Source organism: Vipera ursinii (genome assembly GCF_947247035.1).
Source record: "Vipera ursinii genome assembly, chromosome: 6".
Lineage (NCBI taxonomy): Eukaryota > Metazoa > Chordata > Lepidosauria > Squamata > Viperidae > Vipera > Vipera ursinii.
In genome coordinates, this window is record NC_139515.1 from 77,757,817 (window position 1) to 78,046,174 (window position 288,358).

At 41.6% G+C, this 288,358-nt stretch overlaps 3 protein-coding genes across 8 annotated transcripts; 2 read left to right on the forward strand and 1 right to left on the reverse strand.

Moving 5' to 3' along the window:
- Positions 1 to 24,744: 24,744 nt before the first annotated feature.
- On the forward strand, positions 24,745 to 64,223 carry PTPRO (protein tyrosine phosphatase receptor type O). Of its 2 annotated transcripts, XM_083365314.1 has the most exons (14): positions 24,745 to 24,988; positions 27,281 to 27,413; positions 28,471 to 28,591; positions 32,430 to 32,498; positions 41,249 to 41,284; positions 43,366 to 43,447; positions 46,111 to 46,201; positions 50,171 to 50,247; positions 51,900 to 52,034; positions 53,356 to 53,478; positions 54,570 to 54,724; positions 57,004 to 57,139; positions 60,907 to 61,027; positions 63,640 to 64,223. In XM_083365314.1, exons 2-13 carry the CDS (start codon positions 27,410 to 27,412, stop codon positions 61,009 to 61,011), a joined length of 1,134 nt encoding a protein of 377 aa, XP_083221440.1. In that variant the 5' UTR covers positions 24,745 to 24,988; positions 27,281 to 27,409; the 3' UTR covers positions 61,012 to 61,027; positions 63,640 to 64,223. The 2 variants fall into 2 exon arrangements, with proteins under 2 accessions (XP_083221440.1, XP_083221439.1); XM_083365313.1 differs by lacking the exons at positions 24,745 to 24,988; positions 32,430 to 32,498 and having other exon boundaries at positions 27,308 to 27,413.
- An 8,113-nt stretch (positions 64,224 to 72,336) lies between these two features.
- On the reverse strand, positions 72,337 to 238,735 carry EPS8 (EGFR pathway substrate 8, signaling adaptor). 4 transcript variants are annotated; one of them, XM_083365298.1, is made up of 21 exons: positions 238,528 to 238,735; positions 151,694 to 151,772; positions 146,781 to 146,854; positions 134,119 to 134,186; positions 133,750 to 133,911; positions 133,169 to 133,318; positions 129,541 to 129,623; positions 127,543 to 127,679; positions 125,900 to 125,973; positions 118,796 to 118,922; positions 117,062 to 117,150; positions 115,287 to 115,361; positions 114,003 to 114,151; positions 109,739 to 109,922; positions 105,390 to 105,523; positions 99,080 to 99,188; positions 97,778 to 97,915; positions 81,196 to 81,409; positions 78,756 to 78,936; positions 77,724 to 77,853; positions 72,337 to 75,797 (listed from the first exon to the last, which is right to left on the reverse strand). In XM_083365298.1, exons 2-21 carry the CDS (start codon positions 151,753 to 151,755, stop codon positions 75,684 to 75,686), a joined length of 2,454 nt encoding a protein of 817 aa, XP_083221424.1. In that variant the 5' UTR covers positions 151,756 to 151,772; positions 238,528 to 238,735; the 3' UTR covers positions 72,337 to 75,683. The 4 variants fall into 4 exon arrangements, 3 of the variants coding, with proteins under 3 accessions (XP_083221424.1, XP_083221425.1, XP_083221426.1); XM_083365299.1 differs by having other exon boundaries at positions 72,338 to 75,797; positions 105,489 to 105,523; XR_014492807.1 differs by lacking the exons at positions 72,337 to 75,797; positions 77,724 to 77,853; positions 78,756 to 78,936; ... (4 more) ...; positions 109,739 to 109,922; positions 117,062 to 117,150 and having other exon boundaries at positions 114,071 to 114,151.
- Positions 238,736 to 268,648: 29,913 nt separating this feature from the next.
- STRAP (serine/threonine kinase receptor associated protein) lies at positions 268,649 to 285,228 on the forward strand. 2 transcript variants are annotated; one of them, XM_083365316.1, is made up of 10 exons: positions 268,649 to 268,908; positions 271,776 to 271,911; positions 272,072 to 272,153; positions 272,343 to 272,415; positions 273,553 to 273,649; positions 277,231 to 277,368; positions 278,138 to 278,274; positions 282,112 to 282,261; positions 283,634 to 283,699; positions 284,287 to 285,228. In XM_083365316.1, exons 1-10 carry the CDS (start codon positions 268,797 to 268,799, stop codon positions 284,343 to 284,345), a joined length of 1,050 nt encoding a protein of 349 aa, XP_083221442.1. In that variant the 5' UTR covers positions 268,649 to 268,796; the 3' UTR covers positions 284,346 to 285,228. The 2 variants fall into 2 exon arrangements, with proteins under 2 accessions (XP_083221442.1, XP_083221441.1); XM_083365315.1 differs by having other exon boundaries at positions 268,651 to 268,908; positions 284,284 to 285,228.
- Positions 285,229 to 288,358: the final 3,130 nt, after the last annotated feature.

Genomic DNA, 288,358 nt, shown 5'->3' on the forward strand with positions numbered 1-288,358 from the left:
CCACAGTTTGTTATGATCCACACAATCAAAGGCTTTAGCATAGTCAATGAAGCAGAAGTAGATGTTTTTCTGGAACTCCCTAGCTTTCTCCATGATCCAGCGTATGTTGGCAATTTGATCTCTAGTTCCTCTGCCTCTTCGAAATCCTGCCTGTACTTCTGGTAGTTCTCGATCCACATACTGCTGAAGTCTAGCTTGTAGGATTTTAAGCATGACTTTACTAGCATGAGAAATGAGTGCAATGGTGCGATAGTTTGAACATTCTTTGGCACTGCCTTTCTTTGGAATTGGAATGTAAACTGATCTTTTCCAATCCTGTGGCCACTGTTGAGTTTTCCAAATTTGCTGGCAAATTGAGTGTAGCACTTTTACTGCACTGTCTTTTAAGATTTTGAATAGCTCAGCTGGAATACTGTCACCTCCACTAGCTTTGTTGTTGCTCAGCTTTTCTAAGGCCCACTTCACTTCACATTCTAGGATGTCTGGCTCGAGGTCAGTGACCAACTCATTGTGATTATCTGGGACATTAAGCTCATTCTTGTATAGTTCTTCTGTGTAATTTTGCCACCTCTTCTTAATCTCTTCTGCCTCTGTTAGGTCCCTGCCATTTTGGTCCTTTATCATGCCCATTTTTGCATTAAACGTTCCCTTCATCTCTCCAATTTTCTTGAAAAGATCTCTGGTCCTCCCTATTCTATTGTTTTCTTCTATTTCTTTGCACTGTTCATTTAAGAAGGCATTCTTATCTCTTCTAGCTATTCTCTGGAATTCTGCATTCAATTGGGCATATCTATGTTTTTCTCCCTTGCCTTTTGCTTCCCTCCTTTCCTCAGCTATTTGCAAAGCTTCCTCAGACAGCCATTTTGCTTTCTTGCATTTCTTTTTCTTTGGGATGGTTTTGGTTGCTACCTGTTGTACAATGTCGCGAACCTCTGTCCATAGTTCTTCAGGCACTCTGTCTATCAGATCTAATTCCTTAAATCTATTTGTCACCTCTACTGTATATTCAACAGGGATATGATTTAATTCATACCTGAGTGGCCTAGTGCTTTTCCCTACTTTCTTCAGTTTAAGCTTAAACTTTGCAAGGAGAAGCTCATGATCTGAGCCACAGTCAGCTCCTGGTCTTGTTTTTACTGACTGTATAGAGCTTCTCCATCTTTGGCTGCAGAGCATATAGTCAATCTGATTTCTGTGTTGACCGTCTGGTGATGTCCATGTGTAGAGCCGTCTCTTGGGTTGTTGGAAAAGAGTGTTTGCTATGACCATCGTATTCTCTTGACAAAATTCTATCAGCCTGTGCCCTGCTTCATTTTGTACTCCAAGGCCAAACTTGCCTGTTATTCCAGTTATCTTTTGGCTTCCTACTTTAGCATTCCAATCCCCCATGATGATAAGGACATCATTTTTTGGTGTTAGTTCTATAAGGTGCTGTAGGGCTTCATAGAACTGGTCAATTTCATCCTCTTCAGCACTGGTCGTTGGGGCATAGACTTGGACTACTGTGATATTGAATGGTTTGCCTTGGATTCGAACTGAGATCATTCTGTCATTTTGAGGATTGTATCCCAGTATTGCTTTTCCTACTCTTTTATTGACTATCAAGGCTACTCCATTTCTTCTGAGGGATTCTTGCCCGCAGTAGTATACCTGATGGTCATCTGAATTAAATTCACCCATTCCTGTCCATTTTAGTTCGCTGATACCTAAGATGTCGATGTTCAGTCTTGTCATCTCTTGTTTGACCACGTCCAGCTTTCCTTGATTCATGGATCTTACATTCCAGGTTCCTATGGAGAAAAAATCTTTACAGCATCGGACTTTCCTTTCACCACCAGACACATCCACAGCTGAGCGTCCTTTCGGCTTTGGCCCAGTCGCTTCATTCTTTCTGGCGCTACTAGTACTAGCCCTCTGCTCTTCCCCAGTAGCATATTGGACGCCTTCCGACCTGAGGGGCTCATCTTCCAGCGTCATATCGTTTTGCCTTTTGGTACTGTCCATAGGGTTTTCATGGCAAAGATACTGGAGTGGGTTGCCATTTCCTTCTCCAGTGGATCACGTTTTGTCAGAACTCTCGGCTATGACCTGTCCGTCTTGGGTGGCCCTGCACGGCATAGCTCATAGCTTCATTGAATTACGCAAGCCCCTTCGCCACGACAAGGCAGTAATCCATGAAGGGGCAACATTTCCTGCTTTTACCTTAATTTGCCCAATTCTCTGCTAGACACTGAACAAAGTCGCTGACTACTGTGCACAACTTTCTCTTGTTCTTGCCTAAATTATACAGTTATTTCCTGACTTATTTTCCCAAAGCAAGCTAGAAGTTGGGAAATGGAGAGGGAGTTTGAAGGGCTACAAAACTTGCTCAGCAAATGTAACCCATAGTGGGTGGTTCTACCATGGCTTACTCTTCCTGCTGCTCCCCATGCCCACCACAGCTGATTAGGGAAGGGGCTTTTCTATGTAGGTTGTTGTTAATTGTGAAGTCATGTCCGACCCATCACGACCCCATGGACAGCGTTCCTCCAGGCCTTCCTGTCCTCTACCATCTTCTGGAGTCCATTTAAGCTCATGCCTACTGCTTCTGAGGGATTCTTGCCCGCAGTAGTATACCTGATGGTCATCTGAATGAAATTCACCCATTCCTGTCCATTTTAGTTCGCTGATTCCTAAGATGTCGATGTTCAGTCTTGTCATCTCTTGTTTGACCACGTCCAGCTTGCCTTGATTCATGGATCTTACATTCCAGGTTCCTATGGAGAATAAATCGGACTTTCCTTCCACCACCAGATACATCCACAGCTGAGCGTCCTTTCAGCTTAGGCCCAGTCGCTTCATTCTTTCTGGCACTACTAGTACTAGCCCTCTGCTCTTCCCCAGTAGCATATTGGACGCCTTCCGACCTGAGGGGCTCATCTTCCAGTGTCATATCTTTTTGCCTTTTGGTACTGTCCATAGGGTTTTCATGGCAAAGATACTGGAGTGGGTTGCCATTTCCTTCTCCAGTGGATCACGTTTTGTCAGAACTCTCTGCTATGACCTGTCCATCTTGGGTGGCCCTGCATGGCATAGCTCATAGCTTCATTGAATTACGCAAGCTCCTTCGCCACAACAAGGCAGTAATCCATGAAGGGGTCGGTGTAGGTACCCAGAATTATTCAATACAACATTGTCAGTGGCTTTTATTTTGACAGATTTCATTCCTTCCTTCTTTGGAATCTGCAGCCACTTCCAATCTGCCAACATCTCTCCATAAACAGAATTGGGCTAGGTTTCAAGGACAGCATGCTATCTCGAGTCACAGTGGTCAAATGTAAAAAAGAGGCTAGTTTGTGTACTTAAAATAAGCATGTAAGTAATAGTGTTTTCACCAGGTGTTATTTGGCACAATTCCACATAGTAAATACACACAAAATCTGCGCAATGCGAAAGTCTTCACAATGGAATTGGGTAGGAGGAAGCAGTGTGTTTCTCTCATTTGCGCTCTGCCAGTTGGAGTATCTAAACAAGTCCAGATGGCCCTATCCATATTTTGTTTAGTTTTATATGTAAACAAGGAACTCTGGCTTATTTTTCTCCAAACAAGCTGGAATTAAGAGCCAGGAACAACCCGCAGTCTTCGATTATGTTTAATTATAAGAATAGCTATAAAGTCTTTGGTCCTGTGCCGATTCTATCCAGCTTTATTTAGCTGCCCCCACTGATAGGAAGACGAAGTGGGACCCATTGATCAATAGGTCCTTATACATCACTCATTTCTAGTTAACCCAGAGTTCTTTACAATTCTGGTTTAGCAGGGAATAGTCAGGTGGACAGTTCATTATAGGTAAAGGTAAAGGTTCCCCTGCACATGCGTGCTAGTCGTTTCCAACTCTAGGGGCCGGTGCTCATCTCCGTTTCAAAGCCGAAGAGCCAGCGCTTGTCCGAGGACGTCTCCGTGGTCATGTGGCCGGCATGACTAGACGCCAAAGGCGCACGAAATGCTGTTACCTTCCCACCGTAGTAGTCCCTATTTTTCTACTTGCATTTTTACATGCTTTCGAACTGCTAGGTTGGCAGAAAATTTTTTTAACCGAAAAATACATCTCCACCCTGTTCTTAATCTGATCACCCTTCTTCTGCTTAACTATTGTCCTAAATTTATTTTAATTATTTATTACCAGTGTTTATATCCTGCCTTAAGGTTGGAAGGGAGGGAGGGTGGAAGGGAGTAAAATATTTTTAACTTCTTTAGGGAAAAAAAATAAGCAGGAAGGGGGAGAGTCCCCATCAAGAATGCTGTCACCTCTTCCATGTTCTCACTAAGGAGAGATCTTCTAGAAGAAAACCAGGGTCTTTCCTTGCAAGCATTGCCTGATAAATGCCACTGTGCTATTGTTTCTAACTGAGCACTTCTAACCCTTGACTGTTCCTTTTAAATGGGTCCAGGAGAAAGTCCCTAACCACTGGTGTTATATAATGTTTATTATATAATTCCTCAGTTATACAGTAAGACAAACCTCAAAGAACTAAATATGCTTATAGTGGTACTTTATGGAAAAATGCAATTGCTGTTTTGCAAATAGGACTTCCATTGATTGGTTGGTTGATTCATTCATTCATTCATTCATTCATTCATTCATTCATTCATTCATACATTCATTCTCATGTTACTACACTTAGGGAGACCTACCAAAGCAAGAAGGCTATAAAAAATGATCACGGATACAGACTGTCCTGTGACAATTGCAGGTGAAGATTTGGATTAGCTCAAAATCACCATCTAGAAATTTGAAAGAATTTCTCAAGCATCCTGAGAATGAGATAAAATTGAAGCACCTTCTGCAGAGGATTTAGGAACTGTTGAGGTGGATCAAGCACAGTTTTTGTACTATATCAGTAACCTCCCTCTTACCACTCCAGCAACTTTTTTGCTCTTTCTCTTTGCTATCTTAAAGCAATACCAGCTTCTGTTCAACACATAGCGGTGGTTTTAATCTTGTCCTTATATCTACACTTTCTTATTTTTCTAGGTGAATACAAGCAGCAGTTTTATAGAAAACCTTGTTCCTGGGGCTCAGTACCAAGTTGTAATTTACTTACAGAAAGGACCGCTAGTTGGGCCTCCTTCTGATCCTGTTACATTTGCTATTGGTAATGTCTGTGTACACATGTTTATGTTGTTGTTTTTGCAATTTGGAAGCCACTTTTAATGTCTAGGAGCCATGTTATGGAAGGAATTCATTGACTTTGAAGGCACAACACAACCATGTTATTGTGTTAATTAGATATGTTGGTCAATACAAGGCAGTGAATTTTGAACTAAATAAATAGTCTAAGATTACAATGTGCTTAGCTGCAAAAAACCTAACCAAGGTTGTTAGTCTGTTAGGGGTAAGGAACCTTGGCTCTTTTATGACTTGTGGACTTCAATACCCAGAATTCCTGAACCAGCCATGCTGACTCAGGAATTCTGGGAGTTGAAGTCCAGAAGTTATAAAAGAGCCAAGGTTCCCTACCCCTGGTCTAAGTTAACAAAGCTAGCTAAGCATTGCATCTTATAAAACTGCAGCCGGTTGATTTTGGACTACTTCAGAATGTGGTGTAAACATAGCCATTGGTTTTCTTGATTGAATTTATTTCATACTGTTGAGAATTTACAACTATTGTTGTTGAAACTCTACAAAGTTACAATGGCACTGAAAAGAATAACAACCACCTTGCTTAGTAACAGAGATTATGGTGGCAATTGTGGTTGTAAGTCGAAGATGAAGGGAGACAGTCTCTCACATATATTATCATGTGTTCTTTTAGGAGAGATAAAATATAAATATAAGAAAATTAAAAGTAAGATAATTCTTCACAACTCAGTGCCTTCAAGAAACTCTGAATGATGGCTGAGCTGGATTGGTATGATGGAGAAAAAAAATTCAACTCATCAAGTTGGAAGTCTGGGACTTCCAGATCTTATTTGGAATATGTGACAATTTCTCTATGTACAACAGCTTTCCATTTCTGTTTTACAGTGCCAACTGGGATTAAAGATTTAACCCTTTATCCTTTGGGACCCACAGCTGTGGTCCTCAGCTGGAATAGACCTTACCTTGGTGTCTTTCGGAAATATATCGTAGAGATGTTTTATTTCAATCCATCAACAATGACTTCCGAGTGGACGACACACTATGAAATAGCAGCAACCGTCTCACTCACTTCTTCCGTGGTAAAGTGAATTCAGCCTACAATTCAAATACAGACCCCCTAATATGTTCTACTACATATAACAATGGGTAGATATAATCCAGTAAAATTCTTACTCATATAATTGCTGACAGAAAAAAACAATTTATAAGGGCTATCCAAAAGCAGTGATTAGCAATATATGAGTGTAAGACTAGGGCAGGGGTAGGCAACCTCGGCTCTTTTATGACCCATGGACTTCAACTCCCAGAATTTCTGAATCAGATATGCTGATTCAGGAATTCTGGGAGTTGAAGTCCATGAGTCATAAAAGAGCCGAGGTTGCCTACCCCTGGACTAGGGCATTCAAGATGGTGTTTAGTGACCATGCAAATTAAAGAGAAAAATATATGAACTGGCTGAAATCTTTCACAAATGCTTATATAGTCAAGAAAGTAAGAGCAGACATTCTCACATTAGATATTTCTTAATATCTCAGATGAGAATGAAATATCAAAGAGGCGAAGTCATCCAATCTCCTGATATTTGATGAGGTTTAAGTCGGACATTCTTTAATTTTATTGAGAGGATGGTGCTCCATACCATGTTATTCTATATGGGAAATTGCAGAAAATAATAACTTCTGCTGCTCCCATGAATTTGAGCTAGAATTATGGATTGCCTTTCCTAGCACATGTCTCCATGGATCGTGAGATCAGCCTCAGAGGCCTTTTCTGGGTAAGGTCCCAAGTGAAGCATGGATGATTTTTCCTCAAAGAGACTTGGCTGGTTCCTGCTTTGTGAAGTTTTCAGCACCATGTGAAAACCATGAGTTTTCTCAGCTAGCTTTCCATAATCTGGTGTCCTTCAGCTACATTGTACGTGCAGTTCCCAGAATTCTCTGCCAACACAGTCAGAACACATCAGGCCAGGCTTTCTAAATTGATGCATTGTATTTTAAGAAGCGTCTTAGTGTTAAAAAAAAATCTGTTACTTAGAAGGAAAGAGAAGAAATAATATCTAGAGGTAATACTGATCCAACTGTTATCACTTCTCTCCCTACATGCAGGGACTCTTACCATTTTTAGAACAGAACCTGGCAACCTATGGCCATTAAGATGATGACATCAGTTGCAGATCTCACTGATTCTGTCTCTTTGTCTCCTTTTTTTTAGAAAATAGACAACCTGCTGCCCGCCTGGTACTATAACTTCCGAGTTACCATGGTGACATGGGGAGAACCAGAGCTCAGCTGTTGTGATACTTCCACCATTGGTTTCATAACTGGTAAAGAAGAATCCTTGATAGACTTCTGTTTTTTTGATGTCCTCCTTCTAAATCTTCATGTCCATTGAAAGACCCAGGAGGGCTCTTATTAGTGCTTTGGATTTGAGAGAAACATGGTGGTTTGGAGAGTGCAGATATTGCTACAGCTCTTTAAATGAAATGAGCTTTTTTCACAGAATTGCAAGAAAGGGGTGGAAGGAAGCCTCATGATCCTTGGAAGAGATATAGCTGCTTTAAGAAGTTGCAAACAGCTACAAGGGGAGTGCCCCACATACTCCAGAGCAGGGGTCCTCAACCTTGGCAACTTTAAGACTTGTGGACTTCAACTCTGGCTGAGGAATTCTGGCAGTTGAAATCCACAAGTCTTAAAAGTTGCCAAGGTTGGAGAGCCTTACTCCAGAACACCTTTTCCTTTCCACAGTTGTAGTTCTTAGGCTACAGTCTTTTCTCTCCCTCCTTCTGAAGAGCTAACATACAGGTAGTCCTCGACTTACAATCATTCATTTACTGACCGTTCAAAGTTACAACGGCACTAAACAAGTGACTTATGACCATTTTTCATGCTTACGACTGTTGTAGCATCTCCATGGTCATGTAATCAAAGTTTGGATGCTTGGCAACTGGTTCATATTTATAACGGTTGCCGTGTCCTGGGGTCATGTGATCACGTTTTGCAATCTTCTGATAAGCAAAGTCAATGGGGAAGCCAGATTCACTTAGCAACCATGTTACCCTCTTAACAACTGCAGTGATTCACTTAACAACTGTGGCAAGATAGGTCATAAAATGGAGCAAAACTCACTTAACAACTGTCTCACTTAGCAACAGAAATTTTGGGATTGATTGTGGTTGTAGATCAAGGACTACCTACCTGTAATTGCACAGCTTACCCTAAATCCTAGATCACATGTTGCCATAGGCTAGGGGTAGGCAACCTCGGCTCTTTTATGACTCATGGACTTCAATTCCCAGAATTCCTGAGTCAGTTATGCTGACTCAGGAATTCTGGGAGTTAAAGTCCATGAGTCATAAAAGAGCCGAGGTTGCCTACCCCTGCCATAGGCCTCTGTGGGAGGGTAAGAGGAAACTGGTGACAACCCATGCATGATATTCGTGCAAATGCTTGCATCTTACATACCTGTCAGAAATGTGGAATGAAAGTATATTTACCCTCCTTGTGATTTGCTGTGGATGCCTGTACATGTGGCCAGTACATGTGGGATTCAGCCAGTTCGCACCACTTCGGCAGAACCGGTAGCTAATTTTTTGTTGCCCAGGCCCAGAAGGGGCATCCACACAGAGAACATATCTGAATCCCACCACTGCAAGTGACCCCTGAAAGCTTTCACACGGGGAGAAGGGGGCAAACTCTCCCATAAGCTGTTGCTAAAGTGTCACCCTGAATTCTGAGACTCTAGGCCTGGATTCTGAGACTCTAGGCCTGGCTTCCATGAAGGCTTCACACTGTGAAGATGGAGCAATTATGTGATTTATTTCACTGGGGTGCATTGCATCACTCCCCAACTGGGAGCACCAGATGAAGGCACTGGGACCTGGATGAAGGCAGCAATGCCTCAATGCATCACTCTTCAGATATCATTGTACTTTCTTCAAAGTGGCACTGAAATAAAGCTTCACTTTAACAGCTTTGCATTACATCGATGACTGGTGAATAACCCCATCAATTGCACTTAATCTAAACTACGTTTAAGGGTAAGAATGATATTTAACCGTTAAGTTTAAATGGAAAGGGAAGGAGATCAGATCTGGCACTGCTAGGATTAAAAGAATGGTCTCTGTTCCCCATCAGCAAATTTATCACTCAAAAGCCAGAAAAAGTGACTTGGGAGAAAGCACACAACAGCAAGCATTAGATTCAAGGATAATTGCTTAGAAAAAGCTCTGTACCAAAGTGAAGGAGGCATTTTAAACACAAAATGCAGGCATCAGGACAGAAATGATTATTTAAGTTTTCAAAGTGGGGAAAACAAGGATTTGAAACTGTTGTGAAACCAAATTGATAAATACAGGTACTCCTAGACCTAGGGTACGCAACCTTGGCTCTTTTATGACTCGTGGACTTCAACTTCCAGAATTCCTGAGCCAGCATGGCTGTCTCAGGAATTCTGGGAGTTGAAGTCCACGAGTCATAAAAGAGCCAAGGTTGCCTACTCCTGTCCTACAGTTACAACTACAGAGGTACCCAAAATTGCTTTTTGCTAAGCAAGACATTTCTTAAGTGAGTTTTGCTCCATTTTATGACCTTTCTTGCCATAGTTGTTAAGTGAATCACTGCAGTTAGTAACATGATTGTTAAGCTTCCCCATTGACTTTGCTTGAATTAGTCAAGAATTAGTTCTTCTGGTCATATTTCCTGTCTGCTTTGCCCTGCAAGGTCAACAGGTTACAATGGTAAATGAAATTGCCTTTGCTAAGTGATGTGGATAGATGACATTGTGGTTTATGACTACATTGGATAGCAATAGAAATTCCAGTCCTGATTGAAAGTTATAACCCCAGGAGTACCTGTAGTTAATTTGTCCCCTTGGATTTCCCCCACAGTGAAGAGCAATTAATATGTGTGTTCATGTTACAAACTTCCCTGCTGGTCATGCATGCACTTAAATGGTGGAACATACATCACAACAGCACAACATCCATTTGTCCTCCTGATGCCATCTTTGGATTCAATAAATGCCTCTGTTTGTTCCTGTCTCATACATTCATGGCATCAGTAAGGATTTTTCTGAAGAAGGCTTTGGACTGAGACAAATTAATTTTAGCATCATTTTCTAGAGGGGAAAAAGCTGAAGCTGCAGTGTTTGAATCTTAGCTTTCATCTTTGCTTCTTTGAAAGATTTAAATTGTATCTTTCGGATAAGCAGTTAAAGATGGAAAAGCAGTTGGTTTGATAGTTATGGTTTTGCGGGAAGACCAGCAAGAGCTCAGCCACAAAAATTCACAGAGCAATTTCTGTTTTTCAGCCTACTTCAAAGGGTTTTGGGGGGAGGGAAATATTGGATAACTTAGTCACCTGTTTATATTATACTAGAGGAGGAGAAGGATGCAGGCAGCGAACTCAGAGCTTGTTTGATCTTATTCTCATACTAAACCATACCCAGGTTCACTCAGTGTGACTGCCCCTAGATCTCTGGAAACAGCTACTGTGTGTCATCTTGATGTTAGAAGTTATGCTAGAGTCCTATTTTTGATTTTTTTTAAAAGCTGAATAGAACTCTTTCTTGGGCATTAATTTACACACTATTTTCATTGCATGTCATTGTCTGCAAGCAATATCTGTACACCTAAGTCAGGGGTAGGCAACCTTAGCTCTTCTATGACTCGTGGACTTCAACTCCCAGAATTCCTGAGCCACCAATTTTAGGATTGATTGTGGTTGTAGATCAAGGACTACCTACCTGTAATTGCAGATCTTACCCTAAATCCTAGATCACACGTTGCCATAGGCCAGGGGTAGGTAACCTCGGCTCTTTTATGACTCGTGGACTTCAATTCCCAGAATTCCTGAGTCATCTGACTCAGGAATTCTGGGAGTTGAAGTCCACGAGTCATAAAAGAGCCAAGGTTGTCTACCCCTGACCTAAGTACATGTGTATCTTCAAGAGGATAAAACAAACATATGGACTCCAAAAATCACAGTGTGTAACAGTATATTTTATAGGAGTAGAACAATTTATGATAACTTTTTCTGGTGAAGTTCTATCCATAATTTCCATGTTTATTGGAAGAAAGGTAAGGGATATGGGTATATTTTAATGGTGAAACACAAGATAAACCCCAGCATCAACAGAAAAAAGTGGCTATACAAAAACAAAAGAAAACTTACATATGTTACCAAGATTTAAATAAACTCTCATATAATAAATGTAGATGATATTAAAACAATTCAATCTTTATGTTTATCATTAAATCTAGACCATATAGCAACATATTGCTTCATCTTCTCATTTTTAGAACATAAAGACTATTCAATAGTAGACTCAAAGCCTCATAGAATCTATTCCTTAAAGTCAGGAGGGTGAGTTTCTCTCCAGTTATGTAAAATTATCCACTTTATCATGCCTCAATCTTGACAGAGAAAGGCTTTTTAATGAGGTGATGAATTCCATGCTTCAGGAGTATTATTCAACATCACATTAAGATCCCATCTGCAACATTTCTTCCCAAAGATTTATTGACATATGAAATAATTTGAAATGAAATAACTGTATCTGGACAAAACAGACCAAATCAGTTAAAGAACATTCAAATATTTTATGCCAACCCAAGATTTAGTTTGCTCAACGTAGTTCTGAATTCTTCAGATTCTACTGTTCATCCCAATATGTAATTACTTTTCTGACAGTGGAGTTGATGCACCTTGAGTTTGATAGGTGTGCTCAGAATTAATGAATCTGGAACGCTAGTATATTGCAATTTTTTCACTCCATTCATATTTCCAATCTAGGCAGTGAGTGTATGTGAGATACGTTTCTTCAAGTGTAAATATATCTAGTCTTTTGTTAGCATAAATATCCTATTAAACATAGCTTTGTTATTTTTTTTTAAAGAAAGCAATCTGACAAAGTTAAAAATATGTATAATAGGAAGCTATAGTTGCTATTCTTTAGCTGGTGCTCTTTCAAAAAACTATATACTAGACTGTTTCCATTTTTCTTGGCAGATTATTGAAATGTGTATGAACTGGTTTAAAAACAGAGGACTCTGCACTCTGATAAAATATACATAAGTGCTTCAGAAAATGTTGGACACAGTCATCTTTAGGACAGTGGATAACCAAAGATTTCTTCTATCAGTACGGGGTTGGATTAGATCAGGGATGTCTGGCAGGGGAATTGTGGGACTTGAAGTCCTCCAGTCTTTACGTTGTCCAGGTTGGATACTCCTGGATTAGATAAAGATGCCCAATCTGTGACCCCAAGATTGCATATATCATTCTTCAGTACTTTCAGACACTTGCCAAATATCCATGTGAAGAAGGAGAAGAGCATTAAGTATGTGAAGATACTTAAATTAAAATTAAATTCATTACCTTCAGTTAATTCAAATTTAATCAAATACAAGTGTGTATTATATTAAAACAAAATTTGGTTTAGGTACTGTCCCCACGTTATTTTTTGGCATGTTGCCCTCCAAGATGTCATTCAAGGGCAAAATGAAGTTCTTGGCCTAAAAAAAATCTTGTAACTATTACAACAGATAATCTTTGAGGTCCCTTTGGGGACTTGTTTGGCAGACTACTCTAAGTCTGATGTGTGAAGAAGGAAGGGGGAGTCCCTGCAGACTTTACTCTGCTAGTCGTTGCCGACTATAGGGGGGCAGTGCTCAGCTCCATTTCAAGGCCTTTGAGCCAGCGCTGTCCTAAGACATTTCCGTAGTCATGTGACCAGCATGACATCATGAATGAATGAATGAATGAACCTTTATTGTCAAAGTACAACCATGTATACATTGAGATTGGCTGAGCCTCCCTTCGTGCCCCCACCCCCAACTTACAGTGACACAAACCCTCCATCTTACTACACCATGTGAGCTAATTGCACAATGCACCGGCCTCGCAAGTCAATTATGCATAAAGTTTATAAAATTATTTCCCATTCAAAAGCCTAACAGCCCAAGGATAAAAGCTGTTCTTCAGCCTGTTGGTACGGCTGGCTATACTCCTGTATCTTCTACCCGATGGTAGGAGAGTAAAGAGATACCGTCCAGGGTGTGAGTCATCCCTGAGAGTTTTTCTTACTCTTCCAAGGCAGCGAGCCCTGGCGATGTCATCCAGTGGTGTCAGGGGACATCCCACAATGCCTTGTGCTGTGCTCACCACCCACTGTAATGCTTTCCTATCTGTGGCTGTCAGACCAGCATACCAAACCACAATACAGTATGAGAGGACTCTCTCTATGGTAAAAGAGGGTCATTAGCCATTGTTGTACCCTGTTCTTCTGCAAGACCCTGAGAAAGTGGAGTCTCTGTTGGGCCTTTCTGGCTACCTGGGTTGTATTAACTTTCCAGGTCAGATCTTCGCAGAGGTAGACTCCCAGAAATTTAAAGGAGGAAACACTCTCCACACAGTCCTCCCTGATGTAAAGTGGGGCAGGTTCCTCCTTTTTCCTCCAGAAGTCTAGCACCATCTCTTTCATCATGGGGTGCTGTTACCTTCCCACCAAAGTGGTAGTATTTATTTGCATTTGCGTGCTTTCGAACTGCTAGGTTGGCAGGAGCTGGTGTGAGAACGCGAGCTCACCCAATCGCGTGGTCCTTGGATCTTGAATCTGGGCTGCCAACTTTCCAGCTGACAAGCTCAGTGTCTTAACCCACTGAGACACTGACGCACCTGGTGAAGTGAAGTGAAGAAGAGGTCCTCAAAAAAAGAATGTGTTCCTAACGTAAATAATGTACATTTGGGGAGGAAGATGAATAAGATGATTATGTTGACAATGATGATAACTGTGGTGTGTATGTTTCTTTGTTTCCTGGTAGCTCCTGTGTCCCCTAAAATCACTTCAGTTGAATATTTCAACAGCCTTCTCTATGTCAGCTGGATCTACGGTGATGACAATACGGACCTTTCCCATTCTAGAATGTTGCACTGGATGGTTATTGCCGAAGGAAAGAGAAAGATAAAAAAGAGTGTAAGACATGTCCCTATTGGATATTGCTCCCAGACCAACAAGTGACAGGCCACAAGAAGTAAAACATTGACATGGGGAGTATTACAATTGACAAATAATTCCTTTTCAGTTTTTCCTCTGGAAATATTTTACAAGCATATATTCTAACTGCCCTTATTTCTTAGATAGGCCACCTTATAAAAACCGGGAGATATAGAAAAGAATAGACACAGATAGATGAGGTAAAGCAAGAATTGGCAAGTACAGTTTATAGAGCACATTTATTTTGTGTCAACTCTTGTTTTGTGTCTTTCTAACTCTAGTTGGCCGTTGTAGAAACAGAAATACAGGTAGTCCTCAACTTAACCACCATTCATTTAGTGATTGTTTGAAGTTACAACAGCACTGAAAAAAAGTGACTTATGACCATTTTTCACACTTACGGCTACTGCAGCATCCCCATGGACACAAATTCAGATGCTTGGCAACTGACTCATATTTGTGACGGTTCCAGTGTACCGGGGTCATGTGATCACCTTTTGTGACCTGACAAGCAAAGTCAATGGGGAAGTCAACAACCGTCTTACCAACTTAACAACTGCAGTGATTCACTTAGCAACTGTGGCAAGAAAGGTCGCAAAATGGGCATAATTCACTTAACAAAAGTCTCACTTCACAACAGAAATTTTGGGCTGAATTGTGGTCATAACTTGAGGACTACCTGTATGGAATACTTGGGTTTGACGTCTGATCAAGCATTGTTCAAGTTCACAGAGATGGACATGGTTTCCCATAGGTTTCTAGTCTAATCCTCTATTTCTGGATGCATTAGTTCCCCAATCCTGAGGGCTAGCTATGCCCCAAATGTTTGAGGAAGTCACGATAAATCTTAAAATGTATCTACTTCATCAATATTATTATTATTATTATTATTATTATTATTATTATTATTATTATTATTATTATTATTATTATTATTATTATTATTTCGGTTTATATACCGCCCTACTCCCGAAAGACTCAGGGCGGTTTACAAGGCAAAATTTAAAAACAATACAATATAAAATTATGTGGACGCTCCCTCGTTGTACGGCATTAATGATTAAGTACAATTAAAATAAGATTGAAATTAATGTGGCGCAATTAATACAATTACTCCCTAAGTATTTAACTATCTTCCTCTTCTGTCGCATTAAAAATTATAATTCAGTAGCAGCTTTGGATAGGATGGAGACGACGTCCAAAGCACTTTATGGTTGCATTTTATCCTGGAGACTCAGGGAAGATTTATCTCTGTCCTAAGCCATTCCCAGCTCATTTGGCTTGACTTGCCATATCAGCCTTCTTGAGAACTGGCAAGTTCTCCTCCTCTGAAGAGTGATTCCAGATCCTCTAAAGAGGCGGAAACAAAAGTCCAATTAGCCCACTAATCCCTAGTCATGGTTCAAAGCAGATCTTCCCTGCAAGGAGTGTTTAATTCTTTCTCTGTTTCAGGTGACCCGGAATGTTATGACTACAATGCTCAGCCTTCCTGCAGGAGACATCTATAACCTCTCCGTAACTGCTTGCACCGAGCGGGGCAGTAACAGATCCGCACTTCAGCTTGTGAAAGTTGGTAAGGCTTTAGCTGAGCCATCCTTCAGTCTGGGGCTACCTCTGTGGTTTTGTTCTGTTTTAAAGGCAAGGATGCTACAAAATGAAAATGGTTCTCTGAACTCAAGGGATGCCTTTTGGATAGAGGAATAACTGACCTTGGCTGATGAGATGATACAATTGAATGCCTAACAGACTGTGTGTTTCTCTTTAGCCATAGGTTTTAATGGGTATGTGCAAGGGAAGCGGTGGCTCAGTGGGTTAGGACGCTGTGCTTGTCGATCAGAAGGTCGGCAGTTTGGTAGGTCGAATCCCGAGTGCCATGTAACAGAGTGAGCGCCTGTTACTCGTCCCAGCTTCAGCCAACCTAGCAGTTCGAAAGCACGTAAAAATGCAAGTAGAAAAATAGGGACCACTACGGTGAAAAGGTAACAGCGTTCCGTGTGCCTTTGGCATCTAGTCATGCCGGCCACATGACCACGGAGACGTCCTCGGACAAGCGCTGGCTCTTCGGCTTTGAAACGGAGATGAGCACCGGCCCCTAGAGTCGGAAATGACTAGCACGCATGTGCAGGGGAACCTTTACCTTTACCTTAAATTCGAGTGTACACAAATTATTGAATTTGTTCTACACACTTTATAATAGCAATAGATGGAATAGGAATTTTCATTTGATAGTAAAATGGCCAGGGCAACACTGGATCGTATACCAGTTTATTGGCTTGCATTCTATGATACAGGTTGTCCTCAGTTTCCAACCGTTTCCTTAAAGATGGTTTGAATTAATGATTGCCTCGGAAAGAGTGTTTTATGCCTGGAAGCTGTCCCAGTCATTGCAAAACATTACACATGCATACACCCCCACTGGTTCACACTTGTGACCAGTTGTAATATTCTGTGGTCATGTGATCATGATTTGCGACTGTTTTGGGTCAGTTTGTGGCAAAAAAAACCCACCACCTTTGGAGAAAGTGGACTTACAACCATGGTGGCTCAACTTATGAATGTGGTAAAAGTGATTGTAAAATTGAGTCTGGCCACATGGTGACTCAACATATGACCTTGACATGACTAAAATTCTGGTCCAAATTGTGGTTGTAAATCGAGGACTACTGTAAATGGAGGGAAGAAAATTAGTGCAAGAAAAACATTTGCCCCACCACAGACAGGAATTGAATATTTCCAACCCATGCCTATCTAGTCTTATTTTGAACACAGTCAATAAAGGGGGTGACTATCTCCCTTGGTTATTTATTCCAACATCAAACTACACTCAGAAGTATTTTTTTTAAAAAAACATACACTTAGAATTTGTCTATGGGCAAATGAGTTTAAATGTATTTACTCCCTGGTAAACCTGTGTCGAATCGCACCTTAAAAGAAGGATGAGAAAAAAGAATATGAATAAACTAGTGAGAATCAATTTAGCTTTAGGCAACAGTGAAAAATAAGGAAGTCATCACTATGTTTTCTACGTTTAAAAAAGGAAAGATTTTTTTTTATGTGAATAGAAGAATGATGCATAATCAGTTAGGATTTGGGAAATTGTGGAGTGACTGAAATAAACAAAAGAGCCAGATTTGAAGGCAGAGTTTGTAAAAAATGGGTGATTATCCCTTGTAATATATATGAATTTTGTATTTTGCAGATTCATATACTTGTGAATAATAAATATGTACTTGAATTTAGATGTATCCATAGTCACCATCTTTGGTCAATTTTTTGCCATTTTGTAAAGGTAAATGTAAAGGTTCCCCTGCACATGTGTGCTAGTTGTTTCCAACTCATCTCCATTTCAAAGCCGAAGAGCCAGCACTTGTCCGAGGACGTCTCCGTGGTCATGTGGCCGGCATGACTAGACGCCAAAGGCGCACGGAACACTGTTACCTTCCCACCGTAGTGGTCCCTATTTTTCTACTTGCATTTTTACGTGCTTTCGAACTGCTAGGTTGGCAGAAGCTGGGACGAGTAACAGGCGGTCACTCTGTTATGCAGCACTCGGGATTCGACCCGCCAAACTGCCAACCTTCTGATCGACAAGCTCAGCGTCCTAACCCACTGAGCCACCGCAGCCATTTTGTACTAGCACAGAATTACGGAATACAGTTTGAATATGTATTAATTACTCTTTATTTGGAATAAAACACAGAGACAGAGCAGAAAGCTGGATGACTTTAAACCAGTAACTCTCTCTCAGCCCAACCCATTTCACTGGGTTGTTGTTGCAGGGAAAATAGGAGGAACAAGGAGGGACAGGACAGGACAGGACAGAACAGAATAACTGTGTTGGAAGGGACTGCTCAGGCAGGAAACCCTATACCATTTCAGACAAATGGTTGTCCAATCTCTTGTTAAAAACTTCCAGTATTGGAGCAGTAGATATATTTGCTGTCTTGAGTTGTTTATGAAAATAATAAAGATGAAACATAAATTAAATAAATTAGTAAATAAATAAATAATAAAGTACAAGGGCTGGCCAAGAAACAATATTCACCACTTTTGTTAGCTTTTTTAGTATACTTTTCATTATTTTTGGCTATTTTTCTGGTCATTTTTCAATGGCTGTAAATCCTAAACTTTCATTCCCACAAGCTCAGGATCTTGTTCTCTTAAGTTTCATTACTCATGGTTAAATAGGGAAACATAACTTCTGAAAATGATGAGATTTATCGGAATAATAATAATAATAATAATAATAATAATAATAATAATAATAATAATAATAAAGTTGGAAGGGACCGTGGAGGTCATCTAGTCCAACCCCCAGCGCAGGCAGGAAACCCTATACCATTTCAGGCAAATGGCTGTCCAGTCTCCTCTTAAAAACTTCCAGTGTTGGAGCATTCACCACCTCTGGAGGCAGGTTGTTCCACTGGTTAATTGTTCTAGTTCTTGGTTGCTTTTCTCCTTGATGAGTTTCCATCCATTGCTTCTTGTCCTTTCGGGCCCTTTGGAGAATAGCTTGACTCTTTCTTCTTTGTGGCAGCCCCAGAGATATTGGAACACAGCTATCATGTCCCCCCTCACCCTTCTCTTCATTAAACTAGACATACCCAATTCCAGCAACCATTCCCAATATGTTTTAGCCTCCAGTCCCCCAATCATCTTTGTTGCCCTTCTCTGTACCCTTTCTAGAGTCTCGACATCTTTTTTACATCGTGGTGACCAAAACTGGATGCAATTTTCCAGGTGTGGCCTTAGCGAGGCATTGTAAAGTGGTATTAGTACGTCACGTTATCTTGATTCTATCCCTCTGTTAATGCAGCCTAGCACTGTGTTGGCTTTTTTGGCAGCTGCAGCACACTGCTGGCTCATATTGAAGTGATTGTCTACTAGGATTCCGAGATCCCTCTCACAGTTACTACTATTGAGCAAGGTACCACTTATACTATACCTATGCATTTGATTTTTCCTGCCTAAGTGTAGAACCTTACTTTTTTCACCATTGAATTTCATTTTGTTAGATAGCGCCCAGTATTCGAGTCTGTCCAGATCCTCCTATATTTTAAGCCTATCTTCTGGAGTATTGGCTATTCCTGCCGGCTTGGTGTCGTCTACAAATTTGATGAGTCCCCCATCTATCCCCTCATCTAAATCGTTGACGAAGATGTTGAAGAGCACTGGGCCCAGAACAGAGCCCTGGGGCACCCCACTACACACTTCCTTCCATATAGATGCAGTTCCATTGAGGACCACACGCTGAGTGCGGCCTGTCAGCCTGCTACAAATCCATTTGGTGGTGATGCTAGCTAACCCACATTTTTCTATCTTATCAAGTAGTAGGTTGTGATCTACTTTATCAAATGCCTTACTGAAGTCCAAGTAAATTTATATCTACAGCATTCCTCTGGTCCACTAATTTTGTCACTTGGTCAAAGAATGCAATGAGATTTGTCTGGCATGGTCTGTTTTTGAGAAACCCATGTTGACTTTTAGTGATGACTTTGTTTGCATCAAGGTGTCCACTGATTTGTTCTTTGATTATCTTTTCCAGAATCTTCCCAGGTATTGAGGTCAGGCTGATAGGTCTGTAGTTTCCTGGATCTATTTTTTCCCTTTTTTGAAGATGGGAACTACATCAGCTCTCTTTCAGTCCTCTGGTAGTTCCCCAGTGCTCCAGGATCTTTGAAAAATATAGTTCAATGGTTCTGAGATCACGTCTGCCAATTCCTTGAGAACTTTGGGGTGTAATCCATCTGGTCCTGGTGATTTGAACTCGTGTAGGCTGGACAGGTGCTCACTTACCATTTTCTTGCCTATCTTAACTTGAGTTTCTATTCTGTTTTTTATGGCACTAGGTTTGGTAGGTTGGTCTATTTTTTCCCTTTGTGTAAAGACAGATGCAAAAAATGAGTTAAATAGTTCTGTTTTCTCCCTGTTGCTTATCACCTTCTTGCCACTTTCCCCCACTAATGGACCAATCATTTTCTTAACTTTTTTCTTGTTTTTTATATGTTGAAAGAAGCTTTTTTTGTTATTTTTGACTTTAGTCGCAAGTCTTAGTTCATTTTGAGCCTTAGCTTCCCTCACTTCATCTTTGCAGGCACAGGCTATTTGCTGATATTCTGCCTTAGTTATGTGCCCCTCTTTCCACTTCGTATACTTGTCCTTTTTATCTTTCAATTTATCAAAGAGTTCTTTATGCAGCCATGCTGGTTTCTTTTGAGAGCTGTCATTTTTCTTCTTTGTTGGTAATGTGCTAGACTGGGCCTTAATTATCTCACTTTTCAAAATTTCCCAAGCTTCTCGAGTTGTTTTCCCCTTGAGGATTCTCATCCATGGAATTCTTCCCAAGGTCTCTAAGTTTATTGAAATTAGCTCTTTTAAAGTCCAAGACTCTAGTTTGGCTGTGTTCTATTGCTTGTGCTTGCATAATGTTGAATTCCAATATTGCATGATCACTTCCCCCCAAGGTTCCTGTGGCTTCGACACTTTCTATCATTTCATCTCTGTTTGTGAGAATTAAATCCAATATGGGTAATCCCCTAGTTCCCTTCTCTACTTTTTGGGAGAGAAAGTTGTCTGCTAGGGTTGTCAGGAATCTGTTTGATCTTCCACTTGGTGCAGAATTAGTCTCCCAGTTGATATCAGGGTAATTAAAGTCCCCCATTACTATTGTGATGTGCTTCCTACATACCTTAGTTAGCTAACTAGCAAAAAGTTCATCTATTTCCTCTGCTTGGTTGGGCAGCCTATAGTATACACCTATGGCAATGTCATTTTTTTCACCTTTTATATTGACCCAAATGCATTCAAGTTTACAGTTTTCATCATTGTTGTGCTCTATTTCTGTGGAGATAAAGTTATTTCTTATATATAGAGCAACTCCACCTCTTCTTTTGTTTAGTCTGTTTCTTTTAAATAATTTAAATCCCTCTAGCTGTGTGTTCCATTTGTGGGTTTCGTCCCACCATGTTTCCGTAATGGCAACAATATCATATCCGCCCTCATTTACCTGAATTTCTAGTTCACCCTGCTTACTGTTCATACTCTGTGCATTGGTGTATAAACATTTGAGTCCTTTATGACTGACTCTGTGTTTACTTGCTACATAACCTGTGTGGTGCCTGACTTCCCCTATTTTCTTAGATTGCCGGGGACAGTGATGTTCTGTATCAATTAACTCACTGTCCCTGTTGTTTAGTTTAAATGTTCCTCCAGAAAAGCTGTGAATTTATTGCCAAGTAACTCAGTCCCTTTCTTGGATGGATGCAGACCATCTCTTTTGTACATTTTTTCATTGGACCAGCTACAGACATCGTGGCTAATATAATCAAAGCCTTCTCCTTTACACCACTCCTTTAGCCACATATTAAATTCTGCTATACGCTGGCCTTTTCCATTTTGCTCCTTATACATTGGTAAGACCTCTGAAAAAGTGAGCCTACAGCCTCTTCTGCTGAGTTCCTGCCCCAAGCAGGAATATAATTAATGACATGAACTAAGTAACAGAGACAGACATAATAAATGAGGAAACAGCTGTGTTTTGCTGATGTGGCACTAATGACAGAAATGGAAGGGGTTACAAGTCTGTTAAAAAATACAGCAAATTCACACAGTGTAGCTTTAATAGTACATGGGAATAAACATAACTCACAAGCAAGAATTCTTGTGTGATAAGGACAATGCTTGTGTAAATCAGAAATAGACAGGAAACATTTGAAAAATCAGAAGAACCAGATTAAAACCTCCAGAGCAGAAATTTCATTGCCAAAGAAAACAAGATATTTTTTTTAAGTGGTAAAATGAAACATCTGCTGACTAAAGACTCACCTTTGGAAAAGAAGCAAAAAGGAAAGAAACCCTACGTGTTTTTAAAAATTGTTCTGGATAAACTGAAGTAAAATGGAAATATATTTGCTAACATTAAATATGTCTTCATACGTTTTCTGTTTTTCCTGTCCTTCCAAAAGTTTTCAGGAAGAGAATTGCCTTTTGAAGGCAGGGATTACTTTTGGCTGGGACCATATTTTATTTGTATTCATTCATGTTGGCCAGAAGTCTTCGAACTTGGCGCTTTTATGACTTGTGGACTTCAACTCCCAGAATTCCTCACTGAGCAAAATAATCAAGCTGGCAGCAGAATTAAAATTCTTCTTCTCTCTCTGCATGTGTGCAATCAATATACAAACAGAACAAGGCTACTATCACTTTGCCATTATTAACATTTTGACTTTTTAAAACTCTTTAGAGAACTTGCTGTTTTGATGCTTAATTTATTTATTTTCTAAAAAAGCATACTCCAGCAACAATCAGCAGCAGTAAGATCTTGAGAAATACAGTTGTTTAAAAATATAGTAAGTAAATGTAGCACATAATAAATACATGAGTTTGCTGCATTATGAGATGTGGAGGTATTTTAAGGCCTCGACAAGATCTGTTCAACCCACATGTTGCCCGTTCCTGTATTAAAAAAATAAGATGAGGATTTTCTCAAGAGTTTTATATTATTACCTACCAAGATTTTTCTGTCTTCCATGCCTCTGAAATTTGGAATGGGGAGAGCCATTGTTTTTCTCCTTAAGAATGGCCTTGTAAACAATATTATGCACTAATGTTGCAAGATTTCCATGAAATATTTTCTCAGCAATCTTTTTTTTTAAAGGACAGTTATATCTCTGCCTGAAGTGAGAAGAAAACTCCTCTTAGGTCAGGGGTCTTCAAACTTGGCCCTTTTATGACTTGTGGACTTCAACTCCCAGAATTCCTCAGCCAGGCACACTGGCTCAGGAATTCTGGGAGTTGAAGTCCAGAAGTCATAAAACGGTCAAGTTTGAAGACCCCCTGCACTAGGTCAATCACTGCTTCATCATTCTTTTTCACTACTCTCTACAGCTGTTGTCAGCTGCTGATGGATAAGAATTAGAGTTGAGCTCTTTTGTAAAGACTCTCTTCCTGCTTCCTAAGGAGTGCAGGATCTCCCTTTTCTCTCCAGAATTAGTACTGGAAAACACAGTTCTCATGCAGCTGTTAATAGCTGGTTTCTACTGCTACTTTTTATTTGCTAAGAACCTGTCTTAACTACCTTTCAAACCAACTATTCTTGGGTCTCAGGTACAGGTTAGTTCTATCATGTGCACCTTAAGCTGTTAAATTAAATGAAATCTAGAATCTTCTGCAGCTGAACCCTATGTTTGTCCACATCAGGGGTCTTCAAACTTGGCCCTTTTATGACTTGTGGACTTCAACTCCCAGAATTCCTCAGACACTGGCTGAGGAATTCTGGGAGTTGAAGTCCACAAGTCATAAAAGGGCCAAGTTTGAAGACCCCTGTCTTAGGTTAAGAAATGGTTGGGAAGCCATCACTGACCTCCCCCCCCCAAAAAAAAAGCCTCATTCAGTCTTTGAGAGGGTATTTTGACTTCTGATGTAGTGACAAATGCTGAACTGATCATATGGATCCAACATTAACTGGAAACAGTAGAGAACTCATACTGTCATTGGTGACCGGGCACATACAGGCAGTCCTTGACTTAGGACAACAGTTGAGCCCAAAATTTCTGCTGCTAAGCAAGATAGTTGTTAAGTGAAATTTGCCCCCATTTTATAACCTTTCTTGCCACCATTGTTCATTAAATCATGACAGTTGCTAAGTTAGTAACATGGTTGGTAAGTCAAGCTGGCTTCCCCACTGACTTTGTTAGAAGGTCACATAAGGGGATCACATGAGCCAGGGACAATGCAACCATCATAAATATGAGTCAGTTGCCAAGTGTCTGAATGTTGACCACACGTGACCATGGGGATGCTGCAACAGTCATAAATGTGAAAAACAGTTGTAAGTCACTTTTGCCAGTGCCCTTGTAACTTCAAACAGCCGCTAAATGAACTGTTGTAAGTCAAGGACTACTTGTACAAAGACTTGACTGAGCAACCTACTACTTACAAGTCTGCATGTAATTCTCAGAACCCCAGGAGTTTGCCATCAAATTTTAGTTTCAATCATATAGTTGCAGATGTTTTCTACTTTTTTATATACCCTCCCTGCCCCCCCATGGATGACCCTGTTCAGGGCTGATTGCCTACCTTGTTAAAAGATAAATTAGTTACAAGTGATTGGCACATCATGCTTTCTCTTTGATGAATTGTCAGAATTCTTGTACAAATGCAAAGATAGATCAAAGATGAGAAAACAAGTGATCTTCAGTTAGCAGGATAAAACCTAGAGGGAAGTGAGCTTTCATATTTGAATTTGCTTTGTTTTGACTTGAGTTGCTTTGTTTTGTTTTGTTTTGTTTTTAAATGAACTTTCTCAACTGTGATGTAGGTCAAAATGTTTAACAGCCAAGATTTGTAGTCATTTGAGAAGCAAACCGGAAGAGTCCTTAATGGTGAGATTATTCAGCACTCCAGGATTAATCGTTTGCTCTTTATGGGGCAAAAGCATTTTCAGCAAGAAAGTTTGTGCAAACACATACAACGTACTCATCCTACAGTTAAGAGTTCATTGAAAAAGGAAGTGAAGTATGTGTTGAAAAGAGAAGAAAAGAGAATGCTGCAACACACTGCCTTCCTGCTTTGTAGTTCCATTTTATTGCCAAGAAATTTAGGGAAGACCGAAAACCTATCCATAGGTCTGTAGAGGTCGGGATCTTGGCTCACCTGTGACCTTTCACTTCTTTGTGTTGGATCCCAATGACCTACAAGGCACAGTTAAAGCAACTCTTATCTCGTTCCTAGACCCAGCTCCTCCAAGATCACTCTTTGCGGTGAATAAAACTCAGACCTCTGTGACTCTCTTATGGGTAGAAGAAGGAGTAGCTGATTTCTTTGAGGTTTTTTGCCAGCAGATTGGCTCAGATCATGAGACAAAGATTCAGGTATGTGTTTTTAACCTTTATCAATTTTGGATCATTCCTGAGATATTTAACCTGCCTGGCTCCGATTTGAATTCTAGCCTCTTTTTGCAAGAATCGGTGCAAGATAAACTTTTAAGTGAAAAGACACAGCTTGAGCCTTGCTGATATACAGATTTAATTTAAAAGAAACGTGCTACTCCTGAGCCGTTTCTAGTTGTTACTCAGCATATATGGAGACAGCAGCTAACTCTAGGATAATGACACAAGCCCTATCCTTTCCTACATGGGTCTTGTTGCATGAATACTGTAAAGGCATGGAGCTTCTGCTGGATACCACCACATATAGGACAGAAATGGAGCTATACCAGCTAGCCACCATCCCAATCTTCAAAACATTGAGGCTTCCATTCAACCAAAAACTAGATAGTTAGATTCTAGTGGGCTCCTTTCCCACATTCAGTTGAATCCTGGAGAGCAATTGGCTGAGTGTCAGAACCTTAACAAGAGTCATGACTATTGAGTACAGCCTCTTTCTCTTCAGTATGTGAAAGAGCTTTCCTGAGATTAAATTATTCCGATATCTTCCCCATTGCAGTATACAAGACCATTGCAAATGTTGAATTTCAAGACTTCAGAAGGGTTAAAAGAACCCTATTTGAAGTTGTTGTCTTCCTTTAGCTGCTGTCTAAAATGCTTTAAGTTCCCAGTTCTATTTGTTATTTCATAATTGCCCTAGTTAGTACTTGTTTGGTTAACATTTTCACTATCTTAGTATTTCTTGCAAAATTCTTAACTTTCGAGTGTTCTGAGCACAACACTCTTTTGTTCTGAGTATAACAAACATTGCTTTTGTTCCTCTGAAGTTGTATTTGGGGTAGCTTTTTTAAAAAATTGACAACCCCCCCCCATTCTATTTCAGAGATTTTAATTAATGTCAAAGTAAATCTCCAGCTTGGAAATCTAAAAATATCTATGTTTGATTGGAATCAAAGTCCATGGATACCAATATCTTATTATCCACAGTGGATGGCCAGAATAAATTTATACCTAGGATAGAAGCCTTGAAATCAGAGGGCTTTCAAGTCTTCACTAACTCAAACAGTTTCCCCTAGATCAGTGGTCCCCAAGCTTTCCAACTTGGTGGGGGGGGAGAAGAGGGGATGGTTCTGTGCAAGTGGTAGGTGTGTGTGCGTGTTCAGTTCCATTTGTGCAAGCAGCAAACATACGTGCCCACCACTCGCACAAATGGAGCTTTGCATGTGAGTGTGAGTGCCCACCCCTCATGAAGCTGGTCATGGCCCGGGGGTTGGACACCCCTGCTCTAAATATTACGAACTCTGAGCCAATCCATTATTCCCATCAACTATCTTAGGTACTATGTAATGATGTCTGCGTCTGAAAATTAAGCTCACTCACCCAAGGGGGTGAATTGATCTAACTCACTTCAACTGAAAGCAATGGGTTGTCTTAAGAGAGAGAACATATCCACAAGTTTACTACCTTTCAGATAAGGTTGGGGTCTCTGGTTGAGCAACTGGAGAACTGTTGTCTGTTAGCCTACACAAATGAGCTAACAGATCTTTCTTTTTTGTACTATGTCACTCATCATTATCTGAAATCTTATATAGCAGGTTGGACTGCATCTTCGCTAATCCTGCACTGGTAGTACTTATAGGTATGGAAGACATATTGGGAAGAAGAGATTCCCCAAACAGGGATGCCAGAGATTTAAATAACCAACGGCTACCTTCAACTAAGGATAAAATATATGGCTATAATACTTTCTAGAACTTGCTTTTAAAAAGGAAGATATAATTATAGAAAAGGTGTTGTCTGAGTAAACAAAGCATGCTAAATGACACGAGGAAAAATAATGACAGTTCACTCCTTGGACTCATTATTGAACCACCTGAACTTTCATGTCTTTGACGCACATTGCATCCTGAAAGCCATGCGGACCAATACATGAGACTGTTGCATAAACCAGGATGTGGTTTATTGATGACACAGGCCACAATAGAAATACGGTGAAACTGCCCTTGAATTGCTTTATTGTGGACCTATGTAGCAGACAGTTTCATCCATACCTCTTGCAATATCCTCATATTTAGAAAATAAACAGTGGGCTGGGTGAGCACTCCATGATGTACCCACTTAACCTCTTAATTGTAGCAAAAAAATACAAGAATGAGCTCAAAACTCAGTTCATGCGCGAGGCTTAAATCCCCTCTGATTTCAAATCCGGCGTAAGATTAGAGGTAGGCAAAAACAGAATACTAACCATATACTTTTTTCCTTCCCAACATGAAACAGGAACCAGTTACTGTTTCTTCTCATGTCGTGACAGTCTTCAGCCTTCTGCCTGCCACTTCCTACAACTGCAGTGTTACAAGTTTCAGTCATAACAGCCCCAGTGTCCCCACCTTTATTTCAGTTTCCACTATGGGTGAGCCAAGTTCTTCAAATTCTCTAGTTAAGCATTTCTCCAAAGTCAGATTTAATGCTTTCCCTTCCCATTTCTAGTTTGAACGGAGTGGTTAGAGTGAATACCACTGATGTTATTTTACATATATCAAAAATGGGGATTATGTAACCGTCCTTTATTTACAGGCAATCCTCATTATCTGTCAGTTCTGTATTTGCAAATTTGCTCATTCATTAACATCTATTTGTCAGTCCAAAATCAATACTTGTGTTGCTGTCATGCTTACTGGTGGGTGTGTGGAACAGCAAAACACTGGGATTGCCCTATGGGCATGTCCCCAGCTGAGGTTTCAGCATTATTAATTCAGTATTCCTGGCCTTTTTATAGAACTACCAAAAACAATGAGAATTGCCTGTATCTTTTTACTCTGTGTTGGGGTTCATATATAATGTGGGTTGTTTGTCTTTGACTTGTGCAATGTCAGCTGTCGTAGTTTGCAAATCAGGGTTTAAGGCTGAGTGAAATGGATGAACTCTGCCAATATGCTACCATGTAGATGTTGTCCTTAGACTTTTAATCTCCTTGGAAAGCAGATCTGCCTCACCCTTTGATTTGTATGCAAAGACTTGTTTTCTGGCTGACATTGGCCATACCAGAATGTCAGTTTTAGGCTGCAATTTTATATCCACCTACCAGGGAAGGAAACCAAAGTAAGCATGTATGGGTTACTGCTTTAATTTCCATGATTTGTTCATTGAAGAAATCTAAAAAGTCAGAAAGATACTTTCTGAGAATATTAGAAAAAAAAATCCTCTAGAACAGGGGTGTCAAACTGTCGGCCCACGGGCCGGATGCGTCATCCCAAAACTGTGCCCACCCCATTGCCGGCAATGGAGAAAAAGCTTCGATACGTTGCGCGACATCACATGACGTCACGAGTTTTTTCATGTCTGCTCTAGAAATAAAAAGCCACTGTCAGAAGGCAATGCTTTACCTCTTTTTATTTTATCATGTCACTTTATGGGAATGCCAGTATCAATTGCTTTCATTAACCCGGATCCCGTGTTCCTATTTGCAGTTGTGGAGATGAACCCTAATGTGGTGGTGATTTCTATACTTGCCATTCTGAGCATTCTGCTGATAGGGCTCTTGCTTGTAACATTGGTGGTTCTTCGGAGAAAACATCTACAAATGGCCAGGTAGGACAACATACCTTCTAATACAGTAGCAAGGTCTTCTCAAAAGGTAACAGTTCGAATATATGCACTGTAAGAGGGGAGCAGTATGAATTGTTCCACATTTAGAATTCTTTATTAGAATTCTCTGTTGGCCAAGTGTGGTTGGGCACACAAGGAATTTGTCTTTGGTGCGTAGGCTCTCACTGTACATACAGGTAATAGTGATAATCATGATCATAAACCACATGAAAATATATTCATAATTTGTAAAATACAAGACTTCATCGTTAATCATAAAATGCAATGCCTAGTGATAGTCATAGCTAAGCAAACAACTTAAAACAATATAAATTGTAAGATACAAGCAACACAGTTATAGTCATAAGAAGGTAAGGATAGGTGATAGGAAAGATGAGAAGAAGAATCGTAATACAGTTTTACTAAGTAGTTGGACAGTGTGGTAGGAATTAGCTGTTAAAAAGAGTGATGGCATGGGGGGGGGAAATCCTGTCCTTGTGTGTCTAGTCATTCTGTTGTGCAATGCCCTATAGCATCATCTTGAGGGAAGAAGTTGAAACAGTTCATGTCCAGGATGTGAGGGTTTTATAGGGCATTGCACAACAGCCCTCCTTCTTGCTCGTGCAATGTACAGGTCCTGAAAGCTGGTAGCAATTGGTTTTTTTTGTTTGTTTTTTTGCAGTTCTAACTATTCGTTGAAGTCTGTGTCTGCCTTGTTTGGCTGCAGTTCCAAACCAGACAGTTATAGAGGTGCAAATGACAGACTCAATCATTCCTTTGTAGAACTGTATCCAGGATTTAACATAAAAGACATACCTGGATTTTTGATGGCTTTAACGTTTCCAGTAGATTCACCGCAGAAGTATGTGATGAAAATCAACTCATTTATATATAGAATATAGAATAACAGGGTTGACAGGGACCTTGGAAATCTTCTGGTAGTCCAATCCCCTGTTCAAGCAGGAGACCCTATACCAGGGGTAGGCAACTTCAGCTGACTCAGGAATTCTGGGAGTTGAAGTCCATGAGTCATAAAAGAGCCGAGGTTGCCTATCCCTGCCCTATACCATTCTGGACAAATCCAGTCCAGACTCTTCTTGAAAATCTTTAGTGATGAAACACCCACAACTTTCAAAGTCAAGCCGTTCCACTGATTAATTGTTCTCACTGTCAGGGAATTTCTCCTTAATTCTAGATTGCTTCTCTCTTTAACGATCTTCCATCTCAGACATGTCAAACACAAGGCCCGGGGGCCAGATCCGGCCCGCGAAGTGGTTTCATGTGGCCCACAAAGCCATCCTGGAAATAGTGAGGGAACGGTCCCTGCTGCCTTGGCCCTGGCCCAGGGACCCTCCTCCTGCCAGAGATCCTCAGATCTGTCCCACTCCTGCCCAGGCCCCCATAGGCACCCTTGATGCGAACGATGTAGAGCTGGCCACGCCCACCCAGTAGGCCATACGCACTTTAGCCACGCCCACCCAGTAGGCCACGCCCACCCTGGCCATACCCACCCGGCCCCCTGAGGGCAACCGCAATGCTGATGCGGCCCTCAGTGAAATTGAGTTTGACACCCCTGTTCCATCTGCTACTTCTTGTCCTGCCCTTAGGTGCTTTGGAGAATAGATTGACTCCCTCTTCTTCTCTGTGTGACAGCCCCTCACATTTTGGAAGACTGCTATCATGTTCCCCCTTAGTCTTTCTCTTCATTAGACAAACCTAGTTTCTTTTTTTTGACAAACCTAGTTTCTATAACCATTCATCATATAGTTTAGCCTCCAGACCCCTTATTATCATTATTATTATTATTATTATTATTATTATTATTATTATTATTATTATTATTATTATTATTATTATACTATACTCCTTATTGCTCTTGTCTGCACTCTTTTTACTGTATATGTGTAGATGAATTGCCCAAATAAGCAAGAGAGGACTTTAAATAGAAGCAGAATTGCTGTGCACCATTAGACTGCAGGCCTTGCATTAACACAAAAATTGGACTAGCCTTCTCCAGTTTGGTCTCCTTCAGACTTGGTACTTTAACTTTCAGAGTTCTCATTCAGCATTAATAAAAATGGCAGAAGTTGAAGTCCAACACATTTGGAGGACATCAGATTGAGGCAGATCTCCTCCAGCATGATGGTTCTCTTGTTGCCTCTCTAGCAGATCTTCTTGCTTTAAGGTCCTTACCCCTTCCATTCCCATTCTTTATCTGAAGATTAACACCACCCTCTCACCAATATAATTCAAAGCTCTCTGATTCCACAGACATCTAGCCACATCAGAAAGTAGTCTTTAAATTAATGGATTGTTGGATTAGTTCTGAGTGAAAATCTGTCTAGTTTGGTTCAAAGTCCAGCATTATGTTCAGTGGAGCTTACTTTTAGCAATCATATTTAACACTATAATTGTAAATGATTTGCATGTTGCTCCAATAAATTCCCAGGCTTCAACTGACCAGTAAATTCTTACAAAGAGCTATTCTCCAATCAGCCAGATACCATATTATATACACACAGATGCACTGTATATAGCAGGGATCCCCAACCCCTGCGCTGCAAATTGGTACTGGTTCATGGGCTGTTAGGAACCAGGGCATGCAAGTGAGCAAACCTTAATAATAATAATAATAATAATAATAATAATAATAATAATAATAATAATAATAATAATAATAATAATAATAATAATATAAAGTTGGAAGGGACCTTGGAGGTCATCGTCCAACCCCCTGCTCAGGCAGGAAACCCTATACCATTTCAGGCAAATGGCTGTCCAGTCTCTTCTTAAAAGCCTCCAGTGTTGGAGCATTCACCACCTCTGGAGGCAGGTTGTTCCACTGGTTAATTGTTCTAACTGTCAGGAAGTTTCTCCTTAGTTCTAGGTTGCTTCTCTCCTTGACTAGTTTCCATCCATTGCTTCTTGTCCTGCTTTCAGGTGCTTTGGAGAATAGCTTGACTCCCTCTTCTTTGTGGTAGCCCCAAAGATATTGGAAGACTGCTATCATGTCACCCCTCACCCTTCTCTTCATTAAACTACACATACCCAATTCCAGCAACCGTTCCCTATATGTTTTAGCCTCCAGCCCCCTAATCATCTTGGTTGCTCTTCTCTGTACCCTTTCTAGAGTCTCGACATCTTTTTTACATCGTGGTGACCAAAACTGGATGCAGTATTCCAGGTGTGGCCTTACCAAAGCATCTGTCTATGTGCAGGAGCTAGGCAGCGTGCGAAACCACATCCCCCATTGCCAGTCTGTGAAAAAATATATAGAAACTGTATCTCTCTTGCAGGCGGTACTGCAGCAAATTGGTTTTACACTTTGAGCTTGATGATTTTACAGTTCCCACCTAGCCCTTCCGTTACAACATCAAATTCAGCACTAGTTTCACATCTGTGCGTCTCTTTGGTTGCTAAGGTTCCTAAGCTCCATGCCAATCTTTTATCACTATCCTCACAGTTTTCAGTAAAACCCATTGAACAGCTCATTTGTACAATAGTGTTGCTTCTGGGAAACTTTCTGGCTTACAGCAAAACTGTTTTCTAAATCAAGGTGTTGATCATCAGCAGAGGCAAGGCAGCTGTCAGCTGTCATTTATTTCAAGACTCTAATCCCATGCTAATTTGCATTCCAAGTAATTTGCAACCATAACTGGTCTTGGAGACCAACAACATCTAAAGAACTGCAGGTTTAACCATCCTCAGTCTTCCCTTTGTAACAAATAGGAAAATTGTCTAGTATATCTTGTTTAAATTTAAATTGATAGACTCTTGCTGAGAATGTGATTTTTTTAAAAAAAAAAATCCATCAATAATAATTCTGAATCTTCCAAACTAGGGAGTGTGGAGCAGGAACATTTGTGAATTTTGCTTCCTTGGAAAGAGATGGGAAACTTCCGTACAACTGGTAGGTATATGTCACACGATTTACAATATAGTTTTTTTTTCTTGCAATGTATAATTGTTACATTGACTTCTTTAAGGTGGATATTAATATTGAAAGTCTAGCCATTCGATACCAGTGACTTTTTTTTTTAAAAAAAATTGCTTTTAACATAGTAGAGTATTATTTCTCCTGACATGATGAGGTAAGAACATTTCAAGTTACAGAATTAATCTTGACTTGAGAAACATTCTGTTCAACTCTAATTTCCCATAAAAGTTTTGGCAGTCCAACAGAACGCAGGGACCAGGTTATCTCAAATCATTATCATCTAATCCAAAATTGCTGTCAAAGGAGCAGCATGGTTTCCTAATTAAAATGGCATTGTGATGTTTTAAACAGTTAGGCTTTAAGAACTAAAGCATCAGACCTCAAAGAAGTGAGAATCTCTTTTATCTACGGGAGTATGTGTAAAACTAATCCCCTTATTTATGGGTGCTTCTAAAAATGGGTACCACGAAACTGAAAAATGGCTCTTAAGGGTCCAAAAAAGACTGCAGGAAGAGTGATAGAAAAATGCCTTTTCCTCGTCCTGGTGTTCCTAGTGCAATGAAAAAAGTAGAATATCAAAGTTGAGTATTGTAGTAATAGTACATTAAAATGTATCAGTAGGCTTTCATTTTTAATGTGTTTTCTTCGTGCACTTTTTTCTTTGTCTTTGTGTGGTTTTCATCCTTTTTCCCAGAAGGTGAAACAGAATATAGTGAACCCCCTTTATTTTCTCAGGGCCATGACACAGATTCTGGAGGGGGAGGGAGGGAGGGAGGGAGGGAGGGAGGGAGGGAGAGAGAGAGAGAGAGAGAGAGAGAGAGAGAGAGAGAGAGAGAGAGAGAGAGAGAGATCCCAAAGTGACAGAGCCCCTTATTTGACTCCTCCAATTAAATTATTTAATATCTTTTAGTTTCAATTAACAATGAGAAATTTCAAAGCCAGTATGATGACCCTCTGATTGTCATGACTTACAACCTTATTTTGCAGCATTCATTAAGTGAATGTGGCAGTTAAGGGCTCAATGCAATTCCTGAAAACCTTGGCTACAGCCCTTATAGCTCTTCCAGAAGTTGCATCCAATTACAATGATTAAGATGACAGAGGATATTTCTAAACACCTGGGAAGTTATGTTATCATATTTAACTGTAGTCTATTAAGTGAGTTTTAAATTAAATCAGCTTGGGGTTGGAAAAGATCTTGGAGGTCTTCTAGTCCAATTGTCCGATCATAATTCTGGGGTAGGGGAGAATGGCGGAAGTGCAGCTCCTGGCATGCTCTACAATGTTCCAAAAATGACATTTGGGGCAGACAGAATAACAGAGTTGGAAGGGACCTTGGAGGTCATCTCGTCCAACCCCCTGCTCAGGCAGGAAACCCTATACCATTTCAGGCAAATGGTTGACCAATCTTTTCTTAAAAACCTCCAGTGTTGGAGCACCTACAGCTTCTGGAGGCAAGCTGTTCCACTGGTTAATTGTTCTAACTGTCAGGAAGTTTCTCCTTAGTTCTACGTTGCTTCTCTCCTTGGTTCGTTTCCATCCGTTGCTTCTTGTCCTGCCTTCAGGTGCTTTGGAGAATAGGTTGACCCCAAAGCGCCTGAAGGCAGGACAGGAAGCAATGGATGGAAACTGATCAAGGAGAGAACCAAGCTAGAGCTGAGGAGAAATTTCCCTGTTTTCTTTTACAAGAGTACCAATTAGGAGAGGGAAGAGCCAGGTTCAAAACCGTCTTCAGCTATGGAAGCTCAGGGTCATTTTGGGCAAATCACTCTTTTTCAACCCAACTGAAACAGAGGTTTGTTGTTCTGGTGAAAAATTGGAGGAAGCAGTGGTGTGTTTCCTGGAGCTTAGATTCTCACAAAGCATAGCAAAGGCAGAGTTACCTTAACTAAGAAAAAAGGATATCAGTGACAATGTACAACAGATTTTATCTATCTTGCCTCTACTCGTGCCAGCACTTTTAATTTTTTATCAAGAAGAAAATCTGAGACGTGTTTTTCAGCCTCAAGAGGGCATCGTTGGTCTGTCAAACTTTCACGAAATTTTATTTTGCATCATTTTCTGGACAGGATCTTGACAAATACATATAAGTTGCTAATTAAATCCGAGGATTCTATCCTTCAAAGCACCCGGGTTTAAACAATTCTTTCATGCTTTCAGGACCAAGTTAGAGAAATGTATCTTTAATGGGCAGAAGGAATAACCTTGAGAACAGGAGGAAGAGATGCAACCAAGACAGTGATCAGATAAAAGATATCTGAGCCTGGGGCAGAAATGTAATTTAAGAAAGTATCTGAGACATGCCCTTCTCTAATTCTCTTGAAGAAAAGGGGAGGTGAGGGAGGCACATTCAGACTTATAAGAGTCTGTTACCTTATAATAAAAATAGTACTAGCTTGTTACTGGCAGAGGAGGCATGCTGCAGGCCCTATCAGCCAGGGTATTCTGGCTGACGAGGTCCAAGAGAAGGGCCTTTTCTGTCGTGGCACCTGCTTCTTCTGGACAATCTTGTCACCCAGAGTGAGGTCAAGCTCAACCCTCCTGACCTTCCACAAGAGCCTAAAGACCTGGCTCAGCCAGCTAGCTTGGGGCTACAGTAGGGTAGCACCACAGTTTTTTTTGGGGGGTAGGATGCCCATTTTAATGTAAATATATTCCTATTTCTGTTTATTAATTTAATCTTTATACAGCCTCCCTCTGGTATAGGGATATCAGCATCTCCATAGCAATCTTCAACTCTACATCAGGAAAAGCAATATAATGTGGGCTTCCTGCTTCTCTATTAGTTTTCAATCCTCAAAGCCGTCATAAAAAGAACAGTTTCAAAAGCCAAGGGAAAGGAAGCCAAATTTATCTTCAGAGCCAGCACCTTTCATAGATTTGGCCATAGTCAAGAAGGTGTGTATTGTGGCCCACACTGACTTTTTTAATGTGAGGCTTGCTGATCTAAGAGGATGGTCACACACATTTTAGAAAAGGGCGATGTTTCTCAACCTGGGATTACTTTAAGATGTGTGGATTTCAACTCCCAGGATCCCCCAGCAAGGAAATATTGCCTAAAACAGGGATGGACAACACTTTTTTTTGCAATATTCAAAGTGTCCTTCTAAAGAATCTTTTGATAAGATATTTGGGAAATAGCAACGGTTGCTGGAATTGGGTATGTCTAGCAGTGTTCCAATATCTCAGGGGCTGCCCCAAAGAAGAGGGAGTCAAGCTATTCTCCAAAGCACCTGAAGGCAGGACAAGAAGCAACAGATGGAAACTAACCAAGGAGAGAAGCAACGTAGAACTAAGGAGAAATTTCCTGACAGTTAGAACAATTAACCAGTGGAACAACCTGCCTCCAGAAGCGGTGAAGGCTCCAACACTGGAAGTTTTTAAGAAGAGACTGGACCACCATTTGCCTGAAATGGTATAGGGTTTCCTGCCTGAGCAGGAAACCAAGGTCCCTTCCAACTTCTTCTTCTTCTTCTTCTTCTTCTTCTTCTTCTTCTTCTTCTTCTTCTTCTTCTTCTTCTTCTTCTTCTTCTTCTTCTTCTTCTTCTTCTTCTTCTTCTTATTATTATTATTATTATTATTATTATTATTATTATTATTATTATTATTAATATTATTAATATTATTAATATTATTAATATTATTAATATTAATATTAATATACCAATAGATCTCATCATTTTCAGAAGTGAGATTAGTTCCCATCTTTCTGACTTTCTGCAAGAACCTTAAAGATCTGGCCCCCAGGAGGGGGGTATCACACTGGAGATGGTTAATTAATTAAGAATCCTACTTGCCCCCCACAGACACTCATCCGGCTCCCTCCTTCCCCATCTTGTAACTATTGTGTTAGGAATATTCATGTCTGATCATTTTAATGTTTTATGCTATAAGCACAGAATAACTTCAAAACAAGATGGGCAGCAAATAAATTTTATAAAATAAACCCAGTTGCCTCAAAAACTATTGGAGGAGCTTTAGAAAATACTGAAAAGTGTATAACAATTAACATGGGAACATCATTGGGGGGAAAAATGGAATTTAAGAAACAGAAAAAAAATCCTGATTGTTCACATAACCTATATTCCAGGGGTTCTCAAAACTTGACCACTTTAAGACTTGTGGACTTCAACTCCCAGAATTCCCCAGCCAGGCACGCTGGCTCAGGAATTCTGGGAGTTGAAGTCCACAAGTCATAAAACGGTCAAGTTTGAAGACCCCCTGCACCCCCTGCATTGATCAATCACTGCTTCATCATTCTTTTTCACTACTCTCTACAGCTGTTGTCAGCTGCTGATGGATAAGAATTAGAGTTGAGCTCTTTTGTAAAGACTCTCTTCCTGCTTCCTGAGGAGTGCAGGATCTCCCTTTTCTCTGCAGAATTAGTATTGGAAAACACAGTTCTCATGCAGCTGTTAATAGCTGGTTTCTACTGCTACTTTTTATTTGCTAAGAACCTGTCTTAGCAAATTAAGAAATTAAGAAACAGGGAAAAAAATCCTGATTGTTCACATAACCTATATTCCAGGGGTTCTCAAAACTTGGCCACTTTAAGACTTGTGGACTTCAACTCCCAGAATTCCCCAGCCAGAATGGCTGGCTGGGGAATTCTGGGAGTTTATTTATTTATTTATTTAATTAAATTTTTATACCGCCCTTCTCCCGAAGGACTCAGGGCGGTGAACAGGGCATATCTTAAAACTACAAAAGTACAAAAGTTAAAAAAGAATTAAATTATTGCCCACAATAAAAACAATAAAAAATATATATAAATATTAAAACCCTAAGTGATTCCCCATCAGGCCAGGCCAGCTTGTTCAAATAAATGGGTCTTTAACCCGCGCCAGAAGGAGCGGAGATCCGGTGCCATCCGGAGCTCAACCGGCAGCTGGTTCCACAAAGCCGGAGCGCCCACAGAGAAGGCCCTCCCCCTGGGGGCCACCAGCCGACATTCTCTGACTGGAGGCACCCTGAGGAGGCCCTCTCTGTGGGAACGCATGGGGCGGAGGGGAGTCGATGCCGGCAGCAGGTGGTCCCCGAGGTATTCCGGACCCATGCCATGTAAGGACTTAAAAACCATCACTAAGACCTTGAACCTCACCCGGAAGACAACTGGTAACCAATGCAGCTCGCGGAGCAAAGGTGTAACATGGGAGTACCGGGAAACTCCCAAGACAACTCTCGCGGCCGCATTCTGTACCAGTTGGAGCCTCCGAGTGGTCTTCAAGGGAAGCCCCATGTAGAGAGCATTGCAATAGTCAAGACGAGAGGTCACGAGCGCATGAGTGACCGTACACAGGGCATCCCGGTCTAGATAGGGCTGCAACTGCCGCACCAGGCGAACCTGTGCGAAAGCCCCCCTGGTCACGGTTACTACATGATCTTCTAAGGTAAGCCGTGCATCCAGGAGGACTCCCAAGTTGCGAGCCCTATCTAGTTGAAGTCCACAAGTCTTAAAGTGGCCAAGTTTGAGGTCCCCTGCTCTATTCATTTTACATACAGTACAACCCAGTCTATTGTGGCCCCTAGAAAGTAAAGCAAGCCCATCCCATCAAAAATTTATTTACACCTGGCCTAAAGTTCCAAAGAGAAGTATTGAAAGATAAACCACACATGCTTTAAATCTCATCCCATGTTTTTTTTCTGATTTTGTCTGTAATGGACCCTTGCTCCCAGCCTCTCTGTAGAAATATGGATTCAACAGAAAAAAGTTTTCACATAATGTCTGTAGGCAAACATCTTATTTCTTTGCCTGGCTCTGCATTATGTCTTACTGAACAGCCAGGATTTCAAAAGAGGCCAGACCCATCCTGTAGGCAGGTACATTTGTCAGAGAGAAAGAGAAAAGGAAAAGTTATTTTGATTGGAGGAAAAATTCCATCAGGCATGGATTGCATTTATACTCAGAGGTGACCATTTAATGGCTAGATTAAAGACCGGATAAATTTGGAAGTCATCCTCTGGGTTTTATGGGGTGCAGTCAGCTGGCACAAATGGCTAAATTGATTTGATATGGCATTGAAGCTGATCCTTCAGTAATGAACTTCCAAACTGAATATTGGCTACCAGTTTTCCTTCTAAATATTAATGTAGCTAATTAACTAATCAGACTTCACTTTCTCCTTGAGCCCCCAGGAGCAGAAAACTGTTCACAGAAATCATTAACCTCCTTTGGGTGGCTTTGAAAAAGCAGGTTTTAATCTGCATCAAAGTCAGACGTTCAAAAGTAATCCCAATTAAAGACTCAGACTTGAAAAATCTAAAGTAAGTGAAGAACTAAAAACTCAACAGCCCCAGAGTTATAATATGCAGCACGCTTCATGCATATCATTAAAATGACATCCTAAGTCAAAGAGAGACATGTCATTAGTGGGAGGAGGGATACCAGAACCCCTGGACTTACCACTGGTCACTTAATGACCATTCAACATTGAAATGGATCGTCTGGGATACCTTATGATCCAGTTTTGAAGTTCTGGTGTTCCCCTCAGCCCATCCCTGTGTTGCCACATGTCAGGCGCTATGCAACTGGCTGTACATTTACGATAGATAGATAGATAGATAGATAGATAGATAGATAGATAGATAGATAGATAGATAGATGATAGACAGACAGACAGACAGACAGACAGACAGACAGATCATAGATAGGAGAAAGAGATGATGGATAGATAGAGGAGAGAGATGATGATATAGATAGATAGATAGATAGATAGATAGATAGATAGATAGATAGATAGATAGATAGATAGATGATAGATAGATAGATAGATGATAGATAGATAGATAGATAGATAGATAGATAGATAGATAGATAGATAGATATGAGATGATAGATGATTGATAAGAGAGAGATTGTATACAGTAGATGGACAAATAGATAGATAGATAGATAGACAGACAGACAGACAGACAGACAGACAGACAGACAGACAAGAGGTGCGGAGGGGTAGATACCCTAATCCTAGACCAGGGAACAGTTATAGGTTTCCATATTTCAGACACCTAGAATCTAAGGCATTGGCTATTACCATTCTTAATTCTTTCTCACCACCACCACCACCCCTCTCTCTCTCTCCTAAAAGATCTGTGTTTGCTAATATCACAGGTGTGAGAATTAAAGTAGTTACTAGATTTCAAGTAGTGCCCTTATCTATCAAATAAAATAAAAAATATGGGGTGGGGGGGAATAACTATTTATTTATATTTCATCTCCCTCAGACCCGTGATCTTGACTGAGATTTCATGTGATACCCTCCAAATCTCATGAGATCTTATTCAAGAATACCCCACACGTACTGCTTGAAAGTCTGGACAATCTGTTCTATGAGTTCATGAAATGCCTTCTCCTCTCCACCCTCCTTCTCTTCCTTCTTTTAGCGCTCAGGTCATAATGCAGGAGTGTCTGGGACTTTCAAGGATATTCGCCTTTCACTTAGTTATTAACTAAGCTTCTCTTTCTGCAGAAAATAGCAGAAATGATTGTTGTGGGTTGCATAGAAATGCTGTTTAATAAATAAATTAAATGCAGTCCTTAAAAATGGCTGCACCTTTTCTTTCTCTTTTTCATCATGCAGCCTTCATTGTAATTGCAGACTTCTTTGCCTGATGTAGAGTTTGGCACCAACCAAATTTAGGGGGCCTTTAAGTCCTCTGTCACTTCCTCTGAGGTCTCTGGTTGCCCAAGTCTAACAAATGACAAATTGCTGTATTGACTTCTGTTTGCCATATTAATAATCTTGCTTTTTTCTGACAAAAAAAATCTGTGTATGTTATCTATTAATACTCACAGGCGTAGGAGTGTCTTTGCTTTCCTAACTCTGTTACCCTCCTGCCTTTGGACTGATTATCTCTTGGCATTTTATATTAACCCTTGGTAAGTCATGTTATCTTCTTCTACTTAACAGTCAGTAATCAAAGCCAGCATCCCCCAACTTGTTGCTCTCCAGATGTGCTCAACCACTGTTCCATCTTTCACTGGTAAGCACAGACAGATGTAAATCTGGAGGAACACCAAGGTGGGGAAGGCTGAACAAAGAAGTTTCCTTTCTTGGTAGGTTTGATTAATTAATCTGAATTTTCCAAAGTGCAAATGCATTTTATACCTTGGAATAAAAAGAAAAAAAGTGTTGCAAACCACATCTAGTTTCGGAATCTTGTCACTGCATGTTTATGTGCTTTGATTTAGTATGACTGTGATATAGGGCACATAATATTCATCACCTAAACATCTACCTTGGTTTAAGCAAATATATTCTTGGCCTTAGAACTGTTGTGATTTTTTTTTAATGATCTAGTTTGCTTTTAAGCCTGTCAACCAGGCAGTAAAATATAGCAGTAAATAAAATAAGTAAAAATATGACTGCAAAGATCTTCCTGCTTTGGTACTGAAAACCAGGAATTTCATCCTGCTTAAACGTAGGGCTGGTTCTGAAGAGACAATGGGGAGCAAGGAATAAGTTTTCATTGCCCAGATAAACTCACGAGTAAGTTAGATCCTTGCAGCATATGAAGCAAGAATGTTCACACATGCGCATTAAATTGTCAACATTGATGCATTTCTGTTATTAGAAAGAGTGTATGATTGATTGTGTGGTACCAAGTCCGCGCTGACTGCTAGCAACCACATTGATAGATTTTTCTACAGGATACATTAGAAATATGCAGCCACAGAACTGGAAATGAGACATATCCATGGAATGTTTTTGTCTTTTTTCTTGCAGGAGTAAAAATGGATTGAAGAAGAAAAAACTGACCAAGTATGCCCATTTTATAAATATCAATTATTTAATTAATGTCTCAGTATTTTTCCCCCCATGCATTTGGTTATAAAAATAGTTTGGCATTAGGGTGGAAATGTCCAAGAAAAGAAAAGTAAAAAAGTTTTCCAGGGCTGAAAATCATAAGCATAAAACTCAAAAACTTGATGAATAAAAGAAAGAAGAGGACGCTTTTTTGAACTTCCTAACAAAATCAGAAGATGAGCCACACCACAGAGGGCACCAGATTATGACTTTGCAGTTCCCCAAAATTCTATAATCAGCCCTGAAAGAATTCAGTTTTCCATTTTGGAACCTGCGTTGTTTGTCCTTGCTGAAGGGCTATCCAAAACCTGGGTTTGTCGCTGAAAATGACATTCTGTCATGAGAAACTGTAGGTTTCCATTTACTTTTCACAGCAGATCCTTCATGATAACAATGTTCTTGACAAATGGAAAATTAAGCACTGGGGGAAAATCAATTATCTCTTGTTAACAATTCCCCAAGGGGCTTGCCTTTGGTTGGTTCTCATAAAGTGTGAAAGAAATGAAGGGGTGGGGGGAAGGGAAAAAACCAGGAACATTCCTGTTATCAAACTGTTCCATCACTCAACACGGTTGCTAATTATCCACTGGATCATTAATGAGAGCAGGTAAACAGCGGTAATTAATTGTTGATAAGAGACAGGTTCCCTGGGATTTTGTTGCTTTAAGGAAAAGAAACTCGTAGAGTACGTGTGTACTCTAATCTTCACACATTGGAGCACAGAAATTAGACAAGAAGAGTGGTTGACTTTTCTTCATTACATCCTCAATTTACAATGGTTCGTTTAATTACTGTTTGAAGTTTATGATGCCCGCCCCAAAAGACAACCCAGTCTCAAAGTTATGATGGCTGTACACACACAGACACACACACAGACACACCCGACAGTCACATGATCATAGTGTAGGCCCTTGCCAACCAGCACACCTTTATGGCTGTTTGTGGCTTTCCGTTGGTCACGTGACTGCAGTTTTCAATGTTTGTGCCTGTTTCTGGCATTAACTTTAGGTTATGGCAAAAAAAAATTGCCTGTAAAATGGATTCATTTAATGACCATAGTAATCACCTCACCTCAATTTTCTTAACGACCACCACAAAAAATAATCAAAAAATCGATCACATGATGCCTCCATTTACAACTGTAACAATTTACAACCATAATTCCTGACTCCATTACGGTGGTACCTGTATTCAGGAAATAAGAGGTTAGAACGACAGGATAGAATCCTGACCGGTGAGAGGTTTTTAGAGACTGAGTCCTACTGGAAGTCATCACTAAAGCTTCAAATTTCCTAATAGTAGATGAGGTAATAACCCTGGCCTGGATTGTAATATTTTGGGTAGTAGAGTTACATGTGAATGTAACTTTGCCTCTGGCCAAATGTTGAGGGTTAAAATAAAATATTGGGGAAAGGGATTCTTCCTGCTACAGTATATGATTTCACATATACATGCGAAACAGCCCTTAGATGTCTTTAGGAGAAGGCCAGAGGGTGCAAAAGACAGGTGTGTCATGACATGCGAAGACATGATTTTCATCAGCAGTCATGACACAAATTGCATTGTGGAGTGATCGTCCACTTTCGATATCACTGTGGCTTGTGACACATGCCTGGGGATGCAGAATTCAGTCAGGTGAGGGGCCCTTCCCTTCTTGTGGTAAGACATGGGATAATTGTAATACTTTTTTCAGCTCACCTACTATTTGTGGGAAGAAGGGCTGGCTTTTATTTATTTTATTCCATCTTATTCTAGATAAGACATGAACAGAGAAGAGATGCATGTGAGTGAGGACACTGGGACTGTCTAGCTCTCTCTGGAATATATTTTTTTTTAAAAAACAGACCATTCTGGCCTCACTTCTGTAATGTCTATCCGACATATCATATTTTATTGATTTTTCTCTCATCCAGTTCCAAGTTAGTTGGAAACAGAAATAAATTATTTCTTCAACTTCCTGCTTCAATTACCAGATTTGTGACTTTTGTGAATAACATAATTTTCTTTCCTTCTTTCTGTATGCCTTTTTTAAAAAGCCCTGTCCAGCTGGATGATTTTGACAGCTATGTCAAGGATATGGCCAAAGATTCTGATTACAAATTCTCTCTGCAATTTGAGGTAATCCCAGCTCAGATATTGACTACTTAAATTCTATGGAAGTAAATGAGTAAATGACCAAATAGTATTTTTAGACTTTTCCAATTCAAAGTGTGTGTGTGGGGGGAGGGATTATTACTTTTTAAATATTTTAAATATTTTCCTTCAATTTCTTTTTAAAACTTGCCTTGCATGAAGAAGAGAGATTTCATAGTTTCCTTTAAGCAGGGAGATAATCTAACAGCCATCCTTTTTTATAAGTTTTCATTGTTGGAGAAAAGACCTAATACAGTGGTACCTTGGTACTCATCGTTAATTGGTTCTGGGAGGTGTGATGAGTACCAAACAAATTTTTCCCATAAGGAGTAATACAGTGAGAAACAAGATTGTCGACATCGACAAGTTCTAGCTTGTGCATTGAGTACCAAACAAACGCTGAGTATTGGGATGAAATTTTCATGTCAAAAATTCAATGAGTTTTAAAGCAGTTGAATACGAAGGTACTACCCTAGTAAGTTATCTTGGCCAACCCAACAAACACACACTCAAATAAGTGTGACACACACATGTACGTTTGTGATATGTGTGTATTTATCCCTGATGAGAGATGACTTGATGTAGTGGTTCAAGCACCCAACTAGAAACTGGGAGATTGCAAATTCTAGCCCCCCCTCCCGTTGGGCAGAAAGCCAGCTGGGTGACTTTGAGGAAGTCCCTTTCTCTCAGTCCTAGGAAGAAGACAGCCATGGTCAACTACTTCCAAAGATACTGTAGTGTACACTTTGCAAATGTAGGTAGGATGAATGAAGAAATTTCTTCCCTTACATAATTCCACTAATATTTGGTGTAGATAAAAATGTCACTATTTTACTTATTCAAATAAGTACTGTAAGTATTCTTTCCCAAAGATGGGAATTCCTCATTACTTAATCATATTGTTCTTTTTTTGTTTTGTTGTCCATTTTATCCCACGGAGGAAGAAAAAACAAACAAATGCTAAGTCAAAATAAAATAATGGTACATTCTCATAATTGCTTTCCTTGTTGGGATTTAGCCCAGCTATTCTCTGAAAACAAATGGGTTGCTTAACTATAGTATTGTTATTGAGTTATCTTGCCTAATGATAAATAATCTGATACAAAATAGAATGGAATGGAATGGAAGGGACCTTGGAGGTCTTCTAGTCCAGCCCCCTGCTCAAGCAGGAGAACCTATATCATCTCAGACAAGTGACTGTCTAGCCCAGGGGTAGGCAACCTCGGCTCTTTTATGACTCATGGACTTCAACTCCCAGAATTCCTGAGTCAACATAGCTTCTGGGAATTCTGGGAGTTGAAGTCCAAGAGTCATAAAAGAGCAGAGGTTGCCTACCCCTGGGCTAGCCTCCTCTTAAAGATCTCCAGTGATGGAGCACCCACAATTTCTGAAGGCAAACTGTTCCACTGCTTAATTGTCCTCACTGTCAGGAAGTTTCTCCTTAATTCCAGGTTGCTTCTCTCTTTGATCAGTTTCCAACCATTGTTTCTTGCCCTCTGGTGCTTTGGAGAATAATTTGACCCCCTCTTCTTTGTGGCAGCCTCTCAAATACTGGAACACTGCTATTATGTCTCCCCTATTTCTTTTTTTCTTTAGACTAGCCAAACCCAAATCCTGCAGCCGTTCTTTGTATGTTTTAGTCTCCAGGCCTTTGATCCTCTTAGTTGCTCTTCTCTGATTTTTTCCCAAACTCTCAGCATCCTTTTTGTGATATGGTGACCAAAATTGGCTGCAGTATTCCAGGTGTGGCCTTACTAGGGTTTTATAAAGTGGTACTAATACTTCACGTGATCTTGATTCCATGCCTCTGTTTATACAACCCAGGATTGTATTAGCTTTTTTTTGCTGCGGCTGCTGCACACTGCTGACTCATGGTGAAGTGATTTTTCCACTAGGACTCCCAGGTCCCTCTCACAGTTATTGTTTTAAGCCAGGTCTCACCCAATCTGTACTTGTACCTTTGATTTTTCCTACCTAAATGTAAACTTTGCTTTTCTCCACAATGAAACTCATTTTGTTGGATAGAGCTAAACTTTTTCAAGTTTAGATCCTTTTTAGATCCTGACTTTGTCTTCTGGGGAGTTGGCTACTCCTGCCAGTTTGGTGTCATCTGCAAATTTGATGAGTTCCCCTTCAATTCCCTCATTTAAGTCATTTATGAAGATATTGAAGAGTACTGGGCCTAAGATGGAACCTTGTGGTACCCCATTGCTTACTTCTCTCCATGTGGATGCAGTGCCATTGAGGACTACTTGCTGAGTACAGTTTGCTAACCAGATACAGATCCATCTGGTGGCGATGTTGTCTATTCCACCTTTTTCTAGCTTACCAAGGAGTAGCTTGGGGTCTATTTTATCAAATGCCTTACTGAAATCTAAGTATACTACGTCCACAGCATTTCGCTGGTCTGCTAGTTTAGTTCACTTTATCAAAGAATGAAATAAGATTGGTTTGGCATGATCTGTTTTTAACAAACCCTTGCTGGCTACTGGTTATAACTTTGTTTGCTTCTGGTTGTTTGCAGATCTGTTTTTTGATTATCTTTTCTAGGATCTTCCCAGGTATTGATGTTAAACTGATTGGTCTGTAGTTTCCTGTGTCTGTTTATGTCTAAGCATAATGTGTCTGTGTTTGTGTGTTACACTCAGGAACTGAAACTGATTGGGCTGGAAACCCCACATTTTGCAGCGGATCTTCCCATGAATCGCAGCAAAAACCGCTACACAAATATTCTGCCTTGTAAGTTGTTCTTTTAGGAGGGAGTTGCTGTATGTAACACTAGACTTTGTACTGGCATCCAGATGACGTGGAATGCCAGCACCAAAGGGTAGCATTGTTGGGCAACTACCAAGACTATATCAGCATATTTTGCCATCATGTACCTTGAGCATTCTGCTTTTCCTATTAGCTTACTTGTCCACTTACTTAACTTGATCTTTCCCTCTGAATGATAGTAAGCATAGGAGTAAATGTATTGCATGGTACTATTTTATTTATTCAATTGATGCTACTGGCTTTTGTTGAGCATAAAAGCATAGCGCTCCTGTGACTTACATTCCTACCATTTTTTTAATGTTTAAATTATCCCATAGTGAAATTTCCTTCCTTCCTCTCTCCTTTCCTCCTTCCTTCCTCATTCATTCCTGGAATAAGGGTAGCATTTTAAATTTTAAGCAATGTGCACCTATGCACAGACAGATACACCATACGATAGCATATTCTCAAGTGTTCTTTGAAATGTTAATGTGCTCCTGGCAATCCAAAAGTAAAGGATTTTTCTGGGCAGTAGTAATAAGGTATTTTCCCCTGCCCTGCATACAAAAAGTATGAATGCATTGAAATATTTTGTTGTTAGCTGCGAAGTCGTGTCCGACCCATCGCGACCCCATAGACAACGTTCCTCCAGGCCTTCCTGTCCTCTACCATCTTCTGGAGTCCATTTAAGCTCATGCCTACTGCTTCAGTGACTCCATCCAGCCACCTCATTCTCTGTCGTCCCCTTCTTCTATTGCCCTCGATCTTTCCCAGCATTAGGCTCTTCTCCAGTGAGTCCTTCCTTCTCATTAGGTGGCCAAAGTATTTGAGTTTCAACTTCAGGATCTGGCCTTCTAAAGAGCAGTCAGGATTGATCTCCTCTAGGACTGACCGGTTTGATCGCCTTGCAGTCCAAGGGACTCGCAGAAGTCTTCTCCAGCACCACAGTTCAAAGGCCTCAATTCTTTGGCGCTCAGCCTTTCTTATGGTCCAACTTTCACTGCCATACATTGCAACTGGGAAGACCATAGCCTTGACTATACGCACTTTTGTTGACAGGGTGATGTCTCTGCTTTTTAGTGTGCTGTCTAGATTTGCCATGGCTTTTCTCCCCAGGAGCAAGCGTCTTTTAATTTCTTGGCTACAGTCCCCATCTGCAGTGATCTTGGAGCCCAGGAAAATAAAATCTGTCACTACTTCCATTTCTTCTCCATCTATTTGCCAGGAATTGAGAGGGCCAGATGCCATGATCTTGGTTTTCTTAATGTTTAGTTTCAACCCAACTTTTGCACTCTCCTTCTTCACTCGCAACAAGAGACTCTTTAGTTCTTCTTCACTTTCTGCCATTAGAGTGGTATCATCTGCGTATCTTAGGTTGTTGATATTTCTTCCGGCAATCTTAATTCCAACTTTTGATTCATCTAGCCCTGCCTTTCTCATGATGTGCTCTGCATATAAGTTAAATAGGCAGGGCGACAGTATACAGCCTTGCCGGACTCCTTTCCCAATTTTGAACCAATCAGTGGTTCCGTGTCCAGTTCTCACTGTTGCTTCTTGACCCGCATATAGGTTTCTCAAGAGACAAATAAGATGGTCTGGTACTCCCATCTCTTTAAGAACTTGCCAGTTTGTTATGATCCACACAATCAAAGGCTTTAGCATAGTCAATGAAGCAGAAGTAGATGTTTTTCTGGAACTCCCTAGCTTTCTCCATGATCCAGCGTATGTTGGCAATTTGATCTCTAGTTCCTCTGCCTCTTCGAAATCCTGCCTGTACTTCTGGTAGTTCTCGATCCACATACTGCTGAAGTCTAGCTTGTAGGATTTTAAGCATGACTTTACTAGCATGAGAAATGAGTGCAATGGTGCGATAGTTTGAACATTCTTTGGCACTGCCTTTCTTTGGAATTGGAATGTAAACTGATCTTTTCCAATCCTGTGGCCACTGTTGAGTTTTCCAAATTTGCTGGCAAATTGAGTGTAGCACTTTTACTGCACTGTCTTTTAAGATTTTGAATAGCTCAGCTGGAATACTGTCACCTCCACTAGCTTTGTTGTTGCTCAGCTTTCCTAAGGCCCACTTCACTTCACATTCTAGGATGTCTGGCTCGAGGTCAGTGACCACCTCATTGTGATTATCAGGGACGTTAAGCTCATTCTTGTATAGTTCTTCTGTGTAATTTTGCCACCTCTTCTTAATCTCTTCTGCCTCTGTTAGGTCCCTGCCATTTTGGTCCTTTATCATGCCCATTTTTGCATTAAACGTTCCCTTCATCTCTCCAATTTTCTTGAAAAGATCTCTGGTCCTCCCTATTCTATTGTTTTCTTCTATTTCTTTGCACTGTTCATTTAAGAAGGCATTCTTATCTCTTCTAGCTATTCTCTGGAATTCTGCATTCAATTGGGCATATCTATGTTTTTCTCCCTTGCCTTTCGCTTCCCTCCTTTCCTCAGCTATTTGCAAAGCTTCCTCAGACAGCCATTTTGCTTTCTTGCATTTCTTTTTCTTTGGGATGGTTTTGGTTGCTACCTGTTGTACAATGTCACGAACCTCTGTCCATAGTTCTTCAGGCACTCTGTCTATCAGATCTAATTCCTTAAATCTATTTGTCACCTCTACTGTATATTCAACAGGGATATGATTTAATTCATACCTGAGTGGCCTAGTGCTTTTCCCTACTTTCTTCAGTTTGAGCCTAAACTTTGCAAGGAGAAGCTCATGGTCTGAGCCACAGTCAGCTCCTGGTCTTGTTTTTACTGACTGTATAGAGCTTCTCCATCTTTGGCTGCAAAGCATATAGTCAATCTGATTTCTGTGTTGACCGTCTGGTGATGTCCATGTGTAGAGCCGTCTCTTGGGTTGTTGGAAAAGAGTGTTTGCTATGACCATCGTATTCTCTTGACAAAATTCTATCAGCCTGTGCCCTGCTTCATTTTGTACTCCAAGGCCAAACTTGCCTGTTATTCCAGTTATCTTTTGGCTTCCTACTTTAGCATTCCAATCCCCCATGATGATAAGGACATCATTTTTTGGTGTTAGTTCTATAAGGTGCTGTAGGGCTTCGTAGAACCGGTCAATTTCATCCTCTTCAGCACTGGTGGTTGGGGCATAGACTTGGACTACTGTGATATTGAATGGTTTGCCTTGGATTCGAACTGAGATCATTCTGTCATTTTGAGGATTGTATCCCAGTATTGCTTTTCCTACTCTTTTATTGACTATGAAGGCTACTCCATTTCTTCTGAGGGATTCTTGTCCGCAGTAGTATACCTGATGATCATCTGAATTAAATTCACCCATTCCTGTCCATTTTAGTTCGCTGATACCTAAGATGTCGATGTTCAGTCTTGTCATCTCTTGTTTGACCACGTCCAGCTTTCCTTGATTCATGGATCTTACATTCCAGGTTCCTATGGAGAAAAAATCTTTACAGCATCGGACTTTCCTTTCACCACCAGACACATCCACAGCTGAGCGTCCTTTCGGCTTTGGCCCAGTCGCTTCATTCTTTCTGGCGCTACTAGTACTAGCCCTCTGCTCTTCCCCAGTAGCATATTGGACGCCTTCCGACCTGAGGGGCTCATCTTCCAGCGTCATATCGTTTTGCCTTTTGGTACTGTCCATAGGGTTTTCATGGCAAAGATACTGGAGTGGGTTGCCATTTCCTTCTCCAGTGGATCACGTTTTGTCAGAACTCTCGACTATGACCTGTCCGTCTTGGGTAGCCCTGCACGGCATAGCTCATAGCTTCATTGAATTACGCAAGCCCCTTCGCCACGACAAGGCAGTAATCCATGAAGGGGGCATTGAAATATAAGCTACTGCAAATTGATTGATTTTTTATTTTTCCCCAAATCCATGCAAATGTTTGTAAAACTTTCAGAGACTTAATTCCAAAATTTGTGATATGTTTTTATGTTGACTTCATTATTGGATATGTTGCCTTTTTGCAGATGATTTCAGCCGTGTTCAGTTGGTTTCAATGAATGAAGAAGAAGGCTCTGATTACATTAATGCCAACTACATCCCTGTAAGTAACCTGGACTCAGATAAGTAACTGTATTTTCATAGCTTGGGAAATACTACCCAGAATGTAATAGCAATAGCACTTAGATTTATATACCACTTCACAGTACTTTACAGCCCTCTCTAAGCCGTTTATAGAATCAGCATATTGCCCCCAACAATCTGGGTCTTCATTTTACTGACCTTGGAAGGATAGAAGGATGGGTCAACCTTGAGTTGGTCAGGATTGAACTTCAAGCAGTGGGTAGAATTAACCTGTAATAATGTATTTTAGAAGAACTAAAGAGCCTCTTGTTGCGGGTGAAGAAGGAGAGTGCAAAAGTTGGCTTGAAACTTAACATTAAGAAAACCAAGATCATGGCATCCGACCCTCTCAATTCCTGGCAAATAGATGGAGAAGAAATGGAGGTAGTGACAGATTTTATTTTCCTGGGCTCCAAGATCACCGCAGACGGGGACTGCAGCCAAGAAATTAAAAGACGCTTGCTCCTGGGGAGGAAAGCCATGGCAAATCTAGACAGCACAATAAAATGCAAAGACATCACCCTGCCAACAAATGTGCGTATAGTCAAGGCTATGGTCTTCCCAGTTGCAATGTATGGCAGTGAAAGTTGGACCATAAGAAAGGCTGATCGCCAAAGAATTGAGGCCTTTGAACTATGGTGCTGGAGAAGACTCCTGCGAGTCCCTTGGACTGCAAGGCGATCAAACCGGTCAGTCCTAGAGGAGATCAACCCGGACTGCTCTTTAGAAGGCCAGATCCTGAAGTGGAAACTCAAATACTTTGACCCCCTAATGAGAAGGAAGGACTCACTGGAGAAGAGCCTCATGCTGGGAAAGGTTGAGGGCAAGAGAAGAAAGGGACGACAGAGAATGAGGTGGCTGGATGGAGTTACTGAAGCAGTAGGCGTGAGCCTAAATGGACTCCAGAAGATGGTAGAGGACAGGAAGGCCTGGAGGAATGTTGTCCATGGGGTCACGATGGGTCGGACACAACTTTGCAGCTAACAACAACAATGTATTTTAACCACTGTATCACAACAGCTCTTGTATGTAAACAGTTAAAATTGTCCCTTCTAGTAACAATTCTAGTTTATGGCATGCCAATTAGCACCTAAGTGAACAGGGTCATTTAAACATAAGAAATTTGCTTCTGCATATTTAGGGACTGCAATACACACACAGCACATGTATGTAAGGTAAAATTAGAGGTAATAACCTCCCACTTGCCTGATGGATTTAACTTTGCAAACATGATGATCCTGTAATGCAAGAAAATAAATGAAATCTGATGCTGGAAACACAGGATAGGTCTTTGAGGACAGCAGAAATAGGCATAGGATGATCCTGGACATTAAGCAAAGCTAGATCAGGATTTGAAATGAACTAGACGTGTGTGTGTGTGTGCCACCTGCCCAAGTTAGAGACAACTAACACCCACATTCAGGATTGCTACAATTTCAGAAAAAAAGGGCACCAGGTGTACAAAAGTTTATCTAAAGATTCACAAAATTTAAGGGCAACATTTACGTAAGAATTAATCGTTCTGCAGATATCCTTGCGAAGAAACTGTAGTCTGATGTGATTTAAAAGGCACTATTTATTTAAAAAGATATATCAATAAAATAATACTGGAGTAAGCTTTTTCTTTTGTAGGGTTATAACTCTCCACAAGAGTATATTGCAACACAAGGACCACTCCCTGAGACAAGGAATGATTTTTGGAAGATGGTTCTCCAGCAGAAGTCACACATCATTGTTATGCTTACTCAGTGCAATGAGAAGAGAAGGGTATGTAGACTGAGCAGATAAAATAATATCTGAGGTCATTTCCTGTTCTGTGATTCTAGATTCTTTCATGCCTCTTGGAACAAGGAGTCTTGCTAAAATTCTATATCTAGCATTATATCTGTGTGTCCCTTTGAGTCATTTTTTGACTACTGGAAACTGCCTGCACAAGTTCCTGATGTCTTCTCAGCAAGATTTTGGAAATGGTTTTAGGGCTGAGAAGGACTGGCCCAAAGTCGCTCAGCAGGCTTTGTGGCTAAAGCTGTACTAGAACTCACAGTCTTGCAGTTTCTAGCCCAGTGCCATTAGCTACTACATTAAACGGGCCAACCTTCTTGGTGGCCCAGCTGTTCTTTCCTCCAACCCTTTTTATTGGAAAATGAGGATTCATCCTTATTAGCTGTTCTTACAACAAACACAACTAAAGGAATTGATTTATTGATTTATCTGTAGTGCCACATTCATCTCAGATACAGCTGTTTTTTTATTATACAGTCCCAAATATTTTTGGAAACAGACTTTTAGCAAGTTTACTATAGATAGATAGACAGACAGACAGACAGACAGATAGACATAGTTAGATGATAGAATATATTGTATGTGTAATATATACAGATGAAACCGATGGATGGACGGACGGACGGATGGATGGATGGATGGATGGATGGATGGATGGATGGATATAGATAAAATCTCCATCCATCCATCCATCCATTCCACTGGCTTCAGCTATATATACATACAATTAGCACACAAAGTGGATGGATGAATGGAATTAAAATTACACACACACACACACACACACACATATAGACACATACACACAAACACACACACACACATACAATTAGTACACAAATTGTGTCTGATTGAGGTTAAATTTAATTCCTTGGGAACTAACAGATTAGGTTTGTTTCCCCCTTTTGCAAGCTCAAACAATAAGCCATCTTGCTAATCTTGACCCATTATTCATAAGGGCTAACAAAACTGGAGGAGAAATCTTAGATAGCCACTTTACCCAATATAGGCCACACTGAGCTAGACAGACCAGCAGCCTAATTCAGCCTAATTATTGTAGGCAGGTTTGCTTCTGTTTCTTCTTCTCAGTAGGACCTAATACAAAAGAGACAAGCACTATCCAACTCAAAAAAGCCCCCACAATGAAGGGGTTGCGTTGGGGTTTTCTGGATAAAAGGGTTGTGTTCACATCTGGATTTGCATGTTCCTTCCTTGGATTCTTTCATCCACTTTGGTGGTTGCCAAGGGAAACCTTTTAAAAGCTTTGTTACTCTGTGTTAACTTTGCTTCCCCCCCTCCTTTCCAGGTAAAATGTGACCATTATTGGCCTTTTGCGGAAGAGCCGGTACTTTATGGAGACATCACGGTGGAGATGCTTTCAGAAGAAGAACAAGCTGACTGGATGTACAGGAACTTCAGAATCAGCTATGTAGGTCAATACAGATGGCGTTAGGCAGCTTATAAAGTAGAACAAAATCTAGACACAACCCACATGTTAATATTACATAAACAATACTTTCCTGTATGTATATATCTAGGTGTGTGTTTGGGCAAGTTTAGCTGCTTCCTCCTTGCCTCAGCTTAAAAGCCATAATCCAAAATTTCAGTCAAGAGATCTTGGATCTTAACACAAGACAGATACAGTAAGTCCTCAATTTATGACCACTTATTCAGCTGCCATTCAAAATTATGCTGGTGCTGAATGAAGGGACTTACAACCCGTCCCAGAAACTTATGGCTGCTGCTCTGCCCCCCCCCCCACACACACACCTTTGCATGGACAGAATTTGCCTTTCGGAAAGAGAAGCAGCCAATCCATCATGCAGCTTTCCTCTAAAGAGGCCACCTATGTGCCGTTCCGGAAGCGAGCGCCATTTTGAGAGCATCTGCAATTCATCGGCTGCTTCTCCTTGGGAAAGGCAATCTTTGGGAAAGGTAAGTGGGGCAAGGCATGACTGGAGGAGGTGGGTGGAGGAGGCCCAAAAGCTTTCAATAGGTGCCTCAATAGGTGGGGACAGGAAACCCTGCAAGGGGTGCCTGGCCAGGTGGGAGTGCCCAGGGCAAGCCATCTCTGAGCTAGGGAGAAACTGCAACATGGGCCTGTGGCCTCCCAGCACGTCCCCCACCCTGAGACACCTTGTGTTCCATTTAACGACTGCAATTGTACAGCTGGGATTACGGTTGTTAAGCAAGGCAATCCTGTGGGCAACTTGACTAACCATTGCCACAACGTAGGACCATATTTCTGGGCTCAATTTTGGCTGTAAGTTGAGACTACCTATAGTCATATCATGGGAAAAGCTCCCATTTTATTAATTAGCCAACAACTTTACCTAAGTGAGACGGGCAGCAAACAAGTCTAATATGTAAATGAAATAAATAATCCCCTGCAAAAGTAGAAAGTTAGACTGGAGACTCTTACCCAGCTCTATCCTTTGACGATTTTAACCTGTGTAAGTGACCACTTACTGGCAACGGCCAATGTTATTCTGGAACCTTTGTGTTTTTCCTTCCACTCAGGCAGATGAAGTGCAGGATGTGATGCATTTTAATTACACCTCTTGGCCTGACCATGGTGTTCCTCCCACTAACGCAGCAGAAAGCATTTTGCACTTTGTACATATGGTCAGGCAGCAGGCAACGAAAAGCAAAGGGCCCATGATTGTACACTGCAGGTAAGTTTATTTATTTTTTTATTTATTTTTAATTCCATTTATATCCCGCCCTTCTCCGAAGACTCAGGGCGGCTTACAAGCTTAGCAGTAGTAGCCTTCATTCTATGTATATGCCTGCTTATTAGGGCTTTCACACACACACACACAAGCGGCATTATTACAAAGTCAGCTTATTGCCCCCAACAATCTGGGTCCTCATTTTACCTACCTCGGAAGGATGGAAGGCTGAGTCAACCTTGAGCTTGGTGGGACTCGAACCTGCACTAATTGCAGGCAGCTGGTGTTACTTAAGGAGGCATTAGCCCACTGCTCCACCAAGGCTCTCCCCCCGCCCCACCTTAGATGTGGAAAATGTGAACATAACATAGCCAGAAGAACAATATCGTGTTGCTTCTTGCTCACTAGCAAACGTGTGGGTTTTGGGGGTTTTTTTGCAGTGAAGGGGAGTGAGAAGGGACATGTGTTTTCTTTGCCAGCTTTCCTTATTAGAAGTTGCATTCTGTCTGGTAGAGATCTCATCGAAGTCTCCAACTTGTTGGTCAAAGGGCTTTTCTACTGACAGGCTGTTTCTGTGCCTTTTAAGATGCTTCGATGGGAGCGTTTCACAACATTGCTGTCACTTGCCACCTTAGCTCTTCCTACATTACCAGTGCTTGGTTTTAGGAGTGCCCCTATGTATAGCTCCTTATTTGGGGAGAAATTGTGAAGAGGAGCATGGCAATCGTTTCACTATGCTGAAAATCCCAGAATTTTATAGGTCTTTATCCACTGCTGTGGTTTTAGGTGAAACCTAGGGCTATCAGCTTAAATTACATTTGAATAGAAAAATAGATTTCTCCCCCCCCTCCTCCTTTTCCTGTTCCTCCTCCTCCTTCTTCTGAAAATACAATATTCCAGCACAATCTGTATTTAATTATTGTCTTACACAGTCAATCACTCACGAGACTCTGAAGGTCAGAATAACTTACAAAATTCAGAAGTGAAACAGTTCCTGCCCGTAGATCTACAGATGAAAACATATGATCTGGTCAGGAAAGAGATTAGGTGAGAGGAGGAAGACCACTAATTCAGACTCTTAATTTCTGATGGAAGTCTAGCAGCTCATGGACTTAGCTCTACGTACAATGGCTTAGGTGCTACTGAAGCCCTCCTGCAGATGGCCTTGAGCTGCAGCAAAGGCTGGATGAGCAATGTAAAATAAAACCTGCCCTGGGGTTCTGTGGGAACTGATTGTCCAAATGTGCTGAACAGGATGGACTGGGGTTTATCTTTTTCTGATTCAAAACATGCAGAAAAAACATGAGGGAAATTGCATATGGAAACCAACCAGATTGTCCTTTTCCTGAAATGCGATGGATGATAAAGAGATGCCCAACCATCAGCTTCTTATAGGCATGGCCAGACCCCCCACCCCCACCCCCGTCCTTAATCATGACCCTATCAAATACTTAAGAGTTTTTCCCCTCTGGTATATTATCAAGAGAAATGCTTTAAAAATCATTAGTGCTTCCCTACTTAGGTCTCCCAATATACACCAAAGGTGTTGTGATTCATTGTCAGCCTGTCCTCCCAGCAGCTGAGTCCGATGAATCTGAGGAGGAGGAGGAAGAGGGGTTTGGAGAGCCTTTGGTGTTGGAGGGAGGTTCTGATGCACTGCAGGACTCTCAGCCTGGCCCCTCCAGTCATGTTCCTCATGAGGCCCAGCTGTGTGAGCACAAGGTGTCGGACTTAGATGAGTCACAGCTGAATCTATTTAGAGACGCTAGAAGCAGAAGGCAATCCAGCAGAGCAGAGCAGAGAAAATCAATGAGGCAACTCAGTGAGAGGAGGAGAAGGCAGTGAGAAGCCACACCTTGGGACTGATAATAAAAGGGGAAGGTATGGGCAGGGCTGGTTACTGAAGGCAACCGTTTGAAGACATTCTGAGAGAGTCCTAGTCTGTTCTTGTTACTTCTGTTTAACTCTTGTTTGATATTTTGATTCATTTATTCTATTGCTTTTTTGTTTGAACTGTAAATAAATTTGGGTTGGGTTTTTCCAGCCTATTGACTGTAAAAAGGAAAAAGGGGTTGTCCCTGATACACAAACAGGGCCAGTCGTAGGCTAGAACAGAACAAAATGATGTGTTGTAATAGCAATGAACATTAGAGGGTGGGATATATGGTATGCTGTGATTATGGACATTTATGGAGTTTATAAGATTTCCCAGAACAGAATGCAAAATGAGCCTACTTCTCAACTCATAAGCAATGGTGTGTAACGCTATGTTTGTTTTGCAGTGCTGGTGTAGGACGAACCGGGACCTTCATAGCATTAGACCGGCTTTTACAGCACATCTGTGATCATGAATTTGTAGATATACTGGGAATGGTGTCCGATATGAGGTCTTATCGGATGTCCATGGTTCAGACAGAGGTATGTCGTTTACTTATGCATGTTTCAAACAGCCAGATTGATCCATTTATTCGCTCGATGTCTCCTTTGGTTACTCAGAAACATATAGGCCTTCGTCCTGCAGTGGATGGACAGACAGTGGCTAGAATGATGATTAGAAAGTATAGGATATTGAACATTGCACTATAAAAGATGTAACCGGCATAAATGGAAAGAATTGAAACCAGGAGGAGAAGATAAAGCAGCTGTGCCTACAAAGGGTGAACATCTGCGAGAGTGCAAACATGGCATCACCACCATCGTTTTTTGCCTATATATTTATTAGCTCTATCCCAACTTTCATTCAGGAGTTCAAAGCAATGTACACAGAGCTCCTTCTATCACGACAGCCATGTGTAGTGGATCAGGCCGAGAGAAAATGGCCTCAGCCATGAAGTGGCAGGGATGTAGACCTGGTCTTGGGAATGCAGAGGGAAGGCATGAACCGTTAAGGAGAGAAATTTCTGGAACAATTACTCAGTCTTAAAAAAGGGAAAAAAAACCTCAAGAACCCCACCTTGATTTGGTATAAAAAGAGATATAAGATATAAGAGATATAAGATGGGGCAGAAAGAAACACTGGCAGGCTTTCAAGATTCTGTTATTCTGCCCAGCAACTATAAAAACCATGATTCAAACCATACCTGTGCAGTGTATGCCTCCCAGCATACACAATGGACAGCACAGCAGGAGGCTGATGGTGCAGATCAGCAGAGGGGCTGGACAGCTCCGGGTGATAACTGCTCACTCAGGATAAGCCTAATGACTTAAGCTGTTGACAGCCCCAGGCATGGTCAGCCTGGTGGGAAGCCAGGATCTACACCCATTGTCACCTACACTGGCAGGAAGCCCAGGTTTGAACTGATTGGATGCCATCCACCTGGGCACGTACAAATAGACGCCAGGCTTCCCTGTTTCCCCAGTTCCTTCTGTTCAGAATAAACTCATCTTTACCCCAGCTCTGTGTCCATCTCTATGTGAAGCACGCGACTTTACAACCTGTTTCTCGGCCTGTCTCAACGAGTTAACATGCAAAAGCCATTCATTACTGAGGTGGGCTTCAGCCACATATCTGCGTGTGTATGTCCAGACAGACGTACAGTACAGACACACGTAATCTAGAACCAGCTCCTTGTCATGCTAAGTTTTATGGGCAGTTGTTTTAACGTATTAATTTCTGAGAGAGAATTTAAACAAGACTTCCCCTCCCAAAACCCCACTGCAATCTGAGATGGTACAGTCCAGCAGCAATTTTACATTGCTATTTGCATCGTAATCCAAGTGTTATTTTTTTAAAATTTATTCTATTACATTTTTTTTTAAAAAAAATACAGAGACAACAACATACAGAATGACTACTACACAAACCCAACCAATTATTTTATTGGTCAAGCATAAAAAAAGTCACACATACAATTAGGAAAAAAACCCAGTAAACAGGGTCAGACTAAATTGATATACATCAGTTAAATATGTAATTAAGACTTTATGAAGTTAGGTATAAAATTGTTCATTCTTGTAAAATGTTACAACATCTGTGCCAGAGGGAAATATATTGTGTTGTTTTTGGATTACTAGAAAAAAAATAGCCTTTTCAAAAAAAAGGTAAACATTCCTTGAATCCAGAATTTCATGTGGGATAATAATACTTTTCCATTTTTCCAAAATCATTCGGCTGGCTGTTCCTTATGCATCCAAGTCATTGTTACCACCTTGAAGGTCAGGTCTGATGCTGGTCCTTTTAGATACCTTCATTTTCCATTTGTTCATCAAGTTGCTTTCAATTAACCTTTCTTCCCAAATATCCACAGATGAGATATTGTCAGCTTTTGTAGGGATGTTGAAACCCTGCTGTTTGCCAGCTGGTCAAACCTTCTGCTCCTCTGGCAAAGCCATGTTATGTTTTGCCTCCTTCTCTTCTTACACACAACCTCAGTAGGGTGCTGTCATGCTTCAACAAATCAGGTCTGGCTTATTGAATGCCCCAAATGCGTGACAGCATGAAACCCCAAAGAACAGGATACTATGCACTGAATTGCCCAGATTGGCACAGTAGGAGAATTAAAAGCATACTTTATCACAGCTTACAGTTTGGGTAGCTGTATCCCCAACACTAGATCGGACAAGTCAGGTTTACTGTTTTTGGCTTTTATTATTTGGATAACAGTTTTGTTTGATGCCCTGTTAAGTTTGACACACGTTCCACCAAGAATTCCCAATCAATCTTTCCCCAGTGTGACACAGTTCAATTGCAGTGTAGGCAACACAGCTGGTTAGTGTCAGATCGCTACTCAGATGTGGGCTGCAAATATTCAGAACCACCAAGTGTTGGCAATAAAGAGTTAATGTATTTCTTGGCTGCCCCCTGCTAGTCATCTGCATTTTTCCAGTTGTGTTAGTCCTAGAACAACAGAAAGTTGGGAAAGATGTTCTAACCTTTTCATCCATTTATACGAGTATATCTATTCTCATGTCCAGAGCAAGCTGAGCTGTGGAAAACTCACATACGTTTGGCCACTAGTATCTTTTTAAGGAGCAAATTTTGAGCAGCTTTTCTGAATTTGTTTCAGTATAAACCTGCAAATCAAACATTGTTCTCTTTCCATCTGGTTTCAGGTTTCTTTATACTGTAGAAAATTAATCCTCTAGCTTCATCATGTGGCCATAACCCTCCTTGATGAAACAGAGGCAAATGTTGTGAACTCATGGACTGTAAATTGGTACTTTGAAGGATATTTTTAACACTCCCCCAGACCTGTAGTAGAAGGTCTTGTAAATTTGAGATACCTGTCTATGCTGGCTGGGGAATTCTGGGAGTTGAAGTCCAGACATCTTAAAGTGGCTAAGGTAGTCAAAAGAATGGTTTACGCCAGGGGTCCCCAACCCCCAGTCCGTGGACCAGTGCCGGTCTGTGGCATGCCAGCAAACGGTCCGCACAAACAAGCAAAGCCCCATCCGTGGGATGCAGGCAGTACATAAAACCACACAGTCTCCAGCCCATCGAAAAACCTTTCTTCACGGAACCAGTCCCTGGTGCCAAAAAGGTTGGGGACCTCTGGTTTACACTACCACAGTGTTTCCCAAATTCAGCCATTTTAAGATGTGTGGATGTCAACACCCAGAACACCCATTGCTGGCTGGATTATTCTGGGAATTAAATCTTATCTTAAAATGGCTGAAGTTGAGAAATGCCAATTTGCAGAAAAATAAAGCAAACAGAACATTAGTTAAATCATAATGTAATATTCACATCTGAATTCTGGAGGAAGTATAGCCAAGAATGATATTTTGAGGGGCACTGACATTTCTAGGAAAGTTGGTAAAAATCTTGTAATAAAGCTGGCTCTGGGACAGCAGCACAAAAATAATGGAGAGCAGGGGATCTTTCAAATATATATATATATATATATATATATATATATATATATATATATATATATATATGTGTGTGTGTGTGTGTGTGTGTGTGTGTGTGTGTGTGTGTGTGTGTGTGTGTGTAAATTACTAACAAAGAATTTAAAGGGAAACTGAGATGCATTTCTAACTCTTTAGTCTTCATCAGTCAGCTATACCCTGCTGAGATTCGAACCTGGGCTGATTGCATACAAGGCAGTGTTATTTGCCTCTAAGCCACCAGGTCTCTCTCGCTTTTGTTAGATTTTTTTTTCTGCAAGGGAAGATATGTTTCAACTGTTAACTATTTTAGATTATATATATATATATGACTGGAGGTGTTTCTCCTTCTACAGGAACAATACATTTTTATTCACCAATGTGTGCAACTGATGTGGCTAAAGAAGAAACAGCAGTTTTGCATTAGCGATGTCATATATGAGAATGTCAGCAAGTCATAATTCCAGGTCACAGGTGGTAAGTTAAGAACCTTTTCTTGGGTGATTGTGTTCCCATGGGCTCATGCTTGTTGCTTAGGCAGAAGCCACTGCAGCCATAAATATTAATATGAGGTCTTTATTTACTGTTCTATGCTTTGCAGTAAAGCTCTATAAATCAGCTGCAGGCTTCCCTTTACAGAAAAATAGAGTTTGAAGGGACTTTGGAGGTCTTCTAATCCAACCCCTACTCAAGCAGAAGACCCTATACTATTCCAGACAAGTGGCTTTCCAGTCTCTTCTTAAAAGTCTCCAGTGATAGAGCAACCACATCTTCTGGAGGCAAGCCATTCCACTGGTTAATTATTCTGTCAGGACATTTCTCCTTAATTGCAGGTTGCTTCTCTCCTTGATTAATTTCCATCCATTGTTTCTTGTCTTGCCTTCTGGTGCTTTGGAAAATAGGTTGACCCCCTCTTCTTTGTGGCAGCCCTTCAGATATTGCTATCATGTCATCCCTAGTCCTTCATTTCACTAGACTAGACAAACCCAATTCCTGCAACCTTTCATATATTTTAGCTTCCGGCCCCCTAACCATCTTTGTTGGTCTTTATTGTACTCTTCCCAGAGTCTCTACAGGTTTTTTTATAACATGGTTACCAAAACTAGGTGCAGTATTCCAAGTGTGGTCTTACTAAATCTTTATAAAGCGATATTGATTCTGTCCCTCTGTTAATGCAACCTACAATTACAGCTGTTTTTGGCTGTTGTTGCACAATGTTGTGACCTAGCAAAGACCAGAAACTTGCATCCAGGCAGCCTGTTTCAATCTTTTTTTAAAAAAGCATAATACAGTGATATATTTATATATATTATTGCACTTCTTAGGGGGACAACAGCTGATCTATTAAAAATTTTCCAATAGGTGAGAGAAAGCATTAGCACAGCAACAGCAGTGATCATTGCTAAAAAAAGGAAAGTGTTAATGCAGTACATTGTCAATTTGCATTTGTTAATGAGCAGTCAAATTAACCACAAAGCAATTTCCTGAAATATTTGAGGAACATTAAAAGGTCTTGGTGCTAGAAAACCCTAGCAGAGATGGCTGTTTTTCCATAATGGTCACCAGCAGAGGGAGCCATATGATGGACAAGCCTATAAATGTCCACCTGAATGGACTTTGATTCAGCCTTATGATCAGTTGTGATTTAAAGAGCTTAAGCTTATCTTGTGCTATTTGTTTATATCCTGTTTTCTGTCCAAGAGAGATAATCAGAATGCTTTGAAAGTAAATTCAAAAGCAACAGGACTGTAACATAGTTAGAATATCTACATAATAGATAAATAAATACTTCCAAAAGGTCAGGTTGGAAAGTTGATCCCGTTTCATTAAAATGGGTGGAAAAGGGATCCAATCCAACTTTCTTGCCTATTCATCTTTTACTGATCAGACTGATTGATTGATTGGATGGATATAATTCCTTTCATTCAGGGGCTTAAGGACATACCTTGTAGAGCGCCATTTAGAACTGTTCAAGCTTCTGTTCACGATACTGGCAAACTGGGAACTTGAAAGGCTCAAGTTTATTTGACTTTTCTTTCCTAGTAGCTTAAAATAATTAACATGGAGATCAAAACAAAAAGTAAATTAAAGTAGATATAAAGCCAATACAATGCTCTGAGTTCCTTTCTGAACGGGGAAAAACAATATAGTGGTTAGTTGATTGATTTTGATTGATTGATTCCACAGAGACTTGCAGTATACATTTGCAAAGGGGAGATGCTCCATATTCAGAGGTCAAGCCTCTCCATTCTGCCTGGTCTCCTACCTGATCCTTCCTTTAAAAGTCATCTAGCTTTCCGAGGCTACTGAACATGATTGTCCCCCAGGGCTGTTTTGTCTCCTGAAGACTGGTATATTTCTGCAACGCTAAAACAAACCAAAAAGAGAGGCATCCAGACAGAAAGCATTTTGATGTCCTGTCAAATTCATGACAATAAAAAAAATATGAAATGGTGCAATAATTCATATAAATATAACTAATCCAGTCATACAGCGTGATGCAGTCAGTGAAGACAAATAATGGTTGAATAAAGGATCTAACTCCATCCGGTCATGGAAAGATGTGAATATGTAGCTTGAGAGCATGTAATATGCAAATAGATATGTGTGTTTAAAAGGTTAAAATCTGACTGTTGGAGCATTCAGAATCAGAGGCTTTCTATATTTGTAAAACTCTGGCAGCAACAGGTTTGCTGAGTGAAAGTTTGCTTTCCGGAAAAAGAAAATATGTAAAGGCATCTATGTGCATTGTGGCTATATCAAAGGATACTTTACATTCAAGACTCTTTTACAAAAGTGTTGGTTTATCTAAGGCAGTATTTCTCAATTATGGCAACTTAAAGATGTGTGGACTTCAGATGCCAAAATTCCCTAGCCAGTATGGCTGTCTAAGGAATTCTGGGAATTCAGTTCCACACATTCTTTAAGTTGTTGAGATTGAGATGATTCCACTGAATTGTATTATTGTTTAATGACAACAGGTGGATGATCTATCAACATCATCATCAGAGTTATGAAGGTATTGTTGTTTTTCCAAAGGGGACCAAATTATTACTATTAGTTCTTATTTTTCTTTCTCTTTCTTGCAGATGAAGCTGTAAAATGCATCCATCTTCCTTGGCTTCCGATTTTAATTCTCTCCCCCTTCTTTTTTTTGTTTTTGTTAACTGCTTTCTGATTTGCCATGGACAAGAGCTGCTTTGCAGTACATGGACAAATGAAAAAAAGTATATTTTACATCCAGAAGTTCTGGGGAAACATAGCCTTAAGGAACCTGCAGTGTCTTGTTTGGACTCTTGATCAATTTTTTTAAAGTTAATAACTGGACCAAACTCAACTCGGGGTGACAGCTCAAAGGGACAATCTAATAATGTGCATAAATGTAATGTGCTCTGGATCATTTTATGTTGTTTCTGAAACAAATTTATTTAATATTTTTAAATTTAATGCACAGGTTAAGCTGAAAGGTTACCGAATGTGCAATATTCCAGATTCAGTCCAAACTGCTGCGGGCTTTCTCCATGTACATCTATGGAGCAACACGGACTCTATGAAACACAGGAACAGACAGGGTTAGCATTGAGATAATAACTCATTAGCAAGGAAGGAAGGTTGTAGAAGCTGGAAGAAAAGCTGAAACGTTGCTACTGACACAACATCCGTGGCAGGACTCTCCAGCAAGGAGAATCAAGACTAGCCTGATCGAAAGCTAGAAGGTGAAGGAACAGATTTCAGCATTAACTGCAACTTCTTAAAGGGTCAAAGGTCACAGTTATCCTTTCACAGAGATTTGGGCACCCTGAATCAAAGTGTTCTTTTGCCTATACAGCCAAATGGGGAGAGAAATTCCTGTGCACTTAGATTCAGAGTGGAGCTATGGATAGGCACAATGTGCTACTAGGTAGGATTCACTTGAGGGATGAGCACCATGGGTGTACTGATTTTTAGTTGTTGGGATCCATCTTTGCTGCATAGACATTTTCCATTTGTTTGGTTCTGTTCACTTCTGTGTAAAAAAAAAAGATGCTTGTCATTTGGGGCAGAGAGATAAGGTGCCATGCAGGATGCAACTTGATGGTGCCAACAGGCTGAAAAAGGTCAAAAGATACAAGGATTTCTTTTGGCATGCTTGGTGCATGCAAATGATTGCTTCGTTCAACAGTTACTACCAAGTGCCAGGCTTCAGTTTATTGCAGGGCATAAATTTTCTCCTGGAAAAGTTAGTGTGACTAGTTCTGGGGTTCGCTCTCCCCTTTTCTTTGGTTTTTGTATCAATTCCACGTGTCGTTTTGTTGTGCTATATGAGTGCTATCAGCGAAGGCATTGGTGGTGTTTTTTGATGTGACCTTCTGCTTTCTGCTCTTTGGTTTAACTTCCATTTCATTGAAAACTTCTGAAACAAGTACTGGATCTACGGGAAAGAACATTAAATATGCCAAGAAGGGATGTGCTGGATTTATATGACAGAAGCAAAAGTACACTTGCGTTGTTTCAGGGCGCCATGTTAAAGCATTGGACCAGGATGGAAATGACTTGATCTGAAATCCCTATTTACTCATGAAACATTCTGAATTTATTTGCATAAGATGAGCCCCTGGGTTCCTATACAACATCTGAAAATTGGCACAAGCTTCCATATACTCTTCAAAAGGGTCACAAACTATAATATACTTTTTGATAGAAGGCAATATTTGTAGCTTAGGGTCGAACTGTGCAGTCGTTGGTGCTCTTTGTGGTTTTCTTGCAGATGTTTTATTACCAAACTAGGTAACATCATCACTGTTAAAAGGGAGTCGGGTTTGCTCTTATTTCTATATACTAGTGGCTTGCCTTGTCAGTGTGGATGGGAGTGATCCTGGTGGTTCCTTGATTAGGCTGTTGTTTACTGTTGTCTATATTGCAGTTCCTTGATTGGTTCTATTTATTCTAGCCCCAGAAGAAATAACAGGAGTCATCTACAACATATAAGGACTGTAAGAGCCACTTTGTAGGACAAACAGGCAGAAGACTAGAGGAATGTATCCATGAACACTAACTAGCAGTCAGAAGACATGATGAAAAGTCCCTAATTTCACAGCATATACAGACTCAGCCATGGTTTCAACTGGGAAACTGTAAGCATCCTAGAGCAGGGCTTTTCAACCTTTCCACCCATTGTACCACTTTTAGGATATGGCAGCATCCGAGTACCACCAGTCGCCTAGCAAGGTGTCAAAAATTTGATGACCCCCCCCCAAAAAGGAAAAAAAGTGATGAAGTACAGGTACAGTTTGCTTAGTGACTGTTCAAAGTTACAATGACACTGAACAAAGTGCCCCCCAAGCCACAGCCGAGCAAGATACCTGCCTGCCCACCCGGTGGCGCTCTTCCTCCTGTCCAAGGTTTTCACTGTTGTGAGCATTTCTGTTGAGGATTGGCGGCGGGGGTGGGATGGGGGTGTGTTTGGTTTTTATTCCCCCCCCCCGTCTGCTGGGTGGCCACTTCACATGACCCTGGGACACTGTGACCGTCATAAATATGAATCAGTTGCCAAGCATCTGAATGTAAATCATAAGACCCTGGAGATGCTGCAACATTCCAGCTGATCGGCGCTTCTTCTGGGCTCAGCAGAAATGCCAGGATCAGCACCAAGCTCCAAATGGAGCCTGGCGCTGATCCTGGCACTTCCGCTGACCCCTGACAGCCCCGAAGAAGTGCTGAACTTGGCACTTCCACTGAGCCCTGACAGCCCTGCAGCTCCAGCCATCTCTCACTCAGGCTTGTGCGCTGCAGCCACTGGTTCAGCTCATTCCCCTCCCCTGCTACTTTTCTAGGATGGTCGCATACCACCTGCTAGGTGCCAATGTACCACAGGTGGTACCCGTACCACTGGTTGAAAAGCCCTGTCCTAGATCAATCTAAGTAAAACAAGAAAACGGTAGAGAATTCCAGGAAACCTGGCAGTCAGATATATCAGCTATCGACAGGCACATAGAGATAAACAACATCTAGCTACTACTCAAAACAGACAATTAAAAAGCCAAAAAGGAAACAAAAAGACCAAAATGGCTTCTTACTAGCAATCAACACCCATATGAGCAGAAATTAAAAATCAGTACTAGATCAATAATCAATAAACAATACTTCAGTCAAGGAACCACCAATGCAGACAAACAAGCTAACAGTAAACAACAGCCCAATCAAGGAACCAAGACCACTCTCAACAATATTTATTTATTTATTTATTTTATTTGATTTGTATACCGCCCTTCTCCCTAAGGACTCAGGGCGGTGAACAGTGACATAAATATCAGAATGCACAAATACAGATATTGAAAACAAATTAAACCCTAGTTTTGCCCAAATGCAGAAGATAGTTACCTTAAAACAATAATTACAATAGAACCCGTCAGACCAGACCGGATTGCTCAAACAGATATGTTTTTAGGTCGCGTTGGAAGGAGCGAAGGTCGGGAGCCATCCGGAGCTCAACCGGTAAACGGTTCCATAGGTCGGGCGCGCCCACAGAGAACGCCCTCCCTTTGGGAGCCACCAGACGGCATTCTCCGAACGGCAAAACCCTTAGGAGGCCCTCTCTGTGGGAGCGCACTGGACGGAGGGACGTTGATGCTGGCAGCAGGTGATTCCTAAGGTATTGACAAGGCAAGTCAACAATATATAAAAATAACAGCAAATCCCATTCCTTTCTGGCAGTGGTGATATTACCTTGTTTTGGTATAACATACTTCCCCCACTATTGTTTCCTTCACCAAGTATTTGATGGGAGACTGCTCCCAATCAAGTATTTGCAAGGAGCTTTCGATGGCTCTTGGGGGATTTAATCTTCTGTGAATTCATCAACCCTTTTTTAAAGCAACCCAAGTTAGTAGCTACCTCCATGACTATGACAATTACCTCTTGCACTCTCCTAAGGCCACCTTGGGCAGCTCATGCAGTGAGTTTAGCCTGGATACAGTCTTTGTGGGTAGTTCATCAGCTTGAAGATTTCTTTTAAATGCACCTTCCTTTTGCTAATACTGGGGTTGTTGCCATTCAGCCCACGGGTGAGTAGCTTTCTGTAGTTGTACAAGTTTTGCTAGAGAGTAACACCCTATTGATAGCCAGCTGGATCTAGTGGTTAAGGCATTAGGATAGAAACCAGGAGATTGTGATTTCCAGTCCTGCCTTAGACACTAAGCCAGCTGGGTGATCTTGGGCCAGCCACTCTCTCTCAGTCCTAGAAAGGAGCCTAGGACAAACCATTCCAGAAATCTTGCCAAGAAAACTGCAGGGATTTGCCCGGGCAGTCTGCAGGAGTCAACACTGAATCAAAGATGCACGTACGCAGTGCCCCATTAGGCTCCAACATTGATCAGGATATCCAGAGACTGGAATTGAGCAACATGTAGATGAATACATATCACACACTCTTGATTGACCCCAGCATGTCATGTGAACTACGTGTGTTTTAATCTTGTGCATACACTGCAGTCATGTCCTTGGAACAACTGCTATTCATTGCCAGTATCTTTGAAAGAGGAATAGTCCATGTGTGTCATTGGAGGCTTTAAGTGTATGGAAACAAGTGCAAGGGATCATATTTTCATAGACTACTAATCTAATTTGGGCAGGGCCCGAAGGTGATAACATGACGCATAAATCATAACAAACCCAACTCAATCACCATTCAGTTTGGCAATCAAAGCAGAAGTAAAATGCCTTCTCAATGAGTCCTCTAGTTGCAAAGTTACCAAGAAGCACATGGGTAGTAATCACCCCATGGATAAGAGAGCCAGCTAAATAATCAAAACCAGCAATATATCAAACCACTTTCAAACAATTTCTGTATGCTAGACTAGCCCATGTAACCACATGCAAAGCAGGCGAGACTGGAGGATATATAACCTCTGCCTGTCCATGAACATTTTGTTCCCCAAATTCCTGTGTTAAGGTTACCTTAGCACCATCATAGAATGCCTGCAACTCCAAAACCAAGCTGGAGAATTTCAACGGGGGTGGCACTGCTTGCCGTCAAGAAATGCTTCAAAACAGAGAAGCCTTATTGTCTCTACAAAACTGATTTGTATTTAATTTGTGCAAGCGGGAAATTAGAAACAGTCTTGGGGGAATAAGTACTGGTCTACATACTTATTTAGAAACTTAATTTGCCACACATTCCGTTAACTGTTCCATGCAGCCTACAAAATGCAGCCATACAGATATAAAAGCTATATTAAAGCATAGCATTAAAAACACAACAGATAAAGCAATGGCATTAAAGTTCTGAATCTAAAAATATACCTCTAAACTGTTAACAAGAAAGACATTGCCAAGATCACCTTAAGGAAACAGCAGTGTATGCAGCTTGATTGGGACCATGAAAAACTGGGTATCTCCCAAGGACAATGGCAGATGGAGTCAAGATATGAGTTAGTGGAGGTGCAAAAACCTGTTGTAACTCTCATACTGATGGGTTCATGAGGCATCCAAACTTAGCAAGCACCAAAATTCCTCAAAACAGTTTGGTTTATAAACTGGCAACTGATTCCATCTGTCATTCTATGCAACTTTTATTACTCATCAGCTGCTTGGCTGATCTCAAAAGGTCTAAGTGGCTAAGTACAAAATCACAAGGTATAGCTAGACCAGGAAATGAAAAAAAAAGGATAAGTGAAAACCACTTCCGTATTGTTGCTAGGAAAACTATGGATGTGTCTATGTAGTCCCCAAGATTTGAGCTTTACTCAAATGACTGTTTGTGAACCCCACCTATATGGACTCAAGCTGATCACTGATGGCAAATCCTCCATGGTGGGACCCATAGAAAGTGCTTCATTAAGGTAAGCATATAGAGTGAACTGGGAGATTGTTTCGATGCGAGACCTCCAAGGAGGATCTACTCAGGTAGCTACATCCTGGGTTTGTTCTCATTTTGCTAGATCTTCAAGTTCTCTACCCTAGCCTGCCTGCCATCACTATAATAAACTCACAGTGCAAAATAAAATAAAATAAAACTTGTAGAAACACAGAAAGGCTGAGAAAAAGCTCATTCAACAGATCGTATCAATCCCAGAACCACTGCTTGGCGAAAAGAGGCAGGCAGGATTGGGATTAACTAAATCTCAGAGGGGATGATGTTCCAGAGGTTAGGACCAGCAACAGAGAAGACATTATTCCTGTATCTTTCTGGGTAACTGCTAAAGCAACAGGACCCAAAGCATGCCATTAGATCTTACTGGATGGGCAGATCTAATTAGAGATCCATGAAGGGCTTTATAGGTAAGAAATTGTATTTAGAAGTGCATTGATAACCAGCTCAATTCACGGAGAATAAGCGCTATGTGGGCATTCTGGGATACAACCATAATTACTTACAGTGCTGCGTTCTGGACCAGACAAAGCTTCCATGTTGTGATCAAGGGCAGCACCATGTAGAGGCCTTAATGGTAATCCATACAGGAAGTGACTAAGCTATGAGTGATCGTGAGCAAATTTTCCCAATAAGGAGTGGGCACAATATATGCATAGGTTGAAGCTGTGTGAAGACCCTTTGAGCCATATTGCCAGAGGCTCTTTAAAACCAGGAGTGAACAAGTTTTTTAATGCAAATAAAACACACAAGCACATTATGGCTTAAAAGCAAAGTGTGAACCTTGGCACAGAATGTATAAAAAGATCGTAACAACTTTTCAACACTATGGCTGAGATTCTCACCATAATGTGAAAGCCAAGATAGGTAAGAACTGTGGCAAATATCTGCCTTTATCTGTGATTAACAGGCAGTAGACCAAACTTTATAGGAGCTTATCTAGCCATGTCTTTAGAGAGCACTAAACTTGTTTTCCCCGCTATAACGGCATCAACTCACAATCTGCCTGACCATACTGTATAGCTTCACTTAACTCCATCTGCTTTTGCTGAATTTGTGAATGTTCATACTGGATTCTTTCCATGATTCAAAAGAAATTCATGTTTGAAATGTAGGATTTTCTACTCCCAGGTTTTTGCATAATTAGTACTCATCCACTTATAGAAAACTAGCTGTCCAAGCAGATTTCCCCAGGACTGTTTTGAAACATAAATGCAACATAGATGTGTTGTCCATGCTGCATTCCTTTGGAATGAACACAACACTAAAAAACATATCCTTAGCAGGTGCACAGATAGATGCTGAAACAAAGGAAAGAGACAAAAGAATTGAGGCGACACAAACATTATTTTCTGTGCATCTGGTTTGGCATATTTTTGGAACAGTAAAACTGCATACACTTCACAGTACTGTGAAAAACACCCATAAGAGAGTCTCAGCTTTTCAGATAGAAGAAAAAAAAAAGACAAATCAATTAAATGTATGAGAAATTCGGTATCTTTGCCAAAATCTACTCAAGCCCTATCAAAGTCGTTGCTCTTTATTTGGAGAGTATGGTTGAATAATGAGGAAAAGGGAGAAGAGACAGAACAATTGAGGCTTTGTGGAATAAAGAGAACAGCTAGCACTTTCAAAGAGCTGTGAAAAAAAATCATGGAAAAAATATAACACAATTATGGAGTGAATCTTATATTGGGAATCCATCAGTAATAGGTCATATGCCAACATGAGGCCCGCCACAGGTTAGGCACCAGGGTACAAAGCTTGCTTTGAACTACAAAGTTCATTATAGTTTCTTCATTGCATTGTATATAAACTGGATATTGTCAGCATTCTCACAGACATGGAAGTGGGGACACAATTGTGTCCATTTCACGGTTTTCTCCAAAACGAGCATTTTGTTCCTTGCATCAGCTAACCTGATTTCTTCCAGATGAGATATGGGAATATATAACTGGCTTTTCTTATTTCAGATGTGTCTTGAAAGGGAGGCAATCTCTCGGGTCCAGTCTGTTCATACTGGCACCAGATGGGGAATCTGATGCTCCATTTAATGATAAAGCTGGTTCTTCATTGAAGAGTTTAGCATTCTCACATTCATGGAGTAGTTCCCACAATTCTTATTTGCCAGGACCAGTGTTGAGAATTGTGGGAGCTAACATCTTCACAAGTTGAATAATTCTTTCTTCGACATGGGAAAAGTCTCAGAGTGGTGTACAATTTACCCCATAAGAGTCAAACCCTTAAATATTATGTATTTTGTTTTTAATTTATTCAGTAAAAAAATTATATGGCTTCCCAGCTCACTCATGATGATTCTGGGTGGCTTATACTATCCATATACAAAACCCAATAAACTCCCATCTCCCAAGTGGCAACAATCAAACAAACCACTGGAGGCGCTTCATATCACCCTGAGACCACCAGGCCTTGTGGCAAAACCATATCTTCAGGGTTTTTCGAAAGAGTATCAATGTGAGGGGCCAATATTTCCACAGGGATGATGTTCCACAGGGAGGGAGCCACCACAGAGAAGGCCCTTCTTCTTGGTCCCACTAGATTGACTTCCTTAGGAGGGGGGACCCATAACATACCCTGCCTCTCCACTCAGGTGAGTTGGGTAGATGTAGCTGGGAAAAGATGATCCTTCAAATAATCTGGTGCAAGTACTTAGTTGAATCTTGATGGAAATGTATAATGTACCAGCATAACTGGAGGATCACATCTAAATAATTAGAAGTACACCAACATTTTCTGAATTGAAGCAGGTTGCTCTGACTTATTGGAATTGCTCCAATGTGGATATGACAAGGTTGTCTGCAAAATTGGGGAGATACGAAGAATCAAGACTGCCATTGTAACTGTGCAATTTTATGTGTGTGTTAATATCATATGCAAAGGGGCAAGGACTTGGGGAGTCAAGATCACTATTTTTAAAAGATATTTTTATTTATTAAGAATTTTTTATGATAAAAGACAGCTAAAGAAATCTAAATCTAAAGAAATAGAAAAAAGGAGGGAAAGAGGAAAAGAGTAAGGAAGAAAGAAAACCGCAATATATACAAAAGAAACCAAAACAAAATTCAAGACATACATAAGTGACTTCAGACCCTCTTTCAATAAGATATTTACAAGCTGATTACCCCTTCAATCCCTTATTTTGTCCATGTCTTTTTCAATCTCATCACTACCTCAACGTCTTTTCTTCTGCAAGGGCTGGTTCTAATGAATATGGAGGTGTGTTTGGGTTTGAAACTGCTCCATTTTCAGCTTAAAATAAAGACTATTTGAAGCTCAGTTCAGAACGATGCAGAATGAGTTGACCTCATCACTAAGGCAAGGTCAATCCAGCTCAAACTTAAAATAACACTGAGTTCAAGAATTGGAGAGTCAAGTGTTTCCCAAGTCCTCTCAAAATCCTCTAGCACAGTGTTTCTCCAACTTGGCAATGCTAAGATGTGGGGCCTTCAGCTCTCAAATTTCCCCAGCCAGCATGCTATCTGGGGAATTCTGGGAGTTTATTTTATTTATTTATTTATTTGTTTATTTATTTATTTAAATTTATTTATTTAAATAAAGTTGCTAAGTATAACCTCAGGATCCAAAAGGATCTTGATAGACTTGAACAATGGGCCCAACAAAATGAAATTTAATGTGGAGAAAAGCAAGGTTTTACACTTAGGCAGGAAAAAACCAAAGGTACAAGTACAGATTAGGCAAAACCTGGCTCAAAATGAGTCACTGGGAGAGGGACCTTGAATTCCTAGTGGACGATCATTTAAATACGAGCCAGCAGTAATACAATTCTTGGTTGCATAAACAGAGGCATAGAGTCAAAATCACGTGAAGGATTAGTACTGCTTTATAAATCCTTAGTAAGACCACACCTGTAATACTGCATCCAGTTTTGGTTACCACATTACAAAAAAGATGTTGAGACTTTGGAAAAAGGGGAGAGAAGAGCAACTAAGATGATTAAAGGCCTGGAGATTAAAACATAAACGGTTGCAGGAACTACAGTAGGTATGGCTAGTCTAGGGACGCGGTGGCTCAGTGGGTTAGGACGCTGAGCTTGTTGATCAGAAGATCGGCAGTTTGGCGGGTCGAATCCCGAGTGCCGCGTAACAGAGTGAGCACCTGTTACTCGTCCCAGCTTCTGCCAACCTAGCAGTTCGAAAGCACGTAAAAAATGCAAGTAGAAAAATAGGGACCACTACGGTGGGAAGGTAACAGCGTTCCGTGTGCCTTTGGCGTCTAGTCATGCCGGCTACATGACCACGGAGACGTCCTCGGACAAGCGCTGGCTCTTCAGCTTTGAAACGGAGATGAGCACCGGCCCCTAGAGTCGGAAACGACTAGCACGCATGTGCAGGGGAACCCTTTACCTATACCTAGTCTAAAGAAAAGAAGGACTAGGGGTGTCATGAAAGCAGTCTTCCAGTATTTGAGGGGCTGCCACAAAGAAAAGGGGGTCAACTTATTTTCCAAAGCACCAGAGGGCAGGACAAGAAACAATGGATGGAAACTAATCAAGGAGAGAATCAACCTGCAATTAAGGAGAAAATGTCTAACAGTGAGGACAATTAACCAGTAAACCACTTGCCTTTAGAAGTTGTGGGCTTGCCTTCATCACTGGAGGTTTTAAGAAGAGACTGAGCTGCCACTTGCCTGAAATGTTATGAGGTCTTCTGCTTGAGCAGAGGGTTGGACTAGAAGACCTTTAAGATCCCTTCCATCTCTACGCTATTCTAAGTTAGAGAAACACTGATTTCTAGCAGATACAGAGCTGGCACATTAGAGGGAAAATTAAAAAAAGAATCTTCTGAACTGAGAAGTGGGAAGATTCTGTACGAAGTAGAAAGCAGTTTTCAAACTCTTGTGAAGCGGTAGAGCTACCTTGAGACGATTCCATCACTCTCAACTGATTTTTTTTTAAAAAAAAAACCCTGTTCTTTGGAGCACAAAGGAAAAGCTTGCATCCTCTTTCTCATAACAGACAATGCAAACCACTTCACGTACATCAGTTTATTGCAGACTTTGAGGAGTCATTAAAAAAAGGCACCATGAAAATCAATACATCTCATCTAGGTTGGTCAAAGAACACATTTTTTTCTTATTTTCCCTTGATGTGCCATGTGACAGAAGAGAACGTTTTGCACAGAAAAAAATATATATCTACTCGTGTGTTTACTGGAATGTTTTGGCTATATTTTTTTTAAAAAAGATTTAAATTGGAAATCAAGATGTAATTTTGTAGCATTTTTTAAAACGCTTATAAACACCTTCCCCCTTTTTTTCCCTTTCGTTTTCGCGTGGTGAAGTGATTTTTTTTAAATGAAAAAAAAATGCAATACTATTAAGAAATAATACTGTGAACTACCATATGGATATCAAAATAAGATCTAAATGCCCCTGCTTTTTTAAAATTTGTGCTATTGTTTATTGTATTAGTGTTTTCATTGATTCGTACTTATCCCTCCCCCCCAAAGGAAAACAGACAAATAATTGAAATGCAGAATAAATTACATTGCTATGTACACTTCCATTAAGAAATCATGATGTGATGCCGTTAGAAGAGTTTAATCTGTGCTTGTAAGATTAGTGTGGTCATTGAGCATATAATTAAAAATATATCATTCATCTGGGAACTTCTAAATAAATGTGGAAATCTTAAGTGCTCGGTGGATGAGGAAAGCCGCGGTCCATAATTATGGCAAACCGTATGGATGGCATGAATAAAAGGAATGTTGTGACATAATAAAATCCTTTGAGGTCCTCTCGATTTCAATGGCGGAAATGTAGGCATCGATTTCACTTTTCTGTTGAAATCAATGGGGCCTGGACAAGGGAATCAACGCTGGCTGGGTCATGCCTTTTTCGGACTTTGTTAGACTGCAGATTTCAACACATTTCGTCAGATGCCTCAGTCTGAGGACAACTCAAAATATTGCAATGTGACTTTGCTAGGCTGTGGGAAAAAAGATGAGCAAAGCATGACATTCTCTCCGGAGGCCTGGTTAAAGAATTCCTCCAGGGAATATTCTTCTCTCTATATATATTTTTTTTTCTGTCAAGGGAGAGGCAAAACAGCAATTGCGTTTTTCCTCTTGGATCCCAACTGCATGCTCCCTTAATGTCATGATATCCTAGCTACATAAATAGAGACAATCCCCCGACATTTCCCACTCATGGCTTCCTAAAACAAAGCATGATGGAACAATGCCAAGAACAATGGGTTTCCCCCCCCCCTTGACAATAACCACAAAACATTTGCAGGCGAGTCTATTAGTGACCACTGCTCTCATCGAAAGATTCGACTCCTGAATCTGTGGCAGCTGCGTTGAGTTTCTCTTTCCGTCTTTTCATGATCTCTTGCAGTTCTGAACTTCCGCTGGAATTCTGCAGGTATAGACAAATAGATAGATAGATAGATAGATAGATAGATAGATAGATAGATAGATAGATGGATGGATGGATGGATGGATGGATGGATGGATGGATGGATGGACGGACGGACGGACAGACAGACAGACAGACAGACAGACAGACAGACAGACTGACAGACAGACAGACAGACAGACAGACAGACAGACAGACAGACAGACAGATAGATAGATAGATAGATAGATAGATACATAGATAGATAGATGCATAGATACATAGATAGATATTGCAGAAAGATACTTTTCTGAGTCAAATCCAGTATACAATATAAAACCTGGAAATCCCAAAGGTGCTTTTCCAAAAGGCAACCGGACGTTCTTGGTTTTTTTTTTCCTTCGAAAATGTTTTGCTTCTCATCCAAGAAGCTGCTTCAGTTGAACTGGAAAAGCTTCTTGGATGGGAAGCAAAACACGGTCGATGAAAAAAAACAACAAGAACATCCAGTTGCCTTTTGGAAAAGCACCTTTGGGACCACCATGACCTGGACGATTGAGAATATCCAGAGACACAAAACCTGGAAAGTTAATTTTACTCAACCTCTCAAGCAAAAAATATGATAGTCGCATGTATGACTCAATGGGCTGATTGGGATGCAACACTAAACCACAGTGTACTATTATGACATAGGCTAAAAATCAACATCTGTCGACTGTGGGCTTGCTGTCTCCAAAGCACCCCCAGACCACCTCATGTTTTCAGCCTTTGAAGTGGATGGTTTAGTATAAAAAAGAGTTGCCTTAATATCTGCAAAAGATGGAGGTAGCTTTAAAATCCCCAAGACTTCTAAAAGTGAGTGCTCTCTTGGGGTAACACGAGTGTCTCTCCAAGACTTAACTCACCTACTTTTACCCCTCCCCTGAAAAAACTGAAAGGAAAACCTTGGCCCCATCAGTAACACTAATTTCTTTATCTAGAACAGGGCTTTTCAACCTTTTCACCCACTGTACCACTTTTAGGATATGGCAACATCCAAATACCACCAGTCGCCTAGCAAGGTGTCAAAAACTTGATGACCAAAAAAAAAAAGGAAAAAAGTGATGAAGGACAGGTAGTCCTCAACTTACAACAGTTCACTTAGTGACTGTTCGAAGTTACAATGGCACTGAAAAAAGTGCCCCCCAAGCCACAGCCGAGCAAGATACCTGCCTGCCCACCCGGCGGCGCTCTTCCTCCTGTCCGAGGTTTTCATTGTTGTGAGCATTTCTGTTGAGGATTGGCGGCGGGGGTGGGGTGGGGGTGTGTTTGGTTTTTATTCCCCCCCGTCTGCTGGGTGGTTGCAGCAGGTTTGGGTCACTTCACATGACCCTGGGATACTGTGACCGTCATAAATATGAATCAGTTGCCAAGCAACTGAATATAAATGACAAGACCCTGGAGATGCTGCAACATTCCAGCTGATCGGAGCTTTTTCTGGGCTCAGCAGAAGCGCCAGGATCAGTGCCGACTCCAGCTGGAGCCTGGCGCTGATCCTGGCACTTCCACTGAGCCCCGGCAGCCCTGCTGCTCCAGCCATCTCTCGCTCAGGCTTGTGCGGTGCTGCCACCGGTTCAGCTCATTCCCCTCCCCCGCTACCACTTTTCTAGGATGATCACGTACCACCTGCCAGGTGCCAATGTACCACAGGTGGTACCCGTACCACTGGTTGAAAAGCCCTGATCTAGAGAGCCTTTAAAGGCCAACAAAAATGATGGGTCTCCTGATGCAATAGCTTCTTGCTCCTGGTCTTAGGCAGGCAAATTCCCTCCTTTGTTTATTTATTAAAATTATATGCTGTCCATCTCTCTGTCAAGAGTGAACTTTCCTCCAGGAACACTTCTTTGCATGGGGTGACCACGTCCTGTAGCTACAGCATGGTAGATGAACAACTTGTTCAGGACGTACCTCTAGTGTCGCCTTCTGAACAGTAATTTGGCTGTAGACTCGAGCGCCTTCTGGACACACAGATTTAAGTTCATCTTTGTTGAGGGAAAACAGTTGTGCACCAGTCAAAACTCCAAGGCTGTTCACGGTCCTGAATGAGTAATAATAATGTATGAGCAATGCCCCTTTTACATCTGAGAGAACAGATGCTAATTAGTCAACAGAAGCAGGCAAAGGAATGACACTGTGACCTTTCAGTTGCTATTGAGCTATAATTCCTTATTTCATGGCTTAACTAACCACGCTAATTGGGAATGATAAAAATTGGAATCCAACAGCATCTAGACCTCAGGTGAAACTCATCTCATATCTAAGAGGTTCCTCAGGGTGTGTGTGTAAGCGCACTAATGTGCCTATCATCCCCGTCACATTTTAGTTTTTTTCATTTTGTTTGTTCGAATTTCTAATTTTTGTTTGACGAAGAAATAAATTAAAAACCCCTAAATAAATGGAATGTCAAGCACTGGGGAGATCATCAATTTCAGGCAGTTCAAATTCAAATGAGTATAAAGATTTATTTCAAGCTTAATCTCTCAACAAGAATCTGAACTACTAACTGTCAAGGGAAATGAGCAGGAGATAAGAGAGGACATTCAAAGTGGGCTGGACTTAGATCTCTTGTGGGCGTGCAGGGACTCATGATTGATGACGTACTTGACCCTTCCCTCAGGCTCAGCCTGGTCTTCTCCTACATGGCAATAACTTCCCAATCATATTGGGAAACATTGTAATTACACATTCATGTAATTCAACACAAAATCATTTTCACATTATACCGCTCAGGTCCAAAGTCATTTGTCTAAGCATACATACAGCTGTTTGAAGCTGTGGTTAATTCAAAACAGCTGGTTATTTATTTAATTCCATTTATATCCCACCCTTCTCCGAAGACTCAGGGCGGCTTACAAGCTTAGCAGTAGCCTTCATTCTATGTATATGCCTGCTTATTAGGGCTTTCACACACACCCCAAGCGGCATTGCCTTTGGACTTACACTGAGTTGAATCCTTTGGCCTGTAGCCAAACTTTAATGTCTTCTGGAGAAGATTCGTAGTTGATGTTGACTATGGGGGCACTGGAGCGTGGCACTTGGAACTTCTTTTGGGCAGCAGTCCGACCGATGGTGAGGCGGTGAATGAGTTCATCTTGAACTTCCTCCATTTGAGATTTCCTTCCTGGGAAGGGGCAAAGCAAGAGAACTGGAAGACATTGGCAGTTTAAGTCAATGATTCACATTCAACACTCCATGACAGACAGCGTCAGATCAATTCAAAGGAAAAGAATCATCTACAGCAGTGATTCTCAACCTGTGGTCCATGGGCCACTGGGGAGTGCAATGACGTCACGGGGGGGGGTTCATGAAGGTTTGAAGAAATTTTATGATTTAAATTTTGAGTTTTCTTCTATAGAGCTATTCGGAAAAAAACATATCCTCCCCATAATTGATAGGTATCCTGGTCGTTCGGAAAGTATTTATCTCCAGTGGCTGCTTAAGGATAAGTAGGCAGTGATCACAGTGTAGATGGCTAGATTCTGCGCATCAGCATTGGAGATTCACCAGAAACACAAATAAACATTTTAGATCTTTTTAATAATCTTTTATAATTAATTTTATTATGTGTTTTTGTCCAGCATTGGACTATATTCAATATATTTTTATTGCCAGGTCAATGTGATTCAGTTTTTCTGAGGCTAGCTAGTTCTTTGTTGTACTGTCTGTAGAACTAGGCAGACCTTGGTCACCCATTGATTGCATCCTTGGTTGTAATATATTGCTATGTCTTCTTGTGTTGGTTCTGTTTAGTATAGTTTTGTTTGAATGTTTAATTTATGTGTTGGCCTTTGGCTGTAATAATAAATTGATTGATTGATTGAAATCTTGAGTTAAGTCTTGGGGGTCTGTAGTGCATGGTCACAAAAGGTATTTAAAGGGGGTCTGTGGTGAAGAAAAGGTTGAGGACCATTCACCTACAGGCTTTCTCTGGATCCGAGTACCTATTGATCATAAGTGAGCACAAGGAAAGAGATGTGCCCCCCTCTAGAGATCTATATTCCCATTTTGCAAGATCTGTCTACCATGAACAAGTTCTGCCAAGCTTTATCATGCTTGGCTTTTGAATCTCAAGTCTTTCCTGTATTGTTTTCACATCTGTCTGTGGTTTGTTTTTAACTAAAAATCAGATATTAGCATGTACAGTATCTTGGAACACATGTCTTCTATTCCATGCCTTATTCCATGCATTGCTCCGAGTACCGTATGAACATTTCTTTTCAATCATCTTCTCTTATTATATGCTGCCTTTCTGCACACTCTTCTCTAATAGGTCCATCTTTGTATGTACCTTTCTCTATATTTTTGTACACATGGATTTGTGTTGTTAAGTTAGGCTTTGCCTGCATAGTTGGGATCTGCTATATGCTTAAGTTCAAAAATGAGAATTGGATATGTTTACATTGAAACTAGAATCAAACTATTTTCTCCTCTTCTTCTCTGTGCCAGGACCTGTGCCCCGGCCGTGTCTGCCTACTGAATATGGAATAAGAACAATTCTGATTTTCAATGTTTCTTGCATTTTGAAGCCATGGACTAGGAGAAGGACCACAAAGTTCTGGAGTCATGCAAATACCACAAATAGGAATAACAGTTTAGGGAATTTTTTTAAAAAAAAATGTTTCCACTCACTGACAAACTAAATCTTTCTGCCTTCCTTCTGTTGCTAAAAAGTAATCATGTACCTAGCAAAGATCATAATGTTTTCTCCCAGTTATTATAAGGATTAGGAAGCTGGCTTTTAAACTAAGCAGACAGCCTCTGAATGTCACTTTTTAAAAAAGCAATTTTTGGGGGATGACATTCAACTATAGAAGGAGGGAGGGAGGGAGAAAGGAAGGAAAGAGGGAGGGAGGGAGGGAGGGGGAAGGAGAGGGAGGGAGGAAGGAAGGAGAGAAGAAGGGAGGGAGGGAAGGAGGAAGGGAGGGAGGAAGGAAGGAAGGAGGGAGGGAGGAACGAGGGATAGAGGGGGAAGGAGGGAGGGAGAGGGAAGGAGGAAGAAAGGAGAGAGGGAGGGAGAGGAAGGGAAGGAAGGAGAGAAAGAGGGAGAAATGGAGGAGAGAGAGGGAAAGGGAGGGAAGGAGAGAGGAAGGGAGGGAGGGAGGGAGGGAGGAAGGAGATTACTTGTTTGAAAGACAAGGAATTTCCCTCCTTTCTGTCCAACCTCTCTCTCTGTCATCAGTGGAACGACCTGCCTCCAGAAGTTGTGGCTGCTCCAACAATGGAGGTTTTTAAGAAGAGATTAGATAACCATTTGTTTGAAATGGTTTAAGATTTCCTGCTTGAGCAGGGCGTTGGACTAGAAGGCCTCCACGGTGCCTTCCAACTCTGTCATTCAGTTATTCTGAAAGAAACAAAGATGCACCTGGAGAGAGAAACTCACGGTCAACAGGTGGCAGTTTTTGCCTCTGGGCATCTCGGCCACCATCGCTTGATGTGCTGCTCTGGCGGCTGATGGCCCCTGGGACCTTTGGCACTGGAACGGGGACAGGAGCCGGGATGCAAGGAGGGAGAGGGACCGGAAGTGGCATCTGGGGTGGTGAAGGAGCAGCAGGCGTGGGATCTGGTTGCTTTGGAGAAAACTCCGTCCTTTGTTTCTGTACAAAAGAAGGGAAGATTCATTTACCAAAGTGGGGGTGGAGGGAATTAATTCAAAATCTTTTGGGGAAAAAATCTGCATTTTTTTCAAGCATAAGTTTGCTGTTTCAACCATCCAAAACTACTCCCCTCCAGAGGAACACAATAAGGTGCACACTCATTTCTACAAATTTCAAGGGAAGGCAAAGAAATGAAATCATGAAGCCCAAGCTGCTCTATCCACAGTTTCCTAAACACCCCCCCTTTTTTTAAGAAAAAAGGAAAGAATAGACAATTTAAAAGGTCCTTACAAACAAACCAGGCTATAACTCCAAGCACATAACAGTATCACATTTCTTTGTCATGAATAGAGAATAATTATGTAAATGTTTGGCAATTTCATATGTTCACTTCCATTTAGGACTCAAAGACTGGAATTGGAAAATTGCCATAAAGAAAGTGGAGTACAGATATAGTGAAATGTAAAATAGCTGGGTAGGAAAAAAAGGTATGGAGAAGTGGAGTGAATAGTGTGGAAACCTTGGTGGTCTCTGAGCATGTTTTTTTTTTGCAGACATTTCATTGCCTAAATAGGTAACTTTATTAGCACTAGAAGGAAGTGGGGTTTGCCCTCTATTTATATTCAATGGTTTGCCCTGTCAGTATTGGTGGGGGTGTTCTTGGTGGTTGCTTGATTAGGCTGTTGTTTACTAAGTCAGTAGTTCCTTGACTGGGGTGTTATTCACTGCTTGGCATTATCTGGTTGTTGATTGCTAGTCAGGAGGTGTTGTGGTCTCTTAACCTTTTGATTATCTCTTTTGAATGGTATGTAGATGTTTTTTATCTCTATGTGTCTGTTGATGGCTGCTTTGTCTGAGTGCCAGGCTTCTGGAAATATCTCTAGCAATTTTGGACTTAGCTTAGCTTGGTCTAGGATGCTCAGAGATAAAGAATATTTAAACCCCACTCCTTTCCAGCATTGATGATGTTACCTAGTTGAGTAGTGAATCTGCAAGAAAACAACCTAGCTCCGAGAACACTAAGGACTCCACATCCCAGAGCTACAAATACTCTCTTCTATTGATAGAGTGAATAGTTTTAGCGGAATGGGACAATTTGCTACAGCCAACTCACCACAGCCAAATCGCTAGGACATCTGTTTAATTATTTAAAATAAATAAAAAAAACATTTTAATTTTTGCCATTCACATTTCATCCTGCCACTCCTTTGGCACCCTTTCTTTAATGATTCTATTCCATCATTTCTTTGATATTAGTACAACTCTTATCCCGCAGCAAGATGTCCTGCATCAAGTTGGCCATGGCGAGTTGTTCCCGAAGTGAGTTGGCCATGGCAAATTGTCATAGATCCTAGTGTTGGTGTAAACTAGTTTTAGCTGTGATTCATTTTCTTTTACTCATGTCATGAATGGAACGGTTTTGGCTTATGACTTCTTATTTCTTTTATATCCTCTGCCTACCAATGCTTTCCCTGAAGTATTAGAATAGGATAGGTTTGATTGTAAGTTACAAGACATTGATTTGGGTGGAGACAGGAAAAAATATAACAAGAAGTCCAACACACTGAATTAATACTCTTCCCCAGATCTTTTAAAAATCATTTATCATTTCAAGCAATCTGAATTACCTCAGAGAGTTCTCCTAGTAACTGCTGTGAGGGAAACAAAGTCAATCAATGCAAATTAGTCTTAACTTTAGAAAAGTTCTAAAAAGACTTCTAAACTTAGAACTGCTATCATAAATCAAACAACCTTTTGGCATGTTAAGTGATATTCATTAGCTCTTGATCACGGTGATTGCTTGATAATTTTTAAATAGTGGTATCTTTATTATTACCGGTGATCACCATGTGCCAGAAACAAAATGAAACTGATATTGTCTATATCACATTGGGCTAAGACACAAAAATAGAATGAAATGTGTTATGGTATATTGAACTAAAACAGAATACAACACTATACACTGTATTTCTCTACTGCATCCTGAAGCAATAAAATGCCCTTGTACCAGCCAAGGAGTATTATGAGATGTTTACAAAAACTGTAAGGTGGGCCACTTGAAATCAAAACATATTCAGAACAGAAGTGTTGATTTTTAAAAGGGAATCAAGCAGTCCATGTGCAATTAGGAATGACATTCCCTCTTTTTTTTAATCCAAGAAGAGAATGAGATAATAATAATAATAATAATAATAATAATAATAATAATAATAATAATAATAATAATAATAACAACAACAACAACAACAACAATAATAATAATAATAATAATAATAATAAGCAGGAAACCCTATACCCTTTCAGACAAATGGCTGTCCAGTCTCTGCTTAAAAACTTCCAGTGTTGGAGCATTCACTGCTTCTGGAGGCAGGTTGTTCCACTGGTTAATTGTTCTAACAGTCAGGAATTTTCTCCTTAGTTCTAGGTTGCTTCTCTCTTTGGTTAGTTTTCATCCATTGCTTCTTGTCCTGCCTTCAGGCGCTTTGGAGAATAGCTTGACTCCCTCTTCTTTGTGGCAACCCCTGAGATACTGGAACACTACTATCATGTCACCCCTCATCCTTCCCTTCATTAAACTGGACATACCCAATTCCAGCAACCGTTCCTTGTATGTTTTAGCCTCCAGTCCCCCGATCATCTTTGTTGCTCTTCTCTGTACTCTTTCTAGAGTCTCAACATCGTTTTTTACATCATGGTGACCAAAACTGGATGCAGTATTCCTAAGTTATGGATGCATAACTTAGGAATTTGATGGATGTTCACCAATGATAACCAATCAGAAGAACCTGGTAGCACTGTTTCCTTCTGGCATATTTTTATTAAGAGGCACCAACATTTGTGAATTGAAATTCGCTTCCTCAGAAGCATGAATCTGGGGGTGGCAGAGACAAGATCTCAAATTTATTCTCTTGTGCCATTTGTCACCACTGCCTCATGTACTCTGCCAAGGGCACAGTGTCCTAACTAATATGACAGAAGTGCCCTTCTCAAATCTCTTTTTACCACAAGGCTATTGCATCACGCACAGTAAACTGTGGTCTTGTTCTTGGTGGGGGTGGGGGTGGGGAGATAAATTGTAACACTCTGGATCCACCTGTCTTTGCAAGGGAATGATAAGAGTTGTAATCCATTAGCCAGAGAAAGTGCCAGTCTAAGGAAAGGTGATTTGGAGGTATTCTTTTCCACAGAGTTGGCAACTCTTATTTACTATTACCTTTGTTTTTTTTAAAAAATAAATAAATAGGGGGAAACTCAAGAGAAGCTACCGATTGGCCTAAAAGGATACTGTCTTAATCAATGTTTCTCAGCCTTGACAATTTTAAGATAGGTGGAGATTCAACTCCCAGAATTCCTTGCTGAGCCAACCCCATATTAGAATTGATCTGTCTGTCTGTGTCTGTCTGTCTGTCTGTCTGTCTATCTATCTATCTATCTATCTATCTATCTATCTATCTATCTATCTATCTATCTGTCTATCTATCATCTAATTTATCCATCCATCCATCCATCCATTCCAGATAGGGCTGGAAGGGACCTCTGAGGTCTTCTCCTCCAAGCTCCTGTTCCAAGGCAGGAGACCTTATATTATCCTGGTCAATTGGTTGCCAGTGATGGACAACCTGTGATCACTGTGATGGACAACCTGTGATCACTGTGATGGACATGGAGTACTGGATGGATGGAGTGATGGAACACCTACCTATCTATTGTACTGTGCTTATATAGCAACCCATCTCACAATCAAATGTCTGTGGGTGGTGTACAACAAAGTTAAAAATAATAATATCACTTTCTATTAAAAACTTCATTAAAAGTACAAAACTAAAACAGAATTTAAAAAAAGAGATTGGGCTAAAAAGCAGGTGTTAATTACATGGCAGCCATCTCAATATTTCACCAATCCTTTGAGGTTCCAAACCTACTGACACAACTACTTCACTGGCAACGTCTTTATAACTACTGTGGCCAATGGAAATAAGCCTTGGGTATGCTTTCATGCTAACACATTTCCCAGGCAGCTGAGAAAGCGGAAATGAAGAGGGCATTTGGCAGTTCACGGGATTGTGGATGAAGTGTCCTGGCAGGAGATGTAGGCAAATGTGTGAAAGAGAAGACTGTGACCCACCAAGAGAGATTTATTGCAAGGTTCCAAAGAACATCAGACAATGTAGTGTGTCTTAGAGAAAGAAGACTCAACTTGGCATGCATTATTTGCCTGGAAGCATTAATGGCCAATGGTATTTTGGAGAGGAAAGGAACAAGTGCTAATTACAATTGTAATTAAAGGAAGCCAGCATTTAAACATTCTGAGATAGTTTGTTGAGCTATACACTGAGGGCAGTCTATGGCCTGTATCATTTTAATGAGTCCTGTCTTATCCATTTCTTCTATTCTGATTCCACATTATTTCCCATTTATGGAAAAAAGTTTAAACAAAATCTGTACTTAGTTTTGTATTTTAAATTTCATTCTATTCATAGAAACCTTTCCTCTGAGAATACGCAACTGTAAATGTAATTTAAGCTGAGAAGTGAAAAATCCAAATGGTATCATTTAATATGTGTGATCTACACATTTCTCTGGGAAATGAAGATTGGGTCAGTTCCACAATTTCTCAACATCTCCTGGTGAAGGTGGATAAGATACAGAAAGGGGACAAGAGAAGTGAACAAGAATGTGGCCTTTCAGAAGCAAATTATTCATATGTAAACAATTTGTCTCCAGAGCTGCACCCATAAGCCTTGGATGTGAGCCTTGGATGTGGATAAAAAAAAGTCAAAATGGCAGCCAGGACTAGTAGCTTAAGAAAGAAAAATCATGCAAACCAAGGTTTTAAGACTTGTTAACATTAAATCAAGTCAATTGTAGCTTTTTTTCTAGCTTTCTCTTACTATGTTTAGTACTGCATGACCTCAGGCAAGATGTTTAAATGCCAAGGGTGGCCGTCAGTTTGTACATTCCCAGCCTATAAGTTTCTAGATACTTTAGGGACCAACAGCTGACAAAATTGGCATACAGATAGTCCTTGACTTATGACCGGTTGCTTAGCAAATATTCAAACTTGTGCTCAACCAATGTTGCACCTAGTTATGACCCAGATTTGAAGCTCCAACGGTCAGCTTCCCCCATGGCCATGTGACTGAACCTTGGCCACTCAGCAGCACAGCTGCATTTATGACAGCTGTTTGCACTGCACCCTGGTCATGTCACTGTGTTTTATGATGGTTTTGCCAAAAATCAGCACAAACATCTAACATGCCCCCAGAGAACCACTGGTTTGCTTAATGACCTCGACAGCCACTTTATAACCACAGCAAAAAATGATCATAAGCATGACCAACCCATTTTATGACCATCGTGATTCATGACACTGATGGGCAGGCTCTATTATGGTCATAGGCTGGGGACTACCTATACTGCTTTAGAGATAAAGAGACTGACCAACTTTTTCTGTTGAGAGCCACATCCCTTCAAAGTAACCTGTTGAAGCCACTAAATACAACTAACTCCAAAAGCAGGCTTGAAAACTCAATCTCTGAGAGTCACATTATGGTCCTTCTACTATGTTCCTTTGTCCTCTCAGGCAGGGAAGGAAATAGTAGCTTTTATCAAAGATCTGAACTGATCCCTTGCAGCTAGCCTTTGAAATTATGCTCTCTGAAATCCAGCACTGTAGCACACTAGCAGAATCCTCTTGGCTTAAACCAGGGTTCTTCCAACTTGGCCCTTTTATGACTTGTGGACTTCAACTCCCAGAATTCCTCAGCCAGCATACCTGGCTGAGGAATTCTGGGAGTTGAAGTCCACAAGTCATAAAAGGGCCAAGTTGGAAGAACCCTGGTTTAAACCTTTGGTTGCACAGGTAGGGAAGGACTGACTGAAAATAGCTAAATCCTCCATTCCACAGGTTCAGGATCCCATCAGTCGCAGCTCCTAGTAAAGCCTCAGATTTCAGAGGTCTACGTTTGCAAAACTTTGCTTACAAACTATACAAAGGATCGGGAACCAGGCACGATAGCTTTCTTTTTGTCCGGCTCACATTAATTACACAGTGATGCAGCATGTGCATTCATTAGAATCCTTTGTAATGACTTGGTCAATAGGGAATGCCAATCTTATGTCCTTAAAAGAAGAACAGAATCTTTCTCCTCCCTTATTCACTTCCAATCTCTAATGACTTGTCAATGGAAAAGATTTAGAGAAAAGGAGAAATTGGAGCACTTGACTGTAACTTTGACACCTGGTCTTTGTTTCTGGCTTCAGGGGGAGAACCACAAGAAAGGAACTCAGTTCCTGCTGCTTCCCTGGCAGAATCCACCTAATGCTGTTGACTGTGGAGAAGGCAGATTGTGGCGGAATGAGAGGAAACGTGCATCTGTGAAATTCTTCACTTTCTGAGGAATACTCTGTGGTAGACATGGAGGTCTCAGATGACTTCCCAGCCAGTTCTTGGCCAGAAGCAAATTTCCATAGTATTTCAGAGAAGGACCCAATTCTTGACTCTAATTGTTAAGATCAACCTCTAGAATCCGCCTTCCTAAAATAATAGATATTTCAGACTATTCGTCAAATATTTTAAGAACAAGGCAACGATTTTAGCAAGTTTTAACTCTGAATATATTTTTGACTATAAAAATATTAGGGGATGCGATGACTCAGTGGCTAAAGACACTGACAGCCTAGGTTCGAGACCCCAGCGCTGCATGACAGGGTGAGCTCCCATCTTTGTCCCAGCTCCTGCCCACCTAGCAATTTGAAAGCATGCAAATGAGAGTAGTTAAACAGGTACCACTTTGGTGGGAAGGTAACAGTTTTCTGTGCACCTGGGTGAATAGTCATACTGGCCACATGACCACGGAAATGTCTTCGGACGATGCTGGCTCCCTCGACTAAGAAATGGAGATGAGCATCGCCCCCTATAGTAAGACATGACTGGACAGGGGAAAGCTTTACTTTACTTTCATAAAAATACTGCCATGTTTCCCTGAAAATAAGACTGGGTCTTATATTATTTTTTCCTCCAAAAGGTGCATTACGGCTTATTTTCCAGTTAGGTGTTATTTGGGGGGAAATACGGTACTAAATAAGGGACGCGGTGGCTCAGTGGGTTAGGACGCTGAGCTTGTCGATCAGAAGATCGGCAGATTGGCGGTTCGAATCCTGAGTGCCGCGTAGCAGAGTGAGCGCCTGTTACTTGTCCCAGCTTCTGCCAACCTAGCAGTTCGAAAGCACGTAAAAATGCAAGTAGAAAAATAGGGACCACTACAGTGGGAAGGTAACAGCGTTCTGTGTGCCTTTGGCGTCTAGTCATGCCGGCCACATGACCACGGAGACGTCCTTGGACAAGCGCTTGCTCTTTGGCTTTGAAACGGAGATGAGCACCGGCCCCTAGAGTCGGAAACGACTAGCACTCGTGTGCGGGGGAACCTTTACCTTTACCTTTACCTTTTACGGTACTAAATGTGTCCGTCTGGCTGACAATCTTAACTGGGGCTTATTTTGGGGGTAGGGCTTATATTACGAGTGTCCTGAAAAATCATACTAGGGCTTATTTTCCACTTGGGTCTTATTTTTGGGGAAACATGGTAGTCCAGAGTATTTCTCGGAAATAGGCAAAGATGTAAACCAGCAAGATTTAGACGGTATTGTTTTCACAATGAGGTTTTGAGTCTTTTCCAACGAGAATGTCACACGCAAATCTGAATTCACAATTATGGCTATGCTAAGGCAAGAAACAGAGAGCCAAAATGTGACAAACGACAAACAAAAGGAGGAAGCATCCAAATTAAACAGATCAACACCGCAGAGATCTGAGAACGTTTCAACCACGTGCCTCATTTCACACATCAAATCAGACACATAGAACAAGGAAAATGCAAGCTGGCGCTCAGCTGTAGACAATGAATTTGTGACTTTCCTTAATTTATGGATCACAGCATGAGGATTTCTGACCCTGCTTTTTAAATCATTCCTGCACAAAACTTCTGGATGCACTTTCTAATTTTCTGTGTTTTTAATAGATACGTAGCATTGGCTGGAAATGTTGAGGAGGAATCAAAATGTTGGGCTTTATACCTATAAGGCTGTACTCTGTAACAGTGCACTTTATATCTCAATCGCAACCAATTTTTCACTACTGGCCTTACTTAGAGTTAGGAAGCTTATTCTCACCTACCCAAAACCCCAAACGTTCTTTCAAAAAACTACGGATCCTCCCCACGTTCGGGACCCTTTATATATAAAGGTAAAGGTTCCCCCGCACATGCATGCTAGTCGTTTCCAACTATAGGGGCCGGTGCTCATCTCCATTTCAAAGCCGAAGAGCCAGCATTTGTCCGAGGACGTCTCCGTGGTCATGTGGCCGGCATGACTAGATGCCAAAGGCGCACGGAATGCTGTTACCTTCCCACCGTAGTGGTCCCTATTTTTCTACTTGCATTTTTATGTGCTTTCGAACTGCTAGGTTGGCAGAAGCTGGGACGAGTAACAGGTGCTCACTCTGTTACGCGGCACCCGAGATTTGACCCGCCAAACTGCCGACCTTCTGATCGACAAGCTCAGCATCCTAACCCACTGAGCCACCGCATCCCTCCTTTATATATATAACCCATCAATAGGCTCCAGCTATCACTGTATTCCATAAACTGGATTTAACAATAGTACAGGTCATCCTCGACTTATGATCACAATTGAGCTCCAAATTTCTGTTGTCAAGTGAGACAGTGGTTAAGTGATTTTTACCCCATTTTATGACCTTCTTGCCACAGTTTTTAAGTGAACCACCGCAGTTGTTAAGTTAGGAACATGGTTGCTAAGTGGATCTGGCTTCCCCTTTGACTTTGCTTGCCAGAAGGTCACAAAAGGGGATCATGTGACCTTGGGACACTGCAACCATCATAAATATGAGTCAGTTGCCTAGTGTCTGAATTTTGATCCCGTGCGCCTGGGGGATGCTGCAACGATTGTGTGAAAAATGGTCCTAAGTTGCTTTTTCTAGCGCCACTGTAGCTTCAAACAGGGCTAAATGAAAAGTTGTAAGCCGAGGACTATCTGTAATCATTTTCTCAGACATTTTTCACAGCATCATTCTTAAAAGACCTAGATATCCTTGATCCAGGAAGTTCAAGATGTCAGCTAAAGTGGACACAATCTTCTAGAACAGGGGTTCCCAATCCCCGGTCTGTGGACCAGTACTGGACCGCAGCATGCCAGCAACCGGGCCGCACAAACAAGCAAAGCCCCATCCGCGGGATGCAGGTAGCACATGAAACCCCTGATCCTCTCTCCACTGAATCGGTCCCTAGTGCCCAAAGCTATTTGTTTATTAGATCCATGCCCCTCCTGGTTGTTCAGGAGGTGACATATTCTTGGATCCATGCAATGGCTTCAACTTCTTTGAGGAGGCATTCCTTTTGCCCTAAAGGAGGTGATGGTACACACTCTCTTCAAGAAGCCATTATTTGGACCTTACAATTCTAGACAACTGTTATCCAGTCTCCAAGAGTATAGCGGTTGAGGTACCAGGCTAGAAACCAGGAGACTGTGAGTTCTAGTCCCACCTTAGGCATGAAAGCCAGTGGGGTGATCTGGAGCCAGTCATCCTCTCTTAGCCCAATTCACCTCACAGGGTTGCTGTTGTGGGGGGAAAGGAAAGAGAAATGGTATTAGATATGTTGGCTGCCTTGAGTTCTGTTATCAAAATAACAAAGGTGGGAGATACATCAAACAAATTAAAACATTCCTCTCTTTTAAAGGAAAGCTGTTGAGAAGGAGGTTGTGTTACAGCTCCAGAAGATCCTGGAGGAAATGGGGCATAGTATGGAGAACCCATATCAGCCCCACTAAGTAGACTAAACCAGGAAATCAGAAGACTATATATATTTTTTCACCCTAAAGTTTTTTGCACCTTGGGATGTGACCTCTTTCTCCTCCAGGAGAACATTCTCTCCTGCTTCTCAGTCCAGATGGGAGAAATGAATGAAAGTGACATTGCAATAAAAAACAATAAGGAAACACCAGGAAAACAATAAGGAAACAAAAAATACGGGGAATGATTCCAGATACTACCCTTCCCAGGTGCACAGCCCCAGCAAAACCCCTAAATGTTGGGGTGATGAATTAAGCAAAGAGAGGTCCACTGTCATCCAGTTGACTGGGGGGAAAAATAGAAACCGAAGCTGAGAAAATTCCATTTTTTTTCTTCTCACCGGAAGAAAAACAGATGAGGGAAAGAGATGTCTCCGTGGGAGACAGGCAACATCTTGTCACAGCAGAATCTGAGAAAAACAGCCGCCTACAACAGGCAGACATCATTAGTGTAACTTCCTGAAAGAGGTGCCTATCAGAAGGCAACCAACCACAGCACCCATTTGTCTACTCTGCAATGCTTAGTGAGCGGATGTGTATATTGCCACATTACAGCTTTGGAAGGTTGCTTTAGCTGTGGCGAATAGAATAGAATAGAATAGAATAGAATAGAATAGAATAGAATAGAATAGAATAGAATAGAATAGAATAGAATAGAATAGAATAGAATAGAATAGAATAGAATAGAATAGAATAGAATAGAATAGAACAGAACAACAGAGTTGGAAGGGACCTTGGAGTTTTTCTAGTCCAGCCCCCAGCTCAAGCAGGAGAACCTATACTATCTCAGACGGGTGAATGTCTAGTCTCTTCTTAAAAATCTCCATTGATGGGGCACCCACGATTTCTGGGGGTAAGCTTTTCTACTGGTTGATTGTCCTCACTGTCAGGAAGTTTCTCCTTAATTCCAGGTTGCTTCTCTCTTTGATCGGTTTCCAACCATTGTTTCTCGTCCTTCCCTCTGGTGCTTTGGTGAACAACCTGGCCCCCTCTGCCTTGTGGCAGCTCTTCTTCTGCTATCCTGTCTCCCCTATTTCTTCTTTTCTTTAGAGTAGCCAAACCCGAGTCCCGTAGCCATTCTTCGTATGTTTTGGTCTCCAGGCCTTTTATCATCTTAGTTACTCTTCTCTGATTTTCCCCCCAAATTCTCAACATCTTTTTTGTGATATGGTGACCAAAACTGGCTGCAGGACTCCAGGTGTCCATGAAGACTTGTTTCTCCAAAGCCACGTGGACTTTGATTATAAGGATGCTAAGAATTTGATGGAATTCTTAGAATCTTTATAATTATCTGGAAAGAGGACAAACCTTTCCTAAATTTATTTTATTTTATTTTAATCCCATTTATATCCCACCCTTCTCCGAAGACTCAGGGCGGCTTACACTCTAAGCACAAATCAATGTGCTTAGCAATAAATATATGCTGAGTCCACCATCCAAACAAGAACAATATTTTTAAGATACATTATTTATTTATTTATTTATTTAATTTGATTTGTATACCGCCCTTCTCCCGAAGGACTCAGGGCGGTGAACAGGGCAATACATAATAAAAACAAGATACAAAAATTAAAAATTATTAAAAAGTAAAAAAAAAGTAATTAAACAGCATCTACCCAATGTATAAGTAATCCTTGATATACAACTGTTATGGAGCCCAGAATTATGGCCATAAATTGTGGTGATCATTAAGCAGATTTATAGATGACCACACCTGATTTTATGGCCTTTTCAGCTGTTGTTAAGCAAAACCAATGGACATTTTTTGTCAGAAACCAGAAGTAAATGCCAGAAACCAGGATGCTGAAAATTACAGTCACATGACTGTGGGATGCTGCAAACGGCTGTGAGCCGGTTGCCAAGCACCCACCATGTGATCACATGACTACAGGGTGGGTATTGTGTGCAGCTGACAGAATTTTGAAAACAAATCATAAATAGCTCCAGAGAGGTCTGTTGCAACTCTGAATGGTCGCTAAGCAATTGGTCATTAAGTGAGGACTATATATAAATGATCCTCTCATGTCAAGAAGGATCAGGACGAAGGAAATTCCTGTGCTCTATGAACAAGAAAATTTAATTTGCTTTCAGGGATAAAAGAAGGGTCACTTCTAAATACAATCTGAACATTGTAGAAAATACATAACTTGGGAACTGAAGAAATCCCCACAGTCCTGATATTTGCTTGGTGGATTTTATAGCTATTAAGAAAAATATTCTGTTAAGAAGGTCACGCAGGTGCAGTGAAATGAGACAAGAGACACCTGGTTCACGTAACTTTTAGCAGTGGAAGTTTACTGGGTAAACTGGGGCCAGTCAGCCAAGCTACCTCATAGAATTGTAAGGAATAAAACTTGGGTAGGCTCAGTGGGTTAGGACACTGAGCTTGTCGATCAGAAGGTCGGCAGTTTGGCGGGTCGAATCCCGAGTACTGCATAGCAGAGTGAGCACCTGTTACTCGTCCCAGCTTCTGCCAACCTAGCAGTTCGAAAGCACATAAAAATGCAAGTAGAAAAATAGGGAACACTACGGTGGGAAGGTAACAGCGTTCTGTGCGCCTTTGGCGTCTAGTCATGCCGGCCACATGAGCACGGAGACATCCTCGGACAAGCGCTGGCTCTTCGGCTTTGAAACGGAGATGAGCACTGGCCCCTAGAGTCGGAAATGACTAGCACGCATGTGCGGGGGAACCTTTACCTTTACCTTTACCTTAGGCTGAGCAGAGAAGGATAAGTCCAAAATAATTTAATGGACTTCTATGACTGATGGTCATAGTCTTTAGTGCAATTCTTGAACCATTAAATCAGACAGGGTCTTCTCTTTATTTAGACCCTGCTTCCAGTCTAGCACCTTATGGAGGACTCCCTCTCCTTTCGTATCTCCTTTCTTCCTTCGCTCTCTATGTCCTGCCTGCCTACTGCCTTTATAAATGTTCCATGCAGCAAATCAGTTCCAAACAATCAATTTATTTATTTAAAAGACTTATGTGGTCATCGGTCTTCAAACCCTCCCCCCCCACACACACATTCTGGGTGGTTCACAACAGCAATAAAACAATAAAAAACAAAGTTTTTTTTAAAAAAATCCCAATGTCTCAACCATCCTCCTTCTGTCCCCAGTTGTATTATAAAAGGCCAAATCAAGGTCTGGCCAAATCAGCTCAGTTGTTCCAGTAAAACAAGGTTTAATTTTGCTAATTGATCTGAACATTTAAAATGGACTGATCTTTCAACTAACTCAAAAGTTGGAATTGACCTGAATTCATACAACTCCACTTTCTAGTCTAATAGCGATGATTTGCTTCTGTTCAGAGTACTAACAAAATCAAGTCACTTCATTTCAACATACCAAACAATTAAAAAATATGCATGTTTTGATGATACTCAAAGGCTGCATATTATTATGAACCTTTGATCCAAAAGATCAAACAGTCTACATACCTTTGTAGAGAATTCCACACCAATAGAAAAGATAACAATTCGGGGCTTCCGGTTTTGTGCAGAAGCACAGCAGCCGAGGGATTGCGGGGCTCTGCACCTTATGGCTGATTTCTGCCTGTGAAGGGACCCTAAATAGGTATGAAGTTGCACCATAGAGGCAACAAAGAAGGAGGGAAGTCCTGCTGAGTGCTGAGAGGTGGCGGTCAATCCAATCAGCCTGGGAAAAGCCCTCCAGAAACCAGCAGGAGAAAGGCTAGCTTGACTCCAGAGTCTAGCCCAAGCTACAAGCAGCCGAAGCCCAAAAGCACTATTTTAAGCTGACTGTAAACAATATGTTTGGAACTGTGTAAGAACACTGATTTTCTCTCTTCAACTTGAAAACTGATTTCTTGGGAAAAGAAAAAAAAAACCAAGAAGCAAAAAGCCTCTGAAAGTGAGAAGGAGTGGGATCTTTGCCCCACCCTCCTACAGATGGAAGCGGCAAATTAAATTTTTCAGGGGGAACAGAAGATATACTGAAATGAAATTAATATAAGACTTAATTGGACAAGTTTGAAATTGGTGTAATCTGTTAGGATTTTCCTTTTAAATCATGAAAATAGAAGAAAAATGAACTGGTGCTGACATCTAACGGTGAATGAAAATATACAACAATAGTTGTTCTATTACAGGAACTACAAGCCCAGGACAAGATAACTTGTGTTTGGTGACCTTCAATGTCTTAATAACAGAGAACAACTGTGACAAAAAGAAAAAAAGAAAACATTTTGAGCTATCTACAAAGCAAGAACTATAAAGTTTAGAAAAAAATTGACCTTTCTGGATTATAAATACTAATTTAACTATGATTCTAAAGCTGTCTGCAGAGAAAGGAAAACCCTGATTTGCTATCAGAGATCAGCAGAAAGAATATACCAAGAAAAACCAAATAATTTCCAGGAGATCTATGCTATGTTGCAACTAATTCAAACAATAATGATCTCAAACCATGAGGAAATTAAAAATAACTTTGAAAGTATAAACGAACACATCTCCAGTTTAACTCTACAACACAAAAACTCTCAGAAAATAAAAATAGAGAGCAAGCAGATAAAACAGACAACTGAATATGAGCCAGAGGAGATAGATTTTAAGATGGAATCTAACAACAGAAGGAAGTATGACTTAACCCAGATAGAAATTTGCAGGAAATACTGGACATGGGAAAGATAACTTTTGCTCTAAGTCCACAAAAATAAGTCTGATGACAAGAAAAAAGATTTGACAAAATGGATTCTGCCAAGAGAACTACGAGAACTTAAGAGACAAAAAATTATAAGGAAATCAAGAAAGAAAGAAAAGATTTTCAAAGGGGTGAAACCTGCCTATAAAAACATCTTACCTGTTTTGCCTTTTGTACCTGCAACAATATTTATAAGATTATGGGAAGAATTTTTGATTCAGCGAAGCATATTGATCAGGAAAGATGTTTGGCAAAAAAAAAAAGGCTAAAGTGAGAATTAAGAAATTAGATGATGAGATCTATCAGAGGGAATATCTTAGGATTAACCAGTAAAAATGTTTTGAATTTTGTGGAGATAACAAATTTAAATAAGAATTTTATAAACATGATATATGACAAAGTAATTAAGATAAATTAGGAAAGAAGGTTTATATTGATGTGGTTATTATTTGCAGAAACATAAGAAAAATATCTATATTTAATTGTCATTTATTCAAATAATAAGAATTGTATTAATTTAAGGTTGGCAAAAGAGAATATTATTGGAAGAAGAGAAAATCAAGGAAAGCCATTATATGGACTATAGAATTATAGAAATTAACTGTTATTAATTGTTTTTAAATATAAACCCAGACAACACGCTGTTTATGAAATATTAAGGTGACTATGTTAAAAATTCAATAAAACATATTTCTTTTTTTTAAAAGATAACAATTCACATCCATGCAAAGTGCAGCAGAAACAACTTCACACATTCAAAAGAAACTTGGGGAAATTGAAGAGGGACAGTTTGGATGAAAAGGGAAACCCCCTACCTTAAATAATTCAAATTCCTTCTTTGACATCAATAACTATCAAGACATGACAAGCATTTTTTTTAAAAAAAAAAGACATAAAAGCTGAATCAGATTCCAAACCATGGTAACCAAAACTATACAAAATGTCAGCAATCAAAAGGAAACATCAAAAGAGCAGACTCTGCTTCGTGTTTCCAGAGAAACAATGCTGGAATTATTAATAATTAAATGAATTTATTTTGTATGCTGTAAGATGTCTTTTTAATAAAAGAGCTACTCAAGCCCTTAGGGCTAAGCCCCTTGACTTTTCTGATGTTCCCCTTGCTCATCATTCTGCTGTTACCTGATTGAATAGAAAGGCTACTTAACAAGCTTCTTAGGAAACCTAGAAACATTTTGCACGAAGTTCAGATGGGATTAAGGCAATGCATACGTTTCATAAATAAATAAACAAGTTAAATTAATAAAAGCTCCTTCTGAAAAGTGGGCAAGAGCTGAATGCAGGCCTGGAGAACGTGTGGTTCTCATATTAGGTGGGGTTCCCATCAGCTAAAATCAGCCTAGCTGGTGGTAATAGCAGTAGATGTGATCCAACTTTTGCAGAACTAGAGGATCTACAGCCCTCTTTTACAGCTTCCATGTTCGGCTCTCCCTACTTCACTTCCACCAAAGCGTCCATCTGACTTGACCTCATTTGTATCCTTGTCGTACAGAATTCAAACTCAAGGCCACCAGGCTATCCGGAGTCCCAATCTGTTGCCTTTGCCTGCATTTCCTAGGCCAGAGATCTGCGACCTTGACAACTTTTAAGACTTGTGGACTTCAGCTCCCAGAATTCCTCAGCCATGGCTGAAGACTTCTGGGAGCTGAAGTCCACAAGTCTTAAAAGTTGCCAAGGTTGCAGACCCCTGGCCTAGGCTACCCTTCTGCAGAGTTTCATACCTAGATTTTCTTCTGTTTCTCATAGGCTATTCAGTCTCTCTGAGGACAAAGTCCCGCCAACCTGCACATGATATTTTTTGTTTAGAAGAACTGGACATACCTGTATGGTGTGTGCATAAGCTGGCTCTGTAGGGACACCTTCAGGAGCTCTGAGAGGTTCCAAGATGTTATTTGGCACAAATCCAGTCAATCCATTTGCATTCTGGACTTTCCACCATTGCTTTCTGTCATCAAGAATCTGGAAAAAGAAACAAAGGTTGTCACAACAAACGGCTCTGACTCCACAGACCCATTTAAATAACAACAGGTTACTTAAACAAACACCTAAACTAAAAGGCGTCCTGATATAGATGTTTCACTTTCTGAGTGCCTATGACCTGCATAGAATAAGAGCAGGGGTCTTCAAACTTGGCCCTTTTTATGACTTGTGGACTTCAACTCCCAGAATTCCTCGGCCAGGCACGCTGGCTGAGGAATTCTGGGAGTTGAAGTCCACAAGTCATAAAAAGGCCAAGTTTGAAGACCCCCTGAACAAGAGTCTCAGGGAAGGAAGACATAACTCTAAAGGAAAAGGAAATGATTCTGTACGAAGGATCCAGTCCTTCGTGGATGTATTGCCTTCCTTCTGCACAAGTGATATACTTTGAGGGGCAGAAAGTTAGAAAGACACCTTTGCAGACTATTTGGTGAATGGCCTTCCTGATATCAAAGTTACAGATTTCACACATGGCTTGAATTCAGCCAGTGTGCTGAGTTATAACATGGGTTGCTTGGTTCTGGCTCAAATGCTGTACTCACTATGATTATCCAACATAATTTATGGCTTAGTTTAGAGAAGCTCATCCAATGCCTGACAGCAGAGAAATAGATCTATAGGGGACTTCCTGTACCCCAGGCACTAAGGTTGTTATTGTAAAAAAACCAATAAAACTTTTACAAAAAGAAAGAAAGAAAGAAATAGTTCTATAGCAGGGGTAGGCAACCTTGGCTCTTTTATGACTCGTGGACTTCAACTCCCAGAATTCCTGAGCCAGCCAAGCTGAGGGAAAAGAGAGGTTTCCAAGCTGAGCCATGCTGGCTCAGGAATTCTGGGAGTTGAAGTCCACGAGTCATAAAAGTGCCAAAGTTGCCTACCCCTGGTCTATAGATAATCCTTGACTTACATTCATTTAGTGACCATCCAAAATCACTTAACAACCCTGTTAGTGATTTAACAAGTGTAGTGATTCACTTAGCAACAATAACGAGAAAGGTTGTAAAGCCTTAACAACCATCTCATGTAGCAACAGAAATTTTGGGCTCAATTGTTGTCATAAGTCGAGGACTACGTGTGTGTGTGTGTGTGTGTGTGTGTGTGTGTGTGTGTGTGTGTGTGTGTGTGTTTCTAAAGAAGCACCATTACCTCCAAAATGTCATCCTTCAGAACTGACAGCTCGCTCTGGTTTCTTCCCACAAAGTCATACTTGGTTTTGGCATATTTCTTGATCGGAGTTTTATGCGCTTCATAATTTCTACAAAAGCAAGTAAGCCAAAATGTTATCCAGCTCTCCTGCAGATTTGCATAGCCAAAAAGAGAAGAGAAGGCAGCTCTGCCTGTCATTGGCTATAATTAGCTCAGGATTTACTACCAGGCAAAAGCTATTAGAGGCCCATCACCATAACAGACGGCTGCCACAGCCAGCAGCCCTATTCCCCATTGAGGCAGTTGCAAATATCCATCAACCTGCTCACATCTTCCATGACGTGCTTGATTTATTTATTCGATTTATGTAGCTGCCCATCTCACGTACATGACTCTAGGCCAGTATCATAAATATATAAATGCTTCTCTACAGCCTGGAATACAAGAGGAACAGGCCTCAACTTGGTGTGGACTGACTATATCACTGAACCTGTGGGAAACTGTATTGCATCTAATTCAAGTATTTAAGGAAGCATAAAAAATATTTCTAAAGGATTTACAGATGAATGACATTATCTGGAAGCGAAGCATACATTGAGAGCCACAAGCCTAATTTAAAAATTTAGGCGAAGGGAGGTTGTAATTACTTGGTGATAATTTGGCATTTTTTTGCAGAGATGTGTTCTGCAGAGAGCAGGGTGTTAAAACTGGCAAAATGGTGGCTGTGGTGTTGTGAGTGAAAGGCTGCTCTTTTGTGCGTGCATTGTTGCGCATATATAAAATAGTGGTAAACCAAGGAGTCCTTAATGCTCTCTGTGCTTGGTGATTTTCTGGCAGACATTTCATTACCCAACTTGGTAATATCATCAGTAATAGAAAGGAATGTGGTTTGCTCTCTGTTTATATACAGGTGGCTTGCCCTGTCAGTGTTGGTGATAAGCCTTTAAGTATGAAACCAACCTCATCTTTGGTAACATCTTTAGCTATCAGTATAGCTGTGTTTATTCAACATAATCAGGCCTCTAAAAGACTTAGCAGTTGGATTCCTCCACAGTACTACATTTGGTTTTAATCATGTGTAGGATTTTTCAAGTTAGGGTAAACCGTGCCTGCTCGGTGAATTTATGATTAATGGAGAATCCATGCTAAGTGCATTTTCACAAACCTAGTTCCTTTCAAGGCCATACATGTAAAATATCCAGAAAGGATATTGTGGTTTAATAGAACTTTGATCCTTACTCAATCCAGGGGTGAGTAATCTGTAGCCCACAAGCCAAAATCCAGCATCTCAACATCACTAGATGTTCCTGTCCAAATAGGCCAGCAAAAATTCTGATTTTTTTTAGCGGCACAATTCTTCTCTTTACTATATTTTATTACACAATAAAAAGAAGAATGGAAATGGAAGGTGTCTCAGAAGGAAATCAAATTTATTTCCACCCTGCATTTACCTCAATCAACCCCCTTCAAACAATGACTGAAATCCTGCCACTGAAATTCAGTCAATTTCTAAAGGTGGAAATGGGAACAGCTTGCTTTCTGATCCTTTCCTGTTCTCATTTCCATCCTAAAGTCCCTTCATGGTCCCCAAATACTTTAGAAATGATCCAAGAAATGATCCATCTTCATGACATCACCAGGCTTTGAGTAATGCCATCTCTATCCACACAGGGGATAAAATAGTGAGCAGGGGACAAAATTGTGGCTCCTTATCCACAATTGTCTTCCTCTATGTGCATCTTTGTATGTGTGTGATACAGTGACAGCTCCTCCTTCCCCAAACCTTGAGGCTGGAGAACAGGGCAAGGCTATAACAACACTCTATGGAATATAACTCTTAATATCTAGATCACATGGTATCTAGATATCTTGTAAATGGTATCATACTTTTTTGCAATATAGTTTCCCACAGTTTTGTTCAATACCCATGCACACATGATGAGATGTACATTATATACTAACAAAGGACAGATTTTCACCAAGGAGAAAACAAACTCATTCTGAAATCAGGCCAATGACCCATTAGCTCACCGTTGTCCTATCTTTTTCCAGCCCGAGATAAGCTTTTCTCAGCCAAGGATTGGACCAAAGATCTCCCGTGTGCAAAGCACATGTTCTACCGAGAGTTACATCCTTTGATCCAGATCACAGAAGTAAGCTGAGGCCAATGCACAGAGGATTCTTTTACCACAACCGATTTATGACAACAGGGAAGGAGATTAGTTAGAAATTAAAAAATACCCTGGGGCTTCTTCGATACACATGGCCTCATAAAGCTTTAGATGTGGCCCAGAAAGGTCCTTTAAAGAGTTGTTGCCAATTTATATTTTTCAATATGATAAAAAGAAAAAGAAGATAAATGCATGGGAAGCAATCCATTAACTGCAATTAGTTCCACTTTTATTAGGACCTTGGCTTGGGGGGAAAAATCATATTAATCTATCTCCTGGAGGCATTCTATTTTTATTTTCCAAGTTTAGCACACTCCATTTTGATTCTTAGTCTTAGCTATAAATGACTTTAGATTTGAAGTTTTATTGACTGGGGATATTAAAAAGTTGAAAAATGATAAGCTAGGCCTTTGCAACTAGATTGCAAAATCACCATGAAGGAAAGCTGCTACATGATTAGAAACAGAATACAACAAAATAAGTAATCACTATACAAAGACACTTGTAGACTCTTGTTTTCTGTTTTGTATTTAAATATTTTAAACCAATTATATTCCCATTTTAGGTACTTGAATAACTATCTAGTATTAGCTATGGAGAACTGTCACAACTTAAAAGAAGAGAAAAAGGACACCACAGAATTACCATTGATCAACCCTTGATTATCCAAAATGGATGATGATTCAGCTTCAAAACAGTAGCTCATATACTCCTGTGAAGCTGCATCATTGTTTTTCCAACCATTGGGGCAATTTACGTACTCTGCGTTCTTGATACCAAGCCATTTAAATAAATCAGGTTGAAATCACTGAGATTTAAAAAGATGTAGCTGAGGATACACAAATGTTGAAAGGAAAGAACACATTTTGATGAGACAAGAAGCACATGCGCTATGTGCCCAAGGACTTAACCAATCAGAAATCCTGGAACATTTTATATGTTCATTGTTGTGCTCTTAAAAAAATAATCCTTATTTTACATGTTGCTCTTGGAACTCAAGTGATGTGATTGCTGGATAACTTTGCATTACTCACAACTCATTTGCCAAAGGAGAAGCTGACCATGCCAGATTGGAGGCCATCTAAACCCAAGGTACATCATATTTTCCAAAATTTCCAGGTGGCAGGGTAATCTCAATACATTTGATGGGTATAAAATTGCAGGAGGTTACTTGATTTATCTGGATAGAACTCAGTGGAAAAAGATGGCTGCATAAAATAAAAAATCCCAATGTAATTTTCACATGGTTGCTGTGATGTATACATGTATAACATTACATTGGAACACCAAATGTAATTTAACCTATGCTCTAGTTTGACTGGAGAAGAGCCTAATGCTGGGAAAGATTGAGGGCAATAGAAGAAGGGGACGACAGAGAATGAGGTGGCTGGATGGAGTCACTGAAGCAGTAGGCGTGAGCTTAAATGGACTCCAGAAGATGGTAGAGGACAGGAAGGCCTGGAGGAACATTGTCCATAGGGTCACGATGGGTCAGACACGACTTCGCAACTAACAACAACAACTAGTTTGACAACTCCCAGTGACTCAAGAAGTAAAATTTACCCAAGCAGTTGCTTTATTAAACAACATTTACAAAGAATGACAATGGATAATAATGAATTCTAATTGTTTCTGTGCTTTTGTATCAGTCTTAACTCCTGGCAACTGCTTGGGCAGTTTTCTTGATAAGTTTTCAAAGACTTGCTATTGTCTTCTTCCTAAGGGTGACAGTGACTGACTGACTGAAGATTCTCCAGCTGGCTTTGTGCATAAGGAGAGACTAGAACTCACAGCCTCCAGGTTTCTAGCCTGATGCCTTAACCACTATACAAAACTGGCTTTAAAACCTGATTACAGGAATCTCTATTTTCATGTAATCTGTCCCAGATTCACATATCCCCTCTTACTGGCCTTGTCTTAGAAGTATTTGACATCAGCAGTCCATTTTGCTCTCCTCTGAGTGCGGTGGATATTATGAAACAAGCTGCCTTTGTAGTTATTAGGAAAGGTGTTTTAAAGTTAATGTTTATTGTTTCATTTTTAAGGTACTCTGTTTTTCATTTGGAGAAAAATAATTTTGTAATTTGCCTTTTGACTTGATCGGGGCAGTGCCCAATTCCAATTGACTTTGGGTGACTCACAGCATAAATTTAAAATAAAAAGGGCCTATAGCAATAACTAGATGGTAGAACCAGTCAACCACTAAAACATGTCACACACATACAGGGCGGTTCAACCATCCTAGGCCAACCTTTGAGGGAAAAGCCAGATGTCTAAGACCCTCTAGAATACCTTCAGGATGGGAGCTATCTAGAACTTAAAGTGAACATGCTACAAAGAAGGCAAGCTTCTGTGGTCCCAATAGACAGCATTGCAGAATCAAAACAGCTTTTATTATGGTTTTTACCTTTCTAAGTTTCCCAGTACTGTTAAGGCACTGTATTACATATCAAACCTCTAAACAACCAGCCAGCCAACCAACCAGATCACTATAAAACCATCTAAGGTGGACAACTAAATCTAAGACAGCTAAAACAGCAGTTCATTTGATTTAGTTCCCTTGCTGGGTATTGCAACATTTCATTTTTTTAAAAGTGTAATTTCTCCCTGCTTCCAATTCCCCAACAAATTGCTTTACTGGTCCAGAATTAGGAAAATGCAGTCCTGACGCTAAGGTTCTAAGCTTTTTAAGCAGTGGGACACAGAAGCTGAAGATGGGAGATGCAATACAACAAAAACATATAATCTATTCATGCACCATCAGGCACCCAGAAATTTGTTGGGTTCTAGATCAGACATGTCAAACACAAGGCCCGGGGGCCAGATCCGGCCTGCGAAGTGGTTTCATGTGGCCCACGAAGCCATCCTGGAAACAGTGAGGGAACGGCCCCCACTGCCTTGGCCCTGGCCCAGAGACCCTCCTTCTGCCAGAGACCCTCAGATCTGTCCCACTCCTGCCCAGGCCCCCATAGGCACCCTTGATGTGAACGATGTAGAGCTGGCCACGCCAACCCAGTAGGCCATACACACTCTAGCCACGCCCACCCAGTAGGCCATGCCCACCCTGGCCACGCCCACCCAGCCCCCTGAGGGCAACCGCAATGCTGATGCGGCCCTCAATGAAATTGAGTTTGACACCCCTGTTCTAGATGATATCTGAGCTCAGTTGTTTTCCTGAAGATGTTTATCATTTATCATTATCAAACTAGTTGACACCATTAGTGAGGGAGAATGGAGCTTGCTGGTTGCTTTAGATAGTAATTTGTTCTGCCAATCTTAATGGTTCCTTCATTAGGCTTTTGCTTCTTCTTTGGTTGTTTATCCCAGCGTTTCCCAACCTTAGGAACTTGAAGATGCGTGGACTTCAACTCCCAGAATTCCCCAGCCAGCATAGCTGGCTGGGGAATTCTGGGAGTTGAAGTCCACGCATCTTCAAGTTCCTAAGGTTGGGAAACGCTGGTTTATCCGATGCTGTTTCCCATTTATTGTTGCAAATATCTTGCAAATGGGTATGCTGATGGCTTTATACGTCTACAGGAAAACAGTCAAGCTCAAGAATGCAAGGAACCCATCAATTCAAGACTGAGTTGTACACATTCTCATTATTAGACCTACAAATGTACTTGTCTGTTAATCAGGCAGAGAAGAATCTTCCTGTTGGTGGTTATAAGACCTGGAAAATCTATGGATCTTAATCCTTGTCTCCATTTGGTTCAACAGCATGGAAGTTGATTTTGTATGGAGAGCTGCAGGGAGCATCTCTCTTCTGTGTCTCCTTTGGCAAAAGTGAACAGTAAACCCACAGAGAAAAGGGCCACTTCATGATGAACTTGGCCAAGAACAAGGGAACTGCTTGTTTGCAAGTGGGAAAAGATCCCAAGCTCCAATTACAATTCATTTCTGTTATCTGTCTTTATTTATAACAGCGTGTTTAAACAGAACTTGTCAGCAGCACTTAGAGAAAGCAGAGTAAAAAAAAAGGGGAAAAAAGAAGTTTTAGTTTCAGCACAGAGAAGGATCTCTACTTCTATGGCCAGTGAAGAATAACAGATGTATAGAGAGAATGCCACCTCCATCCTAGAAGCCACCAGCTGGGACAGTTCTCCATAACTGTACACATGACATCCACGTAAAGTTACCTATCTACATGTCGGCTAACACTTTGCTTAAAAGCAGCCACAGCTGCCCCCTGGTCCGGCAGAGGCCCTCTTTTGTAAGCTGTGTTACTGAATGCATACCCTTCAGATGGAGGATAATCTGAGATGCTGGAATGCTGAAAGAAAGAAAAACAAACGAGATGAGCTGTTGATCATATAAAGTCTGCCAGAGATCTTTCATTGCAAATTATGAGCAGCCATTCTCTATACGTCTTTAGCAGTCCATCTAGCTCTGAACAAAGTTTGCAATCTACTACAGTACAGAAAAATAAATCTGTTATTCTTTCCCAAAATGATATAGAGCAGGGGTAGACAACCTCGGCTCTTTTATGACTCATGGACTTCAACTCCCAGAATTCCTGAGTCAGCATAGCTGACTCAGGAATTCTGGGAGTTGAAGTCCATGAGTCATAAAAGAGCCGAGGTTGCCTACCCCTGACATAGAGTAAGCAAGAAAGTGGGAGGGGAGAGGGGGAGGAGGAGGAGGAAGCTTTATTTTTAAGCAGTGGAGAAGTGTGAGTCCTAGGGTGGGGCTGGTGGTGCATTCTCGACTGGTCGACTGGTGACCCCCAGGGGGAGAGCGTTCTCGGTGGGCGCACCAGTCCTTTGGAACCGCTTACCGGCTGAACTACGGATGGCCCCCGACCTTCGCTCCTTCTGGCGTGATCTAAAAACGTATCTATTCGAACAAGCCGGCCTGGTCTGATGGGTTTGGGGTTTTAACATTGTTTTTAACTAACTTACTACATTGGGCACAATCATTTAACTTTAAATCTCGTATCCTGTATTCTTATTTTTATTGCCCTGTAAACCGCCCTGAGTCCTTCGGGAGAAGGGCGGTATATAAATCAAATAAATAAATAAATAAATTCTCCCCCATTAAGGACATCTTGTCTGTGATATTTCTTTACTCTAGCAAAGTATTGCTTTGTTTGGAACCTGGGGTCTTTTTGAATGTTTTAGCATTGAGCTGTGGTCTCCTTTAGACCTCAGTTGTGAAATTATCTGATTCCATTGGATCTAACTGTCACACAGGTTGCTATAGCTCAGTGACATAAACCAATTAGCCAGCCTTGTAAATGGAGGAATGGACACCACTTCAGAGACCCCAAACCAGAAAATGACCTTAAAGGACTTCTCAAACCCAGTTTATATTTCCGATATGGCAAGGCTCAAATAAGACCTGCTCAAAAAACAGGAAAAACACACAATCGAGCTCAGCAGAGATTAAGCTGGGACTAATTTTCAAGAACCAGAATTTCCTAGATTTGAAATCGACACTTAGTTCTGTGCATTATGCAGCGTAACCATGGCATCAATGTGCATACTGCTAATTCATTCAAGGATGCTTTTTTTTCTGAAATAAAAAGGGAAGAGAATCTGTTTTCTTGGTAAGAACAAGGCATTTTGTAGGCAATGCTCTGAGTTAGAACACATTGATATTTTTTCCGCCATTCAATCATGGTACACGTGAGATGTCAGTAAAAATAAATAAAAAGGAAGGTTAGAAAGCTTTTGCACTGGTAAAAATGGGTTACAATCATCATACGCTATTAGTGTGGTATGATTAAGAGAATTTTTCCATCCAAGAATAGAATGGAATAGAATAGAATTCAAACAGAAACAAAAACAGAATAGAACACAATAGCTTTATTTGGCCAAGTGTGATTAGACACTCATGGAATTTGTCTTCGGTGCAGCAGCTCTCATCGTATATGTGAAACATAGTTCTCCAATTCACAGATAATCTAGAATCTGGGTGGGAAGTATGATTGTTTCAGTAAAAGAGACAACCACATCTTAAGGGAGCAGGTGGAAGAAAGCTCATTCAAATGTTGGAAATTCTGTATTTGAATTAGGAGATCTAGAACTGCAACTGTCCAGGTCTCTTTCCTATCAAAACAAATAGCAGACATTCATCATCTCGTCCCTACAAAAAAAGTTTCTAATAAAAATATTGTGAAACCTAGCAAACCTCTAGAACCTTTGGGGCGGTGTGTGTGTGTGTGTGTGATAGTTTAGGAAAACTTTGTTTTTCCCTTAACAGAAGATTTGGGCTTGTGTTATCTAAGACTCTGAAAATATATTCTACAGTTTGATAGCTCTGTATTAAACTGCATCAAGCCACTGACTACCTTTGCATCTTACCACTGTAAACAGTATTATTACTCATCATCTGTGGTAGCGAAACCATAATGCTCAGCAATTTAGCAGCACCTACTCCCAATGATGCAAATTCAGAACATTCTTCCTGCCCATCAAAATAAATGAATAACTTGCTGCAGCTGTTCTTAGAAATGAATGGAATGTTAATGATTTCTTCCTCACCAAAGAAACTTGGATAACCATTATCTATCTCAGGGGTGTCAAACTGCCAGCCCGCTGGCCGGACATGTCACGACGTAACCATGCCTACCCCATTGCCGGCAATGGGGAAAAAGCTCCGATACGTCGCGTGACGTCACGTGACGTCACGAGTTTGACATGCCTGATCTATCTAAATGTAAATGCCTTTGAATTGTTTGCGTCACAATCAGGCAGCTTGAACAAACATGGCTGTTTTAAAGTTCAGAATAATTTACCTATTTATATAGCAAGCATTCTGAAATAAATGCTAACGTACTTACTTATGTTATTCCTGCCTCTCAGTTCAAACCTTGCCAAGTTTTTTATTTACTAATTTATTTCTATCCTGCCTTTATTATTTTAATAAATAATTCAAGACGAAGAACATTTTCCCCTTGTATTTCCCCCACAACAACAACAACAACAACCCTGTGAGGTAGGTTGGCTAAGGCAGGACATGAATTCACAGTCTTCTGCTTTCTATCCTGGTGCCTTAACTACTAGACCAAACCGATGGGGGAAAGAGATCTTAAAAACTTACAGAATAACAGAATTGGAAGGTCTTCTAGTCCAACTCACCCATGCAGGAGACCCTATACCGGGGTCTTCAAACTTGGCCCTTTTATGACTTGTGGACTTCAACTCCCAGAATTCCTTAGCCAGCATGCCTGGCTGAGGAATTCTGGGAGTTGAAGTCCACAGGTCATAAAAGGGCCACGTTTGAAGACCCCTGCCCTGTACCATTCAAGACAAATGGCTGTCCATTCTCTTCCTAAAAGCATCCACAACCTTGCAAGGCAAGCTGTTCCACTGATTAATTGTTCTGTTATGAGATTTCTCCTTGGTTCTAGATTAGACCTCTCTTTCATAGGTTTTCACCCATTACTTCTTGTCTTGCCCTCAGGTGCTCTGGAGAATAGGTTGCCCCCCTCTTCTCTCTGAGAGCCTCTCAAATATTGGAAGACTGCTATCATGTCCTTCTCATCATCAGAGACTTCATCAACATCATCAGCAAGAATCTGACCATAATCAAGTGGTTTAGATAAGCAGAATATGAAGCCCATCGGCCACATCCTGATTATGGCTTGGAATAAAAATGCTTTTTTTTAACACATAAAAAAGCAAAATTGCCTTCTAGTTCAGTTCAAACCCTGACAACCCATATGGTTTATGTTTGTTTTATTGGGAATATTTTTTTCCAACTTCCCAATCTCGTTTACAGTCCTGCATCGCCTCCACCCCACCCGTTCTATCCACGTACCACTCAAGGCTGCATGACTTTTCAGATCAACCAAGGTCACTTAACTGACCCTAAGGCACAAGTAAATAGGTCTGAGATTAAACAAACAAACAAAAATACATTTTTCTCCCCCGAAAGGGAGAAGAAATAAGTAAGGGAGGGAGATGATAACAGGCTGCTCTGCCTTGTCAGGTTGAATTTAATTTCCTTTTCTAACCCTGTCAAAAACCCTGTTCACTCTGAAGGTGGTAAGCATATTTATTTTTGATTTTAATCATAAACTAGGCTTCTCAGCCCAGTGCCTCCAGACACACCATGCTTGTTAAGTCTCAAATTCTCAATGTGCTCAAAACTGTAGTCCATCTAAAAGGTGTCAGGCTGCAGAAAGCACCCGTAAAACATCACACAACGGTCTCAAGTGATTCACAAGACCAGCCACGCATTGGCATATTGTCACTCCTCGGGTAGCAGGTGCTATGGCACAATACCATGTGCTGGAGTGAGATTCTGAACACTGAGAAGTAGTTTGCTTTTTTAGTGACCCAAACCTCAAGATAGTTGAGCCTTCTTGCCAGAAATCTTGTGAAGACTTGTAAGGTTTGGTGGCCTTCTGATACTTTGTATAATTTTGGGATTCCATAAATGCCATCCAAGGGTTATGGTAAGTGCCACACCGTTGCTAAATTGCCACTTTTTGACATAGGCCCATCCCGCAGATGAGAACAAAACATATTGCTTTCCATACCTCTGTTGACAATCTTTTCATCTCTTGCTTCCTCTGCTGTTCCGCCACGTTGGCCACAGACTCGGCTAACTGGTTGAGTTCTTGCTCACTTGGGGCTCCCATGAAGCTCAGCAAAGGAGGCTCCCAGCCGTTCCTGAATCGTGGCATGTAGGGTGGGATGAAGTGGTCTTTGGGCCACTCAGCTCTGCATTTAAGACAAAGGTAACACCATAATTTAAAACCTTTACACTAGCGGGGATAAAGTGACAGATTACAAAACAGCAAACCACACACACATTACATTATACAAAGCATTGTTCTTTTTTCATGATGACAACCTTCCCTTACCAGATGCAAAAGATCAGGAGAGCATCAAGCTGGAGATAGCAACTCCACTCATCCTATTTCCTACAGAGGTCTTGGACCAAGAGGTAAGGGGATTCTGAATTCAAGCTCTCTCACATACACGAAGGACTGGAGACATGAATTCCAGCCTATCTGAAGCTCCAAATAGTATATTGGAAGCAGGCAAGAGAACACTAAGGAGACTGGCTCCAATTTCTAGTTACAAATGTACAGGTAGTCCTCGACTTACAGTCTTTCGTTTAGTGACCATTTGACATTACAACGGCACTGAAAAAAATGACTTATGGCTGTTTTTGACACTTATGACCATTGCAGCATCCCCATGGTCATGTGATCAAAATTCAGCCATTTGGTAACTAATTCATATTATGGCGGTAGCCGTGTCCCGGGGTCATGTGATCACCTTTTGTGATCTTCTGACAAGCAAAGTCAATGGATTCGCCTAACAACCATGTTACTAACTTAACAACTGCAGTGATTTCACTGTGGCCAAAAAGGTTGTAAAATGGGGCAAAACTCGTTTAATAACTATCTCACTTAGCAACAGAAATTTTGGGCTTAATTGTAGTCGTAAATCAGCAATTTCCCTTAAGATCCCAGTAGTCTACATACACACACACATACACAGATACACACACACAGATATATATATGTATGTATATATGTGTGTGTGTGTGTGTATACATACATATATATATATATATATATATATATATATATATATATATATATATATATATATGTGTGTGTGTGTGTGTGTGTGTGTGTGTGTGTGTGTGTGTGTGTGTGTGTGTATACACACACACATACACATACACACAAACACACACAAAATATGGAAAGAAATTTAACAAGGACACCTCTGTGACTGAAGTCTTCCAATATTACAAACTCTATGCATCTCTGCTGTACAACATCATTAGATCATCATTAGATATTTTGGAATGGAATGGAGCTTGAATGCACTGGAGCAAAATTTACAGGATGAGTCGAGAATGTATGCTGATATTTGTCCTCAATTTATAGGGAAAGAAAATGTGTACAGCCAAATGAAAAATGTGGTAATACTCCCACTTTTCTTATGAGATGAAATGTCAACAGCTTCCAACTAGACAATTATTTCAGGAATCAGTGAAAAATATTCCACTGAAATCAACCAGCTCTTGCTACTTGAGGTTGGGCATTAGAAAGCCAGATTTTCTTTCCATTATCAGAAGCCCTGCACAAAAATGCCACGGTATTAATTACTGCTGTGGCAGTAATTAATGTATATATCCTCACAGTGCTTTTTTTGAAGAAAAAAAAGTGCCGGAACTCACACACATCATACAACCCGCCTTGCCTACCCTACAAGGTTCCATCCAAAAAAGGTGCCAGAACTCCGTTCTGGGCGTTCTATGACAAAAAAAGCCCTGACAATACTCATCTCTAGATATACAGAACATTATTCTCAAAAATGAATCAAAATGACAAATGCCAATTAGGCTTAAGGAAAAGCCAAAATTAATTACATGCCAGCCTGGCTTCTGCTCATTTACAAGCATGGATGGGAAGACATTTTTAAGAGCTGTAGTCATGTTTGATGGCCATAGGGGAGATGCCCTCTAGCCTTCAAGTTCATTCGAACTAATACAATTTCTTCAATAAAACTTTCATCCTCTCCTTATTCAAGGTAGTATGAAACTTGCCTGAGTGAACTTAGAAGTCAACCATAGGAGCTAAACACATTCTGAAATTCTTCTCATCAGATTGAAATGGGAGAAGCACATCTCATATCACTCTCATGCAGGAATATATTGTTACCGGGTATGTCACAACTTAGGACAACAACAAAGAGAAAGGATGGAGGGATCCTCTCTGCCCTAAAGTTCATTTCTGATCCCTTTTTTCTCACCATTTCAAAATCAATAAGTCAAAAGGAACGAAGTGGAACTATACTGCTCAAAAAAATAAAAATAAAGGGAACACAAGATAAGACATCCTATTATTAAATACAGTACATTGTGTTGTTTAAGTTTCCCTTTATTTATTTTTTTTGAGCAGTATATTTTGAGGGACAAGGAAAGAACGGGAAATGAGATATTTGTCTTTGCTTTTAGAATGGTCCCCTTAAAATGAACTTTCAATCTAAAGGTCTCAAAGCACTCAGAAATCTCAATGCTATTCAACAACCCACAGCTGTGTGCAGATCCTTCAGCAAGACATTCCCCAACAGACAGGTTGGGACTGCAACTCTCCAAATTCCAAATGCCACACTAGCCTGGAATTCTGGAACATTCCAGATCGATATATCTGGAGAGTAGAGGTTGGGGCAGTTTACCTATCCTCCCCCAATGAGGATTTCTACAGGATCTCTCTGTATTATGGACAGTATCCTGGGCAGTATTACATGCCTTTATCCTCTCAGGGGATGTAATTTGGCAAGCACATGGACAATATTACAGTGGATTTAAAAAAGAAGAAGAAGAAGCATTATAGCAGTTCGTTTAGTGACTGTGCAATGTTACAATGCATCTGAAAAAAGTGACTTGTGACCATTTTTCACACTTAAGTTTAAGTTTATTAAATTTTTATACTGCCCTTCTCCCGAAGGACTCAGGGCGGTGAACAGGGCATATGAATAAAAATACAAAAGTACAAAAGTTAAAAAAGGATTAAATTATTGCCCAAATTAAAACAATCAAAATATACAAATATTAAAACCCTAACTCCCCATCAGGCCAGGCCAGCTTGTTCGAAAAAATGGGTCTTTAACCCGCGCCGGAAGGAGCGAAGATCCGGTGCCATCCGGAGCTCAACCGGCAGTTGATTCCACAAAGCTGGGGCGTCCACAGAGAAGGCCCTCCCCCTGGGGGCCACCAGCCGGCATTCTCTGACCGGAGGCACCCTGAGGAGGCCCTCTCTGTGGGAACGCACTTAACGATCAATGCAGCATCCCCACAGTTTGTTGTTGTTGTTAGCTGCGAAGTCGTGTCCGACCCATCGCGACCCTATGGACAATGTTCCTCCAGGCCTTCCTGTCCTCTACCATCTTCTGGAGTCCATTGAAGCTCACGCCTACTGCTTCAGTGACTCCATCGAGCCACCTCATTCTCTGTCGTCCCCTTCTTCTCTTGCCCTCAATCTTTCCCAGCATTAGGCTCTTCTCCAGTGAGTCCTTCCTTCTCATTAGGTGGCCAAAGTATTTGAGTTTTAGCTTCAGGATCTGGCCTTCTAAAGAGCAGTCAGGGTTGATCTCCTCTAGGACTGACCGGTTTGATCGCCTTGCAGTCCAAGGGACTCGTAGGAGTCCGCACAGTTACATGATCAAAATTCAGATGCTTCACGACTGTTTCATATTTATGATGATTTCAGGATCCCGGGGTCATGTGGATCCCCTTTTGCAACCTTCTGACAAGCTAAGTCAATGGGGAAGCCAGATTCACTTAACAACTGCGGCAAGAAAGGTCATAAAATGGGCAAAATTCACATAACAAACGGCTCACTTAGCAATAGACATTTTGGGATGAATTATCTCTGTTTGGGCGCATTTTAATGCAGGCTGACAATCATGTAATTATGATCACTGATTTGTGTCACTTTTCAGTCAACCGGATTCACTCTTCATTATAAAAGCTTTCACCGTAAAAGCTGCTCAAAATGGCTATTGATCTGTATGATCAATTAACCAATAATGGCAGAGTATAAGCAGCCTCTTCATACTGAGAGGCCTTGCCAAGAGGCTTCTGAATTCTTGCATCGGAAAAAACAACAACAAGGAAACTGAAACATTAATAACTGAATAAAAAAATCCAAGAATATAAAAATTTTCTTGAGCTTATACAGGATGTGCACATTGGTGGGGAAAAAAAACCAAAATGGAAGGTACGCCTGTGAAGTTTAACAAGTTTAAATATAAAATATTCAACTCAAATGTTACCTGGCTTTGGTCCATGCGTTGCCTAGGGATATCCAAAGTTGTCCTTCCTCACTTGTGACAATGCAGCGTAAGAACTCAATGGTGTCTTTTGTCAAAAGAGGGCTGAGCACTGTGCTAGCAAGCTCGGGGCCTCCTGTTGTTTGTACCACCTATGAGAACCAATAAATGCACACTGAAATAACACGGTTGCTTGCAGAATAGAGCTGGTAGTGGTATGCAGTGAGAATCAATGCCCTGTTATTTATCATAGGCAATGGGGTAGGATTAATACCATTTCTGGTTCCTTTTAAAATCTATGTACATGTAGATTATATAGCCGTGGTGGCGCAGTGGTTAGAATGCGGTACTGCAGGCTGACTCTGCATTCCACTGCCAGCAGTTCGATCCTGACCAGCTCAAGTTTGACTCAGCCTTCCATCCTTCTGAGTTCAGTAAAACGAGGACCCAAATTGTTGGGGGCAATTTACATCCCTTAAAGAGGGCTGTAAAAGCATTATGAAGCAGTATATAAGTCTAAGAGCTATGGCTAAGTGTTATTGAAGTTCTTATTTTTGTACATTTTAAAAAGGGACAAGATCCTTTGCCATGTATACAGGTAATCCTCAGTTTACGATCAGTCATTTAACGACCATTTGAAATTATGACAAACTCAAAATTTTTTACTTACAACTTGTCCTCGAAGTTACAACTGCCGCACCACCCCCTGTAGCCATGTGATCACATTTTACACCTTTCTTTGTCATTTTCTGGTAAAAAAAATCACCTATTGGATAAGCTGGATTCGGACTTAGTCACGTGATTTGCTTAATGACCAAAGTGGCTTGCTTAACAACCATCGTAAAAATGGACATAAAGTTGACTCCGATGACTTGACTTATCACAATGACTTATGACCGAAATTCCAGGCTTATGGAATATTCTGATTTATGACCAAAATTCCAAAACTCAAGGACTACTTGTACTCTGTAGATTAAACATGCATTTTGAGCTTTGGAATCTAGTCTAACTAACTCCTTCTTGATTGACTACTGTGGGCCAAATAAAATAATTGGAATGGATAAAATTGATTAAAATAACAGCAAGGTTTTTAGAACAGATGGTGCTTTTTATTTCAATATGAAGTGGAGCAAGCTAGCTTTAAGGAAGCTAATAAAAAAGGAAGCATTTTATTTCTATGATACACACCCTCTGCTTTCAGGATTGCAAATTCATGATGGATTAAGTTTTGATGCACTCAGAAAAATGAACTGAGCCCCTAGATATTAAATAATATTTCAGACTTACCATATTTAGAGGAGTAAACAGAAAATGAATCAGTTCAGGTGCACTGGGATTCTGGATGTGTGACTTTAATTTAGCCTGTAAAGGGTAAAATAGAGAGTATGGAAGAGAACTTATGAGAACACAATTCAGCAATTCAAAATGGCATTTGCAATATCTCAAACACAGTTCATACCATAACCCAGTTATTAATAAAAGATAATTGCATTTATATAATGATAAGTCAGTTAAAATCCCAAGACACACACAGAAAGAGAGATGATAAACCGCCCTGAGTCCTCAGGGAATAGGGCGGTATATAAATATAACTAAATAAATAAATAAAATGATAGACAGACAGACAGACAGACAGACAGACAGACATGACTAATCCTGTAATCCACGGGTGTCAAACTGCTGGCCCACGGGCCGGATGCGTCACACGGAAGCTGCACCCACCCCATTGCTGGCAGTGGCAAAACAGGCCAGATACGTCGTGTAACATCATGTGACATCGTGAGTTTGACATGTCTGCTCTAATCAATCTAATCTACTCAATCTAATCAAACATTTTCTTAAACTAAATAAGGATGCAATTAAGACATAGTTTTCTGAATAAACCAAAGCCAATCTTTTAAATGAGCAATGAATGCAGTCGTGTCCTGTTCATTGCTGATGTTTTTCCCCCCTCCCTTTATTCTACATTATCCAAAAAAAGTTGAGTGGATAAAAAGAACTAGATGTAAGACACAAATAAATAAGAATTCTTGACTTATATATGAAGAAATGAATGGCGTGTGCAAAGAAACATTCAGAAACTAACAAAGGTCATTTGGGGTCATATCATTGTGATGCAATAAGTATGTTTTAGGCTCAATTTCTTAATAAACATTATTTAAAGATTTATTTACTAAATTCAAGATTTTATTATAAAAAGATTAAAGATTTTTCAAGAGTTAGTCCTGGTATCTCCCTTAGCGTTATAGGTTTTTTGGTATCCATCATGCAATTTCTGAATTAGGCATTGACACACAGATTAGAAGCAACAGATGTCTAAGATGATGCAATCATTGCACCATTACTAAAATAGTTTCCTTTCTAATTACTTCTATGCTCTAGAACAGAGGTCTTCAAACTTGGCCCTTTTATGACTTGTGGACTTCAACTCCCAGAATTCCTCAGCCAGTCTGTTTGGCTGAGAAATTCTGGGAGTTGAAGTCCACAAGTCATAAAAGGGCCAGGTTTGAAGACCTCAGCTCTAGAATAACAATAACAATCATAGTTTACACGTTATGATCCACATATCAACCCGCCCATCTTCAAATGGAGTTATTGGAAGCTTGCAGAAAATGAAGAGAGCGAAAGTAGGAATATATAAACACATTCCTGATATACTGTCTGAAGCTTGTCCTTAGCATCCTAGAAAGATTCTTGTGTTTGTAGCTTGAAAAAAATCCAGCAAAATCATCACAGTTCTGGAAGTTGCCATACTTTAGCTGAGTGTGACAGGAAAAAAAAACTTTTAACATATCTCTAAGGAAAGTGAGCTATAATGCCACCATTTGATTTCTCTCTTAGTTCATTTCCCTTTTGTTCTAAAACAAACAATTCAGAACAGTTTGTACAACTGCTAAGTGTATTTAGTTAAGGAAATCTAAGTTGCAGTTTACAGGAAAGCTGGTGAAATTCACAGGAGGAGCAGTTTGTAAAAACAGATTTTAAAAAACAAACAGACTATTGATACCAAGCTTCAACAAAAACCTGGAATTGCTTGGAATAGCCAGCTCATACTCACTTACCAAAAGGTTGAAACCATGCTTAAATTTTTGCAAACAGTCCACAAATTCATCTGCAGATGGAGGTTTCGCACGGAGAGTTAAGACCCCCTCTGGTGAAAAGTAGAAAAGTGAAACCAAAATCACTTAGACAAGTACCTGTAGAAATATTTTCATCGCTGGCAAAATAGGAGGATCAGATTCTACGCTGAATGTGATGTATAAATGGGCTGTGTAGCTTCAAGGATCATTTTGAATGTCCTCAATAAATTATAGAAACATGGAGCTCAGTCCTTTGGCTAATAGACAAAAGTGTTATCAGCAAGAAACTTTTAAAAGTTGGTGGCCTCTTCTTCATGTAAATTTATTCTCCTGCAGTTCACTCTATAGAATGCTAATAACCAATCTGCCCCCAAAGTGGTATCCTCTAGGTGCATTGAAACTACATCTCCCAATTCCCATGACTCTCATATACCCCAGTCTCAAATATATCCACTCTTGAAGATATCAGGAGAGAGGGAGAGAGGGGGGGGGGAGGGAGAGAGGGAGAGAAGATCAGCCCAAGTCAATCCAACAAAGGATGAAGGTCTTTTCATTGAAGATTATGGATGTTATCCATTACAGTGTTTCTCAACCTTAGCAATTTTAACATGTACTTCAGTTCCCAGAACTCTCCATGTACTTCAACTCCCAGAGTTCCTCAATCAGCATGCTAGGCTGGAGATTCTGTGAGTTGAAATCTACATAAGCTTAAAGTTACTGGTGTTGAGAAACACTGATCTACCACACTAGAGCAGTGTGGGATGATAGATAAGCAATTTTCTACTTTGGTCTATATGGCTAAAAGTGAATTACTGGCACTTAGCACCTTTGCATCAATCTCCTCAATCCTGTACTTTTGCAATAGTAATAACAATAGCATTTAGACTTTTACAGCCCTCTTTAAGTGGTTTACAGAGTGAGTCTATTCCCCCAACAATCTGGGTCCTCATTTTACTGACCTCAGAAGGATGGAAGGTTGCGTCAACCCTCTGTCAGGATCAAACTCCAGGCTGTAGGCAGAGTTTACCTGCAATACTGCATTCTAGCCACTGCACCACCAGGGCTCCCACACCAGTGGTTCCTTAACCACAATACCACACTGGCTGTTTCACTCACTCACACACACATGGGGGGAAATGCCTAATGTATCAAGATGCAAATTATTTTGTTCTGAAAATTTTTGCAAATCCCACTTCAAGCATGTGATGGGCTGTTTCAAACATTTTTGAAAATGTAGAGTTTGAAAGAGATAATAATCTCTGTTCCCAGCTGAAAGAAATACTTCCAAAACACTTGAAAGAGCCCATTTTGCACTTGAAATGGAACATTTCACAAGATTTCATACTCCAAGCTAACACGCCCTTAATCCAGACAAAAGAATTAATTGACTCAAGATGGCTGCCTTACTGAAATTCCATTTTTTAACGTTGATTCATACTCTTTTTCTTTGTTCTACTGAGCATGTATGCAAACAAATGACAGAATAGAGAAAAGATCAGCTGCCTGTTCTTTTCAACATTAGCCAAACATTAAACATAAATCTGGCCCAAAACATGACTAGAGTATAACAAACAGATAACGACTCAATGGTAAAGTCTGTTGAGCTCTGCCCAATGCAACTACTTATTTAACTGAATAGAGGAACTCTTAACAGTTCAGCGAGTGAATATGTGATCAGAAAACTACTGGAAAAAAGAAAATGGTTCTGATTCTTACCACCTGGCCCTTTCTTCTTATGTTTCTTGCTTTTCTTCCGCTTTGAAAGTTCTGAAAAAGCTTCTGCTGCTTTTTGAAGCTTGGTGACAAAATATTCAATGTCATCCAGAATATGATTCAGGATTTGCTAAAGGAAATAGACAGTGGGTGTCATTTACGAATGTAAGGAACGTCACTCAAAAGGTTGTATTGTTAGTTACGAAGAAACGGGAGTCACTGCAGAGAACCTGTGCGTTTATTTACAGAAAGTGACGCTCTGTAAAATGAATAGGCTGATATTACCACATGACTTGGGTCTGTGTTTCCCCCCTTTGTTCTCAAGCTACCGCCAGAAAATGCTCTGTGCTCAGTAAAGATTGGAGCACGATTATTTGCGTTAAGTTCTTCCCACACAAGATCTTGGCTTAACTTTGTTCTTTCTGGAGTGCTAGGGAAACCTTTTTTTAGCCTTATCTTATAGCAAGCAATTATGAACTTATAAAACTATTTCTGCTCTAGTTCCTCCCCCTCCCCTCCCCCACACCAGTTATGAAATGAGAGTCTGGATCCATTAAAAGTATTTTTAGCTCTTAGTACAAAGAGATGTTGAGGGCCAGTTCCAAGGGACATCCAAATATAGTCTTAAAGTTACTACTCTGCCTTCTTTCTTTTCACTCAATCCTGAACTAAGTTCCTACAGGCTCCAAATAGCTATCTCAGCTTTAGTCTATCAATCTCCTTTTCTGATTCATGACCCTTAGTAGGATAAAGGTCAGAGGAGGAGAGAGGATGTGTAAGGTAAAGGTAAAGGTTCCCCCACACATGCGTGCTAGTCGTTTCCAACTCTAGGGGCCGGTGCTCATCTCCGTTTCAAAGCTGAAGAGCCAGCGCTTGTCCGAGGATGTCTCCGTGGTCATGTGGCTGGCATGACTAGACGCCAAAGGCTCACGGAACGCTGTTACCTTCCCACCGTAGCGGTCCCTATTTTTCTACTTGCATTTTTACATGCTTTCGAACTGCTAGGTTAGCAGAAGCTGGGATTAGAAACAGGCGCTCACTCTGTTACGCGGCACTCGGGATGCGACCTGCCAAACTGCCGACCATCTGATCAACAAGCTCAGCGTCCTAACCCACTGAGCCACCGCATCCCTTTTGAAAGGATGTGTAGCCCTCCAGATATTGTTAAAATATAACAGTCGGCTAGGCTAAAACTGTTGAGGACGGTTTGGCAAGCCCTTGATGGACACTCTTCCTTATTCCTAAATCAGAAGGTCTTAATTGGCTGAGCAGGCTCAAGCTCATCTCTCAGATCATCCAGGAAGCACAATGTGCATTATCTTGAATGTTATTTTTTGATAGCTAAGGAAGTTCTTATGACAATAAAACGTTGGTGGGGAAAATATTTCCTGTAATCCTAACAAAATGGTCAGTAACAACAATTAACATCTTCAAGAATAATATTAGTAAATAATATTAAGGAGCAAAGATAGCACCAACAGCAATAGGTGCAATCCCAGAACAACTTGAATACCATCCACACTGATAGAAACCCTCATTAATCAATTGCAAAAGGCAAGTTTTACTTGGAACAGCTGGGTGACCAAGGTCTGCCTAGTTTTACAGACAGTATAACAAAAACTAGCTACCTTCAGAAAAACTGAATCATACTGACCTGACAATAAAAAATACATTTTTTTTTTTTATTCCATTTATATCCCGCCCTTCTCCGAAGACTCAGGGCGGCTTACAAGCTTAGCAGTAGTATACATTGGGTATAGTCTAATGCTGGATAAAAACACGTAATAAAATTAGTTATAAAAGATTATTAAAAAGATCTAAAATGTTTACTTATGTTTCTGGCGAATCCCCAATGCTGCAGCGCAGAATCTAGACACCTGCGCCGTGATCACTACTTGGAACAGCTTACATCCTGCGATGGTCCCTTTAAATAACAAACATCTGCCTATCCCAGGTCCTTGGGAAGGACTCAACAGTTGGATAAAAATGTCAAATCCAGTCTAAACATCTGGCTGAGTTTGCAACCAACCAACCAGCCAACCATAATAATAATAATAAGGCATCAGGCGAGGATCTGGGAGATCATGAGTTCTATTCCTGCCTTAGATACAAAGCCAGCTAGGTGACCTTGGGCCAGCCACTTGGGAAGGAGGATATGGCAAAGCACTTCTGAAATCCTGCCGAGAAAACTGCAGGAACTTGTCCAGGATTCAAAACCTGACTTGAAAGCGCAAAACAAAGGAAACCAAAAACCCCACAAGTAAATTGTACCGTGCTGCTATTTATGGCAGTAAGCTTTGAATTGTTGTTGCTGTGGGGATCCTAGATGGATCTTTGAACATTTATCAGGAATTTTGTTTGAAGTTAATAATCAGTAATGATTGGCCAATTTCCCCCCCCCACCACCACCACCTATACCAATCTTTCTCTGAAATCCACATCTGCAAAAGGGAATTGATATAAATCACAGACTGCATTCCCAGTTCATGTGGCAGCACCCTAAGTATACAAAGGTTCCCAGTTCATCCTAAGTACACAAAAAAGAACATGATTCCACGATTATCAGCAACATGCAAAAGACTTCGATCCTTGTGATAAGCTCTGGTATGTTCTGTCCAAGGCAGAACATACAGTAGATATCTCAGTCTTAAAGAACCTTTGCAAGTTCACATTTTTCCCCCAATATGTTCTCATATTGGGGATATAAAGGGCGGGATATAAATGGAATTAAAATAAAATAAAAAATATTGTTTTCGTGCTACAAACTTCAAGACCACATCCCCTTATGTTAGCCTAAGTAGCATCAGATGTTATATTAACTACTTGTCCAATGGGAAGCACTACACTATGCCAACCTATTGTGTGAAGTGGAACTCTTCAGACATAGATGTTCTCCTTAGATGCTCCATGTCCAACCTTTTAGTGGAAGTTGAACCCTTAGGTTGACCATGTTGACCATGCAGGGCATTTTGTGGTCATGTGGTGCCTCCTACTGGTCAGTAGTTAATATAGCATCTTGGTCTTTCCACTTCTAATATCCTCTACACCAGGGGTCCCCCACCTCCAGTCCATGGACCAGCACTGGTCCACGGGATTCCAGAAACCGGTCCGCACAAACAAGAGAAACCCTATCTGTGGGATGCAGGCAGCATGTGAAACCATGCCCCCTCTGGTCCATAGCAAAACCTCTCTCCACGGAACAGGGTCCTTGTGCCCAAAAGGTTGGGGGCCTCTGGTCTATAATCCTCCACCTCACTCTTCCCTACCTCTACTAGCCCCCTCCAGGCAGCCATTTTTTAGTTCTGAGAGGGTGCCAGACAACCACCTTGTAGTTGCTAGGCAACCGAGGGATGTATTTCTCATCTGAATCCCAGGGTTGCTTCACACTTTATGAAGAAATTATGGCAGGGGCAGACAGCCTAGTAAAAACATACAACATGAAAAGCAGACACTTTTCCCCAAACTTAACCAGAAATTATGCAAATCAAGATTCCACGCCTTCTTTTTTTTACACCCTTGACTGCTGAAAAACTAAGTTTTAATCAAAATCAACACAAATCACAATATTGCCTGCTGTTGGACTTTTCTTGCAATCTGGGAAGAGATTGCCTGCCTCCCATTGCTGGCCAGAGCTGTAATGAAATGGAATCAAGAGTATAAAAACCTCACGGGGGCAATCAAAGGCCAGCAGGAGATGCTACAACTGACTGAGGGGAAAAATATATAAAAGTCTCTTAAATAAGGCATGTTGCTCATTAGGGAAGAGGCAGGGAAGCACCCAGGACCAGTCAGTGCTGAGTAGAAGCCAACATGTTCAACATTAAAAGAAGATAACTATACAAGGTTATTGAAACAAATAAAGTTAGACCTGGAAAAATGGAAGAATTTAAAATTGTCTCTATTAGGAAGGATAGCTACAATTAAAATGAATATATTGCCTAAGATTCTATTTTTGTTTCAGACAATTCCGATAAAACTTGGGGGAATTTTTTTTAAAGAGTTGAATTCTTTAGTTTTGAAGTTTGTATGGCAAGGGAAAAAAGCTACCGTAGAATAAAGAGGAAAACTTTGCAAGATACTAAAGAAAATGGAAGTTTTGGTTTACCTGAGTGGGCTTTGTATTATCAAGCATCTGTACTGACATGGGTGAAAGAATGGATAATGCTTAGGAATAAAAGGTTGTTACAGTATGCTTGGAGGGACATGACTTACAGTTGGGATGGCACGCGTTTTTGTGTTATGGGAAAAACAAAAATCATGGATATTTTCAAAACCATCGTATTAGAAATGCTTTGATAACAGTATGGGGAAAAATTAAAATGAAAATATATGTAAAAATTCCAGGGTGGTTATCAACAATTGAAGCTTTTTCACATGTAAACTTGTTAAGATTTTGGAAAAAACTTGGACGTATAGAGACATTTTAAATATTGATGGGACATTAAAGTCGAAACAAGAATTGGAACATCAGGGTATCAACATGTCATGGTGGGTACGCTTACAAATACAAAACAGATATGAAAAAGATATGAAAATGTATGGATTTTATAAAGAACAAAATGTGTTCGATAAGATATTATTAACTTCTGATGAGAAATTAATTTAAAAATTGTATAATTTTTTTGTTAACTTTAGAGATGGAAAGTGAACAAATTAAAGGGACAATGATAAGGTGGGCGGAAAACTTTGGTTATAACATAGATCTAGAAGAATGGCAAAAATTGTGGGAGAGAAATTATAAATTGACAATGTCAACTGCATACAAAGAAAATCTGTATAAAATGTTTTACAGATGGCATTTACCTCCAGCTAGATTAGCAAAAATGTTCAAAAATGTATCAGGTAAATGTTGGAAATGTAAATATAATTTAGGTACATATTATCATATTTGGTGGACATGTGACAAAGTAAAGGCTTATTGGAAAAAAAATACATGCTTGGCTAGAAAAAATGTTAGGAGAACATGTAGCATTTAATCCTGAATTTTTTTTATTAGGTATTGTACCAAAAAAAGACTAACAAACAAAATTTATATTTGGTTTTACTTGTTGTAACTGCAGCAAGAATAAGTTAGGCACAATGCTGGAAAAATGAACAAATACCGTCAGAAGAAGAGGTAATAAAGAAGATATTGGAATGCGCAGAGATAGATAGATTGACTATGAGATTAAAAGACAAAGAAGAAACAGAATATTATCAAAGCTGGAATTTATTTTATAAATGGTTAGAACAGAGAACCAAAGAGTAGAATTTGTATATGTATTAGCGTGTTATGAACCCAGCTCGCATGCTGTTTGAAAAACTAACATATGTATGTAGAGAATAAAAAATAACAATAAAAACTTTATAAAAAAAAAGAAAAGGAAGGAGTGGCAGGTGATTATTAAAACTCCTTTCCATAACTGAAATATTGGGCAAATGGAATTCCAAAATAAACGAGCGTAGTTGATGGATCTGGCCTGACATGGTCCCTTAGGAAAGAAATACCCTCGACTCCATTTGTAGCAAAAAGATTATTTTTTTACTAAAGATCTCTAAAAGCCAAATGGTTACAGGAGAGCAGAGGTCCCAAACTTTTAGGCACCAGGGACCGGTTCCGTGGAGAAAGGTTTTTCCACAGACCAGAGAGTGCAAGGTTTTGTGTGCTGTCTGCATTCTGCAAATGGGCTTTTGCTTGTTTGTGCGGACCGGTTGCTGGCACGCCGCGGCCCGGTACTGGGTCCATGGACCGGGGGTTGGGGACCCCTGCAGTAGAGCAAAGCCAGAACTAAGAGTTTGCGCACAAAGATTCCTTAGTTAACTTTCCCTTTCCCATTCCACCCCACCCCTCTAACTCTCCATTGTCCAGTCATATTAGAATAAGATGTTTTGGTAACTGTCCCTGCAACGGTTGGATAGATGGAGAGGTGTTAATTTCATTCCCAAGTTCCTGGTCTTGGGATGTCTCAGGATGGCACAAAGATTCCTTTTGGTTTCCCTCATCTTCCCAGAGCTCCCTCCCCCCATAGCTTATGGCAGATTGGCATCTAGCAAAACGTAGTTGTGAGCGAAGGATGGCAGCTCTGACATTCTGTCTTCCTACCGCTCCCTCCTCCCCACAGCTTATGGCAGACTGGGATCTAGCGCAGGACTTTTCAACCTTTTCACCCTTTGTACCACTTTTAGGATATGGCAACATCTGAGTACCACCAGTCGCCTAGCAAGGTGTCAAAAACTTGATGACCAAAAAAAAATGGAAAAAAGTGATGAAGTACAGGTAGTCCTCGACTTACAACAGTTCGCTTATTGACTGTTCAAAGTTACAATGGCACTGAAAAAAAGTACCCCCCAAGCTCCAGCCGAGCAAGACACCTGCTTGCCCACCCAGCGGCGCTCTTCCTCATGTCCGAAGTTTTCATTGTTGTGAGCATTTCTGTTGAGGATTGGCAGTGGAGGTGGGGTGGGAGGTGTTTGGTTTTTATTCCCCCCCCCATATGCTGGGTGATTGCAGCAGGTTTTGGTCACTTCACATGACCCTGGTACTCTGTGACCGTCATAAATATGAATCAGTTGCCAAGCATCTGAATGTAAATCACAAGACCCTGGAGATGCTGCAACATTCCAGCTGATTGGTGCTTCTTCAAGGCTCAGAAGAAGCACCGGGATCAGCGCTGAGCTCCAGCTGGAGCCTGGTACTGATCCTGGCACTTCCGCTGAACCCTGGCAGCCCCAAAGAAGCGCTGATCCTGGCATTTCCACTGAGCCCTAACAACCCTGCAGCTCCAGCCATCTCTTGCTCAGGCTTGTGCGGTGCTGCCACCGGTTCAGCTCATTCCCCTCCCCCGCTACCACTTTTCTAGGATGGTCGCGTACCACCTGCCAGGTGCCAATGTACCACTGGTGGTACCCGTACCACTGGTTGAAAAGCCCTGATCTAGCGAAACATAGTAGCCAGCAAAGGATGGCAGCTCTGACATTAGTCACCATTAAATGTTTTCCTATTTCACAGCCCTAAAATTTATTGTTGGGAGAAAAAAATTGTGAGTAGAACTTAATGATAATATCAACTGCTCCACCAAGTTTGAGAAACATCAAAACCTCTCGCAAACAATCTCTTTGGCCACTTACAACATCTCGGTCAATCTTGGCTGCCATCATTTCAGCTGTTTCTTCATGCTCATGGTATTGCTTTGGTTTCTCACCTAAAGAAACAAGGAGATGAACAGAAGCTTCCTCAGGGGAGAGACACAGTGGCTGTGATTAGACCACCAATTTGACCAAGGTTACTGAAAAATGTAGTGTTCATATTTGCACAACATGATAAGATTGACTGGTTTTCCTATGAATGAAACAAGAAAGTCTGTTGCATTCAACAGCCAACAAATAATGCATGATTATGAAGGTTTTTTTTTCCTTTCCCCAACTGTGTTGTGATTTGCAGCTTCTTCCAGCTCAATAGGTCATTGTGGGTTTGGGTATCATGGAAGTTTTAGCCCTTGCATTTTTCAAGGCCATCGCTTTGATGAAATCTTGGCCACCAGTGCCAAGTGTGAAAAGTGTAATGACTATGGCTTAGGATTTTGTGAGAACCCAGATGGTTGGGTAAGCTTAACATTCAATCTATGGTGAGAATTGGAAACTCAGTAATGAATGAAACGGCGTGCCTCAATCCAGCCTATGAAACCTGAAACGAAAGTTCAACATTTACATATTTGGAAAATGCAACACAGTTGCCTGGAATTGGAAAAAGAGAGCAGAGTCACACCACCCAGAATAATGTAAAGGTAAAGGTTCCCCCGCACATGCGTGCTAGTCGTTTCCGACTCTAGGGGCCGGTGCTCATCTCCGTTTCAAAGCCGAAGAGCCAGCGCTTGTCCGAGGACGTCTCCGTGGTCATGTGGCCGGCATGACTAGATGCCAGAGGCGCACGGAACGCTGTTACCTTCCCACCGTAGTGGTCCCTATTTTTCTACTTGCATTTTTACGTGCTTTCGAACTGCTAGGTTAGCAGAAGCTGGGACGGGTAACAGGCGCTCACTCTGTTACGCGGCACTCGGGATTCAACCCACCAAACTGCCGACCTTCTGATCGACAAGCTCAGCGTCCTAACCCACTGAGCCACCGCGTCCCAGAATATATACCCCTTATTTAGAGGACTATCGTGATAGAGGCCCTTGGTCCTATTATACCTCCCAGGGAATCTCAGATATTGGAGGGATACAGGAAACATTGTACATAAGGACCTCATACTCATCTTGAAAAAATAATAGCAACCTATTGTCAATTCAAAATATGTACTTAGCTTGCTAAGGCTACAAACAACTGTCTTGCTAATATTCTTGGAAAAGAAATCCAAACGTTTCTATCTTTTAAACATGAATTGGAATGATGCTCCCATTATTTTGCTAGAAACCCAATTTTAATCTCTTTATGGAGTGACCTCCCAGACGTGGGTCAAAATATTTTTTAAAAAAATAAACTAAAACAACTGTTGAAACATAAGCTAAATGAGAGTAGAATACCTTCAATTAATTCTGCCAGGAGATTTACTGTAGGATAATGAGTCATATTGCCCTAAGGCAGGGTTAGGCAACCTTGGCTCTTTTATGACTTTTATGAGCACAGCTGGCTCAGGAATTCTGGGAGTCGAAGTCCACGAGTCATAAAAGAGCCAAGGTTGCCTAACCCTGCCCTAAGGCAAGGCTTAATAATGTCCAGAGCAAAACACTCGGAATCTTTGAATCGCATCTCACAGTTTCAGCAATACTCACAATCTCCCTTTTCAGCTGCCCACGCGGACCAAGCTGCCACCCGGCTCCGGACATCCACCTGTGTAACGGTCCCTGGAGGGACAGGAGCTGGGGCTCTAGGAGGTGGAGGAATGGCACTCTCTGATCTGGAAATCATCCTAAGGCAGGAAAAAATAATAATGATATAACAGTGAAACACCAAGAAAACACGATCTCCTATTTCAGATGTTTGTTACTGGCCTCTCCATCGGAAGTGGCAAATAGCAACAGCAATCAATTGTAGTCTGTCCATCTGTCTGTCTGTTCATCCACCCACCTTTTGGTTTTACCAATAGCGATAGGATTTAGGCTTATATACGGCCCCATAGTGCTTTACAGCACTCTTTGGGTGCTTTATAACGAAGAAGCCTTATTTGCAAGTTGCCTGCAACAAGTCTGGGTCTTCATTTTACTGACCTCGGAAGGATGGAAGGCTGAGTCAACCTTGAGCCCTGTCAGGATCACACTCCAGGCTGTGGGCCGAGTTTTCTGCAATACTACATTCTAACCACTGCGCCACTAAAGTTTATATGTTTCCATAGCAGAACCATCTCAGCACAAAAATATAGAACCCATTTAATTTGATTTGAATAGGTATCAAGGTTTGGTGTCAACTCTTTGTGATCACAAAAACAAACCATCTCTGAGCAAAACCTCTCGCAAACAATCTCTTTGGCCACTTACAACATCTCGGTCAATCTTGGCTGCACAACCAGCACAACGAAAATAAAGAAAAATGTTTACCTTTCTCTTGACTATTTTAACTACTGAACTTTTCCTACCTTCTTATGTTAGGGGTATTTGTTACTGAAGTTCAGATTTCAATAATAGATGGCAAAAGCTTAAGTCTGTCAAATTTCAACAATGGAATTTCAGTGGAGATTTGCTGGTTTTAAAGAGCTTGTGACTAAAACAGGGAAAGTGTCCACATAGTATTTGGAAAAATCCTAAGGAAGGACAACTCTGAAAATGGGCTGGCTTATCAACCCAAGTGGAAACCGTACCAAAATGTTCTAGTGCATTCTTAAGCGTTACAAGAGTTGCTAGGTTTCAAGCTATTTACTGTAGCAGATAACCATTTTCTCCTCTGCAATAAATTAAGCTGGGAAGAATTGGAAGAATGCATTTTACAATTACCCTATTTCACCTGACTTGATAGTTTTTGGTTTGGTTTTATTGAGAGAGAGAAATTGAGAGAGGGGGGGGGGGACGGAGGGAGGGAGGAAGGGAAGGGTATTTAATAAGTTTGTAAACCTCTGGGATCTCCCAAGCGTGTTTCTTAATTAGTTACTTTTGCACCTATCTAGAACATAATAAGAGCCACCATGAATCCGATCAAAAATCTGTTCATTTTAGCATTCTATTTATGTGACCAATCAGGCACCGGTAGGAAGCCGACATGCAACGCTGGAGAACAATATATTCTCCTATTCAAGTTCTTAGCAAGTAGGATGAAAGATCTACAGCTTCTGTTACTGGATGTTTTACATACAGCAGGACTGTGTGACGCTCTGAAGAATTGCCAGCTTTTGATGAAACTTTGGATCAAACACTATTCAAAGCTGCTTCAGCCCTGGCTTCAAGTGCTCCCATGCTGAGTTGCTTCAGCAAATGCTCAGCAGCTTCAGTGTGCCCAACTGTGTGGCTTTGGCACGCATTGCTACGTGCAGTCCCAAAGCTATGTGCAGATTTGGAAGCACTTCAGCCAATGGGCTGGGGAAAGAACTGAAGCCAGGCTTCTGCCACACCACTGATCTGAAGTAATTGGAGGCCAGCTGAATTCCTTTATCGAGATAAATGGGCTGATCTCTTTGCTTCATCAGAGCAAATCATGTTCCCTTCACAGCCCGAATCACTTCATCAAAGTGAATCTGTGTCACTTCGGGCAGGCCAAATATATGGCCTGCACAACCAGCTTCTTAATGCACGCCCTGCCTGAAACGCTAGGAAAGAGTTGCAAAGACAAGGCTCCAACTTTACCTGAGGGTTTCAAGTCGTTGCTTTGGTTTCCCTCCTTTGCTATCGCTGATGGCACTTTCAATATCTTCATGGATAAAGTTAGCCTGAGCAGAAGCAGAAGCAATTAATTGGATGCACTGCTGAACGCTTGAGCAAGCCGTCTATTGAATGCACCAAGGCGTTACAGGCAGAGCTGCCACCACATCTTATAGCAGCAAATTCCATAAAACTTTCAACTTTCCACCTGTACTTTCTTCACTCCGTCTGGAAACAGTGGCCAATCAACTTCGTTAAGATGATTTGGGAATTTAAATAACGTGAGATGCAGCAAAAACCTTCCCCTTCACATTTTAGACACTTACAAGATGGCTACCCTAAGTTTTTTTTTCCTACCCAGGTTGAGTTATAGCCTTCAGTTAATGGACTCACATGGAGAGTAGCAGAGTGCAGTGATAGAGCACACAGCATACAGCCAGGCATGATTCCAACTCAGAGGAACACATTCAAATGATGAAAAAAAAAATCTCAGTCTAAAAGTTTGGGGACCAAATCAGGGCAAAGTGTAATAAGCTAAATGGATACATGTTACCAGTTAAGGCAAATTTCTATCCTAGCTGATTGGAAGACATGTGCTCAGTGTCTTAAAATATGGGAATACAAGGAAGCCTTATTGGAGCTAGCCAACAGCCCCCTGCCCCATTATTCTATGTCATACAGTGTCCATGTTAATGCATTCACACAAAAAATAACAAATGTCTCAGTTAACAACAGAAATTTTGGGCTCAATTGTGGTCGTAAGTCAAGGACTACCTGTCTTTGTTGTTGTTGAAAGCCATCTTGAGTTTATACAGCAGCAAAAGAAGTGAAATTAATTTAATCATCATCACCATAATCTAAACTGGTAGCCAAGCCAAGGCCATAGCAGCCACATCCTGAGGCTATCAATTTCTTGCACAATATAAAAATTACTTTATTTTCCTGGTCCTGAATCTCTCGGCATTTCGTTTTGTTGGAGGGCTCCTAGTTCTAACATTATGATTGACCTCCCCCCAATCAAAAACTCATGATTTTATATTTCTAGCGTGTCTCTCCTTTTCCTGTTTTTGTTCTGAAGTAAAAGATTCCCCTCCTAAAATCATTTTCCCTAATGATTTTGGTTGGCCCTATTTTTATCACTATAAAATCCTTTGGGGAGTGTAGCCTCACCGCGGATTTATATAAAAGCATTAGAGGTGTTATTTTTAATTAACATTCTAATGATTCCATGCATACATTTCCCTTCTTTGCAATTGTGGCACCCTAGACGGATACTTTTGCCAAGATTTCCATCCTGAGTTCCAGATCCTTTACTGATCAGTGACATTAGTGCGATTCATTATCTTTTACTTCCATTTCAAAATGGACTTCTGGGGAAACTAATTGCTGACCAAGCGTTCAAGGAATTCCTCCACATTCATTTTGGAAGGGTTCCACTTGCTTCTAAAGATCTACTTATTTCATATTTGTATTTCTTTACAGAGCTCAATTATGCTCCAAATGCCACTCATTGCTCCAATTCATTTATGCACTAAGTTATCACAGGAGGATTATTATGCGGAGAAATCCATAATATTTATGGATGCTGGTTGGCAGGAAGTCAAACACTATTCAGGATTATTGGCCATAAGCAACAATGTAGGCATTTGTATTTCCAAACACAGGCAGAATAACTATTATTTTTTAAAAATAAGAATTTGAATATTAAGTCTGCTTAGGAGCTGAAATTATTACATGGCCAACTAGGTCTTCAGCATCTCAGCAAGCAAGTCATGTTCTAAAAGCCAAATCTATATATCATTATGCTTTGCCTGGAAAAGCAAAATAGTGAAATAGGTCTCCAATTGCAGTATCTTTATAAATTCCACGCTACTGTTTAACCATTCTTTTATTTATGTGTCACTCAGCCACCACAAGCATTTTCAGAACAGCTTTTCTCGAAATGATCCTGAAGTGTCACACAACAAGCTGATTAAGTGTAACTTAGTGTTATGAAAATCTCATTAATTATACAGGGATGAACCTAAATGCTGCTATCAGTTTCCTACAAACCCAACTGCTGTGCAAGATTGATGGTGATCATTTAATCAATCAAACCAACCCACCCAACTTATTTGCCAGCCATCTTGTGATTCAGGAGACTCTCGGAAGCTTCCCTCAGGAACAACGACATGTAACAACGATTATAAATATAAAAGTGAAATAAAATTACAAAAACGGCAACAAGCTAAAAAAAATAATGAATAAATAAATCAGGGGTACGGAGGGGAGAGGTGGGAGACCTCCTCAATTAGTGCCTCCTCTATTTGTGTATCAACCACCTCCAGACAGCAGCTTCTCCTTCAGGACCCCTCGCCAGCTGGCACATGAACTGAAGAAGCTTCTTGGATGAGAAGTGAAACATTTTCAAAGGGGGGGGGGAAACCCATGAAAGTCCAGTTGCCTTTCAGAAAAAAGCACCTTTGGGACAACAATGACCTGGATGATTGGGAACCTCCACAGATAGGTTTAAAAAACTTTCTTGAAGAGAGGGGGTGGAGAGAAGCAACCTAGGACTAAGGAGAAACTTCCTGACAGTTAGAACAATTAACCAGTGGAACAACCTGCCTCCAGAAGCTGTGAATGCTCCAACACTGGAGGTTTTTAAGAAGAGACTGGACAGCCATTTGTCTGAAATGGAATAGGGTCTCCTGCTTGAGCAGGGAGTTGGACTAGATGACCTCCAAGGTCCCTTCCAACTTTACTACTGCTACAAGTACTAGTACTACTATTATTATTATTAATATTATAAAACTTTTATTCATAAAACATGAAACTCAGTCAACTGAACACTCAAATTGACTGGCACTAATGGTTGACATGGGCTGCTGCCGTGTTGTTGTTGTTGTTGTTATTATTATTATTATTATTATTATTATTATTATTATTATTATTATTATTACCACCTTCTACAGTAAGATGCTCTATTTTTATACTGCCCTTCTCCCGAAGGACTCAGGGCCCTGTACACCGCCCTGAGTCCTTCGGGAGAAGGGCGGTATAAAAATTTAATAAATAAATAAAAAATAAATTTAATAAATAGAGTGGAGGAACCCTCATGGCCAAACTTCACACGCTAAAGACTTCACACCTAACAGTTATTAAAGGAGGATGCTAAATAATGTCTATGCTTAAAACTCTGCTTAGAACTCTGAGGGGACAAACATACCAACAGAAGAGAATATTTGTAGCTCAGGGTTGAAATAAGGAGTCCTTGCTGATCTCTGAGGGTTGTTTTATTACCCAACTAGGTGGCATCATCAGTGCCTGGCACTGGTTAAGGTAGACCTAATGGGTCCTGTTCATACCCAAGGTATGAAAAAGATCTTGTTCAGTTCTTATATATGAATGGCATATTTAAGTTTTCCGTCGCCTACCATCTTCCTAGTGCACTGATGCTACAGCTCCTAGAATTTCCTGCTAATTAAAAATTTAAGATCCAGCAGGTCTAGAAGGTGACAGATCGAAGACAGCAGGGTAAGGTTATGGAACAAAATAAATAAGTAAGCAAATAATAAAAAAAACCCCTCATATATTCCAGCTCCATGTGTTCAACTGCAGTATTTTGCCCTACCTTCACTTCATCACACTCGAAAAGATGGAGATCTGCTTTGCTCTGGGATGGCTCTTTGCACACTAGAGCAAGGATGGAGTCGTAGTTGCATGAATTCATCACAGCCTGGCAATGCTGTATGGTGTTCAAGGGGAAGTTCTCAAGTTCATTCTGAAAGGCAAATGGGAGGAAGAAGCAGGAGATACAAAATTCTTCAACCTGGTTAAAATCCTTCTCTTGCCTCCCCAATATATTGGTACCCCCGTATATACTATGACTCTAGATGTGTCAACAGGAAAAAAAAGTTAGGAAAAATAATATAAAACTGGTGGCCAGAAGGATGGATTCTTCTGATTTCCCCCATATTTCTCATTGTTATTTCATGAATGAGAATTAGCTTTTGACAATTTTTCAAAGGATCAGAGGCTGGAGAATTTCTTCTTCCCTGGTGAAACTGAAAGAAATTGTCCATAAATCTAATTTCCCTGCTCAGAAATTGGTTGGATAACCTTCATCAGTTAATATGTGCCAGGCTCTAATCAAAACTCTGAAAATGTTCTCCCAACTCTGCCAACATGTCAACCTTATCACTGAGTCTTTACCTTGGATTCTAAGTCCACTAGACTGACAGCTTTGTCATCCACTTGAAGAATCATATCTTGGGTCCAGACCTTGCCCTTGGCATCCAAGAGTTTCAGCTTCCTTATTCCATCATCAACTGTGATCATGGCTTCTTTCCGATCCAGAACAAAAGTGGTCAGGTGCTGACAGGTTGGCAAAAGAAAAGAAGATGTATGTTTATCAAAGGATCAGCAGAGCAGGTACTTATACAATTTGGAGAGATTATTTTTGAAAAAGCAAAACACGTTGCTTACAAAATAAAATGGAGAGAATAGAAAAAACCAACTATAGCTATCTATGGACATCTGATGTACATAAATAAGATAAAAATAATAATAAAAAAATCTTACCTCCACACGGTACTGTGTTATCTCTGAAATGCTACTGATGCTGTCTCGTGCATAATTCTTCCTTTGCTCTGATTTTTTTATCAAGAATGGAAAAAAGAAGATATTAGAATATTTAATTTATTTAAAAATATTGATGGGTGGGGATCTGTGCTGGCACCGGTTACTTATCCCTGAATTACGATTATAAGATAATAAATATCCCTCGACAGGCTTATAATCTATTGTAACTGATTCAGATTTAATCCTCAGACAATGGACTGATTCACTAGCCATAAAGTGGTTATTTTGGTTTTGGCTCAGTATGTTAAGTGAAATCAGCCATGATGGCAGTCACTTGTCTGAGATGATATAGGTTCTCCTGCTTATGTGGGGGGCTGGAGTAGAAGACCTCCAAGGTCCCTTCCAGCTCTATTCTATTCTGTTCTGTTCTGTTCTGTTCCGTTCCGTTCCACTCCACTCCACTCTACTCTACTCTACTCTATTCCACTCCACTCCACTCCACTCCACTCCACTAAGATGTGTTAGCTTCAACTCCCAGCATTCTCTAACTAGTATAGGAATTCTGAGTTTTGAGAGTTGAAGTCCACATATCTTAAAGTTGCTGTGGTTGAGACTTGCAAACTATTCAGAACTTAGCATACTGGCTGAACCCAACAAATTGGGGCTTATTCAAAAACTCATAATTAAGTAAGCCACAGCTTACCAGGTGTGTGAACTAGATTGTTCTGGTTCTCTATCGAACTTCCTGATTGACTTAAGGTGGTAAACCAAATCTCTGGCTATGTCAGGACCCACCCCGTCTTAGGAAAACAAAAACTCTTGAAGTCAGTTCTAGTCCAAAAGGAATTTTTACTAGGACATGTTTGGTTGTGGAAATACAAGACAGGACCTGGTATTGTTTTACAGATTGAAACTTTATAAAGTGTTCCCGGTTCAACCGCCCTTCCCTCAACCCCATTTGGTCAGCCCCCCCCCATCATTTACTTCATGTCATCCCTTTCGTGGGAAAAAGGGAACTTCGGATCTTTACGGTTATTGCCTTCTTCCTTTACAGATTCAAATGGAGACACAGGCCAGATGCCTTCTTCCCTAACCCTCCCCTTTGTTCCCCCAGTTCAAAAGGTTTCCCTTGGTCTTTGAAATAACCTAAGGCAGGCTGAATCCACATCTGCTCCTCCTTCCTCGGGAGATGGCAGAATCCAGGGGGGGAATAATGTTTTAAACATACATTTATGAATGTGATATAAATGGATTCTGACAGGCTACACTCCACAGATTGTCTGCGTATCTGAGTTTGCTTGGTATGGACGAAGTTGGAACCGTCCATTGTGGCAGGCAACCATTTACAGTCATGATGAACTTCTTCTCCTTTAAATTTCACCATGCTATTACAATATTCTCAATACAGGTAGTCCTTGACTTACAACCACCCATTTAGTGACCCTTCAAAGTTACAACAGCACTGAAAAAAAGTTACCGATGACCAGTTTTCACATGACCATTGCGGCATGATCAAAATTTGAGCACTCGGCAACTGGCATGTATTTAGGACGGTTGCACTGTCCCTGGAACCTTCCCAGCAGGCTTCTGACAAGCCAAGTCAATGGGAGAAGCCAGATTCACTGAATGACCACCTGCTTCACTTAATGACTGCATGGTTTGCTTAACAAATGGGAGCAACTAATTTAACAACTGCCTCGCTTAGCAACAGAAATTTCGGGCCCAACTGTGGTTGTAGGTCGAGGTCTACCTGAAATAGCTTTTTGAAGTGGACAATGATAATTAAAATCTGCCTGCTAACTTTTTCACCAGATTCCAGAGTAGATTTCATCTGGTTTCCAGGCGCCTGCCTTATGAAAACAACTTATAATGATATCTGCTTTGCTTTAGCAGTAAGATCACATCACGCTCCTTCAGAAAGTTCCTGGATTGCTTCACATACGGGAGCTGTAAACTGTTTTAAAGGGCCAATTTACTAGATATCTTCTTGCCCCTTAATCAAAAGCCAACGGCTCTTCACATTCAGAGATGGCCAACTCAGCCTCCCAAAATGCCTAGATGTGAATTCATCATTGCCTTTACATAAGCAATGAAAATAGCAGTCTTCGTACACACAACACGTAACTGGAGAAGAAACACTCCATTTGGGAGGGGAAAGGCAGAAGCAAATGACACCACAAGACACACTTAACCCTAAACCTGAATTAACAAAACACAATTGCTGGGCCTGCATAATATACCATGCCCAAATGAATACATGTAAAGGATATATCGCTGCTTAAGTGGGTGGGAGTGTGTTTTGAATGGGGTGTGTGTTCTGATTGGGTGGGGATGTGTTTTGAGTGGATGGGCTGGTCTCAGCTGCTAGCCTTAGACCTGAACTGGGGAGTTGTGCTGCTTTTGTTAGGTTCCGTGTTTGTGGTGGTGCCATGTTTTTATAGTGGGTGTCAGTTTGCTTATTGTGTGGTTTGGAGGGGTTTAAAGTGGCTAATGTTGCAGCTGTAGTTAGGTTTCTATTTTGTGGTTGTGTTGTTATCGTTGTGGGTTCAGATTTGCTTTTTGAATGGATGTGTGGTGGTGATGTCATGTGATGTTATCATGAGTTTCGGTCTGGTATCATTCTTGGTGGTTGGGACTCGTCTGTCAATCAAGGCGAGTTTCCAAATGGCTGGTAGGCGAGAGGTATCATCTTGTTTATTCATGCTGTGGGGGCGATTTTCTATCTTGATGGCTTCTCTGATTATTCTGTTGTTAAAATGTTCAATTTTGGCGATAGTTCTGGTTTTTTTAAAATCAATTTCGTGTCCAGTGGCTTTAAAGTATTGGAACAGGGATGAAGTTTGTTCTCCCTTTCTGACTGAGTTCCTGTGCTCTTCAATGCGTGCACTTATTCTTCTGTTGGTCTGTCCGATGTATGTGGTGGGGCAGGTGGGGCATGGGATTTCATATACTCCTTGGTTTTCTAACTCAATTATGTCTTTGGGGTTTCTTAGGATGGTGGATATTTTTCTGTTTGTGCAGAAAGCTGTTTTGATGTTGTGTTTGTGGAGGATCTTGCTGATTCTGTCTGTGATCCCTTTTAGGTATGGGAGGAGGGCTTTGCCATTTTCTTGTTCTCTGTCTTGGATTTTTGTGAGTGTCTCTCTTTCGGATTAAGTTGGTAATCATGTTTCTTTGGAATCCGTTGGCTGTTAGTACGTTAGCGAGAGTGTGTAGTTCAGTTTTTAGGTGTTGTTCGTCAGCTAGGTGGTGGTATGAGAGTGCATTCAGGTAGCGGTTTGTGTGTTTTCTTATGGTAGATAGTGTGTCCTAGGGAGCCGTTGGATTTCTTGTAGACTAAGACATCAAGGAAGGGAAGTTGATTGTTAGCTTCTGTTTCCATGGTGAACTGTATTTTGGGGTGTAGGCTGTTGAGGTGTGTGAGGAAGTCATCCAGTTTTTCTTTGCCGTGTGGCCAGATTACGAAGGTGTCATCTACGTATCTGAGCCAGAGTTTGGGTTTGTGGTTGGATTTTTCTAGAGCGAGGGTTTCAAAGTGTTCCATGTAGAGGTTTGCGATGACAGGTGAAAAGGGTGATCCCATGGGTGCTCCTTCCATTTGTTTGTATCTTTGTCCATTGTAGATGAAGTATGTGTTTGATAGGCAGTGGTTGGTCAGATCTAGGATGTGTTTAGGGGGGGTGTATTTATTTAGGATAGCTATCAAGGCTTCTTTGATTGGCACTTGGGTAAAGAGGGATATGACATCGAAGCTCACGAGTAGGTCACAGGGCTGTAAGTTTAGTTTACTTATGATCTCAATGAATTGGAATGAGTTTTGTACATGTGAGGTGATGGAATTTGCGTAAGGCTGTAGTTGTTTGGCAAGAAATTTGGCTAGATTTTGTAGAGCTGAGCGTATGGAGCTGACTATGGGTCTGAGTGGGGTTCCTTCTTTGTGTATCTTGGGGAGACTATAGAGCTTGGGACATCTGGATGGTTTTTCTCTGGGAATGATTGTTTGCTGGATCTCTTCACTGATGGGGGTGGCTTTTATTTGGATTTTGTGGTTTTTTCCAGGTAGGTGGTGGGATCTGTGTTGAGGAGTTTGTATGTGGAATAACCCCCTTAAACACCAGCCTGAGGATGATGGATGAGATTTCGTCGAAATGTTGCCCTGATACCTCCAATTTTACGTGGGAAAAAACCTGAATGACCATACAAACCCCCGCGAAAACCTCAGAAAACATATATATATATATATATATTAAGCAAAAAACTAGAGAAAACTTTAAGCAAAAGACATTAATTTATAAAGTATATATTCATTGTCTGCAGGTGTATATGTGTGTATATGTGTATATGTGTGTGTATACATGTCAGTAGCAATGTGGTGGCTCAGTGGGTTAGGACGCTGAGCTTGTCGATCAGAAGATCGGCAGATTGGCGGTTCGAATCCTGAGTGCCGCGTAACAGAGTGAGCGCCTGTTACTCGTCCCAGCTTCTGCCAACCTAGCAGTTCGAAAGCACATAAAAATGCAAGTAGAAAAATAGGGACCACTACGGTGGGAAGGTAACAGCGTTCCATGCACCTTTGGTGTCTAGTCATGCTGGCCACATGACCATGGAGACGTCCTTGGACAAACGCTGGCTCTTCAGCTTTGAAATGGAGATGAGCAATGGCCCCTAGAGTCGGAAATGACTAGCACGCATGTGTGGTGGAACCTTTACCTTTTATATATGTCAGTACATATATACTGTATATGTACGCCTCATTGTGCAGTGTTCAGATCTTGAACTTAAAGAGCTTAGCATCTTTAACTGAGCCATCACACCCCTATATATGCAGTATATGTGTGTGTGTGTGTGTGTGTGTGTGTGTGTTATATATGTGAACACAGTATGTATGTGTTTGTGTATGAATAAATGCTCCTACAGAAGCCTTTCAGTGAACTCTATCCATATTTCATTACATGATCCATGCCTACTCAAAATTAATAAATGATTCTTTCACCAGTTGCTATATCATCAATTCTGCAGGCCTTAACCCTAACCCTTACTTTGTTATTTCTGATTCATCGGTTCATTTATTAAATTTATCACATCTTTTCACCTCAGCATTCATAGCAATTAATAATAAAAACAGGTCAATAGTGGAGGATAAGTTCATGTAGACAAAAGACAGGGTTTTCCCAGATATTTTCAAATTAAATTTGCCATAATTGAAATGGAGAGGACTAAACAATACTCTGAGAAACAATGGGTGATGACAGGAAACAGTGTCCTAGTTTCCTTTCAATATATTAGCAGGCAATGACAAGAACCCATCAACAATTCTGTTGACATGTGAATTTTACCGTGTCCAACATTTTTTAAATCTTCATTTTTCTCCTAGATGAATAATACAACTGAAGTACATCTTTCCAGGAAATAGGTACTTTAAAAAAAAACAGCCTAGTGAAAATAATTTCCATCACAAAAACTGAATATAGATAGCATTTAAATGTCCGTTACTAAAGATGGTATAATAATTTTCTAAAAATGACTTCCTTCCTGTCTTGGGGAATAGATGTAACCAGGCAGCCATCAGTTAGTGACAGTGAGATATAGGTAATCCTCAACTTACAACCATTAGTTTAGCTACCGTTCAAAGTTACAACCATATTGAAAAAAGTGATTTACAATCATTGTACCACCCTCACCGTGACCTGATCAAAATTCAGTTGATTGCCATTTGCAGCCTTCCCAGCTCACTAATTAAAAAAGAAAAGTCAATGAGAGCAGCCAGATTCACTTAACAATGTCCTGGCTCATTTAACAATATATATATTGTTTAACATTTAACATATATATATGTTTTCTAGCCACATGCGACCTGAATATTGTGCTCTTTAGTTCATTCTATCTATCAGAAATATTTTTACAGCATTTTTTTTTAGCTCAGTTCTTAAGGGGTGCTATGTTGCTACCTTCCCCTTGTCTTCAGTTAGGCATTGAGATACGGCCAGCCTTACCAAAAGGTGGCCCACGTGGAGGTATTCACATTTTCTAAATGCAAGATGGCCATAACTGTAATGTATTGGGCCTAGTTTACTTGAACTGTACCACATGGGTTTTGAATGCTGTGAGATTGCTTAAGCAGGGAGATGGGTAACGGTCGCCGGCTCCTCAGACAAGCCATCTCCAGGACCACCATTGGTTGGCTCTAGGATGGCAATAGGTTCCTTTAAACCTATTGGCTGCCACCTAGTGGCCAGAGTATAAATAGCTGCGTAGAAGCCTTGGTTAACAGTTCAGTTCCTGCATTCAATAAAGCATGTTCCTGCCTGAACTCTCTTGCCTCGTCTCCTGCTTGCTGCAAAGAACCCAGTACACAACAATAACCTCTTCATATTTTATGAGCTTCTAGATTTTTTTTCATAATTTACTGTCCTAGATTTGTTTAGCTATCATTCTCTTCTCTATAATGCTCTTCTCCAGTATAGTATGGCAATAGTCCCCAATCTGTTGGGTGCCAGGGTCCAGTTCCGTGGGGGGAGGTTTTTCCAAGGCCTCTGTTTGTATGGTTTTGTACATTGCCTGGATCTTGTGCACGCACCGATGGGGCTTCGCTTGCTTGCTTGACTCAGTTCCTGGCAGGCCAAGGACTGTTTCCAATCTGTTGGAGTTGGGGACCTCTGTAACATGGGATGTGATAGCAATTTATATTCAGAAGATCAGAGCATCTCATCTGGACAGAATGTCCTTGGTTATTGGAAAAGTATGGCACGCAAAGGACTTAACATAACCTTCCCCTGCCTACTCACTGGTGCTTTACAAGAGCTTCACTATCCACATCCTTCCCTGTCTCGATGTATTTTGGAAGCACAAACTTGCCCCATTGGAAAGTACCTCAGTCATTTTTGTGTCCAACAAACCATTATGAAATGTCAGAAGCACTTGATTGTGTCAACATGTTGAAATATTTTCATTTGCGTAGCCTTCCCCCCCCTAAAAAAGATCCGCACTGAAAATGTGCGTGCATACATGGATGTGCGCGCATGCACACACGTACACACACAACCAGAACAGCAAAGCCTGTTGTCACCCGCTACCTTTTTTGGTTTTTTGCTTGGATGACGATCTGAAGAAATAAAACCCATCTGTTTCCGAGAATTATTATTTTTCAAAAGAAAAGAAAAGAAGGAACATTTAGATCAATCCTATACCCAGTGATTACTTCCATTTGGGACGATGTCAAGGCAATAGTGTTGACATATAGACTTGCAATGGAAAATTGGTTGTCACACACAGTACTAAAGAACAAAGAAAAAGAGAAGAAATAAAGAAAAGAAAGCAGAGCTTTATTAAATGCAACATTCAGACACAGGCTTTTAATAAGGATCAGTTGGCAAATCAAATAGAAATCAACCTGTGTTTGCTAAAAACTGTGCAGTCAACAAAACCGGGGGCCCATAACTGATTTGACGTTTCCTGCCTTTACAAGTCATTACTTTTTTATCTGTCCTTTACAAAATGTTGCATGTAAGGATCTAACATCAAATCAAGAGAAAAAAAGGGACAAAGTTATGTGCTTATAAGAAGTCTTCCGGGATCAATTTAGACCTGGTTGTTACTTACAAAGCCCTATATAGTCTAGCATCAGGGTAAATCAAGTACTCTCTAGCCAAAATTAAATTCATCTGTCTAGTCTCATTTGTTTTCAGAAGATCTGCTGAGAATTATCTTCCCATCCAAGAAGTATATGAGGTATGAGCTAGATGATATACTGTTGTGGGCCTAATGTACCTTTAGCTCTAATTAATTGTTGGATGGAAACTCATCCTGTGAATGGGAGGAAGAAGGAGGTAGATTATTTATTTATTTATTTATTTATTTATTTATTTATTTATTTATTTATTTATTTAAATTCCATTTTATATCCCGCCCTTCTCCGAAGACTCAGGGCGGCTTACAAGCTTAGCAGTAGCCTTCATTCTATGTATATGCCTGCTTATTAGGGCTTTCACACACACCCCCAAGCGGCATTATTACAAAGTCAGCTTAATTGCCCCCAACAATCTGGGTCCTCATTTTACCTACCTCGGAAGGATGGAAGGCTGAGTCAACCTTGAGCCTGGTGGGATGCGAACCTGCACTAATTGCAGGCAGCTGGTGTTACTTAAGGAGGCATTAGCCCACTGCTCCACCAAGGCTCTTTTAAGCTTTCTCTTGCCGCTATGTATTCAGGATGAACAGTGATTAATATGTATGTGTATTTATATGTAAGGGTGTAGATATATACATATGTATGTTAAAATTTTTGGCTTGTATGTATGTATATAGCATGTCTATATATATGTTACTGTATGTATGTGTACACTTTTGAGAGCAGGCAACAGAATTTTATTTTTAATGTGTGCAAGTGTGGCCACAGTAAAAAAATGATAATAAAAGTTGTTGGTCTTGGTCTTGGTCTTGTCCTGTCCTGTCTTATTTGTATACTTTGTATATTTGCTGTACAGGTAGTCCTCGATTTACAACTACAATTGGGAACAGAATTTCCATTGCTAAGAAAGGTGGTGATTATTTATTTATTTATTTATTTATTTATTAGTTTTTATAAACCGCCCTTCTCCCGAGGGACTCGGGGCGGTGTACAGAGGAAGGAAGGTATACAGACCGAACAATAAAATAATAAGAAACACTAATGAACACAAACTGGGACCCCAATTAACGCTATCATGCCAGGCCAACCTGCTGGAACAGGAAAGTTTTTAAGTCGCGACGGAAGGTACGGAGGTCAGGGGCCATCCGGATTTCGGTAGGTAAGGTGTTCCAGAGGGCTGGCGCACCCACTGAGAATGCCCTCCCCCTGGGGGCCACCAGCCGACATTCCTTGAGCGGTGGCACCCTGAGGAGGCCCTCTCTGTGGGAGCGCACAGGACGGTGGGGTGCTGACATCGGCAGAAGGTGCTCCCGTAGGTAGTCCGGACCCATGCCATGTAGGGCTTTGAATGTCATTGTTAGCACCTTGAACTTCACACGGAAGGCAACCGGAAGCCAGTGCAGCGCACGGAGGAGAGGTGTGATATGGGAGTATCGGGAGGCTCCCAAGAGTGTCCGTGCCGCCGCACTTTGCACCAGTTGAAGCTTCCGAGTGGATCTCAAGGGCAGCCCCATGTAGAGAGCGTTACAGTAGTCTAGGCGAGATGTCACAAGGGCATGGGTGACTGTACGTAAGGAATCCAGGTCCAGATAAGGCCGTAGTTGGCGAACTAGTCGAACCCGGGAGAAGGCCCTCTTGGTCACAGCTCCAATGTGGTCTTCCAGGGAGAGCTGCGAGTCTAGGAGGACACCCAGGTTGCGGGCCCTATCAGCAGGGGGAAGTAACTTGTCCCCAATGTTAAGCAGTGGGACGTTCTGAATCTCCTGGCTTGCCGGTACGTACAGCCATTCAGTCTTGTCCGGGTTCAGTTGAAGCCTGTTTCTCCCCATCCATTCCCGGACCGCTTTCAGGCAGCGGGACATCACGTCTAGGGCATCACTGATATTGTTAGGAGTTGAGATAAAAAGCTGGGTGTCATCAGCATACTGATGGTACCCTACTCCAAAACTGCGAATGATCTCACCCAGCGGTTTCATGTAGATGTTGAACAGGAGAGGCGAGAGGACCGACCCCTGAGGGACTCCGCAAGCGAGAGGCCTCGGGGTCGACCTCTGTCCCCCTGTCAGCACCGACTGCGAGCGACCCTGGAGAAAGGAGGAGAACCAACGCAGAACCGTGCCTCCCACTCCCAGTCCCCTGAGGCGTCGCAGCAAGATACCATGGTCGATGGTATCGAAAGCCGCCGAGAGGTCTAATAAGACTAGGACAGAGGAATGGCCCCTGTCCCGGGCTCTCCAGAGATCATTCATCAGAGCGACCAATGCCGTCTCCGTGCTGTAGCCCGGCCTGAAACCCGATTGGTACGGGTCTAGATAAACCGCTTCATCCAGGATCTGAGGAAGTTGGTGCGCCACCACGCTCTCAACAACCTTCGCAAGGAAGCGAAGATTGGAGACTGGACGAAAGTTATTCAAAGAGGATGGGTCCAAGGTGGGCTTCTTGAGGAGAGGTCTCACCACCGCCTCCTTCAAGGCGGTGGGGAAGTGACCCTCACTCAGAGAAGCAGAGATGACCGCTAGGAACCAGCCTCGTGTCGCCTCTCGAGCTGCATAGGCCAGCCAGGAAGGGCACGGGTCCAGTAAGCATGTGGAGGAGCTCAACCTTCTCATAATCCTGTCCACTTCCTTAGGAGTTACAGGATCAAATTCTTCCCAGATGACGTCGACACGACTGTCCATGTCTTGTTCTTCCATCTCAGCCCAGTTGGAGTCCAGACCAGTCCGAATCCGAGCGATTTTATCCAGCAGATATTGACCAAATTCCTCGGCTCGACCCTGCAAGGGTTCCTCCCTCACCTCTTGGTTTAATAGGGACCGAGTCACCCTGAACAAGGCAGCCGGGCGATTATCTGCGGACGCGATGAGGGTGGAAAAGTAGTTGGATTTTGCCACCCTTATCGCAGCGAGATAAGACCTGGTGAGGATTCTTAGTCGCAATCGGTCGGATTCGGATCGACTGGACCTCCAACGGCTCTCTAGGCCCCGTCTCCGACGCTTCATCTCCCGGAGCTCCTCGGTGAACCATGGGGCTCGCTGGGATCTGCGCCGGGTCAGAGGCCGCAAGGGTACAACTCGGTCCAGAGCCTCCGTGGCTGCCTTTTCCCAGGCTTCCACTAAGGCTTCCGCCGAGCTGTGAGCAGGGGGTGCATGCGAGTCCCTAAGCGCTGCCTGGAACTTATCAGGGTCCATTAGGCGCCTAGGGCGGTACCATCTGACTGGCACCGTGCACGCACGGTGGGGGGTGGCAAGGGGGAAGTCTAGCCGCAGGAGGTGGTGATCGGTCCATGACAGGGGCGTAATAGTTGTGGCACCCCCACCGACATCATCACGCCACCGTCCAGACAAGAACACCAAGTCTGGGTTGTGGCCTCTCTCATGAGTCGGCCCAGAAATTATTTGCAACAGGTCCATGGCCGTCATGGAAGCCATGAACTCCCGAGCCAGTTCGGACGATCCTCCCAGGGACGGTAGATTAAAGTCGCCCAAGACCATGAGTCTTGGGAATTCAACCACCAACCCTGAGAGGACATTGAGTAGCTCGGGTAGGGCCGCCGCTGCACGATTAGGTGGTAGGTACGCCAGCAGCAGACCCAACTGCGCCCCTGGGCCGAATCTCAGTAGGAGAGACTCACACCCGACCATCTGAGGGACGGTGGTCTCTCGCGGGCTAAGGGATTCCCTGATGATAACTGCCACTCCCCCGCCCCTCCCATGAGCCCGGGGCTGGTGCAGTACCTGGAAACCTGGCGGGCAGAGGTCAACCAGAGGAACACCCCCCTCTGGGCCCAGCCAGGTTTCCGTGATGCAGGCCAGGTCCGCATGCTCACTCTCCACTAGGTCACGAATGAGGTGAACTTTGTTAGCTGCGGACCTTGCATTCAGGTAGACCAGCCTTAGCATGGGAGGGTGCGCACCTTTGCTCCCGGGTCCTCCGGGGGAGAACAGAGGGTCGGAGCGTCTCACCGCCTGTACAGAGCGGAGATGACACTCCCGGTGACGATACGGCCCTCTGTCTGTGCACCTTCTGCCATTCCCCACCATCCTAGGGATGGGACGTTTGTCAGTACGCCACTGGGTGTTATCGGCGACTGGTCCTCGTTGTACGCCGTCGCGAACGGCCGTGGGCCTGGCATGCGTTATGGTGGCTGGAAGGCGTGCCTTTCCCGCGCAACCATAGTCTCCTCCCTCCCCCCTCCCTAACCCCACAAAAAACTTAACTAAGAACTTAATCAGGGGCCTCTTGTTGGGCTTATGCTGGAGGCCCCTGACCCTGCCTGGCCATCTCTCAGAGGCCCAGTGGTTGGGCCCGTCATCAAGATTGGATGTGATGCAGGCGGGTCGCACCCAGGAGAGTGGGGAACCCCTGAGGGCGTGCAGTGCTATGCTAGAGTATTGAACGAGCATAGTCACAGGTGGTTCCGGGAAGGCTGTCCCCTGGATGGTGAATTTGCAGGAGGGTCGAGTCGGGTAGGTGCGTATCTGGATCGTCGCCCTGCCACTGCCACTTGGCCGGGCGAACCCCCAGAAGCAGGCCACTCCTCATCCTCTCACGATGGGTTGTGTCTCTGCTTCATGAGAGTGCCACTCATGATTTTACAATCTGTTTTGCCATGGTTGTTAAGTGAATCACTGCAGTTGTTAAATGAATATTGCCATCGTTAAGAGAATCTAGCTTTCTCCAATGATTTAGCTTGTTGGGAAGGTCACCAGTGATAAACATATTGTATTGGCTGTCATAAATACATGTGGTTGCCAAGTGCCCAAATTTAGAACATGTGACCATGGGAACAGTTGTAAGTGTGAGGACTGGTCATAAGTCACTTTTTTCAATGCTGTTGTAACTTCAAACAATAGTAAATGAATGGTTGTAAGTTGTGGACTACCTGTACACAATGCAGGATCACACGCACAGATGCTATAGAATACAGTGGCTGATGGCTCTAAATCATTTCTCCATAAGTTCAGCGCACCTAGCTTAATTAAGACTTTGCACTCATGATCCAATTATAAGCTCAGCGTCAACTAGTGAATCTTACCGTACAAAGCTTTTGCACTTGTCTTTGAACTCTGATCCTTTTCCTTTGAAGAAAAAGTCGGTGATCCATATCCACTGCAAGGCAAGAAATAGGTTGCTTAGATGCACTTTTTTTCCAGAAAATTCAATCAATATACAATCAAGCTTAAATTGAAAAACTAACTGCACTGAGTACAGAATTCAGGAATATAAGGATTTTGGCTTTCCTGTTTCTGGTTCATGTGGATCAGCTTAGCAAGTGTGAAGGAATCTACATAAAGTGGTTGCTGAGCAGAAATTCCAAAAACTAGGAATTATATGTTGCCATTCAGATAGTTAAAGAAAAATATGCAAATGAGTGGGTTTGCAGACTCAATCACCAGGCAATTTAAGGATCAACCAACTTTAGAGAAATACTGTAGATGCATAATGTGCCCTAAAACTATGCTACAAGATTATTTTGGATCTGAAACTGGAAAGAAACCTAAATAAGGACAGTGAGCTATAATTCCTCCAATATAATCTGGAACAAACTATATTTTCTAAATAGTTCAAGGCTAAATAGGAAGTCAGAGTTGGGGAGCAGTCAAAAACGCTGAATGAAGTGAGAAGTAATTCTAGAGATCGTCAGAATCTGAAAACCTACTTCAAATACCTCAATAACATTAGGTTGCCTAACAACTGTTCCACCTTTTCTTTTCAAAGTCAGGCACCTACCCTACTTCACACACACTGTTTGGAAGCCTCCTTGTTTCAAAACAAGTTATCAAAGTAATGGCTGCTCTTGAGAAGTCTGTGCCCCTTTGGACTTCTCAAAGAAGGTGACCGTTTTCTTCAATCTGGCATGTCTAGACTGAAAACTATGGATGTTGAGGGCCAACAGATAGAGAATACTAAGCCACCTTACACGCTAAATGCTATTTAGAATTTACATGGCTAGTTTCAGAACGAGTGGGCCTATCTGTCTTTAGTTCTGTCTTTGAAAAATATGTATCAAATAATCGGAGGATTTCAGATGCTCTTTATACAACTTTTTTCATAGAACATGGAATCACAGGGGCTCAGAGTTCTTCTAGTCCAACCTCATGCTTAAGGAGAACTTACACCATCCTGGTCAAGTGGTTGTCCAGTCTATTTTTGAAAATCTCCAGTAATGAAGCACCCACAACTCTGGAAGGCAAGCCATTCCACTGATTAATTGTTCTCACTGTCAGAAAATTTTTCTTTCCTTCTAGGTTGGATCTCTCTTTAACAACCTTCCACCCCTTGCTTCTTGTCTGCTTTAGAGAACAAGTCAATCCCCTCTTCTCTGTGACAGCCCCTCAAGTACTAGAAGACAATTGTCATGTTTCCTCCTAATCTTTCTTTTTGATAGATTAGAGTACCTAGCTCATTCATCATACGATTTAGCCTCCAGACATAAAGTTGAGAAATTCACATCCATACCTCACGAACAACAGCTTTGCAGATTCTGAAACTATTAATAGAATCTCTCCTCCAACACTCATGATAATAGAGACCATACTTTTGACATTTTTCCACATAAATTTACAAATAACTGTTGCTGGTTATTTAAGCTAAGATCAAATAAGTTTTGTTTTGAGTACCCTTCTAAGCAGCTTGGAAATGTGTTTAAGATTAGACAATCTGAAGTTCTTCTTTTCAAGCCCAATTAATATATGCAGATAAACCATAATTGCTAAGCCAGAATTCTAAAGTTTAGCGTGAGCCACCCACATACGTCCATCTGTTCCTGTTTTCTGTGTATAAGGAAAGCTTCTAACAATTATGGCTGTTGTTCAGAAGAAAAAAAACTAAAATGAAAGCCGAGCAGCTTGTACTGTTAAACGCACAGAAACAATACATGTAATAATCATATACCTGAAAGAAAAAAAGCATCTCTGCTTTCTGTTTATTTTTTTATTTGTAAACAACTTTTCCTCCGCTTCATGAAATATACAAATAAATTACGTATGGCTTTGGCTTCAACAAACATCACCAGTCTCATTTATAAATCTGTTTGGATGCCAGAAATCACCAGCTCTCCCCCATTGAAACGAAAGGGAGAAAAATAATCTTCTGGCAGTTTTCTAAAAAGTAGGAAGTTGCCATCAGCAACTGATAGCATATGATGTTATCAATTGCTATCCATCCAAGTGTACATGAACCAGTAAGGCAGTTGTTTCTTTTTATCTGTCAATCTGGAAGAGACTTTGGAGGTCTTCTAGTCCAACCCTCTACTCAAGTCTTTTCTTAAAAACCTCCAGTGATGAAGGCAAGCTGTTCCACTGGTTAATTGTTCTCATTGTTAGGGAGTTTCTCCTTAATTCCAGGTTGCTTTTCTCCTTGGTTAGTTTCCATCCATTGTTTTTTTGTTTTCCCTTCTGATGCTTTGGAAAATACGTTGACCCCTCTTTTATAATTTATTTTTTATTTTATTTATTTTACTTTTTTAAAAATATTTTCTCTTACTCTGGAGATAGCATTGCCCAAATCCTGGCATGAACTATTGTTTCTCTTCCAGCTTTGAACTCAGCTGCTAGAATTCAAAGCCGCAACCGCAAATGATGATCACCCCCAATCTTATCTGAATCCCTTTTTATTCTTGAAAACCACAGAGGACTTAAGCAGCTGGGTCAGGCCTCCAGTCGTAACCTGATAGACTGAGCTGAGGAATTGGGTGAACAGTTCAGTTCCTTATCCTATCTGCCTTTTTGCTGTGTGTAAGATGGTTCTTTGACTTTCGTTACTACAATGAGATCAGATGACAATACATGTGACCAAATCTATAACAGGGGTATGAAAAAATAGTGGGTCGCTAGACTTGTCAATTGATTTAAACAGCCTGGTAAGTATCTTGTATCAGATGTATTGTGGCTACAACCATCAGTACAAACATTCTGGAAATGTTGGTCCTAACATAGCTGGAGGCCACTAACTGGTAAGTCTGGGTTAAAGGAACAGTGTACATGTGGATCTGCATAATATGATATTTGCATACACAGTTTGTGGAATAAGGAAGAAAATGTTTGATTAAATATCTGGGATTTACATATTTTTGCTGCTTGCTTGTGAACATGACATATCTTTAATTGCACTAACATGCTTTTATCTGATGTTATAAGATAAGTTTGAGATCTTCAGTTGAATGAAAAGGCAGAATATAAAATGGTTTAAATGAATATAATATTAGGTACAATAATTAGAAAATTAATCTGGGAAAATAGTGGATAAAAGGACCGGAAATATGCACTTTTTTTTTAGAAAAAGAAAAAATGTATGAAAAACAACTGGAGAATTACACATGTTTAGCCTGGAGGGGAAAAAAATACTGTGAGGCAACACGTTAAATATTTAATTTGAAATTTAAAGATTAAATTTTAAAAATTTGAAATGCTATCTTATAGAAGGTGGGTATTATTATTCAAAATTGTAACAGAAGATGGGGGAAAATGTGTTTTATTTAAAGAAAGTAGTTTCCAGCTAAAAGCCAGAAAGTAAATAGTGATAGTTGTTCAAAGATGGACAGATTTTCTTGGGAGATGGTGGACTCTACTTTTCACTGTTAGAGTTTAATCATGGCCATCTCTCAGGAATACTACAGCAATGGATTCCAGCACTGAGAAAGCCAGTTGGGGAACTCTGGGAGTTAAAAGTCCACACACCTTAAAGTTCCCGAGATGGGAAAACATTGAATTAGATGATCTCCAAAGTCATTTCCAGACGTTACATTGTAAATTGAGTTCCATGGAGATATTATCAAAGAAAGGTCACAAGAGGTAGAATCATATACCACAACATACGTATTCACAACTTTTGCAAACTGGTCCAAACTTGTTCAGGGGCAACATCATAAAAAGCTGAGTGACAACTGGTTTGACCAGGGGTAGGCAACCTTGGCTCTCTTATGACTTGTGGACTTCAACTCCCAGAATTCCTCAGCCAGCATGCCTGGCTGAGGAATTCTGGGAGTTGAAGTCCACAGGTCATAAAAGGGCCACGTTTGAAGACCCCTGCCCTATACCATTCACGACAAATGGCTGTCCATTCTCTTCCTAAAAACCTCCAGTGTTGGAGCATCCACAACCTTGCAAGGCAAGCTGTTCCACTGATTAATTGTTCTGTTAGCTAATCATAAAAAGCTGAGTGACAACTGGTTAGACCAGGGGTAGGCAACCGTGGCTCTCTTATGACTTGTGGACTTCAACTCCCAGAATTCCTGAGTCAGCATGGCTGGTTCAGGAATTCTGGATAATTGAAGTCCACAAGTCATAAAAGAGCCAAGGTTGCCTACCCCTGGGTTAGACATAAGAGATTGATCTCAAGGACATTCCCAGGCCATCTTACCACAGGGTAATTCTGGGTGGCTTACAATCATAAAAGATATACATTATTGTATGCGATCCAATTACAGATGGGGAGGGCGGAGGGCAAGTGGGGGGAAGAGGTGGGATATGTTGTTAATCGATCAATCACCTCCACTATAATGCTCCTCCATTGGGGCTGCAAGCTAGCTGGCAGAGCCAGGTCTTTAAGCCCTTATATGGAAGGTCACGCGGTTTGGGGCCAAGCTCACACTGCGGGGCAAAACATTCCATAGGGCAGGAGCAACAACAGAGAAGGCCCTTCTTCTAGCCAGAATAATCATGCCTCCTATGCCAGCATGGGTGGGACAGCCAATCCCAGGTTGAAAGTGGTGAACAGCAATCCATTTCTGCACTATTGCTAAGAAAACTACATGGATGTGATTGTGAAGTCAGAAAGGATCGGCCTTGACTGCAGAGAGAATTTACTTACTTCACTTCAAATATCAACTATTTGTAGGACGTGTCTTTTTTCCCCCTTTTAATTAAAGGACAAGGAAAGTACACAGTATTTTTTTCCTCCACCATTTTATTTTTGATAAATTCAGGACAGACGGTATACAATACTTACTTTACTTGAGAAGGATAATTTCCGTATACATTGGGATGGGTGTTTGAAATATGCCCATTCATTATGATCAGCACTACTTCTGTGGGAATAAAAACAGGGAAAGGATGGGGGGGAAAAGAGAGAATCATTTAAGACATTCCGTACAATAATTCCAACAGCTTATGAAAGCCTACAGAATTAGCCAATTATGACCGTGGGAAAACAGAGACCTTTTCAAAATAATGGTTTGCAAGTAATTTTCCACAGTATGTACACACACAGGCATGCATGTACACACACACACACACACACACACACACACACACACACACACAGCCAGATAGCATTCATTTGCTATCTCAAGGAATAACAGTTCCCCCAGCCAAGTGTGTTTGTCAGAGTGGGAAGCAATTGTGAGCATCAGATCCTGCTGAATTCTTCTTTATTTTACCTCCAAAATCAACACGATTACCAACTAATATTTATCATTCCTACTGTATTCACACTTTTATAATCAGACAACATAGCTGAGTTTACAAGTGCCCTTCCCAGGTACAGGTAGTCCTTGACTTGTGACCACAACTGAGCCCAAAATTTCGGTTGCTAAGTGAGACAATAGAATAGAATAGAATAGAATAGAATAGAATAGAATAGAATAGAATAGAATAGAATAGAATAGAATAGAATAGAATAGAATAGAATAGAATAGAATAGAATAGAGCTGGAAGGGTCCCTGGAGGTCTTCTAGTCCAGCCCCCTGATCAAACAGGAGATTCTATACCATTTCAGAAAGTGACTGTCCAGTCTCTTCTTAAAAACCTCTAGGGATGGAGCGCCCAAGACTTCTGGGATAAGCTAATACACATACAGGTAGTTCTCATTTACCAACCACGATTGGGACCAGCAGGTCTGTCACTAAGCAATGTGGTTGTACAGGTCAATATCACATGACTGCTGTCACGGTTCCAATAGATGAAACCCTTCAAAAGGACTTTGAGGCATTGTTTTCCTTAAAGAGTCTTTTATTCGGGAAGCAAAGTATCGGCACTACATAGTTGAACCCAGAAACTAAATTTCCTTCCCCCTCATACAAAGTAGCAAAGTGCAATTCCCACCCCTAATAAACTGTCATAAATCACATTCCCCAATTAGCTTAAAGCGCAGGTTTTTTCCTTAGCTCCACAGCCCGCCAAAACATTATCAGCTTGTCCTTGGGTTCCCACCACAGCGTTATGTTACGGCTAGCTGAGCTTACATTCCAACCCCCCCCCCACTTCACCTGATTTCTAAAGCTAGAAAAGCATTGTAAAGGAATAGAGAAAATGGCTGCATTTTCATCAGTTGTCAAAGTGGGAACATCCAACGTTAGTAGCGTTGACACCCACAACTTCTGAAGGCAAAGCTGTTCCACTGGTTAATTGTCCTCACTATAAGGAAGTTTCTCCTTAATTCTACTTTGCTTCTCTCTTTGGTCAGTTTCCAACCATTGTTTCTTGTCCTGCCCTCCTGGGTGAGACCTTTCTTGCCACAATTGTTAAATGAATCTCTGTAATTGATAAGTTAGTTGTACAGTTGTTAGGTGAATTTGGCTTCCCCAGTGAGTTTGTCAGAAGGTTGCAAAAGGTGATCACATGACCCCGGGACACTGCAACAATAATAAACATGAGTCAGTTCCCAAAGTGTCCAAATTTTGATCACGTAACCATGGGGATGCTGATATTTTGCTTACTTTCAACTCCAAAAACTGGTTGACGTTGGGGATGAGGATAGCAAACTATACTGTATTTATGACCAAACAGCTAAGTTAGGGGACTGTAGCATGCCACAAGGTCAACATTAGCCCTATCAACATCTTGTTAGAGCATCTCAGCTTTTATTGCTTGTGGACTCTGCCTCACTCTACTTCACGGCTTCTCAACCTTGACAATTCTAAGGTTTGTGGACTTCAATTCCCAGAATTCCTCCAGCACCAGTCCACATATCTTAAAGTTGCTGAGATTGAGAAACCCTTAATAGTAGGGCTGGTCTTGAAGGTTGCAAAGAAGGTATTCAGTGAATATTTATTCCAGAAGAATCTGTCCATCTGTTCAACAGCTAAGAGTCTCCATATTAATTGGGATTCTAACAGATGGACTAATTTGTTGGTTTTAGTTCTGTTTCTGGCTAATAATGCATTGATTTTATTGCTGTTCTTTTATATACGTACTGTTGTGATTCAGGGTCAGCCTGTGGGTTTGGTAGTTGGGTCAGACGACTCAGAGGAGGAGGAGGGGGGTGTTGAAGAGCTTGATGAGAACCCCCAGCCAGGCCACTCTCATCTGGTCACGACACAGACCCAGCTGTGTGAGCCTGACAGCGTGGATGAAGATGACCCACAGCTGGCCCTGTTCAAGGACGCCCGACGCAGGAGGCAGTCAATCAGGAGTAAACAGAGGAAGGCAATGGGGCTCCTCGGAAGGAGGCAGAGAGAAGCCATGCCCTGAACTGTATTTAAGGGGGAATGTGTGGGAGGGCTGGTTTGCTGAAGGCAACCACTTGAAAAGCTCCTGTTTCTTGGTTTGTGTCTTGTTTTATTTGTTTTTGTAGCAATAAATTTGGCAGGCGTAATTCCAGCCTCTTGCCTTCTTGTAAAAGGGGTTGTCCCTGCCTTTTCTGCAGGGCCGGTAGCAGGCTGGTACAGAACACGTACAAGGGCTCAGCCATCAACTTTATTTACATTGCTACACTTATTTATGTTATGATTTACATAATAGAATGCCCAGTGTACTGGGAGTTGGGCAGCAAATAAATTTAATAAATAAATAATAAGACACACCCCCTCCCTTACGTGCTAACAAAGATGAAAAATTGCCACCGTTTAAAAACGAGCAAAAACAGCCGTCACATAGATTTTTATTTTCTGTGAATCAGTAAGGGGAATCAGGGGAGATATAACAGGATCCTCTCAGGAATAACTACGTCTTTAAAGGCTTGTTAGCTGTGTGTCACCAATAGGAACTGTTAAAAATTTATGAATACTGATCTACCAGTCCTGTTAGCTTAATATTGTCTGCTTAGCACAGACCCCTGTGGAATTCAGCAAAACAGCCTTTACATTTTTCTTACTACTCGGTGACTTTTCAATGTCATGGCTCTTCAAATGTGAATAACTGTACAGTATATAAACCAAAAGGGACGCGGTGGCTCAGTGGGTTAGGACGCTGAGCTTGTCGATCAGAAGGTCGGCACTTTGGCGGGTCGAATCCCGAGTGCCGCGTAGCAGAGTGAGCGCCTGTTACTCGTCCCAGCTTCTGCCAACCTAGCAGTTCGAAAGCACGTAAAAATGCAAGTAGAAAAATAGGGACCACTATGGTGGGAAGGTAACAGCGTTCCGTGAGCCTTTGGCTTCTAGTCATGCCGGCCACATGACCACAGAGATGTCCTCGGACAAACGCTGGCTCTTCGGCTTTGAAACGGAGATGAGCACCGGCCCCTAGAGTCGGAAATGACTAGCACGCATGTGCGGGGGAACCTTTACCTTTACCTTATATAAACCAAAACAGGTTGAATTCACACAGCATGTTTAAAAGCAAAAAAAAACATGTTGGCTTAGTATATCACATGAAGGAGGTCATTATCATTTTTGCTAGTTGAACCAGTCTGGGCCCTGAAATCTGCTAGTATTCTAATAGTCAAATGGTTTAATACCATCTATGTTCCTTTTAATTAATATTTTAAATATTATTTTAAATTTTTTTTAAAACAATTAGCTTTCACGAATGCTTGCAGAAGAGCAAAATGGTAAAAATCAAAATAATAAATACATTTACAGACAAAGCTTTGCTGTTCCGTGAAATCTCAGTCCTGGCTGACATGGCTCTTAAATCCATCAAAGTCTATGTTTTTCAAAATAATGAGGATGCCCAGAAATTGCTAGCTCATGTGATCCCTTTATTCATTTTTATTTGACAATACATGCTAAAGTTTAAGAGGATTTTTTTTTTGCTACATTATGCTCCCAGCTATGTCCAAATCGTACTCTTTAAAAATACGGAATATGTAAACTGTTACTACAGTTGCTAAAAATGATGCCAATGAAAATTTGTCAGTTGAAAATATTACCAATGAACCTATACAGGTAGTTCTCGACTTACGACCACAGTTGAGTCCCAAATTTCTGTTTGTTAAGTGACCCCATTTTACCACTTTTCTTGTCACAGTTGCTAACTGAATCCCTGCAGTTGTTAAGTTAGTGATGCTGTTATTAAGTGAATCTGGCTTCCCCATTTGACTTTGCTTGTCACAAAAGGAGATCACGTGACCTCAGGATACTGCAACCGTCATAAATATGAGTCAGTTGCCAAGAGTCTGAATGTTGATCATGGGGATGCTGCAATGATCGTAAATGTGATAAACGGCCATAAGTCACTTTTTTCAGTGCCACTGTAAGTTTGAATAGTCACTGAATGAACTGTTGTACGTCGAGGACTTCCTGTACTTTATTTGAGACTCTGTTAGGCCAACCAACACCCAGTGATGGTCTTTGATAAAAGGTTGTCACCAAAACAGAATGAGCCCTCCTTGCTGATCCTATTATTTAACATGGAATTATTCATTTTATTTTGGACAACAGTGCATATAATCTTTGGAATGAATTACAAATTGTGTTTTGGGAAAGAGAAGGAACAGTAGCTCTCTATTATTTTAGTTATAAAAGTTGTCCTCTAGTTACAGCCAGCCGCATAGTGATTGCTCAAAGTTACAACAGGCCCCTCCAAAGGTACTTATTACCTGGTTCCAAAGTTCTGAAGGCCGAGTCACGTGACCGTATTTCAGGCGCTTAACAGCCAGCAGCCATTTGCAGCATCCGGTGATCCAGTGATCACGATTTATCATGGTTTTGCCAAAAAATTCCTTTCCTTTCAGTTTTCAGCCAAAAAAAATGCCCCATAGCAAACTATGGATTCGCTTAATGACCATGACAATCACTTAACAACTGCCACAAAAACAATATATCATAAAATTGGGTTGGTGGCATGATGACCAGCTTTAGGACCATATGTTACTACTTGTGACTTTAATGGGCAGGTTTCATTACAGTTGTGAGTCAAGGACTATCTGTAATACCTTTTTCAATTAGAGTGTCCTGTAGAAGTAAGGACTCAAATTCCAAAATTCTCAGGATTGGCTGGCTGGGGCATTCCTGGAGTTGAAGTCCATATATCTTTAAGTTGCTAACTGTGAAAACCACCAATCTACATAATGCCCAAGTTGGAGGAGGTATCTCCACAGAATATCAGCAGATCTTTGCTGCATGAAATAATTATGGGGCAACTGAGTGCAACATAGCTTTATACAAGGAGAGGTTCCTTTATTACAGTGAAACTGGGCTGAAAAATAGCATGGCTTCATAAAGATAATTTGGAGCCCATGGAATAGGGAAGATGATGTAGGGGAAGGAATGGCAGAATCCGTGGGCGGAGTTAAAAGAGAGATCAGTCTAGAATCCCTACATAGCCACAAGGGAACTAAGTCCAGCCCCCTTTGAATTCCATTGACCCTTATCTAATTCTTAGCACTTGCTAACTGTTAATTGACAATATGTGCACAGGCATGAGTGGCAATGAATCAGTTTAATTGGACCTTCACTGTGGGTCTGGTCTTTCCAGCCTGTCAGAAGGTAATAATTTTGAACTCTGAAGGCTGCTATTTTTTCAGAGTGGGAAGGAAATTGTACTAATACAGAAGGTCATCCAAACAAGAATTCGAGAGAGAGGATTCTGACAGCCCTGACTTACATGAATTCCTCTGAAAGCTGTCACTGAATAATGTTTAATAGTCTAATGTAAAACTCAAGAAGGGGGTGGTGATCTTAGAAGCAATGGGGAATATAAATCAATCAACATGTTCATAAATAAAATTGAAATAATATTGCTAATGTCATTTGATGAATTGAATGTGATTTGATTTTCAATTTCAATTAAATCAAATGGAGCTATCTCTCTATTTTTTTTAATCATAGCCCCATGTAGGCATGTCTGCCCGAAGAGAGATGGCAGTCAAAACAGCACAACTGAAACTCTGCCTCTTTTTTATGTGCAATGCCATAAAAAATGGGCAGACATTGATTATGGCCACCATCTTGTCTCTTTTGACTTTGTGGACCCCCCGAAAGCTCTTCAAAGCAAAATGCAGTCCTTATTTGGAAAAGCTAACATACCTCTGAGCTGTACTGGAGACAGTACTAAGGAGTATTACAAATATGTATCTTGATATATATTAGAGCAATTTGTTATAGAGGTTAAGGAGACTGTGAGTTCTAGTCCCGCCTTAGGCATGAAAGGCATCTGGGTGACTTTGAACCAATCACCAAGAGACTGTGAGTTCTAGTCCCACCTTAGGCATGAAAGCCAGTTGGGTGACTTTGAACCAATCACCAAGAGACTGTGAGTTCTAGTCCTGCCTTAGGCATGAAAGGCAGCTGGGTGACTTTGAACCAATCACCAAGAGACTGTGAGTTCTAGTCCCACCTTAGGCATGAAAGCCAGTTGGGTGACTTTGAACCAATCACCAAGAGACTGTGAGTTCTAGTCCCGCCTTAGGCATGAAAGGCATCTGGGTGACTTTGAACCAATCACCAAGAGACTGTGAGTTCTAGTCCCACCTTAGGCATGAAAGCCAGTTGGGTGACTTTGAACCAATCACCAAGAGACTGTGAGTTCTAGTCCCACCTTAGGTATGAAAGCCAGTTGGGTGACTTTGAACCAATCACTAGGAGACTGGGTTCTAATCCTGCCTTAGTCATGAAAGACAGCTGGGTGACTTTGGATCAGTCACTCTCTCACACACACACAGTGTTGTTGTGGATAAATAGGAGGATGGAGTAATATTAGGTATGTTTGCCACCCTGAGTAATTTTTAAAGATAATAAAAGTGGGATAAAAATAATCTAAAAAATATGGTTAATAGAATGTTTTAATGAATCTTAAAGATGAGGTGATGAGGATCTTTGTTCTTGTTTGGGTTGTTGGCCCAGGTAACAACCATAAACAGCCACATGTATGTACAAATAAGGTTGTACTTATTGTACATGGTATTGTCAAAGTTTCTCAAGGATTAACTTGCCTACTCTCAACCCTCTTACTATGTACACATTTTATCACAAAATAAAGCAAAGAGGAATGCTATTATGGGGTCCTTTTAGGAATTTGTATAGTGCCTGGCAGAACATTGAGTGATATGTCCAGTCCCATTCAAGCAAGCAAATAAGGCAGCATTTATTAACTATTCAATAAAACCACCAGCTACATAATTCACACTGCAGACTGAAATTTTAGTGTTGTCTCAAACAACACAACAGCCCGTGTAATCCAACTGGGGTGCCTTTTTATGACTTATAGAAATTTCCAAGACAACTAACTCATTAATACTTGGGTTTTGTATATTAACGCTGGTGCTTCATTGGGAGCCATGCCTACACTGTATCTTTATGAGTTATGATTCACAGTGCACCACAATGTGTCCTTCACATGCTCTTTCCCTGAGGGATTTTCCTCTGTGCCAGTGTTTCTCAGCCTTGGCAGTTCGAAGATGTGTGGACTTCAACTCCCATAGCTGGCTGGAGAATCCTGGGAGTTGAAGTCCGCACATCTTCAAACTGCCAAGGTTGAGAAACACTGCTCTGTGCCATAATTTAGTAAAAACTACTCTATCAAAATTTCTCTCCTAATTTCCCTTAAGGCCTTCCTTCCTTCATTGCAAAATACTTTTTTTCTATGACCTGTTGCTTTTGGAGTTCTTTTGGCGATGTCTATGAGTTACTTTACTGATAAGTGGTACAGGCAGTCCATGACATACATCCGGTTGCTTAGCAACCCTTGAAAATTATGACAGCCCTACCTTGGGGCTACTTATGACCCTGACTTCAAGTTCTGACAATCTGTCCCCTCCATGGTAAATAGTCTGCTATTGTAAGACTACCTATATGGCAGGGGTCTTCAAACTTGGCCCTTTTATGACTTGTGGACTTCAGTCCAGCCAGGCAATGCCTGGCTGAGGAATTCTGGGAGTTGAAGTCCACAAGTCATAAAAGGGCCAAGTTTGAAGACCCCTGATCCTTCCAGTTTAGCTTCCAGTTTAGCCCTCTATTGATTTTTGGGATGTGGGGGATGCCGTCAACTTGGATTTTGACTCCTGGCAAATGCTTAGTCAGGTCCCTGCAGTTGTCTTGGCAAGATTTCAAAAGTGGTTTGTCATAGCCTTCTTTCTAGGGCTGAGAGCGAGCGACTGGCCCAAGGTCACCCAGCTGGCTTTGTGCCTAAGGTAGAACTAGAATCATGGCCTCCCCAGTTACTAGCCTGACACCTTAACTACTCTAACCCTTGATTGCCAAGCTTTTAAAAGTAGCCAGTTTCTTATTTGAACCAGGTAACAGATAAAGTGTGCAGAAGTTCTGGAGAAATCCTTTTTTAATGGGTTTTAGCTACTCATTGCAATGTGCACCCTGTATCAGGGCAGAACAGCTGAACTGCAGAATGAGATTTTTTTAAAAAAAAATTAACAATGTTTTGTTTTTAAAAGAAGGAAGATAAAAACTGGTATCAATTAATGTAAACCAAGAGAAAGATAGAAAGAGAAAGCTAAAAGTGCAAGAAAGGTGGAAAAAGTGAAAGAGTCCAAAAGCAGAAAATGAAGAAGTAAGTTATAAAGAAGTGGTTCCTTTACCGCATTATAATTATATTATTATAACAATTATCACTACTTTTTACTCGATGGTTACGGTATAACTCTCTTCTTTCTATAATCCATTCTGTCTAATCATCACAACCATAAATCATAAATTCATTTTCTGTTTCACACACACACACACACACAAGTATATAAGGAATTTCCAGTTAGCAATAAACATAGATATTTTCTTTTCTCTAATAAAAAAATAATTTAGCAGCTCAGCTAAGTTCTGCCTTGTTTACCAGCCATTCCTCCATTGTGAGTAATGCTGAGTCTTTCTATCTTCGTGCATACAATAATCTAAACACAGTTATCATGACGATTGACCTAAAATCTCTTTTGTTATTTGCATGACTAGTAATAGTTAAAGAGCATTTTATGGCTCATTTCCTGGGCACGATGCCAAGGCTGCTGGCTGTTGTTCAAATAAAAAAATGTACTCTTTCCTCGAGTAATTAAAAATCATTTGCTAAATAAGGCTGGAAACATTCTGGAATAGAAGTCCAGCAGCCCTTGGAGTTTCCATAATAGCACATTAAATCAGAAAATTACAGCCATTTAGTTTGTCATCTCTCTATCCAGGGCAAGAAGAAATTGCAGGGATGGGCTAAACAGAGAGGACACAAATAATTTCAAACTGTAAATCTATAGTACAAGGTCGGGAACCCAGCCTGGCTTGAAATATTTCAAAAGGGAAACGTCTACACGTACCATTTCTCAAAGTAAGATGAAAATCTTTCTGGGGAATTCTCATTAATCTGTTGCTGGGCAGCAGATTCACTGTGTCAAAACTATCAACTGTTGGGTTGGCTCTTTCGTGAATCAACAAAAAACAGTTTTAGTGATGGGAGGACCAGGTTTTGGATCCCACCCATTATATCTCCTGAACTCTTTATAAAGTACTTAATCTGTAAGATGTCAGAAAGTGGAGCTCCAGTTTGTTTCTGAATTGTTTCACTTTATAATTGTAATGGGACAGACTCCCCAATCTGAGCACCTAGTCTAGCAGTACATCCCTCGGCTTCCAAAATACAAGGGCCATGCCAGTTGGAAAACTGAAAACTTACATCCGAGCTATTTATACTTCCATTCAAGCTGGATGATTTGGTTGAACACCTACATTTTTAAAGCATGTTTCTGATTACAGGTAGTGCTCAACTTACGACTGTTCATTCAGCGACCATTCAAAATTATTATGGCACCAAAGTGACTTGTGATCCAGCTGGCTCAGGAATTCTGGAAGTTGAAGTCCACGAGTCATAAAAGAGCCAAGGTTGCCTACCCTGATCTAAGTCAAGGACTACCTGCCTTATTACTGAAATAAATTAATGACAACTATGATGTTTCTTTCTGTGATAATCTTGGTGAAATAAAATTATTAATCTATCCCCCCTTTCAACTCTGGAAGAAAACAAGGAATAAGTTGTCTCCTCCACTTCTATTGTATTTCATTCCAGCTTAGCACGACGTCAAATGACCTGGAAGGCAGATAATAAGAACAAAACCTGGCTTTACAGCATGATTTGACATAATCAACAAAGCTAAGATTTGTTGATTCTTAAGGCTGATTGAAAAGCCCTGGCTACTGATGAACCAATGTAAATGAAGCTCCTTTCTGGTTGCTATTCAATCTATCTAGCTATACTATCTGTACAATATGTGAAGAAAAAATAAGTAGATTTCAGGCTGAGAGGTAATGGTATATACCCAGTCACCCTAAGAATGCTCAAAAGTTCTTGCATTGCAGCCGTAACAGCACGATGGAGAAGAAACACCAAAGTGCAGTGAAAACAAGCTGTTGAAGAATTTGGAACACATGATTGCTTTCCACTCCTTCAGAGACTTCTTTGTTCCCTTCCTTACATGGTGCAATACACTGCTTATCATTCAATAAATGGTGGTATTTCCTAAAATCACGAGCAAGAGAGTTGCAGTGCACATGTCAAGAAAAGAACCTATAATCCCTGACTTATCTTGCAAACTATGGCTTGGCATCACATCTAGTTTAATGTAATGAAGGATTGGGGTGACATGATAGCAGGGTTCCATTGTCTAAGGGGCTGCCCCAAATAAGAGGGAGTCAAGCTATTCTCCAAAGCACCTGAAGGCAGAACAAGAAGCAATGAATGAAAAACTCATCAAGGAGAGTATTAGAACAAAGGAGAAATTTCCTGACATTAAGGACACTTAATCAGTGGGACGACTTGCCTTCAGTAGTTGTGGGTGCTCCATCACTGGAGGTTTTTAAGAGGTGACTGGACAACCATTTGTCTGAAATGGTATAGGGTATCCTGCTTGAGAGGGGTGAGGGTTGGACTAGAAGACCTCCAAGGTCCCTTCCAACTCTGTTATACGTCTAAACCTGCCCATGTATGAAGATTACTTACAATGGACTGAGGGAGCCCCAGTTGAGATTAAAGATAATTTAATGACACATGCACAAAAAAGATGCTGAGATGTTAGAACGAGTACAAAGAAGAGCAACAAAAATGTTAAGAGGTCTGGAGGCTAAATCATGCTACCAATGACTAAGGGAACTTGATCCGAAAGCCGCGCCCACCCCATTGCCGGCAATGGCAAAACCGTCCCAATACGTTGCACGACGTTTGACATGTCTGGTCTAGCCTAACAAAGAGAAGGATTGTGTATTATATCTGTAAACAGTTAAAATATATATGTGTTAACAAGTTAAACCGTTAAACGTTGAGGGAAACCAATCTGACAGGAGAACACGCGGGAACTTTGACAGCTGTCAAAGTTCCCCGCACGGCGCAGGCGCAACCACTGACAGCTCGCGGCTGTCAAAACACCGAGCCATGCGGAAGCCTGAACTGTCAAGAACAGACGACGCGGATTGGTCCGGATAGACGCGGCGCCAAAATGGACGTTCCTGATTGGCCCTCACTGACAGCTGCCGGCTATAAAAGCCGGGCAAGTCATTCTGTTTTTGCCTTGCTCTAAATAAACCTTTTGTTAAGTAGCCTGTCGTCCCGAGTGGTCCTTCGGCTACTTCACTCCGTTGGAAGTTAAAACTTCCAGTGACAGCTCTGGCCGGGAACTCTCTTCCGCGGCCGTGACTTCAGCTCAGGAGCGATCCCATCCTCATCGCCAGTGAAGTAGCCGAAGGACCACTCGGGACGACAGGCTACTTAACAAAAGGTTTATTTAGAGCAAGGCAAAAACAGAATGACTTGCCCGGCTTTTATAGCCGGCAGCTGTCAGTGAGGGCCAATCAGGAACGTCCATTTTGGCGCCGCGTCTATCCGGACCAATCCGCGTCGTCTGTTCTTGACAGTTCAGGCTTCCGCATGGCTCGGTGTTTTGACAGCCGCGAGCTGTCAGTGGTTGCGCCTGCGCCGTGCGGGGAACTTTGACAGCTGTCAAAGTTCCCGCGTGTTCTCCTGTCAGATTGGTTTCCCTCAACGTTTAACGGTTTAACTTGTTAACACATATATATTTTAACTGTTTACAGATATAATACAGATTAGGGTTGACATGATAGCTGTCTTCTGGTATTTGAGAGACTATCACAGAAAGAGGGAGTTGACTTAGTCTCCAAACCACCTGAGGGTAGGACAAGAAACAAATGTGGAAGTTTGTGGAAAAGAGATCAAACCTAGAGCTAAGAGGAAATTTCCTGACAGTGAGAACAATCAATTAATGGATCAGTTTGCCTCTCAAGAGTTACGGGTGCTCCATTTCTGGAGGTTTTCAAGAAGAGGCTGGACAGCCATTTTTCTGGGAGGATATAAGATCTAGAAGACCTCCAAAGTCTCTTCTACCCCAATGATTTAAGTTTGCAGAGACTTATGTTCTGATCTCCACTAACCACAAAATCACTGGGTGGTTTTGGATTAGTTATTGTCTCTCACTGCAACTTACATAGGTTTTAAATGAGAGCTTCCTCAGTCCCTTTCACCAAGCCAACCTAGTTGCAGATGATGAAAGTCGAAGTAAAAACACCTGGAAGGGCATTAGGTTGTCCACCAACTACTGAATGAGATAAATGGGTCACAGTCTCTTAACTGCAAGTTATCCATAACAGAGTTATGGCTCTTTAATTAATCTCTGGCAACTTAGTCCTAAACTGAAATGCAGATTTAGACCTGATTTGTTGCATGATTTCTCTGACAGGACTGGAACTAAATCTTGTGAGGGAGGACTGAAAGAACTGTATCTTTTGCTCAGAGAGAAAAAGATAATAAATAATAAAATAATATTTATTGTCAAAGTACAACATGTGTACATTGAGATTAGCTGAGCCTCCCCCTGTGCTCTCTCTCCCCCCAACACACAGTGACAACAAACTCTCCATCCTACCACACCATGTGAACCAACTACGCCACACACCGGCCTCCCAAGTCAATTCTGCATAAGTTCACAGAGATTATGTCCCATTTAAAAGCAGGATCAGGGTTATAAAAATCTTGGCAATTGAGATACAGAAGAATCATACATTAATGTAGCAGCATATAAACCTTAGTAAATTAAACAATAGCCACGAAACAAACATTGAGGAAATTAAACCGGAATTCTCATTTGAGGCACAGACAACTGCAGTAGGCTCAAACAGTTCTTCTTTGAACATATTATGCAAAGACTGAGCTCTGTAGAGAGGGAATGGGAGAAATTGCTACAGCCAACTCACTGCGCCCAATTCACCATGGCCAACTTGCCATGGCCAACTAGCAACAGCCAACTCACCATGGCCAACTTGCTGCGGGACAACTCACCACAGCCAACTTGCCATGGGACAACTCACTGCCAAACAATTTAACAATTCTAATTAATTATTTAAAATAAATAAAAATTATTTTAACTTTAATCATAATCATAACAGTAAAGTTGGAAGGGACCTTGGAGGTCTTCTATTCCAACCCCCTACTCAGGCAGGAAACCCTATACCCTTTCAGACAAATAGTTGTCCAGTCTCTTCTTAAAAACTTCTAGTGTTGGAGCGTTCACAGCTTCTGAAGGCAAGCTGTTCCACTGGTTAATTGTTCTAACTGTCAGGAAGTTTCTCCTTAGTTCTAGGTTGCTTCTCTCCTTGATTAGTTTCTACCCATTGTTTCTTGTCCTGCCTTTGGGCATTTTGGAGAATAGCTTGCCTCCCTCTTCTTTGGGGCAGCCCCTGAGATATTGGAACACAGCTATCATGTCACCCCTCATCCTTCTCTTCATTAAACTTTTGTTGTTGTTGTTAGTTGCGAAGTCGTGTCCGACCCATCGCAACCCTATGGACAATGTTCCTCCAGGCCTTCCTGTCCTCTACCATCTTCTGGAGTCCATCTAAGCTCACGCCTACTGCTTCAGTGACTCCATCCAGCCACCTCATTCTCTGTCGTCCCCTTCTTCTATTGCCCTCAATCTTTCCCAGCATGAGGCTCTTCTCCAGTGAGTCCTTCCTTCTCATTCAGTCATTAAACTAGACATACCCAATTCCAGCAACTGTTCTCTATATCTTTTAGCCTCCAGTTCCCTGATCATCTTTGTTGTTCTTCTCTGTACTCTTTCCAGTCTCAACATCTTTTTTACATTGTAGTGACCAAAACTGGATGCAGTATTCCAAGTGTGGCCTTACAAAAGGCATTGTAAAGTGGTATTAATACTTCACGTGATCTTGAGTCTATCCCTCTGTTAACGCAGCTTAGCACTGTGTTGGCTTTTTTGGCAGCTGCAGCACACTGTTGGCTCATATTTAAGTGATTGTCCACTAGGACTCCGAGATCCCTCTCACAGTTACTACTATTGAGCAAGGTAACCCTTATACTATACCTGTACATTTGGTTTTTCTTGCCTAAATGTCAATCACATTTCATTCTGTCCCTCTTTTTGCATCCTCTAAGAAAGGTGGTAGGATAGAGATGAAAAGGACCAACAGCAGCAAGGAGAATAGACTTATTTATAGCGGTGATGGGTCCACCTCTTGAACACTTGAAAGACTTAGGTTGGGGATAGATTCCTCCTGGAGAAAAATCTGTCTCTTGATGGCCCATAATAAATCAAATCACATCACATCAAAGAAAGAAAGAAAAGAATTTCTTCATGTATATGGACGATAACATCAACATTGCACTCCCTTCGCACAACCTTTAATTTGCACAACTTGTGCTTGAGATATTTATTTTACAATTCTGGTTTGAAGTAATAAAATACAATAGAATAACCAAGCTTCCTTAGTTTAAAAGATTCTGACTTGCCCAATACGGCAAAGTCATGATAACTTTATTCCTAAAGCGTGTCCTTGAATTCAGGAAGTACCAAGCAAGCCAGCAATTTGTGGTTAAAGGCAGCACTTTCCTGCTCATAAGTATGCTTTCAAGTATTTCGTGCTCTGCGTTCTTCAGAGGTGAAGTTACCCTTGAAGTTCCTTATTTGTTGTTTAAATTCACTAGACAGTAGTGCATATAATTTTTAACTGGTCAGGTAAGTCTGTAGGATCTAGAACAAGCTGGTTTTTCAGCTCTTTTCCAGGCTGAGAAATGCTTTGTTCACAGCACAAGAGCGCCAACTGGATTAATAAGACGCCATATTTAGCACTCTGTACTAATTAAAGAACATTACTGTGAAATTTCCTGTGCCTTGATGAGTAATAGTCCCTGAAACTCAAAGTGACTTGCTGTTAGGTAAGTGTGAAGTGTAGGGGTGGACTTAAGGGCACATTAAATCCGAAAGAAGGTCTTCAGAGGTGTCTTAATGGCCCAAGCAACTACATGCACATGCACAACACATGCACATACATAGAGAGAGCAAAACAAAGACACAGCTGCAACTCATGTGAACAAAACACAGCTTCCTAGAAAACCGTCTTCCCCCAAAACCCACATATAAGTGCAACTTCTGCATAAATGTCTCTCCACTGAACTGTATAATATACAGATGGGAACCTAATTATACACACATAAAATATCTCACCCATTTACCATTTGTCTAGTTTTCTCCCTCTCTGGATCCTGGGTATCCTCCTACCAAGAGGATACCCAGGAACAAGCTACAAGGATCCCTGTAAGATCTTGTAAAGTCTCATTAATTGGATTAGAGAAATATGCTGCATATACTTGGTAGTTAGGTTCTCCAAGCTTTGGGAGATTAATATGAGGGTATTGAACAGTTTTCTATGGGCAATTTGCCCAGAGTCCCTGAGGCTCCCTCGGTGTTTGTAATTTGTGCAAGATTTGACTTTAAGGTGCAAAAGACCAGGGACGCACATTACGTTCCAATTAAACTGATTTCTTGCTCATGCCTATGCACAGGAATCTAGTCAACTAATGGTAGCACTATTTTGGTGCTAAATAAGGGTTAAGGGAATTCAAGAGGGGGCTGGACTTAGACCCCTTGTGAGAACACAGGTACAGGTAGCCCTCGAGTTACGACAACGACTGAGCCCAAAATTTATGTTGCTAAGTGAAACATTTGTTAAGTGAGTTTGCCCCATTTTATGACTTTTCTTGCCACAGTTGTTAAGCGAATCATTGAATTTGTTAAGTGAGTAACGCGGTTGTTAAGTAAATCTGGCTTCCCCATTGACTTTGCTTGCCACAAAAGCTGATGACATGACCCCAGGACACTGCAACCGTCATAAATATAAACCAATTGCCAGACATCTGAATTTTGACCATCTAACCATGGGGAGGCTGTGAAAAATGGTCATAACTCACTTTTTTCAGAGCCGCTGTAACTTTGGACACTAAATGAACCGTTGTAAATTGAGGACTCGCTGTACTCTAGGCCAGGGGTAGGCAACCTTGGTTCTTTTATGACTCATGGACTTCAACTCCCAGAATTCCTGAGCCAGCAATGAGTCATAAAAGAGCCAAAGTTGCCTACCCCTGTTCTAGGCTGATTCCTCTCGACTCTTTATCTCCAGGCTCCGCCCCTCCTTCTCCTACATGTATCCATTTAATGCACTTTTTATCATTCTCTTCCATTCAAACATATGGAATACAAATATGGAACCATGTGAGCGTTGTTCCTTTTCTGAGATCACATTCATGACAGACATAATATGTTTAGAAAGGTAGAGTTGTGGTTTTTCACATAAATATCCCCACACCGAGATTGCCATTCATGGTTTTTTAGTATTTTAATAGTTCTAGGAAGTGGCAGCTGTATCCCTGAATTTCAGTTTTTGGTGGCTGCCGAATAAAAAGCAGAATTGGCTTAATGCCACCATCTGTTGAATAGTACATGTAGGAAGTGTGTCATCTCAATAAATATAAAAAGGCTTGCAAAAAATTGAGAAATTATTTGTATCGGCTCGTTTTATGTTACTCTCCACATCGAACTACACGTATAATTAAAAATAAAACAAAGCACGCAACTCCGCATACAGTACTTAATTTTTACTCTACTCAACAGATTGAGGTTCAGGAGGAAATCTGGAACTCCTTCAAACATGTAAACGATATCCTTCTGTCCATTTTAAGTGAGAAGTATTCCAAAATTAGCCCATTTCAGGTATTTTACTAAAGGTAGTAGATCCTTCGTTTCCCTGAGTTTCACACATTCAGGTTGAGGCTTGAAGAAGATCTGGATTTGTATGAATAAAGCTATCTAGCTCAGGGCTTTTCAACTTTTTCACCCATTGTACCACTTTTAGGATACGGTAACATCCGAGTACCACCAGTCACCTAGCAAGGTATCAAAAACTTGATGACCAAAAAAAAAAAAAAAAAGGAAAAAAGTGATGAAGTACAGGTAGTCCTTGACTTACAACAGTTCGCTTAGTGACTGTTTGAAGTTACAATGGCACTGAAAAAAGTGTCCATCAAGCCACAGCCGAGCAAGACACCTGCCTTCCCGCCTGGCGGCGCTCTTCCTCCTGTCCGAAGTTTTCATTGCTGTGAGCATTTCTGTTGAGGATTTTGCAGCGGGGGTGGGGTGTTTGGTTTTTACTTCCCCCCGTCTGCTGGGTGGTTGCAGCAGGTTTTCGTCACTTCACATGACCCTGGGACACTGTGACCATCATAAATATGAATCAGTTGCCAAGCATCTGAATATAAATCACAAGACCCTGGAGATGCTGCAACATTCCAGCTGATTGGTGCTTCTTCTGGGCTCAGAAGCGCCAGGATCAGCACTGAGCTCCAGCTCTAGCGCCGATCCTGGCACTTCCACTGAGCCCTGACAGCCCCGAAGAAGTGCTGATCCTGGCACTTCCGCTGAACCCTGACAGCCCTGCAGCTCCAGCCATCTCTCGCTTAGGCTTGTGTGGTGCTGCCACCCGTTCAGCTCATTCCTCTCCCCCACTACCACTTTTCTAGGATGGTCGCGTACCACATGACAGGTGCCAATGTACCACAGGTGGTATCCGTACCACTGGTTGAAAAGCCCTGATCTAGCTAATCTGAGATCTAGCTTTTTTTAGGCCTCTAGATTCCATGTAAAGTTGCTCTGGAGTTCAGAGAAATGTAAGTATGACTTTGGCCTCCACCCATTTCAGCTGAACATATGAAGAAGGTTGTTGAGATGATCTGAAAAACACTCAGCACCTCATCTATTCCCTTCATGGAGGGCAATGCTCTCTCCCTTCCATCCAGATCTGAAGCAATCCAAACAAAAGTCTCTCAAAATAGCAGAGAAACAAAGAAAGGACAAGAAGAACAAGTTCATGCAAGAGTCAAATAAGAAAAAAGAGTGGGAAATGTATTTTGATGCTCTAATTACTATTCATATTAGTACTTTTTTTGTTTAGCACAGAATAGACAACCTATTATCTGTAGGCCACAAAGGGCCCTTATATCTCTTTTTTTCTGAAGCCCCTAGAACAGGCATGTCAAACTTGCGACGTCACATGATGTCGCGCAACGTATCGGGACTTTTTCCCCATTGCCAGCAATGGGGTGGGTGCGGTATTGGCGTGATGCATCTGGCACGTGGGCTGGCAGTTTGATGTGCCTGCCCTAGAAATTCCATGTTTGCATTGCTCCTTTTTTCCTGATTTTAGGAAAGCCCCAGTACTGACGTATGGACATATCTTTTAACATCTCAGAAAGTAAATATAGTAAGTATTCAGTAATTTTGAAAAACCTTCTTCCAGATCCTCAGAATGATGCCAACAGCATCATGCCTTCCTTGAACTCACTTAGTGTTTAATCGCTGCTTTAGCATTATAGCTAATATCCAGTGTTTGGTGTCCCACAAGCATATTTCTGTATCAGTATTTATTGTTAAAAGGTTCAATTCAGGGGAGGGGGGAAGGGGTGTTGCATACTGACATTATAAGGACAATCTCCCGGCCCGAGAACAACCAGGGAATCCCTAACGCGGCAGCCGTTGACAAATGACAGCTGTCAAAAGGCTGCCGGAAGAAACCGTGCATGCGCACAGGCCGGCAGCAGCCACTGACAGTGACAGCTGTCAAAAGGCTGCGCAGGCGCAAGAACCGGACCGGCTGACAGCCGCGAGCTGTCAGAATGCCGGCTCCCTTAAACACGCCTCCCCCCAGCCGGCAAGCCAGCCAGCTGACGGATTCCCCTGCCAAGCTGCGCAAGTGCAATCGCCCGGGAGCTGTCAAAGCTGCTGGCAGGCAATTGGTCGCTGCCCTCGAGGCGGGAGAATACGGTTTCCTGATTTGTTGTAACAGTTGATAGTTCGCTATAAAAGGAAGGGTTTCTCCGCTTGTCAGCCGTCCGGAGCTGAAGCGAATAAAGCGTTTGGAACCCAGCCTGCCGTCTATCTCTGATCTTGTCCGAACTATTCAATGTTCACCTAAGAACAGAAAGGTATAAGAGTTGGTAAGGCCACACTTGGAATACTGCATCCAGTTTTGGTCACCACGATGTAAAATGATGTTGAGACTCTAGAAAGAGTATAGAGAAGAGCAACAACGATGATCAGGGGACTGGAGGCTAAAACATATAAGGAATGGTTGCTACAATTGAGTATGTTAGTCATATGATTACAGCCTAACTGGTTGGGTTGGCAATATATAAGCCATGATTGTAATGTATTGTATCCCTTTAAATGTGTAATGATTGGCCAATGCTGTCTTCTTTCAACAGCCATAAGAGGGAGCTAGAGACATAGCTTCTCTCTCTGTGTGTTAGTTACTCTGTTACATTGTTTGCTGATTATTGTTGATTGTGGTTTTGCTACTGTTTGCTAAACCCGAAGAACTGTGTTTTCGACTTTTGGACTGGTAAGACGACTTTGTATTGGATAACTCTTGAACTGTTGATATCTTCTCTGTACCCGTGTATGACCTGGACTGTTTATTCTTGACTTGTGCTACTCCTAAAAGTATTTTTTTTTCCTGGCCAGAGACCACCCTTAAGGTTTGTGGAGCACAAAGAGATTTCATTTCATTTTATTAAATTTATATGCCGCCCTTCTCCCTGAGGACTCAGGGTGGCTCACAACAATAAAAATTAAAAAACATAGAGTAAAAAATTTAAAAGAGAATTAAACAATAAATGCAGAGGGAAGGCTGATGACCTGCAGAATAAGCAAGGTGCGTGAACTATGTGGAAGAGAGCTGGTATGGTCTAGTGCAGGGGTCTTCAAACTTGGCCCTTTTATGACTTGTGAACTTCAACTCCCAGAATTCCTCAGCCAGCATTCCTGGCTGAGGAATTCTGGGAGTTGAAGTCCACAAGTTATAAAAGGGCCAAGTTTGAAGACCCCTGGTCTAGTGGTTAAGGCACCAGGCTAGAAAGCAAGAGACTGTGAGTTGAAGTCTCACTGTAGCCATGAAAGCCAACTTGCAGACTTTGGGCCAGCCACATTCTCTCAGCCCAACCAATCTGAGGGAACACCTGCTGCCAGCATCAAGCTCCCTTCCTCCTGTGTGCTCCCACAGGGAGGGCCTTCTCAGGGTACCACCAGCAAAAGATTGCCGGCGGGTAACACCCAGGGGGAGGGCCTTCTCTGTGGGTGCGCCTGCCCTTTGGAACCAGCTGCCCGTAGAGCTCAGGACTGCCCCTGACCTTCGTTCATTCCGCTGGGACCTGAAGACCTGGCTCTTTGAGCTTTCTGGCCAGGACAGAATTTTAATTGTAATTTTATTTAATTGGGTTTTAATTGGAGTTTAATAGGGGTTTTATTTTATTCAAGGACTAAATTTGATTATTTTAATTGTTCTTAACTTTTGTAATGTGTATTGTTATTTTAAATTCCTTGTGAACCGCCCTGAGTCCTACGGGAGAAGGGCGGTATATAAGTCCAATAAACATAAACATAAACAATCTCACAGGTTTGTTGTTATGGGGAAAAGTGAAGGAGGAAGGCATGCTGGATATGCCTGTTGCCTTGAGTCAGTAAAAATAACAAAGGCAGGATATAAATATATAAGAAATAGACTGTTCTGGTTCAGGCTGGGGCTTGTTTTACAAGCCACTGTTAAACCCAGTGGTGGGATTCAAATATGTGAACAACCGGTTCTCTGTGTAGATGCCGCTTTCAGAAATCCATTCTGGGCTTGGGCAACAAAAAATCAGTTACCGGTTCTGCCGAACTGGTGCGAACCGGCTGAATTCCACCACTGGTTTATTTTAGGCTGCCGTGTCTTTCTTGCTCAAAATGTTAGGCAATCAATCCACAGGCGAGAGAGTTCCCTCAGGCCACCCAATGGGAGCTTGGAAGCTGCACAAAAAACAACAACCCCATGAGAGTTATAAGCAGAGAACGGAAAACATCCTTCTATCACCACAGCAAGTGTTGCATCTTTAAAAGGCATCCATTTCTCATGGTGTAACATTCATTGGCGAGATTACGAAGAGCAGGTCTGTTTACCTTTGTCATCGTGATTATCTCGAATTCGGAACCAACACTGAACAGAGGCTGCAACTTCCTGAAGCTGTTCAAACGGATACCACTGTGACGGGACTTAATATTTGGCTCAGAAATGATTTCTTTGTCCCTCAAATCCAGTTCCACAGCTTCAATCCAAGAAGGAAGATTTTCATATTTTCTTCATATCTAAATAGTGGCTTTGTGTTTCCTTTTTTAAAAAGTCTATTTTCCCTGCTACTCTGTGCATAGAGACTTCCCTTGATCCAACTATGGACGTTAAGCAGCAAGGCCCTGTCGACATGTTGCATTATCCGATTCCATAAGCCTTTCTTCTGTTTTTTTTTTAAACTCTGCTTTCTTCTGTTCCCCAAGTGTTTCCAACTGCCATTTCCTAAGGCTGGTTTTTAAACAATCATTGGACGACAGGAAATAATTAGGCTTCCCCCACAGATCGTTTCACTCAAAATAGCAGAGGAAAAAGGCCAAATTAAATCTTGTGTATTTATATCCATAATGAAATTGCTACAATGAAATGCTCTGAGATTTCTCTACAAGGGAAAGGCAGAGAGCTTTGATGGTAAAAAAAGTCCTGAGGCTGGGAAGTGAGAGAAGAAAGGTGAGATGGGGGGAAAAATTGGGACAGATGTTGCATCGATGCCCTAAAATAAATGCTAATTGCTCAACATCTTAGGCGTTTTCTCTTAAGACTTCAGCATAAGTATCAGATCTTTGATGCTTCACAAGTACAGGTCTTGGTACAGGTCTAATCCCAGTCCAGAAAGAGATGGTAATGTACACATGGCAAGCCTTCGGGAGGGGGAAAAAAAGTCATTTAAAGAAAAATCAATAAGTCACAGGAAAGTTCCATTCAGAAATGAATGTATTTCGTCAACTTTTATAAAACGCTAAGCCCATCTAAACACAGTGTCACTGAAAGGCAGGGGGGAAAAATAAAAGAGAGTTTAATTATTTGTTCACTGCTCATAAATGTGGAAAACCCATTTGTATTCAGACCAGATTTCATGCAATTCACTGAAGACTGAGCAGGCTAATGGAAAACTCTTAACTCTACTGTATATATCGCACGGAATTGTGGAATTGCCCCGGCACAACTGGAAGACACCAGCAAGTCCATATTTTCCCCATAAAAGCCAAAGGTCTTACTAACTTAAAGCATTTCTATGACCCGATACCAGGAATACTAATAACACCTTCGGTCAAATGTTCCGACCTGCCAACGTTCTCCAAGAAGATACGATCAACCACAACCCTTTATCTGTATTCCAGATTACTTCCTAAAAAGAGTCACACCTATGACTGGCTCAGCTTATTATTTTCCTGAGGTAACGGAAGCTGCCCTGACATTTGTTTCCTCTGTTTCATTCTCTGTCTGTCTGTCTCTCTCTGTGTCTGTGTGTGTGGGGGTTTTTTTCCTGGTTTATTTGTTTTGCACACTATTGCTCTTCCTCCAGCTCTGAAAAAATTATTGTGCTTAGTAAGCTTAGACCGCAGGGCAAAACTGTTCAAGCTACCAAGATTCATCTACAGAAATCCTGTCAGCACTTTTAACACCTGCCCTCAACTTCTCCAGAGTACAGCAGAAAGCCTGTGTGCATGGTTAGGCTTGTTGGGGGAAATGTCGCAGAAAATCCCAGCAGCCAGAATTACAATATAGGGTTGCGTAGGCAGCGGTTGGAAAACATGTAGTAGTGATTGTAACAGACAAACAGTAGGAGTGGATATGCCAACATCTATTCCACACAATTAGTAGTTTTGCTCTAAGTAGAAACAAGAGGGTAGCAAGGGAAGCCTCTGGCGGTGGAATATGGTGTGGGTTGCATTTCCATGGGCACAAATCACGAGACGTAATTGGGGGGGGGGGGGGCTATGAGAAAATTGTCCCAGCTGATGGACGACTTGCAATTGGGTAGCATAAGCAAATGCTATGGTCAGAAGCTCTGAGGTGCTTCTGGGTTGAAAGGATTAGCTGTCGACTTCAGTGTTGCCCAGGGGATGCACAGTTGGGGGCTCCTTTCATGTCTCTGGCAGGAGCTGGAATGAAGGACAGGAGCGCAACCCCACCCCACGCCAGCACTCGGGTCTCGAACGCAGGATCGCTAACCTCCAACCCAGCGTCCTAATCATGCGAGCCACCATGCTACTTTTGCAATTTGGTAAGGTCTCTCTTTCTAACCCACAGCCTCAATCCGTCGGCCAGAGTACAGGATTGCTGTTTGCCATTACCTCAAACTCCTCACCATGTCCTCAACCTTCACAGAGTCGTATTCAACAAGGTCTTGTTCCCCCGTGATATGGAATAAGTGGTTTTGATTTGCATCAGGGAGATTTCATTGGGCAAGGGAAGGCCCTCTCTCCTAAGTTTTCCCATCAGGACTTTGGTGGCCTTGATACCAGGGCTAGGGTGATGCCTGCTTGTGAGACTCTGGCTGTGGATACAAGCGCTGCCTCTGTGTTGCATTAGGCTTTAGAGACAGGATGAGCTTGCCTGATTACTGGCAGTCAGTTTTCCTGAACTCCTGGACGTCATCAAAATGCTGGTGGTGATCACATCTTAGTCTCCCAAACCTGGAGATCACGATCTGGATGGGCTTGGGAGCTTGTAGCATCTATGGTAGCCATGTTGTCTGTCCCAGAACGTAGGAACAATAATGTTAGATCTGACATTTACTTCAGGTAATGGAAGGCATCCTCCTCAGGAGTATTTTGTGGTGGTTCAGAGTGGCATAGTACGTGTATTTCTCCCTGCTTGGTGTATCTGCAAACTTGTATCCAGCAGCTTTGTTCAAAGGACTGTAGCTTATTTGCTTCCGGGGATGAGTAAGTGTGAAGTTTTCCCTGCAGATTCCATGTTACATCTGCACAATTCCTTGCAGATAAAACCTTTGGCATTCTTTCAGTATTGGATACCACATTGTTTAGTGGTATCATGAAACAAGCCATGGTTACTTGGGATTCTTTTGAGCACGTGGAGACTGAAGATGTGGCCAAAGCAATCCACGACAAGAATTCTAACAAATGGAAGCTCAGCTCATGCCACACCTTGCACACATGGACAGGGTATCCCTGGCTAGATTCAAGGAAATGATTAATACCTGCTTGAAATATTAATCATCTCCTTGATTAAGGAAATCTGAGCGACGCTGACCTCTGCAGAGGACACCTCTTGATGCAGCCAACTTAAACAGCTACTGGCTAATTTCCACCCTTTCCTTTTTGACAGAAGATTTTGGAGAAGAACTTGGAGGAAAGAGATTGTCTAGATCCCTTCAAATCAGGAATCAGACCCAGTCATGAGATTAAAACAGGAATGGTTGCCTTGGGGGTATTACCTCTACCACAACCAGGATGGAAGTTGTGTGTCTTTACTAGTTCCACCAGTTTTTGATACCATGGGCTATGAGGTCCTACTGAACTTTCTGTTAAGAATTGGGAGTTGGGGTCATGGCTATGCAGTGATTGTGCTCTTAAATAAGAGTGCCCACATACCACTACACCCCATCCTATGAATTCCTGTAGAGAAGGTCCACTGAGGATCTGCACCCTGCACTAAGTGAAGAAACAGAGGGCCCAAAGAAATGTCTTCTCCATGACTGTAGGTATACTTTGCAACACCTTGACTCTCACCTAGACACACAACCTTTAAAACTTGGCTATTCTGCCCACCCCTTTGCTGGCAATGGCAAAAAAAGTCATGATACGTCGCATCAAATCACGTGACATTGAGAGTTCGACACCCCTGCCATAGAGGAACTGGACATAATCATATCAGGGCTGCCTTTAGTTGGTTAACTAGTGGAAGGTTCTTTATATTAATATATACCATACTTTATGTTTTCTATGCAGGTAAGTTTTTTGTTTGATTCTAAACTGCTCTGAGTCCCCAAAAGTAGGCAATACATTTTTAAAACCAATAAAAAAGACACTGAACTGAAAATGAGCTTCTTTTTGTTCTTCTTTCCAAACAGTTCTAAGTTCTAATTAATTCTAAAATAGATCCTCCTTCTCTCAGAACATTTCAGCCTTTTCCAACCAACCTACAGATCCGATATTTTCCCCATTTAATACAGCAATGGCCTAACTGCATATATGAAGCCCCTTAATTGTCTGTCTTATTTGTTTAAATGATAAATTCCTCAGGAGGATTTTTTTTATTGCTTTTAATCTGAGTGACTTCAGTCCCCAATGCAAAAAGATCAAAACAAAATTCATTTTGCAACCTTGAAACATTCCAGAAATGGAACTGCTTATCCTCTTATCAGCTGTCACCATCATCCGTTTATACAGCAGTTTTTATTATGCAAAGCTTTTCAGCATCTTTCCCACTGTTGGTCTCCACACAGGAGGCCGCTCATTAACAATCTCTGCTCTTTCCAAAATCCTATATTCAAACTCTGGAAGCAGTTTAAAACAACACAGGTGGAGCTAGTCAACACACTCACAATAAAAACACTACCCACACAGAACTGCATTTCAACCTTATTCAAACCGAGAGCGAGGGATTCAAATTTGGGGAAGACAAAAGCAGGAGTTCGATGTGGATTTCTTATATTTACACCCTGCATTTCACAGAGGGAAAAAAAATCTCCTCCAGCCCTTGATTTCAACCTCTGCACTCCTCAAACTTTTTGCACTTTGAGAATAAGTTGGTTGGTTGATTGATTTGCCACCCTCTTCAAGAATACAAGGAGGTTTCCAATTCAAGGAGTTCTCCCTTCTGTAATCCCCATCATGCTACTTCTGTAAGAAGTGCTGGCCTGGCCCAAACTCAGAATAACAGAGTTGGAAAGGACCGTGGAGGTCATCTAGTCCAGGGCTTTTCAACCAGTGGTACGGGTACCACCTGTGGTACATTGGCACCTAGCAGGTGGTACGTGACCATCCTAGAAAACTGGTAGCGGGGGAGGGGAATGAGCTGAACCAGTGGTAGCACCGCACAAGCCTGAGCGAGAGATGGCTGGAGCTGCAGGGCTGTCAGGGCTCAGTGGAAGTACCAGGATCAGCGCCAGGCTCCAGCTGGAGCTTGGTGCTGATCCTGGCATTTCTGCTGAGCCCAGAAGAAGCGCCGATCAGCTGGAATGTTGCAGCATCTCCAGGGTCTTGTGATTTACATTCAGATGCTTGGCAACTGATTCATATTTATGATGGTCACAGTGTCCCAGGGTCATAAAAGGTAAAGGTAAAGGTTCCCCCGCACGTGTGTGCTAGTCGTTTCCGACTCTAGGGGCTGGTGCTCATCTCCGTTTCAAAGCCGAAGAGCCAGCGCTTGTCCGAGGATGTCTCCATGGTCATGTGGCCGGCATGACCAGATGCCAAAGGCGCACGGAACGCTGTTACCTTCCCACCAGAGTGGTCCCTATTTTTCTACTTGCATTTTTACGTGCTTTCGAACTGCTAGGTGGGCAGAAGCTGGGACGAGTAACAGGCGCTCACTCTGTTACGCGGCACTCGGGATTCGACCCGCCAAACTGCCGACCTTCTGATCGACAAGCTCAGGGTCCTAACCCACTGAGCCACCGCGTCCCCAGGGTCATATGGAGTAACCAAAACCTGCTGCAATCACCCAGCAGAGGGGGGGAATAAAAACCAAACACCCCCCACCCCCGCTGCCAATCCTCAAAAGAAATGCTCACAACAATGAAAACCTGGGACAGAAGGAAGAGCACTGCCGGGAGGGCAGGAAAGTATCTTCCTTGGCTGTGGCTTGGGGAGCACTTTTTTCAGTGCTACTGTAACTTCGAACAGTCACTAAATGAACTTTGGTAAGTTGAGGACTACCTGTAATTCATCACTTTTTTCCTTTTGGGGGGGGTCATCAAGTTTTTGACACCTTGCTAGGCAACTGGTGGTACTCGGATGTTCCCATATCCTAAAAGTGGTACAAATGGGTGAAAAAGTTGAAAAGCCCTGATCTAGTCCAACCCCCTGCTCAGGCAGGAAACCCTATACCATTTCAGACAAATGGCTGTCCAGTCTCTTCTTAAAAACTTCCAGTGTTGGAGCATTCACCACTTCTGGAGGCAGGTTGTTCCACTGATTAATTGTTCTAACTGTCAGGAAATTTCTCCTTAGTTGCAGGTTGCTTCTCTCCTTGATTAGTTTCCATCCGTTGCTTCTTGTCCTGCCTTGAGGACAATAGGTTAATCCCCCTCTTCTTGGTGGGTGTTAACCTACTCAAATATTGGAACACTTATCCATCTGTAGATATTTTTGCCAAAAAAATTGCCACTCTGAGGGACTCACATAAAAAGTAACAGTGATTTACAAAATACTTATTTATCACAAAGTGACTTGCTATTTCCTCCAGTCCAAACATTATCCTTTTATGGGCCTACTTTACTAAACTCTTGGTGGTTTTTTGGGCAAACTTCTAAACACAGCAATGGATTACAAGCATCCCTCATTCTTCACATCTAAGAAAGCTTTGAGAAGTAGATTTGCTTTGTAGCACATCCACTTTTCTTTTTTTAAAAAAATAATAATTGTAAAACCTCAGGTAGCACAGAAGCCTGTTAGTTTCCATGGTTACTTTGACATCCCTCAATATCACATTTGGGGCCTCAGGATTATAAAGTGAAAGCTGATTAGTGGTTCAAGACAGCTGAATAAGCTTTCTGGCGAGCGAGGAACTGAATTTAGGCTATAGTCCTAAATATAGGATATAGATAGTCTTCAACTTACAACAGTTCATTTAGTGACTGTTCAAAGTTATGATGAAAAAAAGTGAGTCATGACTGTTTTTCACACTTATGACCACTGCAGCATCCCCATGGTCATGTGATCAAAATTCAGATACTTGGCAACTGACTCATATTTATGACGGATGCAGTGTCCTGGGATCGTGTGATCACCTTTCACAATCTTCTGACAAGCAAAGTCAATGGGGAAGCCAGATTCAGATAGCGACCTTGTTATTAACTTAACAACAGTGATGAACTTAACAACTGTGGCAAGAAAGGTCATAAAATGGGGCAAAATGCATTTAACAACTGTTTCACTTAGCAACAGAAATGTTGGGGGTCAATAAATCGAGGACAACCTACAGTTTAAGTGGTCCAGGAAAGATGACAGTGACTAGGAAATTGGCTAGTTCTAGTATCAACGTAAAGGGACGTGGTGGCTCAGTGGGTTAGGACGCTGAGCTTGTCGATCAGAAGGTCGGCAGTTTGGCGGGTCGAATCCCGAGTGCCGCGTAACAGAGTGAGCGCCTGTTACTCGTCCCAGCTTCTGCCAACCTAGCAGTTCGAAAGCACGTAAAAAATGCAAGTAGAAAGATAGGGACCACTCCGGTGGGAAGGTAACAGCGTTCTGTGCGCCTTTGGCGTCCAGTCATGCCGGCCACATGACCACGGAGACGTCCTCGGACAAGCGCTGGCTCTTCGGCTTTGAAACGGAGATGAGCACTGGCCCCTAGAGTCGGAAACGACTAGCACGCATGTGCGGGGGAGCCTTCACCTTTTGTTGATAATGGCATTTTCATAGTTTTTAGAGAGGGAGGAGTGGATCTGATCCCAGGGATGAACGGAAACTGCAATTGAAAAGCAGCAATAAAGAAACAGAGAAGGGACAAAAGGAAAGCAAAAGGAGGGACTTAAAAAAAATGAGCCTGGAAAAGTTCAGTCATACACATTTGAAACGTCCTACATTGAGAATAAGTATGAAAGGGTTAAATAAAAGAGCTGGTAGAAAAACTTCTAAGGAAGGATTAGAGGGAGAAAAATGCTCCTACTGTAGATATATATCAGGGGAAAAAAATCTTTTTCTTGGGATTGAGAAAAAGCATCTGTTGGGCAGCTGTGGACAGCAGTGAAATGGAGGATAAAAGCCATGACATATGAGGAAGGACTGGACAGAAAATAAGGAAAGTGAAGAGCTTGAAAGTGAAGGAAAGTGAAGAGCTAAAACATATAGGGAACGGTTGCTGGAATTGGGTATGTGTAGTTTAACGAAGAGGAGGGTGAGGGGTGACATGATAGCAGTGATCCAATATCTCAGGGGCTGCCACAAAGAAGAGGGAGTCAAGCTATTCTCCAAAGCGCCCGAAGGCAGGACAAGACGCAACGGATGGAAACTAGTCAAGGAGAGAAGCAACCTAGAACTAAGGAGAAACTTCCTGACAGTTAGAACAATTAGCCAGTGGAACAACCTGCCTCCAGAAGTGGTGAATGCTCCAACACTGGAAGTTTTTAAGAAGAGACTGGACAGCCATTTGCCTGAAATGGTATAGGGTTTCCTGCCTGAGCAGGGGGTTGGACTAGATGACCTCCAAGGTCCCTTCCAACTACTACTACTTCTTCTTCTTCTTCTTCTTCTTCTTCTTCTTCTTCTTCTTCTTCTTCTTCTTCTTCTTCTTCTTCTTCTTCTTCTTCTTCTTCATTATTATTATTATTATTATTATTATTATTATTATTATTATTATTATTATTATTATTATTATTATTATTATTATTATTATTATTATTATAAGAGACAGCAACACCCATCAGGTTAAATTGAACAAAACCTTTGCCTTTTTCTTGGCAGTATTGTGGAAATAACTTCCTTGTCTTTCCAGCAACCAAGTGGATGAATAAGAACACGATTCAAGCCCTAACCCAAACCAGCCAAGCTCAGAGATCAGCCAGGGTTAGCTAAGAGCGGAGGCAGATTTATGCATCAGAAGAAGTTTTCCAGTTGATAATCCTCAAACATCTCAGGCCAGCAAAATGGCGACTTGTAAAAACAGAACACAGTCTAAAACCGATAATATGAGGAAACCGCAAAAAACAGGCCCTCTTTTATGGACTTTCATTTATTGTAATAAGTGTTTTCCGGTGACACCCATCTATCAGGGCCACCTGGTCTACCCCAAATATGGGATGTAGCATACTGCTTCCACTTTAGCCTTTCAGTCCCAATCTAGGAGCCTTCACAGGAAGTGAAGTGTGTGTCAAATTCAAATTTAAATTTACCGTCAACAAATTAAAGAGAGACTAGTATAGCTATTTTGAGCTATTTGACTCTCGTCAGCTAGCCATACCCTTCTGAGATTCAAACCCGGGCCACTTGCACGTTAGGCAGATGTATTGACTTATTAAATTATTGTAATACTTAACTACACAACTAGTTAGAAGATTTATAGGAAGTTCTGGAATGTTGTTAGATTTTCCTCTGCTTAATTTACATTCTGTTTTCGTTTTTGCTTAATAAATATAAACAGGGCATAAACCTAGGTCAGCCTAGCGTGAGACTCTTCCAAAATGCTGGATTGAAACCCTTATTAAACTTCCTATTTATGAGGGCCCTGGGGGATGGAGGGAATGAGAATTACAGATGATGTTGACTTACAACAGGTCATTTATGGACCATTCGAAGTTACAGTGGCACTGAAAAATGTTTTACAGACTTAACGACCGTTGCAGCATCCCTGCAACATGATCAAAATTCAGCTGCTTGGCAGCTGACTTATATTTATGACACTTGTAGTGTCCTGGGGTCATGTGATCCCCTTTTGCAACCTTCTAACAAAAAAGGCAATGGGGAAGCCAGATTCACTTAACAACCATGTTACTGATTCAACAACTGCAGTGATTCACTCAACAAGTGTGGCAAGAAAAGTCATAAAATGGGGCACAAGTCACATAACAAATGTCCTGCTTAACAACAGAAATTTGGGGGTCAGTTGTGGTCATAATTTGAGGACTATCTGTATACTCCAATGTAGTTGGAACATGGATGAGTGGGGACAGGCTACCTTAATATTTTATGGAATAACTATACAAGGCAATAGAAGTCATTCTTTCAACATGTTACTGGTGAGCAGTACAAGATGTTCTTTGATCAGAGATAAGTAGAAACTTGAGGATGGGGAATAAGTATGACAGGAGGAATTTTTATGGCAGCAAATTCTCAAGTATGATGGACTTTGTTTTAAATTCAGTACTGAATTATTGCTGCAAGCAGTAATAAACTAGAGAATCAATTAAATGTCTGAAACGTCACTGCTACACGTCATTAAAATTCAAAGGTCTGGGTTTTTAAAAAGGTTTGCACAAAGATCATCTCAAAAGGAATAAAAAGGAATAAAAACTGCTATGTCTGCTGGAATCATAGGGACCTCAGAGGTCCTCTAATCTAACCCTCTGCTCAAGGTAGGAGCCTTACATCATTCCAGCCAAATGGTTGTCCAGCCTACCATTTGTAGACCATTTGAAAGCAAGCCAGGTCTCTCTCCTTCATTATGGAATAAATTAGAACTGTAAAGAAATGAAGGCATGATGAGATGACTGGATTAAAAAAAAGAATAATTATTGGGCAAACCAAGAAGGGAGTTAGCTCCATAACTGTAAGCAGACAAAATTATAAACTACATCAGAGGCCCCCAACCTTTTGGGTACCAGGGACCGGTTCCATGGAGAGAGGGTTTTCCGTGGACTGGAGAGTAAGTGGTTTTGTCTGCTGCCTGCATCCTGCAGATGGGGCTTTCCTTCTTTGTGCACACCGGTTGCTGGCATGCCGCAACCCAGCACTGGTCCAAGGATCGGGGTTTGGGGATCCTTGCTCTAGATCAGACATGTCAAACACAAGGCCCGGGGGCCGGATTCGGCCCGCGAAGTGGTTTCATGTGGCCCACGAAGCCATCCTGGAAACAGTGAGGGAATGGCCCCCACTGCCTTGGCCCTGGCCCAGAGACCCTCCTTCTGCCAGAGACCCTCAGATCTGTCCCACTCCTGCCCAGGCCTCCATAGGCACCCTTGATGCGTACGATGTAGAGCTGGCCATGCCCACCCAGCAGGCCATACGCACTCTAGCCACGCCCACCCAGTAGGCCACGCCCACCCAGGCCATACCCACCCGGCCCCCTGAGGGCAATCGCAATGCTGATGCGGCCCTCAATGAAATTGAGTTTGACACCCCTGGTCTAGATAATATGTTAAGGCTGCTGCATCCTGTGGGTGAAGCGATCCTTCAGAAATTGGGATGTCTCTTATAGAAAAACAGTAACAGGGCACATACAAAAATATATGTAGAATATCTTTCTTTGCTAGCTGTACTTTGATGAAATGCTACACTTTAAAGGAGGTGATAGAGTTTGGGGATCATTATTTGATTGGCAAGGCCTCTTTTGCTATAACAAGTTATGTGAATATTAAGCCACAATTAATTAAGCTTCCCACTGAGCCATAGGTCAGAACTGTGGTTCTTGCAATGAATTCTTTATTGAACTTCAAACATGTGGTCTTTTTTTTTCGAAGGACATAATTCGATATGAGGACACGGACAGAACTGATGAAGTTGCATGTCTCCTAAATTATTGATACTGTGAACCTACAGTTTGTGTCCGGTCTGCTTTAAATCTGATTTATAGGACAAATGCAAGCCACAGTGTACTGGCTAGTAAGCAGTGGCAAACCATGTTTGGAGTAAAGATGAAAAAAATCTAGTTGAGTGGAACATGCTGTGGGAAGAAACTCATGCGGATCCAAAGCTTGATTGCATAACTCCTTGATTTATTTAATGCTGGATACAAACTAATTGATTAAGTTAAACGATATATTGTTAAGAAGGCAGAAATCACAAACAGCTAAGGACCATTTGCAATGCCTAAACTGAATTTGGGGGAAAAAAGAAAGAAAGCCTGAGACACATATCCAGCAGAATAACAGAGTAATGGATTTGGAAGGGAACCTTGGAGGTCTTCTGGTCCAACCCCCTGCTCAAGCAGGTGACCCTATACCAGGGGTAGGCAACCTCGGCTCTTTTATGATTCATGGACTTCAACTCAGCTGACTCAGGAATTCTGGGAGTTGAAGTCCATGAGTCATAAAAGAGCCGAGGTTGCCTACCCCTGCCCTATACCAAGGGTAGGCAACCATGGCTCTTTTATGATTCATGGACTTCTGAGTCAGGAATTCTGGGAGTTGAAGTCCATGAATCATAAAAGAGCCATGGTTGGCTACCCCTGCCCTATACCATTTTAGACAAATGGTTGTCCAGTCTCTTCTTAAAAACCTCCAGTGTTGGAGCACCCACAACTTCTGGAGGCAGGTCCTGAGTAATTGTTCTCACTGTCAGAAAATTTCTCCTTAGTTCTAGGTTGCTTCTCTCCTTGATTAGTTTCCATCCGTTGCTTCTTGACCTGCCTTCAGAATAGGATGACCTATTCTCCAAAGAGTGCAAGGCACAATATTGAAGATGGGTTTTTCAATGCTCCCCTACTGGACTTCTTGTAACAATAATAACAAAAGTTTTCAGAGAATGGCTAGGATAAAATTTCCTTCAGATATTTCCCTTTGCAGAACTTGGTTTACATGGAGAAATACTGAAAATCAGAAACATTACCAACTATAGACCGAACACCATTTTATTCCCACTTCCTACTTGCCTAGCTAAAATCTGATATAACAGGTTTAATACGTTGTAGCATGTTAAATAGGACCGGGTTAGATATTATATAAGACTTCAAATGATGAAAAGCTAATATTACGGAAAGAACTTCAACGCAAAGGAAAACAAAACGTCCAATTAAGGGTTGCGATTGAATAAATGGCTTTGCTTCTCCTTCTTCAGATTTTCACTTCTTTGGAAGTCAAAGCAGATGCACTATCCTTGTTCAAATTCACTGTGTCGAGGTCTTACTCCAATTTTCAGGTCAACAAAAAGTGAGGTAGAATGTTCCCCTCCTGTGGATTTACAATTTTCAGCACTTCTTACTGATGGTAGCTTTGGCATTTCAAGGCTTACCTCCTACGTGGTTGCATATAGATAAAATACTCTTCCTGCCTACTAACAGGCTTTTTAAGGGTTTTTTTGCACTGGTGCTTGGAGAGTGTTTGAACAGGTTTTGGAAGCACCTTGCTCTTGGTAATCAAATGTTATAATTGGCAGAATGTCTCTATGTAACAATTTGGGGAAAAAGGTGAAGTCAAGCAAGTCGCAATTGTTAGTGAAAGTTCACCAAGACCAATCACCTCGCAGAAATAGATTGAAAAATGAATATTTCATACACCCTGCTGCTCAGCCTCTTGAAAAAAATAGCATCTCGGTGCAAAGGCACGGAGTTTTGAATAAGGTTACTACTTCAGTAGAAGATCTCCAGAAAACCCCAGTGTCATAGGCTAGACTGAGAATTGGTAAAGCATTCCAAAAGATGTCTGTTTGCACACCAATTCCAATGGAGGCATTATGTATAAATGAGACTTAAATTCAGGATCCAATCTGGGTCGGTCACTGGGACCAGAGGTTTAGTCTTCCGAGCTTTCGGACTCGTTCTGGAGTCCATCCTCAGGGAACTTCTCTCTAGAAGAATGTGTTACAGGTGTTCTGGAATGTGTTACACACATTCTGCTAGAGAGAGGTTCCTCGAGGATGGGCTCCAGAACAAGTCCAAAAGCTTGGAAGACTAAACCTCTGGTCCCAGTGACCGACCCAGATTGGATCCTGCAACATTATTCCGGGACACGTATATTAAATTCAGTTTGAAGGAGATGCTATCCTCTCTTTTTATGGTTGCAAAAACACATCAGAAACCATGCAGGGAGCCTGTGAAATTCCACATTTGACTAACAGCAAATATACAAGAAAGACTATACAGGTAGTCCTTGATTTATGATTGTTCACTTGCCAATGGTTTGAAGCAGGAGTCTTCAAACTTGACCCTTTTATGACTTGTGGACTTCAACTCCCAGAATTCCTCAGCCAGCATGCCTGGCTACACCAAGTGTGCTACAGTGTGCTACTTTTCAAGCTGATTGATTTATGGAAAAAATTTTTGTTAAAAGCAGTTCATTCAAGGACATCTCCCCAGGAGAGGAGGGATCCTATGAGACTTTGCGAGATTGTTTTCCTTCCTTGTCAATCACAGTAAACCTTTTTATAAATGCTTATGATTTTTTCCATGGTGAACTGTCAGTTAACCACAGCTTATATTACTGATTTGTATTTTAAATCAGAGGACCCCAACCTTTTGGCCAGCAGGGACTGGTTATGTAGAGAGAGATTTTTTCCACGGACTGGAGGGGGCGTGGTTTTGTGGTGCTGCCTGCATCACGCAGATGGGGTTTTGCTTGTTTTTGCGGCCTGGTTGCTGGCATGCCACAGACCGGTACTGGTCCACGGACCGGGGGTTAGGGACCCCTGTTTTAAATAATCATGTTACTATAGTAATGGTTTCCAAAAAGCAAGCGTCCTGGTATCAGCTTAAGGTAAATGTAAAACTTGTAATTTTCTTTGCTTCCAGCTGTATTCTCTCCCACCCACAATTAAATTGTATGCAGGAAAACGGCAATTTCCTGAGATGGAAATTAATTAAAATACAGAAAGAACTCACTTTAGCCATGGCTTCCTTTGCTGCTTCCTGTATTATTGATATATTTAGGCTACAAATTGCTAAATCCCGCATTTGGATGTGTGATGAGCAATGCCATATTAAAAAAAAAACCTCTAGATAATAAACAGGGCTGGGCTTTGAAGAGCTGCTTCCATCTGACAGTGTTTTGAGCAAAACAGCCTTTTGAAGTGGTTTTGCAAAGCAGTGAGAGACTCTTCTGTGAACGGCAAAGCTAAACGAAAGGCACTGCGTCCTTGGAGTATTGGAGAAGTCTTCAGAAGGCATTCAAAAGTGTCCAGGGAGCTAAATCACATCACCGCCATGCCTTGCAAGTACCCGATAGATAAATATTCACATTTACACATCTCTGTGGGATTCCATTTGTCAATGGAAATGAAACAGTTCGAAACCCCTTTAAATTCATAGAGCAATTGGAGATGTGGGTGATGAATCTGAGGTCAAAGTCAAGAAAACCTGGTTTCAAATCCTAACTAGGCCACTGATCCAATGGGATAAATACTGTATATAATGAGATAAGAAGCAGAAGAGGAGAAAAACTCGAGCAAGGCATTGGTGCATCATAATAAGTCATTCAATGGCCAATCAAATGTACTTCAGAAGCTCATTAAGGTTTTCTACTGTCACCTTCCAGTAAACATGTATTGAAACATGTGTCACTGGGAGGAAGGGCCAAGGACACGAGCGCCACCATGTGCATCATGGTGTCATCATTCACATGGCATGGATTGGGTAGTTTTACATAATTCATGCCATTTGTAATTTACATTAAAATTACATAATTCACATCATCAAGTATTAGTTATATAATTACTGTTGAGTTATGATATGATGCCCATCATGTCTTCTCATGGGTGCTTGTGTGTATTTAAGATACCCAGTCTTAAACTGCCATCAAGAATAATAACCACTAATCACCCAGCTCCTTTTCAAGAACAACTGAAATTGGTACTTAAATGCCAATTTAATGATAGCAATGCATTAGCTAAGCTAAATCACTTTAGTATGTGGTATAAACCCAGCCATTATCTCTCTGCCATTGGAAAATGAAACATGAACAAAATCCACTGACACCTTAGAATTTAAGATAGGATACAAAGATCCACAATAATATCACAAATTTCTCCATTCCTACACTGAGCCTCAGGGACGCGGTGGCTCAGTGGGTTAGGATGCTGAGCTTGTCGATCAGAAGGTTGGCAGTTTGGCGGGTCGAATTCCGAGTGCCGCGTAACAGAGTGAGCGCCTGTTACTTGTCCCAGCTTCTGCCAACCTAGCAGTTCGAAAGCACATAAAAATGCAAGTAAAAAAATAGGGACCACTACGGTGGGAAGGTAACAGCGTTCCATGCGCCTTTGGCGTCTAGTCATGCCGGCCACATGACCACGGAGACGTCCTCGGACAAACACTGGCTCTTCGGCTTTGAAACGGAGATGAGCACCGGCCCCTAGAGTTGGAAACGACTAGCACACATGTGCGGGGGAACCTTTACCTTTATCTTTACACTGAGCCTCATGTCTCCCTACCTTTTTCCCTGCTGCCAGGAACTCCAGTTAATCCCTCTTACAAAAACAATTTTCAGAGCTCTATCAAGCTCTCCTGCAATTACCTTTATGTAAGTAACTATTTGAAATACTATTTGATTCTTCTCTTTAGCTTCCTAGAAAGTTCTAGGAGAAAACCTTGACCACCTCGTGGTGCCAGCATTGCATAACAGCTCATTAATGTCAAAGCTCACCTTTTGTTCAGCAAGACAGCCTCTCTCCAAGAGTCAACTTTGGTATTCTTTGCCAAGGAAACTATCAGACAACTGTGCTGAGAGAAAACAAGTCCCTTGAGAAGCAGCGGAGGCAGACACTGTACACCAGAGGATGAAAAAGGACCAGCTTAATACATAGTAAAGAGGTGTGTCAGTCCAGATTCTGACATCACGTCATCCCACATCATCTCCAAGAGCCTGGAATTTGCTCCTCTCTCTGGCCAGCAGTCCTGCATAAAGCGGATCTTAGTCTTCCAAATAGCTCAGATCTTCTGCATGGGTGAAGTCTTAGTATCATTTTTTTCTCACTTCCAGTTAAACACCTTGGCTGCTGAGGACGAGAAACAGTTCTGCTGAAGAGTGTGAAGAGCTATTACACAATACCAGACTTGATGGATAAATCAATAATAGTGAACTAAAGAGGTAAATTATCTGATAAGCTTTAAAGCCGATATGCATGGTATACTTAGCCCTGGATTCTGTCAGGAATAACTTACTTGAAGGTGGATTCCATAACATGCTCAATTCAAAATCTACCTTCTAGTTTCCTGAAAGATTTCTAGCTCCGCTAAAGAGGCTTACAGTATGTATTTCTATTTTTGGACTTAGATATTCTTGACTAAGGGGAAAAACTCATTGTTAGGGCTTGGAACGTACCATTTTCTTTCCAGAACAAACCACACTGGCTGTTCTGCAGGTGGCTAATTTTTTTTCTTATATAACTTTTTGAGAACAAGGAGTGCTTTCCAGGGCTCTCGATATGGTCCACTCCTGGAACAGAGTTTTGCACAGTCCTATTCTTGAATAACTGTAGAATTTCCTTGGGTGGTACTATTTGAATTTACTTTATTATTTCACCAGGGTGCTGCTGTGTTTCTTATTGCATATCCTTCTCCCAACTTACATTCACCTGGACTGACCTTGCTTTTTGATCTGGGAAAAAAAAGCCATAGGAGGAGCTCCATTCAGATTTAGCAAGGTGGCAAGTCCAGGAGGTTAAGAATGCCAGAGAAACGATTATACAAGGAAAACGTTCTCACAAAAGTCTATGTATTGTGATCAATTCATGTGGTTGCAACCTATTGTTACAACAATAAACTGATTAATTGTTGCTACGGTCAACGCACTTGACCTATGAGTGTTTGACTTAAGTGTACTTCTCCTTTAAAAATAAAAATTCAGTAGCCATTTATTTTTCAGCACGTTGAATGGGATCAGTGAACCATGCCAAAGTAATATTCAATCCAGCAATAAGGAAGTTGTTTCATCTGCTTTAATTTTAGCCTTCTCTCTGCCGTTTTCTGCTAAAAGAGGAGAGAAGCAAAATGCCAGGCGAATCGCAATACTCTTCCCTATTTTTTTAAGCATTCAAAATCCAGCTGCAAACCTCTTTGGATTGGGGTCATTATATTTGTGGGAATGCACAGCAGCACAATTACCCAGTAGACCAACAGAATGTGTTAATGTATCAGGCTGCTGAACAGAAGTCTCAACCCTTAGCTAATGGTTGCAAATTGGAGGAGCACTCACCTCTGTTTTTCAGACTCTCATTATATGGACACCGTGGTTTAGCATGTTTTCAAGCAGTTAATCCAGAATAAGGGTGATGAGTAGGGGGCTTGTACAGGCAAAGCCAGAGATCCCTGACTTTAGTGGTCTTTCAAATGTCACTTCCCCTTTGGCTGCATGTTGTCACAGATAGGCTAGGTCTGCATTCCCTCTCTGCAAGTCTGCACAGACCTACTTTCTGAAGCTGGCTTGTAAACTGGCTGAGATGCACAGACCGCAGTGCAAACTAAGACAATCTCATCCAAGACATGACAACTGAGAAGCTGATAAACCATGCCCAAGGGCCATTTCATAATAGCTTTCCATATTAGATCAAAGAATTCTTATTTTACAAGCTTCTTTGGCTCCGTAATTTATTAGGTAGGGATTGCTTCAGCATATAATATGAAGGTGGTAAACACAGTTCCCATTCCAAACTTTTGAAGGACCCAAAGTTAATGAACGTTGATAGATTTATCTCTTTTCAAGCGTTTCAGGTAGCTGTATTCCACCAGCAGTTGCAACATCTTCTATCCTTTGGACTGATTGGCTTGCGTAATCTTGTTTTACAACTCAGCAGGTCTTCCTCTTCAAGCAGTATTTGAAATTAAACACCTTGGAAGTATCTGCTATTTTATTAATATTTAATTAACTTAGTTTTGTCCTTTGATTGAGCCAGAAGCAACATGAGGCAAGAGTCATGGCATCCCCTGAAGGTTAATTACGTGGTAGATAGAAATGCCTAATGAATTTGTTTGGGCTTTTACTGCAACAGCTAATTTGTCCATAAATCTCCAAATCTGTAGCAGAATATACCTTTTGAAGGAGTCAACACATAAAAATGCTTCTACCTGAATCTGAGCTGCATAACCTGCATAACCTGCTGCCAGTGTCAACGTCCCTCCGTCCAGTGCGCTCCCACAGAGAGGGCCTCCTAAGGGTGCTGCCATTCGGAGAATGCCGTCTGGTGGCTCCCAGAGGGAGGGCGTTCTCTGTGAGCGCGCCTGACCTATGGAACCGTTTACCGGTTGAGCTCCGGATGGCTCCCGACCTTCGCTCCTTCCGACGCGACCTTAAAACATATCTGTTTAAGCAATCCGGTCTGGTCTGACGGGTTCTGTTTTAATTATTGTTTTAAGATAACTATTTGTGCATTCTGTTATTTATGTTCACTGTTCACCGCCCTGAGTCCTTAGGGAGAAGGGCGGTATACAAATCAAATCAAATCAAATAAATAAATAAATAAATAAATAAATAAATAAATAAATAAATAAATAACAGAAAATAGGAACAGAAGCACCAAGAATATGACATTGGTCATCATTGTCATCTAAGAAAAAAAAATCTAATAAGAGCAGGTCTTGAGACCAGGAGACAGCAATGGAAAACCACTTGGGTACTATTATCAAGAAAATGACAGATGTGTACAAGACATCAGCAGAAATCTAGCTCAGCTTGAAAAAAAACCCTCTTTTACAATCTATTGCAATTGCTGCCTTAGAGTCTTATGGAAAATGTGACATTTCTATTATTTGACTATTTTCATTCACCTTCTCTAGGATTTCAAAAGTATGGAGTCTACTTAAAAGATCAATGAGCTTCGAAGGAACTGATCTCTCACATTTTAAAGTACTGCAACAGAAAGCCACAGTGGCTTGTGCTTCAAGGTCTCCAATTGTACAGTAGACCTTGGTTAGTCTTGTTCATCAGTCACAAGGATCACAGTCACAAACAGCTGTTGACTCATCTATTCCAACACTATAAGCTGTTACAATAGAAGAAAACATGAACCAGAGGACTAGTAGCTTTCGAAGCCATAGAGATTTGGAAGGCACATTCTTTATACTATAGATAATATGAAGAGAAGGGCAGAAGAACAAATTTGATTTATTTGCACCAATAGCTTTTGAATTTCATCAGACAGCAATAGAAATGGGAGCAGATATATAGGTATGGTGAGTACACTTTTTACCCACAACGAGCACAGCAGTTATAGCAGAGATGCACAACATTTTTCAAGCCAGAGGCCAACTCAAGCTACGAGTAGTATTCTAAGTGCTCCACCCCCAAGGATAAGGCAAGAGAAGGCAAATATTAGCCCGAGCTGTCTATGGAGATTCTCAGTCACCCAAGTCATGGTTGATCAATAGTCAACTGGACTTTGTTGTTGTTTTTTGCTTGAAAATATTTCACTTCTCATCCAAGTAATGTCTTCAGTTTGAAAAACTGTTTAAAGTTCTTTCAGTCTGAAGAAAATCATTGTGTTAACAATGTGGAATTTATTCAGCAGAAATGAAAGAGCATTGAGCATATGGGAGGTGGTTAAAAAATTATACTGAGAAATTGGAAAAGAGAATTACTCCAGCTGTTAAGGAATGATTTTCCGAAGTATATGATCTATCCGTTTTGAAAAAGGCAATATTTTCTACTAATCAAATGGAAAAAAAAACAGTATGTACCATTATGGCGGAAATTTTGTGATCATAATATAGGGCTTATGGTATTTATTAGTAAGCCAGAGATTACTAATAAGTATGATATATAACGTGGGGGGGGCGTTCCCTTCTTTTTAGTTTGGGCTTTATTTTTTCTGAACTTTCTTCTTTTTTGGTTTCTATTATTTTTATTTTTATTTTTTATTAAAGAGTTTTACAAAAACAAAATTTTACAATATATCCCCAAATCCCTCCCACCCCAAACCCACCCACTTCCCCCCCCACTTCCCAGAGCTAAATACAGGATTATAGTTACAATAATCATATTCTAAATAAAAATTATGTATAATATACAATTAACCAAATTCATAATGTGCTTTAACTCCCCTTTAACGTAACTACAAACAACGTACCAATAACAATATCCCACTAAAATCTACTCATAAGCTAAATGGAACTTTTTAGTCCCATATTTGTTCTGAATATAATTTATCCACCTCCTCCAAACTGAAATATATCTTTCCTGTGAATGATCTTTCAAATAAGCAGAAATCTTAGACATTTCTGCAAGATTCGAAACTTTAAACACCCATTCTTCTACAGTGGGCAAACTCTCCTTCTTCCAATATTGTCCCACCAGTAACCGTGCTGCCTTTATCATGTTCAACATCAAGTTAGTTTCTTTAACATCACAATCTACAACAATAGGTTCTATTATTTTTCTTGATGTTTAAATATTGTTTTGTTAATTTTGTGTGTTTAGGTGTATTGTTAATTTTTTTTTTTGTAATTTGTAAGTAAAACTTTTTAAAAATGCACTCCACAAACATTCTATTTTCCACTGCCAACTTCTCATTCATAATCGAAATTAGAGGGGCAAGGCTCTCGTACAACACTGATGACTTGACGGTGCCTTCCCTGATTCAGATGGGCAGCGTCCCACATCTGAACAACTCTTGGATATGCACAAAATGAAAATCATGATGGTCTCTGAGGCAGAATGTCCTATTTAAAATAGTTAGGCTAACTCTCTTCCATGCTGGTGCTCTAGCAGTTTTCCTTTGCATCCTTCCTCTTTTTTTTTAAATAACCATTCTTCTAATTCAGGGGTCCCCAACCCCCGGTCCGTGGAGCAGTACTGAGCTGAAGCATGCCAGCAACCGGTCCGCACAAACAAGCAAAGCCTCATCTGTGGGATGTAGGCAGCACACAAAACCATGCATTCTCCAATCCACAGAAAAAAAACCTTTCTCCATGGAACCGGTCCCTGGTGCCCAAAAGATTGGGGACCTCTGTTCTAATTCATCCTGGTGCGTTCTTATTTTCTCCACTCTCAACATATCACCATTTATATTGTCAAGAACGTTGAAGCAGGGACCTGTAATGGTCTTTGAGGATGTTCTTAGGAAACAGGAGAAAGAAGAGGAGGAGCTGCAGACCGGGTAAGAGTCAGATAAGAGGTAGGTTAGCCCACAGAAGAAATGGGTGCAAGGCAAACATCTCACCTCCCTATTTTCTTGGACTATAAAAGAGAATGAAGAGGCACTGCAGTTTGAGGCTTGCACGACTGATATCAGTCCTTTGAGCTGGTTTAGATGCACCAACCATGACTAAAGGTAAAGGTTCCCCCGCACATGCGTGCTAGTCGTTTCCGACTCTAGGGGCCGGTGCTCATCTCCGTTTCAAAGCCGAAGAGCCAGCGCTTGTCCGAGGACGTCTCCGTGGTCATGTGGCCGGCATGACTAGACGCCAAAGGCGCACGGAACGCTGTTACCTTCCCACCGGAGTGGTCCCTATTTTTCTACTTGCATTTTTACATGCTTTCGAACTGCTAGGTTAGCAGAAGCTGGGACAAGTAACAGGCGCTCACTCTGCTACGCGGTACTCGGGATTCGACCCGCCAAACTGCCGATCTTCAGATCGACAAGCTCAGCGTCCTAACCCACTGAGCCACCATGACTACTAGCACTTAATTGCAAGGTGACAGTAACAGAATCTTACAAGTCTGAAAGTACATTTGTGGGCTAAGCTGCCTCTTACCTGTCTGTTACCCATTCTGCAGTTTCTTGTCCTCCTCCTCTGCCTCCTGTCTGTCAAGGACCTTTTCAGAAACCATTACCAGATTTTTCCATTGTTCAGTACATATGGACAAGATAGACAGGATCATGGTGTACTAATGATACATTAAGGGAAGGATATAAGCCATTTACAATATAATAATAGAAGTTTGTTTTCCATTCTTCTTGATCTCCATAGGCACTTTTATAAAACAGGAAAGTTTCCATCTAGGTATTCAACAATATTAACCACTTACAAATGTTTCGGCTCCCATGGGAGGCTTCCATAAGAAATAGCTAATTTTGGCAGCAACAACTGTTACAGCTTCACAGCTTAGACACTCTTTTTGATTGAGGTAGACAAGGTGAAATCACAGCATTTACAGATTTAAGGAGAGATGAGCAGCTTGGTGCCTATCTGATATTTAAGGTCAGGCCTTCTGAGGCCTCTGAGATCAAAGTGCCAAAATTCAGTGACAAACTGGTGTGGTTTTGGAGTCAAGAATGATAAAGAGAGAAAAGAGAGCGAGATTTACGCATGTATATGCATGCACGAATGGCAGTGCACCCCCCGCAATGGCTAGCGGCCCCATTGATGCATGCGCAAATGGGCCGTGCAAATGCGGCCCACTGGCCAAGAGCTTGCAGCCCAGTCCCGGCCATGGCCCATAGGTTGGGGAGCCCTGCTCTAGAGTCAAACCTAACTCACCAGTATCTACTTACAAAGTGTAGAGTAACAATAACCATCTGTCTCAGAACTGATCTGTTAAAGTACACCCAATGAACATAGATTAGCTAAAGGTCTCAACTTCATGAGAGGGATTTGAAATAAAAATTCTACAGCTACAGGTAGAACCAAGGAACCAAAACAGCAGCATAGCATGGGTTTTGCATATAGGTTTACTTCTGAGCATTTCCAAAGATGATTTGGCATGTAATTAGTTGCATCCTACATTTTTACTGATAATACCAAATCTTCAGCCTTAGACATCAAAAAATCACTATCAAAAGGAAGAAATTATAGTGACTTAGACCAATTCTAAGCCAGGGATTTCTGGAAATTAAAGTACATATACCTTAAATCTGCCAGGATTAAAAAACACTAACCTAGACCATGATTCATAGACTTACCAATTTTCAGATACCGGTATATGGATTCCAAGAATTCTCAGCTAAGAATTCTGGGAGTTAGTCCCCTATCTGGAAATTGCCCACTGATAAGAGCATAGGAACATAAGGTGTGCCCTGTTGGATCACAGCCTGGCCCATATGGTCCAACAATCAGTTCTCCCAATAGCCACTGATCCCCATGGTCTTCATGAATTAATTCAAACCTTTTTTGAAGCCAGCCAAGTAATCAATTCCAAAGAGTAAGTACACATTATGTAAAAAAAAAATTAAAGAGCTTTTGTCCCTCCTGATTCTTCAAGGATTCTATTTCATTGGGTGACTTCTGATTCTTGAACTATTGACCCACTTTAGGATATACCAAAAACTTGCAAGTTGTTTTGGTCACCACATTACAAAAAAGATGTTGTAGCTATTATTCCCATTGCCCTGATCAGGATGGCCGGAAGAGAGAGGTGCAAATACCTTGCTAGAACAGCAGGTATTCGTATTTGCATAGAAACTGACATTGATCAGTTCAGCCTTTCTACTCAAGAGAATGAAGACGTCACATGTACAGGAGCAGCTCATTCAGCCCCATGGCAACCACACCAAACAAAAGGGCAAATCAATTCAAGGAGTCCTGTTCTTTCAATGAAAAGGACAGGAGGAGGAAGTCTCTCTCTTCCAACACCATCCTGTCCAGCACTGGCTACCATCCCATAATATCTTGGCTGGCCTGCTTGGGGAGGGGGGGCGGTTAATGTAAGGGGATCCCTGAGCTGTAATTGTAGCTGTCAAGCAATTGCCATCGGCCAAATGCACGTTTATTCAATCAAGGGAAGATGTTGGGTTAGTGGGCGGCTACTGTATTACAGTACAGTAATACTGTAATACTGTACAAAAATACTTTGGCCACCTAATGAGAAGGAAGGACTCACTGGAGAAGAGCCTAATGCTGGGAAAGGTTGAGGGCAAGAGAAGAAAAGGACAACAGAGAATGAGGTGGCTGGATGGAGTCACTGAAGCAGTAGGGGTGAGCCTAAATGGACTCCAGAAGATGTTAGAGGACAGGAAGGCCTGGAGGAACGTTGTCCATGGGGTCGCGATGGGTCGGACACGACTTTGCAGCTAACAACAACAACAACAACTGTATTACACTGACCTGATTTGCAAGTTATAAGGTGGTTGAGGCTCTAAAACCAGGATGTAGGCTCAAGTGTGTGGTTAACACTTGGGAACTGTGGTTTGTGGTACACTTACTCGCCTACATCACAGTCATCCCAATTCAGATGGTCAATTAACTTCCCTTTCCGGTTTCCTGATTTGAGAGATGGGGAGAGGTGAAGCTGAAGACTGCATTTATTTCTTATTTGTTAAAGCTGCATTCCACATTTTCTCTAGAAAGTTAAGAAAGCATCAATCCTGTGAGGTCAAGTTTGCTGAGAGCGACTAGCCCAAGGTTATCTGGACTTGAACTTGGATAATCCCAAGGCCTGGTTCTAGACCTTCGTTGCTATATTACAATGGTTCTTGATGGTACCATCCAGCTGCAGGATGGCCACCCTCCTTTGGTATTTACTTCCTCATCATCACAGCCTCCACAAGTGTGTTGAGAGTGAAATTGTCCAAATAACACATCCCCTGATCATAGGCGAGCATTAGGAACTGTGGCAAGTGGTGGCGCAGTGGTTAGAATGCAGTATTTCAGGCTAATTCTGCTGACTGTCAAAAGTTCGATTCTGACCGGCTCAAAGTTGATTCAGCCTTCCATCCTTCCGTGGTCAATAAAATGAGGACCCAGATTGTTGGGGGGGGCAATATGCTGACTCTGTAAACTGCTTAGAGAGGGCTGTAAAGCACTATGAAGCAGTATATGAGTCTAGGTGCTACTGCTATTGCTATTAGGCACTGTGGTTCCAACACATGGAGATGCTGCCAAGTTGAGCAAGGCTGTGTTAATAGTTAACTCTGTCTTAACATTGCACAATTTTCTTCTGAATGAGAGCTTGGGAAACCTGGTTAGCCTGATTATTGCTTCACAGATATTGCCGGAGACTGTGATTAAAAAAATAAAGATGAAGTAGAATCTTGGCTAAAGCCAGCAAAGAAAGGTGTGAATTTAGGTTAGGAAGGCAAGGGAGCATAGTATCTTATGAATGCTTCTTACAAGACCTTAATAAACACATTGTTCTCTACTCCATGCAAACCAAAGTTTATTTTGCTTTTTTTTTAAAAAAATCATTTTTTTAAAAGTCATTTTTCGAAAAAAAAAAATCTTTTAACAGATCACCTGAATCACAAAGCTATCAGCTACTGCTTCTTTGTAACGATGGAGACACTCAAGTTAGTGAATTACAGGATTTGCTGCAAAACCTCACTTCTAGAACTGAACTGCACACCCACGGCCAATAAAAGTGTTCTGCTACTAGGCAGATTCGTTACCTGCAACATATCCTTGGTACATAACCTACAGACTGAGGGCAAAACCTTCTCTTTTTCTCCTCTAAATGAAACAGCACTTTAGTATGTCTCCTTATATAGCAAAAACTTTGGAGCTTGTTTGTGTTCGGCAAGAGGCAATGCCAGGAAAGGAAAAAAGATAAAGGAGAATAGCTAATGATGACAATCAACAGTAGCCTGTTCAAAAGTTTCATACATGCCTTGAGATGTTGCGCTAAGTGCAAAAAGAAGGCGGAAACTTTTGATTTGGGAAATAATGCAACTTTATTGCATAGGAAGACATTTGCCTCTGCGAAGTCTTTACAGCTGTTAATTATGTGTGTATAACATACTAGAAAAGGGACGCGGTGGCTCAGTGGGTTAGGACGCTGAGCTTGTCGATCAGAAGGTCGGCAATTTGGCGGGTCGAATCCCGAGTGCCGCGTAGCAGAGTGAGCGCCTGTTACTCGTCCCAGCTTCTGCCAACCTAGCAGTTCGAAAGCACGTAAAAATGCAAGTAGAAAAATAGGGACCACTACGGTGGGAAGGTAACAGCGTTCCGTGCGCCTTTGGTGTCTAGTCATGCTGGCCACATGACCACGGAGACGTCCTCGGACAAGTGCTGGCTCTTCGGCTTTGAAACGGAGATGAGCACCGGCCCCTAGAGTCGGAAACGACTAGCACGCATGTGCGGGGGAACCTTTACCTTTACCTTTTAACATACTAGAAGCCCTAAGATCTTCCCCTTGAGGGTGTTTATAGCTTTGTAAGTTCTATTTGCTACGCTAAGTGGTAAACATAACAAGATTTACCAATATTTCCCCTTATGAACGTGTGCCTTTGAACTAGTTGGAGTGATAAGGACATTCTCTCTCTTTTATTCAGACATGTGCTCTCCACCATTGTATAAATAGATCAGTATTTATGTTGGTTTGTTTATGGAAGAAAAAAAAATCCAGCAGCCAAATTCCTTCCCGCTACTGAATGAGGAAGAAGAATGATTTAGAAACCTATTATTCAATCGAAATAATTCTTCTTCCTCATTCAGTAGCAGGAAAGAATTTGGCTGCTGGATTTTTCTTCCATAAATAAACAAACATAAATATCCATCTTTCTGTGGTCACAAGTTGAGGACTACCTGTAGATCAGGATAAGGCAAAGGGAAATCCAAGAAGACAAATAAACTAGCAAGATATGTCTGTGACACAGTTAGATTCAAATGGAGAAAGTCTCTGACCAAACAAGAAGGAAAAGAGGCAGCTTTGACATTTGTTTTCAGAAATCCAGTGTTTCATGGAGAACCAGTTAACTCTCTCGAGACCAATTAAGCCGATCCCAAATCACGTCCAATAGGACTGGAGTTTGTTTATACATCAACAGTGTGCTCTTGTGTGTGTGAAAACAAACACCTTTCCTGGCTGCTTGATTTTGCTAAAGTGACTGGCAGAGGGGTCCTTAAAAGGCAAATATCTCTGGAGACTTTCCCAGCGTATCAGAGAGGAAAAACCTACTTTTATCTTATACTGTTCTGCTTTTCATATGTTCAGATATGCCCATTTCGACGGAATTTGGATCTTTCTTCACAAATACCTTATGCAGGCCAGAAAGAACGACGATATCTTTTTCTCCACAGGTGCAAACCACAATTCACACGCCAAGCTGAGAGGAAACCCACCAAGTTGCAGGTGGACTTGGCTTAGCGGCTGCCCTGTTTAGAGACTGTGGTTATGATGGCTCTGAAAAAGTAACTTTACAACTCCGTTCTCGCACTTACAATTCTTCCAGCATCCCACGGTCATGCAATCACCACTGACACACTTCACAAGAGGCTTCCAATGAGCAAAGTCAATGGAGAAGTCGGCAGTGAAATGGCAAGTTGTGGTCCTATGATGTCTCACTTAATGCCTGCAGGTGATTTCCTTAACAACCACAGTGGAAGTGAGGTCATAACAGAATAACAGATCTAGGTTGTATAATAATAATAATAATAATAATAATAATAATAATAATAATAATAATAATAATAATAATAATAAGAAGAAGAAGAAGAAGAAGAAGAAGAAGAAGAAGAAGAAGAAGAAGAAGAAGAAGAAGAAGAAGAAGAAGAAGTTGGAAGGGACCTTGGAGGTCTTCTTGTCCAACCTCCTGCTCAGGCAGGAAACCCTATACCCTTTCAGACAAATGGTTGTCCAGTCTCTTCTTAAAAACCTCCAGTGTTAGAGCATTCACAACTTCTGGAGGCAAGTCGTTCCACTATCAGGAAATTCCTCCTTAGTTCTAGGTTGCTTCTCTCCTGGATTAGTTTCCATCCTTTGCTTCTTGTCCTGCCTACAGGTGCTTTGGAAAAAGGTTGACCCCTCCCCTCTACTTTGTCGCAGCCCCTTAGCTATTAGAAGACCGCTATCATGTCACCCCTAGTTCTTTTCATTAAACTAAAGGTAAAGGTAAAGGTTCCCCCGCACATGCGTGCTAGTCGTTTCCAACTCTAGGGGCCGGTGCTCATCTCCGTTTCAAAGCCGAAGAGCCAGTGCTTGTCCAAGGACGTCTCCGTGGTCACGTGGCTGGCATGACTAGACGCCAAAGGCACACGGAACGCTGTTACCTTCCCACCGTAGTGGTCCCTATTTTTCTACTTGCATTTTTACGTGCTTTCGAACTGCTAGGTTGGCAGAAGCTGGGACGAGTAACAGGCGCTCACTCTGCTACACGGCACTCAGGATTCGAACCGCCAAACTGCCGACCTTCTGATCGACAAGCTCAGCGTCCTAACCCACTGAGCCACCGCGTCCCTTTATGTCATTAAACTAGACACACCCAATTCCTGCAACTATTCTTCGTATGTTTTAGCTTCCAGACCCCTAATCATCTTTGTTGCTCTTCTCTGCATTCTTTCTAGAGTCATAAGACCATTGCAATCATGTGATGCCTCAATCAATGACTGTGTCACTTAGTGCGGGACTTGCTGGTTCCAACTGTGTTTGTGAAGTGAGGACTACCTGCACATTATAGCGTAGTGCAAGGCATGTAGCCATGAGCCCATCTCTTTGCTTACCAAACCAATCCAGTCAGGAAAACTTTGCCTGACAAGGCTTTGCTTGATGCTGAGGTTGCATTAAACTAGGCATGAAATGTTTTTGTGGCCAAATGCCACATTTATACATTCAGCGGCTGAGGGCCAAGAGTTGCAAAGTGGAAAGCGTATTTCTTTATCAATCAATCATTAGATTTATATTCTGCCTCTATTTTCTACAACTCAAGGCGGCGAACATTATGCTCTCTCCCATTTCCCCCACAGCACCAACCCTACGAGGAGGGTTGAGCTGAGAAAGAGAGGCTGGCTGAAAGTTAGCCAGGTAATTTCCATGCCTAAGGAAGAACTAGAATTCAGTCTCCCAGTTTTTAACCCAGCACCTGAACCACTACACCAGGGGTCTTCAAACTTGGCCCTTTTGTGACTTGTGGACTTCAACTCCCAGAATTCCTCAGCCAGCATGGCTGGCTGAGGAATTCTGGGAGTTGAAGTCCACAAGTCACAAAAGGGCCAAGTTTGAAGACCCCTGCACTACACCAAACTGGTGCCACATTTATAAGAGCTCCCAGTAGAAAGAGAAGGAATTGGGGTGTTCTTGGTCTGATTTTCAATTCAAATATCCCTGTTTTACGCTATGTGATAAAGTATCCTAAAGCCACCTCAAAATGGCAGGAAATTTTTGCTGTCATATTTTAGCAATCATGGGATCCGGAGTGGGGGGTCTTGGGCTTAAAAACTGTCCATGACTCTAGGGCCTCAAATTAGCTGTCATGCCTTAATCCAATTTATTACAAAGCCCAAATTTTAAACCTGCTTCAAATGAGAGGGCATATCAGAGTTTAAGTAATTCCAAACTATGATTGACGCAATGTTTGATTGAGCCTTGGTGGAGCAGTGGGCTAATGCCTCCTTAAGTAACACCAGCTGCCTGCAATTAGTGCAGGTTCGAGTCCCACCAGGCTCAAGGTTGACTCAGCCTTCCATCCTTCCGAGGTAGGTAAAATGAGGACCCAGATTGTTGGGGGCAATAAGCTGACTTTGTAATAATGCCGCGGGGGGGGGGAAGCCCTAATAATAAGCAAGCATATATATAGAATGATGGCTATTGCTAAGCACATTGATTTGTGCTTTAAATTGTAAGCCGCCCTGAGTCTTCGGAGAAGGGCGGGAGATAAATGGGATAAATAAATGGGATAAATGCTGACCCGTACTTAAGAAAAGCGAACGACCGAGCGAGTTAAGCATTGCACTGCAGTCATATTATTATTCATTGTTCATACTATTATTCATATTCATATCTCAGGGGCTGCCACAAAGAAGAGGGAGTCAAGCTATTCTCCAAAGCACCTGAAAGCAGGACAAGAAGCAACGGATGGAAACTAATCAAGGAGAGAAGCAACCTAGAACTAAGGAGAAACTTCCTGACAGTTAGAACAACTAACCAGTGGAACAACCTGCCTCCAGAAGCGGTGAATGCTCCAACACTGGAAGTTTTTAAGAAGAGACTGGACAGCCATTTGCCTGAAATGGTATAGGGTTTCCTGCCTGAGCAGGGGGTTGGACTAGATGACCTCCAAGGTCCCTTCCTCCTCCTCCTCCTTCTTCTTCTTCTTCTTCTTCTTCTTCTTCTTCTTCTTCTTCTTCTTCTTCTTCTTCTTCTTCTTCTTCTTCTTCTTCTTCTTCTTCTTCTTCTTCTTATTATTATTATTATTATTATTATTATTATTATTATTATTATTATTATTACCAACAACCTAGGATCAGAGAGGCAATTCTGCTGCTGGTTTTCCAAAGTTCACTAAAGTCACAGCCAGTGCTTTCTGTAACAAGAGTGTCCCAGTGTTCAGTTTCAAAATTGTACGAGGATGTTACAGATAGTCCTCGACTTACATCCATTCATTTACCGACCATTCAAAGTTACAACGGCACTGAAAAAAATCACTTCCAACAGGTAATTCACACATACGACTGTCACAGCATCACAAAGCCGTGGGGTCAAAATTTGGCTGCTTGGCAAACAGCATGTACTTATAACCATTGCTGCATCATGGGGCCATGTGATTGCCATCTGCGAGATTTGTTTAATGACCACACAATTCACTTAACCCCTGCAGTGATTCACTTAACAACCATTGCGGTGGTAAGTTGAGGACTGCCTGTAGTTAGCAACCAGGCTTGGTTTCCAAGAGGAGAAGAGATAGCCCTTCCCTCTGGTAACCAGGCTTGTTTTGGAAGAACGGAGAGGATGAAGGTTTAGTACTGGTTTAGCAGAGCATTGAGGAACAAGGGGACAGATTTCATTCATGAGTGTGGGAGACAGTACACATTTTTCTTGATTTCCTTGCCAGTTACTCTGGGTGTGGAAGACATTAATGTGCAACCACTTGCATGAGCAAACCTCCAGACAGCAACAAGGAAACAGGAATAAAACTGTGTGGGTTGCTTGGCTTAAACATGGTATCCTTCTGGAAAGTTGCTAACTTGCATTACATAATGAGAAACAGGATATTCTCAGAGCAGAAGGATGCAAAGACATAGTCCTGTTTCAGTTAACTCAGAGGGAGCAAGGCACCAACAGGAACTTTTAAAACTGTGGCATATAGAATACAAAGAGGCATTTCTGCATTTGGGGGTATGAGGATAGCAAGTCAGGCCACAGGCAATAATCCAGTAGAACAGTATTTTTCAAACCTGGGCACTTTAAGATGTGTGAATTTCAATTCCCAGAATTTTGAGATCCTAGGCCATTCTGGGGGTTAACATTCCCATATATTAAAATTTGAGAAACCTGGTTCTAGAAGCGGCTGAAGTTGAAGTTCACCTATCTTAAAATGGCCAACTTTTAAAAATCCCAGAGACACCCTGTATCTGGACCGAAAAAAGGAGGGCACAGACAATTTGGAAAGGAGGGCAAATGGAAGAAACGGAGGACCCACAAACTTTTTAACTTTTTCAAGATCTGCAACAAAAAACTGCCTAAAAAAGAAGTACTTACGCCTATGCGTACATGAAATTATTTCTTCCACTCTCCAGAAGGACCGGTTTTTCAATCACAGTATTTTTCCAACTGATCCTTCATTCTCAAGGACATATGCGAGCAACAGCATAGGCTCAACGATGATATGCTTTTCAAATTTCACCCTTGAAATGTGCAGTGCGTCATGAGATCTACAGATGACAGTGGCTGTATATTTGAAGGGGCTGGATTGAAGCGGATTGCTGCAATCAGGGGATAAATGATGTAAATCGAGGCTGTTGAATCTGCTGACAATGGAGGAAAAGAAGGAAGCAGGCCATTTACGAGATCGCCATATGTGAAAGTTTGAATCACTCTGAAAACAGTCCAAATAAATAGCAAGGCACTCAAAGAAGCAAGCAATATTCCATAAGTTAGCCAGATGGAAGACATGAGGATGAAACAGAGGACATGGCCTCCTTTTGCCAAACATCTGGTAATTCTATCCGGAGACATCTCACCCACCGCCCCCATTTCTCGAGGGTGTTCCCCTGTTCCTCCCTCATTCTCATGGGCTTCGGCTCCACCTTCTCTCCTCATTTTCTTCCCTAAACAGACTGGGGGAAAAAATATCTCTATATTTAAACATTTCAGTGAGTGTTAATGTGCTACAGAGCAAATCTGCTAATGTGCACAGCATCTTTTATCTCTCCAAGGCGCAGCCAAAGGAGAGAGGGAAAAAATGCACATAAAAATAAAATAAAATAAAAGACCAACACAGCACCAAACTAGAATGCCTTCTAGGCTGCGGGTTCTGGTCCTCTGAGGCATCTACTCTTTAAATGAATTATTAAGAGGCTCCGGGTAATTCTTTAATTGGAGATAAAAAGTGGAGCAAGCTAGTAGCTTTTGCAAGCTTTGGATCCTGCAAGGCATCACTGAATTTGGGAAGGATTTATTGCACAGAAAAGGAGTCACGCACTGGCTCCAAGCCTAAAGAAAGTAAAAACTGCTTGCAGATGTCATTGCTAGGATTTTAAAATGCACTTTCCGTTCAAAATAAGATGCAACTGAATATGAATGAAAGACTAAGAACCCGAGGAGTACAATTTGCCATCACCAGAGGCCGAACTTTTCGGTTTGGGGTTAGAGTCAACAAAAGCCAAACGCAGTCTAAACACATTTACGTTAAGGTTTATTTTTTGCAAACACTATAGAAAGTTTGCATCAGTGAATATGGGTGATTTGGCGCCAAATTTCCTTAAAGCAAACTTGCAGTATTCTAGGGTTCATAGAAATGAAGCTGTGTGTATAATATGTAGCCCAATAGATATAAGCTATGATTTATTGCTAAGGGTGCAAGCAACAAGAAACCGAATCAATTTCTTATGCTTCATTAAGCATTTACAGGTATTCCATACTTACAACCACAGCTGGGACCACTATAAGTCACTGTGGTCATAAGTCAAATCAAACTTAATTTTATGATAATTTCTACAGTAGTCAGTAAGCGTGTCATGGTTATTTAGCAAACCACACAGTTGTTAAGTGAATCATATGATTGTTAAGCAAATTCAGCTTCCCAGTGGGCAGTGTTTGCCAGAAATCAGCAAAACAAGGTTGCAAATTGTTAACAGGTGAACAGGACACTATAACTAGTCGTAAACGCACAGTTGCCAGGGGTCTGAATTGTTATCACATGACCATGGAAGGTGGTATGACACTAGTAAGTACAAATTGTAGGTCACTCTTTCCAAGGCCAGCGTAACTTTGAACTGTTATTAAACATCTGGCTGTCAATCGAGGACTACCTTTATACATGTTTACGCTGTAGGAACCATGGACAGTAAACTAATTGCAGATTCCTTATGAAATAGCATTTGCATCTTTAAGATTTCAATCTTACCTAGAAAAGATCTGAGCCTGCTGTTGCTTCTTTCTCTCTGTGTGTGTATAAGTGTGTGTGTGTGTGTGTGTGTGTGTGTGTGTGTGCGCGTGCGCATCTATATCAGGAGTCTTCAAACTTGGCCCTATTATGACTTGTGGACTTCAACTCCCAGAATTCCTCAGCCAGCATGCCTGGCTGAGAAATTCTGGGAGTTGAAGTTCACAAGTCATAAAAGGGCCAAGTTTGAAGACCCCTGATCTATATACATCCTTGGTACACAGGGTCATAATATAGTAATTTGGAACACTTGATGACAATAATAACTTAGAACACATCATATTTGCTTTCTTCCAAGTAATCAACTCTCTTGATTTGTTTATTGTTTCAAGATTCCCCATCCTTTCAACTTGTCCTATGTAGGAATGTATTTATTGTATCTGTACTTGTTGGCACTTCATCTCCATTTACCCTTTATTTATATATCCATTCCATTGGTATATCCTGAATTTTCCAAGGACCCCGCCTATTTATAGTCATGTTTCAGCCATAAAACATCTACAGCAAATAATAAAACAGCAATATGCCAATTAAGATACTGTAAAAATGACAACACTCATAATGCCAAAAAAAAATTATTAACAATCAGGTCACCATCACATTGCCAGAGCAATCATTAACCAACCAATAAAGAATTAACAATGGGGTCAATATGTTACAGAGGATATTTTTCCCAGCAACAAATCCCATCTCTATCAATTTCTCCGTTTACAGGAGGAAATGCAGGAGTGCTCATCAAGAAAAAGCTGCTGAAAGAGAAAGCTCAGAGGCAGCAGAATTAAACAATCAACTTTTTGTTTCTCTGGTGTCACTCAGGATGCCCATTCAAGAAGCACCCATTTGCATTCCAATTGGAAGGCAAAGGAAATAAGACTTCAAAGTGTATAACCTTTCTCTGTCCCCCAGTTAATTTGAAATATACATCCTGAGGTTGCTCAATTAGTATTTTAGTTTTAGACATCAGTGTTTGTCAGTAAATTTTCAGTGGCCTCTTGCTAAATCCCATAATCACAGCCAGTGCCTTAACTCATCGATTCTTCTGCAGACACAACTGGGCTTATCTATGTCACAAAGGACAGATTAAGGTCAAAACACATTTTGCCAGCACCACTGATTATTTCGCTGCTCACGTGCTAACATCAATATGAATCCTGTTTTTTTTATTGTAAACTTTTAAATTTATTATTTTTTTGTTAAAAGATGGCTTTGATCAGCTCAAGAGAAGAGCATTTATCAGACTGGGAATGTAATCCAATATTAGTATAAGCGAGAGTTTTTATAGTATTGTAGTGAGAGTTGATATGTGCAGAGAAGAACAACAAAGATGATTAGGGGACTGGAGGCTAAAACATACAAGGAACGTTTGCTGGAATTGGGTATGTCTAGCTTAATAAAAAGAAGGACTAGGGGTGACATGATAGCAGTGTTCCAATATCTCAGGTGCTGCCACAAAGAAGAGGGAGTCAAGCTATTCTCCAAAGCACCTGAAAGCAGGACAAGAAGCAACGGATGGAAACTGATCAAGGAGAGAAGCAACCTAGAACTAAGGAGAAATTTCCTGAGAGTTAGAACAATTAATCAGTGGAACAACCTGCCTCCAGAAGTTGTGAATGCTCCAACACTGGAAGTTTTTAAGAAGAGACTGGACAACTATTTGTCTGAAAGGGTATAGGGTTTCCTGCCCGAGTTGGAATAGAAGACCTCCAAGGCCCTTCCAACTGTTATTACACACCATGTTATTCTGTTATCTCTGGATAGATATCAATTGAGGATACAAAGTATGCTCAGTAATTAGCAGGGATTACATAGTGCATTTAAACACATTATATTTGCACCTCTCTCTAGTTCTATTTCTGTGTAACAGAAAACAGCAGTCTCATCACATGTTGCCTATTTTCTTTGCAGATGTCATCAGAGTGACATTGGGAAGGGAGGAGGGATCATCTGAGGCTGGCTCACGTCTCTGGATTCTGGTGGCATATTAATGCAAGGAAAACATTCAGAAATAAAATAAGTGTACTGCAGAACACTACATCAACTTGAGCTCATGTGATATGTCAATCTCAAAAAACAACAACAATGAAGAGTAGGACTAGGAATGACATGATAGCAGTCTTCCAATATTTGAAAGCTGTAAGAAAAAAGAGAGGGTCAACCTATTCTCCAGGTCAAGACAAGCAGTAATGGACAGAAATTTATCAAAGAGAGATTCAATCTAGAATTAAGAAGAAAATTCCTGATAGAACAATTATTCAGTGGAATGGTTTGTCTCCATAAGTTATGGGTACTCCATCATTAGAGGTATTTAAGATGAGATTGACAACCGTTTGTCTGGAATGGTATAGGATCTCCTGCCCAAGCAGGGGGTTGGACTAGACGATCTCCAAGGTCCCTTCCAAATCTTTTATTCTGTATTCTATAAAAGACTTTTGTACAAAATCTGCATTGGTAAAGTTACCAGTGACACTTTGATCGAACGTCCTTCCTTGAAGGATATTTGGAAATCAAAAGTTGGGATGTGCGTCAAAGCAACAAATTGAATTAGTTTATTTTGGAGTTTTGCAGATGCAATGGCTTTTTTGGGAGTCTTCCAAGCAATATGTAATGCTGCAGCTTCAATTCCATATTTGGAGAAAGTTTTTGGGTCATGAAATTCTCTGCCTTCCAAAGTCTTCACGGCACTGGTTTGCATTCACTTTCTCAACTCTAAACTTCAAGAAATGTTAACGTAATGATACATGTTGGTGTTGGTTTTGACAACACAACACCTTCAGTTCAGCTCTCAGAATTCTGCATATGGCCTCAATTCAATACCTGCTCTGGGTTCAAACCTTATTTTAAAATTCTGTGTAACTGGGGCGAACTTAAACCTCTCAACAGTGAGTGAGTCAGTCTGCTAATGCTTACAAGAGCTGGTCCAGATCTACCCTGCTTGAAAAACAAAATTAGCGGTGGCAAGTGACTAAACTCCAAATGATTTGCTCTGTGACCTCACTATGTATGACACTGGTCCATTGTGATAGCTAATAGAATTTGGCCAGCAAGCCATGATCCTGACACAAACCAACTCCTGCCGGTGATGAAATGGTCATTTCCAAGAGGGACCAACCTTTCAAGTAACTATGCCAACCTCCCGGGCCAGTGTTTCTCAACTTTAGCAACTTTTAAGATATGTGGACATCAACTCCCAGAATTCCCCAGCCAGCTATGAGTTGCCAAGGTTGACAAATATTGCCCAGGGCACTTCAGAAACCCCAGAGATCAGAGGAAGTGAAGTCACCAGGGCAGGTCAATGAGCATTCTTTCAAATCCTGCTCTGAACAGACCAAGATTTACAATGAATTCCGGCAAGCTCAAGTCATTCCTAGCAGGTACCTACAGTATTTCAATGCAGAATGCCTTGGACTCAATTCATAACACTTTAGCCTGATGCCATAGTCCTTACATAGCTTACATCTTGTAGTTCCTCTGCATGACTATTTCAGCATGGGTATATGCTCACAATATCACATGTGCCTCTCTTTGCAAGGATACACTAGAATTCAGTTGCTAATCCCAATGGAATCTTAAGGAAGGAACTTTTCAATATACAAATTGAGAAACTACGTTGATTTGTGCAATGAAACAAGAGGACAAAGGAAGAAGTCTCTCTCTCTTTGCATATGTGTGTGTAGTAGGCAGGTTTTCTCTTGGACTAACACAAAAAAATAAGACTATTAAATTATTTCTGAGATGCGTTTGAAAAGACTTAAAGGATGGCTATCGGTTACAGGACATAGGAATACCTTTGTATCTGCACACAACACATTTCCATCAATATTTATTAACTATATCTAGTGCTGATAAATTGGAATTTAGCAGCCAGGAGAATTTCCGTGAGAGCTGAGCCTCCTCCCCCTCCCCCCCCCGCCGCCAATCTTATCTTTAAACATGAAATGCATACACACCAGTCATAACTTTGCACAAAGCATTGCATTCAATACTTTTTCTTGTTTGCTTTCTTTTAAATAGGAACAAAGTGAAGACAGGTCGTCAGGAGTGCCGAGAAATGGAAAGTACAAAAACATTCATCAGGCAAAATGTAGAAACAGACCTTCAAAGAAGAGCTCAGCTGTTCTATCAGGTTTCACCTGGTCCCGTGATCATTATGTAAACTAACTAACTTTGTCACAACGGGGATTGATGCATTGAGGAAGTTTACACAAGTCATGTGTTTCTTGCACAGCAGAATCAAGAATCGAAAGTTCAAGTACAGAGGCTTGCGAAATCAGAGTGCATTTTTATGAACAAGTGCAGGGGGGGAAATCAAAAGTCCTTCTTGTGTTTTTTTTTAAGGAGGAAGAATTTTTCTAATATCTGGAAAACTCTCTTCTCACCTAAGGTGCATATATTGTATTATCACCTGGTCCAAGGCTGGGAAAGAGAATGTTTCTTTGAAATATTCATACCAACATTACCTACAGCACTACATCACCTGTCTTCATACTTTTGAGCCTAAATTCAATCCTTGATAACCTCCACTTTCAAAAATGTCACTGCCAGGTTAAAAACATTCTTTCCCACAAGAATGAAACTTCAAACACAATGGTTTATAGAACACTGCATAGCAAAAAAAGTCAAAGGTTTTCTACAAACTATGTTTTAGGGCAGGGGTCTCCAAATCTGGTAATTTTAAGACTTGTGAACTTCAATTCCCAGAATTCCTGGGGAATTCTGGGAGTTGAAGTCCACAAGTCTTAAAGTTGCCAAGTCTGAAGATCCCTGTTCTAGGGAGCAAACTCTAGGCCAGGGGTGTCAAACTCACCGCGTCACGTGACGTGTCACGGCATATCATGATTTTTTTCTCCTTGCTGGTGCTAGGATGGGCACGGCTTCAGTGTGATGCATCCGGCCCGTGAGGCGGCAGTTTGACACCCCTGTTCTAGGCTTCCCAACCTTCCAAATTAAGGTCCTCTATGGCTTTCTTGATGGACTTGGGAGGTGGCTGAGAGATTTTCTGTAATGGCTTCATCTAATTTAGGAACCATTGGTTTCCGCCTCACCAGTCTCATCCCCTTATCACAGAGCTAGGTTTTAAGCTATATCAGCTCATAGTTCATACTCTAAATCAGAGAGAGACATCCTTTTTGGCAGGTGGACAAGCTGGAAATTTGGTAACATCTGTGGCTGCACTCAGAAGATGGATGCCACTGAAGGCCATTACAAAACATCCATTAACCAGGAAGTAAATTAGTAAGTTACTCTTAGTCAGCCACCATCTTTCCAATTTACTTTTTCCAGTTTTGTTCTGGATAGATGGAAACAAAGAGAATTCTAAGACATATCCAGCCACAGCTTTTATCAGATATCTCTAATAAATCTATCTCTAAGACTACCTATCACCAGAATATACAGCAAATATGTTAACATTTTCCACTGAACACTTAACTCTTCCTGCTCTGAACTGTAGGATGAAATTGCCATTGAATTAGTTAAAACTTTTCTTTCAGTACGCCAAAGCTTTCGTTCCCCAGATATTCTGAATGTGCCAATATTTCATTTTTGCTCATTCACGTTAACTGACCTCACACTTCCAAGAAAACCCACACTCTGGCCATTACCAGGACATATAAACCATAAACACATTTTGCAAATAGGGATGAAACAGCTATTGTAAGAAAACATGGGAGTGATTCAGATTAAGCATAAAGAGAACGGAGGTCATCACCAGCAGGGCAAAAATGGAAGAACATCTGTTAGACCTGCTCTCCATCATGGATTCCCATGATCTTTAATGACCCAATAACAAGATGATGAGGTAATATGTGCCACGATGTTCCGAGAGATTCATAACATTTCCTCTCCAACTGTTTATCATTTCAAATTAGCATGTCAAATTGGAATGAGACAGAAGAGGAGAAAGGACATATAAACAATGTATCCAGAACGTTTGGTCACTATGTCCCTTCCCTCAGCAAATATAACTTAATCCAAGGACAGGTCCTAAGAGAGATAAAAAAATAAATCCTGAAGCTGTCAACAAGCTGTCAACAAACTTTGCTAACCCAGAAACCCACTACAAGGCTGATATATGAACATGTCACCATTTGAATGTCAAACGATTAACATTTCTAAACAGTAGACAGCCAGTTTGGTCCAGTGGTTAAGGCACCAGGCTAGAGACCGTGAGTTCTAGTCTGTCCTTAGGCATGAAAGTCATCTGGTGGTTTGGGACCAGTTGCTCTCTCTCAACCTAACACACCTTACGGGGTTATTATGGGGAAAATAGGAGAATGAAAGAGAAAAGAAGGTGTGTTCCCTTGCCTGAGTTACTTATACCAAGTAATGAAGGTGGGATAAGTCTAATAAATAAATATGGCCATCAAAGATATATGGCCATCAGTGAATATGTACAAGCCCTCCAACAAGTTCAGATCTTGGCTAAGGGAGAGAGACTGTGGTTCGGTGTCTAAGATGCCACACTATCATATTGGGGAGACCAAGGTTCACATCCACCCTTAACCATGGTAATTCATGAGTTGACTTGGGCCAATCATTTGTTCTCAGTCCAATTAACTCACAGGGTGGTTACAGAAATAAAATTTAGATAGATAGATAGATAGATAGATAGATAGATAGATAGATAGATAGATAGAGACAGACAGACAGACAGACAGACAGACAGACAGACAGACAGACAGACGGTAGATAGATACAAACATATCAATACACATTTGATTAAAATGTGTTTATTTTTTAAAATTGTCCAGACCTTTGCAATACAGTTTTCTAAATTGTGCTGCTTGAATGCATATCAAATCAGAACATAAATCAGAATCTCAGCCATTGCCCACTTTGACTGGATAGAGGACAAAAAAAACACACCTTCAGGTGGATTTTTTTCCAGGTGCTTTAACAAGAGACTGAAAGGGAAGACATTTTGTGTGCATACCGTGCTCCGTAATCTGCACTAAAGCATTTTCTCTATAGCGTGAAGGATTTTTTAAGCCATTCATTTGGTACCGTGAAATATTAAGATTTTTCCCTTATAGCACCAAGGATTTTAAAGCCATACATTCAGTATGGGGAATTATTAAAACATCCCTTATCACACAAAGGATTACATGGCTGAATGCACCGCCCTTTAATCCATTCCTCTAAATATAGGCCTTGCAATCACATCATGGAACAGAATGGCAATGGAACATATGGAGGGAGGAGGGGAAAATGACACACTTTTCAGAAGGTTAAATTATAAGCCAAAAAAAAGGAAAAAAGAATCAGAGATACTTGATGCTTCTCTTCCAATGCAGGAGCAGAGTGGATGTCCTGTTATAAACTGAAAGATAACTGGTATATATGCTGCCAAAGCAAACACCAAACTTTACAAAATACAAGATAACAGAGTTGAAAGGGACCTTGGAGGCCTTCTAGTCCAACCCCCTGCTCAAGCAGGAGACCGTATACCATTTCAGACACATGGCTGTCCAATCTCTTCTTAAAAATCTCTTAGTTGTTTTGGAACTGTTGGTGAGACCGTTAAAAGTCATTGGCGCTGTTTGAATTTGTTCTACCAGCAGCAAGATCTGACTGCTGGCCTAGTGATGGATTGTATTGCAAATCAGGGCTGTTTCCAGAGGAGGCAGAGGAGGAGAGGACCTGGAGCTTATGGAGTGAAGGAACTGGATGAGGCTGTCGGCAGGCCCAGAGGAAGAGAGAGAGGCTTTCGGAGGAGTTGGTGGCGGCAGCAGCGTGCTCCAGGGGCCAAAAGAAGCAAGGCCTCTTTAAGGAAAAGAAGAGTCAGGATCAGAAAAAGGAAAGAAGGCGAGGTTGTCAGAATACAAGCGAATTTGAGGGCTAATCCACATGGAGGCCCATTTCCATCTGTCCTGATTGCCATCGTTCACTCCCTAGATACTAAAATGAACAATGTGACATTTGAGCGGGCCACGAACAAGGAGTATACTATATATCGGAGGTGGTGACCCTTTGAGAGCTGTATGCAATGAAATTTCATTTTGATGTATGCCGATTGGTGTACATTCAAAGTGACAATAAAGTTATCATCATCAAAAACCTCCAGCAATGGAGCACCCAGAACTTCTGGAGGCAAACCATTTCTCTTTAGTTCAAGGTTGGTTCTCTCTTTGATTACTTTCTACTTATTCTTCTTGCCCTTCCTTCAGGCGCTTGGGAGAATAGCCTGACCCCTTCTTCTTTGTGACATCCCCTCAAAGATTGGAAGACTGCTATTCTGTCACCCCCTATTCCTTCTCTTCATTAGACTAGAGATATTCGGTTCCTGCAACCATTCATCATATGTTTTAGCTTCCAGCCCCCTAATCCTCTTTGTTACACCAAGGATGAGTATTTAATTTCAATTAAATAATTGCACCCTGCCTTAGATGGCTATACGCATTAAGGCAGACAGATGAATAGAAAATTAGGCAAAACAATGAAAAAAAGACCAAAGTGCAAATAATGACTAATACCCAGAAAGTCTGCAGGTACTGGAAAGTTCAAGAGAACTGCGTTAAATCCAGGGGAAGAGAAAGCAAAATTTGTTTCCGTTCCCCCCTAGCAAACAGTTCCTTCCAAGCTCAGATTAATACATCACAAATCAAGCAACTTCACTTTCAGATATCGAACTGATTCAAAACTCCCAGCTTCTGGCTCTCTTTCTCCTGACTTTTTGCTGCAGAGAGATACCAATCACTCCTGACAAGGTGGGTCAACCTGCACTTGGGTGTTGCTTATGGCAGGGCTTTTCAACCAGTGGTACGGGTACCACCTGTGGTACATTGGCACCTGGCAGGTGGTACGCGACCATCCTAGAAAAGTGGTACTGGGGGAGGGGAATGAGCTGAACCGGTGGCAGCACCGCACAAGCCTGAGTGAGAGATGGCTGGAGCTGCAGGGCTGTCAGGGCTCAGCGGAAGCACCAGGATCAGCGCTTCTTCGGAGCTGTCAGGGCTCAGTGGAAGCGCCAGGATCAGCACTTTTTCGGGGCTGTCAGGGCTCAGTGGAAGCGCCAGGATCAGCGCCAGGTTCCAGCTGGAGCTCGGCGCTGATCCTGGTGCTTCTGAGCCCAGAATGTTGCAGGATCTCCAGGGTTTTGTGATTTACATTCAGATGCTTGGCAACTGATTCATATTTATGACGGTCACAGTGTCCCAGGGTCATGTGAAGTGACCAAAACCTGCTGCAACCACCCAGCAGAAGGGGGGGGGAATAAAAACCACACTCCCCCACCCCACCCCAGCTGTCAATCCTCAACAGAACTGCTCACAACAATGAAAACCTCGGACAGGAGGAAGAGCGCCGCCGGGCGGGCAGGCAGGTGTCTTGCTTGGCTGTGGCTTGGGGGGCACTTTTTTCAGTGCCACTGTAACTTCGAACAGTCACTAAGCGAACTGTTGTAAGTCGAGAACTACCTGTACTTCATCACCTTTCCCCTTTTTTTTGGGTCATCAAATTTTTGACACCTTGCTAGGCGATTGGTGGTACTCGGATGTTGCCATATCCTAAAAGTGGTACAATGGGTGAAAAGGTTGAAAAGCCCCGGCTTATGTAACAGCTCCATAATCAATATGGAAAACCCTCTTTTACACACTTTTACACACCAGACTTTGCCCTTGGAAGACGCCTGGCAGAAACAACATGCTACTCAAAGCAGAATTAATTAGAAATTCATACCACTAGGAAGGAAGCTATATTCAGCTCCATTAGAGAGGTTTGTGCACAGGGAAGATTTTTTTTTTTTGCATTAAAGAAGTGTTAAAGCCTTTCCCTTCCTTCCCTCCCCGGAAAACACTCAGCAATAAGAGGGCAAATAAGGGTGTGACATTGCCATTGAACTTAAGCAGGTCACCAACTGCACAGATGTTCTTCTCTACCCCATCCCATCCCACCCCACCCCACTCCACCCTATAGTCATTCCTAACAGGTAGGCACATGTTTTGGAAGAATGCCTTCTTCCTGTTCATTTCCACCAGAAGTTTGTATAAGAAGAGACAAAATACTCATACAATACTAAAACTTGTTCCAAGGAAGTGAGAATGTATTGGGGTTCAAACCCATGCGCTACATATTGCAAATTTCTAATTAAGGCTATGTGAAATTACTGTTCAGTTTGGGTCAGAGAATATTTAAAGCAAAGGATGGGGAAGAGAGGCGAAGGGGAGGAAAGACGGTCTTCTTTACTACTTTAAGTACAATAACAGTGAGTGGGGGGGGTCGCTCCCCCCCTCCCCAACTTCCTTTGTCCTCTTTAACCAGGGATGACAACTGACAACATATACAGAAACAGGGATACTTTCTGGATTAAAGATGCCACTGTCTTGCTAACGTGAATTAGCAAGGTGCTTGACATTCACTTTTCCATGAGCGCAGCCAAAATGAGATGGAACAGTCTGTAATGCAAGAGTTGACATAAGGATTTGGAAATGCCATGATCTGAAAATTGGACTTCAGGACTGAATATATGACAGGAAGAACAGACTATCTGTAATCTTGTTTCACAAGCTCAGCATTTCTATAAGATTTCCAGGGTACAAACATTTATTTGTTTGCTGTTTATTCAATTTATATGACCACCCACCAGTGATTTAATCAAACCATCCTCTTTTAAGGGCTTGATTCACAGGTTGCATTAAGCCATAAATCAAGATTTGCCCTCTACAAAGCTTGGATTCACAGGCCATCATTAAGCTGCCTTCCTTATAAAATATTCTTGCGGGTAAATTATTTCCCATAAGGTAGATGTCAGAGAGTGAAACAGTGACTCAGTTCATACATTGTGCTAAACCATGATTTTAAAATGGTTTATCAAACAAATAACTGGGTTCAGGTAACATGAGGCTCTATTTACAAATCATTAGCAATCTTCACACATTCGTTTGTAGGGAAAAGTTAAGTCAGTCACATTATTGTTCTGTCCAGTAAACCATAACTTCGTTTAATTTTGGTTAAGTATGTCCAGACAATTTTCCAGTATTTTATCCCATACTGATAATTTAATATTTTAGCCAATAATGACAACCTTGGATAACTCTGCTACCCCTAATCCAGTACTAACTACTAATGAGTCCTACAGGAATAGGGCGGTACATAAATTTAAATAAATAAATAAATAAATAATGGCAAATTTTACAGTTTTTTTTTAAATTACTTATTAGGTAAAAAAAAAGTAGAGCCTTGTGGGAAAGGAGGAAGAGGAGGATGAGGATAGATTCCTTTCTGTTTTTTTCTGACAACATCTATATCTCTCCTTCCTCTAATTTTTCACAATACTCTACGAGGTAGATTTAGCTGAGTGACTGTTATGCAAGCATCTTCTGTGGCTGAGATGTATTTGAACTGGGTTCTCCCTACTTCTTCCCACCTCTACTATTAGACCACCGACACTCACAAGGTTTCTCTTGTTTAAAACACTGAGCTTTAATAAAAGATCTTCAACCAAGTGAAATACAATCTTTTAAATCAGAAATAGGCATCTTCCATGAGAAAAATACCGCTGGAAGTCAGATGGCATTAGATATGGGAACATAGTCAAAATTTACAAGTATCCTGTCTTGGCTGATTTCATTCATACTCTGAGGATGATTACTATTTTTATCTTTACTCTCCTACCATCCGGTAGGAGATGTAGGAGTATAGCCAGCTGTACCAACAGGCTGAAAAATAGCTTTTATCCGTGGGCTGTTAGGCTTTTAAATGGGATATAATCTCTGTGAATTTATGCAGAATTGACTTGGGACACTCACAAGGTTTCTCTTGTTTAAAACACTGAGCTTTAATAAAAGATCTTCAACCAAGTGAAATACAATCTTTTAAATCAGAAATAGGCATCTTCCATGAGAAAAATACCGCTGGAAGTCAGATGGCATTAGATATGGGAACATAGTCAAAATTTACAAGTATCCTGTCTTGGCTGATTTCATTCATACTCTGAGGATGATTACTATTTTTATCTTTACTCTCCTACCATCCGGTAGGAGATGTAGGAGTATAGCCAGCCGTACCAACAGGCTAAAAAATAGCTTTTATCCGTGGGCTGTTAGGCTTTTAAATGGGATATAATCTCTGTGAATTTATGCAGAATTGACTTGGGAGGCCGGTGTGTGGCGTAGTTGGTTCACATGGTGTGGTAGGATGGAGGGTTTGTTGTCACTGTGTGTTGGGGGGAGAGAGCGCGGGGTGGGGGGAGGCTCAGCTAATCTCAATGTACACATGTTGTACTTTGACAATAAAGGTTTATTATTATTTATTATTATTTATTTGAATGTATTTGATGCCCAGCTCTTTTGAAGAAAATCTCCTCCTTCCCCCCGCCCTGCCCCAGTAAAACCTGGACACCTACAAAGCACACCCCTACCAGTCTCCTTACACCTTGGATCGTGTGGAAAAATTCAGTAGGATGTTCCCTTGCCATTCTTCACCACTAACCTACTGTGAACAAGAGCAATAACAGCAACAGCAACAACAACAACAACAACAATAATAGCAGTGCCTGGAGACAGCAGAATAGACGAGAAAGAACTGGAGAAGATAACAACATACAAAGTGTTGTGTATGTAAATAGTTAGCAATAAGCCATAGAAGATATTGCAAACACTGTGCAGCTTTGCAAGGTTTAAAGCGGGAAAATAAGGTGCAATCATTGGACGCCACAACCAAGGAGCGGGAAAACAGACAGTTTGTATTGGTTACAGTTCAAACGCTTTCTCTATAAAAGGGTTGCAAGATTTGACATTTGACAGTTGACTTTGTGTATTCAATAAACTCGTTCAGTGTTAACCACTCTGAGTCCTCGTCAATTCGAACCAAACAACTGGCGACGAAGGTGGGATCGACAGAAGACCAGAGATTAGGAAGAATTGTCGTGAAGGCGGCAAAGTCTGAGCGAGTCACAGTCAACCGAGCGGCCGCGGCAGAATAGGAAAAAAATTCTCCGAATGGCGCAAATCGGGTCATTGAAGGAATTTGACCCTAACTTCCCCGAAGATTGGGAAGAATATATTGGTCAGGTCGAAGGATTCCTGTTAGTGAACGGAATCACCGACGACCGAAAAAAAGCGGCGGCACTTTTGACAATTTGCGGCACACCGGTCTACAGAGTCGCTGTCGGGCTGTGCCAGCCACAACCAGTCTCCAGCGTGCCCTATGCCGACCTCCTTGCAAAACTAAAGGTGCACTTTACTCCCCGAAGGTCCGAACTTTTTTGGCGGCGCATCTTCGAGAAGAGAAATCAGAGACCGGGGGAATCCATACAGAAATTCGTCGCTGCCGTTAGGGAAGCCGCAGTTCGTTGCAAATACGATAATTTAGAAATTAGGATTCGGGACAGAGTTGTGCTAGGCTTACGCGATGAACAATTACAAAACAGAATAATCGCCAAACCTACTGGCGATTTACAGGAAGTGCTCGACGAACTCCTAACGTATGAGTCTACCGGGTATCGCGACCCCCCCCGCAGTAGCATGGCGACAGCACCTGAAATTAACCAAGAGGGCTATGTGGACTGCGGGGAGGTGGATCAGCAGTGGGAGGAAGAGATCGCCGAAGTCTCCAGGCGATTTGGGAAGATGGCACCCAGACAACTTAGAAGCGAAGGGCCCGAACCCGGCCGCCGGCAACAACCCGCAACACCGCAGAGACCACCGACCGGGGCACAACGACCGTGGCGGGACACCGCAACCAGACCGCGCGACAACGACACCCAGAACCGATGCGGCAGCTGTGGCGGCAACCATCCCCGCGCTTCCTGCCGATTCCGCACCGCCAAGTGCAGGGCTTGTGGCAAGACCGGCCACATCCAGGCCATCTGCAGAAACCGCGTCCGGGACTCCCGTCTGAATGAAGTCGATGTGTGGCCAGAGGGTAAGGTAAACCCCAATGCTAGTGGCAAGGAGACCCCTAGATCCCGGGCGAAATTTTCAAACCCAGGGGAGGTGGCCCGAGTCAATCGGAAAAGGCAGGGAAGGGGGCACAATTTTCCGGACGGAAAATTAAAAATCACAGTCCTTCTGCAAGGGGTTCCTTGCAGAATGGAAATCGACTCTGGGGCTTCAGTGTCGATAATTTCCACTGAAACCCTGAAAAAAATTGAACAACTAAGTGGAAAAAGAATTCCACTTAGCCCAACAAATATTCAATTAACGGACTTCCAAAAAAGTCCAATAATCGTAAAGGGAAAGACCAGCCTTAGAGTTAATTTTAAGGGATTTAAGGGGGTCTTAGATGTGGTAGTTACGGAGGGGAATAGGACTAGCTTAATAGGGCTTAATTGGTTTCCTGCCCTGGGAATTTGGATAGGGGGAATAAATTCTGTGATTAAAAATAAGACCCTCGAATCCATCTGCAAAGAATTTGCAGACGTATTCGATGGATCTCTAGGCAAGTACAAAGGGCCCCCCATTAATTTTAACCTAGACCCCTCAGTAAATCCAATCAGGCTAAAGGCCCGGAGGGTACCTTTTGCCTTAAAAGAAAAAATCGAGGCCGAGCTCGACCGGCTTGTAGGCCTCGGAGTTTTAGAACCCGTTGAGGGCGGTTTATGGGAGACGCCGATCGTCACACCCCTCAAACCCAATGGGGATGTGAGGATCTGCGCCGACTATAAAGCGACCCTCAACATTGGAATGAAAAAGCATGCTTACCCGGTCCCGACGGTGAAGCAGGTCCTCGCCACGATCCAGGACGCCGCCATCTTCGCCAAGCTCGACTTGGCGCATGCGTACTTACAGTTGACTGTTTCCAAAGAGGCTGCAGAGGCGCAAACAATTGTTACCCACAAGGGGGCGTTCCGAGTCCACAGACTGCAATTTGGGATTGCAGCTGCTCCAGGCATCTTCCAAGAAGTGATGGAGAGGACCTTAAAGGGCATACCTGGAGTATGCCCTTACTTTGATGATGTCCTAATAGCTGGAAAAGATGAAGGAATGTTAGTAGAGCGGCTGGAACAGGTACTGGGTAGATTTAGAAAGGCTGGATTAAAATTAAAAAAGGAAAAATGTAGCATAGGGGTTAAATCCACTGATTTTTTGGGGTTCAGGATTGACAAAAGCGGGGTCCACCCTACCCCTGAAAAAATTAAAGCAATAAAAGGGGCTCCTGAACCAAGGAACAAGGCTGAGCTACAGGCCTTCCTAGGCTTGGTAAATTTTTATCACACTTTTGTGCCACATAAGGCTGCCATTGCAGAACCACTGCACAGGCTTTTAGATAAGAAGACCCCTTGGCATTGGCAAGACAAGCACAAAGTGAGTTTCCAGACCTTAAAAGATATCCTTTCCAGTAGCTCAACTGTAACCCACTTTATAGAAAATAGACCAATCTACCTGGCGTGCGATGCTTCGCCTTATGGCGTCGGGGCAGTAATCAGCCATTTAGACACCCAGGGAATGCAAAGACCCATTGCTTACTACTCCCGCACACTAACCAAGGCAGAGCGGAACTATGCTCAAATTGACCGGGAAGCTTTAGCCATAGTGGCAGGAGTTAAAAAGTTCCACGACTACCTGTATGGCAGGAACTTTACAATCCTGACAGACCACAAACCCCTGCTGGGACTGTTTACCACAGATAAACAGACTCCCCAAATTATGTCTCCCAGGATGCTGAGATGGTCCATTTTCCTCTCAGCATATTCATTTTCCCTCCAATACCGACCAGGTAAAGACATGGGTCATGCAGACGCTCTTAGCAGATTGCCCCTTAGCACAACAGAGGAGGACCCTGCCCCAGTGGGACAAGTAATGTCCCTACAAGATATTCCTGATCTGCCCCTAACTGCTAAAGACATAGCGGAGGCAACCAATAAGGACCCCATCTTAAGGAGAGTAATGGCCTGGGTCATGAGCGGTTGGCCCAACGCCAACCCAGACGTAAAATACAGTCCATTTTTCCGAAGGAAGGATGAACTATCAGTTCATATGGGTTGCTTACTTTGGGGAACTCGTGTAGTAATCCCAGGAATCCACAAATCAGCTATTCTATTTGAATTGCATGAAGGACACCCTGGAATAGTAAGGATGAAGGCCTTAGCTAGGAGTCACTTGTGGTGGCCAGGACTGGACCAAGACATTGAGGAATGCGTTGCCAATTGCCATCTGTGCCAACGTTCCAGGCCTGAACAACAACACATCCGCACACATAAATGGGAGTTAGCTAGGAATCCTTGGTCCAGGATTCATATTGACTTCGCTGGACCTTTCCAGGGGTTAACGTTCCTTGTAGTGGTCGACAGCTACTCTAGATGGCTAGAAGTAGTACCGGTCAGTTCAGTAACGGCAGGCAGAACAATACAGGCATTAAGGGGCCTCTTTGCCACTCATGGGTTGCCGGATTTAATAGTGTCTGATAACGGGCCACAATTCACATCTATTGAATTTCAGGATTTCCTCAAGGCCAACTCGATTAAGCATAAGACTTCTGCACCCTTCCACCCCTCCACCAACGGATTGGCTGAAAGGAACGTGAGGACCACGAAGGACGCGCTTAAAAGAATTATTCGAGGTGACTGGCATCAGAGACTAGCTGAGTTCTTGTTGGCCCAACACACAACCCCTTGTTCGGCTACAGGGAAAAGTCCAGCTGAAATGAGGTGGGGAAGAAAAATCTTGACCAAGTTGGACAGACTACACCCCGACCGACTCCAACCAAACATTGAATTTGACATTCCTAACAGAACATTTGAAGTGGGGGACTTGATTTGGGCCAGGAACTACGCCCAAGGGGATAAGTGGATTCCTGGGGTGGTAACTGAAATCTTAGGTCCCTTATCATACATCATTGAGGGGGAAGGGAATAGGGTCTGTAAAAGACACATAGACCAGCTGAGGAAAAGATCTAGTGGGTGTGTGCCAGCTGAGGGGGACCAAAGCTCAGTTAGGGCAAACAGTACAGATAACATTTGGCCTGAAAGTGGTGTAGTGGTGGGGCAAGATGACATATTTCCAGATGCCCATCAACAACAATTCAGTCCAATTGATTGGGAAATACCCCTGCGAAGTAGGCCAGTGACAACTGAATCCCAAACACAACCTAATACACAAGGCAGTACATCTGAAGCCAGTAACCCTGAGCCCAGGTCCAGTAGTAACCAGCATAGTAACCAGCAGCCAAGCAGTCAACCAGGAAAAGGGGCCCCTAGCAGCCAAAGTAACAGATACCCTTCTAGAATACATAGGCCACCAAAATACCTAAAGGACTTTGTAAAGAAATGACACCAACTGGGGGGTAAGGGGTGTTGTGTATGTAAATAGTTAGCAATAAGCCATAGAAGATATTGCAAACACTGTGCAGCTTTGCAAGGTTTAAAGCGGGAAAATAAGGTGCAATCATTGGACGCCACAACCAAGGAGCGGGAAAACAGACAGTTTGTATTGGTTACAGTTCAAACGCTTTCTCTATAAAAGGGTTGCAAGATTTGACATTTGACAGTTGACTTTGTGTATTCAATAAACTCGTTCAGTGTTAACCACTCTGAGTCCTCGTCAATTCGAACCAAACACAAAGCCCTAAAATTAGAAATAGAACAAGTGTGGCAAAGGCAAACAAGGGTAACACCAATAGTAATAGGTGCCTTAGGTACAATCCCAAAACAACAGAAGCACCACTTGAACACCACTGGCATTGACAAACTTGCCATTAGTCAATTGCAAAAAGCGGCCTTACTAGGAACTGCTTCCATCCCGCAACGATATCTGTAATACTATCAATTCAAACATCCACATCTGCCTATCCCAGGTCCTTGGTAAGGACTCAATAGGTAGACAAAAATGTCAAATCCACTCTGAACATCGGGCTGATTGTGTGATGATCAATAATAATAGCTCCTAAGGTTGTGCATGTAACACATCAGCCACACAAGTTACGCAAGGTGCCAATTTGCTTCCAGGTCCAATTCAAGGTGGTTGTTTATAATTTGGTTTTAATCCTGCTTTTAATCATGTTTTTACATTATTTTATTATCTTGATTGTAAACTACCCAGGGTCACTTAGGTGAGATGGGCAGTGTAGCAATTTGGTAAATAAATAAAATAAAAATGAATGTTTTTAAGGTGCTCCAGAGAAGAAATAATTGATGCTGTAATCCTATACAAACGTAGCCCTATTGAACAGAGGCAGAGGATGCTGTGCAATAAGACAGATTTCTAGGATGGGGTTGGACGTTTTAAAAAGAAATTTTGCTTTGGTGGAAAAGAGTCGTGCAGGCTTACAATGCATTAACTGTTTGCCAAAACACCAATGCAAAACACATCCTGTCAAAAATTTGGAAAAATGAAATGAAATACATATATGCAAGGGTTCAATCCTGTAAAATAAAAGGGTCATTATTTTCTTTCCAGACAAAATGTATGATTTTTTTTAAACCATAAACCAGCCAGAGCCATTCTGGAACCAGGTGACCCCCAAATCTAATAAATAAAACAGAAATAAAATAATACAGTAAAATAATACATTTCCTGCACCTCTAAGGGTGGCATCCAAATCAGAAATTAAGCCAACCATACTCCCTGCCATTCTCTTAGAAAAACATCACTGCTGCTAGGTTTTAGAGGTACAGGCATTTTCCACTACAATCACCAGACAAATAACACATGCACAAAAATAATCCATCTGCAATTGTGCATGTGCATTTATCATTGCTTTTAACCCACATTTCATCTAGAATCTCCGCAGCCACAGTTCAGTTGGCAGATGCTAAATGCCTTTAAGCTAGCATTGCCTCCTGCAAATTTAATTTATATACAAGCTGAAGAAACTGGCAAATTAACATGCATTTGCTTATTGGAGCTGAGGTTGTTGCATTCTTTCTGGAGAGCCTTGGGCTTAACGAGCCTCTAATCTCCCTTGCTGTTGTGTTCTAACACAGAGTTAAATTACCGTAGCTTTGTAAAACAGCCCGGTCACATTTTACTCTTCCACTCTTCCATCCCATGACTTGGATAATGCTGGAGGTACTTCTCTCCTGTAACGTTCTTTGCTGGGTGAAAAGAAGGCCCAGGATATTTATTTAAATTAAATAAAGTCCTTTGTTGCTAGCCCCTTCATTCCTTTGCATAAATTCTATGCATTTGCCTGCATGCAGCTTGGGATCACCTATGGAGATGACGCTAATGCTTAAATACAGCATTGGGGTTAAATAATAATAATAATAATAATAATAATAATAATAATAATAATAATAATAATAATAATAATAATAATAATAATAATAATAAAAAGAAAAAGAAAAAGAAAAAGAAAAAGAAAAAGAAAAAGAAAAAGAAAAAGAAGAAGAAGAAGAAGAAGAAGAAGAAGAAAAAGAAGAAAAAGAAGAAGAAGAAGAAGAAGAAGAAGAAGAAGAAGAAGAAGAAGAAGAAGAAGAAGAAGAAGAAGAAGAAGAAGAAGAAGAAGAAGAAGAAGAAGAAGAAGAAGAAGAAGAAGTAGTTGGAAGGTACCTTGGAGGTTAGTCCAACCCCCTGCTCAGGCAGGAAACCCTATACCATTTCAGGCAAATGGCTGTCCAGTCTCTTCTTAAAAACTTCCAGTGTTGGAGCATTCACCACACCTGGAGGCAGGTTGTTCCACTGGTTAATTGTTCTAACTGTCAGGAAATTTCTCCTTAGTTCTAGGTTGCTTCTCTCCTTGACTAGTTTCCATCCGTTGCTTTCTTGTTTAACGCTTCAGCCTTGCAGTGTCTCCTTTCCACTCCCCCCCCCACCAAGTTTCCACTATGAGAAGATTAAAGGCTAAGTCCACAACCTGCTGAGCCTGGAAAACAACTGGCAGCCAGCATGGAACTTTCAATATTAAGGATGACACTTAAGACAGAATAGAGTAAAATAAGTCAGTAACTCAAAGAGGCACAAATGTGTGCACTCCCCATAAAGACTTGAGGGCAGCTCCCCTCCAGCCCATTAAAGAATTATCACCAAATATAACTTTTAAGATGACAGGGCAGAGAAATAATTAACTACATGGGGAGCTAAAACATCAACGGTATGATCATTAATTCAGTTTTAATTAAGCTTTTAAAATAAATTAGGTTTTTCCCCACTCTTGCTGCCCTCACCCACTGCCAAAGCACACTCCATTCACAAATACTGCACTGACTTATAAAAAGCTTCTCCTTGTTGCCACAGGCAGGCAACTCATATTGGCATCAGGCAAATTTCATCCAGCACCTGGGTGTCAACTGAGAGCAAACTCAAGCAGATGCTAAGGGATTCCTGTTAGCTTTCCATTCTGGGTTAGACAAGGCCCAGTTACAGTATTAAAGTGATCCTGGCTTGGCAGGGGAAACCTCACAAGGCTACAATCCCACCCTGGAGGACCCCCTCACTTATCCCTGCTTGACCCTTCCTGTTCCCCAGTTTCAATTTTATTTATTTAGCCCACTGTTGGGGCTGCCCAACTCTTTGGCAGCTCTCGGTGGCTTACATACAAGAAAGCAAAATCATATACGTATGTATGTATACATGTAAAAAAAAGAAACACCTGGCCAACTGAAAGAACAAAACAGGTAGTCCTTGTTTAGTGACCATTCAAAGTTACAACAGCGCTGAAAAATGGGACTTAGGAATGTTTTTCACAGTTACGACCTTTGCAGCATCACCCATGATCATGTGATTAAAATTCAGATGTTTGGCATCTGGCTCATATTTCTCTGAAATAGTACAGGGTTTCCTGCCAGAGCAGGAGGTTGGACTATTTATTTTATTTTATTTTATTTTAATTCTATTTATATCCCGCCCTTCTCCGAAGACTCAGGGCGGCTTACAAGCTTAGCAGTAGAAGACTAGAAGACCTCCAAGGTCCCTTTCCAACACTATTATTCTGCCCCAGCTTTTTATAACATCAAATGGCTTGCAAAGGTATCACAAAACAACCCAGAGCAAAAAGCATGCTTGGAAATGCCAAAATGCAGGGGAAGCAGACCACAGCACAGATAAATTTTATAACAGCAGGCAGGAAGGAGAAACAGTTGGCAGATCTGCCCAGCTTGCTTGAGTCAAGAGAGCAAGATTAACATGGTAGCCAGCATGCTTGCCCTAAAGCTTGGTGACAGATTAAGGGTCAGGCACTCTTTTCCCCTCTTGCAAGATAGTTATGAAGATTAAAGGAGTACAAAGGAACCACACCTGCAGGAGGAAGGAAAAGTAAAAAAAGTCAAGATGGTGGAACCACATCTGGATGCATCCCCCCACCCTTTTGTATATAGGCGGACAAAAGGAACAAGGTTAGACATGCATCGCAATGTTGATCTTGACTTTTTTTATGGTTTCCTGTGGTTCCAACTCTTTGAAAAGTAGAACTTCAGGATAAATGAAATCAGAATCTGCAAAAAAGAGTGGCATTGCTATAGCTAATGACTGATCTGGACGCCATTTTGACTAAGGATTATTGAAATTGAAGTCCACAATATTTTTTTTAATCTATCTGGTTGGGGGAGGATGATATAAAAGAATAGGCCCTGTTATTCTCAGGAAGTAACCTTCTCTATACAGTACAGCATCCATAAAAAAGATATTTACTGCTAGGTCACAATTGGTCACTGACAGATTATAGTAAAAAGCCCTCTTAAGCTGGCTCTTTAAATCATGTCTTAGTAGAGCATCGATTAACGTATCTTCTGCTTTACAGTTAACATTATGGCTTTCATCCAGATGTCCAAAATAGCTCTAACTTAGAAAGAGAGTGTTTTCAACACTTTTTAATATAGTGTATGCATATTTTAGCATGTGCTTCTCAGATATCAAACCTCTGAAATACAATACTTCCCATCAGTCATATGTTTTTCTATTCTTTTGGCATCTTCCATTTTTTAGTGACGTAAATCTAATACTGAGGTAGATGAGTGAAGCTTAGTCACTGTCCCTACCAAGACATCCTTGCTACTGATTCTGGAGTCCTTGACTTACAACTATTCAAAATCAACTTGTCATCTTCAGTTGCATTCTTCAACGGTGACAACTGTTCCAAAGACATATCTTTGAATTTGATGTCTATCTTCTTTTCTACTTTTTTCAGGTCCAGGGGTTCAAGTTTTAGGGTGAGAAGCGGCGAGCACTCTTACAATGTGAGCTAAGCCTGCATAAGCAAGTGGCTTGGCACAGAACCACAGCTAAACTTGGATCTATATTTTATCTAAATTTATGCACATTAAATATGGAGAACGTGATTACCTCCCCATCTATTTAAGCATTTTCTCCTCCTGTTATGTAAACATTACACTTCAGCATTTGGTTTTAGAGAGGCTTTGAAAGCCACTTTCAAAGCTTATATAGGGGAATGACATGCAAATCAAGGTTTTGGGTTGAGCATCAGGGTTAAAGATTGTTTACCACGGTCAAATTTCTGTCCTACCTCTTTATTTGCATCACTGAAAGGCAGGTTTTTCTACCCAACAAGTCTTTTAGACTAGATCTCGGCAATTTTAACAGAAATAGCACAAGCCTAAATGAGGGATGTTTGGAGAAACACATTAACACACATAGGCACACAAAGCAATCAATATCACAAAAATCTATTTCCACTAAGAAAAACATTATTTGCCACATACAAACAGGGAACAAAAGTGCTATTTATGGCCACTGACCAACTCATCTCCGTGCTGTTTTGGACAAACCACATTCATCCAATCTGGCTGCAATGAACTGATAGGGAGGCTGCCTGGATGAAAAGCCCTAGTTGCATTCAGACTCTTGTATCTGCCATGGCTGTATGCTTTGTTGATAAGACAACACTGCCCTCTTCTCAGGGACCCTCTGCCCTGGAGAGTTGATCACTATATTTCTCAGAACTGAAAATGACTTTGTTGTGCTATAAACTCTAGATGTTTCCAGCACAATATACTTGGAAGGTTAGAGCTGTCAATCAAATAGAAGTGAATATTTGCAGCCTAGAGTGGAAGTGTAAAGTTCTAGAACAGGGGTGGGGAACCTTGGCTCTTTTATGACTTGTGGACTTCAACTCCCAGAATTCCTGAGGAGTTGAAGTCTACAAGTCATAAAAGAGCCAAGGTTCCCCACCCCTGTTCTAGAAGCTCTCAGAGCTTGGTTGTTTGTCTGCAGATGTTTTGTTACCCAGCTAATCAATACCGTTAACTAATGGGGTAAAGAAACATCTGCAGGTAAACACCTGAGCTCAGAAAACGCCAAGAACTTTGCAACAAGTTATGTATGTCTCACACAATCTTCAGGATTTTTCTTTCATGAAGAATTTTGAGTGAAAATGTTTCTACTGTTGCAGAGAGGTCTGTTTAGGGTCCCTTTAAAATAGCCCGAAAGCTTGGTACTGACAACTCCAGAGGACACCAAAGCAGCTCAAAGCATTACCTGAAGATCAGTTGGGTAGATGAGCTGCTAAGTGTGTTCTACTGCTATCCCAACTACAAAGGTCTAGACAAGGGGTCTTCAAACTTGGCAATTTTAAGACTTGTAGACTTCAACTCCCAGAATTCCTCAGCCAGCGTGCCTGGCTGAGGAATTTTGGGAGTTGACGTCCGCAAGTCTTAAAGTTGCCAAGTTTGAAGACCACTGGTCTAGACCAATGTTTCTTAATCTTGGCATCTTTAAAATATATCAATTTAAGCACATCTTAAGGTTGCCAAGATTAAGAAAGACTGGTCTGGACACAGGTGCCATGGACTACACTTTTCCAATAAAACAAAAAGTCACCCTGGGCCAGGGGTAAGCAACCTTAGCTCTTTTATGACTTGTGGACTTCAACTCCCAGAATTCCTGAGCCAGCTGGCTGAGGAATTCTGGGAGTTGAAGTCCACAAGTCATAAAAGAGCCAAGGTTGCCTACCCCTGCCCTGGGCCATTAACAGAGGGCTTGAAAATGTGTGGAGAACCTATGGTCATATTTGGGCTTCCATGTACCAGTTGGGACTTTCCATGAACTTTCTACATCTAGATTTCATGTTATAGTTAATCAGGGTTGGTTGAATAAAACACACTAGATGGGGTCACACAGCATGCTAGGTCTCAAGCTATGGTCTACAAATGACAATAGTCCAATTTGTGAATGGTGTTGAAGGAAAAACAAAGAAACCACCCAGTGGCTTTGCATGTTTGTGAAACTAAGCTTAAGACTTTAGATCAGGGGTAGGCAACCTTGGCTCTTTTATGACTTGTGGACTTCAACTCCCAGAATTCCTGAGCCAGCTCAGAAATTCTGGGAGTTGAAGTCCACGAGTCATAAAAGAGACAAGGTTGCCTACTCCTGCTTTAGATGGACTGGTATCGGCTTTTTGAAAATCTTTACATAAAAGAACGTGGAAAAGTGGGAACACAATTCATAACATCACTTCCTCTCCTCTCCACCGACCATCAGCTAAAGGAAGTTTCAGGTCTCCTATGAGATTCTAATTTTGAACTGGGTTTGTATTTCATAACCATGTTATGTTTACATTTATTAAACAAGCCACATTTGAATAGATTCTTACAATGTAGTAATGCAAAACCAAAATAACTATAATGTAAAATGTCTGTATAATGTGTGAACTAATCCTAACAAAGTGGGGTAGTAAATTGGACATTGAACTTGAACAACAGCAATGCAGACTAGGTTCACAGATAACATTAAGCCGTGGTTTGCTTAATCATAAGCAATAGGCTAGGTTTATACAACACTGGTAGAAACTGATCTATAAACAGGGTGGCTGTGTGTGCATAGTACACTGAGCTAAAACCAAACCAATTATGTTACTGTTTATTTTGGCAAGAGAATTAGGGTTTGTTGTTCTTATTCATATGGAAACAACGTGTACACGGACGCTCAGAAAAGACCCACACCTAGATTCAACTTCTCCCTCCTCCAAGAGAAATCGACATGAATGTCAGAAATGCTGAATTTCTAAAAGGCCAGGTGAATGCTTCGATAAGGCAGACCTTGTTAACACAATGCATCCTAATTGCTACTGAAAATAAATCCATTTCCTTCACATGTGTGACCATAGCTCAGATTTCTTTTTTTTTTTAAAGCTACAGTCACGGCCACTTAAAAGTTGACATGCATTTCTCTGACCCTGATGGAGGAGCCTGCTGGCTCCAGAGATATCGGTGGATGTCCTCTTTTGCTTTTTTAATTTTGAGGCTCAGGGCTGGGATGCTGATCTGGAACAACCAGGTTAAAGTAAGGAAAGACTTACTCCTTCAGAGAGAAAAGGCACACATCAAAGTCAAGAGAAGTAGGAGATCTTTGCTTAATTGAGTTAAACTCCAGAAAGAAACCCAGAAAGAGATAAGGGGAAAGGAAACTAGAGAAAGGGCTGTTGTAGTAGGAGTTACTACTGCTGCCATGGCCATAAGAGGATAACTTGAAGCAATGTTTCTCAGTCTCTTTAAGATGCCTGGACTTCAACTCCCAGAGTACCCCAGGCAGCGATGCTGGCTTCAGTATTCTGGGAGTTGAACTCCACACATCTTAAAAAGGCTAAGGTTGAGAAACACTGCTTTGGAGACTAAATCCAGGCATGTCCTATTCCAAGAGCTCCATGAAAACCATCATTCTCTTCCACTTTGCTCATGACAATCCAAGCAAGTCTCATACTCCGTAGTCTCAGAAAGCCTGGATGAGGAACGTCTTCCGGGAATGGGAAACAGCCAAATAAATAAAGAGCCTTGGTGGAGCAGTGGGCTAATGCCTCCTTAATTAACACCAGCTGCCTGCAATTAGTGCAGGTTCAAGTCCCACCAGGCTCAAGGTTGACTCAGCCTTCCATCCTTCCGAGGTAGGTAAAATGAGGACCCAGATTGTTGGGGGCAATTAAGCTGACTTTGTAATAATGCCGCTTGGGGGGGGGGGAAAGCCCTAATAAGCAGGCATATACATAGAATGAAGGCTATTGCTAAGCACATTTGATTTGTGCTTAGATTGTAAGCCGCCCTGAGTCTTCGGAGAAGGGCGGGATATAAATGGGATTAAAATAAAAATAAAAAATAAAATAAATCCCTGTGCTCTATTGGTCAAAATGAAAACGGTCTTCGCAGAAATCTGTTTCCAACAGCTCTACAATACGGTGTAGAAAAATCAGGTTTTGAACAAAGTACCGTGGTGACAGACATTCCCAGTATTAAAAGAACACCACTGCTCTGGCAGAAATGTTCCTTTTCGAATAGTATCGGCAAATTTTATCTGTAAGTTTAGATTATACTTATTCTACCTATTTCTCTTGTTTAGCCTGTTCTGTTCTTCATGTGGGTAAAATCTTATATAAATAGTCTTCAACTCACAACCATTCATTTAGTGATCATTCAAAGTTACGGCACTAAAAACAACAACTGGTTCTCACATGTATAACTGTTGTGGTATCCTCACAATCAACAGGATCAAAATGCAGGCACATTTATTTATGACGTCTGTGGCATCCCGAGGTCATGTGATCACCGTCTGTGACTTTCCCAGCCAGATTCCGACAAGTCAATGGGGGAAGCCAAATTCGCTTAACAACTGCCTGATTTACTTAACAACTACAGTGATTTGCCTCACAACTGTGGCAAAAAAAGGTTATAAAATCAGGTACGACTCACTTAAGTGCCATCTTGTTAGCAATGGAAATTCTGATCCTAATTATGGATTTGAGGACTGTTTGTATAGGTCAGGGGTAGGCAATCTTGGCTCTTTTATGACTCGTGGACTTCAACTCCCAGAATTCCTGAGCCAGGCTGAGTCAGGAATTCTGGGAATTGAAGTCCACGAGTCATAAAAGAGCCAAGGTTGCCTACCCCTGGCATAGGTGTTATGTGCTCATACATAACAAAACAGAAACAGAAAAAGGAGAAAACTGCAAGGGATGGATAATTATAGGCATATTAAAACTACCCAATTCTTTTAGAAATACCGACTCCTACCTTTTTTGGAAAAAATAAAGAACTGACTTCAAAAGAACTCAGTTCCCACTCTTTTCCCCCAGAAGAATTGGGTACTATTTGCAAGCTATCTAGCATTCGACAAGTGGAGATGAAAAATGCCATATCTACCCAAAATCAGTATGGAGATTTTCAAGCAGTGCTCCTTCACTGATTTTTGTTTTGTTTTGTTTTGTTTAAAAAAACTGTATTGTTCTGGAACAATCATGGCAAAAATCGCAGCAATAGCATCTCTTCTTGAGGAACAGCTGCACCATATTTCAGAGGGACTGAATGAAAGCTTGTGCAAAAGAAAGTGAAAATACACAAGGAAGATTCCCCGTTGATAGATCTGAGTTGTTGGGACTGGTCGGAAATAGAATGGGACAATAGAATAAACCTCACAGCTCGTGGAACTCTTATCCAAAGTGAAAATTAAGAGGGTGGGATTTTTTAATGGTAAGTTATAAGAAATACCAGGTCTGGAGGTTAGCCGCTAGAAAGTTCAAGAAGGACACCTGAGAAGAAGGCATTATTGAATTAGGGTTATTTTCTTACTAATATGGATACTTCTGTGCAGTCTTAAGAAGATGAACTCAACTCAGAATTTACTTGCTTCCCTTGAGCGGACAGCAGAATTCTAGGCAAAGATGGTTGGGTTGGGCAGAGAAGTGCTTTCATAGAAAATAGATTGCAGGCACTATTCTATTCATAGTCCCTTTATTATAAGAATCAAAATCTAAAGCATTAACCCTGGACATTTCTCTACGGACTCAAAAGGAATCTAACACGTGGACAACCTTTCTCCACCATGGACTGACGGTCATAGGTACAAGGTTGATCTTTTTGAATGGCAGCATACATAAACAAAAAAAGTACGGTATCTTTCAGAAGCAAATAAAGGGTTTTGGAAAACAAGAATACAACAGGTCCCATTCCATCTGGCGGATCTGAAAGTTGTTCAGCCTTTCAAAAGGCTACCTAATAACTTCTTGAGATCTTTTATCAGTGCAGGGAAGCAGAGGGACTGTGATGCTCAAAACGACTCCAAAGCAAGGCTGTCAGTCTAGCACATAAAGGAACACTCCATCCAGATTCCTGTTAAAATGTCTCTATGCATTTATTTTACATTCATGTGGCAACTAAGGAATCCATGAAGCATTTATCCACAGTAATATTCTTTCCTGGAATATTTATTTATTTAAATGTATTGGTTGCCCGATTCCAGTCCTTCAGCATTCACAACAGAGCACCAAGCCACAGAAGTTGAATTAACAGGGCGATTGATGCAGCGCTGATAAGCACCATTTCTAAAAATGGGGCAAGAGAGCAAGCTGATGACAGTCAGTTTAACAACAAAGATGATAGGAAGCAGAAATAAGCAAACACTTAACAACCTCCCTCCCTCAACTTTACTTAAAGTAAGTCAGGTATCAACAGGGGTGCAGACAAGGGTGACTCAACAGATATTATAAACTTGGATCTGCAAAACACCTTTTACAAAGTCCAGTATGAAAGTCTCCAGAACTAAACAGAGGCATAGAATCAAGGTCACGCAAAGTATTAGTACCAGTTTATAAAACTCTAGTGAGACCACACCTGGAATACCACAACCAATTTTGATCACCATACTACAAAAAAGATGTTGAGACTTCGGAAAAAGTGCAGAGGAGAGAAACTAAGATGATCAGGGGCCTGGAGACTAAAACATATGAAGAACGGCAGCAGGACTTGGGTTTGGCTAGTCTGAAGAAAAGAAGAAATAGGGGTGAGATGATAGCAGTATTCCAGTATTTGAGGGGCTGCCCCAAAGAAGAGGGGGTCAAATTATTCTCCAAAGCACCGGAAGGCAGGATAAGAAACAATGGTTGGAAACTGATCAGAGAGAGAAGCAAGCTGGAATTAAGGAGAAACTTCCTGACATTGAGGACAATTAACCAGTGGAACAGCTTGCCTCCAGAAATCGTGGGTGCTCCGTTACTGGAGGTTTTAAAGAAGAGACTGGACAGCCACTTATCTGAGATGGTATAGGGCAGATTCTCCTGCCTGAGCAAGAGGCTGGACTAGAAAACCTCCAAGGTCCCATTCTATTCTATTCTATTCTATTCTATTCTATTCTAGTCTAGTCTATTCTAGTCTAGTCTAGTCTAGTCTAGTCTAGTCTAGTCTAGTCTAGTCTAGTCTAGTCTAGTCTAGTCTAGTCTAGTCTAGTCTAGTCTCGTCTCTCAGCCATAATGGAATAAAAAGAGAGGAGTTCCCTTGAATTAAAGAGAGAGTTTGGTGTAGTGATTAAGACAAGAGGCTAGAAACTGGAAGACTGTGAGTTCTACATTCAACTCACTTTAGGCATGAAGCCAGCTGGGTCAGTCCTTCTCATTCAGCCCCAGGAAGAAGAAGACAAGGGCAAACCACTTCCAAAATCTTGCCAAGAATACTGCAGGAACCTGTCCAGGAAATTGCCAAGAATCAACACTGACTCAAAGGCACATAGTTCTCTTGGATTGGCAACTGCAGATAAAGCAGGAAGTAGAAGGAATAAACGAGCAATTGTCATCCTGATAAGAAGGGGATCCTTGGAAATTGGCTCAGGAGAAGGCAACAAGGTGCTTGTTGCAAGTGGGTATGGTTGTCAGACCTCCTTAATTGAAAGATGCGTTTTTCTGGGCTCCCACTGCAACCTACCAACCAGTACAGTATGCCGTGCATACTGGCATCGACTTTTCAGAGTCCAGCACCACACCTCCCTAATAGAGAAAAGGGTTTAAAAAAAATCTTTGTCCAATGATTTAGAACTTGGGGTCCTCCCTTGAAACCCGGTAGGAAGATCGAGGAGTGACGGAAATACTTTTTCAACCACAGCATAAATTAAACTGTCGCATTGGCTTCCAGGAATTGTAAGGTTTTGGAGGATCAGATTAATGCATGATAACTAAGGGCTGTTTTCTATCTCTGCAAATACTTTAAATACAGACTGTTGAGAAGCAACAGTGAACAGCGGCTACTTGGTTCCAATCCAGGTGGGTGGAGGTTGGTTACAGAGTGAGCCAGCAAAGAACTTCTTCAGATGTTGTAAATTTCCAGACATCCCAAAGATATCATCCAATCGGGATTCCCATGATAAAATGGGATGATAAGATTATCCGAGTTAAAGGATGGGATGGAAGTAACATAGAAGAGGACTTTACACTTACTGTAGGGCAGTGTTTCACAACCTTGGCAACTGCAAGATATGTGGACTTCAACTCCCAGAATTCCCTAGCCAGCAGGGGTGGCTGGGGTATTTTGGGAATTGAAGCCCACACATCTTACAGTTGCTAAGGTTGAGAAACACTGCTCTAGGCCAGGACACTGTGCAATTTCAGCAATTGTGATAGAAAATATGGAGCTTTAAGAGAAGGGTCTAGTTATACTGTACACACAATTATCATGCCAATTATATCTGTACATACCAATTATTGTACATATAATTATATTATCAGTTGAAGTGTTGTTTTTGTTTCCTAATCACAAGCCCTTACACAGGAGACAAAACACAAAAACCTCACCCATAAATAGGGTTTATGACAACTCTCCAGGCCCTATTTCCACCAATCGTAGAGAATATCTACACAACACAAACAGAATTCTACCCATTTTCTGGATCTATACAACCCACCAAAGCATCCCCTATTTATACAGATGGGAGTTCACGTTGGGCAAAGCTAGGTTAGCTAGCTTGTGGTTTTGTGAGCTGTACATACACAACCAGCACCAGCTTTGTGGCAAACTGTCTGGATGAAGTGGGACTTGCTATTCAAGAATCGTTGAACAGTAAGATGGGTGGTATATAAATTTAGTAAGTAAATAAACTCAAATGGATGTTTCTGAATTGGGAGATATTCTCCTATTTAGCCAAACCAGAACACTGAGATCCAGTTTACATTGTTGCAAAACCACACCACCTCCCCATCCTTAATTTCAATAAACCCACAACCGGCAATGTATCGAGTTGTTAAACAGGGCTTGCAAACCGTAATGACAAAGAGTTCACACAAAGCAATAAGCCCCAAGCCAAAGAAATCCAATGAAAACTTCACCTGTTAGGGTATTCCAACCTTGCTACTCGCCTCTAACCCACATTAGTTGTACGTCAACCACGTTGGCGAAAGATTAGGGGAGCTGAAATCCAGCCCCCCCCCGACGGACAGGAGTGTCAAGGGGGGGGCCGGTGTGTCAAACAAGAGAGAAAGTCACGCAGAGCCAAGCCTTCCTTGCAACAAAAAAATCAAATAAATAAATAAATAAATAAATAAATAAATAAATAAATAAATAAGTAAGTAAATAAGTAAATAAGTAAATAAGTAAATAAATAAATTTATTTATTTATTTATTTTAATTCCATTTATATCCCGCCCTTCTCCGAAGACTCAGGGCGGCTTACAAGCTTAGCAATAAAAATAAATAAATTAAAATAAATAAAATTAAATAAATAAATAAATAAATAAATAAATAAATAGGGGGAAATCGAGTTGGGAAGACAAGCAACAGGAGTGGCTACTGAATGCTCAGGTTACAGAAACAGAAAAGCCACAGGTAGGAACTCCCCACAGATTCTGGCTTGAGAAACACACACACACACACACACACACAATCACCCCCCCTCTCAAAAATACCCTCCACCCCGCAGCTCATCGACCAAAGCCCAGGTGACAATCACCAACAAATGTGTGCGTGTCCCCCTCTCTCTTTTTTTTTTCCACCCACGAGAGTTCACCATTCCCTCCCCCCCCCCACTTCCTGCTGCTGCCTTCGCCCGGGGAAATCGGAGATGGGATCCAAATGGGGCCATAGGATTCCGCGCAGCTGACCCCCCCACCCCCCCCCACCGCGCGCACACGCGCAGTAGCCAGCCTTCAACCCGCGGGAGGGTGGCGGGGGGGCTGGTCTCGTGGGGAGGGGGGGCTTAGGGGGCGACCCCCGAGCCTACCTTTCTCGGCTCCTCCGGTTCAGCTTCTGCTCATCCGCAAGGCTTTTTTTTTTTGTTTTTCGCCCCGCGGGAGGGGATGGGTGCGCCAAACCGGAGGAAGGGCTACCAAAGCCCGCCGCTTCTGGTCCGGGAAGTGCGGCCGGTGAGCCTCGGCGAAGCCCTTCGCTTCCCGCAGGTCATCGGAGCCAAGCGGGAAAAAAGCCGCCGCCGCCGCCGCGTCGAGGTAAAGCGAAGTGCAGCTTCGCCTTCCAAAAGTGCCCGCCTCTGCCTCGGCCCCGGCTGGGGCTTCCCGCGCTTTCGCTGGCGCCGGTCTCCCTCTAGCGACCCACCTGGGCTTTGCTCGCTCGGAAAAGGCTGCCGGCCAACCCCCCTGGCTTCCCACGGGCCGCGCTAAAGCCCGTCCGGTGGATTTCCCCTGCGCGACGCGGCCGAGGTTCGAGTCCCTCTCCCGAGCCGCTGAAAGCGAGCGGGGGGGGGTTCGTTTGGCTTAGATCCCAGTCTTCGTGGGGTTGTTTTTTGTTTTTCCAGACCGTGGGCATGGTGTGGTCGGCGCTTCGTGGGTGAAGCCGGTTGTGGTGGGGTTTTCAACCAGCTGGGATCGTGGCTTCTTTGCAAGATTGGGCGATTGCGGTCGATCGTAACTGTGAACTGACCCTGTAGCTCAGGGGTCTTCAAACTTGGCCCTTTTATGACTTGTGGACTTCAACTCCCAGAATTCCTCAGCCAGCTTTGCTGGCTGAGGAATTCTGGGAGTTGAAGTCCACAAGTCATAAAAGGGCCAAGTTTGAAGACCCCTGCTGTAGCATCTTGAGTCGGCGTGTAGGAAGGTGGGAGTAAAATTCCTTCATTCCCGTTCAGCTTTCCGAAGGAAAACTGGGCTGCTAATTTCCTCACCTCCTTGCTCGTTTTAACCACATTTGCCTTGTGTACTGGGGCCATCAATCCTTCACAAACCATAGTGGGCCCGTAGCCACAGTTTCAAAGCTAGTCAGTTCCTCTCCCTGCCTTCCTGCTAAATAAAGGCTTTGACCAACATCTAAGTTAAAATCAAGCAAGCTGCTGCTTTATAGCAATGTGGTTGGCGCTTCATGGGTGAAGCCAGTTGTGGTGGGGTTTGCAACCAGCTGGGATCGTGGCTTCTTCGCAAGATTGGGCGATTGCGGTCGATGGTAACTGTGAACTGACCCTGTAGCTTCTTGAGTCGGCGTGTAGGAACGTGGGAGTAAAATTCCTTCATTCCCATTCAGCTTTCCGAAGGAAAACTGGGCTGCTAATTTCTTCACCTCCTTGCTCGTTTTAACCACATTTGCCTTGTGTACTGGGGCCATCAATCCTTCACAAACCATAGTGGGCCCGTAGCCACAGTTTCAAAGCTAGTCAGTTCCTCTTCCTGCCTTCCTGCTAAATAAAGGCTTTGACCAACATCCAAGTTAAAATCAAGCAAGCTGCTGCTTTATAGCAATGGCATCATATATTTAGTAAATCCAGTTATTGTAGTTTATGCCTCAACTGGTATAAACTCAACCTGGTTTTTTTTAAAAAAAAAACAAGTTGTGTATATTTGAGTGTGTTATGTATGTGAAGCTGTGGAGGTTATATAAAGTCAACACTATCCTTTTGTTATCCCCCAATTGGGGGAGCAACACACACACACACACACACACACACACACACACAACCTTAGTTCCAGAAACTGGATTATTTTCCTTTTTTGTGGTAAGTTTAAGGAACAATATGATCACCTGTGATGCCGCCATTATCCTCTCCACAGGAGCAAAAATATTAGCCTTGCCCATTTTGGTGATATCATATTTTTGGCTCCAATTGCCATCAAAGGCCAAATAAAAGTGCAGACTTTGGTCACAAGAAAATTGTCCCCCCCCCCATCTTCAGAAGTATGAATGTTTCACTTTGGATCATTTGAACCCATACATAGGAGATCAAAAATGAAACAGTGATTCTCCTAAATTCAGCATGAGAAAAGCAGGCATCAATATGTACAGAGAAAGTTTTTAAAAAGTCAAAATAGTAAAATATGCAAAAAGAGACAGGTCTTGGATTACACAACCGCAGCTGACATCTTGACCTTTTTCTTCTTATTATACGGTTTTAATTTATTAATACAAAACAAAAGTTGTACGTTGCATTATCTGGATACAGTGATATTTATACAGTGTTGACTGGAGGTTATTAATACTCTGATGTTTAAATATTTTAAACCGTTAAAGAAAAAAAGTTTGTCAATATTAACTATGATTTCTAATATTTAATGTTGATAAACTTAAGGTGGCTTAAATTTTACATCTAAAGCTGAATGTGGCATTGATAAACAAATGCAGAATACATTAAATTATTATTTGTATATAATAAAGGCTCCAATGTTTGAAACAAGCTTGGAGAACATACCACAGCAAAAATCTAAAAACCGAGCTACAAGTATTTTCTATTATTTCACAGTTCCAATATCTCTACTGGATTGTTACTTATTGTTGTTTATGCACGTTAAGAAAAAAATAATAGTAATAACAGAGAAAGTTTAAAAGGCCATTTGGTTTCTTAACATCCCCCTCTTGTTCCCTTCTTGGTCATTGTTTTTGTCTTGCGAAGGTTTTGTTTTTTGCATTGTTCTCTGTGTTTTAAACATTTTAAACATTTTAACAATTGTAAACTACCCAGAGTCACTGGGAGTCAGGCAGCATATAAATTGAATAAATCATTACTATTATTATTAAGGTCTGCCACAACAACATGAAGTCACGGCTGCCAATTCTTTAGCTGGTATTGACCTTCATTTGCATTGAGTTCTTCCTAGGCTGTCATAATGTATTAGCATACTGTAATGTATGTGTGGATCCAAGCAGGGTGGCCTTTTGTGACTGACGGATGGAAATTTTGTCAGTCAAGGAGCAGATTTTTCTAATTGCAGTCCAAGATTTTTTAGTATGGTTCATCACACAGTCAGCCAGATGTTCAGACTAGATGTGGCATTTGTGTCTGCCTATCGAGTCCTTCCCAAGGACCTGGGGTAGGCAGATGCAGATGTTTTATGGTGTTAAAAGTATCATCACCGGATGGATATAAGTCATTCCAAGTAAAACTGCCTTTTGCAATTGACTGATGGTGAATTAGTCAATGTCAATGGTATTATCTTGGGACTCTTACCAGCTTGCATTGTTTATAACATTTAAGCCCCTTTGCAAACCATATTGTGTTTACATGGCAAATATAAACCATGCTGACTTTTTTAAAAACCGCCCCTAGGGATACTCGTGACAGGAAACTGCCTTCAGTTGATTTAAATATTACAACTGGCTCTGGTTTAGAACTAGTAATGTTTTGCCCTCAACTATTTTAAACATATATGGTGTATGATCTCTTGGCCACCAATGGCTCATAAAAGTTTTGAAGGTACTGAAGAAATTTTAATCCTTAACGAAGTGTAACTATTAATGAGATAAATGGGGGGGAATCACGTATTTCAGTACAATAACTATAGTAACTGCATTGACGGTCCTGGCAATGTTATCTGGAATGAATTCGATCCTGTGACCCCAGAAGAGGTGGACAAGATCATGGGGAGACTGAGTTCCACCACATGTTTATTGGACCCGTGCCCCTCCTGGCTTGTGTATGCAGCTCGGGAGGGGACACGAGGCTAGTTCCAGGCAGTAATAACTGCTTCTCTGAGGGAAGGTAGCTTTCCTGCCGCCTTGAAGGAGGCGGTGGTAAGGCCCCTCCTCAAGAAGCCTGTCCTGGACCCAGCTATTTTGAACAACTATCGTCTGGTCTCCAACCTTCGCTTTCTTGTGAAGGTTGTAGAGAGCGTGGTGGAGCATCAGCTCCCTCTGTTCTTGGAGGAAGCTGATTATCTGGACCCGTACCAATCGGGCTTTAGGCCTGGGTACAGCACGGAGATGGCATTGGTCGTGCTGGTGAATGATCTCTGGCGGGCTCGGGACAGGAGTTGTTCCTCTGTCCTAGTCCTATTAGACCTCTCAGTGGCTTTTGATACCATCGACCATGGTATCTTACTGCGGCGCCTCAGGGGGTTGGGAGTGGGTGGCACTGTTTTACAGTGGTTCTCCTCCTATCTCCTGGGCCACTCGCAGTCGGTGTTGACGGGAGGGCAGAGGTCTGGGCCGAGGCCTCTTGTTTGTGGAGTTCCTCAGGGGTCGGTCCTCTCTCCTCTCTTGTTCAACATCTATATGAAGCCACTGGGTGAGCTCATTCGTGGTTTTGGGGTGGGGTATCATCAGTATGCTGATGATACCCAGCTTTTTCTTTCCACCCCGAACCAACCCAGTGATGCCCTTGATGTGATGTCCTGTTGCCTGGAGGCGGTCCGGGTCTGGATGGGGAGAAACAGGCTTCGACTTAATCCCGCCAAGACTGAGTGGCTGTGCATACTGGCATCTCAATTTAATCAGTCTATTCCATTGTTAACTATGGGGGGGTGAGGTGTTACCCCCCATAGATAGGGCCCGCAACTTGGGCGTCCTCCTGGACTCACGGCTCAGTTTGGAAGATCATATAGGAGCCGTGGCCAGGGGGGCTTTTGCCCAGGTTCGCCTGGTGCGCCAGTTGCGGCCCTATCTGGACCGAGATGCCCTACGTACAGTCACTCATGCACTTGTGACCTCCCGGATAGTCTACTGCAATGCTCTCTACATGGGGCTGCCCTTGAGGACCACTCGGAGGCTTCAGCTGGTGCAGAATGCGGCCGCGCGAGTTGTGATGGGGGTTTCCCAATACTCCCATGTAATGCCTCTTGTCTGCGAGCTGCATTGGCTTCCAGTTGCCCTCCAGGTGAGATTCAAGGTGCTGGTGATGACCTATAAAGCCCTAAATGGCATGGGTCCAGATTATCTTAGGGAGCACCTGCTGCCAGCGTCAACTTCCCATCATCCTGTGCGCTCCCACAGGGAAGGCCTCCTCAGGGTCCCGCCGGTCAAGGAGTGTCGGCGGGTGATTCTCAGGGGGAGGGAATTCTTGGTGGGCACGCCTGCCCTATGGAATCAGCTGCTGGCGGAACTCCGGATCGTCCTCAACCTTCGTTCATTTCGCTGGGACCTAAAAACCTGGTTATTTGAGCTGGCCGACCTGGACTGAGGGGTTTTTAAGGTTTTAAATTTAATTTTAAAGTGTTAGGGCTATTAATTTAATTGTATTTTAATCTGAATATTGTATTTTTTAATTTGCCCTGTAAACCACCCCGAGTCCTTCAGGAAAAGGGCGGTATAAAAATTTATACATATACATATACATATACACACACACACACACACACACACACACACACACACACACACACACACATATATATATATATATATATATATATATATATATATATATATATATATATATATATATATATACATATACATACACCTTTGGTCATTCGGGTTTTTCTGTCTCAATGGCTTCTCTGATTATTCTGTTGTTAAAATGTTAAAATGTTCAATTTTGGCCATTGAGATAGAAAAACGCCCCCACAGCATAAACAAACGAGATGATACCTCTCGCCTACCAACCATTTGGAAACCCGCCTTGATTGACAGACGAGTCCCAACCACCAAGAATGATAGACCCAAACTCATGATAACACCACATGACATCACCACCACACAACCATTCAAAAAGCAAATCCGAACCCACAATGATAACGAGGCACAACCACAAAACAGAAACCTAACTACAGCTGCAACATCAGCCACTTTAAACCCCTCCAAACCACACAATAAGCAAACTGACACCCACTATAAAAACATGACACCACCACAAACACGAAGCCGAACAAAAGCAGCACAACTCACCAGCTCAGGTCTAAGGCTGGCAGCTGAGACCAGCCCATCCACTCAAAACACACTCCCACCCAATCAGAACACACCCACCATTCAAAACACACTCCCACCCAATCAGAACACAGTTACCCCCCCACCCAATCAGAGCACACCACCCACAGAACACACCCCCTCTGGCAGTTTAAAAAAGAGGAACAAACAGCCACATGCTTTTCCCAGAAGAAGGAAGCAGAAGCCACCAGCCTGATGATGACGGATGGGATTCCGTCGAAACGTCGCCCCTACACCTTTAGTTCTACGCGGGGAAAAACCCGAATAACCAAAGATGCACATACGAACACCCGCGAAAACCTCAGAAAACATATATATATATATATATATATATATATATATATATATATATATATATATATATATATATATATATATATATATATATATATATATATATATATATATATATATAAAAACTGGTTTTTGTTGTTTTTTTAAAAAAAATCCAAAACAAGATATTACTCAACAACAACAAAAATATAACACTCACAAAATGCTCTCAAGAGTCTCCAACTCCCTTAGTTGATCCAATCCTGCCAGGAAAGCATATTTTATGACTTCACATAATTTGGGTTGTATTCTGTCCATTTTTCTGCTGTGTTAAAATAAACCAACTGTTCGGTCTGCTGTCTTCTTCAACTTTTAAAATTTAGTGCTTGGTGAAACATCCTCTCATGGGGCTCAATACACTGCATCGTTTGAATTTCCTACAGTGCCATAGTAAACAAAAAAAACTGCCATGGGGCATTGTGGGAAGCGTTCTCACGCTACCATAGAAATTGAGGGTGGATATTGAAACCAAATCTAGAAGGTTTATAAAAGCGCTTGATTTTATTTATTTATTTATTTATTTATTTATTTATTTATTTATTTATTTATTCATTCATTCATTCATTCATTCATTCATTCATTCATTCATTCATTCAATCCTGCAACTGAGGAAGGGGAAATATTTTTGCTGAAAAAAACCTATCTAGGGATGAATTTGTAGTTTTCCTTCTAATCTTGAAGAAACATACGACCATGCTTAAGATCTTAAACGCAGCTTAATGCATTTAGACCCAGTTAGACTCCAAAGTGCAGGGAGAGAGACCTCTTTAGTTGGCAATGGATATTGTTCCCTCATTTCCTTTAAAATATAATCAGCCAACCTCACTATGGTGGTAGGAGATTCACCTTGTGAGTGGGTCCTTGGCCTTCTGCACCACAGCTTTTTCTGATGTCACCCTGCATGAGTGACACAATTCCAATCAAGATGGTTTTTGTAAAGGTCCCAATATTCCACCTATTAATGCAGAAAACCTTCCAAAATGGTCCTACAATCTTTAGTCAAAGTTTGCTAATGCCTTGCTCAGATACCTCAAGGCGGTGGTGGGATTCAAATAGGTGAACAACCGGTTCTCTGTGTGGATGCCACTTCTGGAAGTCCATTCTGGGCCTGGGCAACAAAAAATCAGCTACTGGTTCTGCCAAACTGATGCGAACTGACTGAATCCCACCACTGCTTCAAGGCAAGAGTGTCCTGTGCTGCAGAAGTGACCCATTGCTATGTTCTCACTCTTAGGACCTTTTACAGTCCCATACAGTCCCACCACTCAAACGGAAACTTTCTCCAAGTGACCCAGTTCAAAAAATGTAATTGCCAGTTGTTGCACCGCAATTTACCCTCATACCTTCTTCTGGATCCTGATATTGGCCCTAAGAGCAACCAGATTTTGTTTGTAAGAAATTGATTGCCACGTTATTTAATAATAAAGTGAGTTTTCCAGGAGATATTAGTATAGGTTGGATTGGTAAAATTGGGCTGAACACATTCTCTACATATGGCCCTTGTGGCTTACAGCATGTTGTGCAAAGTCTGAAACACATTGTTTATTTGTTAAACAAATTTATATGACCACCAATTCACCGTGACACAGGTCACTCCAGGCAGCTTACAGTATTAAAAATCCACAATAGAAAAACCCCTAAACCCCCCCCCATCTCTCTATGGCAGGGCTTTTCAACCAGTGGTACGGGTACCACCTGTGGTACATTGGCACCTGGCAGGTGGTACGCGACCATCCTAGAAAAGTGGTAGTGGGGGAGAGGAATAAGCTGAACTGGTGACAGCACCGCACAAGCCTGAGCAAGAGATGGCTGGAGCTGCAGGGCTGTCAGGGTTCAGCGGAAGCGCCAGGATCAGCACTTTTTCGGGGCTGTCAGGGCTCAGTGAAAGCGCCAGGATCAGCGCCAGGCTCCAGCTGGAGCTTGGCGCTGATCCTGGCGCTTCTGAGCCCAGAAGAAGCACCAATCAGCTGGAATGTTGCAGCATCTCCAGGGTCTTCTGATTTACATTCAGATGCTTGGCAACCGACAGTGTCCCAGGGTCATATGAAGTGACCAAAACCTGATGCAACCACCCAGCAGACGGGGGGAATAAAAACCAAATAATCCCCCACCCCACCCCTGCTGCCAATCCTCAAGAGAAATGCTCACAACAATGAAAACCTCAGACAGGAGGAAGAGCACCTCCGGGCAGGCAGGCAGGTGTCTTGCTCGGCTGTGGCTTTGGGGGGCACTTCTTTCAGTGCCATTGTAACTTCGAACAGTCACTAAGTGAACTGTTGTAAGTCGAGGACTACCTATACTTCATCACTTTTTTCCTTTTTTTTGTTTTTGGTCATCAAGTTTTTGACACCTTGCTAGGCGACTGGTGGTACTTGGATGTTGCCATATCCTAAAAGTGGTACAATGGGTGAAAAGGTTGAAAAGCCCTGCTCTCTGGCAGTAGTAACACAATCAACTCAATCCCTTGAACTGTCCTCCTCCATTCATGGTCCCCAGGCCCACTGACAAAAAGGGCCTTTTGGAAAAACAACAGAGTGGGAGTCAATCATACCCGTTGGGGGGAATAGAGAAGACACTAGCGGCGTGAAGTTCCTTTTCTGTGGTCCCACCAGATATAGGTAGTCCCCAATGTACCACCGCAATTGAGCCCAAAATTTCTGTTGCTAAGTGGGACAGTTGATAGGTGAGTTTGGCCTCTTTTTACAACCTTTTTTTGCCACAATTGTCAAGTGAATCACTGCAGTTGTTAGTAGTATGGTTGTTTAGTGAATCTGGCATTGACTTTGCTCCTCAGAAGATTGCAAAAGGGGGTCACATGAGGCCCAGAACATTGCAACCTCATAAAGATGAACCCGTTGCCAAGCATCCGAATTTTTATCATGTAACCGTATGGATGTTGCAACACTTGTAAAGTGTGAACGGTGGTGTAAGCCACTTTTTCCAGTGCTGTTGTGACTTTGGTCCGTAAATGAGTGGTTCTAATTCGAGAACTACCTGTACATCCCTAATGGATGGGATCTGCAACATGCCCGGCTTTCCTATCCATGTGGGTCAGGTGGATGCAGTAAGGAAGAGGCAGTCCTTCCCTTGGCCTGTCCTCAAGTCATCATGCAGGGCTTTAAAAGTGACAATCGGCACTTTGAATTGTACCTGGAAGCAGATTGGCAGCCAGTGCAGCTCCTGCAAAAAAGGTGACCCGTGTACAAGTCTAGGAGATATAAAAAAAATAGTCTGGACTGGTTGAACGACACACCTTCAGCCTAATTGGGTCCCTTGTTCTACAATTGCTGGAAAGTCCCAACAGATAAATCCACAAATGTTCGTTGAAGTAGTTATCAGTACAATAACAGCACCTCCAGTGGCTATTTCCTTTAATAGATCTGTTCACAGCTTAATGGGAAATCATTTCCTTTGCCTGCAGAAAGTCCGAAGGTGAATTCCTAGCTGTGTAAATAGAACATCATATCTTCAAAATAAGGAAAAATGCCCGGCCTGGTTGACTCAAAGCAATAGTATCTTATTTTTATTTGATAAGTGTTTATACCCAAGTGCAGTACAAGCAAATGAAACAGGAATCATAACATGTATAGTTTTAAACCAATTATGAAGCTCGTGCCATGGTAATATTACGATATTACACAATATTTTGGAATATTAATGATTAAGTATCAGCCTTATTTGAAACTCAAGACTGTTACAAAGTTCATGCTCTAGTGATATTACATGATATTACATAATATTTTTGGAGTATTAATGATAGGTTTCAGCCATCTGAAACTCAAGAAAGTCTGACTGATACCTCTATGGCCACTCTGTTCATACACTGTACTAAAACATAACTGACTTACTTTGTTTGACTGATTATGTTGCATGAACCCCATCATTGTAATTTGTTAGCTATGGCCTAAGTGTGTCATGAAACCCTAATTGTGGTTTATTTGTAATTGATGTAAACCACAGCTTAGCATAGTACACAGTGTGTGGCTTGCTTGTTTGAGCTTTAGTATGCTACGTGAACCCAACAAGCATGAACCCAACCATGCCTTAAAAAAAGGTAAAAATGTAAATATTTCCCTTGTCCAGTCATGTCTGACTCTAGGGGGTGTTATCTCCATTTCTTAGCCGAGGGAGCCTGCATTGTCCAAAGATGCTTCCATGCTCATGTGGCCAGCATGACTATATGCCAAGGTGCATGAAACACTCTTACCTTCTCACCCATTTATAGTGATGCCTATTTATCTACTTGCATTTGCATGCTTTCGAGTTGCTAGGTTGGCAGGAGCTGGGGCACGAATGGGAGCTCACCCTGTAATGTGGTACTTGGGTCTTGAACTGCCAACCTTCTGGTTGACAAGCCCAGAGTCTTAGCCACTAGACCACTGTGCCCCCTAACCATGCATTAATAACCATTTATAAACAAACATGACTTATGTTTTACAGAATTCTGTGGTTCCAGTAGTTGTGTGCCAATTTGCCCACCTAAGAAGGCATCTTTATAGGTGATGACCTATAAAGCCCTAAATGGCTTGGGTCCGGGATATCTGAGGGAACACCTGCTGCCGGCATCAAGCTCCCTTCGTCCTGTGCACTCTCAGAGGAAGGGTCTTCTCAGGGTACCGCCGGTAAAAGATTGCCAGCGGATAACACCCAGGGGGAGGGCCTTCTCTGTGGGTGCGCCTGCCCTTTGGAACCAGCTGCCCGTAGAGCTTAGGACTGCCCCTGACCTTCGCTCATTCCGCCGGGACCTGAAGACTTGGCTCTTTGAGCTTTCTGGCCTGGACTGAGAGTATTAATTGGGGTTTTAATTGGATTTTAATTGGGGTTTTATATTTATTCAAGGTCTAACTAAATGTAATCATTTTAACTGTTCTTAATTTTTGTAATTGTATTGTTATTTTAAAAACCTTGTGAACCGCCCTGAGTCCTACGGGAGAAGGGCGGTATATAAGTCTAATAAAGATAAAGATCTCTGGAAGATGCTGAAACTTCAGCCCAGCCCTGCTTTGGGTTCCTATTTCCCCGTTGTCTGGAATTGCTCTAACGTCCTTAACAGAGAGCCTTGAAGATGCTCAGACAGAAGATGGGGCAGGCAGATTGCAAGGAGGCTCCTGCTGATCATATCCAAACCAGACACATTCAGGGCTATTCCTCTTCTTCGTAAGCATTTTGCTTCAATGAGCAAAGCAAAAAAAAGGCATCACCTGCAGTTTCCCTGTGTCTCTTTTACCTGGGCTAAACTGAAGAAGGCTGTCGAATTATTCAACACCTGCCCTCCCTTCCATTCGCTTCCCGTTCAGTTTTTAGGACGCATTCGGCATTCCTTTCCAAATCAAACAAATCAAATCATAAAACAAGAGTTAATTGAAAATTGCTTTTGCCATGGAAAGAACTCCAAGCCAGAGAAGGTGAAGCCTCCCACTCCACGGTTTGGCTGGGGTTCTGTCACATTTAATATACGTATATTAAGTTCCTGCTGCCCTCTCAGTCCGAGAAGGCAGCCTCTTGTTTCTGATTTGTTTTTTAATCATCACAGCTGTCATTCTGATGATATCTGTATAGCGGTGAATTGCCAGGCGTAAAACACAAAACTATCTTTAATGAAAGCAACTCTAAAATATGAAACATAACCCCCCAGAGATTATGAAGTTGGAAGAATGCAGGAGGAGGAAACGAATAACCATTTAGACAGAAAGAAATCCAGAGCAGTTTATGTCACGATCTGTTAAAAATAAGTCTTGTCAAATTCAGAGGGACCCAGGCTCTGATTTTACAGGATGCAAATGGATTGTTTTGTTTTTCTTCTATGCTTGGGGCATAGTCACCAGCTGTATTCATACAGCACAGTTTTCCATAATTAACTTTACAAAATTAACCCATTTTTGTATAACCCATGGTTCGTATTACCCAGAGAACTGTAGACTAAGATTGTGGGATGGATTCACACTGGGCATACTAAGCTAAATATCTTTGGCTGCTTTGTGGTTCAGTGGATCTCAGGAATGCTGCTTAACTGTAGGAAACATGTCAGAAATGGTTTCACAGATCATACCCAGCTTGCTTAATCACATTTTACTGAACAAACCCAAAACTGAGTTGCCTCATCCCATCAAGCCCCAAACTATAATTTACAAACCAGTACTGACTGAATTTAGATATCACCCTAAGTCTAAACAGACAAGCAAAGCAAACAGTGGCTTAAGTATATGCCCAGTGTTTAATTCCCCATGACAGAAAAATGGGTTGTTGAAAATTTCTGGGGAGGAGGTCAAAGCTAAATCACTGTAGGGATCATCATCTAAAACACAGGTGTCAAACTCGATTGTGTCATGTGAGGTATCATGACGTATCACGCCTTTTTTGCCTTTCTGGAGCTGGGGTGGGTGTGGCCTGCACGTGACGCATCTGCCCGGGGGTGGGGGCGCTGCCAGTTAGACACCCCTGACCTAAAAGACCTAGAAGACTGTAGTGATCCATAGCAGATTTGCTGAGGAGAGTGAGAATGAGGAATTAAAACTTTGATCCAAGCTTCTCTGCCTGAGATCTTGCCATATAGTATTTTTTTTAAAGAAAATACAATAGATGTAAAGAACACATATTCACAAGTTACTGTATTTACCCAATGGCAATTTTTTTTTTTGGAAAAGGCAAAAACAAAACAAAACATGGAGATCAACTCAGCTTGCAGAGGAGGAATTTCAACATGCCAATTCTCTATTCCTCAAAACTGACTCACCTTTGCTCTTGTCCTTTTGAGTTATCTCCTTACCTTTCGCCTTGATGTTTTCACCACATTACAAAGTGGGAGGACATCAGGACCCTGGACAGCTCCAAGAACTTACCTGCTGCCTTCTATCTAGTGCAGGGGAATTCTGGGGGTTGAAGTCCACAAGTCTTCAAGTTGCCAAGTTTGGAAACTCCTGATCTAGTGGGCCAGATATCCTTTCCTGGTTCCACCTTTTTTTCTGAACAATGGAGTCTCAATCTTAAAGGGACAGTTCTCCAATCTGAAAGCCTCCAGCCTTTCAGTTTGCACTGAATTCCTGGGAAGTACTGTGTATTCTGATGTTAACCGCTGCAGAGGAACCTGGACAAGCTGGATCTGGCTGTGACAGATGAAAAATAGTCCATGGGAAGAGAGATCCCAGCTTGATCAGTCACCTCAGCAGCAGGTCTTTCAACCAATAGCTTCTTCAGCTCTTACGGCACATCACAGTCCTGACTGCTGCTCAAAATCAGATGGCACCATCTTCCTTGCAGGAAAAAAAATTGCTTGATTACAGCAATCAGTGAATATCTGAAAACTCTTAGATTATCACAGACACTTGCAAGAAAAATGTTTTCAGCTAGGATGGGCATTGATTGCACTTATGTCCATTCCAGGCCTGTGATTTTCAAACTCTTGTGACACTAAAATCATGGGAAACTTTTAATCCCCTAAAAATTCATCACCAAACACTGGTATCCAACAACAACAACAACAACACACACACACACACCAAAACCAACCACCAAAAAAGTCAAGTACTGAAAATGGACAGTCTCTAGAGATGTTTTTGGAACTGTTTACTTTTTAACTTATCAGTTTAAGACAAGTTGGCTATTAAACAGATTTCAACATCGTAACCACAATGCATTCTTTCCATGGCCCTAAATAGTTTTAACTAAAGAAAGGAAGCAGTTTATGAAATTAGCTCTTAAATCCTTAAGAAACAATTCTGAAAATCTAATGTTGCAAAGATAATATTGATATACTATTTTTTCTGCTCCTGACCCATCTCTTTTTAAAAATAGAATAAGCACTCAGAGGAAAAATACAGGAAACAGAATAACAAACGCATAATCACTGCTAGAGCATAGGGAAAAAAAAGTATAGCACATGGCTTGATCTTATCCTAAATACTGTAGGGGAACCAAGAGAAAGAAAAGAGAGTAGAATGAGGCAAAATTTGATGTGGTTGTAATTAAAATTAAAAATAGCCTATACTGGCGGCAATACTTAACTGACCTCATTTGATCTGAAAAACTAAGCAAAGTTGGACCTGATTAACATTGGGAAAACAGGCCACCAGGGAAAGTGGACCATTGGCTGGACTAGGAAATTGAGAAACATTTAAAAACACAATATGAAAAAAACCCAACCTAAAGCAATGAAATCATTTAAATGTTTAAAAACTTGAAAAATGAGATTGGGATTTGGGAGGATTTGCTAAATATTAAGCAAATAAGGAGCAAGGAACAAGTCTGAGGGAATACAGTATATGTATGTATGTGTATGTATGTATGTATGTATGTAAGTATGTTCCAGCAAGATGAGATTCTGCCACTGGGGGAGCATCTTCAGGAGGGTCTCACTTGTAGATCTTCATGGCTGGGGCAGTTCATAATGGGAGAAGCAGTCCATCAAATAAAGGTAAAGGTAAAGGTTCCCCCGCACATGCGTGCTAGTCGTTTCCAACTCTAGGGGCCGGTGCTCATCTCCATTTCAAAGCCAAAGAGCCAGCGCTTGTCCGAGGACATCTCCGTGGTCATGTGGCTGGCATGACTAGACGCCAAAGGCGCACGGAATACTGTTACCTTCCCACTGTAGTGGTCCCTATTTTTCTACTTGCATTTTTACGTGCTTTCAAACTGCTAGGTTGGCAGAAGCTGGGACGAGTAACAGGCGCTCACTCTGTTACGCGGCACTCGGGATTCGACCCGCCAAACTGCCGACCATCTGATCGACAAGCTCAGCGTCCTAACCCATTGAGCCACCGCGTCCCTGTCCATCAAATACTCAGGCCTTAACCAGTTTAGGACTTTCAGGATCAGGAAAAGAGTCTCCTTCAAATTGAATTTAACTGTTGGTGACTTCCCTTCTATGTAGTTTTAGTTTGGTTCTGCAACCATACTGTATATAACACACACATATGTGGGTGTCTGTGTGTGTGTGTGTGTGTGTGTATGTGTATCTACACACACACACATATGTAGACTTCCCAATCTCACATCTATTTCCCAGTATTAAACAGATCTATCTTGCTTTTTTATTTTATTTTTTGAGATCAGCCAAGCTTAGCTCCATGCTGCCATCTAGCAATACTTAAAGCTCAATACCAATATGTCTGCGGAGATTCTCAGGCATCCAGGACAGGTCATGGTTGTCCCAAAGGTGCTTTTTCAAGAGGCAACTGGACTTTCTTGCTTTTTTTTGAAGACGTTTTGCTTCTCAGCCAAGAAGCTTCTTCAGTTCTTCTTCAGAATTCAATTGTTGTCATGGTTGTCCCAAAGGGGCTTTTTCAAAAGGTAACTGGACAGTTCAGAGCTGAAGAAGCTTCATGGATGAGAAGCGAAAAGTCTCCAAAGAAAAGCAAGAAAGTCCAGTTGCCTCTTGAAAAAGCAGCTTTGAGACTCAATACCGATACTCTAAATCAGGGGTCTTCAAACTTGGCTCTTTTATGACTTGTGGACTTCAACTCCCAGAATTCCTCAGCCAGCTTTGCTGGCTGAGGAATTCTGGGAGTTGAAGTCCACAAGTCATAAAAGGGCCAAGTTTGAAGACCCCTGCTCTAAATTCTGCCTGTAATTCAACTGGCGATCAGATTCATGCTAGACATCAGGTGATCTCTGAACCTTGCACAGATGTTTGCATTGCCACTTGTTGCTTACACATGGAACTTACATATTTATAAATGTGTATGTACAGTGCAGCCCTAAGTGTAAACATGCCCCTCCTTGGTTTAAGGTTTCTCCGCATTTGCATGACTAAGAATTCAGGATGTGACTGAATAGATGGTCAAATCCTGTGGTTTGAAAGAAATACAGATGCAGCCTTTTAATTTGTTGCTGAAAAGAGAAATGAGAGTCGATTCATCATATTCAAGTGATGAAACATCAGGTCGGTGTGTAATAAATCCCTGCTCATAGCAAGTACAGGTAGTCCTCAACTTACAACAGTTCATTTAATGACCATTTAAGGTTACAGCTGTACTGAAAAAAGTGACTTATGATCGTTTTTCACACTATGACCATGTGATAAAAATTCAGGTGCTTGGCAACCGACTGATACTTATGACGATCATCATGTCCAGGGGTCACATGATCCCGTTTGGAGAACTTCTGACAAGCAAATCAATGGGGAAGCCAGACTCCCTTAACAGCCGTCCTACTTACTTAACAACCTTGGCAAGACAGGTCGTAAAGTGGGGCAAAATTCACTAACAACTGAAGTTCACTTAGCAACGGTAATTTTGGGCGTACGTCGAGGACTCCCTGGATCTCGGAACACTAATTTTCTCTGTATTTGGGTAGATTTTTTTTTTGCAATCAGTTGATTAATACAACTGGCTTTGGCTTTAGCTTATGGTCATTTGTTTAATGACCATTTGAAGTTATGTCGCTGAAAAAAGGGACTTACCATCAGTCCTCGGAATTACATTTCTGTAGTCACCTGATCAAAAGGCGGGTGCTTGACAACCAGCATTAATTATGATGATTGCAGCTTCCTGGGGTCATGTGATTGCCACTTGCAATCCCTCCCAGGGGGCTTATGACAACCATACTCAGTGGGGGAAGCCAGATTCACTTAACAATTGTGTGATTTGCTTAATGACCAAACAATTTGCTTAAAGACTGCAGCAAAAAAGGTCATAAAATCAGGGGTGATTCACTTAATGACTGCATTGCTTTAGAAATGGAAGCTCCAATCCCAATTACAGTTTAGGTTGAGGACTATCTGTAATACCTTAAATAATATTCCACTGAGAAATCAAGGAAAGCTACAGGTCTTTAGAGTACACGAAATATAAAGATCCCTTGTTCCCTTTGAGCACGTAAAAAAGGAACACAACTCTTGCTAAACAAAATAAAACAAGCATGGCTTTTTCAAGATTGTTTGTGCAGGTGAGAGCTTGTTCCTCATACAATGACATTCTTCTTCCAGTAAAAGCACAATATGATTTTTTTCCTCCAGCTTCCTGTTTAGATTAGAATATGCCCATGGTTTTAGGGCTATCTTCAAGCAATCAAAGTTTGTTTCAAGTAGATCTGCTTATGGTTTGCCAAGGCAAGGATCTAGTATATCGGCCTGTTTTGTATGGAGCATTTTTTAAAATTTAAACCAACTTTATTAAGTTTCAATGAAAGATAAAATACAAAGTAATGAAAACAAAAAGGATTTTAAAAGGGGACACAAAAGGGAAAATGGGATACAAAAAATGTAACTTTTGACCTTCAGTACAGTTACAGATATATAATGAAATAACCTCTTTAAATTAAAAGAAAAAACTTTTCAGCATTGACTTACAAATGGTTGTAAGTTAAGGACTACTTGTACACTGATGGATTGGTTCTAAACTGAAAATTAGTTCCCTTGCTGGGAGTCTTGTACCACTAGTTTTTCATCTTACCAAATCTTGCTAAAGACAATTCTGTAAACCTCTGCTTGGGAAAAGATTATTTTTTTAACTCAGGGACTGCCAGAGGCATGAAGCTCAGCCTTGAGAAAGCCATCAAGTTCCTATTCTCCAAACATTTGAAAAGATACGAAACAGAAGTTCAAGGCAAAGTGTTCTCCAATAATTCAAAAGTATAAGATATGGAATAGTGGATTCCAGATCTGTCACCATTCACCTGCAAAGACTGTTTTTATACCTTGATTCTGGTTGCATGAAGAAGTGAAAAGGGGACAGAAAGAGGCGGGATGTGTAAGCTCCAGCCCAACTCTTTGAATGGTGGCACCAATGATGATGGGCTGGCAAGATTTTTCTCCTCCAACATTTGCTTGGGTAGAGAACTGACAATCTTCTAACCTCCTTTGCAGTGATCGAGCGGAGTAAGAAAATTGCTCTGCCCAGTTGACTGGATCACCAGAGTGCACGCACTGATGACCGAATGTATAAAGTAAATTTGTTAACTGGCGAAGCAGCAGTTGGAATCAGCTGCCACAGAGAGAAGTATAAAAAAAAAGGCCAGAATGCCTATTTCTCAACTTTCTCCATGGACTTCAGCCTATCACTGGTCCTGAGACTCTAAAAGACCCGATACTTTCTATCTGCTAAATCTACCATGCTCTAACTTGGTATAATGTGCTGGACTCCAATCCTTTTCATTCCCAACATATTTTTGACTGAGAATTAAAAGGATCGCAATGAGTCACAACTGGAGAGTAGGGTAAGTTGAAGAATGTTGAGTTATGAATGCTCTGTCAAGTTCGCATAACTCTGCAACTGTTTTATATAACATTATTCTCTTCCCACCGTGGAAGTCCATGACGAAAGATAAACAAAGCCTCAGTGTTGATTAATGGTTTCAGTCTGTTTTACTTATTTCAGTTCTTCTTCTTGTGCAATCCTGTACTCATACTCCAAGTCCCAGAAGAATTACTATTCCTTTTGGATCTCTCTAGATTTGTCACAAGAATGGACTTGTACTGTGTCTTCAACCTGTTAACTTTCCATGTCATATTTTAATAATATGTGTCGATGACTGAAACACATTTTCCACTCTTCCCCTAAACCAGAAGTAGTGATTACTAGAAAGCAAAACATAAAATATGTGCACTCTACTATATAAGTGATATGCATTTAGAGACTATATCAGCAATTACAATAGTCCTACAATAGCACATTTCTTTTGGCTTTGTTTGAAATACATTTTGCCCAGACATGTTTTGCTTCAATATTTTGCAATACAATGTTCCTTGAGCTAGGATAAGGAATCTGTGATCCTGTGATCCTTCAGATGTTATTGAACAATATCTAGTCATTCCAGACATAGCAAAATATATGAATGAAGGTGAATATAAATGTCCCACGATAGAATAGAATAGAGCTGGAAGGGACCTTGAAGGTCTTCTAGTCCAGCCCCCTGCTCAAGCAGGAGAACCTATACCGTCTCAGACAGGTGATTGTTTAGTCTCTTCTTAAAAATCTCCAGTGATGGAGCGCCCATGATTTCTGGAGGCAAGCTGTTCCACTGGTTGATTGTCCTCACCGTCAGGAAGTTTCTCCTTAATTCCAGGTTGCTTCTCTCCTTGATCAGTTTCCAACCATTGTTTCTCGTCCTTCCCTCTGGTGCTTTGGTGAGGCGGTCCGGGTCTGGATGGGGAGGAACAAGCTTCGACTCAACCCTGACAAGACTGAGTGGCTGTGCGTACCGGCATCTCGGGATATTCAGGATATCCCACCCCTCACTATGGGGGGTGAGTTATTACCTCCTGTAGATAGGGCTCGCAACTTGGGAGTCCTCCTAGATTCTGGGGTTTTTAATTCTAGGGATGATTTAATCTTTTTAAATTTGTTTTTAACTTTTGTATTGGTTGTTTTAAATGCCCTGTAAACCGCCCTGAGTCCTTCGGGAAAGGGCGGTATATAAATTTAATAATAAAAAAAATTGGCTGCAGTATTCCAGATGTGGTCTTACTAGGGTTTACTAGGATATGTTACGAGGATAATGTTACTTACTAGGATAATGTTGCAGGAGCCAATCTGGGGCCATCACTGGGAGCAGAGATTTAGTCTTCCAAGCTTTTGCCCTCCTGCTGGAGCCAATCCTCAGGTAACATTTTTCTACCAGCATGTGTGCTTTGGGTTATTCTGTGTATGGTATTTACATGGTGCCTGTTGTGTGTGGCTTTTTAAATGATGATTGAGTCCTAATGGCTGGCTATTAAGTCGTTAGCAGTTGTTGTTTCCTTGTGAAATATAGTGAAATGTATGCTAGCATTTGTTACCCAGCTTGAGGCTACAGAGTATACTAAAATGAAAATGGACAGCTACATTATGCATTTATGTAGTATAGGCAAACAGATAAAAGACATATCATTATTTGATAGTGCTTGTAGCTGAGAATGGAGCCATCTGTCAGCTGCAAAGGTTCAGGATCATATGCTGTTGCAGTTCAAAAAATGTATTGCTCAAGCCTATACACAAGAATTTGATTAACTAAAGTTCAGTTTTAAGCTGGCACCAGATAAGAGTCAACAGAATTCAGGAGGAGTTGGCTTTCGGCTGTTTATGGCGATGTAACAATTCTAAGCTGATGGCACACTTTACTCTGCCCCCCCCAGCTCTGCCTGCTGTTCTCCTACATCAGCTGATGGAAACCTCTAGCATTCTCTATGCCTGCCTAAAGTAGGCAAGCAAGTGAAATGAACTCCAGTGATAAAACTGGAGGAATGTAAAAACAAATTAGTATGCCCTGAATAATTTGATGTGACCTATAAAATCTTGATAGTCAAGAGGAAGAACAAATGCATGACTTCACACTGTAGAGAAACTACCTCCCCACCATCCTGGCTGAATAAAAATTATCTGCTTGCAAGAGGCCAAGTTGCACAAGATACCAAGATGAAAGCCTTGTCTTTTCTCCTATTTCAGTTTCCTCTGCATAGGAGCGTGCTTTGCAAAGAGGTACAATCAGGCAAAACTCAAGATGCTGTTGCATCACCTTATCTATAGCTAGTATCAGTGAGGCATAAGGACCATATGTCTGTTAAAGCTTCTTGCTACGGCAGCTGCCCTTGCCCATCACAGAGATTAATGATGCAGAATCTCTGAAGCAAATAGCTCAGGCTTTCTAGTGCAATTATCTTGTGAGTATCCAGTGCTAATCACCACTGGAAAGACAAGTCCTAAGATAGACATGGTTTTAGGGAGTTCCTTTTATAACTGAATGGACACCATCATCATCATCATCATCATCATCATCATCATCATCGATTCTATGATAAAATCCTCACTTTTCAGTTTGGGGTCAACATATTTAACGAATTCCTCCCTGTGAATGCTCTGTGCCAGCCTTCCCCATTCACATCTACCCAAATTCCCAGATAGCTTGGCCATTGGCATTCCCAGGCCAACATTCCAGGAATTGCATTTCCAACTGTGCAAACTGAATAAAAGCTTACGTATCCATTTTTCCCCTCTTTGGATGAAAAGCACCCCTTGCTCTAAGAACAAGGAAGCAAAGAAGCAAAAAGAACAATATTCTCTCTGTCTCCCTAACCTGGACCCAGGAGTTCTCTGTTTGTATCTGTCTTGCATCTCAGTGGGTACAAAGGTTTAACCAAACAAAGAACCATATTATTGGACCTGTTCAGCAGAGAAAAAACTCCCAAGCTCGTTATAGTTGGTGGCCAACAAGACAAAAAAAATAAATATCTCCATCTAGTGGCAAAATGTGGAAATTCAAGAATATTACGAATATTGTAACTAGAGAGCCAATTTGGTGTAGCACTTTAAAGCATCAAGTGTCATGTTTCCGACAGATGAAACTCTTCAAAGAACTTCAAGGCATTGTTTACCTTAAAGAATCTTTATTCGAGTAGCATGGCATCAGCAAGTACATGGTCAAAGCCAAAATCTGAATTCCCCTCCCCTAAACACATGGTATCAAAGCACAATTCCCTCCTCTAATTAACAGTAATAAATCGGATTCTCCAATTACTTTGAAATGCAGACCTTCCCACCAGTTCTCCAACCCTCCAGTTCTTATCATCTTATTTCAAACAACCTTGAAAAACTCTCTACTACAATGTTGTTATGTCTAACTAATTCCCATACACATTCTTCCTCCCCCCCTCCCAATATCATCTAATTCTAACTCTGAAAGTAACACACATTAAGGGGAAAATGGCTGCATCTTCATATATTGTCAGAGCAAGAACATCCAATGTTAGCAGCGTTGACATCAGGCTAGAAAATGGGGGATCAGGAGTTCTAGTCCCACTTTAGGCCTGAAGCTGATGGGATGTCCTTGAGCCAGTCACTCTCTCTCAGGTATCGGAAGGAGGCAATGGCAAACCACTTCTGAAACCTTGCCAAGAAAAATGCAGGGACTAGTCCAGGCAGCCATCAGGAGTCAAGACTGATTGGAAGGCATCAACTTTAACATCATCATCATCGTCACCACCACCACCATCATCATCCCCCACCACCATCATCCCCCTAAATGCTTCTCTGCAGTTTCTCCGAACAGTAATTTCCATAGGAACAAAATGTAATAGTGAACATTGGCTGTGGCTATGGGGAAGTGAAGGGGTTGGTGAAGATTGGTGGCAGATGGGTTGGTGGGATGCACTATGCTGAGACCTTAGAGGGTAAAGGCATTAATGGGATTAAAATGGAAGAAGAGAAAGATTTGGAAGATTATGGGGGAAATGAGCAAAGGAGACGGTTGTATATACCATACTGTGAATTTTTCAGTTGCAGGAACAGAGGGGGCAGTGCATACTTAGCTTTGCTTTACTCATTGATGCTGTTAAGGTAACAGATGCACATTTTCCACTTGAGTCGATTAAATTGAGAGTTTCGGGTATTTGAAAAGCTACGTTGAAGGAGAGAGGAGTTCTTAGAATGAATACACCAATATTTTGATTTACCAGGAAAAAATGGAGAGTTGGGCTCTGGCTGCAATTCCATCAGACAAAAGTCACAGAAGACAAACAAGGGGGATGGATACTCCATTGATTAAAGCAGAAGGAAGATAAGCCTCACCAAGGATAACTTTAACAGGAAGAAACTATTTAAATCAATTGAGATAACCTCTGGCAAGATGTAGCCCTACTCTTAAGTAGGATGAGGTGTGAATCCACATGATGGATCTGTGGTAGGATGGATGACCTTTGTTAAGTTTCAAGTAAAGGAAGATTCCAGGCCCATGGTCCAGAAACCTTGATAACCCTTGACAATTCCTGGTGGGATTAAAAGGACTGGATTGGGAAGAGCTGATTCTGATAGAAATTCATAAATCTGATCATTCCAAATCGTGTTTTTGCTGTCTCCCTCTTTCCCAAATTTCGTGCCTGGATGAAATACATCATGAGACAGAAATGGAATTTTTAGGGCTATATGGATATGCTATTTCTGGAGGAAACCAACACAACATGTCAAATGATTAGCATCAAGATTGTTGTGTATTGTTTGAGGAATCTTAGTATCTTAGATTCATCATTGAAGGATGGATGAATTCTGCATTATATCAGAATTCTACAAACCAACATCAGGCCATGCTTTTATCAGCTGAATCTAAGAGCCAGTAAGACCATGGAATAAGACAGTGATCCCAAGCATACAAGCAAGTATGTAAGAGACCAAATGAAGAAGAGAAAGCTCATTGTTTTAGAGTAGCCCACTCAAAATCCAGACCTAAAATAGGATCTAAACAAGCAATTTACACTAGCAAACCTTCAAATATTATTGACTTGAACTATATTGCAATGGAAAAATCGGTCAAACCTCTCCCACAGTGATATGGGAAGATGATTATTTTATAAGGGATGTTTGATAGCAGTTATTGCTGCTAAAGATGATGCAATGAGTTACTGAGATTAAAGAGGCAGTTATTTTTTCACTGTTGGATGACTTTATGAATAAAGCAAGAAAAGCCAAGCTTCATTCCCTTGTGAATGTGTATGTGTGCCTTTCAGTGAGCCTTGACTCCTAGTAACTGCTTCCAACAAATCCTTACAATTTTCTAGGCAAGAGTTTCAGAAGTGATTTGCCACTGCCTTCTTCCAAAGGCCTGAGAGAGAAGACTGGCTGAAGATCACCAGCTTGTCTTTGTGCCTAAGAGGGCACTAAAACTCCCAATCTCAAGGTTCCTAGCGTATTGCCTTAATTATTACACCAAACTACCTCTCCTCTTTATTTGCTGTACTTAGCTTCTCTTTGTATATTAATAGAGCCCACATGAAGCTAGTACACAATATCAAAGATGTCAGCAACATTCAGAAAATTCCAAAGGAGGTAAATAACTTTTCATAGAACGGGGTATGATCCTAATTTCTGCTGCAGTAAGGCATCCAGAATCAGAATCAGAATAAAGTTGGAAGGGACCTTGGAGGTCTTCTAGTCCAGCCTGTTCAAGCAGGAGATCCTATACCAGTGATGGCGAACCTTTTAGAGACCAAGTGCCCAAACTGCAACCCAAAACCCACTTATGTATCGTCGGGAGCTGGGTGGGCATGGCCCTTTGGGTGGGTTTGGCCAATTGGGTCAATGTGGCCCATTGGGTAGGCGTGGCTGTAGTGGTAATGGCAGACTGGGTGGGACTAAAAATTAAAAAGTTCAATTAATCAATTCCCTCGAGAAGTTGAAATTGATTGATCCTTTTTTTTTTGTACACAGCGGCAGAGGCCTAAAGCGAAAAGATTTTATAAAACCCAACTGAAGGCTTAGGACTGGGGCGACGGTGCATGTGCCCACAGAGAGGGCTCTGCATGCCACCTGTGGCACCCGTGCCATAGGTTCGCCACAACGGTCCTATACTATTTCAGACAAGTGACTATCCAATCTCTTCTTAAAAACCTCCAGTGATGGAGCGGCCACAACATCTGAAGGAAACCTGCTCTGCTAGTTAATTGTCCTTACTGTTAGGAAATTTATCCTTAATTCCAGGTTGCTTCTGTCCGTAATTAGTTTCCATCCATTGTTTCTTGTCCTGCCTTCTGGTGTGTTGGAGAATAGTTTGATGCCCTCCTCTTTGTTATACATCTGGACAGTTTACTCTGGGACCCCACACATTATCTGCACATACCAGCCTCTACTCTTAATGTTCTTTCTCTCCCTGCCTCCATCTTACTAGCAGAATTACCTTTTTTCATCAGCATGGATGTACTGCAGAGGAAACGTAGAATAACACTGAGCATTTTTGTTTTCTCGAAGAAAAAAGAGGAAGAGGAGGAGAAGGAGAAATAACAACAACAACTACAACAGCAACAACTTGAGCACCACTTGAACACCATTGGCATTGACAAATTCGCCATTAGTCAATTGCAAAAGGCAGCCTTATTAGGAACTGCTTCCATCCTGTGACGATATCTGTAACACCATCAAACATCCACATCTGCCTATCCCAGGTCTTTGGTAAGGACTCGATAGATAGACAAAAATGCCAAATCCAGTCTGAACATCTGGGCTGACTGTGCGATGAAGAATAATAATAATAATAATAATAATAATAATAATAATAATAATAATAATAAGGCTGAATTTGGGAGGCCTTTTATATTATGGATTCTTGACCTTGCTCAGTGGTCCAACTCTGAAAGAACTTACTTCCAAGTAAGAACAGAACTGCAACTAAAATTCAGGTCCCACTCTTACAGTATCAAGTCATTTGCGGCACGCTCTCTGCCAAATTAGATCCAAATCTCGACAGCTGTTTGCAAAATTGCAAAGAGGAATCCTATCAAATTAAGCAGTAATAGCATCATTTTAATAGGCTGAAATTAGCTAAATAGGTGTGGGGTTTACTGCATAGCTCAATGTTAATAGCCCTGATATCTCCAAGGATTTTGCCAGCTCTAGATTTCCAATGTCTTTCTGGTATTTATGACTTTCCTTTAACGATTAGAATGTTTATGTCTCCCCAACTGGATATCAACTGGATTTGCTTTGCATAAAGGGCAACTTATGGGCCAATTGTATAAAAAAAATTAAATTAAAAACTGAGAGCAGGGAACAATAAAGTGAAATGCTTCTCAAGAGCACAGCTTGTCTGTACATTTTCACGGCTGTTCAAGCTGCATGGATATTGTTTCATTAAACACGGTCCAACTTTTTCTACAAATCCAACTTTCTTCCAAGGTTTTCTACAAAGTCAAATCTGGTAACCTTGGATTTCAATTGCCTTTATCATGGGCTGAACCACCCAATCATTCCATCACAATCAATTTAGGAGCCTTTCAAAATAAAAAATAAAAAAACCCAGTTCTCTTAATTAGTTTAGTTTATTGAGATTGAGATTTGTATACCGCCCTTCTCCCAAAGGGACTCAGGGCGGTTCACAGGGCATAAATATAAATAACAATACAAACATTAAAAGACAATTAAATCAGTGCCCAAGTAAAAACAAGAATAATAAAACAAGTCTATAAAAAATCCATGTACCCCCATCAGGCCAGACCCGCTAGTTCAAATAAATGGGTCTTCAACCCGCGACGGAAGGATCGGAGGTCTGATGCCATCCGGAGCTCAACCGGCAGTTGGTTCCATAACGCCGGAGCACCCACAGAGAAGGCCCTCCCCCTGGGGGCCGCCAGTCGACATTCCTTGACAGGAGGCACCCTGAGGAGGCCCTCTCTGTGGGCGCGCACAGGGCGGAGGGGAGTCGACGCCGGCAGCAGGTCAGATGAGATGGTCCTTCAAATGAGCAAAAAATAGATTACTTTTGCCAAGAAGCTCAAGAGGGCACTGGAAAGAAAATGCTTCCAACATGTACACAATAAATAGTAGATGATAATGGAAAGGAAAGCTTAATATTTCTTATTGCAAACTGCCACTCAACTCTATTCAAACATAAATTACAACGAATTAATTAATTCCAGACAAATAGGCAGCAGACCATAGCTTCTTAAAGTTACAATTTTAAGATGACTAAAAGAAAAATATTTGCAATACCGTCTTGCACAAAAATCTGGTAAGAACATTTTAAATGGAGAACGATAAGAAAAAAAATATAAAGACTTTAAAAGTTGTACGTACTTATTGCCTTTATTTGGAATTTTCTCTGAAGATATACAAGTGCCTAAACTAATAATAATGAGAATAAATAGAAGTATTTCCTAAAATGAAATGTTGTAGTAGACACGTTTAACCCCATTCCATCTGGTGTCTGATGATCATGGTATCGTGATTCTAGGCTATTCTATAGATCAGGAGTCTTCAAACTCAGCCTTTTACGACTCATGGACTTCAACTCCCAGAATTCCTCAGCCAGGCACGCTGGCTGAGGAATTCTAGGAGTTGAAGTCCATGTGTCGTAAAAGGGCTGAGTTTGAAGACCCCTGCTATAGATCAACTCTCTTCAAATTTTCTAATCTTGTATGGTTTATTTCAATTATGTTACATTTTAGCTGGTGTCAGCTTTGCTGGTGTTTATCCACGCGGTGGCTCAGTGGGTTAGGACGCTGAGCTTGTCGATCAGAAGGTCAGCAGTTTGGCGGGTCGAATCCCGAGTGCCGCGTAACAGAGTGAGCGCCTGTTACTCGTCCCAGCTTCTGCCAACCTAGCAGTTCGAAAGCACGTAAAAATGCAAGTAGAAAAATAGGGACCACTACGGTGGGAAGGTAACAGCGTTCCGTGCGCCTTTGGCGTCTAGTCATGCCGGCCACATGACCACGGAGACGTCCTCAGACAAACGCTGGCTCTTCGGCTATGAAACGGAGATGAGCACCGGCCCCTAGAGTCGGAAACGACTAGCACACATGTGCGGGGGAACCTTTACCTTTACCTTTATCCATTATAGCTTTTGGCAGCTTTGTTTCCTGTTAGTGCTGGCCATTCTGAGAATAACTGCCTTTTCCAGTGAGTTTGATCACACGACATGGCAGAAAGAAGATGGAATTTCAAAATAATGTGTTCACATTAGTTCATCCTTGCTTAGACAGAAATTAGAACTCTGTCATGTCTAATACTTAATTCTGGTCAGCATAGAAGGGAAGTGTCTACTCTGAAACAGACTAAGTAACATCTCTCAATAAATGATACATTTAAAGATAAATTCAGTTCTACAACTAATTGTTTCTACGTAATGTGCAAATGAAATGCATATAAATAAAGTAATTCTACTACAAAACAAAGGGGCGAAATATGACCATAAATGGTCAAAATGACCATTTATAATATTTAATATTTTATACAAGCCTTAAATTAAGCCCAGAATGTTTTCTTGAAAATCACAGGCTCTGGAAGGAACATTTTGGATTTGATCTTGAACACTCTTGGTGGAATGCTTTTTAAACACGTTTTCACAAATTAGTCACAACTGACCAGAAGATAATATGCAGATGTCACAATACATTGTCATTTTCTTTGGTGATAACACCAAATTAATCATTTGTTTTGGTCAAATATTTCTGAGAAAATCCATTTCCCAAAGATATATATGGCTCTAACAGGTCCGGAGGTCCCACAGTACATGGCTCTGCTCCGAGGCTTGGGGTTACATTTTTTTTGTGGAGCACTTGTTGGGTTTATCTTAATGTTATTTTTGTTGCCTTGTTTGGGCAGTTTTGTTATGTTTTTAATAGTCTTTTCAATACATATTTGATCGTTTATAAACCACTCAGAATCTTTTTGGAGCCGTGCAGCCCTGACATATCTAATAATAAAGAATACAGGAAAATCACTTACTAAACTTTCACAATGAACCTTTGTGCAATTAACTATTAATTAACAATGATAATTTGAATTTACTGTCTACTCATTCTAGGGACCTAAATCAATACAACATAAGAAGCTTATCCGAAGTATTTGACTTCAGTATACTGTATGCCTTCATTCGTTATATGCCTTCAAAATACTGGAAAACTAAACTGCCTTTTTGTTGTTACTATAATCAGTAAGGAAATTGTTCTGGCTGTAACATTAGGTAAAGGTAAAGGTTCCCCCGCACATGTGTGCTAGTTGTTTCCAACTCTAGGGGCCGGTGCTCATCTCCGTTTGAAAGCCGAAGAGCCAGCGCTTGTCCGAGGACGTCTCCGAGGTCATGTGGCCGGCATGACTAGACGCCAAAGGCGCACGGAACGCTGTTACCTTCCCACCGTAGTGTTCCCTATTTTTCTACTTGCATTTTTACGTGCTTTCAAACTGCTAGGTTGGCAGAAGCTGGGATGAGTAACAGGTGCTCACTCTATTACGCGGCACTCGGGATTCGATCCGCCAAACTGCCGTCCTTCTGATCAACAAGCTCAGCGTCCTAACCCACTGAGCCACCGCATCCCTGGCTGTAACATTAACATTGCATAATTAAAAAGAGTTTTAACGAATTCTATAACGGTAGAACACTGTTCTATTCTTCATAGAAATAATGAATATGCACAGAAGAGTTAGAATTGTGTTGGATTAAAGGCATTGAAGTAGGACTGGAAAGCCCCAGGGTTAAGTCAACCTTTAGCTATGGAAACTTCCTGAGTGACTTTGTACCAGTCACTGTCTCTCTGCCCAACCAACTTTACATATACCTGATGAGATGGAAGGAAAATCTTCCAATGTAATTTGCCTAAGGAGATGGTTGTAGCGATTGTCCTATTATTAAAACGTCTGCATTTCTCTTTAAGATCACATATGTACTTCCAGGGAGCAGTTTGGTAGACTGTTTAAAGCACCAGGTTAGAAACTGGGAGACTGGGAATTCTAGTCCCATTTTAGGTACAAAGCCAGCTGCAAGGCCTTGGGCCAGTCAGATTCTCTCAACCCTAAGAAGGCGGCAATTCCAAACTACTTTTTTCCTTTTATATGTTATGACTGTGTGTATCTGCCTGTTTTCACCTTATGTACAGACAATATTGTATATAAATATTTATATTAAAATGTGTGTGTGTGTGTGTGTATGTATGTGTGTGTGTGTGTGTGTATACACACAATATATACGCAAACTCCCACGGGCAGCATATAAATTTAATAAATTAATAAAAAATAATCTAAACTAAACTTCTGTCCAATGGGAGATCAAGCCTGGCCTCCCTCGGGGGCAGGGCCGGAAAAGGTCCCTCCTCTTAAAGAGACAGTCCCCTTTTAAAACCCATTTCCCGAAAGAAGCGCGGCGTTCTTTCGTTTCGCATTTTCTTCCTCTCCCTCTTTTAAAGGGGGAAACCTACCAACTGACGGGTCGAATAGGACGATTTAGCAAGTGTACGGCAAGAATTTCCCTTCTGCGCTCAGGCCCTGCGCGGAAGAGGCGCCCTGGGAAGGAAGGAAGGAAGGAAGGAAGGAAGGAAGGAAGGAAGGAAGGAAGGAAGGAAGGAAGGAAGGAAGGGCCCACGGGTGGGAAAAGTAAACGAGACCGGACCTTTCCCGGAGTCTCTATGGTAGCGTTCCTTGCGAACGTCACCAACCCTTGCGCCAATTGCATCCCAATCCGGAAGTGCCTCCCCGACCATAGAGCCGAGACGGAAAGAGCTCTCGCGATGAGGAAGCTTCCGGCAACGACCATTCTTTCCTCTCCCCCTCCCATATCCGGCCGCGGCTGCCGTCCGTCCCGTCGCCAGGAGCCAGGCCCTTCGCGTGGCCGTGGGCGAGCGCTGCCTCCCCTTCACCCTCCCGGGCTCCCCCTTTCGTTGCTCCCCCGGCGGCTCCCTGCTCTCTCCCGACCGGCGCCATGGCGATGAAGCAGACTCCGCTGACGTGCTCCGGCCACACGCGGCCCGTGGTGGACCTGGCCTTCAGCGGCATCACCCCCTACGGCTACTTCCTCATCAGCGCCTGCAAGGGTGAGCCTGGAGGGTCGTCTCGGCCTTGGCCCGAAGCCCCTTTGCAGAGATCGCCTCCTCTCAACCCCCGTCCCCCGCTCTCCTCAACGGGGCTCATCCGAGCCTGTCGGGCTGCCTCTTTCCTAGGATCGGGGCTTTGCTTTGGGGGTCAGCAGGGGTGCTCGGCCTGGGCCGTAAGGGGGCTGTACCCCAGAGGTGACGAGCGGAAGAAGCTTCCTGGAGGAGAAGCGAAACGTCTTCAAAGGAAAAACAAGAAAAAGACCACTTGCTTCCTGGAAAAGCATCTTTGGGACCCCAAAGGTGCTTTTTTTCCCCCCCAAAAGGCAACTGAACTTCCTTCGGGGTTTTTTTTAACCACCCCCCCCCCCTTTTGAAAAACGTTTTGCTTTTCATCCAGTTCTCCAGTAAAGAAACTTCTTGGATGAGAAGCGAAACGTGGTTTTTTTTTTCCAAGGAGGGGAAAAAAAGCCCCAATAAAATCCAGTTGCCTTTTGGAAAAACCGTGATCAAAATTTGGCAAATGACTCATATTTTTATTTTATTTATTTATTTATTTTATTTTATTTTTATTACATTTATATCCCGCCCTTCTCCGAAGACTCAGGGCGGCTTACAAGCTTAGCAGTAGCCTTCATTCTATGTATATGTCTGCTTGTTAGGGCTTTTATGTTAGGGCTTTTTGCGGTGCCCTGGGGTCATACGTTCACCTTTTGTGACCTTCCGACAAGCAAAGTCGATGTGGAAGCCAGCTTCACATAACTGCAGTGATTCACTTTAACAACTGTGACCAGAAAAGTCATAAAAGACAAAATTCACTTAACGGTCTCACTTAGCAATAGAAATTTGGGGCTTAATTGTGGTTGCAAATTGAGGACTAACTTATATTTTTTTCCCCCCAGTCAACAGTGACTGCGAGGGGGATCCATACAGAACAGGGGTAGACAACCTTGGCTGTTTTGTGACTCGTGGACTTCAACTCCCAGAATTCCTGAGCCAGCCATGCTGAGGGGAAAGGGAGAGGTTTCCATGCTTAGCCATGCTGGCTCAGGAATTCTGGGAGTTGAAGTCCACGAGTCATAAAAGAGCCAAGGTTGCCTACTCCTGGTATAGAAGGTGCTGTTTAGCTGTGCTGAAGTGTGTCCACTCTGTCCTCTCTCTCTCTCTCTCTCTCTCTCTCTCTCTCTCTCTCTCTCTCTCTCTCTCTCTCTCTCTCTCTCTCTCCCTCTCTCCCTCTCTCTCCCCCTCCCCCCCTCCCTCTCTCTCTCTCTCTCTCATACTCCCTTGTGACTGACTGTAAGTTGGGGTTGTTGTTTTTTTGAAATAAGGCAGTATTAGACATTCCTGTAAACTGATAGGGGACAATATAAACTCAAATCTTATGTGAATATATAATGTGATGATTATGCTAATATTCGTTGTTAGTCACTTTTATCAGTTTTACATGGTGAAAATAAGTGGCTGGTGTATGTATTATTATTCTCTCTGTTTGCAAGTACATTGAGTGCTTCTGTATTGGAGACAAATTCCTTGTGTGTCTAATCACGCTTGGCCAAAGGATGTATTCAATTCAATTGCCAAATGATATTCATGTTACTTTTCTATTCACACGTGATGGCTATGTTGTGAAGGTGTATGTGATGTACAGTAGGTTGATTGCTGTGGTAGCTAAACGGGGTTTGAATGGGTCAGTTCCTGAGAGGAAATATTCAGTTTAACATGGAGGAGAGTGGGGATATCAGAAAAATGAGTTACTTCATATCAATGAACTTAAAACTTTCAAAACTGTATTGTGAGATTACTTATGCCACAAACATTCATTTAACTGCCTAAATTGCTCACGTGTACAAATTTGATGTTAGAGAAAGAGAAATCAACCTGCCAAGGTAGTTAATTGGGTTTTTATCTTCAGTATTTAACTTATTTAAAGGAATCTGCAAAAGGGTTTGATTTTGAAACCATTTACAATTAAACATTTTGTTACAATATTGTTTTTATATATTTATGTTGGTGGGTTATTTAGGCTTCTATAAAAAAACAAATTTAATGGTCATAGCAGTTAGATTAAAAGGATCAGTAGTATTTGCTGGCATGTGTAATAGCCCGTCATATATCAAAAGTGTATTTGCATTTTGTCCTTCAATAGCATATATAATAACGATAATAAGGGATTATTTTTTCCAATTTAGGAATGCTTAGCTTAATCAACTGTTGGAGGTTCAAGTGCCCATCCCTGAGTGAAGAGTGGTTGTGTGGATATGCAATAAGCAGACAAGCTGCCATATGCTGAAGTTCTTGGATCACAGCTGAAAAATGACCCAAGGCAGTTTTTATAAGACTTTGTCAAACATTAGAATTCCTTATTTGTGTACATGGGACTTTTTACCACTGGTAGTCCTTGACTTACAACCATTTGTTTAGTGATCAACAATGGCCCTGAAAAAAGTGACTTATGACTGGTCCACACATTTACAACTGTAGTAGCATCCCCACAGTCACACGATCAAAATTCTGTTGCTTGGCAACCAGGAACTATTTACGATGGTTGCAGTGTCCCAGGGTCACATGATTGCCATTTGTGACCTTCCCAGTCAGTAGGGGAAGCCAGATTCGCTTAATGACTACAGGGTTCACTTAACAACTGCAGTGATTCACTTGGCAAGTATGGCAAAACATTCATAAAAATCAGGTGCAACTCATTTAATTGCCTTGCTTAGTGATGGGAATTCTGGTCCCAACTGTGGTTGGTCCAGGATTGCCTTGATGGTCCATAGCCTCTTCCTGCGTTTACATTTATCTATAAACAAATACATGCTGCATGATTGAGATTGTCTTACTATTTTCCTTCCCTCCCCCTCCCCCCCACCCAGATGGTAAACCTATGCTTCGACAGGGCGACACAGGAGACTGGATTGGAACATTTCTTGGTCACAAAGGAGCAGTCTGGGGGGCCACGTTGAATGAGGATGCCACTAAAGCCGCTACAGCAGCTGCAGATTTTACTGCGTAAGTGAGAGTTGTTGCATACGGAAATACTTCCAGCCACTTTAGAGCTTTTATCAAATCATTAAGTTCAAACAATAGCAAGGAAGCTAAGATAAAGGAAATCTATACCAGGAGTTTGCTGCAAATACCATGTCATTAGCTGAGTCCTCTTTTGTTTCAGCAAAGTGTGGGATGGTGTTTCGGGAGATGAACTCCTCACTCTGGCTCACAAGCATATTGTCAAATCTGTGGACTTCACTCAGGTAAAAAAACCAACTACAAATGTCATTTTGTCTCTCGATTTTCGAGATTTGGAATCTGCCTTTGCTTTTCTGAAGATAATCGACATATTGCTAATTTTACTGATTTTTTTTAAAAAAAAACTAATACGGTTTAAAAAGGTCCGGCATATTACTGTCTTAATAAATGACTATGCTAATTTTCTCTTCTAGGACAGCAATTACTTGTTGACAGGTGGACAAGATAAATTGTTACGTATCTATGATTTAAGCAAGCCAGAGGCAGGTGAGGTTTTTTTTGTTTATTTGTATGAATCAGTAAAATGAATTATTAGACGTTGCTAATATTGCTGTGCTAATTTGAAGGCCTGGTAAGCTGACTTTTCCCCCCTGGTTTTAATTTTTTTTTTGTTATTTGTAACTGGCCAGAATAAGAAAACTGTGATTAAGAAAAACCACAGATTCCAACAAAATGTGTGTAAAGTCTTCTTTTTCGCCATACCAAAATGCAGTAAAGGACAGAATATGATCTTGAACTTTATTGCAAAAACCCCTGCTTTGAACAGCTGATTTTGTTAATTTTGTAAATAAATTGGATTGTCTCTTTTTATCATTCTGTCACCAAAGTGGGATCTTCGTACAGGAGTCCATGGCCCTACTCAGTGGAATAGGCAAGGGAGGGAATAAAATTAGCAGAAATAGTTTCTCCCTTGTTAAAGTAAGCAGGGAAAATGGATATGGTCATTTAAGGAGGACTTTTTAAGGCCAAGGTTGACAAATGAATTTAGCCCCATGAAATCACCTCTTTTGGAAGCAAGGAGAAATGTGATATATTCTTGATCTGGAGACTAAAACATATAAAGAACAGCTACGGGACTCGGGTTTGGCTAGTCTAAAGAAAAGAAGAAATAGGGAAGACATGATGCAGTGTTCCAGTATCTGAGGGGCTGCCACAAGGCAGAGAGGGCCAAGTTGTTCACCAAAGCGCCAGAGGGAAGGACAAGAAACAAGGGTTGGAAACTGATCAAAGAGAGAAGCAAGCTGGAATTAAGGAGAAACTTCCTGACAGGACAATCAACCCGAGGAACAGCTTGCCCCCAGAAATCATGGACGCTCCATCACTGGAAATTTACAAGAAGAGACTGGACATTCACCTGTTTGTGACAGTATAGGTTCTCCTGCTTGGAACGGGGCTGGACTAGAAGACCTCCAAGGTCCCTTCCAACTGTATTATGTCTGTTTTGTAATTTTCATTATATGCATGGCAACACCCTGAAATATCTGAACATGCACTGTAGTCTCTAATATACAATAATTACTTCCATAATTTTTATTTATCAATCACAAATGTAGTAGGAAATACAATCTTAGCGAAAGAAAAGATTTTTTTTTTAAAATCCAAAATATTTCCTCTACTTTTTAGAACCTGAGGTGGTCAGTGGTCACACGTCTGGTATTAAAAAGGCTCTGTGGAGCAGTGATGATACACAGATCCTTTCAGCAGATGACAAAACAGTCAGGTAAGAAGTAATCAGTGCCTCTCCCCTTAGTGCTATATAACATCCTTTAGTGCTATGTAACGTCCCTTAGTGCTATGTAGCGTCCCTTAGTGCTATGTAGCATCCCTAAGTGCTGTATAAGAAATGGATGGTGGAGCTGTGTGGCTTTCATCTTCAATATAAAACTACATTTTGAATTTGAGCATTTATGCTTAGCTTTCCACGCATTGGACTTTACTATGCAAGTAAATGTCTTTCACTATAGGTAGTCCTCAACTTATGATCGTAACTGAGGCTGGAATTATGTTGTAAGTCGTGATGGTTCTTTTTATGTGACCTTATGTTAGGGGTCCTCACAAGTCTTAAGGTTGCCAAGGTTGAGGACCCCTGCCATATGTGACCAATTTTACAACCTTAGTTGCAGCAGTTGTTAAATGAATACATTTTATTCAATGACTGTTCTGTGCCAAAAACTAGAACTAAACGCTGGAACCTGGCCAAAAAAACTCCCAAAAGTCATGTTGCAGGATGCTGCAAATAGCTGTAAATGTGAATTGGTTGCCAAGCATCCAAAATACGATCACATGACGGTAGGGGTGGGCATGTGGAAACAGCAGAGACAGATCCTAAGTAATTCTGGGGAGATGCATTGTAACTTCACATGGTTGCTAAGTAATCGGTCTCTTAAGCGAGGACTACCTATGGTTTATGGTTTATTAAATTTATATGCTGCCCTTCTCCCTGAGGACTCAGGGCGGCTCACAACAATAAAAAGTTAAAAGATATAAATTCAAAAATTAAAAGAGGATTAAACAATATAAGAAATAAGAACAATTTAAACCAATAAAAAACCAAATTTAAAAAACCATGATCAGTCCAGACCCGCTTGTTGGAATAACCAGGTCTTTAGGTCACGGTGGAAGGATCGAAGGTCAGGGGCCATCCGCAGCTCCGGGGGCAGTTCATTCCAGAGGGTCGGTGCACCCACAGAGAAGGCTCTCCCCCTGAGGGTCGCCAGCTGGCATTGCCTGGCTGACGGCACCGAGGAGGCCGACTCTGTGGGAGCGAACCAGGCAATGGGAGGTTGACATTGGCAGCAGGTGGTCTCGCAAGTATGGTGATTCAGGTTCAATTTAATTTTTACTTGGATTCCGGTATTCCTCAGTTAGAGCCAAGTGCAAAAGAGTGTCTGGGAGTCGGGGAAAAGTTGCATACTGTATTTAATTTTAAGAAAGACGGTGTTTGCACATGTTCAAGCTGCAATGTGTTTTCTTTAGAACAGCTGACCTCAGCTCTTTTCATTTTCCTTTCTTAGTTTGCTCCCAAATTGCATTCAGCAATCTAATTTTAAGAAGCAAGTCTTACCATGTTGCGGTTTTTACCGGTTGGGAGACAAGCTGCTCCTGATCTATTGCAGTGCTTCTCAAATCTCACGGCATTTAAAATGTGTGGATTTCAACTGCCAGAATTCCTTGCCAGCCATGCTTATAAGCCAAGTTTCAGAGTATTAGTATTAGCTGGCTGGCAAATTCTGGGGAGTAGTAGTCCATACATCTTGCAAATTGCCACGGTTGAGAAACGCTGAGCTAAGACTCCTGGTTAAGACTGCTGGGAAAGTACTGTTGATCATTTTATTTACTTATTAAATTTCTATGCCGCCATCTCTACTACAAGGTGACTCTGAGCGGGTCATATAGGAAGTCCTCAACTTACAACCACAATTAGAACCAGTATTTCTGTTGTTAAGAGAGTCACAATCAATTTTACAACTTTTTTACCCTGGTTGTTAAGCAAATCATTGCAATTGTTAAGTGAATCACACAGTTGCTACGGGAATCCAGCCTCCCCCATTGACTTGGCTTCTCGAAAGCTGACTGGGAAGGTCACAAATGGAGATCACATGATCCCAGCACTCTGCAGCCATTGTAAGTACTTGCTGGTTGCCAGTGCCTGAATTTTGATTATGTGACTGTGGCAATGGTGCTGTGGCCGTAAGTGTGAGGACTGGTTGTAAGTCACTTTTTTCAGTGCTGTGGAAACTTCAAATGGATACTTTACGAATGGTTGTAAGTTGAGGACTGTCATCTTGTCAGGCACTGAAGGGATTGCGTGCATAGCTTCAGGAACTTTTGCTGATGACAAGTTAAATAATAAAGTGATTTACCCTTTAAGACTTTGTTGCTCTTCCATTACCAATCCGACATTAGAATGACTTTCAACACGTATGATTTCTTAGGTTAAATACGTCTTGTTTTCTCACTCTTCACATTCAGTGGGTTTTGCGTTCATTCACAAAGCAGGTGAATGCATAACTAAAGTAGATATAAAATGCTTTTCTTTTTGTGTAACAGCAATGACAATTTAAAAAAAAAACACCACTTGATGATATGCTTGAACCAGTGGTGGGATTCAGCTGGTTCGCACCAGTTCAGAAGAACTGGTAGCTAAATTTTGTAGAGCAAGGCTTTTCAACCTTTTCACCCATTGTACCACTTTTAGGATATGGCAACATCCGAGTACCACCAGTCGCCTAGCAAGGTGTCAAAAACTTGATGGCCAAAAAAAAAAAGTGATGAAGTACAGGTAGTTCTCGACTTACAACAGTTCACTTAGTGACTGTTTAAAGTTACAATGGTACTGAAAAAAGTGTCCCCCAAGCCACAGCCGAGCAAGACACCTGCCCTGCCCGCCCGGCAGCGCTCTTCCTCCAGTCCGAGGTTTTCATTGTTGTGAGCATTTCTGTTGAGGATTGGCAGCAGGGGTGGGGTGGGGGGTGTTTGATTTTTATTTCCCCCCCCCCCGGGTGGTTGCAGCAGGTTTTGGTCACTTCACATGACCCTGGGACACTGTGACCGTCATAAATATGAATCAGTTGCCAAGCATCTGAATGTAAAACACAAGACCCTGGAGATGCTGCAACATTCCAGCTGATTGGCGCTTCTTCTGGGCTCAGCAGAAGCACCAGGATCAGCACTGAGCTCCAGCTGGATCCTGGCACTGATCCTGGTGCTTCTGCTGACCCCTAACAGCTCTGCAGCTCCAGCCATCTCTCGCTCAGGCTTGTGCGGTGCTGCCACCAGTTCAGCTCATTCCCCTCCCGCACTACCACTTTTCTAGGATGGTCGTGTACCACTTGCCAGATGCCAATGTACCACAGGTGGTACCCGTACCACTGGTTGAAAAGCCCTCTTGTAGAGTTTGGAGAACCGGCTGAACCTGTGCTGCTTCTGGAAGTCAGTTCTAGGCCTCAGAGGCCTAGAGGAAGTCTGCCAGGCCTAGAACGGCCCATAGGAAGTTCATGGATGTCACTTCCAGAAGTCTGTACTAGGCCTCTGAGGCTTGGAGGAGGCCTCCCAGGTCTTGAACGGCCCACAGGAAGTGCATGGATGTTACTTCCGGAAGTCCATTCTAGGCCTTGGAGGCTCAGGCCTGCATCAACACAGATAACTAGTTGTTCAGGTATTTGAATCCCATCACTGGCTTGAACTGTACTGTAAGCAGGTTGAGAGATTACCATGGTAGCGAAGAACATTTTATCCAGGAGTGTTTGGCGTTTTGCAGTGATGAACTAAATAATTTTTACTCTTGTCTCTCCACTTCAGACTCTGGGACAGAAATACACTGACAGAAGTGAAGGCGATCAACGTTGCCATGTCCGTGAGTAGCATGGAATACGTGCGTGAAGGGGAGATAATAGTCATCACCTATGGCCGGACCATTGCCTTTCACAGCGCAGAAACGTATGTTTGTTTTTAACGTGTGTTTCATTGATCAGGCCAAATAGACAAACTGGTCAAGCGTAGAATAGCCTAAAGAGACAGCGTACGTATCATGACACCAGTCTAAATAATTTCTATACTTACATTAGTATATGTATTCAAACCTACTTGTTTTTGCTAAAAAAGAGAGAATGTTTAGTTGCTGGTGGTGAAGGTTTTAAAATTTATAAATAGGCTTATAATACCAATGAAGAATTAGGCATGTGATGTATTTAAATGACCTTCAGGGCATTTTTTTTGGCTAAAAAAAGTTGGTTTCTCTTTGCTGTAATAGTTGCTTCCTGGTCTATGTAATAGTTGCATTCATCCTCTGTTGTCTAGGCTACAGTGCAAAAGGAACTATGTTACCACTGCTATCCCTGGCATTTTGCTGGGGTGTGTGTGCGTGTGTGTGTGTGTGTATCTGCATCTAAGGGAAAATCCCTGTATCTGATTGTAAATGATAACTATAATCTCAAATGTTTTTATGACTTACAGAAGTTTCTTTCGGTCTACTTTCACGTGCGCCCTATTTTTAGTATGCAAAATATATTTCAAAAATGAGAATAATAACTTTCTAAAAATGGATCTCTTTTTGTTAACGGGCACTCATCTTTCCGATAGGTGAATTTAAATAAGAATCCCTCCTTATTGTGTTGTCTTCTTTGACATGTTTTAGTGTTTTGTTTGATACAGGATTTTTATTTATTTTTTAAAATTAATTTTAGCATTTTTTGTTTTCTCTCCATAGACTGGAACAGATTAAATCATTTGAGGCACCTGCAACAATCAATTCTGCATCTCTCCATCCGGAGAAGGAATGTTTAGTTGCTGGTGGTGAAGATTTTAAACTTTATAAATATGATTATAATACCGGTGAAGAATTAGGTATGTAATATATTTAAATGACCTTCAGAGCATGTTTGTCTGAATTTCATGGCTGTTAAAAAAACCCGCACAACCAGCTTGTTTTGGGGGAATTAGCACAGCAGTGGTAACAATCCTAACTCATAATTATCAAGTTGGTGTTGTACTCATATTTCATTCCATTGGACCTTGAGTTGTGGGTTTAAACAGAAGATGATCCTTGACTGCCTGTGTTTATATGTGATTGTGTTCAGGTCATTTTTTGTGCATTGCTCATATTGCAGACTGTTATATGCTTGCACGTAGACCCAATTGTAATTAGCAGAATACTCTGTGCTCATGTCTTTCTACAGCTGAAATATAGAAAATTAAAGAATAGACAAGAGTAAGACTAATACCTTTTTTTCTTATAGCTAGCTGATAACTCACCATTTTTTCTGTGTTGTTTGTTGCAAGAATTGGGTGCAATTAAAGGGGCAAAAATATATTCTCTGTGGCAGGAAAGATAAGGCAATTCAGAACTCCTGCCGTTAGGTATGAAATGTTTGGGCAAAATTTCAGGAGAAGGGATATTAATAGACAGCTGGAGCAAAACCAAATGAAAAATGGCACCTTAAAAAGCTGAAATGTGTTCAGTATTTAAAAGCTATTGGTAAAGCTGAGTCTTGGATCATGCAAAAGTTCAAAGGTCAAGAGTATAGGGGTAGCTAGTTCATTTTGACTGGACTAGATCCATACTAATAGTCCTTCACAGCCAATAAAACCAAAACATAGTAGGTTTAATACAGAAAGTTGTTTTTTTTTTACTTCCCATAGCTTTTGCCAAAGTTCTCTTTGTAGTTTTGCTGGAAAAATTGCAAATTTCCTTGTACTACTTCCATGCCAGAAAATATTTGTCACTCGTTAATCATTAGTCCTTGGCCCTTTGATTCTGTGACCCACTTGGGCATAGAGGTAACAGGTAACTTATTCATTAGGGTCACATCCCACTCTTTGTTTAGGAACTCAAGAAGACATATATGCTGTTTTTCCCTACAGCAGCAAACCCTGTAAAATAGGCTGGGCTGAGTGAGAACGGTTGGCCCAAATTTCCTCAAGAGTTTTGGTGGCTGAGGGTGAATTTCAACCTGAGTCTTCCTACTTCTAGTCCAACACCTTAAACCACTCTACACTATGCTGGCTCTTTAGATCAGGGAGACATTGATATTGAACTTTGAGTTCCTTATCCCTGCAGTGACCCTCTGGGAATTTTTCAGTTTAAGATAAAAGTCCCTTAACAGGGATAGAAATAATGCTGAGTGTGAGCTGATGCTGTTTTTGTCTTCACTTTTAACAATAAAAGTCTTATCCATATAAGTCTGCAATACCCCCAAATTTTATCTCTTTTCTGGTGGCAAGTTCACCTCCAGGGCATTCAGAGGACCTTTTCATTACATACGACAAGTGGTGCTTCTAAAATTTGAGGCCTTCTTAACGTCGTTTCAATAAAAGAAGGCAGAATTAATTTAATTTTTTATATTTAATTTAATAATATTTGTATACCGCCCTTCTCCCTGAGGACTCAGGGCAGTTCACAGGGCAGAATAAAATACTAAATACAAACATTAAAAAGAGATTAAATGATTGCCCAAGTTAAAACAATTGGAATAGAATTCTAAAACACCAAGTTAAAATTAAGACACCAAAAATAAAAAACCCCACCAATCCCCATCAGGCTAGGCCGGCTTGTACAAACAAAAACGTCTTGAGATCGCGACGAAAGGAGCGAAGATCGGGCGCCATCCGGAGCTCTACCGGTAGCTGATTCCACAGCTCCGGAGCGCCCACAGAGAAGGATCTCCCCCTGGGGGCCACCAATCGACATTCTCTGATTGGTGGCACCCTGAGGAGGCCCTCTCTGTGGGAACGCACAGGGCGCAGGGAGCTTGATGCCGGCAGCAGATGTTCCCTAAGGTACTCCGGCCCCATGCCATGGAGGGCTTTAAACACCGTTACCAGTACCTTGAATCTCACCCGGAAGACAACTGGCAACCAATGCAGCTCACGGAGCAGAGGTGTAACGCGGGAGTATCGGGAGACTCCCAACACAACTCTCGCGGCTGCATTCTGTACCAGTTGGAGCTTCCGGGTGGTCCTCAAGGGCAGCCCCATGTAGAGAGCGTTGCAGTAGTCCAGACGAGAGGACACGAGCGCATGAGTGACCGTGCACAAATCATCCTGGCTAAGATAGGGCCGCAACTGGCGCACCAGGCGAACCTGGGCGAAGGCCCCCCTAGTCACAGCTCCTATATGGTCTTCCAAGGTGAGCCGTGAATCTAGGAGGACTCCCAAGTTGCGAGCCCTATCTACGGGGGGTAATAGTTCACCCGCCATAGACAGAGGTGGAATGTCCGAATAAACCCGGGATGAAGGTATGCAAAGCCACTCAGTCTTGTCGGGGTTGAGTTGAAGTCTGTTCCTCCCCATCCAGACCCGAACCGCCTCCAGGCAATGGGACATCACGTTGAGGGCATCACTGGGGTGGTTTGGGGTCGAAAGGAAAAGTTGGGTATCATCAGCGTACTGATGATACCCAACTCCAAAGCCACGAATGATCTCACCCAGCGGTTTGATGTAGATGTTGAACAGGAGAGGCGAGAGGACCGACCCCTGAGGAACTCCACAAATGAGAGACCTCGCGGTCGACCTCTGCCCCCCTGCCAACACCGACTGCGAACGTCCCTGGAGATAGGAGGAGAACCACTGTAAGACTGTGCCTCCCACTCCCAGTCCCCTGAGACGCCGCAGCAAGATACCATGGTCGATGGTATCGAAAGCCGCCGAGAGGTCTAATAGGACTAGAACAGAGGAATATCCCCTGTCCCGAGCCCTCCAGAGATCATTCACCAGCGTGACCAATGCCGTCTCCGTGCTGTGCCCGGGCCTGAAACCCGATTGGTACGGGTCCAGATAATCCGCTTCATCCGGGACCAGAGGGAGCTGATGCGCCACCACACTCTCAACAACCTTCGCAAGAAAGCGAAGGTTGGAGACAGGACGAAAGTTGTTCAATACAGCTGGGTCCAAGGCAGGCTTCTTGAGGAGAGGCCTCACCACCGCCTCTTTCAAGACGGCGGGGAAGCTACCCTCACTCAGAGAAGCCGATATAACTGCCTGGAACCAGCTGCGTGTCCTCTCCCGGGCTGCATAGACCAGCCAGGAAGGGCACGGGTCCAATAAACATGTGGTGGTGCTCAGCCTCCCCATGATCCTGTCCACTTCCTCCGGAGTCACAGAATCAAACTCCTCCCAGGTGATATCGACAAGACCGCCCGTGTCCTGATCGTCAGACTCTGCCCAGTCAGAGTCCAAACCGGTCCGAATCCGAGCGATTTTGTCCGACAGATGTTGATTAAACTCCTCGGCACGACCCTGCAAGGGATCCTCCCTCACCTCCTGATTTAGGAGGGAGCGAGTCACCCTAAACAGGGCGGCCGGGCGATTATCTGCGGACGCGATAAGGGTGGCGAAGTGGTTAGACCTCGCCTCCCTTATCGCAGCGAGATAAGACCTAATGTAGGCTCTTAGTCGCAATCGGTCGGATTCGGATCGGCTGGACCTCCAACCGCTCTCTAGGCCCCGTCTCCGACGCTTCATCTCCCGGAGCTCCGCAGAGAACCATGGAGCTCGACGGGATCTGCACCGGGTCAGGGGCCGCAGGGGTACAACCCGGTCAAGAGCCTCAGTGGCCGTCCTTATCCCCTCGAAGCCCCATTGCAGGCCAAGCTCTCTCTTTGTTATGTCCTTAAAAGCTTGAGCTGAATCTGTTTGTATCCGTGCTTTCCCTTGCATTATTGATGTGTTACAATTTCTTTGCAGAATCCTACAAGGGGCACTTTGGGCCGATTCACTGTGTCAGATTTAGCCCAGATGGAGAGTTGTACTCTAGCGGCTCAGAGGATGGAACACTGAGGCTGTGGCAGACGACAGTCGGGAAAACATATGGTCTCTGGAAATGTGTGATTCCTGGTAAGAAGCGTCTTTTCTGTCAAGACCAAAGCCTTCACTGACTTGTTTGTTCTCTGATTTATGAGATAATTGTTAACAGAATTGTAGGAAGCACAGGTAGTCTTTGACTTAACCACCGTTCATTTGGCGACCGTTTGAAGTTTGGTGCTGAAAAAAAGTGGCTCTACACTTAACCACCATTGCCTTTGTCCCTGCAGTCCCTGTGATCAAAATTTGGGCCCCGGGCAACTGGCACGTATTTATCCCAGCTGCAGGGGTCAGGATTGCTGTGTGCAGCCTTCCCAGTTGGCTTTCGATAAGCAGAGTCAGTGAGGGAAGCCACATTTGCTTAACGACCGTGGCAAGAAGGTCATAAAATTGGGCACAGGTAACAACTTGCCTCGCTCAGCAACTGAAATTCCAGTTCCAAATGTGGTCAAAAGTCCAGGACTTTAACCTGCATCTTCTTTGGCTTTGCTGCTCAGTAACTCACCGACATCCGATCAGATTGTGTATCAGTAAAAGATTGGCCCGTGTGTTTTGATTAAAACTTTGCCGTTAAAATGCTAATCCTGTATTGTACCACTTCATCTGGCCCCGTTGGGGTTAGTGATCCTTCAGGCGTCAAGCATGGGGTAGACCGAAGGCTATCAGAAGGAGGTAGAGCTCTCTCCCACTGACTGCCGTGGACCCCCTGAAATTGAAAACTTTTGATTTTCTAAGGCTAGTAATTGTAACATAGATAATACATATCATTATTTACGGGAGCACCTTCTGCCGGCGTCAACCTCCCATCGTCCTGTGCGCTGCCACAGAGAGGGCCTCCTCAGGGTGCCGTCGGTCAGGGAATGCCGACTGGCGGCCCCCAGGGGGAGAGCATTCTCTGTGGGCGCGCCTGCCCTATGGAACCAACTCCCCGTTGAGCTCCGGATGGCTCCCGACCTTCGCTCCTTTTGCCGCGACCTGAAAACTTGGTTATTTGAGCTTGCCGGCCTGGACTGAGGGATTGGGATTTAATTTTTTTTTAATTTTTAAACTTTTAGAATGTGTTTTACTTATTAGGGCTAATTTAATTGAATTTATTTTAACTTTGTATAGTGTAAATTGTATATTGTGTTTTAATTGCCCTGTACACCGCCCCGAGTCCTTCGGGAGAAGGGCGGTATATAAATCCAATAAATAATAATAATAGTAATATCTATGCAAGAGAGTAGATAGATCGTCCCAGCTTAAACCATGCAGCCTTATCTGGAAGAAAAACATACAAAACAGCACTGTAAAATGTTTGGTGCCTGGCACAATGCTGCTTGTTTTGTAAATTTGTACAAAAGTGACAAGTTGAATGACGTAAAATTAATTAATGGCTTTGTGCTTTCTAATTCTCTTTCTCCAGAAGAAGAAGGTGGAGAGCTGGCTAAGGCTAAAGTCAATCTTCCAGGAACTGCAGAAGAAGAATTAGGTAATGATCTAATGGTAGAATCTAACCACAGTCAGAGGTTAACCTTAAGGTGTGTAGGATAATATAGCAAGTAAGAACTGAAGCGATGTAAGAGAGCCCCATATGAATCGCATTAAATAGTGTTTCTGAAAACGTGGCAACTTTTTTAAGATGGGTGAACTTTTACTCCCAGAATTCCCCTGGCAGCTGAAGTCCAGCCTATGAAAACTGAGGCTGCACTATGAAACTGTGATTGTTTTCTATCTTGTGTACATTAAAATAGTTTAATAGAGGAAGTCCTCTACTTACAACAGTTCGCTTAGCGACCGTTCAAAGTTACAGTGGCACTGGAAAAAAGTGACTTATGACCGTTTTTCAGTTTCAACCTTTCCAGCATCCCCACGATTGCGTGATGAAAATTCAGATGCTTGGCAACTGTGACCAGATGCTATTTCCAGCAGCAATAGACTGCCGGATCTGTAGATTGGAATAAAAACTGAGTTATGGTGGAATACAGGCATAGTAACACGTATTTTTAAATCGACCTCTGCTGAAAGTTAACGGGGGTTTTTCTTCTTCTTCTTTCTTTACGCTCAACGTGGCAGAAGACCTTGGCTCTGAAAATACAGATTCCATCTATAGCACAACTCCCGAGGTTAAGGCTTGAGCGTCACAGCCGTTAAGGACAACACAGGAACACGTCAATCCCAAAAAGAAAAAACGGAAAAAAAACACGAGCAGTCATATGCAACAGCCTCCCAGGGTGCAAAGTGAATCGAAGGCAAATAGGGGGGGCAGTAATTGATGAGAATGGGTAGGAACAGGTTGTCAAGAAAGATGAATAGAGACAAAAAGTAACAGTTTGGCTGTCTTTTAAGCGTCATTGCCTTTTGTAAGTCTGAACATAACCAGGCGCCAAGATCCTGTTTCTCCAGTCTTGATTAAGTCATTGTAGTGTTTTATTATTGAAGAGAAATGTAATGGTATCTTGGTTAGAGTATGTTCTCTGAAAGTGGGAAGGGTGACAAAAGGCGGGGGTCATTTGGTTAAATAAGATATTTGTGGTTTAGGGGTTTTTGCCCCTCCCCCCACTGCTTCTGTTTCCAATCATCTAAATAAAAAGCTCCTACGATAGCACTCCTAGAAAATGTTATAAAGTGTACCAGGTTAATTCATCTGTTTCCGAACAGTACTGAATAGCCTGGGGCTTTGGGAAAAAAAGGGGGGGGGCTAAGATTTCGGGTGGTTTTTGCATGATAGGTGGCTGAATGCCCTACTGCTTGAAGCTTGTGTGTTCTTCTCCAATAAAACTTCAAAAGACTCTAAAGATAACACACCTCTGGTCAAAATTGTTCATACACGATCTGAATTTACACTATGTTAAAAACATACCTACTTAGCCATTGTATTTCTTCTGGACGTCTTTTAAATGGAAGCAGCTAAGTATTTCTATATAATTTTTAATGTTTTTTTTTCCCAAAACTGAACTGTATGTATACATCAAATAATTCATATGCTGCATAGGAATAAAATGGTGGTTTAAAGAATCATCTGTATTAACTGAAGAATAAATGTAAGGTTAGCCACTGAAGTTTATAAACGGTAGCATGGGTTCAGAATGCACTGTATCCAGCATAAAAGGAATATAAGCCCATTACTGTAGTGTAGAACAACCTTGCCCGCCTTCTTCCTCTTTAGGTATCTTTTGAGTTGCAGTAAATTGTCTTACACCCATATCCATCAGGCGTTTTGGCTGGCGATCTGAAAAGATGCAGTTCACCTGGTACAATGTTGAGGAAGATTAGAGCATTCTGTACTACAAGGGGAGCTGAAAATTAAGGCCAGCTCTGTGACACACTGATTCTTTGGAGGTAGTAAAAGAACTATTAATGCAGTTATTATGAATTTGTTAAAAAAAATACATCTCCCATCTTTAGCGGAAAAGGATGTGGAGAAGACGAAAGTGTGCCCCTTGAGTCTAGAGTTATATAGGATCGTGCATTTAGGAATGTGACACTATTGCCGCATTTTGACAACAGCTTACAAGATCAAAAGCAAATAAGACGGGAAGAATAATTGTAGCCTAGCCTTCAATACTGGGTTTTTTTTTGTAGATGGTCTTCCAGTGGGAAGGTTTGAGAGCGTTAACTTTACCTGCCCTCAAACAAAACTGGAACAGTATTCTATGAATCAGCAGATTTTAGAGTCCTAGTTCTCTTGGTTGCTTATAAATGCCGTATTTTTCCCCCCTGTATCTTGGTGCCCCATCTTTTTTGCATTTGTTTCTGGCAGTCGTTTTTGCTTGAACCCTCCATCTATATGCCAGTACATGTATATGGTTGTAAAATAGCTGAATAGTAGAAAAAACTAGGGCAAGAGAAGAAGGGGACGACAGAGAATGAGGTGGCTGGATGGAGTCACTGAAGCAGTAGGCGTGAGCTTAAATGGACTCCAGAAGATGGTAGAGGACAGGAAGGCCTGGAGGAATGTTGTCCATAGGGTCGCGATGGGTCGGACACGACTTCGCAGCTAACAACAACAAGAAAAAACCTAGAATGTTCATTTTCCTATAAGAAAAGGACTTTCCAAGTCTCTGTGCTTTCTACCTACTGAAATGTTCAAGGATAACATTTAATGGGTGGTCCTCGACTTAATGACCACTCATTTAGCAACCATTCAGAATTACAACGGCACTGAAAAAGTGACCTCTAACCCTGGCCCTTACTCTTAATGCAGCATCCCCATTGTCTTGTGATCTGAATTTGAGCGCTTGGCAAATGACACACACATTTACTACAGTTGCAGTGTCCCAGGGTCACTTTTGACTGCCACTTGTGACCTTCCCAGCTGGCTTCCAACAAGCAATGGGGGAAGCCCGATTTGCATAACAATCACGATTCGTTTAACACAAGGGTCCTCGACTTTGGTCACTTTTAAGACTTGTGGGCTACAGTTCCCAGATTTCTGAGGACCCCTGATTTAACAGCTATGGTGATTGACAATCATGGCAAAAAAAGTAAAATTGGGCATGACACAATGACGGTCTTGGTTAGCAACAGAATTTCTGTTCCCAGTTGTGTGGCCTTAAGTTGAGGACTCTATGCATGTCTAGACCCACGCACAGCCTTCAAATTTACCACATTCTGAAATATCTTGCATTTATACAGTGACAAGTGACCTTTGGTGCTTCATCTTGGGAGCAATAAAAGAAACTGCAGGTTCGTTGGCACCATTTGTTTCTGAGTCACTAACCTCCATTCCCTGACGGCTGGCCTTTTGTTCTCAGCTGATAGAGGGTTATGGAGTGTTAGTAACCCTTGCTTGCAATTCAAACTATTTTGCCGTAAACTTAAGACATCCTATAATCAGTTTTGCCTTTCAAAATTTGCAATTCCCCTTGTTACTTTCTTCGCACGTTTACCTTCACCACATTTAAGCCCAGAAAGTATTTGAAAAAACGTAGGTGGATCCCGAGAAGTTAACATCTGTCATCAGGTAGAACTCAAATGACACCTCTAGTGAAAGTCAGGACCTTTTATTATGACTTTTATTATGACTTTCAAAGGAAGGCGGGCTTCCCGAAGCAATTCTGTTGACTAGGAGAAGAAAACCTTTGACTTCAAGAATAGTGGCCGATGCTGTTGACACAGCTTTAAAAACAATTGAAAATCCGTGGTTCTTAACACTTCGGCAGGGAGAAAATGACAGGGCTCTGAGCCCTGCCTAAAAGTTTTGTACGCCAGAGGCTGCTTTGTCAAAAACCCAATAAATTCTGAATTGCTCTTTAGCTTCCTTGCCAGATTCCAAATGTGACATTCATTTCCTACCTTTTCTCCGAGAAGGCAACATGATGGACTCTTCCCTCTATCAGCAGTGCAATATGCTGACCTTATTGGTGGGGGGGGGGGAGAGGAAGGGAAGAGAGGCCTTTAGCCCTTCAACTCCACGATCAACAAGGGCCCCATTTAGACCTGTGGTAATTGTACACCGAGAAGCTGTTTTTAACACTGTCCAGTCTGCAGCGTTGATTTAGCTGGATGATATAACTGTAAATCATTAATGAAGAGAGAGCCTCCTGGTCGTAAAATCATGAGAGGCTCAATCACTACAGTACTAATAGGGGCCATTGCAATTTATGAACCAAAAAGCAGCGTGAGCGCATCAATCATTTTATTTTTGCGGTCCCAACGAATACAAATACGAGTTAATACGAACTATTAAGCATACTATGGACAGGGCCATGCATGCATATAATAATAATATAATAATAATAATAATAATAATAATAATAATAATAATAATAATAATAATCCACTGCTCCTTGGTGGAGCAGTGGGCTAATGCCTCCTTAAATAACCCCAGCTGCCTGCAATTAGTGCAGGTTCGCATCCCACCAGGCTCAAGGTTGACTCAGCCTTCCATCCTTCCGAGGTAGGTAAAATGAGGACCCAGATTGTTGGGGGCAATTAAGCTGACTTTGTAATAATGCCGCTTGGGGTGTGTGTGAAAGCTCTAATAAGCAGGCATATACATAGAATGAAGGCTACTGCTAAGCTTGTAAGCCGCCCTGAGTCTTTGGAGAAGGGCGGGATATAAATGGAATTAAAATTAATAATAATAATAATAATAATAATAATAATAATAATAATAATAATAATAATAATAATAGTCCACTGCTCC

Bases quoted from the DNA above. Each gene is read 5' to 3' on its own strand.
- EPS8 (XM_083365298.1), bottom strand. From the start codon at position 151,755: ATGAATGGGCATATTTCAAACACCCATCCCAATGTATACGGAAATTAT. The intron at 134,187-146,780 runs GTAAGATTCACT...TAAAAAAATCAG, and splicing joins AAGTGCAAAAGCTTTGTACG to AGCAAAGGAAGAATTATGCA. The intron at 114,152-115,286 runs GTAAGTCTGAAA...TGGTTCTCATAG, and splicing joins TGTTTACTCCTCTAAATATG to GTGGTACAAACAACAGGAGG.
- STRAP (XM_083365315.1), top strand. From the start codon at position 268,797: ATGGCGATGAAGCAGACTCCGCTGACGTGCTCCGGCCACACGCGGCCC. The intron at 272,154-272,342 runs GTAAAAAAACCA...TTTCTCTTCTAG, and splicing joins AATCTGTGGACTTCACTCAG to GACAGCAATTACTTGTTGAC. The intron at 283,700-284,283 runs GTAATGATCTAA...TCAACGTGGCAG, and splicing joins AACTGCAGAAGAAGAATTAG to AAGACCTTGGCTCTGAAAAT.
- PTPRO (XM_083365314.1), top strand. The intron at 50,248-51,899 runs GTAAGTAACCTG...TTTCTTTTGTAG, and splicing joins TTAATGCCAACTACATCCCT to GGTTATAACTCTCCACAAGA. The intron at 52,035-53,355 runs GTATGTAGACTG...CCTCCTTTCCAG, and splicing joins AGTGCAATGAGAAGAGAAGG to GTAAAATGTGACCATTATTG.